The following is a 288358-nucleotide window of genomic DNA, read 5'->3' on the forward strand; positions in this document are numbered from 1 at the left end:
AAGAGACCCATTGTTTTTGTTGTTGTTGAGGTCTTCAGCCAAAAGACTGGTTCAATGTGGCCACCAAACTACTTTACACTGTACAAGGCTCTTTATCTCACATAGCTACTGATAAATGAACCAGTTTACTTTCACTGACCCTTGATACGTACAATTTTTGCCAGCACACACTTGTGCCCATTACTAATTTCATCTTTAGATGTGACAATTATCTGCAAGTAGTTTCATCATAATCTACAAATACTAGTTAATGCATTCTGATTACCATGAAAAATGGTATGAAATATGCCAAAACTGTCATTTGTTGAGACATTTTACATGAATTTTCTTTATGTGTAGTATGCATGTAACTTGTTACAGATTATGATGAAATTATTTATGAATAATTTTCACTTATGAAGATGGCAGTTAACATGCTGAAACCAGTAATATGAATGTTTATAGTAATGTGTGGTGATATTGACAAAACAAATCATTACCTGAACCTTAAATTTATATGCAGTGTTAACAAATTTCTCTTTTATATAAATGCTTTTGAGGCTATTGTCAGTCTCCATTTCATATCACCTTTACTTCTGTCACTATCATTTATTTACCTGCCAAATAGCAAATAGATGTAACCCTATCTCACTCTCCTCTCTCCTACTGCCTCCCATTCATGCCCTTTAACTCCTATAACTGCAGTCTAGCTTCTAAGCAAGCTGTAGACAACAGTGATTTGTTCCACACATTTTCTCTCTGTTATCTTCAGAATTTCAAAAAGTATATCAGCATGGCTATGGCAATATCTTTCTGAACAAGTTACATTTGCATGTTTTGGAGCAAGTGAGCCAAAATAGTACATGAAATATAAACACTTGTGTATCATGAACATTAAACATTTATTAAAAAATCCAGAGCACAGAAGAAGTTTCTCTGTAAGCCCTTAAGAGTAGTTAAGAGCTAGAATAGTGCTAATCAAGGTCTGTCTCCATTTTCAAGGAAGTTCTTACGTTGTTCTTTCACAGAAAGTAAAAAAAAAAAAAAAAAAAAAAAGCAACAAGGAGAAAATAATCAATTACCAATGATGAACAAGAGTGCCTTTGGCAGCTGGAATACAAACTCTTTGACAGTTGTTAGATGTGAACTCAGTAACTGAGCATCATGATTGCTACATGAGCCATCTAATGAGAAGTGGAACATTGGCCAAAAATGCAGAAAAATGTACTCGATGTTTTGGAGCAAGTGTTTCATTCAGGTTGTAAGTCTGCTTCGGATGGTTGGTGTAGGTGGCTTTTCTGGAAACATGTATGCAGGTTTAACTCTGTGGACTGAGACAGTAGCAGCTTTACCATTTAATAGTATATTCAGAGTGCATGCTCCTCTTTTTTACAACTTGATGTAGGCCTGTGTACGAAGATTGTAGTGATGATTGGACACTGCCTTTACATAATATGAAATGCACGCATGTTTGCAAATCATAATGCTTGTAGGTATGTGTCCTTCCATGTCTAAGCTACAAATTTAGCTACACAGTTAGAGAAAAGGAAACACACACATTCATCCACACAACCAGGAACAGCTCACAGACACATGACTGCTATCTCAGGCAGCTCATGTGTGCATGAGGTGTGCTTGCTTGTGTGAACGAATGTGCATGTCTCCTTTTGTGAAGATAGTTTTGGTCAGAAAGTAAATGTGTAACTGTCTTTTCATTGTGCCTGTCTGCAACTCAGTGTGTCCTCTTTACAGTGAGATGCAATCTATTTTTTCCTTAGATTGTTGATATTCCAACATGGAGCTCTTGTTATTATAGTAGGGTAAATTATATAAATTTGATAATGTCAGGAAAAGTAATAACTGCCATACAAAAACAGATACCACACTTCACAGGTGACTCTGGGTAGCTCACTGCATTAGCTATGTGAAGACTTCAGGACTGTTTTTGTGCACATATTAATTTAGCTCACTTAAGAATTTAATCGCTTCATTAATCATCAAAAATAACTATGGTATAGGATGACAGAATTAATTTAGTTATAGGTTTAGAAGTAGACAATCCTTAGGTAAGGCCCAATTAATTAACCTGGCTAGATTAGATGTGTAGTACATTTAATTAAAAGTAAACTATGTAGAACACCATAGTTTTAAGTACATTAGTGGCAAGAGCAGGAAACATCCTATAAGATACATACCGCACATGCCTTCTAACCATTAGAATTAGGAAATTTTCTTTGTGCTTACATGGATCACAAAGTCATTAAGATACTTCTCATAGTATTACACAAATAAGGTCAAAGCATGTTGTTAAGGTTTGCAGCATGATATATGAATGAATACTGTAAGCCAATAAAATTAGTTTGTAGCTATTTTACACAAAGTTTAGGTTGTTAAGAAGCAGTGTCTCAGAAGTGTGTAAGGGGTGGCATTATGTAATTCTGGGCTTGAAGTTCTTGATGTGGTTATGCCTTTTAATTGTAATCTTTTATGGAGCATCTGTAGTAGGAGGACTTTCCAAGGGAGCCTCTCACCTCATGAAGATGCCTGGAAAATTACTTACGGCTATTATTTTTTCTGGATGGGCATGGACTCCATATTCGTGAACTGACTATTATAGAAACAAATTATTTTTTCTTTACTTTCTTGTTTAAATGATTTTTTATTTTTAGAGCATAAATAACAGAACCTGTGATGGTTTGGGATGTGTCCCTGTGTGGTTGTTTTTAGACACTGTTTTTGGACAGCCCTGAGGCCACTTAATTTTTCAATTTTTGAGTGGATGTCAATTCACTGTACAGTGAAACAGGAACTTGGAAATATTCTGCAAATATTTGAAACATTGAACTTTAACTTCATTAAGTTGGGGGATTTGACATAACTTGAGTTAACTTTGTAAATTATTCAGAAGTTGAGAACTTTAAGGCAAGATTGCTGAATTTCAATTAACATAATTCAAATTTAGAATTTTGAATACTTTTGAGTTATGGTGTAATGATTTAAATCATACTTGCTTATGTTTCCTTCAAACTTAGTGCCACATGACCCTTGTCCATAGAGTGAAAGATACTGAGAAATGGTAATCTGAACCTGCATTACAAATAATACAACTACGTAGCCCTACAGCCAGCATTTCAGATAACAGGAAGAAGTGTGTGGCAGAGGATACTTCCATTTATACCAGTTATTACGCCTCTTCCCATTTCAATCACATATAGAGGCCAGGAAAGATAACTGTTTGCGTGCCTCTGCGTGAACTGTAATTAATCATACATAGGAATAAAAAAATGCAGAAAACAAACAAAGACACACTAACACACACAGTTCACACATAAATTCATGGCATACATCTCTCTCTCTCTCTCTCTCTCTCTCTTCTCCAACCCTCTCCCCCTAACATACAGACACAAAAATTTTGATTCATGCAAGGTTTCCACAAAGTTTCCCTTCATTGTGAGGCAATTCAAGAGCTGGTAGCCCTCTTCAATTTATTCCCAATTGGGAACCTCTCAGTCCCACTACCAGGTTGCCACCGATTTGGCTGTAGAGAACCAAGAGAGTATAATGGTCCAGATCTCAAACAGCTTGCTCCGCAGGCAGATAGTACTTTCAGAGACATACCACAGCAGTGTGTGCTCACCACCTCAGATGGATGATAAGCCACATTTGATCACAGATTGTCTCCCCACCTGGAGAACATTAGTACTGTAAAGACTGCGATAGCAAAGCTATCATGGGCTCATGTCTGAGATTCTCTCTAGTATACATGTAGATATGAAGCTGGGAACTCTAAGTCATGTGGGTTGTGCAGTGGACATGAATAGTATGTGCAGCAGTTGGTGCAATTACAACATCTGTGGACAGCAAACTTACAATGGCAGTCGTGCATTCGTCACTGCATTTCAGCCAACAGTGACGGAACAGCATGACTTCAGCTGCAGTGGGCAACTATGGATTTGTGAAGGACGGCAGTCATAACATGAAAGATAAGTACAAGTAGCGCTGCAATTGGTACAGTGTGTTGTATATTTGATGCACAAGATGTGGTGAGTAGGATGGTGATGTGTGTCAGTTAGTTTAACTAAGTGATTTTCTGTGGTGGAAGCTTGGTAAGTTGTTGAATGATTTCTATAGCCTGGTCCTCTTGCAAGACTGGGTGATGGCATCAATAGTCATTCAGGAGCAGTTTTCCTTTCTGTATTTGGTAGTGTTCAGAGCCTTGGCTTGTAGAAAGGATGACAGTACATAGCAGTATTGGCTGTGCTTGTTAAATTGCAGAAGAGTCATATGCAAGGAACAAGGTACAAGAGAAGAGAGTAACAACACAATGGAGTGTGTCTCTCTAGGAGAGAGAGATAGGTTCATAAGATAGAGATTTAGTGCAATAACAAATGAGTACTACAATTTATTTCTTTTCTTTTCTCGTCGAGGATATTTCATTTTCCAAAAGCAAACATATGCTGTGTGGAGGAAACCAGATAATAAGGCCAGAGGAGTTGGGGGATGGGAGGAAGGGTGTCAAATTGAGCAAAATTTTTAAAAAGACTATAGGTTGATAGTGCGCCATTGTGGAGCTATGGCCTTAAACAACGGATGAAAGTTTGTGAATTAAACTATCTTGCCCCAGCCAATACCTGTTACACTGAAGGTTGCAGTTAATGATTACATTAGCTGAAGATAATAACTTCAGCTGAGCACTCACAGCTAGGCAAACTTTAAGTTCCTATCAACAGTTGCTTACACTGGACAAGGATTTGCTGTGATTTTCATTATTAAATCAGCTACATTAATGATGCTATAATGCCATTATTTTGTGAAGATGATATGCTATATTGGAGAAACAGCATTGTAGTAAGACAGCTGATGTGTGGTACTGCAAGGTGCAATACTGTTAATAGTGAAATCTAGAGAGCACATTTCCTAATTTTTGTTTATGAACAAAGAGCATGAATGAACTTTTATTCTAGCAAGTACAATAGACCAGTGAGTGTGAACTAAGGCAATGGTGAACACAGAAATTAAATGTTAAAAGCTCTATTTTTTTCTCAAATCATTTGTTTACAAAAAAAAAAATTTCTCAAAATTCCTGAACCCAACGTCTCCAGGAAGTTGTCATTATTGGAGAAATTATTGGTGCACCTTCCTATAAATTCCAGGCATGTTGCAAATGATTGCTTTGTTGTTGTTGTGGTCTTCAGTCCTGAGACTGGGTTGATGCAGCTCTCCATGCTACTCTATCCTGTGCAAGCTGCTTCATCTCCCAGTATGTACTGCAGCCTACATCCTTCTGAATCTGCTTAGTGTATTCATCTCTTGGTCTCCCTCTATGATTTTTACCCTCCAATACAGAGTTGGTGATCCCTTGATGCCTCACAACATGTTCTACCAACCGATCCCTTCTTCTAGTCAAGTGTTGCTATGGCCTCAAAAATTCTTCCAACTGGATCTTCACTGTTGATTGGTGTCTAATAGATATGGTACTCGATAGACCCCTATATAAAAAGACCAGTGGCGCTAAACTGGGCAATGTTGGAGACTACTCTTGGGAACCATTACATCCAATCCAACTGTGTCTGAACATTTTATTCAAATGTTTCATGACCGTGTGAGTGGAATGCATCAGAGCACCATCCTGCTGGAATGAAATCCTTTGGCATATGCAGAGAGGAACATCTTCCAACAGTATGGGCAATCCTCTTGCAAAAATTGTAAATAATTGTTTCCATTTAAATGGGTAGATAGTGTGAAAGATCCAGTCAAGTTGTCATTAACAATTCCTGCCCACATTTCATTGAAATCTTTCTTGATGTCCATGTTCTCGAATGTAATGTAGGGAAAACATCCACCCAGTGTTGTCACTAGTTTTATTTGACAGAACTGTTGGCTCCACTTCTGAATTGTAATTATTTTGCAATATCCTGCCAATAAGGTGCAACTTCCTGGCTGGCGTAGAAGTGGGAGCCATACTTCCAGTGCAGATGCAGGGGTTTCAAGAGTGCTTATTGTGCAAGCTCGTTCTGGCTTGAGCCTCCACACAGGCAATGGCATTGAATGGACACCAAACTGCATTATAGGAGGTGTCATTTACATTGTTCCAGGATAACTGTGAACAAAGTAAGCAAAGATGTTGACTTGAAATGTGGAGTGATCAGTAGTTTGATCAAGGAGAAGTTAAAAGATGTAAAAAGAACTTCCCAGATGGACATGATGTTGGGTCCCTTTATTTGTGTTGGCATTAAATTGAATTTCAGTACCAACAATGCTGGTTCATTCTTGCATGGCAGTGGTCAGATTACTGTTGCACTGGTGAGAACATCTGACCCGAAAAAGCCAAGCCTTGAGCCATTTGATGGGAGAGATGTTATAAGACAAGGCATATTGCTCAACTGGGCAACAACAGCTTTGGAAGACCTGCTTATTTATCAAATAAGGCAACGTCTTTGCATACAAGAAGCAGAAGGAAGGTGTCTTCTTCAGAAGGCATTTATATTTGAATGAAAGGAGGAGTATGTGAAAGGTTTTGAATCAATTGAAAGAAAGTTGCTACTTACCATATAGTGGAGATGCTGAGTCACAGATAGGCACAACAAAAAGACTTTCACAAGTCTTTTTGTTGTGCCTATCTGCGACTCAGTATCTCCGCTATATGGTGAGTAGCAACTTTCCTTCTCATAATATTGTTACATTCCATGCTGGATTTTCCAATGTTTAATTTTGAATTAATTGGTGATTTTGTTGCCCATGTGTGACAGTTGTGGACCTTAAATACCACTGGCTTAGTAAAAATAGCCTCATTCATAAACAGTACGGGAAATTCACTTTGTTGAGGTGTGTGCAGTCTTAATCCCCAGGCACAAAAGTTTGCTCACCTTGGTAATGTTCTACATTCAAAGCTTGGATCTTTTTTGCATTGTAATGATGTAAACTGTTTTCCTCTGCAACATTCCAAACAAGTTGATGAGCGACATTGATTTTGTGAGCTATTGCTCTGGTGCTGTCTGAAGATATTGCTTCACAACACTGGAGTGTCTCTTCATAATGTTCCAGAATCCTGTGTCAGCCTTTTTGGGTGCAACAATGACCATTTCCATCAAGCCTTGTGTTGAAATGTTCAGCATACCATCTTGTTGCACTCACAATACTGCATACCACTGCTCTGTAAGATATGTGAATGTTAGCTAGGTCATTGTTTGGGTATCTGTTTGTGGTGACTCCAGCACTGTTTGGCACACAGCAACAGGTGCAGCAGAGGAACCACAATCACAGCAGCAGCTTAGTTGGGCAAAATTGTACTGCTAGACACACCTTCGCTCACTGGACAAACTTCCACACAGCTGTCACTTTCGTTTTATGCCTGTAGCTACACAATGCTGGATTTTTAACCTATGGGTATCGGGAAAATTTTGCTTGATGATGTCTGCTACCTTGAACTGACATTATTGCCTGATAGTTTATGTCCAGCCTGTATATTAAGGGTAATGTCTTTGATGAAAGAGCACGTGGACATCACTTAATGACACAGTCACATTTCTGTGGGTGTTTTGGTATTATTCATGTTGATGCCTAATTTCAGGTTGGTCTCCACACATTCTAGATGTAGGAAATGAATAAAAGACAACTGATTATACCAAAATTGTTACTATGTATTTATTTCTGTCTTGTTTGATTGTACACTATTTTGGTTGTTATTCAACTTGATGTTGGTGAACAATAAGTCTTAGTTGAAATAGCCAACTGAGGAAATGGGTAGAGGTAGTGTCAAGTGTTTGCTATTCTAGATGTTATTTCACATAGATTTATGGTTGATGCAATAAGATTATAGTAGTTTGTATATATTATGAATATAGGAGACATGCAGTTGGTTTCTAATGCAGTTATAACACACACACTATAGAAATATTACAGAGTATAAGCCTGTATTTGATGATTCTGATCTAATGCTAGCAGAGATTTAGTGGTGCTAATTTCCTTGCCATTTTACAGTGTTACAAGAGAAGAAAAGTGGGGTATTGTGAGTTTAAAAAATACTGGGTACACTTGGTGGTCCTGCATAAGAGTGCAAGCCCCACAGGAAGCTGGTGACAGAGTGGTCAGAGAGGCCAAGCAGCTAACTGCTGCGAAGAGGTGAGTAAATCCTACAAGAAGCCTTTGGAATTGCCACCTAACTGCCATAGTGTGTGTCCATAATAGCTGATTCGGTTTAGCAGCCAAAGCTGGTGAGCCACATTTGACCATGCATTGTCCCATCAGCTGGAGGACTGTAAAAATCTGCGTAGAGTCACAGCATGTCCAAACAAGATAGCACCTTTCTACTATTCTGTCATATCTCCACATTGACCAATTTTACTGTGCTCTCTCTCTCTCTCTGTTGTGTGGCTAAGGTCTCCTGTCGGGTAGACCGTTCGCCGGGTGCAAGTCTTTCGATTTCATGCTACTTCGGTGACTTGCGCATTGATGGGGATGAAATGATGATGATTAGGACAACACAACACCCAGTCCCTGACCAGAGAAAATCTCTGACCCAGCCAGGAATCGAACCCGGACCCTTAGGATTCATGTTCTGATGCACTGACCACTCAGCTAGCGGGGGCAGACTCTTACTGTGCTGATGTAGTACAACCAACTGACACACACACAAATCAGTTCATTGTCATGACTTACACCAGATGTAGAGTGTCACATCACTGCCTTGGGGCACCATCTTCAAGAATCAAAGCAGCCTGTGCACCCTTTTAAAATAGTGATAAGATTTTGACCATTGAGTTTATATTACAAAGAACAATATTAGTCCTTGTGCTCAAGTTTTTCCTGAAATAAAGACAGAATACTGTATCTGTTCATGATTGTCACCGATAAGCTAAACACCAACTCAAACATCAGTCTTTGAAATGGGAAGCAATTGCAGAATGGTGAAAGTACGTGTGTCTTCTAATTTTGTAATTGCAGAATGGTGAAAGTACGTGTGTCTTCTGATTTTTCCTGAAATGTTGCTATTTATGCAGGTCATTCACAATGCCTCTTTCCGTCACAGTCTATCACTCAGCATTTCCTCCCATTGCAGTCCTCTTCAATTTACATAATCCTTTGCCTGGTCCCTCTATCTTGTAACTGGTCTTCTTCCGGATTCTGCCCATTCTAGAGCTTCTCTTGATAGTCTTTCTCTTCCCATTCTTTTAACATGGCCAAATCATTTCAGCCTATTTCTCTCCATAGTTTCTTATAGTGAACTGATCTGAGCCCCATTTCATTTCTTATTCTGTCCCTTCTTGTCTTACCCAGGATCCCTCATAGGAAGTGCATCTATGTCACTTGTATTTTACTTGGATGTTCCTTTGTCCAGGTCAAAAATTCTGGTCTGTAAATCAAAATTAGTAATAAATTTGTAATAATTCGTATATCACAATCTTTGCTTTGGCAGGAATTTTCCAATTCCTAATTGTGTCTGATACACAATAATAAAATTTTGAGAAATTTTCTATCTTTTCCAAAGTTTATTCCTTGATGTATCCTTTCCTGTGTAAATCATGATATTTACAGACTTGACAAATAATGTGCATAGATTTGAATAATGTGTTATAAGGTAACTGTAAGTCAGATTCCTATTGTAATCATTAAGAGATTAAAAGAACTTAGCATATAAAGTAGGTACATTTGGATGACAAGGAGTAAAACGGCTGTGACTAGCATTTTTGTGCTAATTGCCAATAAGGTAAATAAAACTTGGCACATGAGATGAAAAAAATTTGAATGATGTGTAGTAGTTTGCTGAAATTGGTATCTAAGAGAATTTGGAATAGTTATCTCAAATACCTGCTTTGCTCAGCTAGGGGAGTGATATGCAGTGTTTCAAATACTACTAACATTGCACAAGTAACAACAGGTGTGTGTGTGTTATTTCAATGTGTTTATGGTAATTTTACTTTGTCATGTTCACAGAAACATGTTTCTTTTTTTGTTTCATGTGGAGCCAATGGTAATAATGACAACATGGTATCAACTCCCCCATTATACATGGGCTATCACAGTGCCAGTCATCATGATTTATATACAGTCAGTGACCACAAAAAGATGGCAACCAGATTGTGAAGACAATCTCTGTTATTTAACATTAAAAAATAACAAACAACGGCCATTGAACTCAAACTATGTGAAAATATAAAGAAACAGCTTATATTTGTCTTATTTCAGAGTTCATTGTAGGATATTTTAATGAAGAACAGTCACTCTCTGTATCAGAACTTCATTAACTACGGTCAAGAAGAATTAACTGAAAAGAACATAACTGGAAGTTGATCATTTTTATTTTAAGAGAATGTTGTTTACTAGCAATCCAAATCTGAAAGTAATTGTCAGTCAGCTTCAAGCAAGCTAAAGTGAACAGAAATTTGCATGAAAATTAGTGAAAATCATTGTACTCATAGATTACAATCTGAGTTTATAATATAACTGTGAGCAGGAAACATTTACTTGGGGAGATGTAGAATAATGCTCTAGGAAATTATTTGTCTACTGGGAATATACTCCATCTTTGATATTTTGCTAGTAATATGAAGCTACATAAAAAAGTATTTTATTTTACCAAGTAGTCTTAATGAATTTAGTGTAGAAGAGCTACATTATGGTGTTTCTTCATTCCATATGGACAAAATCTAATGCAGGCAGTCAGGGAACTTTTGATATTGAATTTTGCTTCATGTATGAGTGCAAGAAAAAAGGGTTAATACTGAACTGAAATTAAGAAAACATGATAACCTTATGGAACACAGTATAAGTAATAATGGTAATTTTACCAACAACTGCTGCGCTCATTTAAAGAAACAATACAAGCTTTTTAAATTCTACATGACTGTGATACAATAACTTTGTAGGACTCCACAGTCTGCAATAGTGGTTCATGTTATCAAACAACTGGTGGTAGAGTTGTGTGCTTATTCAGTGTCTGAAATTCTTGGCTTGACAACTTGAAATGAGGAAACATAATATTTGGAAAACATCCTACAGATTACGCCCTCAGGCAGACATGCAAGGAATTTTCAAAAAATTCGTACAGGTTGGTAGGTATTAGTCAACAATCTCTGAGTACACAGTATCTATATGATAAAGAATCTTTGATTTGATTAATGAAAATAGCATAGGCCTATATTTCCAGTAATTGTATGGCCATATAACTGTCTTATATGTGGACTTAAGTAATGTACTGTGAAGGTCATTGAAAGTTTTTGAGACTTCCTGGTTTGCCAGACACTGTTTAATTTTTGAGGAAGGTAAGGGCACTCATTGTCACTAAGTTGTCCAGGTACCAGCTTGCTCAGCTTCTTTCTTATTTATTTGCCTTTCTTTCTTTTACAGGTTTATTTACGGTACTAGTTGCACCTCTGTGCTAAGCAGATTCTGATGACAGTTACAAATGAGCATTAACTGGATGTATCTAGGCACCATGTGAGTGACACTTTTTTTATTATTTTGCTTTTTAAATAATTTTACAAGATTTAAATTTCACTGTAGCTCATGTGATTTGTGTATTCAGTCTAAATGAGTTAATGTTTCTGGTAGATTCTGTACAGTAGGCTAAGTTGAGTTGGCTTCTTACACTAAATTCATATGAATGTTATTAAACCTCCCAATGGGGATTTCCTTAAACAGTATCCAATTTCATTACTCTCAGACTGTGTCACTGGCAGCTTGATACATACATATACTTCTGAACAAGATATACGTTTCCCCTGTCCAATACCCCATGATTACAAAAAAAATTAGGTCTTGATACATTAATATTGTGTGATTGTTGTTAACTGAATGAGACAGGTATTGTATCTGAATCACGTAAATTATGATGCATTTGGTAAAATTGAAACAAGAAAAATATGCACATATGAATTAGGTTTTATTTTGCATGTGACTAGAAAACAAGTACAAAAGACAAAATCAAACGACAATAACAGAATTTTCAAGAGTACTTTACATAAAAAGTAACATTATCAGCTTATTAACAAATATTAATTGTAAATCTTCATAGCAAAGAATGGAACTGAAGATTTTCATTGCTTTCCCCCTTAAAGGAGTTGTTTATTCTTTATATAATTAATTTTTTTAAAAAGAGTAAATTATACACTGTGAATATTTCTTCACACATAAAATAATTTTTTTCCTTATTAAAACCACAAAGTGACCACACATCAGGAATACATAATCACTCTAGTATGCATGCATTTCATGTGACTGCCTACAAATAAGACATAAATAATATGACCATGCAGTCAGTTTTGATACCACACAATTCCAATCTACTGTTTTATTAGCTGTTTCCCATTCCCTCAATTCTGAAATAACAAGAATTTTTACATTTTCTAAAAGAGTTGTCAGGAAAGAATTTGAATCTTGATATTTACAGCATGATTCATCTAATTGAGATGTTTCTTTCACAGCAAGTTTCTGTGCAAGTAATGTAACAACACTGCAAACATTGACATGTACCAATTTTACTACATTATACAGTGTGTAAAAAATTCAGAATAAAATATTTTGAGACAATACAATAACAGTTATGGAAAAAGAGAAGATACAGTTTTGTACAGGAGAGGTGTGGTGATGGTGATGACAGCAGTGGCCATATGTGTGTGTGTGTGTGTGTGTGTGTGTGGGGGGGGGGGGGGGGGGATGGGAATGTTGACAGACTGTACACTGTTCATTACAGACTGTAAGAATAATGTGACATTTTCTACATAATGCAAAATCCATAATGTTCCATCTACGATAGATTAATGAGTAATGGTGCCCTTCTATTGTTACCTCTGAATAATAAGATTACAACTGTTCTGTCTTAGAGACAATGTTGTAACAAAAGTACCTTGACAACACTGTTATATTATTAACAAGTGTTCTGTACTCCAGATGTGTGTTCAACGCATATAACAGTTAGTACAAAGAGTATTGAGCACAGAACATTATCAATAATGGATAGTGTTAAGCTCAATCCACAACTAAGTTTAAATTTATCCCCAACAGTAAACATTTTCTAATAAACACTTTAATGTGCAATACCATAAAGAAAAACTGTTCACAGTTGCTATCACAAAGTGGTGATCCTTAATTGCCATTGAACAAGAATAGTACAAGTGACTGAACCAAATCACAAATGATAGATGGTATGAGACACAAAATACTGTGAACATTATATAAAAACAAATATAAAAATAAAATTCATATACCAGCTTTGCCACATTTTTTTTAGTAAAAGTTTATCACATATAGCTTCTCCACTGTCAATTTCACTACTGTTTCCATCAAAATTAATATTCTGAAGCTCCTTCGATGTTGCTGAACAGAATAAATAGACTTAGTTCCTGTACCTGCATATCATTACTTCAGAAACACTTAAACAAGATTCTGTGATTGTCTCTCCCTCTCACACACCCTATATACATCGAATAAACGTACAGGAATGTACTTATTTGGTGTCAACAACAAACAGAGAAAAATATTTCAATCACATTTTCATATTCAGAGGTTGGAATAATTTCAAAATATATATGACACTGTAACTTTTATACTTATGTACACATTAACAGTATTACATGTGCTGACTGTTTTAATGAGAAACATGCCCATCAATGAAAAAAGAATACAAAAAGAAATTTTAAAAAAAGAGGTCAATAAGAAGCCACCACATTTCTAAAATGATGTAAAAGAAGAGTCCTAATCATTTCACAAATGCATTAATTATACAACAGAACGATAATATTAGCTGCCACTATCTTAGCTTCACACAGAAACCAACTAAATCAACTAGGAAAACAAGAAACTAAGATGACACTGTAATCACTCTTGGATATTACAGCAACATGAAAACTTTCTGTTGTGGACTAGGTATTTTCCATGCTGGGCACAAGTATAAAAAAGTTTCAATAGTATTAGCAAAGCAGCAGACCTGACACTGGAAAGCACAGAAGGTAGACTAGCCACACAAAGCATGGAATAATGAAGAAACTATAATGTTTTAATGTGGGTATTTTTCTCTGTACAAATCAATATTACAATTTCCATTTTACATTTTTTGCAAATCAATATGATCTCTCTCCTTGTAAGGTTTGATTAGTTCTGGCAAGTCATTATGTTAAAAAAGTGACTTCATATTACATAAAAGAAAAAATTACTTACATGGAGAATGAAAACAAGCATGTAGGGTAAAAACAACAAAAAGTAGGAACATTTTAACAAGGAGTAGAGCAAATCTTCAGCTGTATAAACAGTGGTCATAAAAGTTAGGACTGGAATAGCAATCAGTGGTCCAAATCATGTCATAAACTTGAAATTTTATTTTCATTTAATATAATAAGACAAGGAGTAGTAAATGTACAGTTTGAGATTTTAACATACATGGGACATTCAATAAGTACAACAACACATTTTTTCTTGGCCAGTTTTGGTTGAAAAAATGTGCAACTTGTTGTGGTGCACTGTGGAAATTCCTGGTTAAGCCCCTATTGTTTCATGAATTTCCGACAGTTGGCAGAACTATATGCAGCCTTCAGAATGGCATCCGTATGGAGGTGTATTCCCAGCAGAGAGCTGTCATTGAATTTATTTTGGTGGGAAATCAGAGCATCACAGATAATCACAGGCACTTAGAGAATGTCTACTGAGACTCAGGAGTGAATGAAAGCATGGTAAGTTATTAGGTGAAGCATCTGTAATCATTGTAACAAGGTCACACAAATGTGTACGATCTCCTGCGCTCTCCGACAGCACACAGCTGTGACTGCTGCAATGTTGGAACATGCGAACAGTCTCATTCGAGATTGTCAACAGATCACAATCAAATACCTCATCGCTCAAGTGGACATCTTTGCTGGTGATGCCGACTCACTCATCCACCAGCGGGGGTACTTGAAGGTGAGTGCGCCCACTGGGTTCATCATTGCCTAACAGAAAAGAGCAAAGGAGGACCAACTGTGGGGAATTGCTTGCATGTTATGAAGCTGATCATGACATTTTTCACATGTGATGAAACATGGGTTCATCACTTCACACCAGAAATAAAATGGCATTCCACAGAAAAGCCACAGCAACAATCTACTGGGACTGTGCAGGGGTTATTCTGTTTGATGACCTCCATAACGATGTAATAATCAGCTCTGAATTGTACTGTACTACCCTCACAAAACTGAAGAAACAACTTTAGTGCGATCATCAGCACAAAAATGCAAACCACCTCCTCCTTCTCTATAACAACACAAGGTCTCACATAAGTCTGCACATCCAAGAAGAGCTCACAAAACTTCACTGGACTGCTCTTCCTAATCCACCCCACAGCTTGGATCTCGCACTTTCCGACTTCCATCTGTTTGGCCCAATGAAGGATGCACTCCATAGGAAGCAGTATGTGGATGATGGGGAGATGTCCACCAGTAGAGTGATGCCACGCAGGCATAAAAGGCATACAGGCCGTACTGGTAAGGTGGCATAATGATGTCACATTGAACAGAGATTATGTTGAAATATGGGGTTTTGTAGCTAAAGGAGTGGGGAATAATAGGATTTATTGGAATCCTGAATAAAACCAACCTGCTTTCAGAAAAAAAGGTGTTATTGAACTACTTATTGAATGAGCCTTATATTTTGTTTTGGGACAGATGTAATAAGCCATCCGGGAATTATACCAACATGTGATATGCTAACTGAAAAAACACACATATCAATATTATATCTAGGTAGATGGGAACTATGATGTGAATTATAATTTTCAACACCAAGTGTGACTGAGAACAAACATAAATGTGGATGTCATGACATTTCTCTGATAATAAATGTAGTGAGCAATCTGTCTGCTTCCAGTGTGTTGGGAAACATGATAATAATCATAATGCTACTAGTGTGCTTCTTTACTGTTCATGTTTAGACAATTAGGACCACATATTCCTTTCTATCGTCACACATGTAGAGATTAACTGATTTGGTTGACTAAAATCTTTGAAACGAAGACCTAAGGAAACCATTCTAAACTATTTATGCCACTTAATATAACATGTTTCTTCTTTGAATGTCAGTAGCACAGTTGAAAATATATAGTCATTATATGATCTACACATTACACAAATTATGGGAAATATGGACACAACTCTGAGAATATCAGGTAACTTACTTTAAATATGCAGCCGAACAGAATGAGTACTACCATACCGAACAGAACTACAGTACATTCCATTTCTCAATCAGCCGCTTCTTTCTCAAATTTTTTCTCAATATTTCATTTATCTCTTTGAAAATTAATAGTTCTCAGTAAGTAAGACAAAGATTATATTTTTAAGGAAAAGAATAACACTATAATTTTTTAAAAGAATAGAGTAACACACAAAAATATTAAAGCAAGCACAGAAGTAACAGATATAAATATCAAATGAAACGTGTGTAAAATACGATAAATATACCAAAACAGGCATTAAATTTTGAGTTGTGTGTGTGTGTGTGTGTGTGTGTGTGTGTGTGTATGAGAGTGAGAGAGAGAGAGAGAGAGAGAGAGAGAGAGAGAGAGAGAGAGAGAGAGGAGGCGGGGGGGGGGGGGAGGGAGGGAGGGAGGGAGGGAGGGAGGGAGGAGGAGGGTGAGAGGGATTAAGCAGTCAACTGTAAAGAATATTAATCAATAACAGATTTAAAATGCGTCCAATGCCCACTACTAGATACCCAGTTAATACTAACACACAAATTAACTGGACCGAACAGTTCAGGGACGAACAAGAGCACAGTAGCTCTACAGAACTCACTACAGAATACAATTATAATCACAACTGTTATGATCACTATCACATTCATGGCCCCCTGTAGTCAACCTGCTCTTACACTACAAGTTGTATTGTTACAAGAGGAAAGGTACATTGTTTCTGCTAAAAAAATTCTGTGAAGTGGAAACTTGGTTCTAAATTATTTTTAGGTCAAAAATATGATTTAGAAGAGCCACTTGTAGCCATTGGGCTACATCTGAAGTCATGTAAAACCATACTCTAGCAGGCACTAAGTAAATTTCACTTAGGGTAAGATCATATGTGCACCTGTTTCTTCCATCTGGTTACAAGTAAGATTAATTTTAAGAATTTAACAACAAATATTATATTTTAACATTAGCTTTATGGCTTATGAAAATAACTTTCTTTCATATATTCACTATAAGGTACACAGCAGCACACTCCAAATGGCCATGAAATTTGGTTTTTTGTGTTTATTATACTGAAAGTGGAATAATGGAGCACAGACCTTTATCCCACTATCTATTTTATATGGAAAGAGGACATGAGTAATACAGGGACCAAACTCAATCATTTCATGGATAAAATGTTTTTGATGGTGCTGAGCCACAGTCATGCAGTATTTTTGGAAGGAATAAACCACCATTTCACTGTATAGCACTGTATTGTTCTTCTTTACTTTCTAGAGCTTGACTTCTTTTGCATTACTGAGTACAATACTAAAAGTTCTTAGACCATTAACATATCATACCTGGTAAAGCCAATCCAAAGCATATAAACACTACTAGCCTAGTCTTGTTTGCCTGTTGTGGACTGACTTTACTGGATATGACAGGTTACTCATTCAAGAATTTTTAGTATAGTACTCAATAACAGCACAAAAGACAAAATCTAGATAGTACAGAAGAAAAATACAGTGCTATACAGTCTAATGGCAGTTTGTTCTTTCAAAAAAAGCAATTCATGGGACCTTTTACTGCAAATTTTCATTTAATATATGACATGAGAGACAGTGAAACTACTGAAAAATCAGTATTAGTGTAGAACATGACAAAAATAATTAAATGATAATGACAATTTTCAATACAGATTAAAGATATATTAGTAAAGTTTTCTGACAATTCATCAGTTTCAGAGTGGTCGAGGCATACATAATATGGAATTCAACTGTCACTTCATTGAGTAATGATTCTGACTGGACAGAAGTTAATTACCCTCATTACAGTCTATTCTGCAGTTTTCACTGGATGTATCTAAAGCAAAAAGTTGCAGTTAACTTCAGCATAGTAACCATGACATTTCCGACACTCAGTAGCTGTACCCTACATTATAAGAATTCTATAAAACTGTGTGCAGTAGTAATGTTAATAGAAGTTCACAAGGGAAATTCAGAAATGATATGATAGTTTATCAAGTTAATTACTTGGAATGTATAAGAGTATAACAAATATATTTTATTACATTTTCAAAGCAGAGGAATGTTTCCTGTGAAGTAGAATATAGAATATGTAGTAATCTTTGCTCATAGCAAAGAAGCGTAATATTTGGACTTGTTTTGAAGGGGACGGATGTTGTCACAAAACACATGACATTTAAATGTAATTTCACTTCATTTCTATCTCTTGTTCTTAAAAAAAATCAAAGGCACATATTTCCAAATGGTCCTGTATTTCTTAAATGTGCAATTCTTTGTAGCTTTGCTACAAATAAAATGTGTTTTATAAAATTAATAGCATTACCACACTTGGTGCATCTCCCAGAGTGTCATGAATAAATAAATAAATAAATAAATCAATAAATATTAAAAACATAAAAGGTACAACATAGTATTTCCAAATAAATGACTCACATTTCTTAAATATAAATAGTTCAGCACAGCCTCAATTGTAACATAAGACTTTGTACTTCTCAAATTCCCCAAATATAGAAATATATATGTATATATGTGTACTAGCCTTGCATTTTGTCACAACCACATACTTTCTTTTAAACCCTTACTGTACATATGCCATATAAATACAATTGAGGAGTAATATATTAAACTTTATTGTGCAAAGGGTTGTATAGATATAGAATATACATTTATGTAAATAATGCACTATAAATATTTCTACTATATGTGGAATGTTAAGCTCAGATGAATAAAGTGGGAAATGAACTACAATTGAATTATTAAATGAATCTTAACAATAATGCACTGTGTTCCCAAAAAGCAACCAACAGTTTTAATACTAAACTGTGGGTATGAATATGTACCGTAGAGGGTGGCACATTTTTTTTATACAGACAATCAACAACTTCGGTGTAATGAAGTATGCAGAGTATATTTGCATAAGAGCTGAAGAATTAAACATTGCTTAGGGGTTATCTAACTGAATAACATGAATGAAGATTACACAGTACTAAACTGATGTATATGTATAAGCCTAAAACTTTTATTAAAAAATTTACTTCTAGATGAAAAAGCCACAGGAAGTAAGGCTTTGCAATGACTGGTAATCAGAAAAGGAATTTTTGAGAGGAGGGATTATGGGGGAGGGGGTAGAGAAATTCATTTAATAAAGGATGATAAGTTTATGGACGGTAAAAGATGTGGAATATTCAATCATCCTACCACTCAGTCATTACAATACCATATTCGTCATTTATTAAGAGTCAATGTTTGCCCTCTCCCTCTCCTGAAAATGTTAACAGCAGGACTTCAGAGTATGAGGAGCAAATGTATGATTCAAGTAAAATCAATAACAACTATAACTTTCACATTAACAACAAGACAAAATATGCCACTCTCTATGTATCGGATACATATGTGGTTGACCTCATTGATGTGTCTTACTGAGTAAATGAGAATTAAATTCATAAACATTTGAACACTGTTCCCCACAGATATTACATTTCCATGGATTGCTGTCAGAATGACAGCCTTTATGAAGGAAATATAATGTCTGATCAGGAAAAGCAATGCCACAAAATACACACTGAAGGGCCGATGACGGAGTGCCAATTCCCGTGCCGCGCCGAAGAGGTGCTGGGCGCCATACTGTTGATGCTGCAGAGTCTGGTGGTTGATCTGTACCAGTCGATGTAATTGTACCATTCACTGTTCCCAACCCAGACCCCTGTCGAAGCCCAAACGGCAATGAAGCTGTGCTCTCAGGATGTGGAGAAGGTGCAAGAGGCCGACTACAGCGAGGTTGGCTTCCTGGCCGTGCTGTTGTTACTGTTATTTTCCGCTTGAGATCATCTCGCAACAGTGATTTAAGTGGAGATACCTGTTATAAAAGAATACAAAGAGAATAAGTAAATGATGGCCTACAATAAATAAAAGTGAATTACTAATAATGAAACATTTTTAGATGAAACAGAGACCAAAGATGAAAAAAAAAATTCTGAATGATAATAATCTGCTGCATTAGACATCATTAGCAAAATTAAAATATCCTTTTACTTTGCATTCATCACGGCAACACACCCTCTGGCTGTATAGCCATTCTCAAACGATGTGTAACATAATACAGCAAATGGACAAAACTATAGTTAAGGCATTTTTCCCTCCTTTATTACAAGTTTTTTTCCCTCAATACTTAGGCACAAGAGTAACTAATCCTGGAAGTATTCCTGAGTATCCAATCAACCAAACACCTTTTATAGTCATTTCAAGTTGTCTACCTCTGCGCTATTGTGAGAGCCAATTGAGTTAATCCTTTACCATGGAGCTTTCATTACACTTGGTGTATTGGCTGCAATAAGTAGAAGGTTAATTTATAAGACTGGTATTGTACCTGGATAATCCAAAGAAGCATGACATATGGTGCAGAACTGTGAGCAGTGGTGGCATGGTAATAGACTAGAATATTGTATAGGGTGAGTGAGTGACAGAATACCACTTTGAGGATGGGGGTAATATTTTGGGTAAGAATATCCCTCATCTCACAGCATAAAAAATGCAGTCAAAGACCTGGTAGAGTCAAGAAAGGGGTATACAAGATTTGAGAGGTAAGTGAGAGGGACTAAGGAGGCCTGAAGTGGCAGGGGTATAATGAGGATAAATTATGAACTCAACACTGAGGATATGGAGCGTGAGAGAGAGAGAGAGAGAGAGAGAGAGAGAGAGAGAGAGGAGAGTGCAAGACCAGGACAGAGAGGAATGGAACAGAATATGGCAGGAGTGGAAAGTGTGAGGGCAATGGCTTGGAAAGGAGATAGCTAAGATGGGAATTAGTGGTATTGAAGACCAGGGGGATTGCCAGAATGAAGGATGTTCTGGAAGGAGACAGTTTCCACCTGCACATTTAAAAGGAGTTAATGCAGAAGGAGAAGGGATAAGGGTACTGAACCAGTTGTTGAAGTGATTGAATTTCAACATGTACAGCATATTCCAGCCAGTTAATTATTACATTTGCTCAGATGTTTCCTGGTATTGCAGCAAAATTGGTATGTGACATAATTTCTTTCATAAATGTCCCTACTGCTACATATCTGTCATTCACCTAAAGGGATCGGCAACCCCTCAGACACTGACGCATCATGGGTTTGCATATGTACAAGGCATTGCCTCCCTGGACTGTGTTGATCACAAAAAGAACCACAGACAGCAGGACAAGTGACACCAGAGGTCCACTGTGCCACGGACCTAAGTTCTTTGCATACCAACTACATAGGACGACGCAAGACAACATGTTGACAGTTCACTTCACTGGAGCTCTGGGCCAATTCATGTGCTGGCTCTTAGTAGCCCATAAGTCAGAGCCTGATCAGAAACCACCACATTGGGGCCTTGTTTTTCCAGTGATATCTTGAGATGTACCTGTCAGCCAACTATGCCGAATGCTAAACCACCATCACTAGGGGTTAGCCATGGCATAGTGTTCACACCCCACTATGTTTATTCACTGTGTGTTCCAGCCATATGCCTGTTAGTGTACAGGAAAATGTATTATTTTTTAATTGAGAAGGGTTTTCCTTTGTTATTAAATATCTCTACTGTGGTTTTAATAAACCCTTGTTCTTGTTTTCCTGTACCTTATTATTTCTTATTAAGCATCTCTCGATGGGAGACACAGCACCTACATCAACTGGAGAGGAAATATATATTCCTCGAATGTAGTAGGAAGTAATGGAGAAGATAATTGTTGCACCTGCAGTTCCGTTTTTCAGGGCCCGGCTGGTACTGGGAGTAATGGTTGGTGAGTGATCGACAATGATGACAGGTTTGTTGGTAAGCTGGATGGGCATAATATCATTTGTCTATAAAGACTCTGGCAAGGTTATCAGCATATTTGGATAACTGCTGCTTATGACTTTAGAAAATTGCTGAGACACAACCACATAATCACACAGTATTTCATGGTTATAGAGATTGAGACCTTTGTCAGTGGAAAGAGTAACAAAGACAGAATTGGGTTTTAGGTCATATTTAATTTTCTATTTCATGGATGTGATACTGGACTCATTGAGAAGGGATTTTGGAAAAGAAAATGAATGGGAGAGGAATTCCTGGAAGGTTACCGGATTTGTATGTGTGTCTTGTGAGAAGGGTAGGGGGGTGGGTGGGGGTGCACAAGGACGAATGATGGAGGAGGATCATGGCTGGAGGGAGAATTGATAAATACAAGTTTCAATGTGTCCTCTGGCTAGTGTAGTAAACTAGCAAACAAGTAAAGGTACGCAAGTCCGTGACAAGTTCAGCATAGACAGACCTGGGATCACAGCTGAGAGTTGGGCCTTTTGAGAGGAATGAGACTTCTGCAGGGGTCAAGCATTTAAAGGGAAGGTTGACAATGTTGCTGTGAGCCAGAAGCAGGTGTTCCAGAGCAGTGTGTTTATGGAGCAAGAAGGAAGTTCCTGTGGATGTGGGATAGGAGCAGATGGGTAAGGCAGGGTCTAGGAGCTAGGATTGGTGGAAGGCTTTGATGGGAGTGGTGATTCTTCAGGAGCTACTGCTACTCAAAGATGGGGATAAGATTTATATAACATTTGTTGTATTCCATGGATCTGGGGTATGAAAAGAAGTCATGTACATACATTTTATTTAAGTGCAATACAATACGGACAGATTTCTGGGATGCAGAAACAAGTTAAAATGTACATTTTATTTAAGTGTAATAAAATGAGATGATTTAAAATTATGAATTAGTGATAATATCAATAACCTAAACTAATAATTCTGGAAATTTCAGTGGAGATACTCTTCACTGAAGCAGGAGTAACTGCTCAACAGAAAGTATTTTGATTCCACCTTAACCACCATTACACTTAAGAGATTTATTATCCCCCTGTAGGTTGTTGAATGTGTGAGTGTATCCTTATGTCTGACTCCTTTCTGTATTAACTTTAAAGTCTAGAAGTCTTTGTAGGTTGTTGTTATTGGTCCCAATATTATATTCATACTTCACTCTTCACCCTATTTTTTGAGGAAAGAGGAACAGAATTTTACTCCCAAAGTATTTACATTCTACTAGAACTTTCATACAAAATTATATGTATTGTAGATGTTCTGCCAGATGTTCTATAACTAATACCAGACACAGATAAAAAATCTAATCACCACGTGGCGGCAGAACACACACATAAAAGGTTATAATTAGGCAAGCTTTCAGAGACAGTGGCTCCTCCTTCAGGCAGAAAGATTGAAAGGGAAAGAAGAGGGGTGAAGCAAAAGGAATTTCCTGGCAATTACCACTCATTTCTGGAAACTGCATTTTGTTTATCGCCAATCCTCACTCACATTGTACATTCTTCCTGCTGCACAGTCTCCAATATTCTCTGCTTCTTCAATAATTTTAAGTTTAGCTGTGTATGAGCAATAATGAGAGCTTGTAGCCATAATAACAACTTTACATACTGTTAATACTTTACTTCTAATGTGCTACTGACGCATCACAGAACTGGGGCCACGACATCACTATCGTATAATGGGATTTGTTGTTGGAGGTGGAGCAGTAACATCCTTATTATAATTAATCTGCACACCCCAGTTTTCATCCTTGAATTCGGTGGAAAAAAAGTGCAGATTATTCAAATTTATATGCTAGTCTAATCCTGTCTGTGTGTTCTCTAAGGGAGTGATACTTATATATATTCCTAAATTCATCACTTAAAGTTTCTTCTAGAAACTTTCCAAGTAGGTTTTCGTGGGAAAGTTTGCATCTACCTACAACCATCAGCCAGTTCAGTTCTTTCAGCATCTTCTGGCACTCTCCCATGGGTTGAACAGACCTGTGACCATTCAGGCTGCCTTTCTTTGTATCCATTCTGTATCCCCTGTTAGTCCTATTTAATACAGATCCCACAATATTCCAGGTTTGGTTGTACAAGTGTTTGGTATGCAGTTTCCTTTGTAGTCTGACTGAACTTTCCTAGAACTCTACCAATGAAGTGCAGTTTCCATCTGCTTTACCCATGATTGACATTAAGTGATCATTCCATTCATATCCCTACAAATTGTTACACCCACGTACTTGTATAAGTTGACCAATTCCACCTCTGACTAACTGATATTATAGTCATAGGATAGCATGTGTTTTTTTATGAAGTGCAAATTTTTACATGTCCAAACATTTAAAGCAAGTTGAAAATATTTGCACCAATCAGAAACCTTATCAAAATCTTACTGAACATTTGTGCAGCTTGTTTCAGACTGTACTTCTTCACAGATAACTGCATCATTTGTGAAAAGTCTGAGGTTAATACCAATATTGTCCACAAGATAATTAATACACTACAGAATAGCAAGAGTTCCAACACATTTCCCTGGGGCACACCTGAAGTTGCTTCTTCATCTTTTGATGACTCTCCACCCCAGATAACTTACTGCACCCTCCCAACCAAAATATCTTCAATTCAGTCACAAATTTATCTACCCTATATAATCACACTGTTGATAATAAATGCTTTTCAGAAATTGAGAAATACTGCATCTACTTGACTGCCTTGATCCATGGCTTTCAGTATATCATGTGAGAAAAATATGACTTGGGTTTCCCACAATTGAGATTTTTAAAATCCATGTTGGAAGGCATGAAGGAAGTCGCTCTGGTTAATATACTCCTTTACTGTATAGAGGTGGTTGACCACAAAATCCTTCATGGTTGATATGAAATTGCTTCTGTCAGTTATTATTTTTGTGGATTTGGGTAATGCATTATGGAGTTTGATGTCAGGATGGAGTATGCCTTTTTGTAATAGTGCTCTATTTGGCTGTTGTTCATGTACATCATTTACGTGACTTGTGTGTTAGCTATGTACAGATTAATTACATGTGGCATGTGGACTGTTACTGCTAAATTTTTCTTTCATAATAATTACATTTTCCAGTACATAATTACACAGACCCCCCCCATGAACCATGGACCTTGCCGTTGGTGGGGAGGCTTGCGTGCCTCAGCGATACAGATAGCCGTACCATAGGTGCAACCACAATGGAGGGGTATCTGTTGAGAGGCCAGACAAACGTGTGGTTCCTGAAGAGGGGCAGCAGCCTTTTCAGTAGTTGCAAGGGCAACAGTCTGGATGATTGACTCATCTGGCCTTGTAACAATAACCAAAACGGCCTTGCTGTGCTGGTACTGCGAACGGCTGAAAGCAAGGGGAAACTACAGCCGTAATTTTTCCCGAGGGCATGCAGCTTTACTGTATGATTACATGATGATGGCGTCCTCTTGGGTAAAATATTCCGGAGGTAAAATAGTCCCCCATTCGGATCTCCGGGCGGGGACTACTCAAGAGGATGTCGTTATCAGGAGAAAGAAAACTGGCGTTCTACGGATCGGAGCGTGGAATGTCAGATCCCTTAATCGGGCAGGTAGGTTAGAAAATTTAAAAAGGGAAATGGATAGGTTGAAGTTAGATATAGTGGGAATTAGTGAAGTTCGGTGGCAGGAGGAACAAGACTTCTGGTCAGGTGACTACAAGGTTATAAACACAAAATCAAATAGGGGTAATGCAGGAGTAGGTTTAATAATGAATAGGAAAATAGGAATGCGGGTAAGCTACTACAAACAGCATAGTGAACACATTATTGTGGCCAAGATAGATACGAAGCCCACGCCTACTACAGTAGTACAAGTTTATATGCCAACTAGCTCTGCAGATGACGAAGAAATTGAAGAAATGTATGATGAAATAAAAGAAATTATTCAGATTGTGAAGGGAGACGAAAATTTAATAGTCATGGGTGACTGGAATTCGAGTGTAGGAAAAGGGAGAGAAGGAAACATAGTAGGTGAATATGGATTGGGGGACAGAAATGAAAGAGGAAGCCGCCTGGTCGAATTTTGCACAGAGCACAACATAATCATAACTAACACTTGGTTTAAGAATCATGAAAGAAGGTTGTATACATGGAAGAACCCTGGAGATACTAAAAGGTATCAAATAGATTATATAATGGTAAGACAGAGATTTAGGAACCAGGTTTTAAATTGTAAGACATTTCCAGGGGCAGATGTGGACTCTGACCACAATCTATTGGTTATGACTTGTAGATTAAAACTGAAGAAACTGCAAAAAGGTGGGAATTTAAGGAGATGGGACCTGGATAAACTAAAAGAACCAGAGGTTGTACAGAGATTCAGGGAGAGCATAAGGGAGCAATTGACAGGAATGGGGGAAGGAAATACAGTAGAAGAAGAAAGGGCAGCTTTGAGAGATTAAGTAGTGAAGGCAGCAGAGGATCAAGTAGGTTAAAAAGACGAGGGCTAGTAGAAATCCTTGGGTGACAGAAGAAATATTGAATTTAATTGATGAAAGGAGAAAATATAAAAATGCAGTAAGGGAAACAGGCAAAAAGGAATAAAAACGTCTCAAAAATGAGATCGACAGGAAGTGCAAAATGGCTAAGCAGGGATGGCTAGAGGACAAATGTAAGGATGTAGAGGCCTATCTCACTAGAGGTAAGATAGATACCGCCTACAGGAAAATTAAAGAGACCTTTGGAGATAAGAGAACGACTTGTATGAATATCAAGAGCTCAGATGGAAACCCAGTTCTAAGCAAAGAAGGGAAAGCAGAAAGGTGGAAGGAGTATATAGAAGGTCTATACAAGGGCGATGTACTTGAGGACAATATTATGGAAATGGAAGAGGATGTAGATGAAGATGAAATGGGAGATATGATACCGCGTGAAGAGTTTGACAGAGCACTGAAAGACCTGAGTCAAAACAAGGCCCCCGGAGTAGACAATATTCCATTGGAACTACTGACGGCCGTGGGAGAGCCAGTCCTGACAAAACTCTACCATCTGGTGAGCAAGATGTATGAAACAGGCGAAATACCCTCAGACTTCAAGAAGAATATAATAATTCCAATCCCAAAGAAAGCAGGTGTTGACATATGTGAAAATTACCGAACTATCAGCTTAATAAGTCACAGCTGCAAAATACTAACACGAATTCTTTACAGACGAATGGAAAAACTAGTAGAAGCCAACCTCGGGGAAGATCAGTTTGGATTCCGTAGAAACACTGGAACACGTGAGGCAATCCTGACCTTACGACTTATCTTAGAAGAAAGATTAAGGAAAGGCAAACCTACGTTTCTAGCATTTGTAGACTTAGAGAAAGCTTTTGACAATGTTGACTGGAATACTCTCTTTCAAATTCTAAAGGTGGCAGGGGTAAAATACAGGGAGCGAAAGGCTATTTACAATTTGTACAGAAACCAGATGGCAGTTATAAGAGTCGAGGGACATGAAAGGGAAGCAGTGGTTGGGAAGGGAGTAAGACAGGGTTGTAGCCTCTCCCCGATGTTGTTCAATCTGTATATTGAGCAAGCAGTAAAGGAAACAAAAGAAAAATTCGGAGTAGGTATTAAAATTCATGGAGAAGGAATAAAAACTTTGAGGTTCGCCGATGACATTGTAATTCTGTCAGAGACAGCAAAGGACTTGCAAAAGCAGTTGAATGGAATGGACAGTGTCTTGAAAGGAGGATATAAGATGAACATCAACAAAAGCAAAACAAGGATAATGGAATGTAGTCTAATTAAGTCGGGTGATGCTGAGGGAATTAGATTAGGAAATGAGGCACTTAAAGTAGTAAAGGAGTTTTGCTATTTGGGGAGCAAAATAACTGATGATGGTCGAAGTAGAGAGGATATAAAATGTAGGCTGGCAATGGCAAGGAAAGCGTTTCTGAAGAAGAGAAATTTGTTAACATCCAGTATTGATTTAAGTGTCAGGAAGTCATTTCTGAAAGTATTCGTATGGAGTGTAGCCATGTATGGAAGTGAAACATGGACGATAAATAGTTTGGACAAGAAGAGAATAGAAGCTTTCGAAATGTGGTGCTACAGAAAAATGCTGAAGATTAGATGGGTAGATCACATAACTAATGAGGAAGTATTGAATAGGATTGGGGAGAAGAGAAGTTTGTGGCACAACTTGACCAGAAGAAGGGATCGGTTGGTAGGACATGTTCTGAGGCATCAAGGGATCACCAATTTAGTATTGGAGGGCAGCGTGGAGGGTAAAAATCGTAGAGGGAGACCAAGAGATGAATACGCTAAGCAGATTCAGAAGGATGTAGGTTGCAGTAGGTACTGGGAGATGAAAAAGCTTGCACAGGATAGAGTAGCATGGAGAGCTGCATCAAACCAGTCTCAGGACTGAAGACCACAACAACAACAACAATTACACAGAAGTGGTAGTATTTAATTTTTTGAAATAGCTGCCTGCATGATGATCTTTAGTCTACTCATTCCATTAATCTAATAATCATTTTCTATAATCTAAATGATTTGTCTTGGGTACTGACTGTGCCATTTATTTAATGTGTTACCTTTATGAGCTTTTTTATTTCATGGAGGTATGATTTAATACAGTTATGTGCTGCTCCCCTAATACCACAATTCAGAATCTTACTAAGAAATTTATCATTATTGCTAGTACTGAAGGATTTTGATGAAGTTTAGGAATGTGCTCAAGGGACGTTCCTGCCTATCTAGGCCCTGTAGCATTTCATTTAGAAAAGAAAAGATCTCTGTTTTGGTAAACTGTTTTTTTTTGTCATAAAACCATATTGTGATTCTCTTTTATTTTATACTTTTTTAAAAACCAGAAAGTCTTTTATAAATTGTTCAAAATATAGACAGTAGCAGTATTCTAGCAAAAGCCTCCTTCTCTAATACTTTGGAAAAGACCGGAAAAACCTAAGTGGACCGGCAACTAAAGTGATTTGTTTATCTTCAGTTTGACAGGTATTGTCAACACAGTGTATTTAAGTTTGTTTCAAATTATATCCTAAGACATTGGTCTTTTATAAATACAGCCTTCAGGCAGTCCTATAAGTCAGCACAAGATCTTGGACCCTGCTAGAAATACCGCCACAACCAGCAGAGCTGTTTCTTTTCTCTGATCTGATGAATTTTGTGATGTCCTTAGTGGTTGCATGTATGTCTGTAGGTGGTGCATGCAGTGTCAACTGAAGTAAATCTAATGAATATGTATTTGAATATTTCTTAGTGGGGAGAATGTTTGCTGTATTGTATTTGGTAACCAAAGGTTTTACTGTGTCATCGGTTCTGTCACAGCTGTTTTCTGAGGACTCAGTTTCATTTGCATCACTATTTTGGTTTAATAATATCCCAAATTACTTTTTGCTTTATTTTTGGAGTGTCTCATTTTTTGAGTATAGTGCATGTATGTCAATTTTTCAATAACACACTGGAGGATTTGGCAATACCTGTGGTAGTTGTGTATTTCAATTCTTGACTGCAGCTTGTCCTTTGTATTAGGAACAGCTCCCTTTTCTCAACACACGATACTTTAATCCCAGGAGGTGTTCATATCCTGTCCTCATTTCTGGGGTTAGTTTTAGAATTAAATTAAGTTTTAGAGTTAAATTTTCCATCTATAATGTCTGTTTTATAAACCCCTTCCAAATGTTCTTCCCATATTTTCTGTCTAAATATTGTGATTGAGTTATCATTTGTGATTCTATGATCAGAATGTAACAGATCAGTATATTTTACTGTCAACATTTGACCAACATGGTCAGATAAACCAAATTGTGGTGCAGTACATAAAAAGAAAATGACAATGGCTGCTGCACTACATCCTTGTCATTGTAGGGAACTTTGCTGTGGTAAATAATCCATAGCTGGATCTCAATAAGTTCAGTCAGCCTTGCTCAGAACTATCTGACAAGATCAATGTTAAAGTCTCCCCAACAATGATTCTCCAGCTCAGTCTGCCTGAGCTCATTTTAACAGTCTCTAGCTGCTTTACAAACAAAGTATTTCCTGTTGGCAGCTATTAAAATTTGAGTATTACTATTGTGACAGCATTTAGGGAGCTGTTGAAAATAATACTCATTAACATGCTGATTTAGAGTGACCTCCATGGCTTCCATAGTAGGCACCTCAGTTATTTAGAGGATTCTTTAATGCCTTCCCCAGAGCTACATCAGTGTGGTCATTCCATTTTAAATTGATCCTGACAGTTACTGCTAGATGACTGACAGTTGTGGCTGATTCTAGTAACTCATTGCTGACTGTGTATTCAAATGACATTGGGTCTTTCTGCCTACAGATATGAATGAAAGGGGAAATATTTAGCAAAGATACTGCAAACAGCAAAGAACAAAAAAATAGAAAATGTAAACTGGGACAAGACAGTTATTAGAAAGAAAGAAGGTGACAGTTTCAGGCAAAGGGTAAAGGGATCGTACTAGAATATGCTGAATTAAAGATATCTTGTTATCAATGAAAATTAGTCTATCAAAACAACTAAAAACTGTAACAAAGCTGGTAGCTTCCTTCCAGTTGTTACGTCTTTCTCCCCCCCCCCCCCCCCCCCCCCCGCCGAAGTAAATATTTTTTTTTTTTTAATTTCATGATATTTTCAATTCTGTCATTTATATGGCATGTTCCCAGTATCTAAAGATTTTGAAGATTGTCTCAGGGTTTGTCCAACATAACTTTATTGTTTATTACATTCTTTTGATTTTCAGAAGTTAATGAGCTAGTTAGTCTGGCACAACAACTGTGTTATTTACAAAATGTCAGTAATTTCAAATCTCATTGTCACTGTTTTTCTGCAAACATGTACACAATTACTAACTTCTTGAAAAAATATAAGAAAAAGCTATATAAATAACTAAAGCATTCATACAATCAGTCATGAAAATATGTTAGCAACATATTTCACAGTAGGTGAGATCCCTAGTTAACACATCGTTAGTGAAATAGAATCCCATATTTAGGCAAACTAACCAATGTAATTCAACAGATATTATTGTATTATCCAAAAGTCCTTCTGAAAAAGAATCGCCCTCTACTATTCAGTTACTCAGAAATGCAAATCTTTAATTGTAGCATACAAAAATCCTGTAAACAACAACAGCTAACTCCAGTTTTAATTATCGTAAATTTATAAAAAGCATATGTTGGAAGCCATTTTTAGTCAATCTGTGTTGAGTTTAGAAGCAGTAATACCTGTGTTTGCTGACATTTCAAATGATTAATTGATCAGTGAATGTGTAATTAATTTCATGGACTATTTAATCATCCAAAAATAATTAATACAATCTGTGACAATAGGACCCGGCTATGACCAGCATTAATTACTGTCCACATCGTGTTCATACCTATTTGAAGGTTGGATCTAAGGGCAGTGATGTAAGAATTTCGATTAGTGATTTGTTCACCACACTTGAACTTTTGTGAATAGTTACTTCAGTATTACATTATTGCATGCGAACAACCACATTATAGAGCACCAACCAAGTGTAATCAGTGGCTATCTGTTTATCCATGCATAATTTAAATAGAAGAAACTCAGTTAGGCCATAAACAATAGGTTATCCAACATCTAAGTGCAAGTTAAGTGTTTGAACTGTAGACTACATCACTAACAACATCCTACTTTCAACATCCATTTTTCAGTCAGATTCAATGGAGGTGGAACTAACAATGGAATATTTGTACAGAGAATAAAACAGGAACTTATGTTGACTAAATGCCACATTTTTCAAATTCATGGGAAACAACACAATAATTAACAATGAAAAGTATTCAATGATTCAGATCATTGGTGGCTACACCTCACAAAACCCTAGACTTCTTGTGCGGTTCAGTTTTATTGATATCTTCATGAAGTGGCCTCAAGGCCAAGTCACCCTATCCTCATTCCTCCATAGCCTCAGCATCTTCTTCCCCATCCATTTCACCTGGCTTCAGCCCAGCATACCATCTTCGTGGCATTGACCTTCACCTCTTTGACGGCTCCATCTGTACCTCTGTCCATATTAAGTCCATTAACTGTCATCTGCATTTTGACAGCTGTCCCCTTTCTCCACCACAAAATGCTACCCCTGACCACCTGTGGTGTGATGAGAATTGCTTGCCCAACAGGCTGAATGTCTCACAAAAACTTTCACAGACAGGCGCTACCCCACAAGCCTAATCAGCAAACTTTTCTGATGCCATATCCTTATACACCCCTAACGCTCCCACAACCCTCAAGAACCAGCTGCAAGGGAGTACCTCCCTCATCATCCCAGACTGAAGCAACTGAACAAGTCCTTCTCCAGGGTTTTGACTATCTACTATCATGCCCAGAAATCAAGAACATCCTGTCCATGACTCTTACCACTCCTCGTAAACTGGTATTCTACGACCCAAACAACATCCCTATCCCACTGTCACTCCCAATGCATTGCCAAAGGAGTAAAGTACATGTGGAAGAACCAGGTGCAAGAATTCCCCAGTTCATCCCCCCCCCCCCCCCATCCTACTTCAGTTCTGCCCCCCCACATCCTACTTCAGTTCTGCCACAAGTTTATCCTGTCCGATCATAGGCAAGGAAGTCTGTGGGAGCAGCCATGTCATATACCAGCTCTTCTGCAATTTCTGTACAGCATTTTGTGTGAGCATGACCACCGACTAGCTGTCCACCACTACATGTGGCCAAGAGCAGAGTTGACCAACCAGTGGAGGAACCCACTGCTGAGCACAACATGCTAGAACTCAATGGCTGCTTCACAACCTGTGCCATCTGTTTCCTACTCCTCGGCACCAGGTTTCTGAACTCCGCAGATGGGAGTTATCCTTGAAACATATCCCTTGCTCCCGTAATCCTTCTGTCTTCAATCTCCACTAACCCCCTGGACCCGCACCCTCTACCCAACAGTTTCTGACTCCTCTGTTGTGTCATCACCTCCAAATTTACGTCATCATTTTCGTGGAGTGCACAAAAATCACCAGCCTCGGTGCACATGCACCTGCTGCCTCTCCCTGCCACATTGCTATCCTGCACACTTGCTGCCTCCTTCTGAACCACTAGCTTCCCCTGCCTAAACCCTCTTCCCGCTGCCTTCTCTCTCTCTGTCTGCCCTGTTTGACATAACCCCTTACTCCAGTCCACCAGCCAAACTGCAGTCCCAGCACAATCAGCACAATGTAGCTGCACAGGTGTGTGTGTGTGTGTGTGTGTGTGTGTGTGTGTGAGAGCAGGCGCACGCGCGCGCTCGTGTGCTCAAATCACACTATAGGATTCGTCCAAAAGTTAGCAAAGTTTGCATTCTTCTTTGTGTGCCCGTCAACTACTCAATGCTCCCACTATTTGGAGAATTAGTTACAACAGCATGATAAAAGAAACTAACTACAAGCTAATTATTTTAGAAGCATTCAATTAAGGTTGAATATTCAAATGAATGAAATGTATGAATTATCAGCTAATGCTTGGCCTGAGGAAACACCAAATTAACAATTATGCAACAAATTGTTTAACATGAATTTTCAATCTCTTCATGGCACCAGAAAAGTATTCTTTTGGAACTGTCTCGGGTTTGTAAGTCATAGTCATGTGAGTGTACCCGATCAAATCAAGTCTTGAACACTTTGGCTTGCATCATTTTTGGCAACAGGAAATAGTACATATGTGACAAAAAGTAGTGGAGAAGGTGAATGGTGTAATGTTGATTTTCAGCAAGGAATTACCTACTGATTCAACAAAAGAACCAGGCATGAAACCTTTCCCTCAGTGGAATCAAATTAACAAGTATTTTACAGAAAGGATAGATTGCTACTCATCACATAGAGGAGGCACTGAGCCGCAGATTGGTACAATAAGAAATAGTGCTAGAAATGCTCAGCTTTCAGACTATGTCCTTTATCAGATATAGAAATAAAAACACACACTGCCAGTGTTGTACCCAGGCTGTAAAGCGTCTCTGCAACTGTGTCTGTGGTGAGCATCAATCTAGCTGGGGTTGGTAGTAAAGGTATGGATGAGGTGTGGGACAGGGAGTGGGATGGATAGCAGGGAAGAGGCAGAAGGTGTTAGTGCTGCATGTGAGAGTGTGCAGGAATATGGTGAGGACAAGATAGGGCTGCTAGATGCAGTATCAGGAGGCTGTGCCATGGACATTGGGAGGCTGGGAGAGTGGAGCAGTAGAGAGGGGGAAATGACTAAGCACATGTGTTGAGATAGAAGATATGTGTAGTGTATGTATAGTGCTAGAGTAGGAACATGGAAGAGGATAGGCAAGCAGAGGACAGGGACTAGTAAAGTTTGAGGCCAGGGCTATGGGAATGAAGGATATGTTGCAGGGACAGTTGCCACTGCACAATTCACAAAAGCTGGATACAATGCAGTTGGCATGGGAGGTGAAGTAGTTGTTAAAATGAAGCTCGTCGTGTTGGGTGGCATGCTCAGCAATTGGAAGGACGAGATGTCCTTTGGCCATAGTTTGGCAGTGTAAATTTTTGTGGACAGACAGCTTGTTAACAGTCATGCGCTCATAGGCTGTGGCACATTGTACATCACACTGCTGCTTTCACACGTGGCCCTGCCATTTCCGTAGAAGGAGATGCTTGTTACAGTAGTGGAGCACATGGTAGTGGGAGGATGTAAAGGACTGGCCTTGCATCTACGTTTATTGCAGGGATGTAAGCCAAGAGGCACGGGCTTGGAAGAAGGGGTGGAGTAGAGTTGGACAAGGATAATGCACAGGTTGAGGGGGCAGTGGAATACGACTCAGAGAGGGGTGGGTAGGATAGTGGGGAAGATATTTTTCAATGCAGGGAAAATGACAGGGAGTCGAAACCCCGGAGGAGAAAGTGATACAGTTCCTCCATTCCCTGGTGGTACTAGGTTGCAAGAGGAGTGCTGCTTTGTGGCTAGAGAGTGGTATGTGCAGGATGGTAGGTGACTTTGACTTGGAAGACAAGGCACAGGAGATCAGCTTCTGGGCAAGGCTGGGAGGATAATTTCAATCTATGAAGGCCCAGTGAGACCCTTGGCATATTTGGAGAGGGGCTACTCACAACAGCTGGTGGAATGACCTTGGGTGGCAAGACTGTGTGGAAGGGGCTACTTGGTGTGAAATGGGTGGCAGCTGTCAAAGTGGAGATATTGTTGGTGGTTGGAGGTTTTATGTGGATGGGCGTACCGATGTAGCCATCCTTAAGGTGTAGGTTGACATTGAGGAAGCAGCTTGTATGGACTGAGGAGGGCTTGGTGAAGTAAACAGGGAAGACAGTGTTTAGGCTCTGTGGGAATGTGGATAGGGTGTCATCACCCTTAGTACAGATCATGAAGGTGTCATCAATGAATCTGAACTAGGTGAGAGGTTTAGCATTCTGGATGGTTAGGAAGGATTCCTCTAGATGGCTCATGAATAAGTTATTATAGGCTGCTGCTGTACCATGGATTTTTTTGTAGGCGAGACTTCAAAGGAGAAGTAATTGTGTGTGGGGATATAGTTGGTCAAGGTGACCAAGAAAGAGGTTGTATGTTTGTGGTCAATCAGGCAATGAAAAAGGTAGTTTTCAGTAACAACAAGACTATGGGCGCAGGGGACGTTAGTGTAGAGGGAGGTGCTACCAACAAAGGTGAGCAGGGTGCTGGATGGTGAAGGAATACGAACTGTGAAGAGTTGGTGAAGGAAATGGTTGGTGTCCTTTACATAGGAGGGTAGGTTACAGGCAAGAGGATGAAGGTGATGGTTTGCCAGGGCAGAGATTCTCTCTATGCGAGCACTGTAATTAGCCACAATAGGGCGTCCAGGGTGGTTGGGTTTATGTATTTTGAGAAGCATGTAGAAGATGGGAGTGCGGTGAGTGGTGGGGGGTGATGAGGGAGGTTCTGGGATGAGGTCTTGAGATGAGTCTAAGGACTTGAGGAGGGACTGGAGATTGTGCTGGATTCCTGAGATGGGGTCACTATGGTAGGGCTTGTATATGGACAAATCTGACAGGTAGTAGAGTCGCTCTGCTAGGTAATCCTTGTGGTTCATAACCACAGTTGTGGAGCCCTTATCGACAGACAGGATTATAAGTTCAGGATCAGTTTTTAGGTGGTGGGTTACAGTTATTTCTATGGATGTTGGGTTGGATTCCATACTGAGGGATTTGGGGGATGACGAGGAGTTCAGTGTTGAGGTTAGGAAATTGTGGCAAGTTAACAGGGGATGGTATAGGGGCAGTGGGGGCAGGGAGGTGGATCACAGTTAAATTGAAGACTAAATTGAGTCAGGCAGGGCAAAACATTGATTTTGGATTGAGTATAATGGGTAGGGCTCGTGGTGAGAAAGCATTTCCACTGTGGGGACCACAAGAAGGAGAGAAGGTCTTTAACAAGCCCAGCATGAGGACTGATTTTTCTGTGGTAGGCCTACTCAGGGTTTTGGCGCCAGGTTCATGACTGCTGCAAGTCTGCTTAGGTTCTGGATTCTGCAGGGTAGTGGGAGGGAGTTTCTGAGTGTGTGGTAGATGTAATATGTCTGCAAGGCAGGGTTTGTCAGCTATGAAGGGTTGTGGGAGAGGTCTGATGGGTTCTTGTAGTGGCAGTGGATAGTAGTAAAAGGTGTGAGTGTGAGATGAACAGATTGGATAGTTCTATGAGGTAGCATTGTGCATGTTGCTCTAGTTCTGGGAATGCAAGGGTTTCAATCGGGGAGACAGGATGCAGGAATTTGGGATTACAGAGTATGAGAATTTTATGAACAGAAAGGTTGGTTGGTTTGGGGAAGGAGACCAGACAGCATGGTCATCGGTCTCATCGGATTAGGGAAGGATTGGGAAGGAAGTCGGCTGTGCCCTTTCAAAGGAACCATCCCGGCATTTGCCTGGAGTGATTTAGGGAAATCACGGAAAACCTAAATCAGGATGGCCGGATGCGGGATTGAACCGTCGTCCTCCCGAATGCGAGTCCAGTGTCTAACCACTGCACCACCCCGCTCGGTATGAACAGAAAGGAGGTAGTGTAGGACTGATATGGTTTTGCGAGACTAGTTTAATGAGGACTATGGGCTGATGAAATTCAAATAGAGGTCACTTGTAGAGGGAGGGTGGTAAGGCCATTTGAAGGCATTCCATGAGCTACAAAATGCCGGAACAATATATGGGACTGGGTTCTGGTTAGGGGTAGGAAGACATTTCTGTATTGGTGCAGATGGAAGGTGCAAGGACACATAATGGGAAAAAAAGTAAAAAATATATAACATCACCTCAAACACGTGGGAAAGTCACAAAAAGCACAAAATGGATGAACTATAGTGAAAGAAGATGAAACCTGATTAAGTAGGATCTTTAGTGAAAACCAAAAGTGAAACAATAAATAAAAAGTTGGTAATTTAATGGGGTGCAGGTTAGTGGGTGGATATATGTGAAGACAGGGGGCAGCTGGTATAATTGGATAACTGGATTAGGCAGTACAGGAAAAAACATGAAAATACCTGAGGGTGAATGGAGGTAGTGGGATTAATTTGTAGGGCCAAGGATAATTACACTGGCAGGAAGAATGTGGAACACAATGGGTAGTACCTACAATCTATGGGGCATGTAGCCCTGTGTTGTGCATCCTCAAGACAGTTGACACAGGATGACTTGAAAGTCAGAGCTTCACAGGCAGCGTTTTAAGCAGTGGATAGCATGTTCAGTTTGAAAGATGGCAACAAAGCACAGGAAAATAGGGAGAGAAAAGGACAGGTACAGAGTAACGTAATGTGATACAGAACAGTAACAAAGAGAACAGCACTGGGTTCAGGATAGAAGGCAAACTGTTAGGCAAAATCAAACAATGGGAAGTTTAGAATGAACTTTCCATTGTTTAACAAGTATTTTCATACTTCCTGATAGAATTTATTATTACTGTTCTACCTGGACACCCCTTCAGCTCCATTTTTGAAATTGCAGCTTTTCCAGTCATGGAGTTGCTACATTAGCCTATTCATAACTCTAACATTTTACATGAGGACCATAGATAAAATACGAAGTCTAGTCACAAGTAATAATTGTGTCTAAGAATCTCTCATCATAGTCAATCATGAATAACAAGTACTGATTATGAGACTCAACTGTTCATTTGCTCCTGTATTAGGGCATTTGGAACATGGCTTGCACTCAGTTTCTTACTGTCTTCTTATAAGATCCACAAAACCACTGGGTTGGGGATGTTTAGCATTTCTCTTACCTCTGATTTTTCTGATCCAAGTTCTCATTGGCTGACCACTTTGTTCATCATCCCTCACTGTCTTCTGACTGTCACAAAACATTTGTGCCATTTAGTAACAGTTATCCTATGTAGTACCAACACACTGAACACTGTCTGAATCAGTTCAACTCTTTTTGTTGTTGAAAGCTCAACTTTGCAGCAACAGTCTATTGCTAAATCTAATGTTTGTCTTCCTTATCCATCTCAAAGTCACACACATACACAAACCAGGTTATACAAGACATCCACATGTCTATCAATATGGCTGTTCGAAATGGTGCAAGCTACAAAGTTCAAAAGTTGTGTGATAAATAAGGTTAACAGGAAGGCTACAAAGAAATCAGTGGTGGGAAATTATCGAGAGCACTGTGTACAGTCATCAGGAGTAGTGCAAGAAACTACCCAAAGTATGATTTCCACTTCACGACAGTGCACATACAATCGGTTTTCCTGAACATTGTGCAAAAAAAAAATTTTTAACTTTGAATGAGGAATCATTGTGCAAACCAATTAAGTGATTTACGTAACATATAGCATGCATGTGACTGAAATGTTTAAATGCTAGAACTGGAAGCATTGGAGCTTACCTTTACAAGACTTGGAATGCCAGTTGAAGATGCAGACTGGAAGTGCACCTGCCCATCAGGTGTTGTTGTGCTTAGATTGACAGGCAGTGGCCCAGGATCAGCAGCTGACACTGGCTCTTGCTTGATGGGAATAAGTGAAATGGAAGGTGCCACAGCCACACTTTCTGCATCTTTTCCATTATGACTACTGGATGGTGCATTGGAGTTGGAGTCAGCTGAATGTGGTGATCCAGGACATGGGCAGTCTCCATTAAGATGCTGGGATGATGATTGACTTTCAGAGACAGACTGGGACAAAGGCTGCTCACACTGCAAGAATAAATTCAGTTTTTGATATGTCATTATTGTTTGAGGTGGAAATAGGACAGAAAGTCATATACTCTCACAACATATAAAGCACTGAACAAATCAGACAAAGAAATCATAAATCACATTAATATCTTTTGAATTTATTATTGCCACAACAAAAATAACTAAGGCCATCTTTTCCATTATAGCTATATTATCAAAAAGGGGACACACATTCTGAAAATAATTACAATCAACACACTTAAGCAAATAATTCTGCTCTTGATTTATAATTAGAATTGCTTTCCAGGTTAAGCAATAAAAATATTATGTAGACTTGTCACAAAATATCCTGGAATGCTCACATTTACAAATCAGCACATGTTCTATTTCAACGTCAGTTATGGCTAATGATAAATGTTAGTTTCCAGTAAAATGTGATATACATGATTTCCATCTGATCTTTGAATCACAGTCTATGTTACAAAACAAATTCCTTAACTTGGAACATAAATTTTCAATAAGCTGCCCACATGCGTACACCAGGAATTATGAAACTGCAAAAACTCCAAAATAAAATATAACTATACTTATTAGACACCTCTTCTACACATTACGAATATCTGCAAAACCACATTAACATTTCAGGAAACAATATTCATTGGGGACTAACCTCCACTCACACAATAGACAATAAATGATACATTTCAGCAGTATATGATGCAGACCTATTCACAAAGTAATTGTTAAGATTGTAATACATCTACATCTGCATCTACACACATACTCTTCAAGCCACTATATGGTGCCTGGCACAACTATTCATTTTCTTTTCTGTCCCAGCCATAAACAAAGCAATGGAAATATGACCATCTATATGCCTCCATACTAGTCCTAGTCTCTCTAATCTTATCTTCACTGTCTTTATGTGGAATGTACACTGGTGGCAGTAAAACTGTTCTGCAGTTAGCCTCAAATGCCAGCTCTCTAAATTTTCTCAATAGTGCTCCTTGAAAAGAACATCGCCTTCCCTCCAGATATTTCCATCTGTGTTGCCGGCCGAAGTGGCCGTGCGGTTAAAGGCGCTGCAGCCTGGAACCGCAAGACCGCTACGGTCGCAGGTTCGAATCCTGCCTCGGGCATGGATGTTTGTGATGTCCTTAGGTTAGTTAGGTTTAACTAGTTCTAAGTTCTAGGGGACTAATGACCTCAGCAGTTGAGTCCCATAGTGCTCAGAGCCATTTGAACCATCCATCTGTGTTCCCGAAACATCTCTGTGATACTTACTGTTGTTCAGACCTATTGGTAAAAAAATCTAGCAGCCTGCCTCTGAATTACTTCAATGTCTTCCTTTAATCCTACCCGATGCAGCTCCCAAACACTTGAACAGTACTCAATGTGAGATGCTAATTTGCAGCTATTTCAGATATAAATAAATGTGAAGACTGCAAGATAATTACATATTATTAAACAAATACAGAATAATATATTTTTGTCCAATAATCAATATAAGTTGCCAATTTTGCCAAGACACGATAAGAAAAACTTGCAATTTCACCCTTGGCATTTGTTTTCAAATTTCACCTGAAAATGTTAATGATGATGTTGAATGTGCCAGCATCACTGACCAAATGTAGTTGGTTTGTGTTTCCATGTGTGTGAAGAAACAGTAGTGTTGTGATTGTACATACTTTTAAACAGCAATCAGTCTTGTTCCTTTAGTAGAAGTAACTTCTGGAGTGCCACTGGAAAGTGTGATGGACCCTCACTGTTCATGTTGTAAATCAGCATGGCAGACAATATTAACACTATACTTAGACTTGTTGCAGATAATGCAGTTATCCATAAAGAAGTACAAAATATTACACAGATTGGCAACATGCTTTAAATATTCAGAAATGTAAAAGTGGACACTTCACAAAACAGAAAAACATAGTATAACAACAGTATCACTGAGTCACAACTGGAATCAGTCAACTCATGCAAATGTCTGGGAATAACAATTTGTGCTGATATAAAACGGAATGTTCACATAGGCTCAACAGCAAGTGAAGTACGTGGCAAATTTTGGTTCATTGGTAGGATACTGGAAAACTGTAGTTATTCTACAAAGCAGATTGCTTACAAAACACATGTGCAACCCACCTTAGAATATTGCTCAAATGTGAGAGGGACCATAACAAATATGACAAACACAGGATACTGAATGTATACAAAGAAGAGTATAATGGAATTGATAAAAAACTGAACTAGGAAACACTAGAAGACAGATGTTGACTATCCTCCAAAATTCTACTTACAAAGTTTCAAGAACGAATATTCATTAAGGAATCTAGACATATACTACAGTCCCCTACATATCCCTCTGAAAGATACTACAAAGACAAGACTAGACTAAGTACAGAGCACACAGAGGCATTTAAACACTTATTCTTCCTGCACTCCATGTGTAAATGGAACAGGAAGAAACCTTTATATGTGGAGCAATTGTTAGTACCCTCTGCCATGCACTTCACAGTGGGACGTGGATGTAAATTTGCACACAGTTCAAAGGCAGGCCTTTAAATTTTATACCACAAGATGCATTTGACATCAAGGAAAATAGCACACCTGGATACTGATCATTAAATGTGTTTAACTTTTGAATGAAGCCTGGTAAATCAGACCCAAGAATCCGACAATAATCGTGGTCACTACTTCCAACGTTGATGACAATTCTATAGGATCAATTCCACAAAAAATGCAGCCTAATAATCCCATACAGAAACAGGCAGCTACTGACATTTTACAAGCATGTCACATCAAATCTTATGAATGGTGATCTGAAAAAAAGTAGCTACAATGGTCTGAGAAAAGTGATTGTTAATGAGATTGTGACTGCTTTTTCCAAAAGTCAGGTATATGACCCAATTTTCTTCAAAGAAAGAACTATTATGGAACAAATGTACTTGGATACTGGTTAAATCCACAACCAATGCTAGAGTAGGACAGGAGTTCATTTTCCAAAAAAAAAAAAGGTGACCCATTACACTGATATAAGAATTTCCAGGAACATCTAAACATACTGCTGTAAGCACAATCGATTAGTTACACATCTGCCACAGACACCTTCTGCACATGACCTTTCCAGCCACCAATTTATTTCGGGTGTGGTTTATTCCCCTGGAGTTACATCCCTTCACATCTAGTCAGGAAGTCAGGTGCATTACTACAACCACTGTGACAACAACACACTAAAACACTGTAAGAGAAATCCCTATTCTGATGGTTATCAGCATTGTTATTGCATGATATTTCAAAAACTTGACTCGTTATCTTCAACAGGTGCTACCTAAGACTGCTAGTTGAGTGGAATAGATCCAGCGTTTGTAACTACGCTCTTCCTCCTTCCATCATTTGTTCCAGGTATTCCCTCTTTGGTCCAGAGTGCCTGTCTGTGGGCTGGCACTCTCGTTTTCAGTTTGCAGCTAGTTCCAGGTGTTCTCTCTGCAGTCTGCTACCACTAGAAACATTTTTAGGCATTCCCTCTGTAGTTTGATGGGCAAGGCCAAGCGCTGGTATTTCATCTTCAGTCCCGTGTACACATCTGTACAATGGCTTTCCATTTTTGATCTGGTGTAATTCTGTGTGTTCCCTTTGCAATCCACTTCCACTAGAAGCATCCTGCAACATTCCATCTTTGGTCCAATATGCCTGCTGCTTATCTGGAGTTTCCTTCCCATGTCCACATCCTCATTCTCCATTTTGTGGAGTTCTGCTGCTGCTACTGGTGTCCCATTGCATTTTCAGAAACTCCAGTGCAGGATTCCAGGCTCTACTGAGTCGATACCCAGTGCCCTGATTCAGAAATTTTCCATCACCTTTATCTCTATAGTCTCTCATACAACAATGTCTCAGTATCTGGTGGCCTGTGCCAGAACCCTCATTTAATTATCGTTCATGGAATGGTTGAACAGACAATGCTCAGCAATGATTGGTTGGTTGGTTGGTTTAAAAGAGGGGGAAGGGACCAAACTGCTAGGTCATCAGTCCCTTGTTCCAAATAAAACAATGCCACAAGGGTGAGAATAAAACAAGCGAGACTGACAAAACAAAACAGAGAGAATGGAAAAACCACAAGAACGACGGAATGGCAACAAATACTTAAATGGACAAAAGGGGAGAAGAAAACCACAGAAACACAAGAAACAGGTAGAAGAGATTAAAATGAGAAAACAGATTACCATGGCTGGCTGACCACGAGAATAAAAAGGGGAAGCCAGCCCACTCTGTAACACATTAAAACCTCCACACTAAAAGCACTATGATGAAGGACACAGAGGGAGAAAGGACATGTGCTAAAACTTAAATCAAATGATAAACCAACCCTCATGAATAAAACATAAAACTAAATCAGCCGTTGAGGTGTTGTCAGATAAAATTAGCGGCAACGAGTCCAGTAACCGAAGATTCCGTTGCAGGGCAGTCAAAATTGGATAGTGCACCAGAATATGGGACACTGTCAACTGGGCGCAGAATCGACACTGAGGTGGGTCTTCACGGCGCAGGAGGTAGCCATGGGTCACAAAAGTGTGGCCGACAGAGAATCACAGAGTCACTGCGAGAGGTACGCATGGAGGACTGCCACACATTCATAGTCTCCCTAATGGCACACAGTTTGTTGTGCGTACTGAGACTATTCCATTCCGTCTCCCAAAGTCGAAAAGCCTGGCGGCATAAAAACGAATGCAGGTCAGTTATTGGAATGCCGATCTCTATAAGTGGTTTCTGTGTAGCCTGTTTGGCAAGCCTGTCAGCAAGTTAGTTGCCTGGGATTCCGACGTGTTCTGGGGTCCACACAAACACCACTGAATGACTGGACCATCCCAGGGCATAGAAGGACTCCATGAACGGATGTGCTCAAGAGCACGAGATATAGCCACCATCTGTGCAATGAAAACACTGCAGCCATTGGGCAAGGAATGCTGTTCACTATGTTCTCCAAGGACATACGCGAAGCTGATATGACCACCAGCCATCGAGCCATCGGTGAAAACCACTTCATGGCCTCTGTACATGTCAAGAATTGAGAGGAAGTGACAGCGAAGAGCCGCGGGTTAAACTCAGCTCTTTGGGCCATGTGAAAGGTCCAGGCAAAGCTGCGGCCTAGGTGTACATTATGGAGGTGTATGTGAATGGACCTTGAGTATAGGTGGTAAAGGCAAGGACTCCAGTTCAGATAGAAGGGATTGGACGCAAACTGCAATTGGAAGCCCTGACCTGGATTGCCGATGCGGGAGATGAACCGCCATGGGTGGGAAAAGGAGATGGTAATTTGGAAGCACAGGAGAACTATGAAAGAATGAAATGTAACTGGCGAGCAGTTGCACACGCCTGACCTGCAATGGAGGGACTCCAGCCTCTGTCAGGATGCTGGTCACCGGACTCGTGCTAAAAGCTCCCGTCCCTAGTCAAATGCCACAGTGGTGCACTGGGTTTAATAAACGCAATGCTGGGGGCGCTGCTGAACCATAAACCAGACTCCCATAGTCAAGATAGGATTCAACAAGGGCTCTGAAGAGCTGCAGCAGTGTAGAGCGATCTGCACCCCAGTTGGTGTTGCTCAGGCAGAGGAGGGCATTGAGGTGCTGCCAGCACTTCCGCTTAAGCTGACGAAGGTGAGAAAGCCAAGTCAATTGGACATCAAAAACCAGTCCTAAAAATTGATATGTCTCCATTATAGTGAGGGGATCATCAGTAAGGTAAAGTTCTGGTTCCGGATGAATGGTAAGATGCCGACAGAAGTGCATAACACATGACTCTGGGGCCGAAAACTGGAAGCCGTGGGCTAGAGCCCATGACTGCACCTTGTGGATGGTTCCCTGTAGGCACCGCTCAGCAACACCAGTACTGGTGGAGCAGTACAAAATGCAGAAGTCATCTGCATACATAGAAGATGAGACAGAGGGCCCTACAGCTGCTGCTAGACCATTAATGGCCACTAAAAAAAGAGATACACTCAATACAGAGCCCTGCGGGACCCCATTCTCCTGAATATGAGAGGAACTATGGGAGGCACCAACTTGGACACGGAAAGTATGAAGCAACAGGAAATTCTGGATAAAAATCGGGAGTGGGCCTCTGAGACCCCACTCATATAATGTGGCAAGGATATGATGTCGCCAGGTGGTGTCATACGCTTTTCATAAATCAAAAAGATGGCAACAAGGTGTTGGCGTCTGGAAAAGGCTGTTTGGTTGGCAGACTCGAGGGACACAAGATTATCAGTGGTAGAGTGACCCACATGGAAATTGCCCTGGCATGGAGCCAGTAGGCCACATGACTCCAGGACCCAACCCAACCACCGGTACGCTATATGTTCCAGCAGCTTACAAAGAAAGTTGGTGAGGCTGATAGCTATCCACATCAAGCGGGTTTCTGACAGGTTTGTGCACTGGTATGATAGTGCTCTCCCACCTGTGTGATGGAAAGATGCCATCGCACCAGATCCAGTTGAAGATCACGAGGACATTTCGCATATAGTCAGACGAGAGATGTTTAATCATCTGACTGTGGATATGATCTGGCCCAGGAGCTGTGTCGTGGCAATGTGAAAGAGCACTGAGGAACTCCCAATCTGTAAATGGGGCATTGTAGGGTTCACTGTGGCGTCTACAGAACGAGAGAACTTTCCTTTCCACACGCTGCTTGAGAGTGCGAAAGGTGGGGTAATACTCCGACGCAGAGGCGCAAGCATGGTGCTCAGCAAAGTGCTCAGCAAAGTACTCAGCAATCACCTTTGTGTCGGTAGATAACACGTCATTTATGTTAACTCCGGGAACACCTGTTGGGGTCTGGTACCCAAAAACTCATTTGATCTTTGCCCAGATTTGGAAGGTGACGTATGGCACCCAATGGTCGAGACATATCTCTCCCAACACTCCTGTTTCCATCTTTTGATAAGCTGGTGAATGCGGGCACAGAGCTATGAGGCACTCCAGGGAAGAGTGCCGCTTATGCTGCTGTAGAGCTCGCTGACGCTCCTTAACTGCCTCAGCGACTTCTGGCGACCACCAAGGCACTGTCTTTTGCCAGAGCACCCTAAAGAACAATAGATCGCGTTTTCTGCCACCAAAATGATTGTTGTACTTACCTGCACAACCACCACATCGATGTTATCATGTGGGGGAGATTCAACGGTGGCAGCAGAGGTGAAAGCGTCCCAGTCTGCCTTGTTTAAAGCCCATCTGCATACTGAGGTGTCTGTGGGCCTGACGCCGGGGCAGTGACAGGAAGATGGGGAAGTAGTCACTACTACACAGGTCTTCATGTGCTCTCCAGTGGATAGATAGGAGAAGGCCAGGACTGCAAACCAAGAGATCAATGGCCAACAATGTGCCATGTGCGACACTGAAATGTGTGTGGGCACCTGTATTTAAGAGGCAGAGGTCGACTTGCGACAGTAAATTGCTGACATCTCTGCCTCAGCCAGTAAGCACAGTGCCACCCCACAAGGAGTTATGAGTGTTAAAATCTCCCAAAAGTAGGAAAGGTTTAGGGAGTTGATCAATCAGTGCAGCCATTGCGTTCAGGGGTACTGCACCATCTGGAGGAAGATATACTTTGCAGACAATTATTTCCTGCGTCATCCTTATCCTGACAGCCACAGCTCCCAGAGGGGTTTGAATGGGTACCGGTTCACTGCATACTGAGTTCAGGACATAGACACAAACTCCACCTGACACTCCATTATAGTCACTACGGTTCTTGTAGTATCCCCTACAGCCACGAAGGGCAGCGGTCTGCATTTCTGGGAACCGGTTTCCTGAAGAGCAATGCAGAAAGCAGGTATAAAGCTTAAGAGTCGCCATAGCTCAGCCAGGTGGTGGAAAAAACCGCTACAGTTCCACTGGAGGATGACGTTATCGTGAGGATGGGAAGGCATGAAGTGCGCAAGGAGGCAGGTTAGGCCTCAGGGTCACCTGGTGCCTCCGACTGAGTATTTGTAGCCATTTCTATGGTGGATGAGGCATCAGTGAGATCCAGGTCCGCAAGGGACACTAAGATCTCCATCACATCCTCAGATGCAGATCTGATAGGGAGTGGTGGTGTTGGGGCAACCAGAGGGTCCTGTTTCTTAGCAGACTTCTCCTTAGTTTGCTTGCTCTCTCGCTTCTCTTTAGGGGCTTGCTCGGAAGATTTCTCTGAAGCAGCTTCAGGCACAGAGGAAGACCGTGAAGCTCTTCGTCCAGCAGCTTTTGGCTCCTTGAGCCATAGGCGAGTGTCCACCGTGGCATTAGTGGAGACCTTGGGAGAGAGGGCCCCAGGGGACTCCTTCCACACAAGAGGAGCCAGAGGAAGCTGTTGCTCCACCGGCAGGGGGGAGGGGACCAATGTCCCCTGTGTTTGGGGGGGGCCTTGCTCCAAAAGTAGGTGCTTTGGGAACAACGGAGGAAGATTTGCTCCCTACCATCAAGGTGGTGTATGTATTCTGGTGGCTTGGAGGGCCCACTGTTCGTGGCACAGAGTGAGGAACCACTGGCACTTGGGACAGTGATGGTGACGTAGCTGCAGCATACGTCGATGTCAGCCAAATTGGGTGTGATCTTTCAAATTTACGTTCAGCCTCTGTGTAAGTCAACCAGTCCAGGGTCTTGTACTCCATGATTTTCTGCTCCTTTTGGAATACTAGGCAGTCTGGCAAGCAGGGGGAGTGGTGCTCTCCACAGTTGATGCAAGTGGGAGGAGGTGCACATGGAGTATCTGGATGCAGTGAATGTCCGCAGTCTCAAAATGTGGTGCTGGAAGTGCAGCAGGTAGTCATGTGCCCAAACTTCCAGCACTTGAAGCACAGCATAGGGGGAGGGACATATGGTTTAATGCCACAGTGGTAAACCATCACCTTGAACTTTTCAGGCAATGAATCACCCTCAAAGGCCAAGATGAAGGCACTGGTAGCAACCCTGTTGTCTTTCGGTCCCCTGTAAAAGCACCAAATGAAATGAACACCCCGCCATTCTAAAGTGGCACGGGGCTTGTCGTCAGACTGCAAGAGGAGATCGTGATGGAAAATGATTCCTTGGATCATGTTGAGGCTTTTATGGGGATTGATGGAAACAGGAATATCACCTAGCTTGTCACAGATAAGTAATTCTCAGGATTGGGCTGGGGATGCTGTCTGAATCAAGACGGCACTGTTTCGCATTTTGGACAGCGCTGTCACTTCTCCAAACTTATCCTCAAGGTGTTCAGCAAAAAATAGAGGCTTCTTAGGTAGAAAGGAGTCCCCATCAGTTCTGCTACAGACTAAAAACAGAGGCGAATATGGCTCTCTCCATTCTGTAGCCCTACATTTCTCTCATGCTGTAGCGAGGGAGGGAAACGATTTAGGGTCACACCTGTTGGCATTGTATTCGGTCTTGCCCTTCTTAGAGACTTGCTGGTGACCGTATGGCACCAGCAAGAGACGACTTAGTTCACTTCATTGTGGGTCATCTGCCCTGATGCCACCCACTCCGATCAGGGGCTCTCCCCATGGGTGCTACCCAGCCACAGCAAAGGCCAACTGACATGATGGCCATTGATGGGAGTCTTGATGCCCCAGGAAGACAGGTACCTACTCCTTGGCATACACGGGGAGTTTACAGCACAGGCATCAGCAGTGTGATCCCTGTGTTGTCCGGGGGCAACCACCAAATGGGTACATGATGGCCCCACCACAACGGACTGGCTGCCGTGATGGATATTGGGTGCAGAGAAATCCAATACTGTCATGGGGGTGAAAGAGGACAGGAGACAATGGAAGAAGATGACATATCCCGAACAGTGTCCTCGCCCAAATAGTTGAATCACAGGTGGAAATGCAAAGCCATGACAAGAGATTCAGGAGATCAAATCTAACAGCACTATGGATAATTTGTGCACGATGTAAGGCGTCCTCCTCCATATGGCCCACACTTCTCTAGAATTTTGAAAGTGGCAGGTCAAACCATAGAATAGGACCTGAACTCATAGGTCTCAAAAGTGAGAGACTCCTTTTAGTCGTCTCTTACGACAGGCAGGAATACCTCGGGCCTATTCTAACCCCCGGATCTGCAGGCGGTGCTCAGCAATGGCTGATTTAGTTACCTGTCTTAGTCGGATGTGCCTCTGAAGTTCTTTGCATCTGATGTCCACTGTCCTAGTTGTTTGGTCAATGTACAACATGCTACACTGGCAAGGTATATTACAAATTCCTGGTTTTCATTGTCACAGGTCATTTTTCATGGTTCCCATTAGTCCTCTTTTGGTAGGTAAACAGAACATACACTTGATGATGTACTTCCAGAGAATCCTGCTGATTTTGGGGGAAACAGATTCCACACAGGGCAGGTACACCACAGTCTTTGTCACATCTTGCTATTCTTCTAGGTCGTGCGGCAGAGTGGCTGTGTATCCATTCTTACGGAACACTGATCACAGATGCTCTTTTTCTACTGCCAAACTATCTGAGTCTGACAAGGTGTGTGCCCTGTGGACCAATGTCTTCATGAACATGAACTTCCACACTGGGTGATGACAGCTGCTGGCTTGCAGGCATAAATCAGTGTGTGTAGGTTTGCAATACACACTGTGGTCATCTGAGCATTTGCCCCCCTTTTAACAAGTGTATACATAAATGGCAACTGCCCATCCTTTTCCAGTTATGTGCTGAACTTAATAATTGGTTGACATGAATGCACATGTTCCAGGAAGTCACTGATCTTATCTCCACCATGAGGAGCACCCAGCAGATCTCCGGTGAGTTTCTTCTGCCACATTTGGTGGAAGGGCATTGACTACTTGCTCCACCGCACTGAATGAAACGTGAAATGGGCACATTTCTAGGGGTCACTAAGAAGCTGAGACCCCTGCTGTGTACCTTTAGAGTAGTGTCAGCAAACTTATTGCCACTTATGTTAATCACAGAGTGAGTGTTCTTCATCTGCTGTGTTTTTCCACTCATGCAGTCAAACATTGCAGACTGGCATGCTGTGACATTCTTCTTGGTATACACCAATAGAGACCAGGAGGCACTGTCTACCCAGTCTCAATCTTGAGCTGCTAAGGTGGCTGCCATATAAAGGTGAAGGTGTAAAAACTCCCTAGCTACCACGTCTACTCTGTGGTGCATACCTCGCAAGTGCCATGTTTGCCTGACATTTTATTTCGTTCACCATTCTGGAGTAGATGAGATGCTTAATTCTGGTGAAAACTGGTGCTACCTCACCATCTTGACATCTCAGCAGTAAAGTGAGAGAACTCAGCATCCTCCCTTTCCTCTGTTAAAGCTTGTCCAGCTTCTCGGTATTTTGGTACATCTTGTGCCTGTAGAACCTCTTGATGTAATTCATCAGACTTTCCCAGTGATCAATGACATCTCAAGTCTCAGGTATGCTCTCGGATTTCAGCATCATTCCTCTATATTTCAACACCATGACTAGTCACATCTTCATCAGATGCTACCCTAGACTGGTCGTCGATTGGAACAGCTCCAGCATTTAGACCCATGTTCTTCCACATTCTCCATTATCGGTTCCAGGCTTTCCATCTGCGGTCCATTTCTGCTACCATCACATCAACTCAAGAGCAACAAACAAGATAAAATGTCAGGCGAGTACAGCACTTGTGAGAGAGGGGGATCTGGGATTCGTGCCACAACCTAGACCAAAGTGAGCTTTTATACCTTCACCTGTACGTGGAGACCTCCTAAGTTGAAGACTGGGACTGGGTAGAGAGTGTCCTCCTGGTCTCTAGTGGAGTAAGTGAAGTAAGAAAACATAGCATCTACATCTAGATCTGCAAGATACTCTGCAAGCCACCGTAGGGTGTGCGGCAGAAGGTACCCTATACCATACTAGTCATTTTCTTTCCTGTTCCACTCGCAAATAGTGGGAGGGAAATTTAATGCCCATATGCCTCAGAATGAGCTCTAATTTCTCATATCTTACTTTCATGGTCCTTATACACAATGTATGTTGGCAGCAGTAGAATTGTTCGGGAGTCAGCTTCAAATACTGGTTCTCTAAATTTTCCCAATAGTGTTTCTCAAAAAGAACCTCGCCTTCCCTTCACGGATTTCCATTTGAGTTCCTGAAGCATTCCATAACACTTACACGTGTTGTTCGAACCTACCAGTAACAAATATGGCAGCCCGCCTCTCAAGCTGTTCAATGTCTTCCTTCAATCTGACCTGGTACGGATCCCAAACACTTGAGCAGTACTCAAGAGCAGGTCACACCAGTGTCCTATATGCCATCTCCTTTATAGGTGAACCACTCTTTCCTAAAATTCTCCCAATAAACCAAAGTCAACCATTCACCTCCCCTACCACAGTTCTCACATGCTTGTTTCATCTCATATCGCTCTGCAACATTATATTTAAAAGACTTGACTGTGTCAAGCAGGACACTAGTAATACCATATCCGAACATTACAGGTTTGATCTTCCTACTCATGTTTACACATTTAGGGCTAGCTGCCATTCATCACACCAATTAGAAATTTTGTCTAGGCTGTCTTGTATCTTCCTACAGTCACTCTTTCCTGTTCCACTCACAAATAGTGGGAGGGAAAAATTAATGCACATATGCCTCAGAATGAGCCCTAATTTCTCATATCTTACTTTCATGTACATCTTACTGTGCGCCACACATCATCAGCAAACAGCCACAGACAGATTGCTGCCTATCCTGTCCGCCAAATCATTTATGTGTATAGAGAACAGCAGCAATCCTATTACGCTTCCCTGGGGCACACATGATGATACCCTTGCCTCTGATGAACACTTGCCTTCAAGGACAACATACTAGGTTCTATTATTTAAGAAGTCATTGAGCCACTCACATATCTGTGAACTTCTCGGTAAGTCCACCTTTTTAGAGATGGTTGCATGACTTGGCTGTTCAATAGAGGATGTCAAACTGAGCACCTTTCAGCCATCAAATTTCCAACCTTATTGTATTTGGCAACCAGTTTCAGTGTTTTACTATGCCATTTTCAGGCCCCTGACCAATGTGTAGGAAGAATCTACCTCAGTTGTGATCAAAACAGGCACCAGCGATACTGGTATTAGTAGATACTTGCTAAAGTGAGTGCTTTAACTATCATCTGCTGACTTAGGCAATGTGTCAAATGCTTTCCAGAAATCTAGAAATAAAGAGTCTGCCTGTTGCCCTTCATCCATAGTGTGCAATATATCAAGCGAGGAAAGGGCAAGCCGAGTTTTGCATGAGCGATGCTTTCTAAAACCGGGCTGATTCGTGAGCATAAGATTCTCCATCTCAATAAAATTTATTATATTTGAATTGAGAATATGTTCAAGGATTCTGCAGCAAGCAGAAGCTAGGGATATTGGTCTGTAATTATGTGGGTCCGTTCTTTTACTCTTCTCATATACTGGAGTCACCTGTGTCTTTTTCCAGTTGCTTGGGACATTGTAGTGGGTGAGAGATTCACAATAAATGCAAGTTAGGTAAGGGCCAATGCCATAAAGTACTCTTTGTAAAATTGAATTGGGATTTCATTCAGACCTGGTAATTTATTTACTTTCAAATCTTTCAGTTGTTTCTTATTACTATGCCATCCACATGGGAGTTTGTCCTATGGTCAAGTGATGGTATGTTTGTACGATTCTCCAGTGTGAACAATTTCTTGAATGTAAAATTTAAAACTTTGGCTTTCATTTTGCTATCTTCAACTGCCACACCAGACTGGTCAACAAGGGACTGAATGGAAACCTTAGATCTGCTTAGCGATTTTACATAATACCACAATTTCCTTGGATTCTCTGCCAGATCTTTTGCTAAGGTGTGACAGTGGTAGATATTGTATGTTTTGGGCACAGCTCTTTTCATAGATGTCTGAATTTCTGCATTCCCTTTTGAACCAAGAGTGCAACAGCCTCTGCTTACTCAGGATCCTCCAAATTTTGTTATTAAACCATGGTGGGTCTTTTCCAACCTTTATCCACTTACTAGGCTCATAATTCTTCAGACCACAATTTCCTTTATCCACTTACTAGGCTCATAACTCTTCAGACCACGATTTACAATCTGCTTAAACTTTGTCCATCTTACTGTAACTAAGTGATGCCAGTTCCCTGTCTAAGTGAGATACTAATAACTGCTTATCTGCTCTATCTAGCAAAACACTCTGCTAGCCTTCTTGACTGATTTATTAACTTTTGTAATCATAGTTGCTATAATGACATCATGATCACTAATCACCGTTTCTATACTGACACTGTCAATAAGGTCCAGCCCATTTGTAGCTACAAGGTCTGAGATATTTCCACTGTGTGTGGGCTGCCGAGCTAGCTGCGCAAGACAGTTATCAGAAAACACATTCAAAAGTATTTCGCATGACTGTCTGTCTGTATCCCTCGCAATGAATCCATAGACATCCTAGTCTATACTCAGTATGTTAAAGGCACCTCTAACTAGTATTGCATGATCTGGGTATTTATGCGCTACTGATCCTAGACTCTTTGAATGACTCTACAACTGTCACACAGCAGAATTAGGTGACCAGTAAAAACATCCAACACCTACACCTGTTACATGCAACGAGATAACTTCACTGTCTAGCTGTCCAGTAGATGGAGGATACTCACATTGTGATTAATCTAAGTGGCAAGCAGTTTGAGTACACCACTACAAAGATACTCTGCAGGGATCTCAACTTTGCAATGACTCCAAATGTACCCATTTCGGGTTACATCAGTTCATTGCAGCAAGTAGCCAACATATTTCCACCAAATATGGCAGAAAAAAATTTGCTGGGAAACCTGCAGGTACTTACTAGGACAAAGCCCCCAGAAAATACATCTCAAGTGAAGAGTGATGGCACTCAAGAGGCTCTGGGAAGACAGCGGCATCATAACGTTGCCAGCACACAAAGGGAACTCTACAGTCATTTTGCAGCAGGCTCATTATGATGAGAAAATGCATCAACTTCTGGATGACCCTGCTTACAGACTTTTGTCATGTGACCCAATGGACAAAGTGGACAAGAAGACCAGAGCTCTCTTGAAGGAAATCAGTGTGCCTGACAAGGTGACTAAACAATTATGAATGCGATTCTCAGTTCCACCTAGACTATAATGGCAGCAGAAAGTACACAAAGAAAGCATGCCAACACACCCAAATGCCAGCAACATTGGTGCATCAATGTATCCAACAGCCAAGTTTTTGAAGAAACTGTATTCCCACATGTAGAGAAGAGTATTCACCACATCCACAACTTGGCAGACTCCTTGGAATATCTCAAGCAACTACATATCACAAAATCTGATATAGTAGTCAGCACTGATGTGGTATCCCTGTTCACTAGGACGCCACAGAAAGACTCATTTTAAGTGACTGCAGAGAAATTTGGTGATGCTTTGTTGGATCTCTTCAGACGTACAGTGAAATCAATTTATTTTCTTATGGGAGGCAAATATTACGAGAAGGTGTAGCCATGGGCATCTCTCTGTTTCCAGTGGTTGCCAGTATGTTCATGGAGAGATCTAAAAAGGCAGCATTAGAAATAGCTAGATAAAACCCATACGCTCCTTTGGGTATGTGGATGATATCTTTGTGATCTGACCTCATGGTGGGCATAGGATCAATGAGTTTCTGGAACATCAGAACTCGTGGCAACCAAATGTTAAGTTCACCATATGCGAATGGATGGCCTGTTGCCATTCCTGAACATATTTGTCAGAAGGAAGGCAGATGGCTCAGCTGACCACATTGTGCATGACAAACCTACATACACCGATTTATGCCTGCAAACCAGCAGCTGTCATCACCAAGTGCAGAAGTTCAGGTTTCTGAAGACATTGGTCCACAGAGCACACACCTTGTCAGACCCTGACAGTTTGGCAGTGATTAGTGTTCTGTAAGAATGGATACACAGCCAAACAAATTCAGAAGACCTTCCAACCAGCCCCTCTGCCACATGATCGGGAACAATAGCAAGATGTGAAAAAGACCGTGATGTACCTGCCCTATGCAGAATCTATTTCTGCCAAAATCAGCAGGATTCTCAGACATCACAACATCAAGTGTCTGTTCTGTTCACCTACCAAAATAAGAGGACTACTGAGTGATGTGAAAAATGACCTGCAACAATGAAAACCAGGAATTTATAATATACTTTACCAGTAGCATGTGATACATTGGCCAAACAACTAGGACAGTGGACATCAGATGAAAGAAAATCAGACTAACACAGACAAAAAAACCAGCCATTGCCATCGCTGTCTAGAAGTCAATTATTCCATGAATTGTGATGAAATGAGCATTCTGGCAGATACTGGGTCAGTGTTATAACAGAGCCTATAGAGATAAAGTCGACAGAAAACCTACTGAATTGGGACACTGGATCCCAAATCAGTAGAGCATGGGATCCTGCACTGGAGTTGCTGAAAATAAAATGGCACAGCAGTAGCAGAACTCCACCAAAAGAAGAACTGAAGATGTGGCCTTGGGAAATGAGCCCAGATAGAGAACCAGGAAAATCAGACCAAAGATGGAACGTTGCACGGTCCTACTAGTGAGAGCAGACTGCAAAGGAAACACTTAGAACTGCACTGAACCAAAAATAGAATGCCATTGTGCAGACAGAAGCACAGGATCGAAGATGAAACACCAGCGTTCAGTGTGGCACACCAAACCAAAGAGGAAAAACCTTAGAACATTTCTAGCAGGAGTGGACAGCAGTGGGAACAGCTAGAACTGTAGCGGACTGAAAATGGAGCACCAGTCCACAGACAGGCACTTTGGTCTGAAGAGTAAACACCTGAGAATGCTGCTACTGGGAACAGACTGCAGACAGAACACCTGGAACTGACAATGGAAGGGGAAGAGTGAAGTTACAACTACTGTTTCACTTGATGAACAATCTGAAGCAGCACCTGATGAAGGTAAGGAATCATGTTATCGAAATATCACGCAAGAATTACGCTGATGTCCAGCAGAATACCCAACACCTCAAGATGTTAACAGATTGCCCAGAAAGTCTCCAGAATTACAGAGTCAGAGAGAGTGATGAGAATGAGATAATTATATGGACATATGGCGTACTACACAAAAGTAAAAAGAAGTCAATGGAGATGAAAATGTAGTTGTAATCATATTTTCTAACCACTACTAAAAATTCTGAAGTTTTATTGCAGAATATTAACTGAAACTGCCTTGTTGTTGTTGTGGTCTTCAGTCCAGAGACTGGTTTGATGCAGCTCTCCATGCTACTTTATCCTGTGCAAGCTTCTTCATCTCCCAGTACCTACCGCAACCTACATCCTTCTGAATCTGCTTAGTGTATTCATCTCTTGGTCTCCCTCTACAATTTTTACCCTCCATGATGCCCTCCAATACTAAATTGGTGATCCCTTGATGCCTCAGAACATGTCCTACCAATCGATCCCTTCTTCTAATCAAGTTGTGCCACAAATTCTTCTTTTCCCCAATTCTATTCAGTACTTCCTCATTAGTTACAGGATACACCCATCTAATCTTCAGCATTTTTCTGTAGCACCACATTTCAAAAGCTTCTATTCTCTTCTTGTCTAAACTATTCATCGTACATGTTTCACTTCCATACATGGCTACATTCCATACAAATACTTTCAGAAAAGACTTCCTGACACTTAAATCTCTTCTCGATGTTAACTAACTTCTCTTCGTCAGAAAAGCTTTCCTTGCCATTACCAGTCTACATTTTATATCCTCTCTACTTTGACCATCATCAGTTATTTTGCTCCCCAAACAACAAAACTCATTTACTACTTTAAGTGTCTCATTTACTAATCTAATTCCCTCAGTATCACCTAATTTAATTCAACTACATTCCATTATCCTTGTTTTGCTTTTGTTGATTTTCATCTTATATCCTCCTTTCAAGACACTGTCCATTCCATTCAACTACTCTTCCAGATCCTTTGCTGTCTCTGACAGAATTACAATGTCATCGGCAAACCTCCAAGTTTTTATTTCTTCTCCATGGATTTTAATTCCTACTCCAAACTTTTCTTTTATTTCCTTTCCAGCTTGCTCAATATATAGATTGAATAAAATCGGGGATAGGCTACAACCCTGTCTCACTCCCTTCCCAACCACTGCTTCCCTTTCATACACCTCAACTCTTATAACCGCCATCTGGTTTCTGTACAAATTGTAAATAGCCTTTCGCCTATGTTTTACCCCTGCCACCTTCAGAATTTGAAGAAACTGCCTTAAGAAAGAAGAATTAAGGGTGGTTTGAAAAGTTCTCAGAATTGTCGTGAGAGGTCAGCACTAGTGCAACTAGCTGTTCACATGATATTTATTGAACTGCTGCCTGTAAACAAGTGCCATGTCAGTGTTCTTGGAAGAGAGCTGTGGTGGTGACGTTGCTCTGTTGTTGTTCCAGCGTAGTGATTTGTGAAGGTGGAAAAATTCAAGATTAGAGCAGTGATTAAGTACTTCATAAAGAAAGGTATGAGTGCAAAGGACATTCATGCCAATTTCCAGGATACACTGGGGGACTCTTCTCCTTCATATTCAACTGTTTCTAAGTGAACAAATGAATTTAAATTTGGCCTGGAGAGCTTAGATGATGATCTGCACAGTGGTCAGCCAAGATGTATCACTACTCTGGAAATCATTGCAAAAGTGCACAAAATGATAATGGAGGATCGTTGATTGAAAGTGCATGAAATTGCTCATGCTTGCCAGAAGTCATCTGAAAGGGTATATAACATTTTAACTGAAGAGAATATAATAGAGGGAAACATTCAATGATATGAATATAATAGAGGGAAACATTCCCGCTCCCGGGATTGGAATGACTCCTTACCCTCTCCCTTAAAACCCCTCTCCTTCCCTCTTTCCTGATGAAGCAACCGTTGGTTGCGAAAGCTTGAATTTTGTGTGTATGTTTGTGTTTGTTTGTGTGTCTATCAACCTCCCAGCGCTTTCGTTTGGTAAGTCACATCATCTTTGTTTTTAGATATATTTTAACTGAAGAATTAGAAATGAAAAAATTAACTGCAAGATGGGTACCACGACTCTTGATGCTGAATCAAAAATGCATGAGAATGGACATATCAGAACAATGTTTGGCCCATTTTAGGAGAAACGAACAAGATTTTTTGTGCCAGTTTGTGACCACAGACGAAACCTGGGTGCACTACTATACCCAAGAGACAAAATAAGAGTCAAAGCAGTGAAAACATGCTGATTCTCCGACACAAAATAAAGCAAAGACAATTCCTTCAGCGGGAAAGGCAAGGCATCAGCGTTCTTGAATGTGAAGAGGATTCTGTTTGTAGATTATCTCCCCACTGAGCAAACAATTACTGGAGAATACTATGCTAACCTGCTGGACAAATTGCAATAAAAGATATATGAAAAAAGGCCAGGTTTAGCAAGGAAGAAAGTAATCTTCCATAAAGACAATGTGCATCCACACACATGTGCCATCGCCATGGCAAAATTACATGAACTAAGGTATGAACTGTTGTCAAATTCACCTTATTCACCTGATATGGCTCTGTCAGACTTCCATCTCTTTCCAAAACTGAAAATGTTTCTTGGTGGACAAAGATGCACTTAAAACGAAGAACTGATAGCTGGAGTTAGCACCTATTTTGCAGGCCTGGAGGAAATTCATTTTTGAGATGGGATCAAGGCACTGGAACATCGTTGGACCAAGTGCATTAATCTACAAGGAGTCTCATTGAAAAATAAAAAAGGTTTCAGTGATGTAGGTACTTTCTTTCTATTTCATTCCAAGAACTTTTCAAACCACCCTCGTACAACATAATTGTGGAAATATGAATATGTCACAAGATAACTGAAATGTTTTAAATCACAAAATTTAAGTGTTTGATAGTGCATCCATTTTCAAATGTCATGAAATATCAATAGCAATGTTCATACTGTATAAATGTAAGTGAAGATGCATAAAAATTTCTTCATTCTGTCTCACAGCTTCATCATTCACAGTTATTCCTCCTCATGGTTTCAAAAACATTTTTATTTGTTTGAAGATAATACACAGTTGGAAGGAATAAGATTTCAGGTTACTTCCAGACTCTGAGAAGTTCTGTTTTTCCCTCTAGAAATAATAACACGTGTTACAAAGTGGGAATAAAAATTTTAAAGATTTGTGAAACTCAGGCAGTAAATATAAATATCTTACCATTAGATACTGTGGTGTCTATTCCATGAAACACAAATTGAAAAAAAGAAAGAAGTTAAAATTGTTGAAGAAGGACACGCTGCTTGCAGTCAAATGTTACTTTAAAGAATATAAAAAAAAAGAAAAAAAATCAAAGAAAGCTGCAGCTACACTACTTACATCAGCTATATATTTTGCCTAATATGGCAACATTGCAAAAGTTTGATAATAATGATTCTCCCAGTAAAGTGGTGCAGAAAATAGAAGAAAACAACACCAAAACAGCATAAATAAGCAATTTCACATCAAAGTGCTACGAAAAGTTATATTTCATAGTATTTCTGATTGAGCTTAATAATTTGCATTGAAATTTTTCATACGTACTTGGCTAGGTGAAAATGGAGTTGGTGCATCAGCCATTGATATCTCAACATGTGGTGTCAGAAAATGCATTGGTGGAGTAGCATTGTCAATGGATCTGGCACCAACTGAATCTCCACTGTCACTGTAAGTAGCAGCCACACTAACACCACATGTCATCTCCATAGGAGAGCAGTGGCCAGCTTGCATGACAGATGAAGCACCTGCCGTTCCTGGCCCTGGGTTGTCGAGATCTATACCATGCCTGAAACAAAATTATTCCAAGAAATTGAAAAGTAGAAAATCTACTGAAAGAGCAGTACATGTGTTCCATGATGTACACAGAATTAAGGATGCACTGGGCCCAAAAAACACAGTTTCTTACTGCTTATTCATCTTAAACATGAAATATAGGATCCCATGGACAAAAACAGGATAATAATTGAAAGAAAAGTTTAAACTTTGCAAATCTTAGGTTTCTGTTCCTGAAATGTGAGCGACCTGTGTTAATATTATGTTAATATTTTCAGACATAAAGCATGCAACTAAAAACTGTGAAAGATAGTGGTAATATAGAGTTCAGCTAATTTAAAATTAGTTTTCTTCCATTGTAACATCTTAAATTCTTCAGCAACAAAAAAAATTTTTTTTGAAAATATAAGTAATTGGATAGTCAGAAAATCTACTCACCACACAGTGGCACAGAAACCCACAAATAAAATTTATCACAGTTTGCTAGCTTTTGGAGCCAGTGGCTCCTTCTTCTGGCAGAAGGATAGAAGGGGAAAGAATAGAGGTGAAGGACAAGGACTGGTGATGTTTAGGAAATAGGGCAGAGTTAGGAAAAGTCGCCCAGAACCTCTTGTCAGGGGAGACTTGCTGGAAGGGATGAGAAGGAAAGACTTATTGTTTGGTACTGCACCAGAAGAGATTTGAAAACCTGAGACATTAAAGGAGGAAAACAGAGTAATATGCAATACAGACATTGCTGCTAAAACATTGTGCACGAGCTAATAAGAACAAAAAGCTATGTATGTATGTGATAGAAGTGGGAGGGGAACAGTGAAAAATTGAAAATGAATTATGTAGGAAACTAAAATGGAGTGAAGAAAGGAATAATTGCTGTGAAGAAATTCTGAGAGTACAGAAATTAACACAAATGAATGGCAGGTGGGTGGCGAGAACCAAGGACATGTTGTAGTGCCAGTTCTCATCTACAGAGCTCTGAGGAACTGGTGCCTGGGGGAAGAATCCAGATGGCATGTGTAGTGAAACAGGCACCGAGGTCTTGACTGTCATGTTGTAGAGCGTGCTCTGCAATAGGATATTGTGTGTTGCCAGTATTGACCCTCTGCCCATGCCTGTTCATCCTAACTGACAACTTGAGGCAGTCATGCCAACGTAAAAAGCTGAACAGTGTTTACATAAAAGGTGGTATATAACATGTGTCGTTTATATACTATCAAAGGGAGAGCCACCTGTGAAACGACACGTCATATACCATCTGTTATGTAAACAATGTTTGGCCCTTTATATCGGCATGACTACCACCAAGTTATCAGCTGGGATGAACAGGCACAGGCAGAGAGTGTATACTGGCAACATACAATACGCTGTGACAGAAGACCATGCTCTACAACATAACAGACTTGACCACAGTGCCTGTTTCACTACACGTGCCATCTGGATTCCTCCTCCCCCCCCCCCCCCCCCCCCCCCCCCCCGCGACATCAGTTTCACAGAACTCCACAGGTGGGAATGGGAACTGGCACTGGCACTACAACATGTTCTTGGTTCTCACCATCCACCTGGCCTTAATTATGTTAATTTCTTTGGTCTCAGCATTTCTTCACAGCAGTTATTCCTTTCTTCATTCCATTTTAGTTTTTTATGTCTTTCATTTTCTGACCTGTCTATTTTTTGCTGTCCCCCTCCAACCTCTATCACATACAATGCACTTCACTTTTCTTTGTTATTAACTCTTGCACAAGGTTTTGGCAGTAATCTCTGTCTTGCAAATTACCCTACCTTCCACCTTTAAGCTCTCAGGTTCTCAAATCTCGTCTGGTGTGGTCCTCAACAATGAGCCTTTTCTTCTCATCCCAACTGGTAAGTCCTCCCTGGGGGTTCTGGGTGATTTTTCCGAACTTTACCCGTCCTTTTCCTTCATCCCTCTTCCTTCCCCTTCAACCCATCTGCAGACAGCCACTGGCTCTGAAAGCTAGCAAACTGTAATACCTTTTATTTGTGTGTTGTCCTGCGATCTTAAATTGTTTGTGTGATTTGTGGTGTTGTTAATGTATCTGCTGTAGGAAACACAAAGAGATGGTACTTTGTGAATACGTTGATACTATAAACAACAAAGACACAAACCACTTCCTCTATCATCTTTCCACAGTTCTTATCACATTACTACCTATTTCCTTGTTTGTCTTTGTCAACAGAACTTCTAATATACACTATGCATGTGCTCATGTCACAGTCAAACAGTACCTTTTCCACTGTCAATGTCACTCCAAACTTGTTGCCTCATTATTATTACATGTGACTGACAACATTTTCATTTACTACTACTACTACTACTACTACTACTACTTGTGAGTGTAAGATATACAAACAAATAATATGGCAGTCACAGTCCTGCCATTCACTACTACTACTTCTGAGTGTAAGATATACAAACAAATAATATGGCAGTCACAGTCCTGCCATAACATGCCTCACTATGCACCTTCAGCCAGCCTGTTCAAGGAACACTCATTTCCACTCATCCACAATCTCAGGCCCTGATCTGGTTGAGATTCATTGATGACACTTTCATAATATGGATTCAGGGTCAAAATCCATTTCCCCACAGCGCCGAAGCCTATTCTGCTATCCATTTTACTTGATACTCTTTGAATCACTGAACAATCTTTCACTTGATGTTGAGCTGAACATCTCTGATGGCCCCACAAAAACTTCCATTCATATATTTCTCACCAACAATAAAGAGTGCACTGCCAAGGGCACATTTTTGTGTGTGTTCAGGGTAAGCGTCATATGCTCTGAAGAATGTAACTTCAAAAAGTGCTACAAAGTTCAATTTTATGAGCCTATTTGCTGCTCAACACCATTATATATAAAATCAGATATGTAAAAGCTGTGGATTACTCAGAAAATATCCAACCCGACATGGGAAAAAAGAAAATACAGAAATGCACAGAATAATAAATGAAACAGCACAATAAATTATAACAACTTCTGCATTGAGGTCTGTGTAAATTGGAGGATGTCGGTTGGTAGCCACTCAGCATACAATGGTAGAAGGAAGAAGAAAGGAAGATTGTGGCTTGACTTCCTGCTGACAATGATGTCGCTAGACAAGGAGCACAATCTTTGACAGTTTCAGTGTTTGTGAAGGAAAACGGCTGTGCCCTTTCAAAGGAACCATTGTGGGATTTGCCTTGAGCAAGTTAGAAAAATCATAGAAAACCTAAATCAGAATGGTCACATATTGATTAGAACCATCATCCTCCTGAATACGAGTCCAGTGTGCTAATCACCGTGTCACCTTGGTCAGTATGCAAAGCCAAACAAAGTGTATTAATGCTTTATTGTACTATTATATGATATTCAGAATTTTGATTTGTTTTTAAGTGTGTCTGCCAATAAAGAAATCTTGCAAACTTATTGTAAGAATGAATATTAATAAAAGATGGGAAAACCTTGGGCACTGACAGTATTTCCATTAGCTATTTTAATGACTTTGGAATTCTGGTAGCTTCATTTTAGTTCTGTTCCTCAGCAGTCTGAGGAAAGACAGTTCAATCAGCATATTTTTCCAGAAAATAAACCTTGATTCTGAAATGTACCCATCTACTTCTACATTTTTTAAACCTTTATCTCTAGATTTTTTTTGCATATTTTTTAACTTCATATACAAATACAGAAATAGGCACCTTCTTTCGAGTGAACACAAAGATAAGTATAAACCTGCATATAATTTTGAACCAAAATTTGTGAGAAAAGTTACTTCTGTTCACTTGACACAAGGCGAAACTATTTCAGGATTATACTTGTATAAAGTCAGTAATTCTCATTTTTTAAGAAAAAGGAACACTATTTTCCAATGCCTTTTGAAAAATAAAAATATTTTTCTCTAAGATCTTCACCAGCCTTTTAGCATACACTGCTGGACAGGGACATCTCTGAAGCTTTCTCATGGATTGAAATCTTGTTTACATGCATCCGTGTTGTATCTTCGTGTTTTCTAACGTCATTTACACCTTTGATTAGATCACCATCTTGCTCTTCCTATCGCTTGAAATCAAGCAAAGAACTATTTTAGCCCACCTATCATTCATTCTGCTATCTACTTATGCCACCCACATCTGTTTCATTTTCATCAGTGATAATTACATGTTCTACTCCACTGTGCTCCTTGGTTATACTACTGGAGTTCCTGTCTCTTCTGACAACTATCATGTATGTCTTCACTGCTTGGTGAGAAATCCTCAGTTTTTGAGTGGTTTTGCCATTCAAAATCTATGTCTCATGACCTTAAATCAGTTATATAAACTGACAAAATTTTCATTTCAGGCATTCCACAACCTTATTTATGAAAACCATCGAATTTATCAAAAGCACTTCCAGTCTATTTTTATTCATCTGTTGAAATTCTTTTTCTGTCTTTCCAGTCACTCTTTTTAACTGCACTAAAAATTAAAACTCATGGATTATTTCTACAACTTTGCTGTTAATCTGTACTATTTTCTTTTCACTATGTTAATTACACATTATTTCAGTCTTATTATAACTGATTTACAAATCTATTTTCAAACTTTCTCTATTAAGTTATGGCAATACTTGTTGAAGGATATATACACTGGAATAAAACAAAACAAGTCATCAGAATACTGAAGCTGACTCAGGTAAGTATGTCTTCTTTTCCACACTTCATGTTCTGAAAACTTCCTCCATGGCTGTTAAGAATAGTTTTCGTGATATTGAATCTCTCTGTCTGAGTAATATTTTGCAAGCTTTTCTCATGCATTTCATCTAAATACTGGTTGATAGCACTAGTTACAAACATATGGCACAATTTGGCAGTATGTGGAAGAACCATTTTACTAAATCTTTATGTAGATAATAAATAAGTGTCTTTACAGGTACTATCCTCTTACTAAACTATGGAAAATCCAAGATGGAATACTGACAACATTATGGAAAGGATAGATTGTTACTCAGTATATTGTAGAGATGTTGATTTGCAGTTAGGCTCAAACAAGAACACTGTCAAATAAGTAAGCTTTTGGCCATTTGACTGTGTTTTTGATGTGCCTATCTGCAACTCAACATCTCCGCTGTGTGATGAATAGCAATTTGTCCTTTACATAATACTGTTAGCCCCCTTACTAAGTGATTTATGTGAAGAACAGTTAGTATCACATTAAAACTGATATCTCTTTGAAGGGTGAGCATCATTGTAACCTACCACATAAGTAGACACTTTGAAAGGACTATGGTCACTGTTTTACCACTCAAGGGTGGTAGTTCTCTCAACTAACCACTTAATTGATGACTATGTTTCACTAGACAGCAAGAGAACCACAGTGCAGTATTTCTGCGATGTATTTATGACATGAACTGATACTTCATGCATTGTTGGTGTTTGTAATGGAAGTGTTGTGCATTTCTCTCTGTCTCTCTTCTTTATCAGGCTATTTTTGGTAAGTGATTGTTTATATTCATGTGATGACTTTCCATAAATCTACAAGTATATTACTTTTTATTCAAATCAAATTTTCTACACTTCAAAGGTGGATTTCTGTGTGGTTAGTTGCTTAACCACTGCCCTTCACCATCCAGTTTGACTTGCCAAAAAGAATAATGGAGGAAGGATGTTACCGAATATTATTTGATGAAATTCCTGCTGGTGACGACAGTGATGAAAGTGATGACAATGTTCTGACATTCATTACAGATTGTGTAAGTTCTAGTCTTGTTTACAGCCATGTGTTGAGCAGCAGTGATTTTGAGGATAACAGTGAAAGTGATGAGAAAACTGAAAACAATGCGGTGCTGCTCACTATTCCATCAACAGTCATGATAAACTGGAGCCAAGAAACCAGTGTTGACAAAGTGTCTTTATGTATTGGACAAGCTGGTGTGGTTGCAGAAATAAAGAACAAACTGAACATAAAGCCAGTTGACTTATATTGTGAGTTTTTTGATGAAACACTAGTATTTCAAACCAATTTTGCATGCAACGCAGACAAGCATATCTTTCATCCCCACCAATGAACATGAAATAACTTTTATCGGAACAAATCTTTACATGGGACTCACTAAGAAACAGAGCTACAGAGATTACTGGAGCACTGATTCACACTTTCATGAAAGTCATACGTTGAACCTAATGCCAGCAAAAGGATTTAATTGCTTACTGAGTACCTCAATGATAATTCTGTGGCTCCCGACAGAAACAGTTAGAATCACGACAAACTATATCTGTCGCTAGATAATTTGAACAGAAATTTCAACACTGCTATTCACCACTTGATGATGCAATGGCTAAATTCAAAGGCAGATCATCTCTCAAACAGTACATCAGACACAACTCTATAAACAGAGGATACAGAGTGTGAAAGTTATGGGACGAATCATCATACATTTGATAGTTGATATTTATACAGGCAAAGTTTCACAGTGTCCAGTAGAAGGCTTAGGATTGAAAGGGGTTAACCTAACCAGTGATCTTCAAGAAAAGAATCATATTATTTTTACGGACAATTATTTTACATCATATGATCTGTTCAAGAATCTAAAGTACAATGGTCTGTACACTTGTGGAACAATAAATCCCAGAAGGAAATTGAAAGAGGGGAATTCAATTACAGAATAAGCAATGATGGAGTAGTTATCTTCTAGGCTCTGAGCACTATGGGACTCAACATCTTAGGTCATAAGTCCCCTAGAACTTAGAACTACTTAAACCTAACTAACCTAAGGACATCACACACACCCATGCCCGAGGCAGGATTCGAACCTGCGACCGTAGCAGTCCCGCGGTTCCGGACTGCAGCGCCAGAACCGCAGTTATCTTCTATAGGTGGAAAGACAAAAGAGCAGTCAACATGACTTCTACGTCATGCACCATCAGACATGTCCACAGTAACTCATAGGCTGAAAGATGGAACAATAACCAATATCATTTGCCCTCTTATATTGAAAGATTACAATTCCAGTATGAACTAGGTGGATAATTTTGATTGACAGAAGTGAGACCATTGTACAGACAGAAAAGGCAAGAAATGATGGATGAGATTTTTCCTTCACTGTTTAGATGGCTTTGTGACAAAGGCATTTATTATACACAAGGTGACTGAAATGGAGCAGTACTGCAATAAAGGGTTTTGTCGAGAGGTGCAGAAAAGTTTGTTGGCTAAAAATATAGTTTCAGTGTTGCTGCTTCATTCTCTATTTATAAAAGTAATGTATCATCTCAGATCAAGGCACACAACCCATACGTCCACAAAAGTATTCACCAAAAAATCAGTAAACATCAGCCCATTAACTCATTATATAGAAGACATGAAGTTCTCAGTTGAAGAAAAATCATGGTTAGAATCCTGAGGATGTGTTCAGTGCACAAAGTACCTTGCACCTGAGAGCAGGCAAGAATTGTTTCAAGAGACATTACGAAAATTAAAATAAAGCTACGCCAATATTGAACCGCCAAGTATCAAACTTGTATCTGTAGTGGCATCATGATTAGCTGCTGTGACTACATTTGATGTTAATATTTTGTTGTAGTTAAGGTGAATTTTTCGAAACCTACTATAGAAAACATATCACAATAATAAAACTAAAGTGTTACAAGTTGATAAAATTTGAAACGTGTAAATTACTGCATGCTTCTCTAGAGTAAATTTTTATGGCATTTACCTGCCTGTCAAAGAGATATGTGATTCATGTTTGCTACTGTATAATGTTATATGGGAGACCAGGAACAAGCTTTTGAAAAGGGTAATCATAAAATCTATAGCCCAATGAACATTGTACTTCTATATACACTACGGCATTAACGGAGTACTAGCAGTGAAACACTGAGAATGGAACATTTATATTATGTGCAACTCGATCATCTTGTGGTTAAGCGAAAATCTACGGACCCAAATCTCTGGGCTCGAATCATGATCAGTCCTACGATTTTTGTCTGTGACTTCTTTCACATCTGACAGTGTTTGTTAATCTGAAACATGACAAGTTGTAATGTAGTTTGGAGACCACCTGTAGGTTGCCTTATAACTGGGTGGGTCAGTCAGTTTCAGGTCGGAGAAAGGCAATGGCATATTACCTCTAACAGGATCATATCTAAATGAAAACTTCTTGATTTTCAAGCCACATCGTTTTGAATAAAACTTTCAAGCTTCCAATGGCTATCTCTACCATCGTCATCAGGAGTAAAATATCACTGACTGCTGGGGCTGGCACCATTTTCTGCTTATATAGGCACAACTGCAGCAGCTGGCACCAATCAGAGAGGGCCAAAATGATGCATGTACGAAAAGGCAAGTAGTGCAACACACAGCAAAACCTGTCTGCTGTGGTACCAGTGATGTTATGTGGCAGAAGGGGCTGGCTCCACATCTGAAACTGCTGCTCTCGCCTCCGTACAAGCACCAAGCATCTATATCTAGCAAAGCACTAAGATCTTTGAACTGTTTTTGGGTTGGTGACAGCTGTGCCTTTATTGTTATGGTCTGCAGCCCAAAGACTGGTTTGATGCAGCTCTCCTCGCACCGCTATCTCTTCATCTCCAAATAACTACTGCAAACTACCTCCTTCTGATTTGTTTACTGTCTTCATCTCTTGGTCTTCTCCAAAACTTTTTACCCTCCAATACTAAGCAGGTGATCCCTTGATGTCTCAAATGTGTCCTATCAACTGATCCCTTCTTTTAGTCAAGTTGTGACACAAATATCTTTTCTCCCCAATTCTATTAAATAGCTCATCATTAGTTACGTGATTTGCCCATCTAATCTTCAGCATTCTGCAGCATCACGCATTCTCTTCTTGTCTAAACTGTTTATTGTCCATGTTCACTTCCATACATGGCTACACTCCAGACAAATACGTTCAGAAAAACTTTCCTAACACTTAAATCTATATTCAACGTAAATTAAATTTCTCTTCTTCAGAAAAGCTTTTCACACCATTGCCAGTCTACATTTTATATCCTCTCTACTTCAACCACCATTAGTTATTTTACCTTTATACACTTCTTCGCCACAAATACGAAGGGACCTAGGAAAATAAGCTACACATTATTATGGCAGGCCAAATAGCTCTTATTGAATGCTGCCCTATATTTCAAAGAGTCACATATACATGACACTATTTTTAACATAGTTGTCAAGTCTCTGTAAACAACAGTGAGAACATTCTATCAATCATTCAGTTCATTGGCAATAGAAATCCACTCCTTGGTCATGAAGCCATTCAAGAACCACTGTGGATGTTCTTACAGATGCCGAAATATGAAAACTGCAGGGAACACGATCTGGACTGCATGCAGATTAGTGTCACCCACGTCCCTACAGCCTCAGTGAAATTCTTGGCACAATTTCACTACAGCTGGATACAGCACTGCATTTGATCTATATACAGTCAGAATTTCACTGTGACTCTGTGTGCAATTTAGATGTTTTGCCCAAAAGTATCATACTGTCTCACAAATTTTAACTTTGGAGTATGTTTTCAGTTGCCACACCATTTCACTCCAACACTGTGATGCACCTATTATCTGTATTGCTGCAGAACTGTGTCAGCAGGAACTCCACAACAAAGCAGCACTCTTCTTCCACAAAGGGTCTCAGTGTGGGATGGTATGTGTGATTTACTTCCTGAAGTCCCTATGTATTAAAAAAATTACATGTGCAATATGGCATTCGTTGAGATACATGTAGTTATTATTATTATTATTTATTATTATCAATAATTCCTGCTTAAGGAGAGTGCTAAAATATAATGAATTTTCATGACCTTTTTTTCTGTCTCTTTCTTCTTTTTCCCCAAAAACTTCTCATATATTAACTGCTATTCATCTCTTCAGTCCACTTCTTTCCTGTTTCTTTGTAGCTTCTTTTCCTCCCCCTCATTGGTCACCGGGTCAAATTTTTGGTTTCTGATTTTTTTTCCTCTGTATTTTTTCCTGTCCAACATGTCTTACGTGAAGATGTTTAGTTTCCCAAAGTCTATCATGGTTTCATTTACCCAGTTGGTTTTCAGTGTATTAGTCATCACTACGTTAAAATTTTTTTGGTCAGTCTTCTTCAGTCATCCTATGTATGTGTCTGCAGAACTTTGCTGATGTTGCTTGTAATCATCTCTGTCTGTTTGTACTGTTCTGTTGTTGATCCCTTTATTCAGATCCCCCATTTCTGAACTAGCACATGGATCTTTCTCAGTATTTTCCTCTTTTGTTTTTCTATCTTCTTGATTTTCATTCTTCTCTTGATTGCTGTTATTTCTCAGGCATACATAGCCTTTGAAAGACTACTTTATTATAATGTCTTAATTTGGCATTGACAGAGATACTTAATTTGCCTTCTGTAGCTTTGTGATTCTGTCTTCATTGTATGTTGACTTCAGTCCTGTTTTTTGTATAATCTCTGCCAGGCATTTGAAACTTCCAACTTGCATTATCTTTCTGTGCTTAATTTGCAGTGGGTGTCTCAAGAGCTTATTTGGTTTCTTTTCTGTTATTTGTTATGACAACTATATCATCAGTGAAGTTGATGGTTCTTTCCTTGTGTCTCCCAGTTTTTACCTCATTGACTCTTTCACCCCATGTCTTGATTATTTTCTCTAAAACTGAGTTACACAGAATGGGTGACAGGCCATTGCCCTGTCTCACTCCTGTCTTGATTCAGAATGACTCCGAGATCTGTTCTATGAATTTCACTTTGGATGTTGAATACATTAAGGTTTCTTGGATTAGCTTTCTGTCTTGGTTTCCAACTTCATTTGTTCCTGTGTGTTGAAGAGCTATGGAGCTATAGGCCTTTTTGAAGTCAACGACCATTACTGTGGTGTTAATACTGTTCTCGGGCATCACATCTGTTCACTGCATTATCTTCCCTTTCTGAACCCTTCTTGGTATTCTCCTATCTGTGGATCCACCTCATGCGATAGCCAATTTAACGGATCTTAACATAATTTTGTATATAAAATTTAGTTGTGGAATTCCTCTGTAGTTATTGTGGTCCATTTTGTCTTCTTTCTTGTGGAAGGTGTGTACGAGGGCTGTCTTCCATTTTCTAGTACTTTTCCTGTTCCCTACATGTTTTCAATGGTTCTGTGTATTTTGGGTGTAATGTTTTCATGGTCTAATTTTCAGATTTCTGGAATATATCTATCGGCTCCAGGTGCTCTATTATTTTGCAATAATTTTATTATGTGCACAGTTCCTTCATACATTGGAGATTTGGAATATAGGTTAGATTCTTGCTTTTCGAACGTTAGTCTCTGTGTTAGTTCATCACAGTTGAGTAGTGTTTCAAAGTACTGAGCCAATATCACACAGTTCTTTTCAAGTTTATCCCCATTGTTCCATCTTGTCTCTTGATGCATAAACTCAATGATTGATATCCCATCATATTTTCTCTGAATGTTCTGTAAAAAATGTGTGTGTTGCTTCTGTTTCAGTCCTCATCTATTTTCTTATTTTTGTAACCTCTATTTTTCCTCTATGGCTTATTTTTGAAGAGGTCTTTGATATCTTGTTAATTTTTTCCCGTTTTTTGGTTGTTTTTATGGTTGTAAATTTTTCCTAGATTTGTATTCTGTCTTCTATGGCTCTACAGCATGTCATATTCCACGATCTGTGTTCATTTGTCCCAGTTTTATCAATTATTTCTTTTTTCTGGCAGTTCTGTCCAGTCATTACTATTGATATTTTAATGTTTCTGTTATTTCTTTCTTGTTAATTGTCAATATTCTGAGTCTGTTCTGAAAACTCTGTTGGTTCTCTTTATTTGTCTGCTGAGTATAAGTCTTGCTTCAATGTGAAATAGGTTCTTTTGTTTTATTCAATAAATGATGTATATGACTATCCCACGTGCAGTAGCAAACCTGGCATGTCTGGTTGTATGCATGCTTGTCATTGCTGTACCTCAGTCCGTAACATAATATTGTACGATTGTAATGTGTCTCCAGTTATACTGGGTCGTATGTGGAAGTCTGCTTTTATCACAAAACAGTGTAGCCTTTTAGGCTTATTTCTATATTTGAACTGTAATATACTCTTATACATTATTCTGACGTGTTAACACTCTTTCTTTTACTCACATATGACAGTTTCACTTACATACTTTATTCATTTCATCCATTTGTTCCATAGGTAACAACAAGAAGAAGAACCTTCAGAGGTACGGAATGAGTCAAGGTAGACATTAACAAGGGACAGCAATATTATGGAAACTTAATGCTATTCAAATACACATCATCTAAAATTAACCGACTAAATTAGCAAGAACACTGCTACTTTGAAAAAAGCTGCTGCCTCCCCAGTTTTACTATAAAGCTGCTGACATTTGCCATTAGTACCTTCATATTTACTTAACTGGCTTAGCACTTACTGCTTCACTTGTGTAGACTGTATAGTCTGCACACATTTTTCTTTTTAGTTTTCCTTCATTCGAAGGTTTACATTGTTCACAAATTGGAACACCAACTAACCTCTTCACACTAATAAAGGGCATGGAAGCATGGTCTTTTCCAAATGTACTTCTGACCAAAAAGCGATTCTGGTAGCTGGAGTTCAAGGCTTTTGCTAATTACGTCTTTTGCATTCTTTTGGTAATATTTTGATAGAAACTTTCATCCCCTAACATACATTTCTTTATAGCTGACCAAGAGATGAAGTAAAACAATAGAAACTCAAGATTGGAATAACAACAATGTAGGAAAAAACAGATTGTTATTGTTGTAAAGATGACACATTAAGCTGTAGACAGGCACAATTACAAAGACCTTACACAAAAGCTTTTGGCAACAGCCTTCCTCAGGAAAAGAAACACACACCACTCACTCACACAAGGAAGCACACTTCACATACACATGACTGCCACTCTGCCAATTCTGGTCCAAGCCGCCGAGTTGGCGATCCTGTGTGAATGAAAAGTGCTTGCTTGTGTAAATGAATGGTGTGTGTGTGTCTTTTTCTGATGAAGGCTGTGGCCGAAAGCTTATGTGTATGTGTCTTTTAATTGTGACTTTCTGCAATTTAACATGTCATCTTTACAGCAAGCAGAAATCTACCTTTACCTATACTGTCGAGAAGTCGAATGCCAATTTTCATAGCTTTAAAAATTTTTTAATATAATAAAAAATTTTCTTAAAATTTTCATCCCCTATTTCACCCCCTTAGGGGTCAAATTCCCAAAAACAGTGAAACATGTATTATTTTATTTCTAACAGAGAGGTGAAATATAAATTTTCATAGCTTTAGCTTTCAAAATGCTTTTATAATGAAATCCATACCAATTATAAATGTGAATGTAACTGTCTGTTACATTTTCACAATTACACTGCTAAACCGATTTTGATAAAATTTGGTATGGAGGTAGCTTGAATGCTGAGGAATAACAGTGTAACACAAAGTATTTATTGATTTGAAAAGTATAACACAAAATATGGAACAACAATTACTCTTTGGCTTTTGAACTTTATCATATTTGTGAAAACGTTTTTATTGTTTGATATATTCTACATGATAGGACTCAACGTAATGAATACAATGTGCAAAACCTCTATGTGTTTAGTCCATATCTCCCTACTAATATCAGTGACAAACCCATCACATTTTAGCTGCTGAGTGATACGCATTTCTTATAACTTCTTTGTTGCATTCAAATTTGTATGAATAGCTCACGGTCATGTAGTTAGTGTTGCTGTTTCTCAATCAAGTGTTCCCAGGTTCAATTACCACATGGATCCCCCCCCCCCCCCCCCCGCTCACATCTCGATGTGGGCATTGTCGTCATTTTAGCATCATCAATGTGTGAGTCTCTGAAGTAGCGTCAAATAAAAAGACTTGCACCTAGCTCCTGAACATCTCTACTGGGATCTCTTTCCAATAAAGCCATATGCACATTTCATTTCATTTTAATAATGCACAACAGCAGCCATGGGTAACAACTGGAATACAATGCTTGTATAATCCTCAACATTTTTAATCCATGTCAATCTGTACTTCCACACAAATATTATAAATTCAAAACTAACTCTGCTATGTTTCCACAACTAAACCACCAAACCGATATCCATGAAATATTGCGTGAGACAGCATGAACAATAATGAAGAAGATAGGCTAGTTTAAAAAATGTGCAGTACAAGATCTTATAGATTTGAAAAATATTACACGAATTAAGGAAAAATATTTACTCTTTGAAAAAGCTATGTACTCTTGTGCTACGTAGTATGATTCAGTGTAATCAATACAATGTTTATTCAATTCTCAACATGTTTAATCCATACTTGGAAACTAATACCAGTGTTATTAATTGTGAAAGTAACTCATTTCATGACACTACTGCTGAACCGAGTCTGATGGTATTTGGTATGGAGATAGCCTAAACCCTGAGGAAGAGCAAAGGCTACTTTAGAGGTTGTATCTTTTTCAGTATTACTAATATTTTTCAATGTGGTGTAGGAGAATGGCATGCAAATGATGCTGACGCAATGGACGATGACTCTTTGTGTCTATAGCTTATTCCATGACAGTGCAAATCCAATGTTATTGTGCACGTGGTTTATGGTACTGACTTTCTACACCACCTGGCATAGGTTGAGAATTTTGGTGGAGATATGACAATAAAGTCAGATGGTAAGCCCAGGAACCATATTTAAAACTATTACTACAAGCATTGTAAATGTAAGTCGGATTTAGTACATAGTTTTAAGAGAGTGCAAGCTGCGAAAGTTACTCAAATCCAACAAACCTCAAAGCATTCTCATGTCCACCGGAACTTCAATGCAGAGCGTCAGGTGACCTTAAGTGCTACAGAGACATTACAACACTTACAAGCCCACTGCATTTTAGATGCTGAACATCATCGGTCTCTTAAGGTTCCAAGATGCTCGAAGACTCACATGATGGATCATTTAAAGTTTGTACGACAAACAGAGAGTCGTACCTTTACATGTGGTATGTGGGAGGCTTTTGTTGAGGCAGCACATGATTATGATTTATTAACTGACTATATTAATCATACATTAGTCATCGTAGTGGGTGGATAAAAGATGTAGGCACCATAATGCATTAAAATGGAAGGGAGATAAGGTTGGTATGTGTTGCTCTGGTGGCGAACTCTCACATCTACTACAAGGCGAGCCAGAGAAACCCCTAAAAGCTTTACTTCTGCACAGACGTAATAAATTAAGGGATTTTTAAAATATAATTAGAAAATATAATGCATGCTTTCAGATCCACCACGCGGCAAAATAATAGAAACACACTCAGTATGAATCTACACACCAGCACTGCATACATTTTTTAAAAAAATATGTCTCCAAACCACTATATACACAGACATCTTGTAAAATGACTAGCTTACTTTCTCGTCATCACTCATCATAACAAAGCTAGTGATATGGGAACAAAGCAGCAGATGACAGCTAGTAATTTCATAAAATTTTAATCCCCTATTTAACTCCCTTAGGTGTTGAATTCCCAAAAACATTGAAAAAAGTATTTTTCCAATTTCTAACTGAGAAGTCAAATACTAATTTAAGCTTTAAAAATGCTTTGGTAGTTCTTTATTAATGATTTATTTTCAAAAAAATCTTATACCCTTTAGGGATAGAATTTCCAAAAATGCTGAAACACATTTTTTTTTTAAATTTCTGACTGAGAAAGCAAACACCAATTTTCGTAGTTCTAGCTTCAAAACTGCCTTAATAGCGAATCAGTCAGTCAGTCGGTCGGAACACTGCCTTTTATACATACAGATTACAATGGTATTTTTCAAAGAAAATGTTTTTCCACATCTACATACAGTGAGTGCTATTTACAGAACATTACTGCTTGTCATGCAGCTTTATAACAAACATAACTACTTGCCATGCAGCTAACAGAACTTTCCAATCCCTGATCTATATATTCAGATAACTTGTAGAAAGATCAGCTAATAAGGTATGTTTTTAACCTTGTTTTTAATTGGTGAGAACTCCCAATTTCTTGCTTTGTGTTAGATGGGAGCTTGTTGAATATTTCTCCAACAGAGTACATAACTCCACTCTGAATCTTGGACAATGAGGCAATGTCTACATCAAAATTATTTTTGTGTCCTGTATTGTGAATGCGTAAATCACAGTTCAGGTTAGACTGATTTTTATCATCAAGGGGGAAAAAATTTGGAAGTGAGTGTAAAAGGCTTCTGCAAGAGAATACATTTATCTATTGTACACAATATTAATAGTGCTTGCTTCTTCTGAATAAACACTTCACTTGCTTTAGGTGTATTGCCTGAGAAGATAATTCAGTGCTACAACGGAAAGTGAAAAGATGCAAAATAAGCAACACTCTTGTCTTTACATCAACACAATTAGAGATGCTTCTGAGAACACAATACTCTGAAAACAGCTTCTTGATTAGTTTATATACGTGTTGACTCCATTGTAACTTGTTATCTAACTGGATGCTAAGCTTTTGCACATTGTGTTTCACTTTACCCTACAGTAATCACAAGAATTACATGTCTTGTGATAACTTCAAGTTGAACAAATACATTTCAAGGAAGACGCAATACATGAAAGTCACAGATCAAGTAAACAGAGTAAGACGTGTGTACACGTTAACAGTCAAATCATAACTGAGTCCAAGTCTAGCTTCCGCTGGCTGGCTGGCCGCTTAGGTGGTGCAGCTGCTGCATGGCTGGCAGACAGCACCCCACGTAGAGGACGCGCGTAACTGCGCGGCGGCACTTTGAAAGATCGGTGAGTCACAACATATCTAATCCACTTATATAAATTTAAAACAATGAAAATCAGGTGATGCTGATGTTTTGAGCCTTAGTGCAGTTTAAGATGAGTAGCTGGCGAATGCCCTCAGATTAGTACAAGCACCCTTCATGTGATTGTGTCGTGTGAGTTCAGTGAAGTCAATGATCTACCACTATAACCCACATAACCTTTTATGTATTTCTGACACACAGCATTTCTTCTGTGTGCCTTATTACACTATCTTTGGTAGAAATATATGTATATATGATATTGACTTATTATTGTTCTAGAATGCATATAAATGTAAAATAATCATATCATTTCTTAAAATTTTCAAAAAATATGAGGATGTAAGAGAACAAGTTCCAATCCTAGCATGACTGGAGGAAACTGCTCCAAGTTCTAAAGATGAAGAGGATGTTCTTGAAGATCAGAACCATCATTGCGAGTCTGAACAATAAAAAGAAATCCCAGGGTGGCATCTGAAAACAGTGAACAAAAACTACATTGCTGTTGAATGCCGAGGCCAGCTTATCGACCTGTCTCTGGTGGGGTGAAAACACTTGCCCATGGAAGATTGGAATATAAAATGTTGGCAAGATTTATCTTTTATCTTTGGGGACAAAACACTTACTGTTGTCAAAAATAAGATTTTCTTTCCATTTCTCTGGTATGAAGCCAGCCATTGACTTCTAGAATGAGACAGAAGATCTCTGTGGAATGTTGCTATGTCTGTGAAACAGCACGCATAGAAGTACTTGAAAGATGTGCAATTCGTGTCAGAAAACCATTTGCCCCAATATTTTAAATTCCTCCATATGTCTTGTACAGGGAATCATGATTAGATTAATATATTTCACACTATCTTTCTTTTTATCTCAGTCACAGAAAAAGGTGTGAGTTTAGTTAAAATTAGAACTATAATAATTGCTGATTTTTCAAAAATGTGACTCAGAGAAAAACTTTTTCAAAAAGTGATTATGTAATGTTTTAGATGAGAAAGTGGCATACTCACGTAGCCCATGGGATCACTGACGTTTCTTTTTAGAGCATGACCACTGCAGGGTTAATGTATTATCATTAATGGCTACTCTGTCAAAAAATTAGTGCGGGTCTGAAGATGCACAGTACAAGTCTTTGTGAGAATAAGACTTAAACTATTAGCTGTGGACCAATTATATGCATGTTCAGCTATCATTTGAGTTTTTCTGCCAATGTTAAGTTTCTTATTTCGCCATGTGATGCACAATATAAAAGATTGTGTTCTTTTCTATTATGTCTCTCTATATTATTTTAGGTTTGGATGGTCATTATGGACCAAAGAAATTGCCTTTTTTATGAGTAACTGCAAATAAAAAGACAATATGATTTATATTCCTAGATCACTGTGTCTACTCCACGACTATGTTGCAACTTTTGATACCAGGAGATACTGCTGCCCTGCCAAATATTGTCAAAATGGCACTACAACACTGCATTTTGCTGTTATGATGTTCTGTAACTTCGGGGACCAAACTACTATAAAATCTGCTGGTTGCAGCCTGCTGTCAATGAAGACATAGAAAATGGAAAACTAAATAGAAAAAATGAGTGCTTAAATATTATATATAGCATTAAGTAAATCAGGTGGGGTCATACAAATTGATGCTTGCACTTGCTTTTAGATTATGCAGTTTCTTTTTATACTAAGCTCTGGGAACACATAAATTGATTTTTACAGTTTTATTTCCACAAATGGAATGCAGGGGAATTAGCTGATTATCCCTCTGCATTCCACACAAAGTACAATAAACATGCTGCTGAGGAGACTCATCATATTTAAAATTTTATTTTCATGTTCAATACATCTTTCTCCAAAAGAAACTTTCCAAATCATCTGACATATTAGGTTGGTGCATAAGTTCATTGTGTTTTTGTTCAACATGTTGGTATTCCTATTACTATGAATTTATTTATCGATTGTAATTTTTTTATTTCTAGTTTACTGTTGCTGTTTCACTTTACATATTGATTGGCAGCCCTGCAGCCAAGCGACTAGCGCGAGGTTTGGTGTTCTCGTAAAGATAAGTTATTTTAGATTATAAAACACATAGATTAGTACTGATTACGTGGTAAATAAGTGTATTAGTGTGCCGTTTAAGTGTACCATTAAAGGTTTCATTTCTCATTACGTAATATAGCAGAAAACGCGAAAAGACCGTACAGTCGTATTTTCTGTTTACGTTCTGCTGCAGCAAATCTATAGAATTTCGTTTAGTTGTTCCTTGCTCTCTCCAGCAATTTAACTTAGCGTACCTCTTCATTATTTAACTAGCATTTCCGGAAAGTAGCGTAAAGTTTAACTTGTTGTTTCAGAAACTTTGCACTTTTGTTTTTGTTTACACACAGTTGCGTATAGGCCAAATTTGTGTAACCATATTTTCGTGTTTATCTGTAATTTAACTGACTTATTCTTAATAAATTATTACGTTTATCATGAGTGAAAAGTGCTTGACTTGCCGTAGAATTGTTAGGTCGGGGCTTTGGTGTGATGGGTGCTGTAGTTTTTTCCATGTGGGTGACTGTAGTGGCGTGGGAATAGGGGAAGTAAATGAGACTCAACAGTGGTTTTGTAGGATTTGTAGTAGAGATAGGAAGATACTGGAACAGGAGGGGAAAATTGCTGCCCTTCAGGCTGAGTTAGACAAGGCCAGGGGAGATCTTGACAGGTTAAGGAGGGAGAAGGGTAAAGAGAGGTGGGAAGTGGCAACAGGCAACAGGAGGAACAGGCCTAGAACTTTGTCTGACAGCTTTATGGTGAATGTGGAAAATAGATTTGACCTGTTGCTTCAGTTAGAAGCTGGTGAGCCTCAAGCAGTTACAGGTGTAGACAGGGCACAACAAACTTTCAGCAGCAAATTGAAAAGTAAGAATGTAGGGAAATCAGTAAAGAGAAAGAAAGTGTTGTTGTTAGGTAGTTCCCATGGAAGAGGTGTTGGCCAACTCTTGCAGGATGAACTAGGATCAGAATACCAGGTCACCAATTTTTTTAAACCTAGTGCTGGTCTGGAGCAGGTGACAGAGGATTTAGGATCACTTTGCAAAGATTTCACTAAGGAAGACACCGTGGTTATAGTGGGTGGGGCAGGTAACAGTATTGACAGAGATCCTGGGTACAGCATAGAGTGTGACCTGGCGAAGATTGCATCAGCATCGAGGCATACCAGTGTTGAGTTTGTATCTGTTCTTGGGCGCCATGACCGACCTCATTTGAACTCTTCTGTCAAGAGAGTTAATTTGGAGCTGGAACGGCTGCTCATGTCGGGTGCGGGGTCACACATTGGTGTGGTTCATGTTGATTCTGTCAGTAGGTGGGATTATACTAGGCATGGCCTTCACCTCAACAGGAAGGGGAAGGGTAAATTGGCTGGGGAAATAGCAGGAAAGTTAAAGGGGGGAGGCACTGTCATGAGTGGTAAAATACCAGTGGTTATAGGATTCAGAAAAGACCCTTTTTTAGGGTAGGGAGGACAGAAAGAAAACAAATTTTAAGAGAGGTTAGAACTGAGACAAACCTTCAGTTTGAGAAAGAAATCAAAAAACATAATTCCAGCTTATTACATCAACATAAACAGCCATTGGTTAAGAATTTTCAACTGTCAGCAGATATTTTAACTCCATCCAATTTTAAGTCAGTCAATGTGAAATGTCAGCTATCTTTATTGCATCAAAATATTCGAGGACTGAGAAATAAAATTAATGAATTAACTATCTGCATAGATGAATTAGAGTCTTCAAACCCAGCTGACATAATCTGCCTCTCTGAACATCATGTGACCACTGGTATAGAACTTTTAAGTGTTACAGGGTTTAGGTTAGCATCTCACTATTGTAGATCAGAAATGGAGAAAGGAGGAGTTGCCACATTCATCAGGAACTGTCATAAATTTAAGAACATAGACATTCATAAATTTTGCCTAGAACAGCATATGGAAGCATGTGCAACAGAATTAGATTTTCACAAAAAATCTTTCATAATATTAAGTGTATATCGAGCACCTGCAGGTAACTTTAATCTGTTTGTAAACCACCTTGAAGCTGTACTGGCCCATTTAACAACCAAAAACAAAGAAATAGTGGTTGCTGGTGATTTCAATGTAGATTTCCTTAAAGACTCTCCCAATAAGAACCTATTTGAGTTAGTAACACTATCATTCAACTTAATTCCCACAGTAAAGTTCCCCACTAGGATAACCACTTGCTCACAAACAGCCATTGATAATATCTTTATAGAAAAGTCAAATGAACAAAATTATATTACAAAACCAATAGTCAATGGCCTCTCAGACCACGACATGCAGTTCCTTCTGTTAAATGTTAATACTGAACAGGATATAAAATCTGTTAAATCTGAGCTCAAAAGGGTAATCAGTCAGCCAAAAATTGATTATTTTAGGACACTCCTCAGAGACATTCACTGGACTGATGTTTACAGTGCTCATGGCATGAATGAAAAATATAACATTTTTGCTAATAAAGTGCTTACCTTATTTGAACACTGCTTTCCCCCAAAATTTACCAAGGTTAGAGCAAGGTCTACAAAGAAGCCATGGATTACTCGAGGAATAGGGGTATCTTGTAAAACAAAAAGAAAACTGTATCTGTCAATCCGAAACATTTCCAATGTTGATGCTATAGCACATTATAAGAAATACTGCAAAATATTAAAGACTGTAATACGGATGTCAAAGCAAATATATTACAAGGAAAAGATAGTCATATCAGATAACAAAATAAAGACAATATGGGATATAGTGAAGGAGGAGACCGGTAGAACCAGACATGAAGAGGAACAAATAGCATTAAGAGTAAATGATGCATTGGTGACAGATGTGTATAGTGTTGCAGAACTTTTTAACAAACATTTTATAACTGTTACTGAAAAGATGGGATTGTCAGGTTCAGTAGATGCTGCTATGGATTACCTTAGACCAGACATTTCAAGTAACTTCCATAATATGAATTTGACCCTCACTACCCCAACAGAAATAATGTCCATCATAAAATCTTTAAAATCAAAAACATCTAGTGGGTATGATGAAATATCAACAAAGTTAATTAAAGAATGTGATTCTGAGCTAAGTAACATATTAAGCTATCTGTGTAACCAGTCGTTTATCAGTGGAATATTTCCCGAATGGCTGAAATATGCTGAAGTTAAGCCACTGTTTAAGAAGGGAGATAAAGAAATAGCATCAAATTTCCGTCCGATTTCACTGTTGCCAGCATTCTCAAAAATTTTCGAAAAAGTAATGTACAGTCGTCTTTATAACCATCTTATCTCAAATAACATACTGTCAAAGTCACAGTTTGGATTTCTAAAAGGTTCTGATATTGAGAAGGCTATCTACACTTACAGTGAAAATGTACTTAATTCATTAGACAAAAAATTGCAGGCAACTGGTATATTTTGTGATCTGTCAAAGGCATTTGACTGTGTAAATCACAATATCCTTTTAAGTAAACTAGAATATTATAGTGTAACAGGAAATGCTGCAAAATGGTTCAAATCTTATATCTCTGGCAGGAAACAAAGGGTGTTATTAGGAAAGAGACATGTATCAAGCTATCAGGCATCATCCAACTGGGAACTAATTACATGTGGGGTCCCACAAGGTTCCATTTTGGGGCCCTTACTTTTTCTTGTGTATATCAATGACCTTTCATCAGTAACATTACCAGATGCCAAGTTTGTTTTGTTTGCTGATGATACAAACATTGCAATAAATAGCAAATCAAGTGTAGTCTTAGAAAGATCAGCCAATAAAATATTTGCAGACATTAATCACTGGTTCCTAGCCAATTCTTTGTCACTAAACTTTGAAAAAACACACTACATGCAGTTCAGAACTTGTAAGGGGTGTCCCAAGAGTATATGTCTAACATATGATGACAAGAAGATAGAAGAAGTGGACGGTGTTAAATTCTTGGGATTACAGCTTGATAATAAATTCAACTGGGAGGAGCACACCACAGAACTGCTGAAGCGTCTTAACAAATCTCTGTTTGCAATGCGAATTTTGTCAGACATAGGGGATATAAAAATGAAAAAGCTGGCATACTATGCTTACTTTCATTCCATAATGTCATATGGGATTATTTTCTGGGGTAATTCATCAAGCCAAGCTAAAGTTTTCCGGGCACAAAAACGTGCAGTAAGAATTATATGTGGTGTGAACTCAAGAACATCCTGCAGAAGCCTGTTTAGGGAACTAGGGATACTAACTACAGCTTCCCAATATATTTATTCCTTAATGAAATTTGTCATTAAAAATATATCACTTTTTCAAACCAACAGCTCAATTCATGGAATCAATACTAGAAATAAGAATAATCTTCACAAGGATTTAAAGTCACTTAGTCTTGTACAAAAAGGTGTGCATTATTCAGGAACACACATTTTCAATAACTTGCCAGCAGCCATAAAAAGCTTAACAACCAATGAAATTCAGTTTAAGAGAAGCCTAAAGGATTTATTGGTGGCCAACTCCTTCTACTCCATTGATGAATTTCTGAGGAAAACCAACTGATTTGTATATAAGTACAACATAACTTCTGCACAATTTCAGTGCAGTAATGTGTTCACTGAAAATTTGTGTGTGTGTGTGTGTGTGTGTGTGTGTAAGTAAGTATAATCTAACTTCTGCACCATTTCAGTGCAGTAATGTGTTCATTGTAAATAAGTATTACAGTAGTTGTATTACATGTTTCTTACCTTATAAATAAATATAAAACTTTTTTATTTTAAATTCAGTGCAATAGTATTTGTAAAATGACTCTTAGTGTTCATTAAAAAATGACGATCATTCCACTTGGGACCTGTGGAATGGTACATTAGCTTATTTGTTTTAGTTTAAATATTTGTCATGTATTGTTGTTTTTCTGACATGTTCCACATCCTGGAGGACCTCCTCACTACGGATCAATTGGAATGAAAGTAAATCTAATCTAATCTAATCTAATCTATTGTCATTTTGTCATTTGGAGGTAAGTGAATGGAGTTGTGGAAACTAGAAAATGAAGTGCCAAGTGGAGATATCAGAACATTTCCGACATATTCTTCTGTTTCAGTTCAATAGAGGGGTGACAGCAATGGAGGCAGTCAGAAACATTTGTGCCAAGTATGACGATAATGCCAATGGATAGAGCACAGCAAGAAAATGGTTTTCTGTTTTAAGGAGGACCTTTTTGACCTTCGTGACTCTCCACATTCAGAAAGACCTTTGGGGTTTGATAAAGATGGTTTAAACACATTAATTCACAATGCTCCACATCAGTGTACTTGAATTGGCAAATGTGATGAACTAAGATCATTCCACCATAGGGTGCATGGATACAGCACGCTACATGACAAAATCACAAAAATCAGCGGATGACCATATAGGCTATATGCATCTGTGCTTGCTTGTCATTAATTGGCTCATGAACAGCACCAACCATTTCCATCCTGTATTTTTAGTGGTGATGAAAAACAGTGTCTTTATGCTAATGTAAGGCAAAAAAAGGAACAGTTAAGCTCAAACAAAGCAGCAACTCCCCATATAAAGACCACTGCTCATCCACAATAGATAATGGTATGTATCTGGTGGAAGACCTAATGCATCCACAAAAGACAACATTATGTATCTGGTGGGACAGAAATTGTACGGTGTAGTACTACAAATTGCTTCCCAATGTGCAACCATCACTTGCTTCCCAATGTGTAACCATCACTGCTGACATTTACTGTCAACAACTGAGAAGTCTTGCAGCTGCAATCCAAGAACAAAGACCAGGAAGACAGCATGAAGTGATGCTACTCCACAAAAACGCTCGCCTGCATTCAGCTAGACTGACAAAAAACACCAAACAGTTGGGATGGGAAGTCATTCTGCACCCTCCTTATTCACCTGATCTTGCACCCTCAGATTTTCAACTTTTCTGCTCTCTATTGAACAACCTTCAAGGAATTTCCACTCCAGATGAAAATGCACTCCGAACATGAGTTCTTTACCTCAAAACTAAATGATTTCTACAGTTGCGGAATCGAAAAGTTACCCCAGTGTCGGCAGACTGTTGTGAGTAGTGAAAGAGACTACACTATTGATGAATAAATTCTCTGTTATGTGTATCTGTTGTGTTTATTAAACTTATGGAAAAATACTACGAACTTATGCAGCAACCTAATATTTATTAGAGTACAGTTTCTAGAATATGTTTGTACTGGGGGGGGGGGGGGGGGGGGGGAGGGGAGGGGGGGAATTACTACATTATATATATACAACATTATTACAAAACCTAAGGTGAATATAAATTCAGACTGGGCAGACAGATTATAGCTCACATTTAAGATTAAAGACTCCACATTAAAGGCAAATGGTTTTATTTCATTTAAATGACAATATAACATAGTTAACTGTGATAAGAATCTATATTCTATCACTCAAATACTCCAGAGTAGGAATAAAACTTTATTCAAAACAATGTGACCATATAAGTTGAGCCAGAGTGCATTAGATCAACATATCCAAAAATTACATGCCACATGCAAAGCATAACACCTTAACTGTATTTTTTTTTTTTTTCATTGTTCAAACCGGGACAAACCTGAGATAAGACTCAACTTTTCGAAGATAATCACCTTCTTGTACACCAGAAGAAGACTGACTGACTCTTTTATACTGGTGTTCAAGACTGCCATTGGTTGGTTGACATCCGCTTGCTTTTCTAACTTCTGTTGGCAAAGTGATGTCACCTGGATGGCGAGATTCGCATGCGCAAATATGGGAATCGCCAATGAGGCAGTTAAGTGCCACCAAGCAATGATTAATTTCTACCACTTCTTTAATTGTAACATCCTAATATGTCTATGCATGAGAGAGGATCTTCATATTCTCCAAGTTAACCTTACACACTTCCATAAGGCTGTGTTTCATTATTGCTGATTTTTCAGGATTTCTATACTTGATGTACCATCTATGTTCAGTGCAATGCAGAGCAATGATACACACTGTCTGCCCCACATTCACATAGCTTATTGTAGACACCAAATAATCTCAGATCGGGCTGTCTTTCACTGGGTGCAACAAGACTATAAATTTCCCAAGTAGATTGGAATAATGTTCTAATACCATATTTACCTACCATGCACCCAGTCTTGCTAGAGCTCACTCCACAGAATGGAATGAGTATTACAGGTTTGTCTTCTGAATGTGTTTGCACCAACATTTACCAGGGAATGCACCAATAATTTGATGTGCTTTTTATAGGTTTTCCTGAACACATTCTTAAGATCATAAAACTCTTATGATGTTTTAATTCAGATCCCGGGTGATCATGATCTGGAAATAGCTGTGGTCTGTGTAATAAGACGCTCAGAACAGAATTTTTGAGCTGGATGATGAAAAGTCTGCTTATTTAAATAAATATCTGTATATGTCAAATTTCTGTACAGGGACTGACCTAATTGTCCACCCAATTTCCACTGAACAAACATGACCAAGCACTTGCTTTTCATTTACATCTCCATAGTAAACCTAATTTTTGAATGTGTGGAATTCATGTGGTCAGATTAATCTGCACGAATCACAGACAGAACACCAAATACACAAATTTTGAAAAATCAGTGATAATGGAAGACAGCCTTACAGACAATTCTCTTCCATGCTTTGACTTACAGAGACTCTGTAACACAGAAGAGGTAGAAATTCACGTGTGCACCAATAATTTTAAAACAAGCAGAGGTTGCAATCTGAGTGGTGCCTGGAAATGAACACTTGAGACAGAATCTCTTCAAAGAAATAAAGCCAAAAAAATTAATTCTTACGGATATAGGTGATGCTGGGGATGATTTCCATTCCCCTCCCACCCCTCTGTCACAAACCAGTTGGAGAAAGGGTCCATTACTGCCTCACTGCTGAGTTACCTCATTTGTGCATGTGAATCCCGTCCTCCAGGTGACATGCCTCCATCAATAGTAGTCAAAACACCTAATGATGTCAAGTGACCAACATCAAGCTTGAACACCCATAAAAAGGAGGCAGACTTACTGCTGGCAGTCAGTCATCTCCTGATGTACAAGATGGTGATTACCTTCAGAAGGTCATGTTTTAACTTAAATATGATGGGGTCTGAACACTGCGAAAATTTTATACATGGATGCTGCCATGAAAAACTTCAATATCATATCACCTTAACACTACCTGATGTCTAAAATGAATGTCCACTTTGCAGTACAGAGTTCACTATATAGAAAATTTCTGAGAGACTAAAACTGTATGTCTGACTGCAGATCAAATCCAAACCCAGGCATTAAAGAATAACTCTCTTACTAACTTAGCTATCTACACACACATGAAAGCTACAATATGTCAATACCTCCCTCCTGTCTTGTAGGATAAGTACTTTAAGATAATATATATGATGGAGAACTGTTTATCACAACCAGTGGAATGTCCTCACACTAAATGTCTCATTCTACAGCAGAGCATATTCTGTACCGAAGCACGCTGACAGAGTTGAACTGTGCATTGGGCTCAGCTGGAAAATGCATTGCTGATGAAATGTTAGGGTCTAGGTCTAAGTCCTGGTTTGGCACACAAATTTAGTCTTCCAGAAAGTTTTGAGAATGGTGAACAACAAAATTGTAATTAATAGCTGGGGCATTTTCTACACTTATATGCTACATCTAAAGAATTTAAAAAGAGTAAACATAACAACTCACTGGATAGTTGAGATAACGAGTTGTCAATAGGCACATAAACAATACTGAGAACACCGCTAGCTTTAAGATGAACTCTCTTTTGGAGCTAAAGAGTACACATACACGTGCACACGTACACCTGTTCAGCTACATTGCCCTGGCTGACTGCACTGGACTGCCACTGCAGTTTGATTGGGTTGATGGGTTGTGCTCGGTTGGTGTGGATGAGGAGAATTAATAAGTTTGGTTGGGAAAGGGTGGCTGACGGTTATAAAGGAGAGGCAGCAGATGCACAGGATAGGAATGTGACACCTGGAATCACATTCTTATCACAGGCAGGGGAAGCTGTGCCCAGTACACAATGATGTAGAGGGGTGGATTAAGAGGGGGAGATAGAACAGAGACAGAGAGACATGATGGGGAAGAGATATGAGTGCAGGAAGAGAGAAGTTAGTGCTACGGGGAAGGAGCTCAGGAGTGTGGGGGATGTGTCGGTTCAGGGGCTAGTGGAGACTGAGGTCAGGGAAACTATGGGACTGAAGAATGCATTACAAGGACAGCTCTCGTGTAAATAAGATAAGCTGGTTTTGGGAAGAAGGATCCAGATGAAACAGGTTTTGAAGCAGCCATTGAAATCAAGCAAGTTATGCTCAGCAGCATGTTCAGCTGCTAACTCTGCTCTTGGCCAAAGTTCAGTAGTGGCCATACATTTAAGTGGACAGCTGGTTGGTGGTCATGCTCACATACAATTTTGTGCAGAAATACAGCATAGCTGGTATGTAATACAACTGCCTGTCTCCAATAGGATAGGGAAGCCTGTGGAGGTGCTGCAGTATGATGTGCTGGTTGGGTGATCGAACAGGTCTTGCACCTGTGTTTCCGCAGGTCTATAACCCTTGTGGCAATGGGTTGGGAGTATGTGTGACATATGGATGGACTAGGATTTTGTGCAGATGGGTGGAAGGCAGGATACCTGCTGGTAGGGTGAGAATGATTATAGGGAGGACGTTCCACATTCCCAGGCACGATAGTCAGTGGTGGAAGCACAAGGCATGCTTATATTTAACCACGGAATTTCCATTTCATATCCTGTATTGATAGACATACTTTGTAAACCACTGTGAAGGGTGTGCAAGAGAGTACTTCCTCCGGAATCACATATTACGGCCTCTTCCTCTTCGATTTGCATATGGAATCCAGGAAGAATTAATACTTACATGTCTCCTTGCATACTGTAATTAGTCTAACCTCATCTTTGCAGCGTCCAAGAGAGTTATTTGTTTTGAGCTATATTATATTCCTAGGTTCTTCACATAATATGGGTTCTTGAAACTTTTCCAGCATTTCTGTGACACTCTCCTGTGACTATTTGTGATGTCTTTCTTTGTATACATTCATCATCCTCTAGTCCTGTTTGGTACAGGTCTCACACACTTGAGCAATATCCTAAGATGACACATACAAGTGATTAGTAAGCTGTCTCCTTTTTACACCAACAGAATTTTCCCACTATCTTGGCAATGAATCTAAGTCTGTTGCAGTCATCCCCCCCCCCCCTCCCCCCAAGAAAACATCATTAAATCATAATGCAGTACTCCCAAATGCTGTAGTTGCTTATTCTAATCCTGGTGATGGACGATATTTTTGTCGCCAAAATTTTGCCAATAAGGGGAGAAAGTATTGAGTTATCAATCACTTGACTGTATGGCACCATTGTGAGTCAAATAGTAAGCTTCCCGTAAGTGCCTTATGAAAAGCTATACAGTGGTTCCTGTAAAAATGCATAAGATATTTCAGATTTTAAACTACATATTGCATTAATTTAAGCAAACTCCTTGACACTTTTCAAGCACAGTAAGCTAGGAGACAACGCAACATGTTTCATTTCACACACAACCACAAAAACATAAGTACTCATCACGGCCATCCATGTAGCATGTTACAGAGTTAGCACATAATACACAACAATGAAACATGTTTCATTTCACACACAACCATAAAAACGCATGTACGCATCACAGCAGTTCATGCAGCATGTTACAGAGCAGGCACATCATACACACATCAAATGAAAAGTCTGCCTTTACAAAAGCCTAACCAACAAATGAACATAAGAATCCTGCATTACTAAGAGTTAAAAAATGAGTACAGCAGAGTATTTCTTTTCTCTTCACACAGAGTAAGATCATAAAGAAATGATTGTACATTATGAAGCACACCTTTAATTACTATTTCTGTGGTCCTTGTGTGAATAGAACTCCTTAGTACCTCCTATTCTAAAGTTCTCAAGCCAAAAAGTGCAATTTCTGAATGCTTGTGAAATTCTTATCCATTTGTGTCTTCTGCAAGAAGTATGTGTGAAATGTTTCGCACCAGGCATCTGCTTTGATCCATGACATAATGATTTTGTGGTGTGTGCATGTGTGTGTGTGTGTGGGGGGGGGGGGGGGGGGATTATTTGAAGTCTGACATGTGAGAAGGGGGCATTCTGTAGCAGGTGTGTAGGTTGTGGTGGTGCTCTTTAGTGCTGAACTTCAATATCAGGAAAATAGTATATTTGTTTGTTTATGTTGTTCTGTAGGATAAGATACTACAGTTCTGACTTTAGAAGGCCATAGTCAGGTGATTGTTGGTGTTCCAAGTATGGCCATTCTTCTGCAAAAATATGATGTTTTGGCAGGCTACATTAACTGGCAGCATTGCGAGAAGGGAATGAAAATTCTGAAAGCTGCTCCATCATGCAGGCTGATAGAAAGAGCTGAGGTGTTTGCTAAAATTGATTCATCATTTGATTTTTGTTTTATTGGTGTTTAGTGTGGAGAAATGGGGGGAGGCAAAGTCTAGCAGATGGTGAAGATGACTGTATCAGGGAAAACAAATAGGGTGGATTTCCTTATTTGGCTGTGTTCTTTTTGTGTTATTTGGATTGTTTAATGATGTTTTCTTTTTTTAAACCTTTTTATTTGGCATTTTTTTCGTAAGTACGTTGTTAAAACACTTTTTTTTTTTTAATTATGATCATAGTGACATATGTTTAATGGAATTGTAGTTTTATTTTTGTTGTTTAGGTTGACTGAAATTAATGATACAAGACAACATAAATAAAATTATATTATTTGGTTTGTTTGTGAATACTGTCTATTCCTAGTTATTCGGCACTGTGGAGTTGATTTTATCAGTGTAGGTAATGTGTAGCTAATTATATCTGCCCTATTTTGTAAACAAATTGTTACTTCTCGGGCATCAATCATGTGTCTTTGGTCGTTATGGCAGACTTCATTTCAGCTATGTAGGTCAAGCAAACTGACTAATACCACAAGTATTATAGACTTACTTTTTTGTTTTGCTGTCAGAGATCTGTTAGCTGTATAGGTTAAGTGAAATTATTGGTACTAGCATTTGCAGTGTTCTCTCTGCAAATATCACTGTGATTTTCACTGGTAAGTAGCATGGAGTTTGTTTTAGCAATATAGGTCAAGTGAATTTATTAGTACCAACAGTTATGTTGCTGTTTCATCATTAGCTGGTATCGCGAAACTCAGTTTACCTATAGACATTAAGTGAAGACGATCATACCAATTTTTTGATCTTTCTGTATTGAGACGATCATGGAATTTTGTTTGGTTTTTGACTTCAGTTCCTATGTGAGGGGAGTGGCAACATTTGTATGGTATGTCCCTATGCAAAACCCCCAGTTTCCCATAAGTATCCTGTTAGTTGGATATTTGTTTTAAGATTATTTTGAATATATTTTCTATTATGCTTCTCTTATGGTTGTTTGAATGAAATAATGATCGCCGTACTGCATGTAAATAAGATGTTTGTATGTGCCATTTGGTAATGTCACAAGTCAAACACAAAGGCCACTATTGAATGTTTCCATATTTCATTTGTACTGGTATATGTAAAGTAGTTGTTAATGTTTCTGGAGGAATATTACACCTGCAATTTAATTTGCTATAAAGGAAGCAAGTAACAAAGTTCTAGGACATTTTATGACACTTATGTAGAAAAATTTCAAAAATGTAAACTGTGGTGACCAAAGTCTAAAACAGCTGCATCATTTTTCACACATCAGTACAGTATACTAGCTTAAAATACTCTCATTTGACACAAGCAAAACAGAAATTAATTCTAAGTTGAGGACAGGGCTAAAATTATGTTTAACCCCCTCACCCCCCCCCCCCCCCCCCATCCACGACACGACCCGAAAGCTTGGTTGTTGTAACAGTGTGACAGATTGATCTATAGTACAGCCTGAGGTCTAGATTGGGTAGGAAGGTGACAATTTGGTTGCGAGTTGGCGAAGTCAACAAATGTCAAAGCAGAAAATCTGATTGTGATAAAAAAAATTGACTGAGAGCAAAACTAATGTTTACATCCATGCCATAATGAAAAATGCAAGGGGAGTCCAATAGATAACTTTTACCGAGAATTGAACTATGAAGCTACAGTTACAACCATGAAGAATTACATGTATTGTATTGACTAACGAATACCAGCTGTTTAAAATATCATTGCACCTTCAGTAAGCCTTTTTAATAAAAATGAATGAGTATATTTAGCTGTAACGGAGACCACTTAAATTGTAACCATTATTAAGATCTAAGACACACATATATTTCCACTAACATAACATATACCAAAATACTCATTGAAGACATATAGCCTCTATTATGTATTTAAGGTAGGTTTTTGAATTTACCACACTTTTATTATTTATAATGAAAAGCACATTAAATTTTGGAAAGAGTGTTAAATTTGGCACAAAATAGACCTTACGCTATGCTACAGATCAATATGTTACTACATCATTTATTTTGCATTCACTTGCATTGGATTTACCTACTCAAATCCAGGTTGTCACTTTTAAATCCAACTTATGAGACTGTGGGCTAAATTACAGATCAATACAGGTCAACCTGTCAGCACAACCAAGATTTCAGTGGAACATTGTCAACAAAACATAACCAGTCAAAAATGAAAAAAAAAAAAAAAACCATTTAATGATTCCATTGCATAGTGAGTTATGGTTCATCTCCACACTTTTTCTCTATCTCCCATTCATGGCTTCTTATCATCAAACTAATATCTAAGGTCAATATATAATCTTCTTACTCATTAGTAGCACCATGTAAAAAAAAGTGAGCTATTGTTGCATTTATAATAAACCTGACACACTGGAAGCAAAATAATAATTGACAGTAAAATCACTACCTGTTGAAGAAATGAACACGTAAACTCTTCATTGAGCCAGCTCGATAACTGCAGAGTGGACAGGACTTGATCATGTCATGCTGTCCAACATGTTCATTTTGAAAATGTGCTCGCATTGCAATCTGACGCTGGAAACCTCTGTTGCAAATGGGGCAATGATAAGGTAATGTTTTTGTATGGGTTGTAAAATGCTCTGCCAGGTGGTCCTTGCGGAAAAATCTCTTTTGGCAGACACGACATTCATAAGGCTTTACTCCTGTGTGTCGCATTTTATGCCGTCTCATGTTTGCACCATTAGAAAACTTCATATTGCACACATCACACTGAAACAATTTTCGGTCATGACTCCTGTCTGCTGCTGATGACTCACCCTCATTTACAGAGCAGCTGGACAAATGAGTTAAAAATGCAGAGCGACTAAGTGTTTCATAGTTATCACAACGGTCACACCTGTGTATTGGAATGGCTCCATCACTAGAGTCATAGTTGGTGTTAAGGGCTCCTTCATTGCCACCTGATGCTACAGGGCTTCCTTGACCTCCAGACTGATCTGCTTCATTCTCTTGATCACATCCATCTTCATTGCTATGTGCACTTTCAGGCTGTGTACCTGAATCTACTTCATTTTCAGGAGTGCCATCGGTTGAGCTGCGATCTGGCTCTGCCATCCTCCAACTCCTCACCGCACCCTGTGAATTGAATTTCTACAATTAGTTACCTATGACAACAAATTTTCACTAATATAAAAAAACAGGAAACCACATATGACAAAAAATATTCGAAAATGTTACATGTTCTTAATCATAAGAGTAATCTAAACAGGACTGTACCTGAATAATAACCTAATTTCATCACTGTGCACTTTAAAATATATAGCACATCTAGTTCAATTGTCATTTGACTCAAGGGCTATTTTCACAATCTGAATTGTTAGTTACAGCATGTCAAATACGAATTTCGCGAGATTTCAATTCTGAATTCGTTCTTTTCGGAGAAATAAGGTCACATAAGGTACGGATTCCCCTTCCAGATTACAAACAGGTGGGGAATTGGTTGCCTCAACTACAAGTCAATGTACTCACAACAAGGTTATGCAATGCCACTCGAAACGACATTTAGCAATCGGTGTTGAATTGTAATACTTACATATCCGCTCAAGATTGGAAGTCTTCAGCCCAGTCATTTATTTCGACGTATGTCTCCTTAGAATCCAGCAGCTTTGCTGTCCAAATAAATACATTGACCTACCGGAATTAGGAAGAGTTATTGGTCGTGCATTTCCGCTCCACATTTTAAGTCACTGTGTTTCTAATGATGCTGTTCACTTCCAATGTTTGCAAACAACATCATTTTGCACGAAGTGGCGAAGTTACTAATTTCGGTCATAGTCTCATCTTAAAATGACAGTTGAACGTCAGGATAAGAATTTCATGCGTGACAGGTTAGGCGCGCATCGCGTGAGGTGCGGTAAAATGAGAAATAATTTGTCGAATTCCGAACTGCTAACTTATTATGAGGAAGAATCGGAAAAGCTACGAGTGTTTGCAAGAGACCGCGGATTAGATGACGGGAACATAAATAAAATCGTCCATAAATCACTACATTGTTATGTTTACAAGAACGTCGATTGTAGTGAAAAACAGCCCTTGTTAAATACTTTTATTAGAAAGTATTCTGCTCTTCTGTCATTATTAAAACTTTTATTTGTACTAGTGTTTATAGTAACTGGTGTATTTATCGCCCAGCTTTATCAAAAATCTGCTGTCAATTTCATTATCCGAAATGTTCAAGAGCTTATATATCCTGCAATGAAAGTTCTTCGTTTCGTAAGCCTTCCTTTGGTGACAAACTTCCCATCAATATCCGGTAAGAACATTAGAATGAAAACTGTTACTTTATTCGACGCTTAAGCACTGGGTGTTATTACAACCATCCTCTGGTTTTTGACACCTATTTTTGGCAGTCTTCTCTAGACTTCTCCTTGCATTAGCCATTTTGAGGGTTTTTCGTGCAATTATTCATCCAGAAATTGACTATATCTCTATTGTGATACATTACGAATTTGCTTCCCAAATCGTTTTCCGTTTTGTGGAGTCCTCTGACATCTTAATGTAGAATTTTCTGTGATCTACTTTATAATAATTTAAATGGAATGCCAGGTTGCATTGTTCAAAAACTTCATGTCTGATTTCCTGCTTCAGTGGTGTGTATCAGGGGGAGTCAACCTCTTTTTACCTACTGCCCACTTTTGTATCACTGTTACTAGTAAAATTTTCTAATCGCCCACCAGTTCCACAGTAATGATGATTTATAAAATAGGGAAGTAACATAAAATTATAAAATGTATGAAGCAGATTACAGCAGGTTAAGCATATGATAATAATTACTTACCAAATGCTTTAAGTAAAAATTTTATGAAAATCTAATGAAAATGTTTTTAAAACCTGTTCCACCCACCATGCAAGCTGGAATACCCACTAGTGGTTGGTAGGGATGAGGTTGACTACCACTGGTCTAAATGAAACCTAGTTTTGGAGTGATGTATAGCCATTCCGCTTCAGAGGTTGCAATGGAACACTCACTCCCTATCGTCTGAATTCTGCATCACAGCACGAAGTAGACGTCGGTGCCCATTTAAATTCATCTCTCATCTGAGAAAGTTGGGATTTTGCTTAGAAATTAGTGCTTTATTATTTTTATTCATTAAAAACTAAGTATAATTATTTTGACTTTAGCTCAACAATTTTGTGATGAAAGGGTATTATATAATTTTTTTCATAAGTCATAATTTGGCGTAATAACTGTACACTACTTCTGTAATGAATAATTAAGTTATATGTTTTGGTCAAACAACAGATCGTTCCCAGGCATTAAGAATGACATTAATCACAGGCCACATGTCTATGTGTCTAAAATGATAATTTGCTTTGAAATCACGACTATCCACATGCTGTATCTGAATTATAAAATGTAGCAAAACAACAGAGTTATTCATGAGGCAACGTGTTTCCAAGGTGAGGCACCTCACCACCATTCCCCAAATCCATCAATATGGGAGCCAACCTCACACCTATAGGAAGAACCACAATCCACCTCCTGAAAGTTAATGCCAATCTTATAATCCTACCTGCCAACAAAGGCTCCACAACTGTGGTTATGACCCACAGGGACTGCCTGGTGGAAAGACTCTGCCAGATGTTAGAAAAGTTCACATACAAGCCCTGCCTAGTGATCCATTCTACAAACACAGCAGGATCTCCAGTTCCTCTTCAAATCCTTAGGCCCATCCCAGAACCTCTCTCTCTCTCTCTCTCTCTCTCTCTCTCTCTCTCTCTCTCCCCCCCCCCCCCCTCTCCCCCTCCCCCCCACCCCTACCCTCTCCATCTCCCTCTCCCTCATCACTCTCTGCACCCCTACCTTTTACATGCTTCCTAAAGTTTATAAACCCAACCACCCAAGATGCCCATTGTGGATGGTGATTGTGCTCCTCACAGAGAGAACCTCCGCCCTTGTGAACCAACACCTTCAGGGTATTACTCATGACATAATCTCCTATACAGGGTGTCTCAGGTGCAATGGTCAATATTCAGGAATATGCCAGCAACAATCATATGAAGCAAAATACTTCATTTTTCCCTATTCTGACTGGTTTTTGAGGTAGAACACATTTAATGCACATTGTTATTTATTTTCTGTATTATTCAATACAGAGAAATGATTTTAAAGCGTAATTTTACATGCCCATTTCATAGAGAAATCCCAAATGAGTGTAATGCAATATTTTTTATCTATATGTTGGGACAGTAAAACACAGAGAATAACCATCTGCTGCACAGTAGTAGTAGTAGTAGTAGTAGTCAGCACAGGGCAGGGTGTTACTGCTGCTGCTGGAGTACTGGTTATTCTTTATGTTTTACTGTCCCTGCTAATACATACTGATAAAACAAATGTCACACTACACTAATGTGGGACTACTCTTTCAAATGGGCAAGTAAAATTCCACTTCAAAAATGTTTTTTGTGTATTAAATAATACAGGAAATAAATAATAATGTACAGTAAACGTGTTCTTTCTCGGAAACTGTTTGAAATAGGGCGTATGCCCACATTACAGTTTTTTTGCTTCAAAGGATTGTTCCAATCAAAAAAGAAATAAACCATATCTTCCACCAGCTCTCCACTATTTCTGTTCCTGTGCCACTCAGTGGCCTATACATCACTGCTGCTGTCCCTTGTCTATACATTAACATCCCCAATGCCCATTGCCTTGCCACTATTGAACACCCAACAGATTTCACACTTGTGACCTCCTTCCTGGTTACCATGATCAACTATATGCTCACCTATAATTACTTCTTGTTTGAAGGTATCACCTACAAACCAATCCATGGTAGATCAATGGGCATCACAAGTCATCATCCTCTGCTAACCTATTGATGGGCCATTTAGAGGAACCCTTCCAGTCAACCAGAATCCCAAACCCCTCACCTACTTCAGATTCATTGTCGGTATCTTCATTACTTGGTCTGAGGGTGAGGATGCCCTATCCACATTGCTCCAGAACCTCAATATCTTCTCCCCCATTCATTCCACTTGGTCCTTTTCAGCCCAACAAGCCAGCCACCTTCAACAATGTCGAGCATCACCTCAAGGATTGCTATACCAGTACCTCCATTCACATCAAACCTATCAATCACCAACAGTACCTCCACTTCGACAGCTGCCACAGATTCCACACCAAGAAGCTTCTTCCATAGAGCCGTACACCCTTGGTCATTGCATCAGTAGTGATGAGGAGCCCATCTCAAAATATGCCAAGCATCTTACTGAGGCCTTCATAGACCGAAATTAGCATTGTCCAGAATCATACCTTTCACCTTGTTTACCAGTCACTTACCATGCCCTGCCCGACTGCAAAGAAGCACTCTTCTCGTAATTCAGTACCACCTAGGGCTGGAGCAACTGAATCACATGCTCTGCAAAGGCTTCAGCTCCCTCTCATCCTGCCCTGAAATGAGAAATATCCTCCCCACCCCTCCTACAGTGGTATTTCATCGCTCACCCAAAACTTCTCCCAAACAGGCCTCAGAAGGCCTAGCAATATCAACTACCATATTGTCATCCTTTGCCCAAAAGGTGTCATCAGATGCTGGTTTGGCGGGGCACGAGGTTAGCATACTGCTGTCGTGGCCGTTATCAGTTTCCAGGACCTGGAGCCACTACTTCTTAATCAAGTAGTTCCTCAGTTGGCATCACAAGGGCTAGTGCATTCCACTTGCCAACAGAGCATGGCAGACCCAGATGGTCACCCATTGAAGTGCTAATCACATCCGATGGTGCTTAACTTCAGTCAGTTGAAGAGAACAGGTGGATCCACCGTGGCAAGGCCATTTGTTCCTGTCCATCCACACTATGCAACGTCCTTGCCCATCCCTACTCCATCCCTTCTCCCAACCCATTGCCTCGTGGCTCATATGCCTACAATAGACCCAGATGTAAGACCTGCCCTATACATTGTCCCGCTACCATCTACTCCAGACCTGTCAATGGCATTTCGTATGCTGTTAAAGACAGGGCCTCCTGTGAAAGCAGCCATATGATCTACCAACGTAGCTGCAAACTTTGTGCCAAACTCTATGGGGGCATGACAACTAGTAAGTTGTCTGCACGCATAAGTGGACCATCCACTTGCTGAACATGCCATCACTTTAATGATTGCTTCACAGCCTGAGGCATCTGATTTCTTCCCCCTGACACCAGCTGTTCTGAACTGCACAAGTTAGAACTCTCCTTGCAAAGTATCCGTTATTCCTGTGACCCCACCTCCCTCTCCTGCCCTCTCCTCGAACTTTTCACTAGTCCCTGACCTCCACCTGTCTGTCCACTTCCATGATCCCACTCCAATACTACACGTGCCTTCTATCCTTCCAGTCCACCCACATAATCCTTTACCCTTCTCTACTTCTCTCCTATCCCTCCCACCACTACCCCCACCTACACCACTGCCTTCAGATGCTGCACTTTGCAGCCCTTCCATGACCCCATCATGTGCCACTTGGATGCTCCTACAGGCAACACAGCATCTTCCCTCACTTGTACCGGGCTATCCCCTTCCCCCTCCATGCTCTATGCCTCTTCTGTATCCCGGCTACCCAACTCAGCCAGATTGCATCTCACATCAGACACAGTCGCAGTCAGTCCTTAGCACACGGAGACTGTATCCATGGTTGTGCGAGTTGTTGTTGTGTGAATGTATGTAAGTTTTCTGCTTCAGAAAAAGGATTTTGTTTGAAAACTGAAATATTGTAGCATTCTTTTTTATTGTGGCTGTCTGCGACTCGACTCCCTCCTCTGTGCGGGGAGTAGCAATCTGTCGTTTCCATATTGTTGTCTGTTGTTTTCCTGCTTTTTCAAATTTTGATATAGCAGTAACAGTGAATTCGATGCAAATGATCAAATTGGGATCCATAACCTGTAATTGATGGTTCAAGAAGAATATTCTGCACTAACTGTCAGCTTTGACCAGTGATGTAATGTCAATGGTTGCTGTGACATTGCCTTTTGGTGCATATTTTCAGTTTGGTGGTTAGCTGGCGAAGCCAACTAATGTAAAAGTAATAAAAATGTCTGTTGTGAGTGATTGATCTGTGCTTAGTGCAGGGTCTAGGTTAGGTTAGAAGGTGGCAATTTGGTTGTGAGTTGGCAATGCCCATGAATTTGAAGGGGGGGGGGGGGGGGACAACTGGATGTGGTGTTAGACATACCTGCACCTTAGCTCGAGGTCTGTGTTAGTGTGTGGGATGCCTCTTTGGTTGTGAGTTTGCAAAGCCTACAAATGTGAAAGCAAAAACTTGTAGCTTAACCCATTCGAAAAAAGTTGCCACAGATATGACAGTGTAGTCGTCATGTTTTTAACAATGTTTGCCACATGTTTCCTATGTCACAGGTGTAAACTGGTAAATATTATTGAATATTCCTCATTATCCTAATTAATGTCATTCTTAATTCCTGAGAGCTGTCTGTTGTTGATAGTGTTTCCAGGAAGAAGTGGCATAAATCTTTTGTGCCGAAACATGACATTTGAAAATTATTTGAAAGCTGTAGGCTAAACCATTTTTCCTTCAAACTAATGTGAAAATGCATTAATGACTTATTGATTCATTCATATTTACATTGTATTTGTACATTCCATTACTGAAAAAGAACCTTCAGGATTTTGGAATGGGTCACAGTGTAAATTAACACATCAGACACTAGTTTAGTCAGTCATATTATCAACAAGGCATTAATCCCTGTGATTTTCCTACATAGCTTAAGGCAAATGGCCCCTTTTGAAGGGGCACAGTTGATTTCCATCCATATGCATTTTAAATTCTCCGATGAGGGTAATCAGAAAATTTGTAGGAGGAGTAATCCTTATACATGCTTTTAAGCTTCTTTAATTTGTTGGAGCTCTCAGTTTTGTGCCTTTTATTTTAAAGGTAGGTTGCTTACTCCTTAATGATTTCTGTTGCTGATAGAACACATCATGTTTCAATTATTCTGTGATTTGAACAATCACAATAAAGGCCTCCTAAATAATTTTCATGTGTGCTCTTCGTTAGTTTTCTCATAGGAGTTATGTACTTTGCTGCAAACATACACACAAAAGCTCTCCTCTTATGTAAAGCAAGAAACTGGGACTCCCAGCCATTCCAAAAGAAAATTAAAAATAAATACCTCACACCCATATCATCTGCAAATTATCTGATTATCTAGATTCAGGGTTTGAAAATTCCTGTTAGCTATAGGGCAAGTAACAGTGTTCTTTGTAAAGGTACATAATATGATGTAGTGTATCATAAATGGACCTTTGCTGTTAAAGGGATAGGCAACTATTTTCTTGGTATACTTCTAGCGTAATGAAGTAAATACTAAGCTGCCAATAGAAGATAAACAGAAACTATTTAATGTAACAGAGGAAGCAGCAGTGTTTTTCAAAGTAGTGGCAGTTTTCGTAATTTACTAGGTTACATTTTGCTGCCATAAGGACAAATAGTATTAAGAAGTCTAGTGATTGTTTATAGTTGATGCAGTGTACCGATTAAATTCTTACAAGTTTCTTATTTTTTTAAAAATGTATACCGTGAGTCGTTCAGCATCCCTAGTGAGGGTAGTTGTAGTTATTTATTTGCCCAAGGGTCATTTTGCAATGCTACAGGGTTTATCAACTTAATACAAGTAAATGTATGTTGTAACTTGGACACACAACCCAACCAAGAATGTTAGTTCAACTGTATTAGACTGTGGCATGCACACCAATCACCGTAACATACTCTGAACACAATAAGATAACGCAAATATACACAAGCAGTAATAACATGGCAACTGAGTGCGAGTGTACTGCAGCAGGGTTTAAATAGGCACTCGTCCATGGCGGGCAATATCGGATATTAACAGTACTGCTCTTTCGCAGTGCACTCTTGCAGATGACAACACATTGCTAATGCACATAGCTTTCAAGTCTGTGCACATTACTTCATTCCTCTTTCCTTGCGGAACAGCTCAGATTTGTGAGACGTCCATGGCATCTTCCTCCATGAGGCTGTGACTGAGATGACGTGCTGATACTGGGGCATATGGGCGGAAGTGCTTGGGGCATGGGCCGCGTCGTAGTCTATCTTCTCGTGTCAACCCATATGGTAGGATGGGTGACGTCAGTGTGAGCTCCATGTCCACATCAGCTCCAGAGCCTGATGGTGGTGGTGGTGGTGGTGGTGGTGGTGGTGCCCCTGCAATTGGTGGGTGAGGTGGAGGAGACAGCTCTGGTGTGTATGGCAGCTGCATCGGTATTGGTACCATTATTGGAGAAGCTGCACCAAGTTCATCCACTGGTGATGGGGACTCCTCATAAGTCGTGGCAGGAACAAAGCCGCATCAGGTGATCTGTCAAGTGACACAGATGGGCGTGGTAATGTCAGTGTCTCAGCCGGGGTTGTCTGGTCATCCACACACAGGTGTAACTGTTCGTAATGACAAGATCTCCAAATGGAGAGCCAAGGAAACCACTACCTAGGAGCTGAATAGTCCATGTCAAAGAGTAGAATACCATCAATGACAGAGAAACAATGCTGAAACATATTTATGGAGGGGTTGAATGCCTGTGATGGAGGTGCCTCAGGCCAGCCATGCTGTACGCAGTGTATCACTTTCTGTAAAATCATATTGATAGCACAAGCCTGCATGATCCGAGCACTAGTGATTGGAAAACCATCGACAGTTTGTTGAACGCATTCATTAACATGGAAATGGAGTAACTGCTCCTGATAAAAAACTGGGTCCATACTGACTGGAAGATGGGAGAGCGCTTCAGCATTCACATGTTTAGCCATGGGGTGGAAGTGAATCTCATAGTTGTATCAAGAGAGGAATAGTGCCCAACTTTGAAGGTGATGTGTTTCTATGTCTGGAAATGACACCGAGGGGTTAAACAGTGAAACTAACGGCTTGTGATTTGTGAGGAGAAGTAATTTTACATGATAAAGAAAAACATGTAACTTCTTTATGGCATAAACAGTAGCGAGGGCTTCTTTCTGTATTTGTGAATATCTAGGCTGAACCAAATTAAGTGTTTTTGATGCACATGCAGTATGCTGTTCAGAGCCATCAGAATATTTGTGAGCTAACATCGCCCCCAGCCTATGCTGGATGCATCTGTCGCTAACACTAAATGGTGACCCTGTCGGTATGTTATGAGGCAAGGTGTAGTTTGAGCATTGACAGAAACTTTCAGATCTCCACAAAAGCGTAACTGTTGTGATGACTTGTTGACAATAACTAAGGGAGTAAGCCATTCACTGGATACAATTGGTTGGACAAACCCGGAAGCTGTGAGGCGGTCATGCTCCACCTTAACTTGTTCACAAAGTGCCATAGGTACCGGGCAGGCTCAAAAGAAAGGGGGTCTAGCTAGCTGAATTTCAGTTGAGAGAACACCATTTCACATCCCTGTGACCAGTGGAAAGATGTCCCCTTATGCAGCAAGGCATGTAATGGTTGTGCAACTGATGCCACTCCCGGAAAAAACATGATAATAAGCAATCTTACATAAAAAGAACCTGCAGTTCCTTGACTGACTTAGAACATGGAAAAGCCACAATGGCAGAGACAGTCTGATGAAGGGGTTTGATACCAGCACTAGAGATCTTGAAACCAAGATAAACAATAATAGGCTGAAAGAAGAAGCACTTTTCCAAATTGCATTTTAACCCAGTGAACTGTAACAATGAAAAGAGCATATGAAAGTTGTTGAGATGTTCAGCAGTGGAGGAGGTAGAGGCCACAATATCATCAGGATAGGTGGCACAGCCAGTTACAGACTTCGTGAGTTGTTCGAGAAACCATTGAAAAACCGCCAGGGCACTAGCCATGCCAAATGGTATTGATGCAAGCCAAAAGGCATGTTAACGACCAAGAGTCATTGAGAGTCAGAATCAACAGCAAGCTGCAAATATGCACGGGAAAGGTCACTCTTGTAAAAATACTGACCACCAGTGAGTTTAACAAAACGTTCACCCGGGCATGGCAAGGGATATGTGTCAATGATAGACTGAGCTTTGACAGAAACTTTGAAATCACCGCAAAAGTTAGACCGAATGGCTTCTTGACAATGACTTAGGGGGTAGCCCGTTCACTGGATACGATTGGTTGGACAAACCTGGAGGCCATGAGGCGGTTGAGCTCCGCCTTAACTTGTTCACAGAGTGCCATAGGTACTGGACAAGCCCAAAAGAAAGGAGATCTTGCTGAAGGTTTCATGGTGATGTTGGCTTGGAAATTATAAGCACAACCCAAATCTGCAGAAAACAGGGCAGAAAATTCAGAGCATAAAGAGTCGAGTTGTGGATAAGGCACTTGATCAGAGACAAGATTAACTTCATCGGAAATAGTAAACCCGAAAAGGTTAAAGGTATCCAAACCAAACAAATTTTCAGTGGGTGCTTTGTTCACCACCAGAAAAGTCAGCAGATGAACCACAGATTTATATTTGACTGAGGCTGGGAAGTTACCTAATATCAGAATGCTTTGTTTATTGTAGGTGACTAATGTACGTGACACTGGTGCTTAAGAGGGAGAACTCAAGTCCGCGTACGTTTGCAAGTTGAATAATTACACGGCAGCACAAGTGTCAACTTGCATGTGCAAAACCTTCTGATAAACCTTGACACCAACAAAAAGCTTATTGGGTGCAACAGAGATTGCTGATACACAATTGATATCCATGTCAGCATCTGCAATAGGCTGTTGGAAATAGGACGATCCATCCTATCATGAGTGACAAAACACGACAGATTAGTGGGAAACGTGGAGCACTTATGTTGTCTTTCATTACCAGGCTAGCTGTGCTGCTGCTGCAACTGTGACTTCCTCAGTGAGGTGGGCCAGATGTCGTGAAGTTTACCTCATGCATGGACTGCCACCACCGTATCATCCCCCTGTGAACCATCCGCCAAACAGCGGGGGAAAGCGTGTTGAACTTCTGCAACCTCATGCCATGATTCAGTTAAGAGTACCCGCAGCCCTCAAAACCTGAAATGAATGGGCTATAGTCATATAGTCAGAACATTGAAGAGGGGGGGGGGTTTCACATTGAAGAGCCTGCTCACGGACCTTACATTTGGGGCCAACCAAATGATTGCACCACAAACCATTTGACCAGCATACAACTCCTTATGTACATAATTGACAAAGTGACAATGACAGCTTAACCCGTGAAGCTCTGCTGCCTAAGTCTATAGAAATGTTCTGGTTTCTTGCAGCACCAATAGAACTCAACTCGAGTGGCAATGATGTGTGTCCATTTAAAGTGGTATTTCGAAAGAAGGTTGCACATGGTATCAAAAGAGAGTGAAGATGGATGCTTTAGGGAGGGCCAGTTGGCAAAGAAGTTGATGCATGTGAGGTGATAACGAAGACAAAAAGAAAACACAGCATACGGTAATGTCAGTCAATCCAAACACATGAAAATGCTGCTGCAACTGTTTTTTGTAGGTTTCCCATTCTCCAACAGACTCATCGTAAGCTGGAAATGGCTGGGGTAAATGACTGAGGTAGCGACAGATAAAACAGGAGGTACTAGGGGTGACATAACAGGCGATGTAGATTGAGATGGACTTGAAAAGCCAAAACTGAGGCAAGCATTTGCAATACTTGTGTTTGATTGTGTTGCGCTGTGGCAAATGCTTCCTGCTGTTGACTGAGATGCTGCAGCGCCACCATAAGAACCCCTTGTTGATTAACCAGCTGATGATGTAAAAGCTCACTGGTAGCACCATCAGACATTGTAGACACAATGGAGGACAAACCAGAGACTGAGAACCATGTGGAGAACAATTCCACACTCATTGTCACTTGTGTTGTAATATGGACACACAACACAACCAAGAATGTTAGTACAACTTTGTTAGACTGTGGCATATATGCCAACCACCATAACATACACTGACACACAATAAGTTAGGGCAAATGTATGCAAGCAGTAATAACATGATAGCTGAGCACAAGCAAAGTGCAGCAGGGTTTAAATAGGCACTCAAGCATTGCTCTTTCATGGCGCACTCTTGCAGATGTACATAATCACCTGTTTGTCCAGCTTTGGAATGAAATACATGACTCATTCTGCAAATCAGGGAACACAAAGGTAATGTAATTCATGTAAATACAGTAGAACCCCTATTTAACGTTTTTCTAGGGACCAGAATTTTTTAACCTTAAATGGGGGTTTACCTTAAATTGAGGTTTTGATAGAAAGCAAACATTTTCCAGAACTCTTTGCTTGTATTGACACGAATTGTAACAACACACATAATTTACTCAATAACAACAATAAAACAAGGAGATACCTACCCTACACAGTATACTGTAATTACAACTTTTTTGGTAACACTAATACAGTAGTCAAAGATAGTAGTTTCCCAGCACACTACAAAATTAAAACATCCACAAAATACGTACACAATTACAGTAATACAATAAATCAAGTTACTTTTCCTATATACAACACATATTTACACAACACTCACTGCGCCTACTTGTAATCAAAAATGGTAGTCTGACTTTCCCTATATACAACACATATTTACACGACTTTCACTGTGCCTACTTGTAATCAAAAATGGTACTCTGCTTTTTAGCGCTGTTGGATTTTAAGTTCGTAATGTCCATCTACAATTGATTTGTCTATAACAGGGTTGTCCACTTTAAATGCTGTGACAAATCTCTGGACAATGTCTATGTTGGCAATAGCTTCACTGAATGATGGTGTTTGCATTTCTTCATCCCTAACATCATCATCTTCTTTGATATCTTCATCATTCTGCTTTACTTCATTTTTGCAGATTTACTCAACATCTCGGATGCATGTAGTGATGGCATCATCATCACAAGCTACAAATTCATCAAATGTAATGGGTAACTCTTTAGATACCTGCACCCAATCATGCATGTCCACTACTGCTTCGACACCATCTTTGTCGTGAGTGCTCATTTCATTAAATCCAGCCTTATGAACGCAATTTGAGATGGTTTCCTTAGTTACCATTTTCCAAGCACCTGTGAGCATATGCATTGCTTGCAGGATGTTCAATTTAAGCACTTCATTCCTATCAATAAAGGCAAGTGCCTTAAGGACAAGAGCTTTCCGATACTTGCTTTTCAGGCTATGAATAATCCCTAGATCCATGGGCTGGAGTACGCTAGTGCAATTTGCAGGAAAGAAATGCACTTTCACATTCCACAGAAATCCTAAGTCTGTTGGATGATCAGGGCACTTGTCCATAAAGAGAACAACCTTCCTGTTTCTAGCATCCATTCGTGCATCAAAAGCTTGCAAGAACTTTTTGAACAAGTCCGCAGTCATCCTAGCACTTTTGTTGCTATAATACTCACATGGCAGTGTAGCACCGTTCTTAAAGCAACGTGGTTTATGGAACTTTCCAATCACTATGGGATCCAGCATGTCGCTGCCATCTGCGATGCTGCATAAGAGAATAGTAATTCTCTGCTTGCTCATTCTTCCTCCATGACATGATTTTCCCGTAACACTTAAGGCTTTAGAGAGCATGAGTTGGTAAACAGGCCTGTTTCATCCACATTGTACACATCCCGTGATTCGAAACCTTCCAAGAGGGCTGGCAGCACCTCTTCTTTCCAGTGTTCAACACTAACTGCAGCACTCTCTCCACATACTACCCTGCAAGTTACCGCATAGTGTTTTTTGAACCTATCCAGCCAACCATTTGAAGCTTTGAATTCTGTTAGCCCAAGTTTCCCAGATATCATAGATGCTTTCATTTTTGTCAATACCCCATCGATTGGTAAATTTTCAGCATGTGCTCCATTGAACCACTCCATTAGCTCCAATTCCCTTTCTTCTAATGGCCACTTTTTAACATTTTTTCCCTGCTTTGCGTTTGAACTGCACTGTTTCTTGATCCAGAAGCTTCTCCTTATTCTTCTATATTCCTGACAATGAAAACTGGTTAAGTCCCAGGCATCGAGCCATTTCACTTACGGGCACATTTGCGTTTCTCTCCACTTCCCGAATCAAGTTCACTTCCTCCGCAACAAATAGAGTTTTTCTTCTTGCTGCCATAGTCAACTTCACTACAACAATGAATGTGGGTGAGCAAACTGATATACAGCTGGATTCTCCACGCAACACACAACAATACATGAACTGATGCAAACTTGTGTAAACTGACGCTATACTCTAATGCTACTACGAACGTACGGACTCGGACAGAGTTCGGCTGCGTGCAGGCGTGCAAAGCGGTGTGTGTGTTAGCACGCTGTACATTGTTAGTCTTCAGCCGCGGTTGGCTAAGTTCGAGCTTGCTCATGCAGGTGGCGAGGAATCGATATGGAAGATGATTGATTGTATCCAATATAAATGCTGGACTTCATAGGTTCTTAAAGCCCGTATTACACGATGCTTGCATTTGGAGGCAAACCCTATGGAAGTTCTGAAAAATCCCGCTAGAAGCTGCCACAAGTACTGTAGTTATTGTATTTATCCGATTGCAAACTGACCTCGAATGCAAGCCGCACCCCGGAAATGAGACTCGGAAAAAAAATAAATAAATAAATTTTACCTCGCTTGAATAGTCCACAGGTATACTGCCGGTTCATAGTGTCCAACGGGCAAAATATTTTGGCGATCAGACTTGTTGCCATCGTCAGGTGCACTGACGAACTGAGCTCCTGAGGGTGGGCGCCCAAATTAAATCCCGTCCCCCCGCGGGCCGCTGTCTTCGCCGTCTGCGCCCGCGCACCGGCGCCGCCCGCCCTCAGTAGCTCAGTTCATCAGCGCACCTGACGATGGCGACATGTCTGATTGCCGAAATATTGTGCCCGTTGGACACTATGAACCGGCAGTATACACGTGGACTGTTCGAGCAACAAATACGCCGGGAGAAACTGAAGAATCACAAATTTTACCTCGATTTCAAGCCACACTTGAAAGTGAAAGATATGGCTCATCATTGCAAATCACTGACAACAGTGAAAATTCACGATATCTATCGAAATACAGTATTCCGGATCTACATGCACGTGAGCAGTGACGTTGCAGGCGAGCTCACTGCACTACATACCGGACACAGTTGTGATTTTTCATGTTTCATTATTAACACTAGCGACTCCTTGTCGCTACTTTCGTTCAAAGCATCATTCTCTGTGCCATCAAACACATTAGAAATACAGTATTTTTTTAAATGCGTGACAAACAGTTTCACTTGGGAGACATTTCCAAGATTGACTAATGCACACGCTCACTTGAGACAAGCTTGCACACTTAACATGTCCTGTAGGCGTTAATTGCCTATCTTCGTTCGTTGGGCACTGTGCATACATATTTTTTTGCTTGTCCATAAAAGGTTTGTTTAAACAAACATCTAATGGATGCAGAATGGACATCATCCATTCTGGAATTACAACTAAGTCCGTTTTACCCTCTCTAATTTTTTTTCACAGCTGGTATACAGTAACCTGCGTACGAATCTAACACAAGCATACGTGTCAAACCTAGCAAGGTACCAGGACGACATTGCCAGACAGGTCTGATCCACTCTAAAACCATGTCCTCTGTGAACCAGCCAATTTCGTTAGCACGTACAATAAAATCTTTAGGAAACACTTCGGACTTTGGTTAAGTCTTCCATGTGAAATGAATGGTGTCAGTTTATGGCCATTGGCTGTACAAGCCAGCATGAATTTCCGGTGCACAGTTTGATGATGTAGCACTGAATGCGACAAGTTTTTCCCCGTATTTTTCAGGCCCAATTGTGGCTCCCTTTAAAATCTTGGATTTTCTGACGTGCTTTTACTTGAATTATTTCTGCAGTTACAGGTTAGCACTGTCGCTGCTTCCTCACAAAATCATTCACTATGACTTCCAGCTCATAGTGGTGGCCACATTTTGGTCCAGAAAATGCTTTTCTGTTGCTGGAACAAGCTGAAAGTTGTTACTTTTGCTGTCTCCATGTCTTACTGAAGTTCAAAAGCAGACTGAAACAAACGTTTTTGCAAGCACTGCTCTCCTTAGCTGGCGTTGTCAAAATGTAAAGCCATGCTTGTCAAGTTTTTTCAAAACGTCCATTTTGATGGTGTATATGTAAAGAGTTTTTTTAATTGCTATGAATATTTGAAAAATTGCTAAATTCGCCTATGATAAAAAATACCTTAACATTCATTACTCGAAAGTAACACAACGGCTTCTGTGGTGACTTCTAGTGGCAGAAAGTAGCAATAAAGGCTGCAAGCACTTATGGTGGCAACTAGCAGCATTTTTTGGAACTTCTTAGGCTTTGCACCTGAAACTGCAGGCGGTTTTTTGGATTCCAAAAACCAGAAAAAAAGTGTGGCTTGCTTTCGGACTACAAAAGCCACTATTGTATTGTTTTCAATATTTAATATTCCTAATGCTAAATGCAGGTTTTGTTGTAATGTGAGTTACGTTAAATCGAATATACAATTGCACTGCAGTTACGGAATAATTTTTGAGACCTGAAATTTCTTCCATTAAATGCGGGTTTACGCTAAAATGAGGTCATGCAAAATCAGGGTTATACTGTAATGGGCTGCTGATTAGCGCACGTGGTGATGGCACCTGATAGCAACCCAGATGGGTTTCATAGGATGTACATCAGGCAAATTTGGTCTCTGAGACATCACCATGAGTACACTATAATGCTCTTCAAACCACTGTAGCATGGTTGTGGCTCAGAGAATCAGACAATTATTCTGCTGAAAGATGACATTGCCATCGGGGAAGACATCAAGCATGAAGGGATGCAAGTCGTTCGCAGCAGTCAGCGTGTCTTCGACTGCTACCACAAGTCCCATGCAAGTGCAGGAGAATGTCTCCCACAGCATAATACTGCTCCCACCAGCCTGTGTCCATGGCACACTGCCTGTTTTGAGCCAGCATTCATCTCGGTGATGATGTTTGTGGAGACAACCATCAACTTAGTATAGCAAAAATGTGATTCACCTGAATAGCCGACATGTGTGTGTGAATGTACTACACCCATGTTATTAACGATATGAGGATAGATCACGAGCTATGCCCTTGGTGAAAAGCCCATTCTAGAATTGGCCCAAAGTGGATTAGGAAATCCAGAGAAAACCTAAATCAGAATGGGTGGACAAGAGCATAAACCTCCATCCTCCTTAATCAAGTACCTTAACAAGTGCACTACTCCATTTGGTTATTCCCAATGTGCAATGCTCTTATGTTTGTACATACTTGAATCAAGTTAGGTTAATAACATGAACAATAACGATACACTGTTCATTTAGTCTCTGACACTTATCACTGTACACAGTTTACATCTGTGTGATTGCAGTCTTTCTCGGCATATTCCACTGATGAATTCTTCATGGGTTATCAGCCGAGTGGTGGCGTTGCCTTATCGCAACATTTCAATGAGTTTCATACCCATCATCTTCTGGCGAAGTGTCGGGATGCTGTGTTCATCTCGCCAGAAGATGGTGGGTACGAAACTCATTGAAACGTTGTGACAAGACAACGCCACCACTCGGCTTATAACCCAAGAAGAATTCATCAGTATACATCTGTGCAAGTGGTTTTATGCCCACAATGATGTTTACATGGCTATTTCACATCTTTGTCTTTTCTTGTTTGCTTATCTGAAATACCGAATCAGCATCCCCCTATGGTGACTCAAATATTGAGCACAGAAACATAATGAAGCATCAGTACATGTAAAAACATTACACTGTGGATGCATTTCATAATATGACAGAAGCATTTTACTTGTCATCCTACTCTGCGTTTCCCAAGTAATACTCTGTGGAATGCATTAGCCAAGATGTAAGCCTTGACTGCCTTTTGAAGTGAATGTATTTTGGTTATCTCTTTCAACTCCTTGTGCGAGTTATTACATAACTTTATTGCCTGATAGAAAATACTTTTACAAGTTTTTCACATGTTTTTCCTTGGTAAATGTAAGTCCAACTAACACTTGTTTCATGATACTGTATATAATTATTTGTGATATACTTGCTAATGTTCTTCCTGATATGTAAATAGACTGGCAGCTGAACTCTCTTGCCAAATCATTAGTGTCCAGTTTTTTTAAAATATTTCCTTACAGTGAGCCTGACTGCTACTTTTAATTACTGTTATTATTATTATTATGATCATTTCCTGCATTTTGAAAATCATGCATATGCGTTGTGCATTTGATTCTCAGAAAAGACTCCCATATCTAAGAACTGAGCATATATAGGAATAATATGTCACCGCAAGTTACTGGCTGTTGCACACGATGATAGGACAAAAGTACATAACATGCTGATAAGATTCTGTTTCCCAGTGTTTTTGTGTGTTCATTATATGTCAGTTGAAAATCAATGTTAATTTCTAAAACTTTTGTGTTTGGCACACAGTTTCTGTATTTATTTTATGTGTACAGTGAAGCATTATTCTTCCTCTTTAAGCTGAATTTCATGCTATGGTATTTGTTTTCTTTATATTCAATGGTAACTTCTTGCATGCTGCTGAATTGCACTCATATTTCAGGGCTTCATTTACCTTCTCAGCTAAGAGCTCTGGTGTTTTATCAGTGAATATAATGTTGCAGTCATCAGTGAAGAGAATTTTTTCTCCACATCTTGTAGTGTGTGGAAAATCATTTATATATTATGTTAAGAGCAGAATTGTTCCTAATATATTTCCTCAAGCCTCTGTTAATGTCTCTGGTCTAAATAATTTAAGTGGTAAAGGTGAGAAAATACTGTACACACACACACACACACACACACACACACACACACACACAAAATAAACACCTGTCCAGCTATGTTGTTGCAGCTGATTACATTGAGCCTCCAGTGCAGCTTAACTCTCAGGTGGGGCATTGTATTGGGTGGTGGAGTGGGTGACAGGAGAAAGGATGTGGGGAGCAGGTTGAAGGGTTGGAGAAGAGTGACCGATGGCTGGGAAGAGGGGCAGCAGGTGCATGTGATAGGACTGTGACTGTGGCACATGTGAGTTCATTCTAGTGGCAGACAGATGGAGTTGTGTGCAGTGTCCAGTGATACGGATGAAATGATTGAAGAGACTGACAGAAGAGATGAAGAAAAGAGACCATGGAGATGATGGTATGGTTGCTGGTCATCTGGCAGATGCATTGGGTTTGGAGAAGGGGCTCTTGGAGACAAAGGTGAGAGGAGAAACTCCAGTCTATGTTGCAGGGACCACTCCTCTGCCTCTTATGGGATTGGGTGAGCCTGTGAATGGACTTGAGTAGGATGTTCTGGCTAAATGTAATAGACAGATTTTGCACCTGGGCCCTCCACATGGGAATGATTCATACGAGAAAGGGTTGGAAGTAGTTACAGCATAAGGGTGGACTAGGATATTATGTAGATTTAGTGGCCAGCAGAATGCCACTTTGGGAGGAGTGGGAAGGATTGTGGATAGAATGTTACTCATTTCTGGAGACAATGATAAGTAGTCGAACTCCTGATAAAGGAGATGGTTAATTTTTCCAGGATGATACTGGGTGATGAGTGGTAGGCTCCTTTGCAGTTGGTTCCTGGGGATGAATAGACAACAGACAATTAAGGATATATGTAGATATTTATGGCACCAGAAATCTGTTTGCACATTAGGTGTGCAGGGATAATGCTTGTCTGCTGAGGGCTTAGTGAGACTTTCAGCTTGCTGGGAAATGGTTTGCTCATTACTGGAGATTTCTCATCCGCAGGTGGCCAGACTGTATGAGAGTAACTTTGTGTGCGAATGGGTGGCAGCTATCAAAATTCAGGTACATGTGATGGATAATGCGGCCATCAGAGAGATGGAGGACAAAGTTTGGAAAGGTGACATGCTGGGGTAAGGAAGACCAAGTGGAGCGAATGGGCAAAGAAGGCATTGAGGATGCGGTAGTATGTGGATAAGAACATCTTGTCCCTGGGTCCAGGTTATGAAGATATCATGAACCTGGACCAGACAAGGGTTTTGATGTTTTGAATGGCTATAAAAGTGTCCTCTGAGTGGCCTATAAACAAGTAGGCATAGGAAGGTACAGTGCTGGTGCACAGGGTCGTGAAAAGGATTTGTTTGTATTTCTTTTCCTCAAAGGAGAAGTAATTATGTATGAGGATGTAGTTGGTTCAGAATATAGTAACTGAAGTGGTGGGTTTGGGATCAGAAGGACAGTGGGAGGGGTAGTGTTTGATGAGACCATGCACATGGGATATGTTGATGTCCAGGGAGGTGGTGTCAACAATGGTGAGTAGGGAATGAGGTGTTAACGGTGTGCGTTGGGTTAAGAGTAGATAAAGGATGCTTTATATTAGTCAGTCTTTATCACACATCTACAATCAACCCCTTGGCACATGGATGATATGCTTGTAGAAGATCTAGGTGCAAGACCTGTCCAATTCATGCACCAGTACAACATACTCCAGTCCCATCACAGGCTTATCCTATTCCATCAGAGAAAGGGCTACTTGTGAAATGAATCATGTCATATACCAGCTGAGTTCTAATTTATGCATAGCATTTTAGTGGGGATGACCACCAATCAGCTATACACTCAAATGAATGGCCATTGCCACAGTGTGGACAAGAACATAGAAGCCCACCCCATATCAGAACGTGCTGCTGAGCCTAATATACTTAACTTCAATGCCATATGGATGCTTCCCAATAACACCAGCTTCTCTGAATTATATAGGTGGGAGTTGTCCTTGCAACACATCCGTAGCTCGTGAAATCCTCTTGGCCTTAGTTTCAGCCAACCACTGCCCTACCCCTATCTCCATCCCAGCCTCATGACTCTAATTTAACTCATCCTGCACCCATACCCTCTTCTCTCAAATCCTCCTCTTCCTCTTTCTCTGGTCTATTTGCCTCACCCAATCCACTCCACACCATTGTGTGTTTCACTCATCTTCCCATCTGTAGCCCTACACTGGTGGCTGAAGCGTGGCTTGTGTTTACCTCTTGCACCTGTTTTCTAGGTACGACAGGAACCATTCTTTAGCTATGCCACTTATAGGCTCTACTTGTTGGTGGAATTATGATGAATGAATAAATATCTTTGTATCTGAATGCAAAACCCCACTCTGACATTAAAAATGGAGGCAAAATACACATATAATTATTTTGCTGTATCACACCTACATCTACATGTATACTGTGCAAGCCACCTTGCTGTGTATCACAGAGAGTGTGTTATGTGCTACTGTTACTTTCCCCCTTTCCTGTTCTGGTCACAAAGAGTTTGCAGGAAGAACAATTGCCAGGAAGCCTCCATATGGGATCAAATCTCTGTAATTTTATCTTTATGGTCTTTTCAGAAGGTGTGTGTGTAGAAGGAAGCATTATATTTACTGACTTTTCTAGGAACATACACTCTCTGAAATGTTAACAGTAAAGCACACTGTGATCCAGGACACATTTCTTGCAGCACCTATCAGTGAATTTGGTTGATCATCTTGTGACTCTTTTATGCTTACTAAATGAACCTATAACAAAACATGCTGCTCATCTTTTGATCTTCTCTATTTCCTCCATCATTCTTATTTGGTACAGCTCCCATACTGACAAGCAATATTCAAGTATTGCTCAAATGAGTTTTTTTTTTAAGCTACTTCCTTTGTTGATGAACTACATTTTTTGAGGTTTCTTCCAGTGAATCTCAGTCTGGCATCTGCCTTACTCGCAATTAATTTTATGTGGTTGCTACACTTCAAATCGCCCCTTATGCGTAGTCCTAGATATATTGTGGAAGTAACTGCTTCCAGTTATTTTTCTGCAAGTGTGTAATCATGCAATAAAGGGTCCTTCTGTCTAAGTATTCACAATACATTAGATTTGTTTATGTTGTTTGTCAATTGTCACTCCCTGCACCATGTGTGAGTCCGTTGCAAGTCTTTCTGCATTTCTCTAAAATTTTCTAACATTGCAGCTTCTCTGTATATGACAGCACCATCCGCGAAAAGACTCATTGAACTTCTGATGTTATCTGCTAGCTCATTTATATAGATTGTGAAAATTAATAATCCTATAACACTCCCCTGCAGCACACCCAAAGTTATTTTTATGCATGAATACTTCTCTCCATACAGAATGGCATGCTATGTTCTGTTTGCTAGAAACTCTTCAACCCAATCACACAGTTGATCTGATATCCTGAACACTCATATTTTGTTCATTAGGCAGCAGTATGGAACAGTACTAAATGTCTTCTGAAAGTTATGGAATGCAGCATCTACCAGCTTTCTGGGCCTTGTGGACAAACAGAGCGGGTTGGGTTTCACATGACTTGTTTTTGGAACCCATGTTGTTTCCTACAGGGGAGATTTTTGGCCTCCAGAAGCATCATAATATAAGAGCATAAAGCATGTTTCAAAATTCTGCAACTGACCGACATCAGAGATATAAGCCTATAACTTTGTTGGTCTGTTTGATGATCCTTCTTGAAAACGGGAATGACCTTTGTTTTTTTCCAATCATCAGGAACACTTAGCTCCTCCAGAGACCTACGGTACACTGCTGGTAGAAGAGGGGCAAGTTCTTTCACATACTCTATGCAGAATCATACTGTATCTTGTCAGATTCAATGGCCCTCTGTTGAGTGATTTCAGTTGCTTTTCTATCTCATGGTCACTTATTTCCATATTGGCCTTTTTGTTTGTTATGATTTAAAGGAGTCACTACAGTGTGATCTTCCTCTGTGAAACAGTTTTGGAAAATGCATTTAGTATTTTTGGCCTTTTCTGTGTCAATCTCCATTTCAGTGCCATCACAGTTCACAGAGTGTCTGGCAAGACAGCTTCGATCTGTTTGTGGATTTAACATAAAACGAAAATTTCTTAGGATTTTCTGTCAAGTTTGTAGAAAGAACAAAACTTTTAAATACATTGAACACTACACACATGGCTAATTTTGGCTTTGTTTGATTTTTGTTTCTCTGTAAGGCTTCGGCTAATTTAAATTTGCAATGAAGCACTCTTTGCTTTCGCAGCAGTTTTCTAACACAGCTGGTCTTTTCCATCACTCAGACCTTTTCCCCACACATACCTGTCTAAAGTGTATTGTACATTGCTCTTGCACTTTGTTCATTGATACTCAACATTGTTAGTAGTGGAAATGTTATTTTCATGCTGACTGCTCACGTAATCTGAAATTTGTTTCTTGTCACTTTTGCTAAGCAGAAAGATCTTCCTGCATTTCTTTGTATTCTTATTCACAGCCGTATTCAGTGATGCTGTAACACCCTTATGATCAATGATTCTCTGTTCTATGCAGAGTTGAATAGTTTACGTTTGCTTGTCTCCAGCGGGTCTCAGATGTTATCTTCATGAGTTGGGTCTTTGATTAATTACTGAAGATAAAATACTTAGAACAATTTTACATGCTTCCCTATTCCTACTACCCATTTTAATCAGTTGAGTCTCCCAGTCTATAGCTGGTAAGTTAAAATCTCTGCCTAAAACTATAACAGGACCAGTAAATTTATGCAAAATATTCTCCAAGTTCCCCCTCAACTGTTTCACCGCTACTGCTGCTGATGCAGGGGGTATATAAAAGCATTCAGTGAACATGTTTGGTCCACCTTTAACACTTGTCTTCACCCATATTATTTTACATTCAGAATCTGTACTAATCTTACTAGATATTATTGTATTTCTTATGGCTGTAGAAACGCGTCCACCAACAACGTTCAACCTTTCGTTGCAAGGTACATTCCAGTCAGAATTTAGAGTTTCGTTGCTGTTCATTTATGATTTGAGCCAGCTTTCTGCCCCTAGTACTATGTGGGCATTGTTGCCATTTATAAGCAATGCCCCTTGTATAATTGTGTAATTTACAGTTCATCTTAAATTTATTTGTACATTAGCAAAATGTCAGCAATTTTTGAAACTGATGACAAGAGTTCATAACAATATGACCAGTGTCACATCTTTTGTAGTTTTGAATGGTACTGTGGTAAAATTATAACATTTTCTATCTTATGCATCTAATTTAAAGAAGACCCACCAAGTGTGAAAGAGAATCATTAGGAGCTTGTGTAAGACTGATTCAGTAATGTTTAGGAAAGTAAGAAAAAGAGTATAAGCTAATCTATCTGTATCTTCATACTCTATTGAGTACTAAGAACTAAAAGGAACTACAGGTTATCAGATATTTATGAGGGATTATATACAGCAAAATACATAAAACCAAATAGGTACAGGTATTTTCGCAAAAGAAACTGGAATTTCACCTCAAGTAGTCTGCTATCTGACTACTAATGAATGCAAACTGAAAACTAATAGCAGATCTAGACTTAACATCTTAAATTCATTTACTACAGGTTGACAGTAATTGTCATCTGTACTATAATTCTTGGACAAGCCAACTCCACAAGCTGTCCCTTTTAATGAAATTACCATGATAGTGGGTCAGTTACTACTCAGCATCCCCATGTGATCTTTCAGTGTCTTCTTGTAAATGTGATGATCTTGTATAAGATAGAAGCTGGGTTCAGATCCATGTCTGGTCATACAAATATAGGCTTTTGCATGGTTTCATTAAATTATTTGTGTTAATGCTTGGATAGTAACATAAATCCAAAGACTATATTTTCCCCACATTGTCCTTAGTAGCAGTGCCAGACTCCAGTGCCTGCAATATTTGAGCAATACATAAAAAAAAAAAAAAAAAAAAAAAAAAAAAAAAAAAAAAAATACAGTTGTGACTCATTCTTCTGTGACAGCAGTTGTTTATTATGCTTGGTATAAGTACACTGCAACATGATATGTGATGTAACATATAACTTTGGTAAAGTGATGTGTTACCCATCGTCTTATGATCACATCAGTGAAAGGTTTTCTTACTAGTTAATTTGTTTAGAATTGTAAACTGTTTGGAAGTTGTGTCATTTGTGCACGTACATGGCCCCTGATGAACGCCACATCTTTTCCCAAGGTGGGACAATGGCAGTTATGCTACATGTTTCCAGCACCTGTTGGGCAGTTATTCAGTGAAACAATGTCCCAACTCAGAGAAGTGAGACACCACCATGACAGTGATGTGTCACGGAATGGAGATGAAGCTTAGCTAGTAAATGGCTCAGAGCTGTAATTTGTGCATGTCGTACAGGTTTATTGCAGTGGCAAATTGTTGTATACCCACAAATTGTATATGCTGAGTTAATACATAGAATAAGGGAAAGCGACCCACTCACATATAGTGGATCAATGCTCTGAGCACAGAAACACATAACAGATAACAGCATTCACACTAGCTTTTGAGTACCAGCTCTATTTTTAGCAAAAACACAAACACTCAGACACAAATGCAACCACACAGATACCCAAATGCACATTTTGTGGCCTTTACCTCATTCCAGTTAATTTTTCTCTTTAACTGTCAGAGGCTGGGGCTAATAGATACAGGATGTGACGCTGTTAATTCTACATTTGAAGTACTATGGGAAGGCACACAATATATGATTGAAATAAATAATTTGATTAATCATTGTTTCAAATAGGCAGACTGTGTTTCTGTTTTTTACTTCTTCCATTGTATTGCTCGAAAATGATCAAAACAGTATGTTGTGTCAATTACTTCCAGTCATTTGGCTGGCCGACAGGGATTCGGAGGCAGTAACGATGGAAAAATTATCAAGAGCCACATTGAGAAAGTAGTTGGTCAATACGTTATATGAAGAACTATTGTGGTATTCATATGGAGTAAAGCAGAAAGATAACTGAAGACTTAAACTAATTTGAAAATTTTAGCACTCTGTTTTTTATTCAAGAATTAATAGATCTCCACATGTAGGCCTATATGCTGTAATTTTCTTTTGCTGTCTGACATTAACTTGTATTATTGACTATAATACTTTCTCATTTTGTCTATTTGTCTGCATATATTTTTCCATCTTGTCTTCAGCTCTTACTCAGTGAAACACTATTTTCAAAGCTCTGTTAATGTTTCCATTTAAGTCTGGTCTTTTCTATGTGCATAATTTGTGTTTGTATTGTGCCTGTTACCATAACTTATGACAATCTATCTATAATATGTTAACCTCACAAAAAATGGGCCCCTCTTATTGTTATAACCTTTAATCACTAATAAATTGCGTGGATATACAAATGTAGAAACAATAGCTGGTTACATGCTACCAATTCCGTATCGGTCATTCGACTGCCGTGCCGTGACATGCGGCCGGCGCCGTTCGTAGCTAGGTGGCGCTCCCGCGCTCAGCCGAGTTGTGGAGCGCCTCTATCGCTGTTTGCACGTACTGACGTGGCAGCACTCTTAAATGTCGTGGCACTGTCACAACACTTTTCCCCCCTTGAAAAAAAACACTCACTTCCTGGGAGACACGGACAGCGTGGAGACATCCATGGCCTCTTGGGAGGCCCAGAGAAGATCCCGCGGAGAAACACGAGAGTACGGTCGAAAATGTCCAGGACGGAAGCCCGTGCGTGGAACGTGCCTCCTGGACGAGATGATGGGTGAACACTCCGGAGCAGCATCCACAGGTGTCGTGGAGCTGGGGGTGTGCTCCAGCGAGATAGGTCCCGGAGAAGGCGGCGTCGCGACTGGGGCCGGTTCCAGCAGACTCCGAAGCGGTAGCGACGTCGGCTGCAGCAACACGCACAGGAGATCGGCAGCAGCGACAGGACTGGCTTCTCAGGCTGGTGGAGGCGAAGGAAGGGGCGGTGGCACCGGCGTGGCCACCACTCGTGGGCGCATCTGGTCGTAATGGCGAACAACCATGCCGTCGTCCGTACGTATTTCACAAAGCCAGCGGCCGCGAAGAGCCTTGACCACCCCTGGAATCCATTTAGGGCGAGTTCCATACCGTTGTGCCCACACGTCGGCACCCACCGAGTATTTTCCCGCACGAGGGGACACAGTACAAGGCCTGACAGGGTGAAGCAGGTGCAGTAGAGTGCGCGGTTGGCGGCCATGCAAGAGTTCAGCAGGGCTGCGATCACCCAGAGGCGTGAAGCGATAAGAACTCAGAAAATGCAACAGAGCGTCATCTGTGGAAAAATCACTAAGGAATTTTTTCATCTGGCTTTTGAAAGTGCGGACAAGGCACTCGACCTTCCCATTCGATTGCGGTGCTGTAACATGATGAATCCCGTGTCCAGTACAAAAGTCACGGAAGGCCTGCGAAGAGAACTGAGGGCCATTGTCCGTGACGATCATGGATGGAAGACCTTCTAGCGCAAAGATTTTGGACAAAGCCAACGTCGTTGCCGCAGTGGTGGGCGACGGACATCGAACAACAAACGGAAACTTCGAGAAGGCGTCAATCAATAGCAGCCAATAAGTGCCGAGGAAGAGGCCAGCAAAGTCAGCGTGCACCTGTTCCCATGGCTGCGCCAGGTCAGGCCACGGAGAGGGCATTGTACGGGGTGCAACCAGTTGTTGAGCACACTGACCACACGCAGTGACCATGTGGGCGATGTCCGAATCAATACCGGGCCAATAAACGTGCCTGCGGGCCAGGGACTTAGTCCGAGAAATCCCCCAATGGCCTTCATGCAACAGTTTGAGAACATCTTTGCGAAGAGAGGCTGGCACCACGACCCGTGGAGATGCGCCATCCATGGCCAGAAGAACAACACCATCACAAACAGACAGACGAAGGTGCAAGGCATGGTAGTTGCGAAGGGGATCTGATGCCCGGCCCTTGGTCCTGTCCGGCCAACCCCGTTGAATAAAACCGATCACCTGATGCAGGACCGGGTCCCACGCAGTAGCCGACGCGACCTGCGAACCTGTAAGCGGAAAACCCTCGACCGCACGATGTTCCGCCTCATCAATGTGGAAACAGAGTAGTTCATCTCGATCGAAAACCGGGTCGGGGCCCATCAGCAAATGTGACAATGCATCAGCGTTGGCGTGCTGGGCCGTGGGGCGATAGTGAATCTCATAGTGAAAACGAGACAAGTATAAGACCCAACGTTGCAGACGGTGAGCTGCCTTATCCGGAAGCGACGTCGATGGGCTGAACAGAGAGACCAGCGGCTTGTGGTCGGTGATGAGGTGAAACTTAGAACCATAAAAAAAAAACGCTGAACTTTTTTAGAGCATAAATGATAGCGAGCGCCTTTTCGATTTGAGAATAACGCCGTTGCGCATCGTTGAGGGTCTTGGAAGCATAGGCAATGGGTCGTTCCGACCCATCCTCATACCGATGGGCGAGAACAGCCCCTAGGCCATACTGGGACGCGTCAGTCGCCAGAGCCAAGTGCTGACCCGGACGGAATGTGGCAAGACAAGGCGCCGACTGCAGATGAGCCTTCAGGCAGACAAAAGCCTGCCCACACTCGTCGGACCAACAGAAAGGAACGTTTTTGCGTAACAGCTGATGCAGAGGATGAGCTACCACCGCCGCAGATGGAATGAATTTGTGATAATAAGCAATCTTGCCTAGAAACGCCTGAAGTTCTTTTACCGTAGACGGCCGGGGTTGAGCGGTAATGGCCGCAACATGCTGACGTAGAGGACGTATACCCTCACGGGACAAGTGGAAACCAAGATACACGATGGAGGGTTGGAAGAACTGTGACTTGTCCAGATTGCACTTCAACCCAGCCGAATGCAGAACCCGAAACAGTGAACGCAAATTGCGAAGGTGCTCCTCAGTGGAGGGCCCCGTGACAACAATGTCATCGAGATAGTTTATGCAGCCAGGAACAGAAGCCGTGAGCTGTTCCAAAAACCGCTGAAAAATGGCCGGCGCGCTAGCGACGCCAAACGGTAACCGCTGGTACTGATACAACCCACAAGGAGTGTTGATGACGAGAAATTCCTTGGAAGATGCATCCAACGGCAACTGATGGTACGCCTCCAATAAGTCAAGTTTGGAAAAGAACTGGCCCCCAGCGAGCTTGGTAAATAACTCCTCAGGACGGGAAAGAGGACAAGTGTCAATGAGGCTCTGAGCATTGACAGTGGCTTTAAAATCACCACACAATCGCAGACTCCCGTTTGGTTTAGAAACCACCACGATTGGCGATGCCCATTCGCTGGAGGTAACAGGAAGGAGAATCCCTGAAGCTGTTAACCTGTCTATCTCAGCCTTGACAGGTGCACGCAACACCACCGGAATAGGGCGTGCCCGGAAAAACTTAGGGCGAGCTGTAGGTTTAAGAGTAATGTGGGCTTCAAAATCCTTGGCACGACCCAGACCAGTAGAGAACACGGACGAGAATTCAGAACAAAATCCATCCAGCTGTTGGTACGGAATATCCTCAGATATGAGGTGCACATCATCATCAATGGAGAACCCAAACAACTGGAAAGCATCATAACCAAACAGATTTTCAGTGCCCGCATGATCCACCATATAAAACGTGGGGGGCCGAACAACAGACTTGTAGGCAGTGGAAGCATCAAACTGGCCAACAATAGGAATTTTCTGTTTATTATAAGTTCTCAGATTTCGTGTCACTGGAGACAAGGGAGGGGAGCCCAACTCCAAATACGTGCGAGAATTAATGAGAGTTACTGCAGAGCCAGTGTCCACTTGCATGCGAATGTCTTTATCCAGAACACGAACAGTAACAAACAACTTATTTGTTTGAGAAAGCACACAGTTAACATCTATGTCCGATGCCTCGTCCTCATTGACAGGAACTTTAGGGGACTGACACACAGAAGCAATGTGGCCTTTTTTCCTTCAGGAATTACATGTGGCCCAACATTTTGGACACGCAGCCCTGTCATGCTGTACGAAACAACGTGGACAAGAAGGAAGTGCGGAACGAACCTGCTTCTGTGGTTGCTGTTTTCGCTGCGAGCGTTGCGGCCCAACGCGACGTTGTTGACGCGAGTGAACCGCCGCCACATCGTCGGTTCCCTGGGAAACAGGCAAATTGTCTGTGTCGAAAGTGGTCTGTATAGCGCCTACATCACACCACGCGTCTATTTGCACACCAGCAGCGTGAGACACTTCAAAAGATTGAACGATGCTTAGAACTTCCGACAACGATGGGTTTGGCAGTTGTAAGGCACGTTGCCGAACTTCTTCATCAGGAGCAAGCCGTAGAATAGCATCCCTAACCATTGAATCAGCATAAGACTCATGATGAGTGTCCGTGACAAACTGACATTTCCTACTCAGACCGTGTAGTTCCGCCGCCCAAGCCCGGTAAGATTGATGCGGCTGTTTACGACACCAGTAGAATGCCACGTGGGTGGCAACGACGTGGGTATTTTTTCGGTAATAGTTAGACAATAAGTCACACCTTTCTTGGAAGGACAGAGAGGCAGGTTCCCGCAGCGGGGCTAACTGAGATAGCAGCTGATAGATCCGTGAGGAAATCCAAGATAGAAATAACGACTTACACATAGGAGTGTCGACAACGCCGAAAGCCAAGAAGTGTTGCCGCAAATGCTTCTCATAATCCTCCCAGTCTTCAGCGGCCTTGTCGTAAGGAGGGAACGGAGGCAGAGAAAGGAAGACAGACGATGAGTAAGCGACGTCGAGAACGCCTGAATAGCAGCTGTCAGCTGTGTTTGCTGTTCAATGAGCGCTTGCATAAGCTGTTCCATGTCTGCCCCAACACGAACACACAAATCCACAACACAGGAACAAAAATATCCGACCTCGTCGCCAAAAAGTGTTATAACGTTTAATCACTAATAAATTGCATGGATATACAAACGTAGAAACAATAGCTGGTTACATGCTACCAATTCCGTATCGGTCATTCGACTGCCATGCCGTGACATGCGGCCGGCGCCGTTCGTAGCTAGGTGGCGCTCCCGCGCTCAGCCGAGTTGCGGAGCGCCTCTATCGCCGTTTGCGTGTCCTGATGTGGCGGCACTCTTAAATGTCGTGGCACTGTCGCAACACTTATTCTGGAGGCTGAGTGACCTGCGCTTTCTGTTTACCCTTCTGCAACCTATCCCTCTTGCTTCCCCGAGGAAGGGGGTAATACTTCCAGAAGCTAGGATAGTGTTGTGTATTTCTATAGTTTTATCAGCAGTACCATAAAATGTGGCTACTTGAATTACTTTTCAATTTTTAATCAAAAAGTATTTACTTTAGAGAGCAACTGATTGAGTCAAAATTTGGATCTATTACTCTGTATTTACATGTAATAAAAATGTTCTGAAACATGTTCATCAGAAACTGTAAACAGAAAACATGACAGCTATAGTTACCTTGTGATGTGGGGTAACAAAGGCCATTAGTTAGAAATCAATCTTCAATCCAAGTTAGTCGGGATTATGGTGACAAAGTCCATGCACTATGCTAAATTAGACATACCAATTGCTTGAAATGCACATGACGGTAAAAAATTTAAAACAATTACAGTTTTATACTTTTCATATCAGGTTTATTATAAAGAAGTCACAAGACTTTCATTGCAATGTTGGCTTTTCAAAGTTCATTCTTTAAGTGCAGAAGGGAATGTATAACACCCCGTATGAACTTTTCATAGACTGCACAACGTTTATAATATTTGAGATGTGGGCATCCATCTCAGTATCCACAATTGGGAACACACAATTGTTTTCCAATGATTTGGTGCTTTTCCACAAAAAAATTCATGCCTGTACTGTCTTCCTAAGGTTTATTTATGTTATTGCAATAGCCTATTACATTTTTGATACTTCTGTCTTTTCATCAAAGGTAAGTGTGAACCATAACACAGTCACAAGACTTAAGATCATTTGTTTGCACTTTTGTTTCCTTTGGCACAACAGGAATTTCTTCTCACTTAGTTTGTATATTAAAGTCAGCAATAGGAGAATCACTCACAATTAGAATTGAATCAGAATCTTGCTGTGAGAACTCCTCATTGTCGTCACTTGATTTGGAAGTGCTGGCATTTTTCATTCTCATTCTTGAAGTGACTGTTTTAGGCACAATGTTCCAGCCTTGTCCTTTCAAAGTGTCTAGAACTTCAGTGGCTGTTTCAGTTAGAATACCTCATAGCTTCCTTTTGTTCTGTATTCTTACAGACTGGATATCTTTCTTTTAAAAATGTTTTTATTAGGTTGCTTTCTTGTCTGTTCAGAACAAATTTTGCGATTGATTTTAAAACTAATTTTCTGATGAGCTATAAACTTGAAACTTTTAAACTTGAAACTTTTAACATATGTCAGAACTGGATGACAATGCAATATTAACTTGCTTTTGTGTCTGATACGTAGCAGAGCGTACTTCGTTTTTCTGTCTGTCTGTTTGTTCGTTTGGTACAAAATTTGGAACAGAGTTTAAAATCACTTCTTGATGAGCTAGAGACTTGAAACTCAGAAGTGGTTGACAATGCAATGTTAACTCACTTTGTTGACTGATGTGTGGCAGAGGGTACACTATTTTTCTGTCTGTCTGGTACAGATTTTGCAATTGATTTCACACTAACTTCCTCATGAGCTACGGAACTAGATGGCAATGGTATATTAACTTGCTTTATTGCCTGATGTGTTGTGCAGAGTACTTCTTGTACCACTGCTGTTTCCCCCTTTTCCTGTTCCATTTATGAATGTTCCATAGTAAGAAATATTGCTGGTAAGCCTCCATGTAAGATTAAATCTCTCTGACTTTTACTTTCAAGGTCTTTTTGTGAAATATATAAGGGACGTTCAAAAAGAAACGAGCCGGAGTCAAAATTACAGAAACCAGTACCTGTATTGACCCTGGTTGTTAAGACCTTTGTCCCACTGTGACACAAGGTGGCTGTCTCATAAAATTCCTGGGGCTGCGATGTTAACCAGTTCTGCATGTACAGCTGGATGTCGTTGTCTGAGATGAATTGTTTGCCCCTATGCTGGCATTCTTCTTTGACCAAGGTGGCCCCCTTCTGATTTACTTCCTGCAGCACGGGACAACAGTGAATGCCCAGCATTACTCACAAACCTTGACCACCCTTTTCCAAGCGATCAAATCAAAACTACTAGGCAATCTCACCTGTGGGGTCATTCTGCTCCACGACAATGCAAAGCCTCATATGGCCAACATTGTCACGGCACTCCTGCAGAAATTCAAATGGGAGGTTCTCAGCCACGGCTCTGAGGGGCAAACAATTCACCTCAGACGACGTCCAGCTATACGTGCGGAACTGGTTAACATCGCAGCCTGGGAATTTTACGAGACAGCCATTCACTGCCTTGTGTCACAGTGGGACAAGTGTGTCAACGGCCAGGGTCAATACTTCTAACATACTGGTACTGGTTTTTGTAATTATGCCTCTGGCTCGTTTCTTTTTGAATGCCCTTTATACATAGGAGGAAGCAATAAATTGGTTGACTCAGATGAAGAGAAACTGAAATAAACCTGAAATTTATCACATGTCTTTGTTCTAATCTCATTAAAATTTTTGAAATTGATTGAAAAATATCACATACACAAAACGAAAAAGTAGGAAATTATTATTTAAATAAAAACTTTTTACTATAATGTTTTTCAAGCAGACTAAAATGTATAACATAATTTTTCCTAGCCCCCATACAGATTCCTAACTCCATATATGTAGTCCTGAAAATTTGTGCTTGTGAATATTTAATAGCTACAGCAATACTTGTAAAATTTAAAATGGGAAATGTAAAGTGCATGCAGTAGATAACAGTAAAGAGTATAGAGAATAGCTGTCATTGAGAAAAAAAATTAGTACCTTAGGTGAACTCTGAACTTTTCATCTAATCAATATGTATCATATTTATCCCATGTTTTTCATTTTAAATTTTACAAGTATTGTCATAGCTATTAAAAATTCACAAACACAAATTTTAAGGACTATCTGTATGTGTTAGGAATCTGCATGAGGCTAGGAAAAATTATTTTATACTTTTGAGTCAGTTTTCAAAATGTGTTCTAGTAAAAAGCTTTTTATTTAAATTGTTATCTGTCCTCATGAAGAAAATCATTAAATGAGGGACTAGAATAATTGATCATCACTGGATAGATATGCACCCAGTAGAATAGTTCATAATGGGAGGGACCCTCCATGGTATACAGTCACTGTAAATAAACTTCTAAAGAAACAGAGATTACTGCATCATAGGTGTAAAACAAGTCAATCGGCTATTAGATAGAGAAATGCTGAAAATAACACGTTTGGCTGTCAAGAGAACAATGTGTGAAGCCTTCAGTGATATCATAGCAGACTACTGTCAAATGATTTTTCACAAAAACCAAATAAATTCTGGTCACATGTGAAGGCTGTTAATGGTGCCAAAGTAGTGTCCAGTACCTAGTGAATGAGACAGGAACTGAAATTGAGGGTAGAGAAGCAAAAGGTGAAATGCTTAACTCCATTTTCAAATGTTCCTTTATAAAGGAAAACCCAAGAGAAGTGCCAAATTTTAATCCTCGTTCCACTGAAAAGATGAGTGAAATAAGTATTAGCGTCAGAGATATTGAGAAACAGTCAAAATTGTTAAAATTGAACAAAGCTCCAGGGCCTGATGGAGTTCCTATCAGATTCTATATTGAATTTGCGACGGAGTTAGCACTTCCACTAACTATAATCTGTTGTAGATAACTGTGCCCTGTTCTTGGAGAAAAGCCCAAGTCACACCCGTCTACAAGGAGGGTAATAGAAGTGACCCACAAAACTACTGTTCAATACCCATGACATTGATTTGTTGTAGAATATTAGAACATATTCTTAGCTCAAACATAATGAGTTACCTGAAATACAATGAACTCATTCATGCCAATCAGCATATATCCTAAAAACATCAATCATGTGAAACCCAACTCGCACTTTTCTCACATGATGTATTGAAAGTTTTCGATCAAGGCCGTCAGGTAGATGAGTATTTCTTGATTTGCAAAAAGCATTTGACTCAGTACCACACCTATGCTTATTGTCAAAAGTACGATCATATGGGGTACCAAACAAAATTTGTGACTGGACTGAGAACTTTTTGATAGGGAGGACACAGCACATTACCTCAGATGGGGAGTCATCATCAGATGTGGAAGTAACTTTGGGTGTGCCCGAGGGAAGTGTGTTGGGACCCTTGCTGTTCATGTTGTATATTAATGACATTGCAGGCAATATTAACAGCAACCTCAGACTTTTGCAGATGATGCAGTTATCTGTAATGAAGTACTGTCTGAAAGGAGCTGCATAAATATTCAGTCAGATTTTGATAAGACTTCAAAGTGGTGCAAAGATTGGCAGTTTGTTTTAAATGTTCAAAAATGTAAAAGTGTGCATTTCACAAAATGAAAAAATGGAGTACCCTACAACTGTAATATCCGTGAGTCATTGTTGGAATCGGCCAACTCATACAAATACCTGGTACTGTGTAGGGATATGAAATGGAATGATCACATAGGCTCAGTTGTGAGTTAAGCAGGTGGTAGACTTTGGTTTATTGGTGGAATACTGGGGAAATGCAATCAGTCTACAAAGGAGATTGCTTACAAATTACTCGTGTGTTCAGTTCTAGAATATTGCTCAAGTGTGTGGGACCTGTACCAAATATGAGTAACAGGAGATACTGAATGTATACAGAGAAGGGCAGTACAAATGGTGACTGGTTTGTGTGATCCATGGAAGAGTGTCACAGAGATACTGAAGAAATTGAATGGGCAGATTCTCAAAGATAAATGTAAACTATCTTGAGATAGTCTACTAACGAAGTTTCAAGAACTGGCTTTAAATTAGGACTCTAGGAATATACTGCAATCCCCTACGTGTCGCTGACATAGGGATCGTGAGCATAAATTTAGAATAATTACAGTATGCGCAGAGCCATTCAAACAGTCATTCTTCCCTCACACCATATGTGAATGGAACAGGGAAAAACCCTAATAACTGGTACAATGGGACATACTGTCTGCCATGCACTTCATTATAGTTTGCAGAGTATAGATGTACTGTAGATGTAGAAACTGTAAATTATGATGTTACTGCTCTTTCTTCGCTTTCTGTGCAAGCAGAAAAGAATGTGTTCGTACATTCTATTATTCCATAACTACAGCAAATTAGTTTCATGTTCTTTTGATAATAAAATTGAATCTGTAGTCCTCATAAAACTTTTGTTCAGATTACTACCAGTTTGAGATCACTAAGTTTATTTGTCAAAGACTGCGTTTTTCTCAAGGAAAAAAGTGTATATATACATTTTGATAGTAAGCAATGAAAAACTCGTAACTCCATTTTGTTTAATTTTGCAATTGAAGCAAAAATGGTTTCTTAAAAAGTAATATAACATGATACAGGAAGTTGCTACATGTGTAACTGTATAACAGAAGTGTAATTATTGATAGATTAGAGAAATCCGTGCAGTTTCAAATCTTTTATCCATGCACTTTCAAAGATTTCTTTGATCATAGCATTACTGGTTACTGGAATTACAAGTTTTAGTTTTCACAGATAGGTGGAGCTATGAGCTATTAATCGCCTACTACCAACATATTAATAATTTACACCATTCAACACTTCTTTTCAGCTTGGTATGATGAAATTTGCTTGATTGAAAATCCATATTTCCAAGCATCAGACATGTACTGTTGGCCATGTGAAGAAGTTAGAAGTGTTCTGGATCTTTCAGAAACAGCTGAGCCAGTGAAACAACTTCCACATGCAGGATTCCCATTTATTGTTAAGGTATTAAACACATTATGTTAGGTATATGTTTGAAATGAGCAATGATTTGAAATGTGTAATGCAGGTTCACCATATTTCTTCACAGGGAAAGTCACCAAATGTAACCCTTTCAGATGTCCAGATAATGTATTTTTTCAACAAGCATATTTTTGATAGAGACGCTTCAAGGGTTATGAGCAGTGACAAGTCATGGAATACAATAGAAGAACTAGTACATCACAATCTCTCAGAAAATCCAACATATTTAAGAGATGGACATATTACATGGTAACAGCACTAGATTATTTTAGTGAGTGGTTCTCTAATTCATTATCATTCCAATTATCCAAACAGTTTTGTTTTGAGGATTGAAAGTTCCTAACAAAATATATAAAGAGCATAGGGACAGATTATCTACACCAAAAAAAGAAAAAAAATCTAGTATGTATAGTAAACGAGAGCTCTAAAGTGCATACCTTAAAAGATATGAGAACTTGTTTGTCTTTGATACTATAAAACACATCTCTTCTACTGCAAGCTCTTTGCTTTTCATATTTTGGAAGGAGGTAGTATGGACCAAAACAAGAAAAAAGTCTGGTAATTACTGGCTCTTAAATACATATCTTAACCCTTTAACTGCTCTGGATGTGTTAAAGCGTGCGCCTTTGTACCTGTCCCTGCGTGGTCTGAACGTGTTTACGCATGCCACCAGTCCTTCTACCTGGTACTCTGAACATGTCTATGCGTATACACGTTCAGAGTACCAGGTAGAAGACTGGTGGTACGTGTAAACACGTTCAGACCACACAGGGACGGGTACAAAGGCACGCGTGTTAACACGTCCAGAGCAGTTAAAGGGTTAAGAGCTGTGAACACTTGTTCAGTAGAAGAGATGTGTTTCACACTAGTGAAGATGAACAAGTGCTCATAGCCTTTAAAGGACGTATCTAAGAGACCATGTTTACTAGACATTTTGTACTTATTCCTCTCTCTCTCTCTCTCTCTCTCTCTCTCTCTCTCTCTCTCTGTGTGTGTGTGTGTGTGTGTGTGTGTGTGTGTGTGTGTTGAAAGGACCAATTACTAGTCATGTTTAAGATAGATTCAAGTGACAAATAGGCATCTTAATTGTAAAGATGATGGTTTATTAGTTCTCCATTTCTTCATACAAATAGATATAAAAAAATTAGCACATAATTTTTGAATGTTTGTAGACTGACAGTATATGATGCTTGCATTTTAGAGCTACATCAAGTGTAATTTGTTAATTTTTCAAAGTAGCTAAACTTTTAAAAATTAATTTAGTGTTTTTCCAAAATATCTGCTGTTTTTCTTGACCATCACATTCATCTACATGCTGGTGACGTATAAACTTCTGTTTAAATTAACTGCACCAAATAAGCAACAATACCTTCACTTCAAAATCAACATTATCCTTTGACTTCCTTTACCATCAGTCTGTTCTGACACACACCGTTTAAGTAATTATAGTCCTTGGTCTTATAAATGATTGTGCATCTCAGGGCTACACCTATGATCTTGTGTATAAGCATATCTCTTGACTTGTTGTGGTTCACACTGGTGAATCACATAATGCCTACCTGTCATGAAATATCTTCCAAGATCAGACAGTCTATTAACAGCTGCCATGCTGGAGCTTCGAGTGTTATGAGTATGATTAAATTACGTAAATTCATTGAAACTTCCTTAAATCATTCCCCAAAATGAGATCGACACTAAAATCCTCCCTGTAACTTTTCACACCCTTTTCACCCATGCAACCTGTGACACCCATAACTGTGTCACCTTGAATCCTTCCATCCCTTTTTTTCCTTTCCCCAGATTTTATTCATGTAAGTGAGCATTTTTCACAGCTAGCCTATATACACTCTGCTAGAAATTCCTATCCCAACATCAGTACTGGCAAATAATCCATTATCAATGGTAGGGCAAGCTGTAACCACATATATGATCTCCCTGAGCATATATGTTGTGCCATAAGTTTTATTTTTAGGTGTGTCAGTTAGTCAGTCAGAAAGAATGGCCCCAGAATGACTTTATATGCTGGAAGTAACCAGTATTATGTTGCAGATCATGTTGTCGGATGTAATGGCAGGAACACGGGTCAACCAGATACCCCCACATGCCTGGTCTTAATTTATGACAGTTACCCTATTCCCGATTTCCTTTCAGATGTGCTCTTCTCCTTTCCTTAGCATTCTGCACTAACATTTTTGTTGTAACGGCGACCAGAATGGTCGCGGGGTAGTAGTGACGGAAACACGGCGGGACCCGCGGAACGGCGCGTGAACAACAACACAACGGGAGAGGACGGACACGACCAATGTAGGACCTTACAACACAACAAGAACAGACAACAGAATAATGAACCAAACAAGACAACCACGTCCACTGGAATAGAAACACGAAGTCAATATGCTGTCTGAGACGATATGTCCTGAGATGCAACGCGATGTCAGACTGCTGGCTGAGCACAAGGCAGGCGCTTAAGTATGCTATCGGGGGTGCCGCTATTGACCGCTGGGACCACGTGTTCCACTGTTGTGCCCTCACACTAAAAGCGGGTCAGGAGGCGCGCGCTGCCACAGATTATAGCGTGATGGTGCAGGAGACCTCTATGGGTCTTTGACGACCATGACGTCTGGTGCAGATTCAAATTCCGTGGCGTGCGGTACCAGAATTTTCTTTCTACCATTTTCTGTGTGCACATGGCAGTGACACTTTATGGAATAGACTCTATGAGACTTAGAATTGGAAAGCTACCCTGATTAATAATTTCTCAACCAATGCCCCAAAGTGTGCATATCATGATAGTATCCTAGATGTGCTCATTTGGATTGATGTTAGATGACTTGGGAGACAACAGACACACCATCACGTATGTGGAATGTTCCTCAAACCATTCCAACTCTACTAAGGAATGAAAGGCTGATGCATTGTCTTGCTATAGCAACAGGTAGCGTGACTAAGGAATGAAAGGCTGATGCATTGTCTTGCTATAGCAACAGGTAGCATGTGGGCTGCTGGAGGCAAACAGATGGATCTCCAAGACATGTTTGGAAAGTAAGTACCATTTCGTCCTACTGCCACTGGAGCACTAGTGTTGCAGTTCTGCACATTAACATTTGGCTCTGTTTCATTGTCTTTTCACTGATGCCATTAAAGCCAGATTGTAGTGTATTTACATTTGTTAGTGATCATTCAAAATATTGAAGACAATCTCTGAGCCTCCCTACTGTGAATAGCATTCTGTAAAACAGTTTCTGAACACAAAGAAAATCAAGCCAGCTGAAAGTCATCATCAACTTATAGAGATTTATGATGAAAATGGCAAAAAAGTAGGTGAGAAAGTTCAGTGCTGGATGGACCAATGGTCACGATTGAGCATGGAGTGGACAGCCTTCTGTTGCCAATGATCGTTTATTGAGTAAGTGAATGAGAAAATTGGTGAAAACATATGGTTCACAATAATAATGCTTTGTGATGAGTTTTTGCCAATGTCAAAAATTGTTTTGCATGAGATTGTCACAAATCACTTAAATTTTCACAAATTGTGTTCCCGTTGGGTTCCGAAAATGGTTTCAGATGTCCACAAAATGAAACGACTTGGCAGTGCTTTGACATTTATTACCCTATACAATGATGACAGGGATGAATTCTTAAACAGAATTGTGACCAGTGATGAAACTTGGATTTGTCACATCACTCCAGAACCAAAACAACTGTCGATGGAGTGATGGCACTCATGATGCCCCAAGAAACAAAAATTCAAAACAATGTTCACAGCACAAAAAGTGATGTGCATTGATTCTTGCACAGCCAGGAGATTCTGCTTGTTGAGGTCCTTTCCAGAGGTGAAACTGTCAGTGCAGTATGATACTCTGAAATATTGAGAACACTTTGGGGTGCAATTCAAAACAAAAGGTGTGAAATGCTCAGTGAAGGCTTTGTGTTGTTTCATGACAACACACATCCCCATCCTGTGGTGTTATTCAAAACCTTATTCAGCAACTCATTTGGGAGCAGTTTGATTACCCACGATACAGCGCTGATCTTGCACCATGTGACAACCATTTGTTCTTGAACTTGAAGTGTGATTTTGGAGGAAGGTGCGTTGGCAGTGATGATGGCACAAGAAACAGTGTTCAGCAATGGCTGTCTTCACTAGCAGCATCTTTGCATGAAGAGGGCATAGAAAAGCTGGTTTCCTGCTATGACAAATATCTCAACATTGGTGGCAACTATGTAGAAAAATAGTTTAAGAAATGCTCTTTCTTGTAAAAATAAGTATTGGTGTGAAAAAAAATGTTTTTGTGTGTTTTGTTTCTGAAACATTATTTGCTTGTTGGAACTGCCACATACGTGATTGTTCAGTAGGTTTCTCTACTGTTTGCCAGTTAGAGATGACAGGAGAAATATCAGGATGCATGTTTCATCGAACGAAAATATCCTCTAAACAAAATGCTTCCACCATCTGCCTTAAAGGTGTCAGTTTCCAAGCAAGTTGCATTTACTCAATTGATATTTCTGCCTTCTGTTGGTGTGGACCTATGTGTGCCATAACTCATTAGTCCAGATGTCCTTTCTCCATACTTAAAACATCCAATGGCTGTGTCCTGCTCTCATGCTAACTCTGTGCCCCGTTACATGCAATGAACAGAGCTACTCATGTGGGCTAGAAGCTTGTATACCTCATAGCAAGGAGATAGTTCAGATGGTATAGTCAGTACCCAAGTGTTATCATCCAGCATTGAATTGTTAACTGATTTGTTGTACTGTGGCCCCAGTATCTGTTGACTGGCTGCTGTCATCAACATATTGTGAGTCATGGCAGTTGACTCTGGTGCTGGCAGTTTCCCCACTGCAATATATTTACAGTGCACACTTGATACAATGGCATCACGAATTTCCACAACCTTTGATATAGGGTGTCCTTAGTATCATGCCCATGGTGAAACTTTTTAATATCAGTTGAAAAATGCTCCTGTAGGAGCACAAAAAAAGAATCTGCCCCTCTTTAAAAGATTTTGACAGAAAAGTGGGAGACGTGTGATTTAAACTCTTTGGCCTGTGTGTCAGTTCCATGTTTACATAACAGTTTATACAACAGTTGTGTCCAAGAAATGTAACTGTTAAGATTTGATAGCAGTAACATACACTATAACCTACGTACTGTAAGGTAGGACAGATTTCTTAAACTATCATATTGACATACACATAGTTATTAATATGTAAGTAAACTAATGTTTTTTACCATTATGTGTGGAGTTGTTTGGTTTAGACATTGATATGCATACAATTGTTTGTTGTCCTCTGTATCGGATGCCACTGTCGGGGGGTTCTACATTAAATACCGGTTTTGTGCTACTAGACACTTTAAATGCCGCTCAGGTGTTTACAAGATGTCCTTTAACAAACATTTCAGGAATGCTATTGTCCACAAAGTATTGCCTCACATATGCTGCTTTATGACAGGTTGCATTGCCATACTGATACAATCATTATCTCTGAACTGTCCTCTACGGTATGCTGTACACAGTGTTGCAAAATGTGTTCACATCCTTCTGTATTTAGCATTTTCTTAAGTGGGCCTCACCCTAACCACAAAAGCACCCCCATTCCGTAACACCACCTCATCCGTACTTCACTGTCAACCCTACACATGATGACTGATGACCTCAGAAGTTAAGTCCCATAGTGCTCAGAGCCATTTGAACCTACACATGATGGCAGGTAACATTTTTCAGGCATCCACATCACCCAAACCCTTAAATTGGGTCACCACTGGGTATAGTGTGACCCGCTACTCTCACTTCTTTCCAGTCATCCACTGTCCTGTCGTGTCACTCTTTACATCACCTCAAGTATTACTTTGCATTGTCTATGGAAATGCAAGGGCATATGAGGAACTGCTTGACCATTGTAGCTGCATTGCTGACAGCATTTTGGAACATGGTAGTGATTCCCTTTTTCCTGATTTCATGAAATGTTTTTAGAACTACTCACCACAATGTTCTACTGTCCCTGTCTCTCAGTGAATGAGGTCTGCCTAGTCGCGGTTCAGCTCTGATTGTTCCTTCGCATTTCCACTTCACGTTCAGATCGCCAACAGTTGACTTAGCAGCTTTAGAAGGGTTGAAATGTTCTTGATGGACTTATTCAGGTGACATCCAATGACTAGTCCATTTTCAAAATAATTATGTTCTCCTAACCAACCCATTTTGTTGATACTGGTTTTCTATTGTCAACACAATACTCTGCAGCTTCTTTTGCATTGCCAAGTCTGCATCTGGTGACACCTAGTGCTCAATTCCACATTATCTAGGGGTGTCTGGGTACTTTGGATTGGTCAATGTATTGTCATTACTTGTGCTGTGTGACAGTGACATATCCATTTGGTAGGTGTCTTTTACTTTATTCTTAATTAGTTGCTGAAATATACACATACCACTCTCTGCTCGGAGCACTGTCAAATGAATAATGTTTGTGCATTCTCAGTTTCTGTAGATTGTTGGAATGCTAATCCACTGCTTCATTTTAACCACTTCAAAACTTATACTTTACTTAAAAGTTTGGTTTAATGTTCCAGGCTGGTATATCAAAACTGATGGTTGTAATTTATTTTACATAACTTTTAAAAAAATCATTTCAGGAGAATCAACCGTCTTGAACCTGCCAGAATAGTTAGAAGCCTGTTCCAGAGACCACATTTCTTTCCAAATACTGTTAATGTTGAAAGGTTCATTCTGATTGATGAAGCTAATTCTCCACCATATTATCAGGTACAATAAAAATATTTTAAGCCAAAACATGTTTTTGGTTCATTAACACGTAGGTTTGAAATACTATCATTCAAGTTATTCTCTGCACATTTAGCCACTGCCCGAAGGTTACAGAGTGTTTCTCATGCAAACCTGTGGAGAAAGATTAATCATTCTGGAGCCAGTTCCAGGCTGCAACAACAACTGTTCTCGTGTCTCAGTCTTACTGCAATCATCTGACATTTGTAAGTACTTTCATGAATTTATTTGTAGGGCATTCTTACTGATTCATGTTTACATTGCAATTTTTTTTGGAAAACCATTATTTTATTTTGTGTCACAGCATTTTTAAAATACTGTTGTTAGTATACTGGCCAGCTCTTGGACTTTCAGAACTTATCCCAAAAAAAAAAAAAAAAAAAAAAAAAAAAAAAAAAAAAAAAAAAAAAAAAGTTGTAGAAAGTTACTATTGGTATTTCTTGTTTGGTTATATAAAATCCAAGTACAAGAGTGATGCCAAAAATTTCGATCCCAATTAATTATTATGAATCTACTCAACAGTTAGGTACATCATATTTTTTGCAACATACTAGCTACTAAACTGTTAATTTGTAACATTTTTACATGAGCATGGAACACATCACTGCATTAATTAGTAAAGTTCATTATAATATAACCAGAATGAAAAATGCACAAAAAAAGGGCAAATCTGTTCTGAGCGGAGTTAGGGATATAGAGAATGGAACTAGCTTTTTGACTTATGTGGCAGCTTCAAAGACATTTAAGTCAAAACATCTTGACATGTTCACAATTTTTTACTTGTTACTATTAGTACCCATGTCATATAATAAAATACGTCGTGTCAGGTAAAGTAATATGATACATGATGTCATGTCATATAACATGACATGTGGCATCATGTCACCTAACATGGCATTTGTCATGTCATGCAATGTGGTACAGTGTGTCATTTAAGTTCAGGATGCTTGCATCCCCACTCTAGGATACATTCTATTGTAGACACATCCAACTCTCTAGAAGCACATAAATTTGTGTCTATATGTTCTTATACGTCTCACCATACATGTAAAAGTGGGTGGATCCAAGAGAGCTCTTGGTGCTGGGAAAGTGGGGTTAACTCATAAAAAAGAGCGAAATTGTCAAGATGTTTTAGCTTAAATGTCTCGGAAGTTGCCACATAAGTCGAAAAGCAAGTTCCGTTAATGTATGTTCCTAACTCTATTCAGGACACATTTGTTTTTTTTCTGCTACAATAGGAGCATTTTTCACTCTGGTTTCCACTTTTATTGTATCATAATTTTGACATTAGATGACTGTTGTCTTTTGAACTACATTGTTTCTATTGTGGCAACAGATGAAGTTTTCGCAAAACAATATGACCATTAATTACTTGCATTTGTTCACCTTCTCAAAAAATTTGAACCGATTCACACAATTTTGAAAAAAGAAGTGGCTTGCATTGAAAAAAGCCACAAAAGCTATGTTTTTTGCTTGTAAATTCCGAATGAGTCTAAATTTTTGAAAGTGTGTTTTCAATTTTACATGAGAATTCATTTTTTATTTATTTGATTGGACTCTTTCCATCCATTCATTTGACCTAAGAATGACTTTTACATATAACATTTAGCTTGAGTTTAAACCATTGTATCTCAGCAATAGATAAAGATTATCGTATAAAAATAAAATTCATGTTAACTCTCTCCATTTATCTACCTTTGTGCAAAGTTTGAACTGAGTTGTAAAGTTTAAAGTATAGAAATACAGGCTTCAAAAACTACCCAGAAGAGCATGGTGTTTTTTTACACGTAAACTCCAAATGAAGCAAGGTTTTTTTCTAATGGTTGAAAATTATCTTTGACCAAGGTCCGATACACTCATGGACCAAAGTTGAACCATCAGTCTCATTCCAGTCCAGAGCTATGTGAGGGTGACTTTTTGCACATAACATCCAAATTGTGCACATATAGATGGTGCCATTAGCTGAGCTTTAATTTCAGTCCAATTAAAATCTTTTGCAAAGGAAATTAATCAATTTGCACATTTTTTTTGAGCGTAGCTCTGGTTTGTCATTCAAATCTTGGTTAATGTACTGTAAAATGGCTACTGTAAGATAGATGTTCGAAGTAGTGGCAGCAGCCGAGTCGAGAGGAAGCGCACCAGCAGCAGCACTTGTCTGATAAGCAGTAAATTAAATTAGTTTTTTTTTTCATGTGCTTCTGCAAAGAAGTAAGCTATATGTGTGTAAGACAAGTGGTTAGAAAATTGATCGTAGTTTTTGTTTTTGTAGAAGTCTTGTGAATATCCTGGTGTAGGGTGGCTTCCTAGTGTAAATTTTCCCATCGCCAGAAACTCCGTCACGCCACAAAGTCATAATTTTATGCTAGTAGATAGCATATAGTTTAGATCAGTGCATTTCAATTTGAATATTTATCTTGTGAAGTAACTTTTAAGTAAACAGGATTTCCAAAAATAGGTATCTGTAAATACATCAGCTCCAGTAGAGAAATTCGTTTCTGTTTAATAGCTTGCGGTCTCAGAGTACAATGAGAAATCTGCACAGAAACTCCAAGTGTTACTTTATTCTCCTTTTAATGTTACTTTATTCTCCTTGGGTATATTCTGTATATATTTCAAATTCAGTAGCACCATTTGAGACCCTATATCTATTTTATACACAGTACAATATTGCTAGGGACTGTGCTTGCTGTGAGCAGACACAAGGAGAGTTGGCTGCTGTACGTGAACAGCTGGAAGCTGCATTGGCTACCGTCGACAAGCTTCTAGCTAGTGCTCAAAGTTGCGGTGACATCGGGGCACCAGTGATAAGACCTAGGACACCTTTGGTGCCACTGGAGTCCCCTCAAACAGTCACGAGTTTGTAGACAGGCATGCAGTGGCGGTGTTGACGATACATACGTCTGTTGCAGATAGAACTCACAGTGGAATGATTCCGCTGGCGTGCAATGCCCGCTTATATAGAGAGAGAACGACCTTGGTTACGTAACACCGCTGATAAGGGACTTAGACTCTGCAAGCTGTTTTACACCTACTCTGGAGTGAGGGTGGACTTGTCAGAAGATATGCAACATCTGGCCAGTCCACCCTCACTCCAGAGTAGGTGTCAAACAGTAGTGGGTTCACGTGTCACTGGGAGGAAGGCGAAAGAGGGAGCAGGCTGTGCAGCTGGCTCCCTATGTCTTAGCAACAGGTAAAAGAGGCTACGCAGTGTTGATGATAACTCATAGTCAGCATGGGATGCCTCTCCTGTTAGGCCAGTGGTCAATTTTCCTGCACAGTCCAGACAAGTTCAGAGGGTGGGCATGCATGTCATTGGGAGCTCCATTGTTAGGCGGGTGATGGAGCCCCTCAGGGAGATAACAGGCAAGGTGGGAGAGAATTCTAGTGTGCAGTCAGTATGTTTGCTGGGAGGTTTCATCCATGAAGTGGAGGAGGCCCTGCCAGTGACTATCAAGCACACTAAATGCAACTAGCTGCTTGTAGTGGCACATGTCGACACAAATGGTGCCTACTGCTTGGGTTCTGAGACCATCCTCAGCTCCTTTTGGGGGCTGGCTGATTTGGTGAAGGCAACTAGAATGCATGTGGGGCGCAGGCTAAGCTGTCTAGTGGTAGCATCATAACCCAGGGTTGATAGCAGTCCACTGGTTTGGAGCAGAGTGGAAGATCTAAACCAGAAGCTCAGACAACTCTGCGACGATATCGGATGCAAATTTCTTGACCTCTGCTATCAGGTGCAGAATTGCAGTGTTCCACTTAATAGGTCAGGTGTGCACTACATGGAGGAAGCAGCAGCTACTAGGGTAGCGGAGTACGTGTGGCATGCACATGGGGCTTTTGTAGGTTAGAGAACCCGTCCCTTGGGATCAAAGAAAATTTGCCTGTCAAATCAGTCACAGTGATCTCAGGGAAACTTGGTCTTCACCAATCAGAGATAGCAAAGATTAATATGGTTTTAGATGGTCCCAGAATTAGTATTGCTTGCTGAAGGTTATAATGCACAGATAGTATTGGGAACAGAAAGCTGGTTGAAACCAGATGTCAATGACAGTGAAATCCTAAGTTCAGATTGGAATGTTTATCGTAAGAATAGGTTAGTCGCCAATGGTGGCAGCATGTTTATTGCAGTAAAAAAGTCAATAAAATCTAGCGAGGTTATCATGGATTCTGAATGTGAATTAATCTGGGTGAAATTGAGTATCAAAGAACGGTCAAAAATGGTGATCGGATGCTTTTATAGGCCACCTGGGTCAGTATCAGTAGTTGTAGAGCGCTTCACACTGAACTTGCAGAATATCATCAACAATTCTCCTGATCATGGCGTTGTAATAGGGGCGACTTCTACTTACCAGGTATACATTGGGAGTGTTACACCATCAAAACTGGTGCCAGATATAGGGATTCGTGTGATGTTGTTCTGGATGTCTTGTCCGAAAATTACCTTGTGCAGATAGGTAGACAACCAACTCATGAGGGTAAATTCTTAGACATCCTGACAACAAACAGACCTGAACTTATCAAATCAGTTAATGTAGAGGAAGGTATCAGTGATCATAAGACTGTGACAGCTTCTGTGATGACGGGTTCTATAAGGGTGACAGGATACAAATTTCAGAATGTCTCAGCAATCAGCATAAGATATTCAGTGATGAGGACGAAGATGTGGAAAACAAATGGAAAAAATTCAAAGGCATCAGTCAATGTGCCCTAGACAAGTATGTTCCAAGTAATATCTTAAGGGTTGGGAACAATCCACCATGGTTTAATAGCTGTGTTAAAAAGCTCTATGTAAACAAAGAGCACTTCATCTCAGATTCTATAGAAATAAAAACCTAATTGACAAACAAAAGCTGAACGAAGCAAAAATGAGCATAAGGAGGGCAATGAGAGCAGCATTCAATGATTTTGAAAGTAAGATGTTGTCAACTGACCTGAGTACAAACCCTAAGAGATTTTAGTCATATGTAAAATCAGCAAGTGGGTCAAAATCATCTATTCATTCTCTCAGTGACCACACCGGCACTGAAATGGAAGGTAACTGAGAGAAGGCCGAAATACTGAATTTGGTCTTCCAATGTTGTTTCACTGTGCAAGATCGTAACACTGTCCCTCCTTTCAATCATTGTATGAATGTTCAAATGGCAGATATTGAGATAACTGATCACAGAAGTTAAAAGCAGCTACAGTTGCTTAGTAGTGGAAAGGCGTCAGGACCAGATGAAATACCTATATGATTCTATAAAGGTTATGCGAAAGAACTTGCTCCTCTTCTAGAAGTAATTTATTGTATATTGTTTGAGCAGTGAAAGGTACCTAATGACTGGAATGGATATACAAATGGCCACTGGTTGAGACTAAACCAGATACTTTTTACCCCATGTTCCTAGCTCAAATACAAAAATGCACTACGCCCCCCCCCCCCCCCCTCCCGCTTGCGTGTGACCTTTCAGACGTATTTGTTAGAATACATTAGTTTCAAAATGGTAATAATTGGCAGGAAATGGAATTAGCCAAATGTTCTTGAAGAATGCTGCTCAACACACTGAAGTGGGATGTAGCAACCCTTTCATTTGACAAAAGAAGCCACAGAAAAGTATTTTCTTTGTTCTTAGGGAACAAGAAATAATTTTCAGAATGGGAGGTCAGTTTAATGGGGTGGCATGGATACTTAGCAGTTATGCAAAGGAAAAGCCAGCACATGCACATCCAAATAGCAGAGGCCTCTCTCTCTCTCTCTCTCTCTCTCTCTCTCTCTCTCTCTCTCTCTCTCTCTCAATCTTTTTCTGTAGTTTGGTTCAAATACCCATCTTCTGGTCATCTAGGTTTAGTTTTCTCTCACTTAATGAAGATAAATGCTGGAATAGATCCTTCAGAAAGGACACATCTTATTTTCTTCCCCATCCTTTCCTATTCTAGCTTCAGTGCCATCCAGTGATTTCATTGTCAGTGAGATTTTATACACTAATATTCATTTATTTCTGAAGCTGTACACACAGTATTTGAAACTGTGGTCTAGTGCGAAAACCCAAGAAGTGGAGGGTGACAACAATATAGCTAAGTAGATGTTTCATAAATTACATGCACAAGAAACATTATAATACAGAATGTGTTATTGTAATTATAGTTGTCTGTTATAAACATTCTATTATGATTGTAACACAGGTACATGCTAGCTGTGAATAGGCAAGTACATGACCACTCAGTTATATTCAAAACTTGATTGTGGTAACAGAAGCAACTACACTCACCTTTGTAACCAGGGGCAACATGCAGGCACTCAGACCAGAGGTAGCCAGTTAGAATCCTAGTAATGAAATAAATTTTCATCACTAGTCTTTGGCCAAGAAGGGGCAAGGGAGGTGGTGATGTAAAGTTTTTAATTACTCAGCAAATTTTGAATGTCTAGGTTTAATTTGCGAACCTCTCTGAAGTGGCTGGATTGAAGGCATTTGACATCGTTGATGCTGTTCTGACAAGTAGACTGAAATGTTAAGCTAAGTGCCCCCACCTCACCCCACCATAACTCTTCTTTGGTGCTCTTGGTGGAGAAGAGTGTTATGTACCATTTCTGAGATTCGCCCCCTTCCCCTTTTAATTCCATGCCCAATTTGAACACACAAGGCAATGCTGCACTGCACCTAGCACAGTAATCTGCACTACACAGTTGCTTTTTATATTGTAGTTGGGAAGGCTATGGAATCAATAAAATATTAACCATAGGCTTGGGATTTGCAGTTAAGACACTTGTTGCAGGTTTGGGAATTAGAACAAAGTGACCCACACATACCTCCACTTATTTGACCATCAGGTATGGCTCCTTGGTGATGGGGATGTCAAGCTTCAAAACCTAGCAGTGGCACATCCCCTGTGGAGCAACACAAGTTTATTTTCCATCCATACAATGACTTAAATCTCGAACTCTTGAAAGCACTTTGGTAGGCATTATTCTTTGTCATTTAAAGACTACCCCCAGCATCCTCATGAAACAAATTACCAATCCTTGTAGAAAAAATGAGCTCTTTGAAATGGTTCTACATCTATATGTATACCTATATACATACCCTGCAAACCACTGTGAAGTGTATGGTAGAGTGTACTAAGCATGGTACCACATGTTAGGGTTTCTTACTATTCCAAATATGTATGAAGTGCAGGCAGGTCGACTGCTTAAATGCCTCTGTGCATGTTGTAATTAGACTAATTTTGTATTCACGGTCCATGCAGGAGAGATACATAGGGGAATGAAGACTTTCTGTAGGTACTACACTTAATACTGGCCTCAAAAATTTTTAAGTTGGCTTTCATGGCATAATTGGCATCTATCTTCAAGCATCTGCCAATTCAGGTGTATCAAGATTGCCATTACACTCTCTTGTGAGTCAAATAAATCTCTCACCATTTGTGTTGCCCTTCTTTGTATAAGTTCAATGTCAACTGTTAGTCAGATTTGGCATGGGTCCCACACATTTGAATGATGTTCTAACATGGAATGCACAAGTTTTTTTTAAGCAGTCTCTTTTGTAGACTGATTGCACTTTTCCAGTATCCTGCAAGTGAACCAAACAGCCATCTGCTTTTACCAACAACTGAGCATGCAAATCATTACATACAGGCATTTGTATGAATCAACTGATTCCGGTTGTGGTTCACTGATGTTATAGTCAAGGATATTTCTATTCTGCATTTTGTGAAATACACAATTTTACATTTCTAAACATTTAAAATGAGTTGCCACTTTGAAATCTTAATAAGATCTGATTGGATATTTATCTGCAAAAAGTATGAGATTACCATTAATATTGTCTTCATAGGTCATTAATATAACTGGCATGACAAAAGTCATGGGACACCTCCTAATATCATGTCAGACCTCCTTTTGCCAGGCATAGTGCAACAACTCAATGTGGTGTGGACTCAACAAGTCGTTGGAAGTGCCTGCAGAAATATTGAGCACTGCAGCCTCTATAGCTGTCCATAATTTTGAAAGCGTTACCAAGACAGGATTTTGTGCAGTGAACTGACCTCTTGATTATGTCACATATATGTTATATGGGATTCATGTCGGGCAACCTGGGTGGCCAAATCTTTTGCTTGAACTGTTCAGAACGTTCTTCAAACCAATTGCAAACAATTGTAGCCCAGTGATATGGTGCAATGTCAGCCACAAAAATTCCATTGTTGTTTGGGAACATGAAGTCCATGAATGGCGGCAAATGATCTCTAAGTAGCTGAACATTCAGAGAACCCAGCCCATTCCATGTAAACACAGCGCACACCATTATGGAGCCACCACCAGCTTGCACAATGCCTCACTGACAACTTGGATACATCGCTTCATGAGGTCTGTGCCACACTCGAACCCTACCATCAGCTCTTACCAACAGAAATCGAGAGTCATCTGGCCAGGCCAGCATTTTCCAGTCATCTAGGGTCTAATCGATCTGGTCACGAGCACAGGAGAAGTGCTGCAGACAATGACATGGTGTTAACAAAGGCACTCACGTCAATCATCTGCTGCCATAGTCCATTAATGTCAAACTGTCCTAATGGACATGTTCCTCACACGTTCCACATTGATTTCTATGGTTATTTCATGCAGTGTTCATTGTCTTTTACCACTGACAACCCTATGCAAATGCCGTTGTTCTCAGTCATTAAGTGAAGTCCATTGACCACTGCATTGTCTATGGTGAGAGGTAAAGCCTTAAATGTGGTAGTCTCGGCATACTCTTGCCACTGTGATTGCAGAATATTGAATCCCATAATGACTTCTGAAGAGGAATCCCCTTTGTGTCTATCTCCAACTACCATTCCACATTCAGAGTCTGTTAATTCCCCTCGTGCGGTCATAATCACACCGGAAACCTTTTCACATAAATCACCTGATTACAAATGACAGCTTCACCAATTTGTGATGAAGCAAGCTGGGATAACTTTTACTCACCCCCTTGTTTTGCCATCTGCTTCCTTAAAATTCATTTTTTCATTTTTAACTAATTACCATTAACTTACATTTATAGAATCTGTATTTTCATAAAAGAGAAAGGTTGGCCCTTAGTTTTAAAGAATATAACACCAGATATAATTTTGTGCTTAGTTTATGTATGTAATTGATTCTGTAATTTATTTTGACTATTACTATTTAGTATCTTTCATTATAGGGTGAAATTAGTAATTGTTTCATAACTTAAATTCTATTGTTGATGTATAAACAAATATAAATTCTGTACTAATTAGAGACATTTGGAGGAACAACTACTAGTAGTCTTAAAATATTTATTTGCCTCTATTCGAAAACATGTTAGCAAAGCCAGCATTTAATTAATTCCAAAGTAATTAACAGTTTTATCAAAAGTATTGTTTACATAACAGTATTTGTTAATTTCACAATTTAAACAAATAATTCGCCTTAGCCCTCATGCCTATTATTGTGAGGGTATGTAAGGGCCTGATTTTTGGTCCTGAGATAGTCAGTCCACGACCGAGTTTCAGACGAGAAACCTGTGTCAGTTAGAACAATAACAATGCTTCAACTTAACTGTGAAATAAGTGTTACACAAATAGGCCGTGTGTTGCAACAATGGCGGTGTCTGCTCCATACATACCTTTCTATTCTTGAAGAACTGTGAACTTTGTGGTTAGGTTTTTACTGCTCATAGATGTTCAACAGGAAACTATTGTAGCAGTATGTGGATTTTCACTTGCAAACTATTAATGAGGCTTATCGAAAGTTAAACAATAGTGCGCTGGCCATATTAAATGTGTATATGGGGTGGTGTAAACAGTGAAATTAAAGTACTGTGAAATGCAACTGTTCACCTGCTGGCTACATTATTTACAGTATTCAGTGTCGGAATTACAAACCACATTTTTCAGCCAGCATAGTAACGCAGTACGTCAACACCAAGGACAACAAGTGAAGTTAAACAAAGCAGGCAAGCACCATTACAAATTCACTGCCCTTTTCATATCTTGTGCACACGACATTACTGTCATCTGTACAGTGATCAGCCAGAATATTTAACCACTGCTTACTGTCGATATAAACCCATTCAGGTGATTGCAGTGTCACCTGGCAAGGAATGACTGCTAGTCAGACACACACATGGTGCATGTAGTATCAGCAAGCATGCTGCCCGTGTGTAGAATGGCGAAGGTGCCCGATCTATCTGAGTTTGACCGAGGGCAGATTGTGATGACCCAGAGGTTTGGCATCAGCATTCCCGAAACTGCACGAGTTTTTGGGTGTTTGAGGAGTTCTGTGGTGTCTTCAATATGTGGCAAAACCAAGGTAAAATCACTTCCAGACGCCATGGGGTTGGGCAGCTACCCCTCATTACAGGTGTCAGACACTGTAGGCTGGGCAGAATGGTAAAACAGAACAGATGGTGAACTGTTGTGGAACTAACATCAGACGTTAATGCTGGACAGAGTACAAGTGTATTTGAATACACAGTGCACACGAAACACTCCTAATGTTGGGCCTCCGCAGCCAACGACTCACGCATGTGCCAATGTTAATGCCATGACATTGGCAACAATGACTGAATCGAGCACATGATCAATGGCACCAGATGGTGGCATAGTGGCAGAGCGTTGCATGGTCTAATGAATCCTGATACCTTCTTCATCATGCCAGTGGGAGGGCATGAATCATTGTCTTACAGGGGAACAGCTCCTTGACACCTGTACTGTCGGATGAAGACAAGCTGGCTGCAGCTCCATTATGTTCTGTGGAACATTTACGTGGGTGTCCTTTGGTCCACTGGTGCTCATGCAAGGCACCACGATGGCCGAGGAGTATTGTACACTGGTTTCAGACCGTTTACACCCTTTCATAATGATCATGTTTCCTGACTGCAGTGGCATTTTTCAACAAGGTAATGCACCATGTCACAAGGCCAGGAGTGTGATGGAGTGGTTTGAGAAACACCGTGGCAAGTTCCTATTGATGTGCTGCCTCCCCCCCCCCCCCCTCCCTTCTCCTACTCCCTCCAACTCTCCATATCTGAACCCGATTGAACAGATATGGGATGTGATTGACTGTGGCATCAGAGCTCGTCAACCCGTCCCCGGAATTTATGGGAATTAGGTGATTTGTCTGTGCAGATGTGGTGCCAACTCTGACCAGCATCCTACAAAGGCCCATTGCTTTCATGTCATGATGCGTTGCCACTGTTATCTGTGCCAAAGGCAAACACAGTGGCTATTAGATAGGTGGTCATAATGTTCTGACTGATCAGTGCATATGTGCACGTCACCCTCCTATGACTTTTGTCACCTTAGTGTACAATAAGAACAATAAGGCTCCCAACATACTTCCCTGGAGCACACCTGAATTTACTTCTAATTCTATTGGTTACTCTTCAGCCAAGATAAAATCCTCATTCCAGTCACAAATTTTGTTTTGTACGCCATACCATCATACTTTTATTAATAATTGTTGGTACAGTACTGAGTCAAATGCTTCTTGAAAGTCAAGAAATACTACATCCATCAGATTTTTTTTGATCAACAGCTTTCAGGATGTCATGTAAGGAAAATGAAGGCTGGGTTTCACATACTCAATGCATTTGGGATCCGTGCTGATTAGCATAGAGGAGGTCATTCTGTTTGCTGACTACATCATTACGTGTTACGACGAGTACATATAATGCATATATTTTCAGGTTTTTTTCAGCTGTACTACTGTGATTTACAAGCACAACTGTTTTTAAAGCCAGCTACATTAACATCTTAAAATCAACATACCCACATTTATGTGAGAGTTTATACTGTAACCAATAATGTAAGAGCAAACAACCACCATATGCCCTCTTGAGGCAGTTTGTTAACATTTTCAAGAAAAATTCAATTGTTAGTCCTAGATAAAACAAATAGTCCATAAATCCCTGATACTTTTGTAATTGTTTTTAAGTACATGAAGTAATTCTTGTCCATGGGTTTCCAAAGTGGACCAAGCATAATCAAATGTCAGACAAATCATAATGTGCAATCAGTAACAGCATTAAATACATAGCATTAAATACAAATAATAATAATAAGAAACATAATTCATCATTGATGCAACTTACCATGGTAGAAACGTAAACCTTAGTATCAGACTTAAAATGAATTAAACTTGTATCTAACCACATCTAATGATACACAAACCTAGGTAATATCAGATACAAGCTGACAAAAAATGTAAAAATAGGACCTTGTATTCATCACGTAAATATCTCATTAATAGTTATTTGTAAAATACACATCAGTCAAATTCTTTTAATTAAATAATTTGTCTATTTATAATTGTTGTGGCTTAGTATAAAAACAGTTGGTACATTGTGGTAACAAAATAGTTTGCCAAGAATGACAGTCCATTTCACCTGAATGAAAAAGAAAGTGCAGTACTTCATAAGAATATGAACAAGTGGAAACGCAGAACTGGTACACTGGCCGAAGAGAGAAATAAAGGAGAACCAAGGAAACTGGATGACAGAGTAAAATGAAAGACCCCCAAACAAAAATAAACTAGTGTATTGTTTCATAGTCGACCAATGGAATAAGCACCAGAATTTTGAGAGACTGTCCCACACAGCTATCAAAAAGCATGAAGAACCAAGCTCACTATAATAGACTGCAAAGACCACTAATGTCCATTTTCTGAACACATACGAGTGATATCCAGAAAGTAGGTTTACAAGATTTTTTACATGAGCACAAATACATAGCTTTCAGTGAAGCATGCAGGAACAGTAGCATAGGTATTACATCATTTTTCCACATAATGAGTATTTACTGCAATGTGTTTTGTCAACTGTGGGATGAGTTTTCTAATAACTGTGTCGTATATGTCTCCCGTCAACTCTGTAACCACATCTCCACTTTGATTTTCACCTCCTTGTGACCAGAAAAGGGTGTTCCACCCACATATTCCTTCCATGTAGGAAATAAGTGATGCTTGATAGGCACGAGATTGAGACTGTGAGAAGAGTGATAAAAGATTCCAACGACTAAGGTTAACAACACTTTTGTTGCTCAAGTTAAGTGTGGCCCAGAATGCAGACTCCCTTCTTCAGCATTCCAGGGTGTTCTTTCTGTATGGCTCTGTGCAGCTTCTTGCAGTTCTAACAATATTGTGCAGAGAAGAGTGTTTCCTTTCTTGGCATGAATTTGACAAGCAGAACCCCTTTTGTGTCCCATAAAATGTTTGCATCGACTTTTTGAGCTGATTTCTGAGTTTTGTTGTTGAAGGGGAGTGAGTGTGGTGTCACTGCATTTATTGTCACTTGTTCTTTGAGGTATGGTGGTAAACCCACATCATCCCCTGTCACAGAGGAGTCAAGGAAAGTCTCTCTGTCACTCACAAAATGATCAAGAAACTATTGTGCAACCTTGACCCTGTTGAGTTTGTGTTCTGCAGTAAGCATCTTTGGAACCTGTCATGTACACAACTTGCTACTTCATCCTAGTCGATCACTCACAGTTTCATGAACAATGTTTTGAGAAATTTTAGGACTCAGTTTGTGCAGCTCATCAATGATCATACAGCAATCAGAACAAATACACTCTTTTAGTTTTTGCACTGGTTCATCAGTAACCATAGAAGGGCAGCCACTTATCTCTTCATCACAAATTTCTTACACAAGTGAAATTCTGTACTAATTCTGTCACACATTGTTATGACATAATTTCCTTCCCATACACTGACACGATTTTGCAATGAATTGCGATGCCACTCATGCTCTTGCCATTTAGGTAGCATATCACAGTGCACACTTCGCACTTGGCAGGAGATGGAATGAGAACACTCATCTTCAGCCGTTTCCACATCAAGAGTCAGGATGCTACTGATGACCATTACAACTCATTCATTTGTTTTGCTAAAATACACAACAGTGGTACCAACTGTGAAAAACTCAATTCCCTGGCATAGCTACAGGCTTCATAACCTTAGTTTCCAGATATTCCCCATAGAAAACAAGTTGATTGTATTTGTACATATATTCTCATACAAACATATTGGTATATATTTGTAAGAAAAGTATTCATACGTAAAGATCCTGATGAAAACTCAAACCAAGCAGTAGATGTAAAAATCGAGATACGGTGATTCATAGGGAACAAAACACAATATTCATGTTTAAAGTACAGTACAATTCAATGATATGCTTGACATTAATAAAGATTTTAACTAATATTAACAGTGAAGAATCAAAAATGGTAACAACTGCATTGTATAGTAAGTGAGATGCAGAGATCCACATCTTTACAAACAACTACTATTAAATATTTTGCACAGCGTGACATATAAGTGTAAATTTGTATAATGAGAATTTTCTCCTCTGTAGTGACATAAAAACATGTGTATATTGTAACATAAACTTTGAGTTGCAGAATATAGTAATATGCAAATGAAATAGTAATTAACTTTGACTGGCTATAGTGACAGTTTTGTTCTGTGGATGATAATGTAACACCATTTCACTCAAATAATAAGATGAAAGAAGGATGACATTAGTAGAATAAGATAATTGTAACAGATGGATAGGGTAGATAATAGAAAATTGGCTGCTCAGAAAAGGAAAATAGAACTACCCAACTTGGGTAACATTTACTATATTTGTTAACATTTACTATATTCCAGACAAAACACTGTTACATTTCAGTGATAAAGCCAACTCATCTTAATGCATATGTGATTTCCTGTTGGAAAGACTACAGTTCGTAGTAATTGATGGAAACTCATCGAGTAAAACAGTAATAATATCTAGCATTTGCCAAGGAAGTATTATAGACTCTCTGCTGTTTCTAATATATGTAAATGATTTAGGAGTCAATCTGAATAGGCTTCTTAGATTGGTTTACAGATGGTGCTGTTATGTACTGTCTAGTAAAGTCATCAGAAGAGCAAACCCAATTCAAATGATTTAGGCAAGATATCTGTATGGTGCAAAAAGTCGCAATTGACTCTAAATAGCGAAAAGTGTGAGGTCATCCGTATGAATACTAAAAGGAATTATTTAGATTTCGGTTATGTAATAAGTCACATATATTTAAAGGCTGTAAATTCAACTAAATACCTCGGAATCACAATTATGAACAACTTAAACTGTAACAGTCATGTAGATAATGTTGTGGGGAAGGCAAACCAAAGACTGCATTTTAATGGCAGAACACTTAAAAGATGCAACAGGTCTACTTTTAAGGAGACTACTTGAACTATGCTTGTCCATCCTCTGCTAGAGTATTATTGTCCAATATGGATTCTTACCAGATTGGATTGATGGAGGACAGCAGAAAAGTACAAAGAACAGCAGCTCATTATGTATTATCACAAAATAGGGAAGAGAGTATCATGGATACAATATATGAGTTGGGGTGGCAATCATTAAAACAAAGGCTTTTTTTTGTTGCAGCAAGAACTTTTCAAAAAATTTCAATCTTCGATATTCTTCTCCAAATGCAAAAATATTTTTTTGACACCCACGTACATATGGAGAAATGATCATTGTAAAAAAAAAAAAAAAAAAAAAAGATAGAGAGAAATAAGATCTTACACAAAAAGATTTAAGTGTTCACTTTTCCTGTGCACTGCTAGAGTGTGGAATGGTAGAGAAATAGTGTGAAAGTGGTTAAATGAACACACTGCCAGGCACTTAGATGTGAATTGCAGAGTAGTCACGTAGTTGTAGATACAATAGGATTTAAATTTTTCTGTTTTTTATTATTTTGTGAATAGCTAAAATTTTCCAGTAAAGAACTTTTTCCTTGACTCAGGGCTTTATGAATTATTTTTATTTTTCTGCTTGTATGAAGTGATATTTACAAGCCCAAAAAGTTTTCTGAATTTTGGATAAATTAACCAGTATGCATTGGGATGTGGATTTTATAGAATTTCAAAACAACCAACACATATGTCCATAACCTTCAGTTCAACAATTAAAAGTTTAAAACTGGTATATAAATCGCCAGTTTTCAATTGTATCATTTGATTTTACTATGATATCTTCTTTTTTGTTTTTCCATTGTTTTCTCATGGTTTCTTTTACAGTTGCCTCACGTTCTTGTGGAGACATAGTTTTGCATGGCAGAAACTCTGTTAGTTCAGAAATAATAGTTGCTGGTTTTTTTTATGGAAAACAATTTCAGCAGGTGAAAGTCTGATAGAAGTATGCTGTAGACTATTCGTAATGTTTTTGGAATCTTTCACACGTTCATACGGGGTGTGTCCAGAAAGTAAGTATCATTTCGTTTTACTGCCACCACAGCACTAGTGTCGCAGTTCCACTTTCGCCTCTCTGGTTCATTGTCTTTCCACTGATGCCATTACATCTGGATTGTGTTGTGTTTAGATTTGTTAGTGATTGTTCAAGATGATTAAGACAATCTCTGAGCCCACCCACTGTGAAGTGCGTTCTGTAATACAGTTTTCGAATGCAATGACTGTTAAGCCAGCTGAAAATCAACAACAACTTGTACAGATTTATGGTGAAAATGTAATGCCTAATGGACTCTCTTTCAAATTCTAAAGGTGGCAGGGGTAAAATACAGGGAGCGAAAGACTATTTACAATTTGTACAGAAACCAGATAGCAGTTATAAGAGTCGAGGGACATGAAAGGGAAGCAGTGGTTGGGAAGGGAGTAAGACAGGGTTGTAGTCTCTCCCCGATGTTGTTCAATCTGTATATTGAGCAAGCAGTAAAGGAAACAAAAGAAAAATTCGGAGTAGGTATTCAAATTCATGGAGAAGAAATAAAAACTTTGAGGTTCGCTGATGACATTGTAATTCTGTCAGAGACAGCAAAGGACTTGGAAGAGCAGTTGAATGGAATGGACAGTGTCTTGAAAGGAGGATATAAGATGAACATCAACAAAAGCAAAACAAGGCTAATGGAATGTAGTCTAATTAAGTCGGGTGATGCTGAGGGAATTAGATTAGGAAATGAGGCACTTAAAGTAGTAAAGGAGTTTTGCTATTTGGGGAGCAAAATAACTGATGATGGTCGAAGTAGAGAGGATATAAAATGTAGGCTGGCAATGGCAAAGAAAGCGTTTCTGCAGAAGAGAAATTTGTTAACATCCAGTATTGATTTAAGTGTCAGGAAGTCATTTCTGAAAGTATTCGTATGGAGTGTAGCCATGTATGGAAGTGAAACATGGACGATAAATAGTTTGGACAAGAAGAGAATAGAAGCTTTCGAAATGTGGTGCTACAGAAGAATGCTGAAGATTAGATGGGTAGGTCACATATCTAATGAGGAAGTATTGAATAGGATTGGGGAGAAGAGAAGTTTGTGGCACAACTTGACCAGAAGAAGGGATCGGTTGGTAGGACATGTTCTGAGGCATCAAGGGATCACCAATTTAGTATTGGAGGGCAGCGTGGAGGGTAAAAATCGTAGAGGGAGACCAAGAGATGAGTACACTAAGCAGATTCAGAAGGATGTAGGTTGCAGTAGGTACTGGGAGATGAAAAAGCTTGCACAGGATAGAGTAGCATGGAGAGCTGCATCAAACCAGTCTCAGGACTGAAGACCACAACAACAAAACAACAACAATGGGATGGTGGGAAAGTGGGTGAGATGGACGAACCATTGTTCATGATGAAGCATGGATTGGGTGGCCTTCTATTGTCAATAATGGTTTGGTTGAGAAAGTGATGATAAAATTCATGAAAACATATGGCTCACAATAAGAAAGATTTGTGATGAGTTTCCACAAATTTAAAAAAAACTGTTTTGCTTGAGATTTCTATGAAGAGAGCATAGAAAAGTTGGTTTCCCTCTATGACAAATGTCGGAACACTTGTAGAAAAATTGTTTAAGAAATGCTCTTTCTTGTATAATAAAATTTTGGTTTGAAAAAATGTTTATATGGGCTTTTTCCAAAATGATCCTTACTTTGTGGATATGCCTCATACCATATGGGATGCTCATTGTTATAGTAAGTATGACACTAGTGACCAATCTCACACATATTCTAATACCAGACTTTTCTAATACCTGACTTTTCTACAAGAGAATTCCAATTCTTAGACAAAAAGTGTGACTGATTGTCTGTTAAGATAACTTTTAGCTTGTAGGCATGTTTAAAGGAATACTCTTCAGTTTCTGAGTGTACATTTTTGCTCATAGCTTTTCTAATGATATAAATTAATAAATTTAGAGAATACATCTACTGTAGCAAAAATATAACACTGGCCTCCTTTGCTTTTCAGAAATGTTCCATAGAAAACAGTGGCAACTGAATCTAATGGTTTATAAGGAATAATGTTTTATATTTGTCATTCGCATGTCATATTATTTACTTTAACCCACTGATACTTGTTGCGGGTTGATAACTCTTTCTTTATTTTGTTAGCGACATTATAAAAATTGATGTTTTCTTATAACTTTAATATGTCATTGTAAACATCACACTGAGTGAACTCTCATGTACATATTTAATCAATATTTCTCCTCCATCCTCTGGCAATAAACTTTCCAGTTGTTTGAATATGTGTCAGTTCTTTCAGTGTGAATAATGATTTGAGCTACTCCTAATTTTGTTGCACATACATCAAAAATTTATTTCATTTTGTACATTTTAATATACCCCATTTTAAGTCCCTTTTCTTGATCTTTGTTGAAAGTTTCAAGAATTCCTCCTCATAGTAGCCCAGATAAGCATTTGCAACAATGTTGTCAGATCCCTTAATATATTTGATTTCATATTCAAACCATTGCAAGTACTTCATCCATCTAGTTAATCTTTTATGATAACTGAACTTGAAGATAACTTAAAGCCTTATGGTCTGAGTAGACTATTACCTTGTATCTAACGATTTAGTTTTTGAATTGGATGAATGCTTCACCAACAATTCTTCTTCAGTAACTGTGTAAGATTTTTCATGTTTTAAAAGCATCTTGCCTGCAAATGTAGTTGTACGAAGTATAATTTTTCGATCTACTTGCTTTTCCTGATCCCACCCCAAAATTACTGTGGTCACTGTGTAAACAAAATGGTAAAGTAAAATAAAGTCCATAAATTCTGGTCATTTAATTTGTTCTTGCTTTTCTTTTCTTTCTTTTTTTTTTTCAAAAGCTTCTTGACACACCTAATTCTGCAGCAAAACAGTGTTCTTTTTTAATAGATTACTGAGGCATGGTGCATCTAAACTTTGTCCATTTATAAAATTTCTTTGAGGAACGCATAATCCAAAGAAAGATTTTAACTGCTTTCCATTTCTGGGGGCTGTAAACTCTTTAGTAGATTTTATTCTTTCTGAATCCACCAAAATTCCTTCCTTTTTAGTAATTAAATGCCATAAAATTTTTGCACGGTTGCTGCATTTTCCACTTCTCCAGCTTCAGTGTAATTCTACCTTGTCTACGTTTTCCACACTTCTGTGTCAAAAGTTCAATATGTTCTTCCCAAATTTGTCTGTTAATCAGAATATCATTTACGTACACTGTCATTCAGATATGAGTTCCTGTCGAAGAACATGATCTAATGCTCTAATAAATTCTACTATTGATGAGTTCAAACCAGATGGTACCACACAATATTAATAATGCCTACTTCCTTAAAGACTAGCAGTGTATTTACTGGACTCAGGTGCAGCTGGAAACTGATCGAAACCTGACGCTGAATCTAATTTTGACCGTCGAATCTAAATTTGACCGAGTATTAATGCTTTAATATTTGTCTAATAATTCAGTCTTTTATATTTGTCAGTTCAGTCAGGTGGCATGATTCAAATAAATCACTTAGCAAAATGTATGTTAAAGACATTTGTGCAGAATTGTTGGGAGCAAAATAGGTTTGGACATGGTGAGCAAGGTAGCTGCTATCATCTTTTGTGAAAGGCAGAAACTTTTACAATTTTTTTAGAGGCAAGATATTCAGAGTGTAAATGTGTTCAGCAGAATTGAAGTTTTCAATGACTTCTAAATTTGTTATGATACCAGAGAAGGAAAGTTGCTACTCACCATATAGCGGAGATGCTGAGTCGCTATAGGCACAATAAAAAGATTCACACAGCATCTCCACTATATGGTTAGCAGTAACTTTCCTTCTCTGATATTGTTACATTACATCCCGAATTTTCTAAATTTGTTATCCATTTCTAACATCTTCCAACTGATGCATATTGTTTGTACAGCCATTTTGATAAGATCAGTCTATATATAAAAAGAGAACAGTAACTGGAGGTAACAGAGAGGAAGTTTCAAGGAAACAGAAATAACAGTAGTGTGCTTTCATCATAGTAGACCTTTGTGAGGTGTACTGTGTTCTGACTGTATTCTGTTCTCTCATTATAGTATTTCATATCAGAGCAGCATGCTTCTTGTACCAATTCCCACTTACAAAAATTGTAAAAAGTGATTGAGTGCTAATAATGTGTTAATAGTAATGGATGCAAGTTTTCTTTATATTAGTGTGTGTCTGAAACACAAAACTTTCATCTGATTTTTATATGTGCTTCTTTTTACAGTGTATTACAACAGTTGGTTTTACAGAGCCAAGAGCATGCCGGTCACCAACACCTCTAGCATTAGTATAACGTATGTTGGTTCCTACTAATATTATGTGATGAACTTTACTTAGCATAAAGGAAAATGTCATGTTTTGTATGATGGATCTGCACCAACGAATACCAAAGAAACTATTTTTATAGCAGCTAATAGTTTGTTCAAGTAAGGAATATTTATATGATTTTTGTCATTTTTTAATTTTTTATAATAAATATGACTGATTTCATTGTGTTACAAACAAAAAAAACAGGATTTAAAAAATAAATTGTAATTATTTATGTACAATATATTTGATTATTATTTGCATCAGTCAGTTTGATTTGCAATAAATTCAGCTGCACAAAACAAGAACTCAGTAAACAATTAAAAACTGAGTGCTGTATGGGGAATACTCAAGTTTCAGTTTTTACCCACTTACCATCTGATATGCAATAAAGATGCTATTGTGATAAATACTGTTTGATGCTGAATGTAATATGACAAACAAAAGACAATGTATTTGAAATGGAACATAAGGTAAATGCTATTGAGATAGAGAGGGGAAACTGAACACAGCATCACCAAATAGTTTGTTGAGAGCTACAGCACCGTACAAGTTCTGCACATGACATGGTATAGTTGTGTGATGGTTCAGAGTGAGAAACTCTGTGAAGCGAAGTTGTGATGCATGCCATCACAGTGCCCTAATAGATCAGGGTAAGCTATAAAATTGTTGTTTTAGTTTACTGATATTGTACGATGTTGGATCATTTTTGTTTGGAGGTCACAGCTAACACTAACTGCAAGTTCAGTTTTGCTGCTGTTCTGCTCTGTTTACATGCATGATTTTTTTTATTTTTATATCACTGCTTGCCAAAAATCTTCTCTAATTAAAATTCTTGAAAGCTTTACTGGAAGTTTTGGTTCCACTTCCAGTGCCTAACTAACTAAATGACGAGACAACATACTGACACAAAATAAGCAAAGTATTGACTTGAGAATTTTTCTTTATGTGATTAGCTCACCATATGGGTAGTGAAGAGTCAGACAAAAAATCATTTTTACTGCACAGACCGTGACAAGGTGCCCTAGACTGCACGGCTACCCCGTGGCGCACAGATTTGTTAATTCATATACTGGCCACCAGAGGCTCTGTCTTGGCTCGTTTATCATAGGAAAAAAAACTCTCATTTACTTCTTAAGCTATCACCTGTACACAGGATACAGGTTCCTGGTAGGTATTTTTTCCAAATTTCATACCCTTGAAAACTTTATCCATAGCGAATTTAATGTTCCTTTATAAATTAAACCATATAAGCAGGCTGATTTAAAAATTTGTCAACATAATCTGTAAAAGTGGGCCACTTGAGCCCATTGTTTTTCTCGTATAAGTTGGGCTCAATGCAAAACTACATTGCTATCTGCAAAATATAGTTTATTAAAGGCTTCTATATTAATTACAACAAAGTATATGTGTGTTTTCTTTGGATATGAAAAGAAGGTGCCTACCAATTACAAAAGACTACCTGGCAGCAGGAAGTATGCTAACTGCTCTGCTGAAAAATTGCAAATTTGTCAGTGTAAAAACTAAACAGATGAGCCAATGATCCAAGAACAAGCTAAGATTCATTACAAGATTAGATGAGGTACAATCAAAAGATAGCATAAGAAGTAAAAGATGAAGTGTAAAAAGTGCTTTTCATTGGAAGAAGAACCATGTTTTGAAAGTCATCTTATAAAAATATATGATCGTGGGTTTCCATGTAGTGAACTGGACTTGGGGTTCATAATAAAATCTTATTTAGGAAGGCAAGGAAGAACTGTGAGGTGTTTCAAAAACAATCTGCCAGGAAGAAATTTGATGAAATCTTTTTTGAAAAGATATCCACAGTTGTCTGTTAGCCTATCAAGCAATATGAAAACAGCTACTTGTTGTAATTCACAATATAAGAAAAACATAAGATAGCACTTCCAGAATAAGTACAGATACAATGTATGGCATAGCCTCATGGCAAGACTGATACAGTACAGTTCAATCTAGCATAGTAGATAGCACAATGAGTGAGAGCAGACTAAGGACGATGGCCGTGCAGTGATCGCACATGTTGACAATGTGTCAAGGTGATGTTGGGAGATGTCTGCACAGACATCATGAGCACCCACTCGGCCATGGTGTCTCCCACTGGTGGCATGCTTTGCAGTTACGGACATGGAGTGACTGTCATATCATGTGTGCTAGTCATGCAACAGCTGATGATGGAAACATTGGCTGGTGCTTGATATCTAGGTGGTAACTCAGTGGGCTATCACACCCCTTCTTCCAAGGGGAGTGGCAAACTGCATCTTGGTGAGATGACCCCAACTTGGCTGGGCACCTGGACACTGCTTTGAACCAGGCTGATGTCATCAGAGGCATCAGGTGGCACTCCAGTTTTACCAGCTCCCAGTTGGCATGGACAGGAGCACATGACCAGAATGTCCCCACCAAGTGGCACTGTCAGAGTATTGGTACCCCCACCACTGGTAGCGGAGGTCTCCCCCACTCCCTCCCCCCCCCCCCCCCTCCCCCAATGTCAATGTCCGCATTGGGTTCTGACATGGAAGTTGGGGGTGGGGATGGGTACTGCAGCCTCATCTTCTTCTATCTCAGGCAGCCTATAATAAAAGGGAGATGAGGGCATGACCAGGATTGTCGAACAGTGCTGAGAACCAAAGGGCAAAAACAGCTCAGGAGGGGAGATATTGGGAGGTCTGGCAGAAGAGAAACAAAAGGTGGTGTCGCTGCAATGTGAGTCCGTTAGAGCCCAGAGGCAATGGTGGCTGAGCCTCCCGCCACAGATGAACCTGATTTAATTGGCAAGAAATCATCTGGTCCCCTACGGTCAGAGTGAACTCACAGCACCCCACTGCTATCGGCTGACCACTGCAAACCCCTTGTCCTGGCATATGGAACTCGGCATCTACATGGGTGCATGGCCAGATGCCTGGAAATAGCCCTGCGGATGACTTCACAGGTGGTGGATGCATGAAGTGGAACAGAAAACAAGGCTGGCTGCCATGGAAGAGAGCCGCTGGATTCTTCTCCCCTACTGACATCGAAGGAATTAAAAAAAAAAAAAACAAAGGTTGTTGGCATCGCATCTGTAGGAGCATCAGACACATATTTCTTCATTTGTGTTTTGAAACTACAGATGAGTCTTTCAGCCTCACCGTTTGATTGAGGGTAGAAAGGCAGAGACAGCATGTGTTGAATGCCGTTTCTGTGGGAGAACTCGCTGGAAACCTGGAACAAAATTATGGTCCATTGTCCAACACCAGCGTGAGAGGAACTCCTTCACAAATATAATTCTGTTGAGCGCTGCAGCCATATCCTTCACACTCATGGGCCAACAGTTGATCATGTACGGAAAATTGGCATATGCATCGAGGATAATCAGCCAAGTAGTTCCCACAAAGAGGCCCGGGAGTGAGGGCATTGGCCAGGGTGGGATTCTTGCTGTTGTTGACATTTATTAAAGCTGTGGACAATATGTCTGACCTGCTGGTCTATGCCCAGCCAGTATACATGGCACTGGGTGAGCAGTTTAGTTTGTGAGACACTTCATTGACCTCGGGGCAAGAGTCATAAGATAGTTGGGTGCAGAAGTTCTGGTGGTACTACTAACTGGAGAGACCATTGATCTGTAGCTAGGATAACCGTGTCCACCAGGATTAGCCAGTGGCAGAGGTTGAAGTAATGCCACAATGGGTTGGAGTCCTGATCGCAAATGCAATCCTGCCAGCCCTGTTGTATGTACCACCGTACCTGTTGTAAGATGGTGTCCTTGTCCATGGCCACAACTACATGGACCCACATGATGGCAAAATGTCCATGTCTGTTTAGATTCTTTGTCCACCTGGAAACACAAGATCTCGTCTTGTCAAACTCGGGGTCATGGCCCATCAGGCAACAGAACAGGATGACCCATGTTGGTATGTGGAATGGTATTGTGAAAGTGATTTCATACTTGTACCTGCTGAGAAAGAGTACGCTTTGCTGGAGTCAGTGACCAGTCCTATCACGTAGCTTTACTGCAGAACCGAAGAGGGAGATCAATAGCTTTTGATCCATAATATGGTGAAACTTTGTCCTATATAAGAATACATACATAGAATTTCTTCAGCATGTGGCCTCTCCTTTTTATTCGCGGATACCTGTTCTGTGTGGCATTGAACAAATGCAATTGGATATTCAGAGCCCTCTGTATCTCTGTGTGCCAAGATGACACCAGGGCCCAGTTTAGAGACATTTGATTCCACCACTAGGTTTTGCGCAGTTGATATGTGGTGAGACTTGGTGGCAATAGGACGGCCTGCTTCAGGGTGTTGAATGCCAGTTTGTGTGCTTTCAACAGTACAAAAGGAACACCTTTGTTCTGCAGGTTGTTGAACAGGTGCGCAATCAATACCAGGTTATGAATAAATATTCCATAATACTTTATGTTTCCCAAGAAGGACTGGAGCTCCTTTAAATCTGTGGGGCGAGGAAGCATGATGACACCTTCAACCAGCTTCTGCGTGGGCTTAATACCTTTGCGAGAGATGATATGTCTTAGATACTCCACCAACAGTTGAAAAATAGAGATGTTTTTTGACATTGTATTTGATGCCTGGAGACTGGAGGGTATGGAACAGCTGCCACAAGTTTCCTTGGTGTTCTTTAACTTTGGCACTGTCACCAGCCCATAACACCATGCAGTAGCTGCTTGAGAAACATTTGAAAGATCACTGGGACACTGGCCATCCCAAAAACTAAGCATTTGAAATGATATAATCCATGCAGTGAGTCTACTACCAGGACATTCCTTATCCAGGGGTTGTTGTAAGCAAGCTTCAGAGAAATTGGCCTTCGAAAAATACTGGCCTCCCATGAGTGCAGAGAAAAGCTCGTCTGGTTTTGAATGGCATATGTATTGATTTCTTACTGGTAATTGACCATGATCTTAAAGTCTCCATAAAGGGCAGTTTCCCTGATGGTTTTTTCACAGTAATCAAAGGTGTTGCCCACTCACTTGCAGGCATAGGTTCAATGATGTCCCAGGCTGTCTATCTAGCTCATTCTTGATGGCATCCCACAGTGCGAGCGACACAGCTCTTGCATAGAAGAAGTGAGGGTGCACTGATTTCTTTAATGTAATGTGCACCATAAAGTTCTTTGCTTGTCCTGAAGCCCAGAGAAAATGTCAAGGTACTCATAAGGATTTCCAAATCCTTAAACAGTATTTCTTCTGAGACCAGGTGGACTGAGTCATGGATGACAAATCCAAAAGTGGAAAAAGCATCAAGGCTAAATAGAGTCTTTGTATCCATGCTGTGAACCACAAGGAAGGTGAGGTGATTGACAAATTTTTGTGTGTTGTCCTCTGAGGGGAATGTGTCGTTTGTTTGTACATAACCAAGCGGCAAGTGATTGAAGGGCTGGTACTCCCAGCTGGAGATGCATTTGAGAGTTTAACAGAGCTGCAGAGGCACTGGTGTCAACTTGTAACTCAATTTGTTTATTGCACAAAGTGAGCATGATGAACAGTTTCTTAGGTGACACCACTGTGGAGTGAGACTCCAATGAAGTTACATTAATATCCATTAGTTCCTGTCAAGGCAAGTCTTTTTCTTTTGTTCAGAGCATAACATACAGACACGAGGTATCCTTCTTTCTGGTGTGAATCGCACTGTGGCCACCTGTTGGGATAGCCTTCTCTGACATGTTCAAAAACAGTCAAGATATGATGGAAACAAGCTCCTGTTGGGGAGGGGGAAGGGGGGTGGGGCTTCAAGACGTCTCACATTGTTTGCAAGACGGAGCCAGAGTGTGGTGGTGTTTGTGCTTTACTGTTGCCACATTTGCTATGTCTCCCAGGTCTCACACAAAGGCTACAACCTTGCCCTCAAATTCTAATTGATGGCCGACAGCCTGGGAAACTTCAGAGGATTTGATCCATTTTAAAATGCCCTCCAAAGCAGGGTCCTTGAATTGTAGAGCTTTCTAATGCACCTTATCCAGAGCCATCCAAATGATTGCATCCTAATCATCACCCCTGTATACAATACCATCTTTACTAGAGTCACAAAATGAGATTGTCTGCTGTGTCCCTGCAGTTCAGCCACTTGTGTGCAGTGTGACTGATTTGGCTGTATGCAACACATAAAATTCCACATGGGATGAAATGACATGGCAGTGTTGATAGAACTAGGTAGTTAATTTTGTCAAAGGACAGGTGTACCAGTTCCATGAAGGGGCTGAGTTAGCATAAAAGTTGGTGCCTACTGGGTGAGCTCTGCAACAGGAACAGTGATTTTACCGCTACTGCACCCGCTACATGGAATGCGGCAAAGTGCAGTTAGAGGTGCTTCTCGTATGCTTTCCACTATTCCACCATCTAGTTATAATGTGGGAATGATGACACATTTGCAGCTGATGGCCAGGAGAATGATGCGTACAATGAGGCTTCTTGATGTTTATGTCCCTCTAACTGCTGCTGCAGAAATTGCTGTAGCACAACTTCCATCAACACACCTGATAAAGCAGTCTGTTGCACAAGGTCCATGGATAAATAACAAACATGAAAAATTCCCACCATTGTCGCCGATTATGTTGCAGCTAACAACATAAGAGTGAGAGCAGACTAAGAACAGTCGGCGGGTGGTAATCACGCATGTAGATGGTGTGTCACAGTTGGCACTGGGAAGCCCCTGTGCAGCCATTGTGCACAGTTGCTTGGCTGCAGTTTCTTATCCCTGGTGACCATGCTTTGCAATAGTGGATGTGGAGTGACTGTCTCATCATGTGTGCCAGTTGTGCACCAACAGCTGACCTCAGAAAAGTCGGCTGGTTCTCTATGTCGTGGTGGTAGCCCAGTGGGTTATCGTACTGCTGTAGATTAAAAACTCATAATTGTCTCTACCAAAAACTTTGAAATGTACTTAAAGACATTCTGCACAAAACATCTTTAATTACTATGAAATGAATCTGTGTAATGACCCTGGGAAGGAAACAATCACATGGAGAGAGGCTGTAAATATCCAGAAAGGGTCATAAATTTCACAAAATGTAGCATAAGTATCATGTTTTGCTGAAACACAGCCAGAACTGCACTTCCTCATATACTATTTATAAGACTGGAAACATCTGTAACACCTGGATAGAAAGTGGAGCAAAATACAATTATGAGTGGGTTAGCCTAGTTCTTTTTGAGAAGTGGTTTACGTGTCAACTGCTACTTTTCACAATAAGAAGAGATGAGAAGAATTTTTTGATACATAATCTGGGTGCTCATTTATACCTCAGTGTAACAAAATTTTGGCTGCTTAGTTCCAAGCCTGATCCACTTGACCCAGCCCAACGCCACTTGCTTCAGATACATAAAAATGAAATGATGAGATGTTATTACTGGACGAAAAGAGTGTGATGAAGACAAACGTCAAATTTTGCTACCCAAAAACAGTCCCTGATCATGTTAAACGTTGTTTTAGAAGGAATGGATCCAAAAATTGCTAGACTTTGAAATCTGGTTTCAATAAAGCATGCATATGCCCTGTTGACACAACTGAAATTTTCAAGAGGTTTACTAAATAAAATAGACATTTGAACTTAGACACAATAGCAGAAGCTTTCTTGGAAAAATTACAGTGAGTTTGTCGAGTCTCACTCCAGAAGCAAAAACTTGCAAGTTCCTGCTGCGAAGAGTATTTGTGTGGCAAATCTGGTCTGAGAGTTATACTGAAGATTTATTCTGACTCTTGCCCTGGGCCTAAGCCATCAAGATCTGAAAATAAGAACCAAAATAAATGTTCTGAAGTTCAAAAGCTAGATGGAAATAATGCTATCTCTGTACATAAAAGGCAGTACTCCAACTGATTGACTTAGTTGCTGACTTGTCATAGCCCAAGCCACCAAAGGTAGAAACTTAAAATTTGCAGAGAATGTTGATGTTATACTATAAGCATTGTTTAAGAAGGGATTTACTGAAATTCCATCCCTAAAGGGTGTGACATAGGGGATGAAATATTTTTTAAAAAAATATGTCACTATTAAGGTAATTTTGAGGCTAGATATATGAAAATTGATATTTGGTTTCTTGCTGGGAACATCTGTAACACCTGGACAGAAAATGGAGCAAAATACAATTATGAGTGGGTTAGCCTAGTTGTTTTTGAGGAGTGGTTTATGTGTCAACTGCTACTTTTCACAATAAAAAGAGATGAGAAGAAGTTTTTGATTCATAATCTGGGTGCTCATTTATATCTCAGTGTAACAAAATTTTGTCTGCATGGTTCCAAGCTCGGTCCACTTGACCCATTCCGATGTCACTTACTTCAGTTATATAAAAATGAAATGGCGAGATGTTATTAGTGGATGGAAAGAGTGTAATGAAGACAAACGACCAATTTTGCTATCCAAAAATCAGTTCCTGATCGTGTTAAACATTGTTTTAGAAGGAATGGATCCAAATATTGCTAGACTTCGAAATCAGGTTTCAAAAAAGCATGCATATGCCCTTTTGACACAATTGAAATTCTCAAGAGGTTAACTAAATAAGATATACATTTGAACTTAGACACAACAGCAGAAGCTTTCTTGGAAAAATTACATTGAGTTTGTCAAGTCTCACTCCACCAGAAGCAAAAAATTGCAAGTTCCTGCTGGGAATAGTAATTGTGTGGCAAATCTACAAGGTCTGAGAGTAATACTGAAGATTCTCCTGACTATTGCCCTGGGCCTAAGCCATCAAGATCTGAAAATGAGAACCAGAATAAATGTTCTGAAGTTCAAAAGCCAGATGGAAAGGCTGAACTAGGATGCAAATAATGCTATCTCTGTACATAAAAGGCAGTACTTCAACTGATTGACTTAGTCGCTGACTCGTCATCGCCCAGCCCAAGCCACTAAAGGTAGAAACCTGAAATTTGCAGATGATGTTGATGTTATACTATAAGCATTGTTTAAGAAGGGATTTACTGAAATTACATCCCTAAGGGGGCGACATAGGGGATGAAAGATTTTTTAAAAAATATGTCACTATTAAGGTAATTTTGAGGCTAGATCTATGAAAATTGATATTTGGTTTCTTGGCCAAAAATAAAGAAATAAGTGTTTCAACATTTTTGGAATTTAACTCCTATGTGGTGAAATAGTGTGTGAAATTTCTTTTTGAAAATAAAGAACTACTAAAGTATTTTTAAAGCTACATGTATGAAATTGGTATTTGACTTCTCAGTTCTATTAAAAAAAAAGTACTTCTATATTTTTGGAAAATTCAACCTGTAAGTGAGTGAAATAAGGTATGAAATGTTTTATGAAATATTTCATTATGAAAGCACTGTTAAAGCTAATTCTATTAAAATTTGAATTTGATTTCTTAGTTAGAAATAACAAAAAAATATGCATTTCACTGTTTTTTGGAAATTCAAGCCTTAAGGGTATAAAAAAGTGGGTGAAATGTTTTATGAAAATACTTATTATGAAAGCATTTTTAAACCTAAATCTGTCAAAATCTGTCTTTGGATTCTCAGTTAAAATTAAAAAAAGGTATTTCACTGGTTTTGGAAATTCAGCCCCAAAGGGGATGAAAGATTTTATGGAAATATTTCATTACACAAGCATTTTTAAGCTAAATCTATGAAAATTAGTATTGGTTTCCAGGTTAGAAGTAAAAAAAATATGCATTTCACTGTTTTTAGAAATTCAACCCTGAAGGGGATAAAATAGGGCCATCATCACCCATCCAAAATACTAAGGATAGAAACTTAAAAAATTTGGAGACGATGTTGATCTCGTAGTGGATGCATCGCTTAAGAAGGCATTGTTTGAAATTCCACTCCTAAAGGGGGGAAATAGGGGATGAAACGTTTTATGAAATATTTTCATTATGAAAGCATTGTCAAAGGTAAATTTGTAAAAATTTGTATTTGGCTTCTCTGTTAGAAATTTTAAAAAAAAGAAAAAGAAAATTTTCACTGTTTCTGGAAATTTAACACTCAAGAGGGTGAAATAGGGGATGGAAATTTTTAAGAAGATATTTCACTATATTAAAAGAAGCTAAATATATGAAAATTGGTATTTCACTCCTCTAGGGGATGAAAGTTTCTATCAAAATATGATTAACAGAAGCCTTGGACTCCAGCTAAAAGAATTGCTTTTTGGTGAGAAGTAAATTTGGAAAGGAGAATGCTCCTATGGCCTTAATTAGCATGAAAAGTTTAGAAGGTGCTGCACTTTGTGAAAAACATAAAAATTCATTTAAATAAAAAAAAAAATCTATGCTGGCCTTGCAGTCTACGCAAGTGAAGCAGTGGGTGCTTAGCTACTCACCCAATACAATCCTGATAAAGAATGTAACAGCCATGGAGAGTATCACTATTTCTTGAAAATGTACCAGAAATAAAAATCCATAGCAAAAAGACTTCATCAGCCACATAAAAGCCACATCAACTAAAAAGACAATCATCTAGACTATGCGAGACTAGCTGTAGGAACCTGTGTGTAAAAAGAAATGACAACATTTACCCATAACATGTCTTCCAAAGCTTCCAAATAGTAGATGATGGTGCTCTAATCAAATACATGGAGCGTACCAATAAAACCTGGAAATGGCCAACATCAAAAGGTATTTTGTTCTATAAATGGGACGACATTGTTGCCAAAATAAAATCTCTGAAACTTGCGAAGAGAGGTATTTTCACAATCAGTTTGAAGCACAAGATATAAGTGCTTAAAATTTGTTTCATTCTTGAAAATTTGTTCCATGTTTCTACGACAATATTTGTTGGATGTGGTATGATAACCTAATATCTTGACATAAAAACTTGTGTTAACAATGCTTTGTAAAATATTTTCTCAATCGTTTTCCATCAGTATTGTTTTACTTATGTTTTAATTAGATGTATTGCACATTTGACCCTTTCACCATTGTCTTACAGCATGTGAGTGTGATTGTGTGGGACAATATGAGTTTGGTGGTTGAGACTGGAGTGAGTGTCGTTTTGTAGCTTTACTCCTCACTGTGTGATAACATCTTCAGCCATTTTATCCACATTCGTATTTTTAAATATTTGTAAGGATGCTTGTAACCTTGCCATTGAACTCCCATGAATTCTGAAAACATGCACATATGTGCGCATGCGTGCGCGCACACACACACCGACACCCAACCACCCACCCACACACACACACACACACACACACTAGAGATGGGCAAAACTGTTCTTTTCAGAGATTGGATAAAAACTGGTCACTCACTGGAATGAAATGATTCTGTTTCATGACTCTCCACTCACTCAGAAAATAAGTAAAGGGAAGGAACATTGCCTTTTTAATTCAGGTCACTAAACCTGTATTTTTAACTGATTTGGTCCTATATTGAAAGAACATATAAAGAGGGGTAATAAATTTGTGTCATGTCCCTACTAATTTTGAGATATAAAAGTTTTAAATACAAAATTACAAATAGCACAACAAAACCATAAATATTTTTTATCTAGTGGAAAAATTTTAAGACAGAAACTGATTCCTTTTATATTTTGATATTTTCATCGGAAAAAGTACAATATGAGAATTGTAACATAACAGTCACTAAAGTGTTTCTGCAGTCGTCATTTACAGTCAGTATTACCATATATGAACCCAGAAAGGAAAAATTAATCAGCATTGTCATTTATAAATAAAATATGGTCCATTTTAGTCACTGTGAGTCTGTTTCTCTTCTCATTGCTTATTTGTCCTGTTTTTGAAAATATTCATTCATAAGGCACTGATGTTACTGTGATATGTAACACTTTTAGAACCAATTGATTGAGCATTGGCCACAGCAATTTTCTCGTTTCCCACCAGTTTAAGTGATCACTGCTTCTTAGCAAATATCCCTCCACTAAATGTTTGTCCAAGTCGACAACTGATGCACTTACTGGGTCGTGACTTGCTTGAAGCTAACCAATAGATCCATCAAACTCCTCTCAGGTTGAAGAAGTCTTGTGCATTACAGTGGTAACTGGTTGAGAAATGAGCTGTGTGTTTTCTTGTATAACAACAAATGCTTTAATTTCAGCAGCAGCCTTCATATAGCAATCCTGAAATGTTTTGTCTGCTGAGAATCCTTGCCTTTTAAATTGGGGATCCAGTAACACTGCCTGACCAATCAATTCATTCCTGGAGGTAACCTGAAAGCGCTCTGATAACTATTTATGGAAGTTACAAAGCAATGACTATTTCTTGAGCATAGTTTTTATTTTTGTCTTTAACAGATTTCAGTTGGTGTTCCTTTAATTTAGGCAAGATTTTCATTACTGAATGTGAGACTGTTTTCTCTGAGGACTCCTGTTTCATTACCTCATCGAAAACTTACAAAATCTGTAATGCCTGTTGTATTACATCCCAATCTGTGTCTTTTACATTTAAGGTGATTGATTTTCCACCTAAAATAACAAAACAAGAAGTTATGGGATCCTTATTTAAAGTAAATCTTTGCAACATTTCATAAGTAGTGTTTCATGTGGTTAGGATATCTTGTTTCAGTTTCAGTAGGTCATTTTTTAAATTTTCTGTATATCAGTAAGTTTGCTTAAAACAAAGGGCCTCCCCTAAAAAATATAACTCTTTTCACCTCGTCATTTGTTTTATGTATGGATTTCTGAAATTCGTGTTGCAGAGTGAGGTTTATAGAATGCACAAAGCATGAGTTATGTGGAAGTTTGAGAAGCATGGCAGTTAATTTAATATTTGAGACATTGTCTGTTATTACGGAAATGATTTTAAAATTGATATTGTATTTGGCAATAACAGACTTTACCCAGTTTGAGATGTTTTCTGCAGTGTGCATGTCTTCAAATTGTGAGCATTGTACGCGACTGCTACGGTCGCAGGTTCGAATCCTGCCTCGGGCATGGATGTGTGTGATGTCCTTAGGTTAGTTAGGTTTAAGTAGTTCTAAGTTCTAGGGGGCTGATGACCTCAGAAGTTAAGTCCCGTAGTGCTCAGAGCCATTTGTGAACATTGTAAAAGTTATAACTTCAGTTCAGTCTTCTCATCTACGAAATGTGCAGGGAGAGCATAGGAATTAATGTTATTAATACACTCATCAAAGCATCAACCATAATGTGAAATGCCTTTGAGTTGGCCTAATCATTTTTAATTTTATCGAATAACTCATGATACAAACTTGGAATTAGTTAACTGGATAGATAAAAAATCTACTCACCAAGCGGCGGCAGAACACACACCTAAAATACTTTTATAATTGGCAAGCTATCGGAGCCAATGGCTCCTTCGTCAGGCAGAAGGGTTGAAGGGGAAGGAAGAAGGGTGAAGGAAAAGGACTGGAGAGGTCTAGGAAAGGGGTAGGTTTTGGGAAAGTCACCCAGAACTGCGCGTCAGGAGACACTTACTTTATGGGATGAGAAGGAAATAGGAATTAGAGTGTTCAACAACATTTTTCGACTTGGTAAATCAAGACTTGGACATATAGAAGGATTGTATTCTCTGCAAGTCATTTTTAAAAGCTGTACATCCAATGCCATACTTTTATTAAATGTGAGTGGCAATATAGTATTAAAATATTTACGTATTGGTTGTTGCAAATTAAAAGCAGCTGAGATAAGGGCATCACAAAAGGAAATAAATCAGGACTTGGTCCAGAACCTGATAACACTTATGGCCTGAATACAGCCTTTAATTTGCCTGTCTGAGAGGATACCTTCACCCAAGGTAGAAGCACACATCAGTGAGAACAGTTCAGGAGAATTGATTTCTCAAATTTCTGCATTGATTGATGGCAATCTTGATCAGCTTCCTGACCCACATTGTTCCAGAGGTATTGTAGGATGCTTCAGTTTTAGGTGTCCCTTCAGGTTTGATATTGAGCCAGAAGCCATGGAAATTATCTCCTGACAGTAGCAGCATTTTCATTTTTCTCCCATTTTGGTAAAATTGTACTGTACATTGCTTGTAATTCTTCTAATCGTAGGCAGTGTGGTTGACATATTGCCGTGCGGCAGTGAAAAGTACGCTGGAAAAATTAAAATATTTAGTATTAACATAGACATTTTAAATTGTATTAGCTTAAAGTGAAACCAAATATACGTGCAGCACATTCTATAATCAAAAGTTATAGAGTCGGATGTAGGACATAATGGTGTACAAAACCTAGACCTACAATTGTGAAGTTTGTATCATATACGAAAAGGTCTGAAACAGTAATAATGATTAAGGAACTCACGAAGACAGTCTGACAATATGTGAGGATAAATTTTGAATAATGTTATATCCAAACTTGGGCTACATAGCATGTGAATAAGAGATGGCAGCTTAATTGTATGGATAAAGGCTGGAAGAAAGCTGTGCAAATGAGCTATAAAGCATGTTGTGCCTTATGAGCTACGACCTTATCTACTATGCAGCCACAGGTTCTACCAGTGTGTCTGTATCGTTATTTTAGAACATAGTTGGCCATCACTTTCAACTCATGTCAGTGACTTCCACCATATATTGCAGAATGTTGAAATCTATGTCTTTCTTCTAATGAACGTGGACACTTTGGTCAGCTAAGCATGCTGTCCAGTTCTGTAAATATAGACTCCATTGTCCTAAGACACCACAGAAGTAACAGATGAGTAGCGGCATACAAACATTTTAACTTATTACTGCCCATGCTACTCACATACAATAGTAATGAAGAAAAAGAAGTCGAATATATGTTAATAAATATCAAATCCTGTAACAAAATTTGCCTGATCTGTGTCCTCTGCAGACCTGCGAAGGTAGACAGGATAGCCTGTTTCAAAACTGACATTTCAAAATTCGATTCGGTGTAGGAGCATACGAATAATGCTAGTAACACACAAATATTCTACCCCTTTGCTTTTATATTCTCATGTGTAGTTTCTTCTTCAAATGTAACAGTATTTCAGCTTGGACCCACCCATAATGCAGCCTGTAGTCACACTCTCAAACATACATTAGCCACAAAAACCTCAAGTAAAGAAATTCATGCCTGGAATCAGCTCACAACATCATACACATGATTTACTCTTTAAAATATTCAAGGAATAAACTGTAGCTGATAACATACAGAGACTTTTAGTGTATCAGTGTACCTGAACTTGCAATGGAGGTGCAAGAGATAATTTGTGAGACAACTTCCATTCCATTTCTGGACTTAAAAGACAAACTCCATGGATTTGTTACCAAACTAATTTAATTACACAATAAATATGCTCCCCCAAGACCAGAAACCTGAAGAGAGAAATTTGGCCAGCGGAAGAGCAAAAGTAGTTCACGAATCTCGAAGACACTGCACATTGGACCTTACAAAAGACCTCCTACCATTGAAAGCAAAGTTAATTACAAGCAAAAAGCAAACAGAGTGGATCAATCTGATAGAAACAATAACTAAGGCATGCCAATACATTAAATCATAAAGACCAGATGCTCTATGGAAAAGCTTGTGTGATCTAGATAAGTAGAGGCAAAGTAGAAGCTGCAGCTGATCCCTTTGTCCCAGCCACAGAAATAAACCAGTACTTAACTGTGGTGTGGCTACAGTTGCCTGAGACTATAGTCATGTGTATGAGATGCATTTGCACGTGTGTGTGTGTGTGTGTGTGTGTGTGTCACCTCCACTATGTGGTGAGTGGAAACTTTCCTTTTCATAATATTGTTACTTTCCATCCTGGATTTTCCATTGTTTGATTTAAATGTGTTCCATGTCAGAAACACTTTGGAATTGGGCATATGTCCATATTTAGTTTTTTGCTTCAAATGATAATTCTTGTCATATCTCTGAATGTTGACCATTCCTTCTGAAACAACCTGTATACATGGACTATCATATATGTTAAAATAATTATATGTTACACATACAATTATTTTTAGAAAAAGCTGAACATGGATGAAGAGGTGTTCATTCAGGAAAGTGAGTTGCAACCTGCATCATCGTGCCAAGAGTGCAGAGAACAAAGTAATGCCTCAAGTCGCCGTGTGATCTGCACTGTGCAATCTCATCTGTGAGAGTGGTGGTGAGCAGCGAGCTATCTTGCAATCCAATCTGTAGAAGTAGAGGGTAGATGTGAGCTAGTGACCTACGTTGTGATCCAATCCCTGAGAATGGTGGGGAGCAGTGAGCTAGTGAGCTATCTTGTGACCCAATCCCAGAGAGTGGTGGGGAGCAGTGAGCTAGTGGACAGACTACAGTCCGACTGCTGAGAGTGGTAGGAGTACCGAGCTATTGGGAAGGGAGTGAAGCCTGGTTTGCCTTGCAATATGCTCCTACTGCACGGTGGCTGAAGACTGAAGCTTATATGATTGCTGACAACACATTCTGAGTGTTATGCTAGGGCAAAAGAGAAGAAATAACAACTCACTCAACGATATGTAAACACTCACTGAGCTTCTGAAATTTGAGGTTTTCTTTTCAAATGAAGCTTGGAAACATGATGCTGGAAGTGTTTTCACCGTTAATGTAATATAAAAGTGGCAGTTAAACATAAGCTTCGCTAGCTGCGTGGTCAATGTGGCAGCTTGCCAAGTGAAGGGAGCTGGGTTTCTTAGCCAGGTCAAAGTTTTTTTTTCCCACTCAGTTACTGGGTTTCCGCTTATTTTCATACCATCATGATTAGGATTACTATTGAGGAAGCTGAATGAGTACAGCCTGACAGCTAATAAATTGGAGAAAAAAGGATGGAGCTTTCTTTATTTTCTGTTGTTTTCATGGATGAGAAAAGCTTTACATATTAACAAGGTAGCAAAACCACATGTGCACAGTATAACACATTTTTTGTAGCTTGGGAAAAGTTTTCTTAAGGAAGTGGCACTGGGAGCCATTGCAGCAGTCGACCCCAGAATTTTCATTCTGCTTATTACAGCCACCAGAAACACATTTTCAAATCATATGAGCTACCATTCATTTTTTCTGAATCACCCATTACCCACTCCTTAGAAGGATCTGGATGTTTGAATCAATTCAGGGGTAAACTGCCCATCTCTAAAACACACACACACAAATTATTTAAAACAATCATGGTTGTCTTATTTTGTAACCTTAAGATGTGTCTTGATACAAAACTTCAGTTCCACTTTTGCATAACTGTAGTAATGACATCACGTAACACCTTAAGCTGTTCCTGAATGCAGCACAGATTTTTGTTAAGAGTAAGAGTTACATGCACGTATAGAACACCCAGTGTTAAAAATATTAATTACAAATTATGTTTAATCATGCAGAGATACACTGAAGAGCCAAACAAACTGGTACACCTACCTAATAATATGTAGGCCCCCCTCTAGCATGCCGAACTGCCACAACACGACATGGCATGGACTTAACTAATGTCTGAAGTAGTGCTGGAGGGAACTGACACCATGAATCCTGCAAGGCTGTCCATAAATCCGTAAGAGTAGGATGGGATGGAGATCTCTTCTGAACTGCATGTTGCAAGGCATCCCAGATATCCTCAATAATGTTAATGTATGGGGAGTTTGGTGGCCAGTGGAAGTTTTTAAACTCAGAAGAGTGTTCCTGGAGCCACTCTGTATCAATTCTAGACATGTGGAGTGTCGCATTGTCCTGCTGGAATTGCCCAAGTCCGTCAGAATGTACAATGGATATGAATGGATGCAGGTGTTCATACAGGATCCTTATGTATATGTCACCTGCCACAGTCATATTTAGACATGTCAGGGGTCCCGTATCACTACAGCTACACATGCTCGACACCACTACAGAGTCTCCACCACCTTGAACAGTCCACTGCTGATATGCAGAGTCCATGGATTCATGAGGTTGTCTCCATACCCATACACTCCACATCCATTTGCTCGATACAATTTGAAATGAGACTCGTCTGACCAGGCAACGTGTTCCCTGTCATCAACAGTCCAATGACGGTGTTGATGGACCCAGGCAAGGCGTAAAGCTTTGTGTTGTGCAGTCATCGAGGGTACACAAGTGGGCCTTTGGCACCGAAAACCCATATTGATGATGTTTCATTGAATGGTTTGCATGCTGACTCTTGTTGATGGCCCAGCACTGAAATTTGCAGCAATCTGCAGAAGGCTTGCACTTCTGTCATGTTGAACAATTCTCTTCAGTCATAATTGGTCCCGTTCTTGAAGGATTTTTTTCTGGCCACAGCAATGTCGGCGTTTTGGTGTTTTACTGAATTCCTGATATTCACAGTACACTCATGAAATGGCTGTACAGGAAAATCCCCACTTCATTGCTACATCAGAGATGCTGTGTCCCATCGCTCGTGCGCCGACCATAACACCACATTCAAGCTTGCTTAAATCTTGATAACCGGTCATTTTAGGAACAGTAACTGGTCTACCAACTGCACCAGACACTTGTTATCTTATGTAGACATTGCGGAATGCAGTGCCATCTTCTGCCTGTTTACATATTTCTGTATTTGAATAAGCATGCCTATACCAGTTTCTTTGGCGCTTCGGTGTAGATACTTGGGAGTGTCAATTTTTTTATGTATATATGTAACTCTTGGTGTTAACTAAGGTCTATATTTGACTGAAACCAGTTGCACAATAAAGAATAAATTGAACAGCAGCTTAAGGTGTCATTTTTACAATTCATAAAAATTGTGGAACACAATCAACAAAAATTATTTTGTTCAAAACTGTAATAATGGTTATGAAATCATCAAGATGAAACAGTGGGCTGAAGTGACCCAAAATAAGAAATAAGTGTAACATGGCCCCAAAGTAAATTAATTTCATACATGAAAATAATAAGTAATAAGAGTTGTTTCCTGGGAAATATTGTGTAACTTTGGAAAAAAGAAAAAAAAAAAACAGTGAAAATATAGTTTTGGGCTTGAGTTGCTTTATTTTAGGGTTGCACATTTTTTTGTTACATTGCAATACATAATTTGTATTGTTAGTCATTTGTAACATGCTCCTTATGTCAGTATAATGGAAAGAAACTCAAATATGTGAAAGGAGCACTGGTTTACATTTGCTCTAGAACTGCAGCACTAATGAACTGCAAGGGCCCCTACTCAACAGTATGCAAAACTTAAAAAATCTTATTTCAGTAATTTAGACACTAGCTTGGAAGTAGAACTGACTGTTGCCCACTGGTGCAAGTGTTGACTTGTACAGAAAGTCTCGAAATTGTTTAAAAATTATTGGTGGCCCACATTAAAAAGTAAAATGGATTATATTCTATACTTTTAAAGAGAGAATGCCACACACTCATTATGACTATGCCACATAGTAAAAGAAAGCTTCATCTATGTTGTGCTAACCAGTCGAAGTTGGAAACTTGACACTATGACATTTGGTGGCAGAGAATGAGCACATTGCTGTATTTGAATGGTTTAAACATTAGAATATGCAAAAATACTTTACAGAAATGCACTGGAACAGCTCAGACAAATCTATTCTAAAATCAGAAAGGCTGAACTTAAAAAATTAATGTGAAGAATGTAAAACAACATCTCAAAAACAGAATTGATATAGATTATCTCTAACTTTAGAACAAACAATTATGATTGTTTGACTGTTTCACTTAGCAGCTCGTTTCACTTAGCAGCTCAAACCATCTGGAGTGTGGTTATATCACCAAACAATTACTATGAGAGCTTGTTAACAAAATAAGCAAGCAATATCGATTGGTCACTGTTTTGTGACACAAGTTCATAATAATGCACAGCAGACCAGAGGGTAAGAGAACATGTGAATAAAATACTTGTGCCAATTAGAAATATGTAAAATGAGGCTGAATGTAGACTTTTCATTGCATATATTACTTATGTAAGGCTCTTGGGTTACCAGGCAGGAGGTGGCATACCGTGGTATCTCAACATTGTCACTTGGCTGGAAATCTGAAAATTTACATCATGTAATCTGTGAGTTAATAAGAAAGAACTAAGGAAAAACTACAATCAGAAACACTAGAAATGAACTTTTTCAAGAATGAAATACCTAATTTATAAGGCTTTCAAGGCTGGGAAAGTAACAAATCAGGAACAACATGGACAAAAGAAAGAAAAAGACAATATGGGGAGAAGATGAATACGTACTGGAAATAAAGGAAACAACAAAGTAAGAAGAATAACTGAAGTTGTTACCTGATCCTAGTCGATCAGTACATAGATAAAAAGAAGAAGCTGAATTACGACAACCGCATTCTTCAAATATTAAAAAATACACTGTTTCATGCCAATGATCTATTATTTCGAGTTTTGAATAATCATGTGTATAATCCTAACCAAAAACTCCTAATATTTAATGTTCCCCATAAAAACTGGTCAGTGCAGCTGCAAGGCCTCTCTCAGCAGTGTGTGTGTGCTACACGCATGAACTACCGATTGATGGGAAGTACCCGCTTCCATGCTCTTCACAATGATTTTCAAATTATAGTTGTAGACAGACATTAATATTTGCAAAATGTGTCACACATTGGCAAATGTAAATACACTACTGATCATTAAAATTGCTACACCACGAAGGTACCGTGCCACAGATGCGAAATTTAACCGACAGGAAGAAGATGCTGTGATATGCAAATGATTAGCTTTTCAGAGCATTCACACAAGGTTGGCGCCGGTGGCGACACCTACAACGTGCTGACATGTGGAAAGTTTCCAACCGATTTCTCATACAAAAACAGCAGTTGACTGGTGTTGCCTGGTGAAACATTGTTGTGATGCCTCGTGTAAGGAGGAGAAATGTGTACCATCGCGTTTCCGACTTTGATAAAGGTCAGATTGTACCTATCGCGATTGCGGTTTATCGTATCATGACATTGCTGCTCGTGTTGGTCGAGATCCAATGACTGTTAGCAGAATATGGAATCGGTGGGTTCAGGAGGGTAATACAGAACGGTGTGCTGGATCCCAACGGCCTCGTATCACTAGCAGTCGAGATGACAGACAACTTATCTGCATGGCTGTAACGGATCATGCAGCCACGTCTCAATCCCTGAGTCAAAGATGGGGACTTTTGCAAGACAACAACCATCTGCACGAAGAGTTCGACGACGTTTGCAGCAGCATTGACTATCAGCTCGGAGGCCATGGCTGCAGTTACCCTTGACGCTGCATCACAGACGGGAGCACCTGTGATGGTGTACTCAACGATGAACCGGGGTGCACGAATGGCAAAACGTCATTATTTTGGATGAATCCAGGTTTTGTTTACAGCATCATCATGGTCGCATCCGTATTTGGCGACATCGCGGTGAACGCACATTGGAAGCGTGTATTCGTCATCACCATACTGGTGTATCACCTGGCGTGATGGTATGGGGTGCCATTGGTTATACATCTCAGTCACCTCTTGTTCGCATTGACAGCTCTTTGAACAGTGGACGTTACATTTCAGATGTGTTACCACCCGTGGCTCTACCCTTCATTCGATCCCTGCGAAACCCTACATTTCATCAGGATAATGCACAACTGCATGTTGCACGTCCTGTATGGGCCTTTCTGGATACAGAAAATGTTTGACTGCTGCCCTGGCCAGCACATTCTCCAGATCTCTCACCAATTGAAAACGTCTGGTCAATGGTGGCCGAGCAACTGGCTCGTCACAATACGTCAGTCACTACACTTGATCAACTGTGGTATCGTGTTGAAGCTGCATGGGCAGCTGTACATGTACACGCCATCCAAGCTCTGTTTGACCCAATGTCCAGGCGTATCAAGGCCATTATTATGGCCAGAGGTGGTTGTTCTGGGTACTGATTTCTCAGGATCTATGCACCCAAATTGCGTGAAAACGTAATCACATGTCAGTTATAGTATAATATATTTGTCCAATGAATACCCGTTTATCATCTGCATTTTGTCTTGGTGTAGCAATTTTAATGGCCATGTTACAACAGATGGCCACTTGTTACGACTTCTGCACCTCTGCACCTATTTGTTAGCAGCAGACACAGTGGCTGCGCCAAAGACTGAGACGGCGTGGAGTTTTACAATTATTTATTGAAATTTATTTACAATTTCTCCCTCATTGTCGCTGCCCAGCCCTGCGGATCCCTCCGCCTGGCTGCTGCTGTGTAGATTCTCCGACAATGCGTGCAACGTGTGTCACTGATCACTCTCGGTAGCCTCAGGCTACCACTGCTCTGCTGAAGTCAGGATGCCCTGTGGTTGAGATGAACTCATTGCCGCTCGGCAGCCACATCGCCGTGAGGTCAGCTGCCGACGCCTGCTGCACCGGCGGCTGGGACACGTCAGTCGCGATGTCCCGTCATGGACAGACCACGCGCTATGGCGCCAGGTTGCCATGAAGTCCGGGCATCAGTTCCCGGCGGCACCTGTGACCAAGACCACGCTGCAGCCGGTCCTGCTGGAAGTTCTCACTGTAGTTAGTCAGCCATGGTGCCGACCGAACACAGGCCGGCCTCCAGAGCTGAAGTTGACATCTGGTGGTGAATGGATGACTCCTGCAGGCTGGAACAGACTTCCGGAATCGTCACCTACGAAGATTGAACGTTCAGACACGGACCACATCCATCCTCAGATCTGAACTGCTTCCTAATGGCTTCTGTCCGTTGCTGCCTGCGCTCCACTATTTATATCCGGCAGGAGGATGTTTTTTACCCTCGGTGGCAGCGTCTTGTTATTATTCCCGCAGTATATTGCAGCGTAACTTAACGTGGTGGCCTCACTTCTCCTTACTCAGCACTCTCCAGGCTTTGCACGAATTGTGTGTGTCCTTGCGTCAGCTTGTTGGTAGACTGCAACTGTGAGCAAGGCTATCGGTGCTGCGCTTACATCGCAATGCCTCAATCGCCGGCTGCCTCTGTATTGCCATTCTCCACTGCGTGAAGCAACACGTAGCTGTTGCTTCAAATGTGGGTTGTTATGTGTAACAGTAGTTTGACTACGTGCTTCCCACACTGAACTTCTGGACTTCTGTAACCAATAGCTGTATTTAGTACTTTAAATTTAAAAAAAAATGCTATTTCTTCTATAGCACATTTCTGGAATTAACATTACACATAAGTTGTAAATTAACGTTTGATATATTTTCCTATCCTTCAATACATTGACAACTCTTAATTTTTGTGTGTTAATGCTTCAGATTACGAGATCATTCTGTTTCTTGAAAGTTCATTTAGCTTCCTTTACAACAAATTTATTGTTGTAACAGTTCTTGGGAAGTCAACACATCTTGTGGGCAGGATGATGAGCCACAGAACACTTATTGTCATATCCGAGCAGGTATTTCCTGTTGCATAGTCGCTGCAACAATCTTCGCCTACTGAAGGTCGCGATGGAGCAGTAAATAATGAGAAGTGCGGTTGCAGTGTTCACATGAATGTACGTGTATATACAAATGTTGGTTAAAAATGTTATTGCAAATTTTTGCTCTTGCGTAAGTCTCAGGGGATGATTTCCACACTTGGTGCATTTTTACACTGTTCCACACCTGCGCATTTGTTATAGTTTTTAAATTAATTATTCACTCAGACATGAGTACAGTTTATGCTAGGGAACAAAAATTAGGCGATTATTATAGCAAAATCAGTTTTTCATGACACAGTTCAATTACTATTTATTGGTGTTGTCCTTTTCTTTCACACAATGAAATTAGCACTGGTGAGATGGTTTACACTTTTACTTTAATAATAATTTGACCTTGAGCCCCCAATAGCAGTAATGTAGGCTGTTATAAACGAAAATTACTCAGTCAATTGGAACAGAACCATAAGTCCCACTGTCCTCTTTGTTCTAACAGTTTTGGCGCGAAATCACAGTTCACCACATGTTCACTTACGACGATGTATACCTCATAAATTGTACTCACACAAATAATCGTAGCACTTCCAGTTCACCAAATATATACTTGCACACTTGCACTACTAAACAGTACTCTTTGTCGAAATAAATCGGCGTGAAAAAGAATTCTCAAACGACCACATGGGCCACCCACCCTCCAAAACGACCAACGAACTACTGACCCCTGGTCAAGATGGCCGCTCGCTTATTTTTTCACAGTTCCACACAACTTCTTCCTGTTTTCTCAATTGATCTGTGTTCAGTTTTTCAAGGCCTATCCACAGTGCCAACTTATAACTAAATCTGAGGGGGGTGCGATGGGGAGGTTCCCTTGTGAGCAGTGTCTGTGGCTGATGGTCATGCAGGATCTCACCTCTCATACTCTTATGGATTTATGGGCAGCCCTGCAAGATTCATGGTGTCAATTCTCTGCAGCACTTCTTCAGACATTAGTTGAGTCAATGCCACATCATGTTGCAGCATTTCTGCGTGCTCTTAGAGGCCCAACACGATATTAGGCAAGTGTGGTGGTGGTGGTTAGTGTTTAACGTCCCGTCGACAACGAGGTCATTAGAGACGGAGCGCAAGCTCGGGTTAGGGAAGGATTGGGAAGGAAATCGGCCGTGCCCTTTCAAAGGAACCATCTCGGCATTCGCCTGAAACGATTTAGGGAAATCACGGAAAACCTAAATCAGGATGGCCGGAGACGGGATTGAACCGTCGTCCTCCCGAATGCGAGTCCAGTGTGCTAACCACTGCGCCACCTCGCTCGGTTTAGGCAAGTGTACCAGTTTCTTTGGCTCTTCAGCGCATAATCAAAGAACTGTATTTCATGTATAAATTTCCCAGCCAGGCAATGCAAGATTGCTTTTTAGATCAAAAGTGCACTTATTTTTTGATGTAGTCTCTTTTTCATATCAATGGATGTTGTTCACTGTTTTTCCAGTTATTAAAGTACGATCCTGAAAGGTCTGCGGAATATCCACCTACAGCATCTATAATCTCTTCAATGGGCTCAATATATTTTCCAGCCAAAAGTTTCTTTAGCTCTCCCAAATGAGATAGATACTATTTGTATGTCAGATGCTCATTGCACTTTGCTTAAGGTCGGCCATGGCATGCAAGACTGCAAGTGAGCACGATATGCCGCAAGTGTACGAGCCAAGGCTTGGCCTGCCTCACCACTACTCGGCTTCCTTAGGTCTGTCTCAACTTTGCTTGGAACAACTTGACAGTTCATGTAGCAGTTTCCTTTTTCCCAAGCAAATGTTGCAGTATTTTTCAAAGTTCCAGCTCTATTTATTACTCAATATTTCCTTGTATTTTAAAGGACATTTAAAAGTACAGTGTTTGTTGTAATGGAATGTTTACTCAAAAAGAGCCATGTTAGCGACCTGTCATCATAAGTCTTCAAAAATGAGTGGAAATTACAATTCTTTTTGAAAGAGAAGAACATTGTTTGTTATGAAGCTGCATAACCACTGGATGCTGCAAATTTGCTGAAGAATTTGCAAGGAATTTAAAGATATTACTGGCAATGAAAGAAAAGACAAGTTGGGAGACCAAAAAAGATGAAGTGTTGCTTAATGGGCTGATCCCAACATAAGTAACCTATGAAAATTACTGCATTTATGCTGTTTGTATACATGTATAAATATATCAATATAATGGAAGGAAACATTCCACGTGGGAAAAATTATATATAAAAACAAAGATGAGGTGACTTACCGAACAAAAGCGCTGGCAGGTCGATAGACACACAAACAAACACAAACATACACACAAAATTCAAGCTTTCGCAACAAACTGTTGCCTCATCAGGAAAGAGGGAAGGAGAGGGGAAGACGAAAGGAAGTGGGTTTTAAGGGAAAGGGTAAGGAGTCATTCCAATCCCGGGAGCGGAAAGACTTACCTTAGGGGGAAAAAAGGACAGGTATACACTCGTACACACGCACATATCCATCCACACATACAGACACAAGCAGACATATTTAAATATGTCTGCTTGTGTCTGTATGTGTGGATGGATATGTGCGTGTGTACGAGTGTATACCTGTCCTTTTTTCCCCCTAAGGTAAGTCTTTCCGCTCCCGGGATTGGAATGACTCCTTACCCTTTCCCTTAAAACCCACTTCCTTTCGTCTTCCCCTCTCCTTCCCTCTTTCCTGATGAGGCAACAGTTTGTTGCGAAAGCTTGAATTTTGTGTGTATGTTTGTGTTTGTTTGTGTGTCTATCGACCTGCCAGCGCTTTTGTTCGGTAAGTCACCTCATCTTTGTTTTCATGTATAAATATACATGTAGAAAACCAATATGTTGTTTCTTATTTTTACCTGGCAACCAACAGTAGTCGGCCGTCATAAAAAGCAAGCTACAAAACAGCGCTCAGAATTGACAGCTCAAATAAGCCTTCCAGCAATGGTGAGTTCATTAAAGAGTGCATTGTTGAGGCAGCTGAACTTCTGGTACCCTGGCCCGACAAGCTCGAAAGCCCGGCAGAATGCATGGACTTACATGATAGCCACTAGGTGACACTTGCTAAAATTTGCGAGTGCTGCTGTCACTGCCTCAGTATAGGTGGGGCACATCCACGCCCCAGCCTGTTGGTGCTTGCAAAGGGGCCCAGACCTCAGTCATGTTCAAACTGCGTTCTTGTATTGTTCTTTGTACTCATCATTGTTTCGTTCTTAATATTACTACATCTAGGCTCTCGATTTGGTTCACTTTCTGGACTTATCATTCTACCCTGTTGACTTCATTATTCATCCCTCATTGTTGTTGTCTTTCCATGTTTATCTGTGACTCATCACCGATGCACTCAGCTGGTTGGTCGGTGTCTCCTGGTTGTGTCTGATTGCAGTTACTGTAATTGGCGATGAAGGTTAACAGTGTCATGGACGTGAAACTTGTGCAATTGGAAACAGCAACTCCTGCAGCAGCAGACCAACTTGTTATGTCAGGAAATTCAACTTTTGTCAGAATGCTTGCAGGTTCAGATTTCACACCTTGTCCAGGTGGGGTCCCACCCCTGCTTTCCTGCATTCAGCACCATAGAAGATTGGTCATGCATCTGTAGCAGCTGACCGGCACACTGCTGTTTTTCAGATTTCTCACGTCACTCTCCAGTGGTTGCTCCTCCTTCCTCGGACCCCCTTAAGAGACATTTTTCTTACTAAAGAAGTTTGCTCCCCTCTCAGATCCGGATGGATTAACATTCAAGGAGATGTGTTCATTGTTGTCGAACTATTATTCACAATGATTCCATGTGGTCATGTCATGTCTTGAATTCAATCAATACTACAAGCAACTGGGTCAGTTATATGATCTGCAAGAACTGTGTAGACATTGTGATATCAGTTGGACAAATCTGTCTAGCAAAACGTTAAATGTGGTTTCCTGGATTTGAAACTTGGTGGTCCAGTTGGCCCCCAGTTCAGAAGTATGCATTGCAGCCTTGAGACTGGACAATCCTTTTTTGGATCATATTTTGAAAATTGTGCACTCTTGAGATTTCGCAGGCAGCAAATGGAAGCCTCCAGGTAGCAGCGGTTCAACCACCACCAAGGTGTTGGAGTTCTCCTAAGTTTTTTTTGCGGCTGGTGGTGTCGTGATTCATCACTTTTTGACGTCAGTGGCTTTTGAGCAGCCAGTCACACTGTGTCAGTATAAGCAGTGAGGTCTTCCAGCTTGTCCCAAATGTTTCATGATGCATCAATGTGTAAACTATCCAGATTGCTGGACGCACTGCAAGTGTTGTGGGAAGGATGGGCATCTTCGAACTGTCTGCCATCGAGCATCAGGACAGTCAAACCCCACTCCACACTCGCATCAAGGGATGGTGCTTGAACTCCAGCCCATTCTTCCCCGGGACAATCCTCCACCAGCAAGTTGTTTATTGATCTCACAATTGCATGCTGGTGTGTTCATTTCCATGTTGACAGAGGGGCAATGGTTCCCCTGTTGAACTTCCAACATATGCTTTTCTGGGTTATCCAGCATTAGCCTGTCGTCCCAGTGGAGGTTGCACATGGTTTTCCCCTCTGAGATCATTTCACAGCTAGCAGCATACAAGAAGATTACAGAGCCAATAACACTGTTTGTAGTTGATAGTCACTCGGCTGGCAACATTATTGGCCTGGATGCCTTCTTGCCATTTGATTTCTCTATCATGGATGAAGTCCAGGTTGTCTCGGACACAGTTCCCTTCCAGGAACTTGACAACTTTAGTGCCTTTTCACGTCTCTGTTCGAACCAGGCCTGGGGTGCCTCACCAGCTTCAAGGCATCCAGATGCAGTACCCTGTTTTTATTGGGCACGTGCACTTTGGGTCTCTCCGCAGATGGCCTTTAAGCAGGAACTGGGGTAATAGAACCTGTCAAAACAAGTGCTTGGCCCCCTGGTAATGGTCAGGAAACCAAATGGCTTCTTCCGATTCTGTGGAGATTTTAGGTTAATAGTCTTTGCCCAGGCACACGTGAAAACCTACCCCATACCACATCCAGAGGACCTCCTCATAAATTTATTCAGCAGTGACTATTTTTGTAAGACAGAGATTACTGATGCTTATTTGCAGATCCACTACATGAGAAATTGCAGTGCATTATGGTCATCAGTACACCCTTTGGCTTGTATAAATACAAATGTTTGCCCTTCAGGATCTCTGCCGCTCTAGCAATTTTCCAGAGATACCTGGAACACTTAACTATGTCCATCCCAGCTTGTACCAATTAGCTGGATGACTTTATAGTTACAAGTGCTATATGCCACGACCACCTGCACAACCTCTGCACACTCTTCGCTATGTTGTGTGATGCAGGGCTCAAGTGCTGGCTACACAAATGTCAGTTTTCTCAGAAGCAAACGGAATACATTGGATATTTGCTCCACAATGATGGGATTAATCTCACTGAGCACAATGTTTTAGCTGTTGATGCTCTCCCATATCCCCAAAACCTACAGGAGCTGCAGGCTTTTTTGGGCAATGGAAGAAAGGCATTCAGTTGTGGCAGTGGTCGGCTGCCTGTGTGCATGCTTTCACACAGCTGAAGCGCAAGTTACGCTTGGCACCCTGCATTACGCCCTTTTCTCCATATCATCCCCTTGTTTTCTCTGCTGATGCTTCCCTCCATGGCACTGGTGCAGTACTGGTGCACCATAATGATGCTGGTACTGCAACCATCATCTGCATATCCAAGACACTGATGTCCGCTCAAAGAAACTACACACATATCGAGAAAGAGGCTTTGGTGATCATCTTATCCAGTAAGAAAGTCCATGTTTACCTATTTGGGACCAAGTTTACTGTCATTACTGGCCACAAACTGTTGGCAGCACTCTTTGGGCCACACACTCAGCTTCCAGAATGGATGGCTCAAAGGATCGAGCGTTAGGCTCTTTCCCTTAGTTCCTACAATTACACAATTAAATACAAGCCTATTGTGCAACACACAAATGCAGGTGTGCGAGACATCTACCCTTAAGTTCAGACCCAGCATTTAACCAACAGGAGATCTCCTGTTTCCACATTGACCTTGAATGGGTTTTCCATTACTGCTGCTCACATCGGTGCAGACAAGCACCGCGACACTATGTTAAGGGTGTCACACATAATGTGCTACATGGGTGGCCCACTTACTTTTCAAAATCTGCTGAGCCAGAACTCTGAGTCTGGGCTCTGGGGGTTGCCTCTCTCATCATCTGTCTGTTGTCTCTGATGTTTTCTTGCTGGATGCAGGGGTTGCCTCTCTCATCATCTGTCTGTTGTCTCTGATGTTTTCTTGCTGGATGCAGAGGCATATCCCCACTATGTTGCAATCCCGACTACCTCACACCATCATGCCATGGAACTCCTCCACCATGGGCATTAATGCACGTCACAGATGAAAGCCAGGTGATATGCCTACTGACCAAGACTGAACAAAGATGTGGAGGCCATGATGCACACCTGTTCTGCTTGTGCCTAACATCAGGCTGCTCCACCTCAGTCTTTCACTCCATGGCCCACTCCTCGTCACCCCTGGGAATGCATTCATTTCAACTTTGCTGGTTCCTTTCTGTGCTCTATGTGGCTCATTACTGTGGATGCTTATTCCAGCTAGACATATGTGGTTTGCATGGCATCCACCATTACAGCAATGACACTTACCCAGATTCTTGTCATTGAGCTTCCATGTACCCTCATGTCAGACAACGGGCCCAAGTTCTTGATTATGGTCTTTGAACAGCTCCGTAATGCCAGTGGCCTCATGACATGGTGCCATACTGCCAACTGTCAATGAGGGTACAAGCATACGGAATTGGTGCCAAGGTATGTGAGTGGCTTGAAGACTTCTTAAGTAAGTATGTTATTCCCAGTGGCGAGTGTTCTTCAGAGACAAGGGTATCATCAGGAAAGCCCCAGGCAAGTGTGATAGGACTGCTGTTGTTTTCTATATACATAAACGATCTGGCAGACAGGGTAAGCAGAAGTCTGCAGCTGTTTGCTAGTGATGCTGTGGTGTATGGGACAATGTCATTTTTGAGTTACTGTAGGAGGATACAAGATGACATAGACAAAATTTCTTGTTGTATGGTGAATCAGAGCTAGCTCTAAATGTAGAAAAATGTATGTTAATGCAGATGAGTAGGAAAAATAAACCCATACTACTGAAATACAATGTTAGTAGTGTGCTGCTTGACAGTCATGTTGATTAAATATCGAAGCAGAATGTTGCAAAGTAATATTAAATGGAATGAGCATGTATGGACTGTGGTATGGAAGGCAAATGATCGACTTAAGTTTATTTGGAGAATTTTAGGAAAATGTGGTCCATCTGTAATGGAGATCGCATATAGGACAAATGCAACCCATTCTTAAGTACCGCTCAGGTGTTTCGATCGCCACCATGTTGGATTAAACAATGACATTTAAGCAATCCAGAAGCAGGCTCCTAGATTTGTACCTGGTAGGGTCAATCAGTGTGGAAATATTACGGAGATGCTCCATGAACCCAAATGTGAATACCTAGAGGGAAAGTGAAGTTCTTTTCCCAGAGCACTATTGAGAAAATTTAGAGAACCAACATCTGAGGCTGACTGCAAAATGATTCTACCGCCGCCAATGTACATTTCGCATAAGGATTGTGGAGATAAGATTAGAGAGATTCAGGCTTGTACAGAGACATACACATAGTTGTTTTTCTCTTGCTCTGTTTGTGTGTGGAACAGAAAAGGAAATGACTAGTAGTGGTGCAGGGTACCCTTCACTGTGCACCCTAGAATGGCTTGTGGAGTATGTAGGTAGATGTTGGATCCAGCATACTGGATAATACTCCCCAGGTTCAGCAGTCTAGGCAAGTCCATCTTCATGGATGCAAGCTACGATGGTGGCTCCTTATCACAGTTGACACTCCGAGGGGTTCGGTGTGTCAGCACCCTATCCAGCTCTGTTCCTACCAAGTGACTGCACCACCAATGGTGGGTCATTTGGAGTTGTCATTTGACCATTGGTGGTCTTGTTACTATTATGAAGAAATGAAATTCAGTTGAATTTTGGCCCCGTTGCAATTGACTTTGTTGGTTGCACATGCTGGCATATACGCTTAACACATGCACTTTTTCCATTTGTCTTTGTCATTGCAGTTGGTACGTTGATCGCAGATTATACTTTGGGTCTAAAGATGATAATTTTTGGTGTCAAACTGGTAGCATATTCTGAATAAACAACTGATTAAAATACAGCCGTTGGTTTTCATTATCATTATTCAAGTACTCCCAATATATCATCCATGGCACTTCAGAGCCTAAGCATCCATTTAGGGGTGGAGGTGTCTGGTATCCCAGCCTGAAGAGCTTGAAAGCCAACCAGAGCACATGGACTTAGATGATGGCCCCTAGGTTGCACTCCTAAAATTTGTGAGCACTGCTGTAGCCCCTTAACGCTATGCACGGGGGACGCCCCATGCGGCAGCCTATCGGCACTCGCAGCCGCGCTTTAAAGCTAGCAGCACATGGACCCAGACCTCAGTATTGTTCCTATTGCTCTCGTATTCTTCGTTGCACTCATTGTTGTTTGTTTCCTCACACTGCTACATCTAGGCTCTTGATTTGGTTCTCTCTCTTGACTTTTCATTTGATCATGTTATCTTCACTATCGGTCCCTCGCTGTTATTGTCTTTCTGTGTTTACTGGCAACTCATCATTGATGCCCTCGGCCAGTGTCTCCTATTAGTGTCTTAGAATTTTTGCAAAATTAGTTTTTCACAACAAATAATAGCTCCTGAAATTTTCCCGGCGTATTTCTTCTTCTAATAATTTCCGGGTATGCAGCCGGATCCCGTCGACATTCTGCCACGATATTTCGGCCCAGAGACGTCCGGCCATCATCAGGTGAGTACACAACTACTGAAGAGCCCAGGTGCAGTCGCGGTATTTATGCCGAATCTCGCGCCTGTGAAATGTACTGGCATCCTACAGCGCATGCGTCAGGTGTTGACATGCGCAGCATAGCCGAGTTGTACGTGCTGCCCTCGGTGGTGGAAATAAAGGTCCATCTAGTCATTGAGTATCGAATGACACTGTCGATTCCGCTGTGATTGTATAATTTTAATAACAGGATTCCAATTTTTATCCAGCTGAAAGCCGTTGTCTCGATTTATAAGATTATTGGCAAGACGTATTTCCACTGATTCCTTGATTACGGAATCCCAAAAACCGGAAACCGGGGATAAAATTTTTGTTACATTGTATTCCATTGAATGTCCCAAAGAAATACAGTGCTCTGCTACTGCCGATTTTGACGGTTGCCGCAGACGGGTGTATCTTTCATGTTCTATACATCGTTCATGGACAGTTCTTGTCGTCTGGCCAATATATGCAGCGCCACATTCACAGGGAATTTTGTAGACGCCTGCCTTCTTCAGTTGTAAATCGTCTTTAACGGACCCAACCAGGGCCCGGTTCTTTGCTGGTGGACGGAAGATAACCTTGATTTTATTTTTCTTCAGTAATCGGCCTATTTTCGACGACACATTCCCGGCGTATGGAAGGAACGCAGTTGATTTAAAGTCATCATCTGCGTCCTCAGTGCGTTGCTTCTTGTTATGATAGTTGCGCATGGCCTTCCTTATTTGGCGAGAAGTGTAGCCATTCTCTTTGAAAACCTTCTCCAAGTGTTCTAATTCTGCGTGGAGGTTGTCATCATCCGATATTATATGCGCTCGATGTATTAAGGTACTGAGAACACCGGCTGTTTGTGCTGGGTGATGGCAGCTTGACGCCTGGAGATACAGATCTGTGTGAGTCGCTTTCCTGTACACAGAATGTCCTAATGACCCATCATTTTTACGGCGTACTAGCACGTCTAGAAATGGTAAAGTGCCCTCTTTTTCAATCTCCATCGTAAATTTGATGTTCTCATGTAATGAGTTTAAGTGATGAAGGAATTTCTCCAGTTCCTGTCTGCCATGAGGCCATACAGCAAAAGTATCATCTACGTACCGCCAGAAGACCGTAGGCTTTAAAACAGCAGACTCAAGTGCTTTCTCCTCAAAGTCCTCCATAAAGAGATTAGCTACCACAGGCGACAAAGGGCTCCCCATGGCGACGCCGTCTGTTTGTTCAAAGAATTCGTCGTTGAATAAAAAGTACGTTGAGGAGAGTATATGTTCAAACAAGGCCGTCATTTCTGCACTGAATAAGTTACCAATAAGATGTAATGATTCCATTAAAGGCACTTTGGTAAAAAGTGAGACCACATCAAAGCTGACTAATAAATCCGAGCTGCTAAGCTTAACTTCCTTCAAGCGACTGACAAAATCCTCGGAATTACGTATATGGTGGCAACACTTACCCACATACGGCTTTAGTAATGAGGCCAGATATTTTGCTGTAGATCTGAAGATTTCAGCAAGATGTTCTTCCCTTAGTTGGGACTGGATTGACGGCGTATCCTGGGCCAAGGCAGACTGGGCTCAAAGGGACAGTACGAACAGACAAAGTGCGAAGTTTAGCCAACTCGTAACACGAAAACCGCAAGAAGCTATCTCTGGACGATCCGTCGTGAACCTCACGGAGAAATCTTTTGACGATGCGACGATGTCAGTGCTTGCGAAAGGTTTAAACTTCGCTCCTACACCTGCCTCACTGCCTTTAACGGATTTCATCAGTTCCATTGAGGAAGCCATTAGACGTCTCCCTGTGGATTCTGCAGACGAAATTCGACGTGAATCTTGCCGAACGTTGTTGAAATGTGCGCCACAACGGAGTAACATCTCGCCAGCTGAAAGAGCTGCTCTCCGCAGCCTGAGGGAAGATACTAGCACAGTCGTACTGCCTGCGGATAAGGGTAACGCCACAGTTCTTCTGACAAGAGAAGCCTACAACGAGAAGATATATTGTCAGCTAAATGATTCTACGTACCGTAGAATTGAAAAGGACCCAACAAGCCGAATATCAAGGAAAACTACTACCCTTTTGAACGACTGTTCTCTACCTGAAGAAGTTATCAAGAGATTGAGACCACACAATGCAGTACCACCAAGACTCTACGGTCTTCCGAAGATACACAAGGATGGTGCCCCACTACGATTAATAGTGAGTAATATTGGTGCTGCGACCTATTCTACAGCAAAATATCTGGCCTCATTACTAAAGCCGTATGTGGGTAAGTGTTGCCACCATATACGTAATTCCGAGGATTTTGTCAGTCGCTTGAAGGAAGTTAAGCTTAGCAGCTCGGATTTATTAGTCAGCTTTGATGTGGTCTCACTTTTTACCAAAGTGCCTTTAATGGAATCATTACATCTTATTGGTAACTTATTCAGTGCAGAAATGACGGCCTTGTTTGAACATATACTCTCCTCAACGTACTTTTTATTCAACGACGAATTCTTTGAACAAACAGACGGCGTCGCCATGGGGAGCCCTTTGTCGCCTGTGGTAGCTAATCTCTTTATGGAGGACTTTGAGGAGAAAGCACTTGAGTCTGCTGTTTTAAAGCCTACGGTCTTCTGGCGGTACGTAGATGATACTTTTGCTGTATGGCCTCATGGCAGACAGGAACTGGAGAAATTCCTTCATCACTTAAACTCATTACATGAGAACATCAAATTTACGATGGAGATTGAAAAAGAGGGCACTTTACCATTTCTAGACGTGCTAGTACGCCGTAAAAATGATGGGTCATTAGGACATTCTGTGTACAGGAAAGCGACTCACACAGATCTGTATCTCCAGGCGTCAAGCTGCCATCACCCAGCACAAACAGCCGGTGTTCTCAGTACCTTAATACATCGAGCGCATATAATATCGGATGATGACAACCTCCACGCAGAATTAGAACACTTGGAGAAGGTTTTCAAAGAGAATGGCTACACTTCTCGCCAAATAAGGAAGGCCATGCGCAACTATCATAACAAGAAGCAACGCACTGAGGACGCAGATGATGACTTTAAATCAACTGCGTTCCTTCCATACGCCGGGAATGTGTCGTCGAAAATAGGCCGATTACTGAAGAAAAATAAAATCAAGGTTATCTTCCGTCCACCAGCAAAGAACCGGGCCCTGGTTGGGTCCGTTAAAGACGATTTACAACTGAAGAAGGCAGGCGTCTACAAAATTCCCTGTGAATGTGGCGCTGCATATATTGGCCAGACGACAAGAACTGTCCATGAACGATGTATAGAACATGAAAGATACACCCGTCTGCGGCAACCGTCAAAATCGGCAGTAGCAGAGCACTGTATTTCTTTGGGACATTCAATGGAATACAATGTAACAAAAATTTTATCCCCGGTTTCCGGTTTTTGGGATTCCGTAATCAAGGAATCAGTGGAAATACGTCTTGCCAATAATCTTATAAATCGAGACAACGGCTTTCAGCTGGATAAAAATTGGAATCCTGTTATTAAAATTATACAATCACAGCGGAATCGACAGTGTCATTCGATACTCAATGACTAGATGAACCTTTATTTCCACCACCGAGGGCAGCACGTACAACTCGGCTATGCTGCGCATGTCAACACCTGACGCATGCGCTGTAGGATGCCAGTACATTTCACAGGCGCGAGATTCGGCATAAATACCGCGACTGCACCTGGGCTCTTCAGTAGTTGTGTACTCACCTGATGATGGCCGGACGTCTCTGGGCCGAAATATCGTGGCAGAATGTCGACGGGATCCGGCTGCATACCCGGAAATTATTAGAAGAAATAATAGCTCACCGCATAACTGTCATGGCAGAGGATGTCTACAGGCAGTTAGCTGACAATGCAGTTCCAACTGCTTTGGATGAGTTGACTGACATTTTGGGCATGGCATTACTTGCAATTTATGTTTGTGAAGTCAACACCAATTTGTACATGAAACAAGAACTGCTAGATCTGATGCTGATGAAACACAGAATGAGAGAGATCAACTTTCTGAAAACTGTTGAAGAGGCGACTGAAGCTGTTTGCCTGAATTAAAAACATGTTGGTTATCAATGGAGCACTACCAGCTATGAGAGGCACAAAATGGGCTTACAGCATTGTTACACAAAATACGACAATTACCAACAGGCAATTTGTACAGGATTCATTGTTTTGTACATGAAGAAGCACCTTGTGCCATTTTTGCAGGTGTGGAGGAGGTCACAATACTTGTTATCCGAACAGTAGATTTTCTGAAGTCACATTGGTTATGGAACTGAACAAATAGTATGGAGACATTATTTACTACTTCGAAGTATGTTGGTTAAGTTGAGGAGCATGCCTGGAATGGTTTGTCAATTTATGAGTCACTATTGTTCAGTTTTTTAAAGAACAAGAAAAGCAGGAACCAACACTAGAAGGCCAGGAATGGAAGGCAGACCTCACATTTGAACAACGTCAAGAAGATATTGCAAGGTTAGAAGCAACTTGTATCTGATACAGTGAGAAACATGGATGCATTTAAAAAGAAAATCACATTGTGGAAGGGCAACTTCTGACAAAGAACACTGTCAATTTCCCTAAGCACTCTGGTGTTAAAGAAAATGCAAATTTTGAGGAATTCGTTTTGGTGTTGCAAGATGATACAGGAATGGTTTTTAAATAATTTCTAGGGCATTGCCAGCCTCACATCTGTTTTTGAGACCATTTGCTATATCAACTGAAAGCAACCCTGTCCATTTGTAGATGGAACTGATCGATCCGCAGTGTAATTCCTGTTATGTTAAAACTGTCCAGGAATTCTAGAAAGGTTTTCCTGTGTGTGGTTTTTAGGAAAAGCACTGCCATAGCTTACAAACTACCACGATTTTCTGATGTGTCCTGTGTATCTATGGGACACATACCAATTGTCTACGGGCAAGTGTTTGGTTTGACTAATGTTCCGTATTTGTGTTTATTTTACTGCTAACAATTACAATATGCACAAATGTTGTGTTTTATTTTGAAATAGTGACCTTTTAAAGCTAGTTTTGCTCACTTCAGGTTAGATGTAAAAAAATGTCAATCATTTAAAAGTAATAATTTCTGTGCAAGTGACCACTGATAACCAAAGCAGGCTTGAAGAGGGTTCCAGTTATCATATAACTACATAACGTATTACAAAACAATAAGAGCTTTTATACTTACCCAATATAGCTATGATTAACTATTAGAATGGTTAGACACTAACAGTACAGTTTGATCATGCTATACTAGAATGGAAGTAATAACAACCTTCCAACTTTTTCGCAAGCTAATATCACTTTGTGGTGTTTTTCTTCAACCAACAAAATTTTAATTTTTCCTTGTTCCATGAGCAAGGAGTATCATGCATAATCAAAAGAAATAATGTGTTGTGTTTCAGAGGACCTGCCATGATAGTAAAATAGAACAAGAAACAGTGAGCACTCAAGAATCTACACAATGTACATATATGTGTACAGATGTACTTCTTTACAAGTATAACATTAAATTTCAGTATGTAACAGAAAAAATTGTGATGAGATAAATGGGTAGCATTATCTTTTTTGTAAAAAGGTGAAGGCATCAACAGTTTTTATTTTGTATATTTAGCTAGTCTGTCAATATAATATTCTCCATAACCAAAGTGAGAGAGATAAACAGCAGAAAACAATGTTTTATTGTTTCATTAGGTCATTTAAAAGAAGTGTCTGATGATTATAGCTGATAAAATATAATTGTATCAAACAGATAATAAGCTTCACAAAATTACAAGGTAAAGGAATGGTTGGACAGTGCATCTTCTGGAGGTGAAATTCCAGAACTGCTGGTACCCCACATTTAAAAGTACAGGAATCTATTTTCAATTTGTGGATTGAATAGGTGGGCACTTTTAATTTGGGTCCCAGCGATGGGCCTGCCAACCCTCCCCCTCCTACTGCTGCTACGGCGAAAAAAAATGCTGCAGTCAGGCCAAGGCCCTTGTCATGGGCTTTTGCACCACAGACTTTACCTTTATGTTAGCTACTTAGAAGCAATAATTAACATTTTGGACATAAAATTTATTTTAAGAGTAGAAAAATTATCTTTTGGGTAACTGAAGCAGCAAAATAGAAGCACTCCTAATGACACTATCTGGCAGAAGCTGAATGCTAATGGAGGATTCCAGGGATTATTCATAGAAACAAATAATGCATTTTACAAGCCCAAAAAAATTGGGCATGGACATGACAGATCAACTGCTTTCTGAACAGTACACAGAAGTAGATGTGAGAAGAAGCTATGTTTCAAACAAATAGAAACTTCATGTGATTAAGTGACCATTCCAAACACTATTGCACTTAGGCGATGAAAAATTAAATGCTTAAGGAATTTGCTTAAAAGGAAAATCACGGTGATTAATTTCTTTGATGCAAGAGACAAGGATCTGAAAGCCCACAAGAATACGAGAGACAACTGTCCACAACAGTAGCTGAACATGCTGCTACAAGACTTTTGCAAAACCTACCCAATTACTTTATAGTGTAGTTAGTTGCTCCAGGCATTCTGTTCATGTTGGGATGTCCCCCTTCCCTTCCCTTCCCCCCCCCCCCCCCCCCCCCCCCCGCCATCTCCCTGACACACACACACATTCTATTCACTTGTTCTATTAAATTGCACTAAGCTTAAACTACGTAAAATGAGGATATGAACAGGTGTAGGTGTCCCAGACTTTTTTTAGAAAATGAATTAGTCACACTCGTTAATATTTTTTATTGTGTCATAAAAGTAAGGCCTTTTCATGGAGATCACTGATAACAGTATTTCAAGTTGTCAATACAAAATTCTGATGTAATAGAAGAAAAGCAAATGAAAGGTGCTCTTTTTTTGTACTCAAATACGAATTTCATCATAATACTGTCTTCAATATAATACAGGTACTGAGTCAGTGAAAACTGACAAAGTGTTCTCAAATGATTACACAAAAGTGTGCAACTAACAGACTACTGCAAACTGAATTATGTCAACAGAAATGTAACCTGCATCTTACTAAAACACTGCTGTGTATGTAATTGTAAATGTCTGTAAGCAAGAACTAAAAGTTGAGAAATGGCTAGTAGAATAAGCAAATTAAGATGACATATAACTGCCATCATCTGTAAAAATAGAGTGCTGGTATCACCCAGAATACAGTATAGAAGTGTGTCATCATATGTAAAAAATGTTGACTTATCTTACTGCATATGTAATATTAAGGCACTTAAAATTCTTCAAATAAAAACATAACAATAATATCACATTTTAAACACAACAACAACAACAACAATACACAAGAAAAATAAATAATGTTGAAACTAATTTATATTTGGAAACAAACATATGCATAGATCGAATTCTGAAGTTCCTGCACCAGTGCACTTTAAATGTTTCAGCAAGTACAGGTTGTCCACAAGACAACCTAGCACAAATCATAAAGTGTCCATTTGGAATGTATTTTAATTATTCAAGCTTCTCTCTTAATCGCTGCTTCAGGATGACAGGCACCAGTGAGAGAACAGCAAAAGCTGCTAGTAGGATAACCGAAGTCCATGACCAGGCATCACTTGAGGCAGATAACTTGTATAAAGTCTGGCCAGCCTGAATAGCCACAAAAGAAGGTGGTGCCACACCTGAAAACACATTTTAAGCTGCTAGAAAATTCAAAACAAGAAATTTTCAAAAATTTTTATCATAGACAAGGTTAATTCATCACCAAAACATCTGAGGTTGTGTTCATACCAATTGGTGCTGCTCACATCATGGAAGAAGGGGGGTGGGGGGAGGGAGGGAGGGAGGGAGAGAGAGTTGCCTGCAGCTCAGCACATTGGCTTAAATATCGTGTGTCCTCACAATCACTATTTTATACTCAGGACTCCTCATTATTTCATGACAACTGAAATACTTTATTTACCAGAGTATAAGACAATCCTGAACATAAGATGACATTTTATTTTAAGAAGCTCCTTGAGAAAACTATTTTAAATTTATTCTGACTAATCAAAATTACCAACTATTTTACTGATATAAAGTATCTGCCTAAAACAGTTAACATATACTTATTCTAAACGTATGCCATTTATTGATTGTATACATTCTGATAATACAAGGGTATATTGTAGAGCATCTCAAAGATAAATACACCTCTACACGTCAACCATTTGTAGCACCAAGAATATCGAGTCTATATTCAATTTCTTGCCAAGTTCTTTGTAACATTTCCTCTGTTATTGTTGCAATCGCATTAGTGATATGATGTTGCAACATAGGAATATCGTCCACTTTGGTCGCATACACACGGTGCTTCATGAATCTCTACATGAAGAAATCAAGCCGTGTAATGTCGGGTGAATGTGGTGGTCAGGCAATGGGTTCTCCATGTCCGTTCCAATGATTGGGAAATTTCTTATCCAGGAACTTGCGGACAGCCGTTGACCAATGCGGTGGAGCTCCATCTTGTTGAAAAATGATGTCGGGTTACAAGTCTTGTATCTGAGGGTACACAAACTGCTTCAATAAGTCCAGATACACTGGCCCACTCACTCACTGTTTGTTCTGCAAAGAACAGTCCAACAATCCCCGCAAAGAAGAACAGTCCAAAAATCCTGTCATGCCTTAGCCCGCACCAGACATTAAGTTTAGGGCTATCACGAACATGTTCAATGACAACGTGCAGATTTTGCAAATCCCAAATCTGAACATCTTCCTGACAGATGAAAGGTTGCCTCATCTGAGAATAAACATCTTTCCAGGAAGCTAGCATCCATATCAACACGCTGCAGCATATCCGCAGAAAACTGTCGTTGGCATGGTTTGTCATTCGGCGTCAGATGTTGCAGAATTTGCACTTTGTAAACACACATACGAAGACACTGGTGAAGCTGCCTAGATGCTTGACGAATTGACTTACGTGGGCTTTTGAGAAACATTTGTCTGATGTACTCCAATGTCTCTTCTGACACTCCGTCAACTACACCGCCAGAATGTTTCAGAACATTCCCTGTTGCCAGAAACTTCCTATACCATTGGTTGGTTGGTTTTAGGGTTTGATGGGGGCTAAACGTCGAGGTCATCAGTCCACAGTTCCAAACAGACATACTTGTAAAAGGCCTATACAGTAAAAGCGTAACCTCTGCACCCAGAGGGGGGGAACACCAAGGGGTACAGAGCTAAAATGAACACCGCAGTAACACAAAATAGAGGACACTTAAAAGGAGCAGAGCAAATAGTTGACTAGAGTAAAACAGACTACAGTGGTTGATGGATCAGATAAAAGGTCAACCACTCAACTACAAATGAAGAACCTCCAGCTGGAAAGCACTGATAGAGGTACCAACACAACTTGTTACCATAAGAGACACTATTTTGGTATGTTGTTGTTGTTGTTGTTGTTGTCTTCAGTCCTGAGACTGGTTTGATGCAGCTCTCCACGCTAATCTATCCTGTGCAAGCTCCTTCATCTCCCAGTACCTACTGCAACCTACATCCTTCTGAATCTGCTTATTGTATTCATCTCTTAGTCTCCCTCTACGATTTTTACCCTCCACACTGCTCTCCAATGCTAAATTTGTGATCCCTTGACGCCTCAGGACATGTCCTACCAACTGATCCCTTCTTCTAGTCAAGTTGTGCCACAAACTTCGCTTCTCCCAATCCTATTCAATACCTCCCCATTAGTTACGTGATCTACCCACCTAATCTTCAACATTCTTCTGTAGCACCACATTTCAAAAGCTTCTATTCTCTTCTTGTCCAAACCATTTATCATCCACGTTTCACTTCCATACATGGCTACACTCCATACAAATACTTTCAGAAATGACTTCCTGACACTTAAATTTATATTTGATGTTAACAAATTTCTCATCTTCAGAAACGCTTTCCTTGCCGTTGCCAGTCTACATTTTATATCTTCTCTACTTCGACCATCATCAGTTATTTTGCTCCCCGAATAGCAAAACTCCTTTACTACTTTAAGTGTCTCATTTCCTAATCTAATACCCTCAGCATCACCCGACTTAGTTCGACTACATTCCATTATCCTCGTTTTGCTTTTGTTGATGTTCATCTTATACCCTCCTTCCAAGACACTGTCCAGTCCGTTCAACTGCTCTTCCAAGTCCTTTGCTGTGTGACAGAATTACAATGTCATCGGTGAACCTTAAGGTTTTTATTTCTTCTCCCTGGATTTTAATACCTACTCCGAATTTTTCTTTTGTTTCCTTTACTGCTTGCTCAATATACAGATTGAATAACATCGGGGAGAGGCTACAACCCTGCCTCACTCCCTTCCCAACCACTGCTTCCTTTTCGTGTCCCTCGACTCTTATAACTGCCATCTGGTTTCTGTACAAATTGTAAATAGCCTTTCGCTCCCTGTATTTTACCCCTGCCACCTTTAGAATTTGAAAGAGAGTATCCCAATCAACATTGTCAAAAGCTTTCTCTAAGTCTACAAATGCTAGAAACGTAGGTTTGCCTTTCCATAATCTTCCTTCTAAGATAAGTCGTAAGGTCAGTATTGCCTCACATGTTCCAACATTTCTACGGAATCCAAACTGATCTTCCCCGAGGTCGGCTTCTACCAGTTTTTCCATTCGTCTGTAAATAATTCGCGTTAGTATTTTGCAGCTGTGACTTATTAAACTGATAGTTCGGTAATTTTCACAGCTGTCAACACCTGCTTTCTTTGGGATTGGAATTATTATATTCTTCTTGAAGTCTGAGGGTATTTCGCCTGTCTCATACATCTTGCTCACCAGATGGTAGAGTTTTATCAGGACTGGCCTTGTTTCGACTCAGGTCTTTCAGTGCTCTGTCAAACTCTTCACGCAGTATCGTATCTCCCTTTTCATCTTCATCTACATCCTCTTCCATTTCCATAATATTGTCCTCAAGTACATCGCCCTTGTACAGACCCTCTATGTACTCCTTCTACCTTTCTGCTTTCCCTTCTTTGCTTAGAACTGGGTTTCCATCTGGGCTCTTAATATTCATGCCAGTGGTTCTCTTATCTCCAAAGGTATCTTTTATTTTTCTGTAGGCTGTATCTATCTTACTCATAGTGAGATAAGCCTCTACACCTTACATTTGTCCTCTAGCCATCCCTGCTTAGCCATTTTGCACTTCCTGTCGATCTCATTTTTGAGACGTTTGTATTCCTTTTTGCCTGCTTCATTTACTGCATTTTTATATTTTCTCCTTTCATCAATTAAATTCAATATTTCTTCTGTTACCCAAGGATTTCTAATAGCCCTCGTCTTTTTACCTACTTGATCCTCTGCTGCCTTCACTACTTCATCCCTCAGAGCTACCCATTCGCCTTCTACTGTATTTCTTTCCCCTATTCCTGTCAATTGTTCCCTTATGCTCTCCCTGAAACTCTGTACAACCTCTGTTTTAGTCAGTTTACCCAGGTCCCATCTCCTTAAATTCCCACCTTTTTGCAATTTCTTCAGTTTTAATCTACAGTTCATAACCAATAGATTGTGGTCGGAGTCCACATCTGCCCCTGGAAATGTCCTACAATTTAAAACCTGGTTCCTAAATCTCTGTCTTACGATTATATAATCTATCTGATACCTTTTAGTATCTCCAGGATTCTTCCATGTATACAACCTTCTTTTATGAATCTTGAACCAAGTGTTAGCTATGATTAAGTTATGCTCTGTGCAAAATTCTACCAGACGGCTTCCTCTTTCATTTCTTAGCCCCAATCCATATTCACCTACTATGTTTCCTTATCTCCGTTTTCCTACTGTCGAATTCCAGTCACCCATGACTATTAAATTTTCGTCTCCCTTCACTACCTGAATAATTTCTTTTATCTCATCATACATTTGTTCAATTTCTTCGTCATCTGCAGAGCTAGTTGGCATATAAACTTGTACTACTGTAGTAGGCATGGGCTTCGTGTCTATCTTGGCCACTATAATACGTTCACTATGCTGTTTGTAGTAGCTTACCCGCACTCCTATTTTTTTATTCATTATTAAACCTACTCCTGCATTACCCCTATTTGATTTTGTATTTATAACCCTATATTCACTTGACCAGAAGTCTTGTTCCTCCTGCCACTGAACTTCACTAATTCCCACTATATCTAACTTTAACCTATCCATTTCCCTTTTTAAATTTTCTAACCTACCTGCCCGATTAAGGGATCTGACATTCCATGCTCCGATCCGTAGGATGCCAGTTTTCTTTCTCCTGATAACGACGTCCTCCTGAGTAGTCCCCGCCCGGAGATCCGAATGGGGGACTATTTTACCCAAGAGGACGCCATCATCATTTAACCATACAGTAAAGCTGCATGCTCTCGGGAAAAATTACGGCTGTAGTTCCCCCTTGCTTTCAGCCGTTCGCAGTACCACAACAGCAAGGCCGTTTTGGTTAGTGTTACAAGGCCAGATCAGTCGATCATCCAGGCTGTTGCCCCTGCAACTACCAAAAAGGCTGCTGCCCCTCTTCAGGAACCACACAACAGATACCCCTCCGTTGTGGTTGCACCTACGGTGCGGCTATCTGTATCGTCGAGGCACGCAAGCCTCCCCACCAACGGTAAGGTCCATGGTATCCATGTCACAATTAAAGTCGCTGAAGTGGGTGTAGCCTGAGAAATCATGTGAGAGTGCCAGCCTGAGAAATCATGTGAGAGTGCCCACACTAGAGCGAGTGATAAAACCCAGCTGGATAGGTAAAATGTAAAACTGAGTCAGCTATAGAGGCATCGTCACCAAGAATTAAAGGAAGTACAGCTGGCAAATTAAAGGACTGTCGCAACGGGGCTAAAAGGGGGCAGTCCATCAGAAGATGGACCACTGTCAGCCCTGCATCACAGCGACACTTGGGCGGGTTCTCACGACGAAGGAGATAGCTGTGGGTCAACCGCATATGTCCAATTGAGGGACGGCTGAGTCCCTACACATGCCCCTCAAGGATGAGTTCCATATGGTTGTGGACGACTTGACCATGCGGAGCTTATTTGGCGTGTTCAAGATAGACCATTCAGAGCTCCAGACATTGCGGACCTTGCGATGTAGGGCTGACCGGAGGTCTCTTTCCACGAGCCAAAGCTCCAGGGAATGCGAAGTGGTGGCCTGCTTGGTCAACCGATCGACACGTTCGTTTCCTGGAATGCCAATGTGGCCCGGGGTCCACACAAACGTCGCTGAACCTATACCATTCCTTAATTGTTTTCACATCACATGGATCACATTCATACACACGACTATAATTTCTTTGCACAGTAATCAGTGATTTTGTTTCTGCAAACCACACTACTGCTTGCGTATGCTGCTGTGGAGTCGCAATTCCACTTCATGCGACCATGCTGCACTCTGGCGATGATATTTGGCACTTCTGACATGGGAGTATAAATTCCTTGAAATGCTCTAAAATGTGGTGCACTTTTCATTGTCGTATCTACTGTGATTTTTCTCTCCTGGGTCTTTGAAATCAGGGAGGTTTGAGTGGGACACCCTGTATTTTTACCACCACCACCACCATCTGGAATGACCAATTTACCTAAACCATGAGAGGTGAGGAAAGAGGCAATGTATTTCTATATGCAAGCAGCAACAATGAAATTTATAATCTTGGTTGTCACGAATATCTAAGTTGTTTCTTCCAAATATATTGTGACTTCTGAGATGGAGGTTACGGCAGGATATAACAGCACAGCTTAAATTGCTTTGAGTGAAATGGGTGTCAATAAAATTTATAATCCTAGCTGTGACAAATATTTGGTTGTTTCTTTCAAATATGTTGCAATTTCTGTGGTTGTAGCTACAGTGGAACCTGAAAACATAACCTTTTTTTCCTCAAATACATAGCAAATTTCACATCCAACAATGGAAACTCCATGTTGGAATATCAACAATATTAGGAATAGAGCACTACTCATCATAAAGATGACACACTGAGTTGGAGGCAGGCACAGCAAAAGGACTGTTACACATTTACCTTTCTTCAGAAAAGCGCATGCGCTCTCTCTCTCTCTCTCTCTCTCACACACACACACACACACACACACACACACACACACACACACACACACACACACACACTCACTTTCAAACAAGCAAGCACACCTCACGCACACATGACCGCCATCTCCAGCAGCTTGAACCAGGCATTCCGCATGTGCGTTTGAGGCGTGCTTGCTTGTGTGAATGTGTTTTCTTTTCTGAAGAAGGCTTTGACCAAAAGCTAAATGTGTAAGTCTTTTCGTTGTGCCTGTCTGCAACCCGAAGCGCCATCTTTACAGTTAGTAGCAATCTAGTCTTTTCCTAATATTGTTGAAGTTTCACATCTATAATGACATGAGAATATGATAATATTCCTTCATCTCTTGCTTCCAAACATGTTGTCTGTCTGCTGCTCCCTCACTGGTTGCATAGAACCAGCGCCGGCCGCGGTGGTCTAGCGGTTCTGGCGCTGCAGCCCGGAACCGCGGGACTGCTACGGTCGCAGGTTCGAATCCTGCCTCGGGCATGGGTGTGTGTGATGTCCTTAGGTTAGTTAGGTTTAAGTAGTTCTAAGTTCTAGGGGACTTATGACCTAAGATGTTGAGTCCCATAGTGCTCCAAGCCATTTGAACCATAGAACCAGCAGCTGACACATCCCCTTTCATTCCTGGCTAGCATTAACACCGCTGCTACATGAAACATGTACATACGCCACAAAATTCGATTCCAACTACAAATGTATTCAGGTAAACTACAGTTTAAACATGGTAGATGTTCATAAAAAGCCAGGTATGTGGTACACATTCCCATGATAGGCAGCACAACGAAATTTGCTACAGCCTGTTTTACAATGTCAAAGCTCTTAGACAGATTTTTTAAAATAGAAGCTGGGATCATGCTCTAACTTTTATTAAAGATCCGAGAAAAGAATTACAGTACACCATCAAAGATTTTATAAAACATCTTTTATAAAAATGACATTTAACAAAGATATTTTACAATCTAATATGGGTCTACCCAATCGTTATTCTCTTCTCCACATTTGGCCTAGTTCTCAGTCAAGCTTGTGTCACCCAACACCTGTCCAGTCTTTCCAAATTCTTCAAAATAAATCTGCATGTGACCTCAATTGCAAAAGCTAAATCAGTAAAAGTGAGACAATCCTTACATTAATCTACTACACAATGTAAAAATGTTGACCTCAATGGCAATAGTCGAGAATGTAAGACAACCCCGTATTTTTCTGATGAAGGGTTTGAGGGATACACTTCATCTTACAATCAGGTAAATATGCTAGTATTTATTGAGTTTGCTAACAGTCCTTGGGCCTGAGCAATCACAATGGGAAACTGTAGGGAACTCTACACTCTTTAGTAAACTTAAATACAATGTCAAAGATAGAATACAAAGCTGAAACAATGCTATATTAACAGAAACTGACTTTAGAGATATAACAATTGTATAAGTGCAGATAAAAATCCTTAAATTATGTACATATTTAGTATTATTAATTAAATCTATATTAAATGAATAGTCTACAGAAAGAAGAAAGGAGTTAAAGAAGATTAAGGTTCAACATCCTGTTGACATTGACATAATCAGAGATGAAGCATAAGCTCAGATTGAGAAAAGGATGGTGAAGGAAATCAACCTTACCATTTTGAAGGTCCCATTCTGGAATTTACCTGGAGCTATTTAGGGAAATCACAGAAAACCTAAATCAGGATTGTTGGACGCAGATTTGAACCATTGTCCTCCAGAATATGAGTCCAGTGTGCTAACCACTGCACCACATGAGATGGTTACCGAATGGAAGCAGTTGTATTGCAAGATTGGTTAGCAGTGTAGCGACTAGGTGCAGCCACACCTCTATGCCCCATCTTGGAAATGTGTGATGTCATTTTCCAATAAAATTCTTCTGGATGTATGACTGCTTCATATGAAATAAAAATATTGTAATTTTTACTACTACTGCATGCAGCCTTTGTTAGTGTATCCTGATAAGGACTGCCTGCAATTGTGGCCAAACATCAATAGTTTTATCACGTAGACATTATCAACATGGACTCCGATCACAGAAGCTTACACTCATATGTGCCATATATTGTTGTGAATAGGGCCATCAAAACTGTTCATATAACAATATGCAGTTGCAGTTTTAGCATCTGATTGTTGTCTTTAGTACCCTCCAGCAAACTACTCATATTGGTGCTCCCCATCACATCTACACTGTCAGTATTCTTTAAACATAAAATGCATAACTTAGATCAATTAATTTTGCACATTCTATCTACACACATTATTTCAATTTTAAGAAAATGATTATTATACATAAACACTGTGTGGCTACATTTGCATTTCAGTAGTATTTCTGCTATCTATACAAACACTAAATTGAATTAGACACTTTTTTAATCTGTCACTTAGAATTATGGTTAGTCACCTCGATTACAACTTTCTAAGGTATTTCATAAAGATGGCAATACTTACCCAAAAATGTCCCCAGCCAGAAAGGAACTATGGGGACCCCTATCACAGGTGAAACTATGTTGATAAACCAGTTTGGTAAAAAAGGCGTTATTCGCAGAAATAATATGTAATTCAGCAAATTTTCACGATGCTTATTTACCTAAAAAGAAAAATTATACCATCAATACACAAGTTATTTACAAATGATCAAGTGGAATATACATTAAAATATATTTGGAATAAGCAGTGTAGTGCTACCACCATTTTTTGGGTGTTACTTTGGAAACAGCAGTGTAGGCAGTGCAGCGTTTGAAGAACTCATAGGCACCCAGTGCACTGTGTCAGCATTCCAATTACAGCAACAGGGCAGTTTATGCATTGTGTGACAGAGCAAGCCCGGCACCACAATCCTGCCAGTATGACTGAGTTCTTACGGAATGAGGCAAGCAGTTAAACTGTTGTCAGGAATGCGATCAGAAGCAATATATTAGCACTACAAGTGAATCACTATTCTGTATAAATAACCATCCCTTTTTAATAGCCTGGTAGATCTAAGTCGAGTGGGCTATGCCATGCGCCACCTCACCATGGGCAAGCAAACAGTCAACCCAAGTCCACTCTGCCACCATTCCTCATTCCAGCACCATTTTGTAGCACCTAGGCTGCCTCCTTGGTCTTAGTGCCCCTCCACTGGTGGGCTACTTCCCAATTCACTCCTGCAGCAGGTCAACTCCTGCCCATGGGGTAGTGAGTCATGACCAGGAAGGTAGAACTGCTCTCCTTTCTACACTGGTGCGGGTGCTGTGGCACCTCGTACCACCACTTCTAGTGCTGCTAGTTGACCAGTGGGCATCAGCATTCTGGGGCACATACATTATGTTTGAAGAAAAGTAATGAGTCTGACAGCACTATGAGTGATCTAGCAACACTGTGTTGCTCTACTTGTATAAACCAGTGTGTTCACTCCTTCCAGGTGCTCTGTCCGAGTTTTAGTTCTGTACAGCAGTCATGTGGTTTTTGAGAGCACCATCAGTGAAGTTGTGTTTTCATTATGCATTACGTTAGATAAACAGCGGTATTCAGAGCAACTTTCTGACATCAAGTTGTGTGTTAAACTTGAGGAATCTACGAATGTGACCTTCAAAAAGTTTAAAAAGTCCTATGGAGGACATTCCTTATCAAAAGCACAAGTTTTTTGCTATCACAAATCATTTTTGGAAGGCTGAGAACACACTGAAAGTGAACCTCACTCACAGGATTGACACGAGTTTCCTCAAGTGAAATTCCCTGATTTTCAGACAAGTTTTAGCATTTTTCCCTGACAAATTTTGAGATCTCAAGGGTAAGTTAAGACATAAGTTGACAATCTGTCTTTGCAGCTATGGTACAAGAAACAATAGCACAAATGAGGAGATATCTAAAAAACAAACTTGCAAGCAGATGGCATTTCCTGATGTGAACCAAAACCTTAAAAACAAACATCAACATCTTTTGTAATGAACTGTTTTTAGATGGAGAAAGCAAGTCAAATGGTGTAAGTGTTTCATTAAGACCACTGATGTTATTTTATTTCAAAACAACAAAAAATATTTGGTGACAAAAATATGCATTTCCTTGGAGTCGCAACACAAATTTAAAATACCTTCACTGATTTCAGAACTAACCTTGGGAAAAAATAGGCCTCTTGAAAGAAGTGTATAAGTTAGGGAAGAATTGTGTAAACCAACACTGTAGGTGACCGCCAATAAAATTGTTGGTTCTACTATGTTCATTACTGTCAGTTATAACCCACTGTGTTATATCTATTATTTTACAGGTATTGTGTGATTTTTCTTTCGAGAAATATATAAGTACGTAGCATGCAAACCACCAGCGACTGAATTTTCTTATTATCCATACTTTCTAAAGTATACACTACTTTTGAAGTGCCATAATGCACTAAAACAAATAAAATGTCTATAAAATTCCTGATATCAATCGCCTGTGGCCGCTGGCCTGCTGAGGAGCACCGCAGTCCTGGGTCCATGGATAAACCATGAAAATCCACTGCATTATGCCACACACAAACAGATGCAGACGCAGATTGGTGAAACTAGATCCAATGGGCAGGGCCAGCACATTGGTGGGAACCGAATGGCTTCAGATCAGCAGGCCCAATCCATTACAAATACCCACAGAAATGGTCTGTGGTTCTCGCCCGTCGCAGAAATCCACTCGTGGTCAGCTATTCATGAGCCACAGACAGCATGTTGATGAAATGAGGCCACAGTGATCAATCCATGCAACAGATAACTTGTTCAAATACTCTGAGAACCAATAATAATGAGGATAGGTAGCAACTCATTGTAAAGATGATTAGAAAAGACAATTACACTCTCACAATTAAATTTTCAGCCACAGCTTTTGTCAGAAAACAAGAGCGCACACACACACATTCACACAATCAGTCAGACACAACTCATGCACACATGACCTCTGTCTCCGGCTGCTGCATCTACAGTCTCTGAGAATCAGATCTGATCAAACCACTCCTCATGCCTCTCTGCCTCTCGTGGCAAGAAGTGGTGGCAGTACTGACTGCAATCAGAGAAGAAGAGAACTAGTAGTAATGAGGAAGCAGGGAAGCAGCGAACGTACTCAGCTGCACCCACCCAGCAACAATGCATGACACCTCAGTAAACAAACCATTTCATCTACTGAGACAGAGGGGAGATTTTCCAGTGCTTTTTTTTTTTTTCAAATTTCCCTATCATGTTTGAAATTCCCTGATATTCCCCCAATTTCCAGAACCTGTGGTAACCCTGCACTCAGAAAGATCTTCAGCTTCAGAAACCGATGAAATATTGAATGTATCCCGCTCTTGAGAGAGTTGTTCCTCCACAACAAACTGTCAAAGTATTTTATGGATATGTCCCTGTAAGGGTCAGGAAAAGAGCGAATTGAGTGAGACTGGATATTGTCGGCAAGTGGATGACAATGCCACATGTCACATGGTCACTTTCATCGCAGAATTTTTGATCTCAAAAGGCATTCTTGTTGTTCCACAGCCCCCTCTATTCACCTGATCCAAGTCTCCATAATTTCTTTCTTTTCCTGAAATTGAGAAATGTCTTCAAAGGATGCCATTTTTGGACTCGAGAGAAGATTCAAAAGAATGTAACGGACACGGTAAAGGCTCTACCAGATGAAGCCTTTCAGCCCTGCTACCAAGAACGGGAACAACTACTCTGCTGGTGTATAGCTGCCAAAGGGGACAATATTATTCTTTGAAAAAAATAAAAACTTTGTTAGATAAAAAACAGTCTCATTACTTTTCTCACACACCTCTTATGTCATGGCACACTGGCTATACCCCAGCTGATACCACGTGGCACGCCCCTAACTTGTCACATGCTGAGGAGAGAGTGGTCGGCCCACTGTGGTGTATGAGTGTAGTTGCACGAGTTATAATAAAGTGATTGACTTTAAATGTTGTTTTATTAAGCTACCATTGGCCACATCCTTGCCACGATTCTCCACTATCACTCAGTCTTGTGCAATAGTGGCCCGTCAGCCCCAGGTCCACTTCAGTCAAAAGCTACTTCCATTCTGCACAACATCACAACCACAGCCACCCGTGCCATTACACAGTGGAGTGAGTGGACAAACTGTCTGATTCTACTTTTCTATGCTGAAGAAATGGTATCTAGACAAGAAACACATCGGAACTTAAAAAGTTACATGAGTCAAACCATTGGAACCTGCGAACATGTCTCTGCTAGTGCACCATCTGCAGAGGGAGTGTCAGCAGAACGGTTTAAATGTCACTGTTATGGTATACTCCTATGCAGTCTACTGAACCTAAGTGGTTGATGATGAGGTGTAGAGTATAAATTGATTGTAATTCTGAGTGTTAAAAATTGTTGTCAACAGATACTGTGTGGCATTTGTGTCTGGGAGATAAAGGTTTCACAATGGTAGAGTCTTGGGCACAGGGTGTTTCCAAGTGAGAGGCATTGCAGGTATTACTAGATGAGGTAGCACAGGTGACAGCGTGTAAAACACAGTTAATAGGGCAAACTGCAATTAAAGATAAACAGTCAGCATCAGTCCAGCAGCCCTAGATCCAGCCTCCATCAGTTTAATCACACCCTTTTCTGTTAGGTCAACTGAGGAGGTAGCCTCTCCCCTGGAGAACCTAAAATTGTTGGCAGATAGGGGAGGTTGGTCAGATATTCAGCTGTTCAGCTGTTACAAGTGATGATGTTACAGTTGGTAGAGATCGCAAAAACTTTTGTTAGGTGTACAGAGGAGTTGACAAATGCACAGACATTTAAGCAATTGAGTCAAGGCCTCCTACAGGGGTATAAAAACAACAGCATGAGGTTTTTCTGTAAGTTATTAAGTAAAGTCACAAAAAGACACAAAACAGTGGTTTTTGCATATACTATACATAAAATTAATGTGCAAAAGTGGGAGTTATGGGAGAGTAAGGAGGCGAATAAGATTATACTTCAAGAAGCCCAGCATAAGGCACTTGCCTTCCTGAGAGGCCTGTCACTTGATATATGGAGAAGGGTTTGGACAGGTACCTCAAAAGACCTCTATCCTGCTGTCTGGTGGGCAACAAAATTCACAGAAATTGATATGTTATAAGTGCAAAGTGTTCACCATTAATGTGAATCACTATAGATGTGGATGAACCGGGCATGTCCGAAGGCAGTACCGGCAACCTCAATGACATAAAAAGGGTGGATACCAGCAAGAGGATAGCCAAAGCAGTAAGAGAGGTAGAAATAGGAAATGGAAAAGCGTTGAACACAAGAAGGAACCCTGAGTCTGCCACGCTGCATTTCTGTTAAATTTTGATGTAGCAAATACAAATGCAGAGGTGGAATGTCCTACGGTAGGGATTGTAAGGGGCAGGGGCACGTGTCAGTGGCAAAACAGACCTCATCAATCGGAAGCAACTGAACTCACCACACTATAAGTTGATTGGGATGGGAGATAGTGATGCAAGAACATTGGGTTCAGTTGTATTAAATTTTCAGGTTGGGAAACTTGGGTTTGAACAATGTATGAAAGTAGTGTCTCATGTAAGCAAAGGTTACTCTATGATCCTGGACTTTTTGTATCAACATCGTATCAAAATTGACATTCAGAGACCTGAGGCGGAACTGTGACAGCATTTCAGCTAGTGGACGCTGTCACCAGTGAGGAACTCTTGCAAGGTTCATCTAACATTAAGGATCAAATCGATTAAACTGCGTACGAAAACTGTAACAAGGAGATGTCCCCAGCAGTGGGACTGACTTTTTGAAATGATCTATATGGTGATTGGGTTAAGAACCCGTTTGAGAGTAATCGACAAAAAAGAATTTGGAATTTCATGTAAGGCTCTATAAGATTAAAATAGTAACAATTTACAGGCTGGTTGCATAGTGTAATGGTTAAGATGCTGACCTTACATGCAAGAGGTTGTTGGTTTGAACCTTGTCAGGTACATCGAACATTTTATTATTTTAAAACCTTTATCAAAATGACTTTGATTACAATTTTTATTCAATTAATTGGTAGACACAATTTCTTTTATTTGTATTCCCTTGTCACATCATTTTAATCAAAGTTTTAACTTCTTCAATTGCTCTTGTGTTTTCTTCCTATCTTTCTTTTTACACTTTCAATCTTCTAGCACGTGGATATAATTATTTTTATTTATCTGTCATAATATTTAAACTTAATTTAAATTCTGGATTTTTTTGTTGATTACTCCCAAACGAGGGGCCAGCAGAGTGAATGGGTGCAATGTGTGATACCTTGAACCTTAACATACGTCGCTGTATAGACTGTTCCAAAAAGTCGATCCCACCCCTGGGAACCTCTCCTTTTAAGGCTTGATTTGCAGGATACAATGTCAGAGTGTCCTGGAAAATTGCTTTGGGTGTTGATATGTTGTATGTAGCAGAATTACAAGAGGAGAAAGACGTACTGGATGTACCACGCTGATTTGTTAAGAGAAGGATTGTACATGTACAATAGAGAGATGACGGAAAAGTGGTACCCATGAATTTGGATAATTTTGGTGCCGACGAAGTAGGGCTAACTCAGGGGCTGTAAGTACCAAATTTGGTCATCCTGGTGGAGAATGACGACTGGGACACACTGACCGTGGTCAGCCACAGGCTGTCGCTACAACTGCATTATGTAACAACATGGAGCATCTAGAGGGACAGAAAGGATAGAGATGGGAGAAGTTATTACTGGAGCTTGAGGATTGTTTTATCCTCAGGGTCCATTGCCAGTGTCATCCATAATGCAACACTGAATTCCAATGGGAAATGAAGCGTTGGTGTACCAGAAACCATGTCGTATATCTTGGCATTTACAGCTAATTATGGAGGATTTTGTTAAGCAACAATTAGCCAATGGAATAATAATAGAGGAGAGCACTACTTCCTTAAAAAGTCAAGAGACACTACCAAGAAATATTAGGTTCTGCTGTGACTATCGTCGTCTTCACAATAAGATGGTAACTGAAGTGTACGCCATACCCAATACCATGGAGACAGTGCTGGTACTTCTCTACCATGGATTTAAGGAACAGGTACCATCAGTTAGAGATGGTTCTGAAGTACCAACTGAAGAGTGTTCTCAGTTCCTTGGTGTCATTGTCAATACCAAAGGATGCGATTCGGATTAAAGAATGCCCCTGCAACATTTCAGCGATTGTTGGACAGGGCACTAAGGGGGTTAAAACATTGGTAATATTTCATGTACCTCGATGATATAATTGTGTGTTTGAGAGATACTGATGAACATATGCAACACTTGAGACAGGTTTTTAAAAAAGAAGTGTCCTTTTGCCTTTGGGAAAGTGGGTTACTTGGGCCATACAAATAGCAAGGAAGGAGTAAAAACATAATCACAGAATTTTCTAGTTCCTAAGATGAGTAAGGAGCTACAGAGACACTCAAATTATTATAGAAAATTTGTGAAGGAGTTTGCAGATGTGGCACGACCACTCATGCAATTATGAGGGCTGATCAATACAGACTAAAACTTTCTTTTTTTTTCATACAGTTTCTTACTCCACTGTAACATTTACATTATCTTTTTCAAAATACTTCTGGTTACTTGAATGCATTTTTATAGCATCTCTGCCAGTCTCTGAATGCTTTGTGCACGCCATCATTTGTCAGGTCCTTGAGAACCATCTCCCTTTTCTTCAGCACTGTTTCAGAGTTCTCACATCAAATGCATCAAAGATTTGTTGTTAGTAATGGGGGGAAAAAAATCACAGGGTGCAAGATCAGGGCTATAAGGTAGAGGTGGTACACATGTAATGTTGAACTGAGCCAAAACTTGTGTGACTTGATTTGTGATGTGAAGGCATGCACTGTCATGATGAAGTCATCACCATCTTGAGAAAGTTCTGGTCGTTTACTTGCAGCATGATTCCTCATTTTATCCAATACTGACACGTAGTATGATGCTGTAACAGTATCATGCATAATCATAAAGACACTGGCACATGAAACTCTCAACACTTCACTGAGGTTACTTAATGTTATCTGTCGATCCTTGTGGACAATCACAGCAGCTGTGTTGATGTTGACTTCGGTGACAGCGGAATCCGAAAACAGCAGGCTCACCCTGCTTACAAGTAACAGAGACGGGTCGGACTTCTGTGAAGTCCTTGCATCACCTAAATACTTTGCATGAGGTAGTGCATCTTCACCATATGTTTGCGGCAGCATTTCGTAAGTTTCAGTGGCTGTATGGTTTAAACAAACACAGAATTTTATTGAGCTGTACTGCTCCTCTCATGTCACATCCACTGTTTGGTATGTGAAATGCAAAGAGCATCTAGAAAATGGAGCATTACTACCAACCTTCTCATAAGTGTGCTACTACCTATGGACATTACATGGAAAAACATGAATTTTTCAAATATTCAGGATACTATCACGGTAGCTATAGGAAAAAAACTGGTCTCAGTCTTTGTTGCTCAGCCCTATATTACAAAAGAGTGTGAAATTTGAGTGGACAGAAGAATTCCTAGCCACATTTGAGGGACTGAGGAAAGCATAAAGGCAAGCCCAGTTTTGATTTTCCCCGACTATCAGAAGGAATTTGTACTGTATTGTGACACATCCAGTCAGGTATTAGAGCATGTTTTGAGTCAGGTGGTGAATGGCAAAGAATATCGTGTGGCTTACACTTCAAGGCAACTCAATACGGAAGGAAAGGACTATTTGACAACAGAGAAGGAAATGTTCAGCTTGATATGCAGAATTACACACTTTCGGTTCAACTTGTATGGGAAAAAATTCAAGCCAGCGACCGATCATGCAGCTCTGAAATGATTGTTAGGGTCGAAGGACCCTTCTAGCGAGCTGACAATGTGGGCAATGAGGCTGAACGAGTTTGATTATGAAGTGATACATAAGCCAAGAACAAAGTGCTGAAACACAGGTAGTTTAAGCAGGAAGGTGGAGCAGTATAGCCACTGGGCACACCCTTGCTGAGTGACTGGCAGTGCAAGCTGCTGACACCAATTGTAAGCTATACATGACACAGACACAGTTCAGCATGTGTGACTTATGGATGCTAACTAGGTTAGAGGCACGTGAGGGGAGTGCCAGCTAAGATCACGGGTGAAGTACTGACGGATGCACATGATCACATGCCTTCAGCAGAAAGGTACTAGTGGAATGGGAGGAAGGAATCGTGTACAGTACGCGTAATGAGCGGACACGAATTATAGGCAAGTACCACTGCAAAGGTTACCAGAAGCAATGAAACCATTTGAAATTATAAGATGTTCGAGTAGTAATGACAAGTGTGCAGGAAGCCATTCACCAACACGGACAACTGAGTCCAGCAATACTTCACCAGAATAATACATGACTGGGTCATGGAAAATACAAGACCAGCTGCTGCCTTTACTGGGATTCGTCTTGGAGCCTGGTAAACAGAATTTATCACTATACTGTCATGTAGCATCAATGGAGGTTAGGACAGACCAGGCAAACAAGATTCAGCTGTTTGTAATCAAAACGGATGGCTAGAGTTCCCCATGGGACACCCTAGAACCTAAACCCTACACAGGCTATACTGGATCTACTTCATGTTTGACACCACAGTGGTGGTAGCAAACTGCTATGAGCAGCGCAGATTTGCAGGGGTGAAGTGACTGGAACTGTGCAGTAGTGGGCTATTAGATAATGAAATAGAATGTGAGGTAATGGGACTGACATTCTACCATCAGCCACTGTTATGAGGATTACCAGCTTAAATAACACAGCCACTGTTGTACAGGCCAGACAAACCGCTAGTGGCACTTTCATTGAACCAGCTCACAGCAATGCAAGAAGGGCATATTTTGGCAGAACAGATGCTACAGCATATGCATCAGTGTTGGGAGGAAAGGCATCGTATGGCAGTGATTCTAAGTGTCATGATACCTGACACCATAGTAGTCCTGACTCTGTTCAGCGCACCCTTCATTCTACCTCAGGTGGAAAGCTGCCCACCCATCTGACCTCCTGGTATTGCAGACCCCAGTAGACTGGATCATGAATCGTGCATATGGAACCCACAATGGAGAGTGAAAGTGACTGTGTGTATGGTATTGTAATGTGGATAGAGGTAAGAAATGTGGCATTGTAATGTGCATAGTAGTAACACCGGTAAATGTATTTAATAGTGTGTAAGAGGTTATAGGACTACTGACCAGGCCATCAGTACCCTGAAAGGTGTGATGTGTTAAGCGGTATATGGGGAGTTGCCAGGATAGTGTGGTTAGTGAGAGGTTGGTAGTTGTACTTTTGTATGGGGTGGGGATGGTGGACAATCAATGAAGGAAGTGGTTGGTCTCTCTGAGGTGGGAGGCTAAATTACAGGCAATTGATTGGAGGTGTTGGTCAATGAGGGCTGAAATTCTTTCAGTAGGGGCACAATAACCAGTCACAGGCATCCAAGATTGTTGGGGTTGTGGATTTTGGGGAGCATGTAGAAGGTGGGTGTGCGGGGTGTCATAGGGACGAGGAGGGAACTGCATTCAGGGGAGATGTTCTAGGAATGGCCTAAGGCACTCTGGCAGAATTTATATGTGAAGGAGTCAGATAACTGGTGGAGGCCTTCTGTCAGGTAGTCACTGTGACTCACAACAATAGTGGTGGAACCTCATTAGGTCAGGATTTGTTTTGAGGTTGTGTATGGCTGTCCTTTCTTCTACTGAAAGATTGGTTTTTCTAAGGAAGGGACCTGGGAAAGGATGTGAAGCTAAGTTGGAGGTAAGGAATTCCTGGATGGTGACCAGTGGGTGGTGGTATGAACTGGAAAAGGCAAGGTTCAATGTTGGAATTAGGGCAGTTTTTGTTGGAGGGACTGGTGAAAAAGAAGTGCTTCCCTTGCAGGGATTGCTACCTTTCAGTGGGAGAAGTAGGAGAAAGAACAGCCATACACAACTTCAAAACTAATCCTGACCTAATCATACTACCTGCAGACAAAGGTTCCACCGCTGTTATGAGTTGCACTGACTACCTGGCAGAAGGCCTCCACCAATTATCTGATTACTCCACCTATAATTTATACAAGTCATCTCATCCCGGAAGTCCAACACAAACTCCAACCCTGCTTAAAGCCTTAGGCTCTTCCCAAAACATCACCCCTGAATACATTTCCCTCTTCACCCTATGACGCCCCACACCCACTTTCTACATACTTCCCAAAATCCATAACCCCAACAATCCTGGATGCCCCATTGTGGTTGATTATTGTGTCCCCACTGAAATAATTTCAGCTCACATCAGCCAAAGCCTCAAGCCATTTGCCTGTAATCTATCCTCACATGTCAAAGACATTAACCACTTCCTTCACTGACTCTTCACCACCCCCACCCCTTTACCTCCCGGATCCTTACTCGTCACACTTGATGTGACCGCTACAAAACACTACCTTCCCCAATGTCCTTCATAGTCCAAACCCACAACCTCATTCCTCATATGCCTTACTAACTTTATTCTAACCCACAACTACTTGTCATCTGAAGGTAAGGTACGTGACTCCACAACACAGTGATGGGCACCAGCATACCACCCTCCTATGACAATCTTTTTAATGGCCATCAAGAGGAGACCTTCCTAGCCTTCAAAAACATCAAACATCTAGTCTGGTTCAGATTCACTGATGACATCTTCATGATATGGACTCTGTAACAAGACACCATATCTTCGTTCCTTCACAACCTCAACATCTACTCTCCCATTCACTTCATGTGGTCTTCCTCAACCCAGCGTGCCACCTTCCGAGATGTTGACCACCACCTCTCTGACGGCTCCATCTGAACCTCTGTCCACATTAAACCCACCAACCACTAACAGTACCTGCATTTTGATAGTTGTCATCCCTTTCACACCAAAAAATCCCTCCTATATAGCCTGGCTACCTACAGTCAGCGTACCTGCAGCGACAAGCACTCCCTTGCTCAGTATGCTGAGGGTCTCACCAAAGTCTTCACAGACAGGCACTATCCACTGACCTAATATGCCAACAGACCTCCCAAGCCATTTTCCCTCAAAACCCCAATCCTCCCACCATCCCCAAAAACCAGCCACACAGGAGTGTTCCCTTTGTCACCCAGTATCATCATGGAACAACTGAGCCTCATCCTTCGCCAGAGCTTTGATTACTTATCATAGTACCCTGAAATGAGGGACATACTATGGGAAATACTTCCCACCCCTGCTAAAGCGGCCCACCCAACCTCCTAGTCTATCCCTATGTCATTCCCAATCCCAACCCCTTGCCACAAGGATCGTATCCCTGTGGAAGACCCAGGTGCAATACCTGCCCAATCCACGCACCCAGCACCTTCTATTCCAGTCCTGTCACAGGTTTATCCTGCCCCATCAGGGGCCAGGCCACCTGTGAAAGCAGCCATATCATTTACCAGCTATGCTGGAATCGTTGCACAGCTTTTCATATTGGTAGGGACAGTAACTGACAAACTGTGGCTAAGAGCAAAGTAGACCACCCTGTGGCACAATATGCAGCTGATTTGATTTCAATGGCTGCTTCACTGTGCAGATGGGAGTTATCCTTACAACACATTCACCGCTCCCATAATTATACCAGCCTCAAGCTGCAGCAACATACTACCTCCACACCCTCCACCCAACAGTTTCCACCCCCTCTGTCCTATAACCTTCTCCCGATTCTCATCTCCCACCCTGTTTATTTGTAGCCCTGTGCCAACGCAACACCTCCAACCACCTGCCTGTAATCTAGCCTCCCATGTTAAAGACACCAATCACTTCATTCATCGACTCCACCATCCACATCCCTTTACCTCCTGGATCCCTACTCATCACTGTTGACGCCACCTCCCTATACGCCAACATCCCTCATGCCCGTGGTCTTACCGCTATTGAACAGTACCTTTCCCAATGTCCTTCAGACGCCAAACCCACAACCTCATTCCTCATACACCTTACTAACTTTATCCTAACCCACAACTACTTCTCATGTGAAGGGGAGGTACAAAAACAAATCCACAACACAGCCATAGGCACCTGCATACCACCCTCCTGTGCCAACCTTTTTATGGGCCATCTAGAGGAGACCTATTTACATTTGGCAAGGTGCTGTAACTCAAGAAATGCACACATGCTGCAGCCTTTTGTGCTCCACTTTCTATGGAGAATAGTGTTCAATTGTTAACATTGCTTTAAGCTGTTTAACTTTGATTTTAAGAACGAGGATAATAACATGATTATTTTTCTCTATTTTACTATATACATTAAAGAAACTAAAATAAAATTCAGCTCACCTCTGCTTCTTAAAAATATACCAGTCAGTTTAAATTAGTTGTACTGACTCCTGTTAATGTAAATTTACTTCACAGCTGTGAAGCTCGTTGCTAATCTCAATGTATCTTAACAGTTTTAAAGGAGACACTGAGAGACAGACAGCACATTGAAAAGATGGCTATACATTCAAGTTTTTGGCCAAAAGGTCTTCTTCTGGAATATAAAACACACACAAACACAACTTGCACACAAACGACTGCTGTTTCTGAACACTGTGGCTGGATTGCAGAGAGCAAATGCCTCTGTACGGCAGGTAGCAACTTATCCTTTTCATAATATTGGAGTTATTCTATCCTCGTCTTTCCATTGTTTGATAACAGTTTTAAAGAATTTCAATGCTGATCAGCAATGTTGAATTTTTAGAAATATTTAAATCAATAACAGTTGCCACCCTCTTTTACAGTAAATATTGTATCACAGCCAAGAAAGTACTCCAGTAGGCAATACAATCCTAAAGCACAAGAGATGAAATGTGATGCTTTAATAAATCATGAGAGGTGAAAAGCAGAACGTAAGATGACAAATGAACTGAAAGAAGTGACAGGACAGAAGAAAAAGAAGCAAAAACTGTACCATAAATATGCAGGATCCATAATTTAGAGAAAGAAGGGAGCTATGAAGAGTTGTGAAAGCACTGGTGATGGAACGATAGTGTCAGAAATCTGAGGGGCACCAAAGATCCAGGAAAGTAAAGATATATGAAATATAAAGGTTGGGAACACACCATTTCATGAATGAGAAACAAGTCTGCTGTTTTCTAAGAAATAATTTTCTCATGAAGATATTGAACTGGATGCATTTACAGACCTGTTACTTTTAATATATCATGTTTAAAGAATTACAATTTAAAGTGAGAGTAATGCATGATGTACTATGGAAACATTTTACAAGAAAATTAATAGCCCAAATTCTAAACTAGGAAATCGGTTTCACTATTCAAGTAAGAAATAACTATGAACAACATCACACAATTTCCTCAACAGTAAAAGTGAGAGACTAAAATTAAAGAACACCGCAGTACCTCAACAATATTTAGACTGATAATTTTGAATAACTTTTCCCTCTGACATTTTCTCCCAATGAAGAAACTATTAGACAGTATCACAAGCTATGTATAGGTTGTGGGCACACACTAGTAGAGGACGGCGTGTTGAGGTGAGATGGAAACTATTCTAAGGCCGTATAGTCCCTTTATTACTCCAGCGGTTCATATGACAAGCTCAAGCACACACCTGATGGTGTTGAAGGTGGGACTTAACCCATGGATCCAGCAGTGAAACATTGTAGTAGGCAACCAGCAGCTGCTAGGATCAACATGGTCCAGCCATGACACGATCTTGCATAGTCAATACCCCCAGCCATTGGTCATGCTACATCAGGGCTGATGCGGCAGGCTAACTTAGCCCACCACTTACAAGATGGGTGGCTAGTGGCAACTGGTGCTGGCAGGTATCCTAGTGGCCCAACCGCCAGGAAGACCTCAGTTTGACCTTTGGCCTATCAGGCTGCAGGTGAATCCTCTAACATGCAGTCCTGTGAAGCTTATGGTGGAGCAGAGTGGCCTTACAGAGAAAGCTAACACTATTACAGATGCCAACTCTGTAACTCACCAACTCAATGACCTGCCAGGCCGGATGGCCAGTATTTATACAGGCCACTGCTGGTTTGCTGTGGTGTTGCTATAACAAATATCACGTGTCGCATACCAAAGTGTTCCCGGTTTCGTAACTAGCTAGGCACTGACTGGTAGGTGGACACACAGCGGGTAAAGCACCGAGCCCTCTTACCTAAGCAGGTGCCGTTACAGCTAAAATTCAATTTTCTTCTTCAGTTTTTATGACCATCATTCCTGCTACATTGGTTTCTGTTTAGGCAGTTGATTTGGAGAAACTCCATTTCTACGTCGTATTAGTTCTACAGTATGCCTAAACTGACAGTAGCAATAGGAAAATAATTAAAATAGGAGAAAGATGCAACTTTATAAAATATGTCCCAAATCTCCAATATGCATATTTAAACAATTTTGATTAACATGTAAACACCCAGAAAAAATGTATGTAGTGATGAGGCAACAAACCTAAAAAGCTTTCCATGTCATATCTTAGAAGTTCCAATAGTATGGAAGACTTAACGCACACCAATTTTGCATCCCATGTAGCAACTCAGTTGATATATTTGTACCAAATGGTAAACCAAACTAAACTCAAGTTGGCTTTAGAATCAACTTACGAGTACAGGAATTCCTCCCTGGAACTGTATAATTACTACTGTAATGAGGTATTATTGCGGTAAGCAGGAAGTGCAACATGTTTGAATTTTGCTTCAGTTTTAAAGCTAATAACAAAGTAGCCCTTGATATTTAAGAGTTCAAGTGAAATTTTTCTTTTCTATTTTGCAAGCCTTATCACAGTGTTCAGTTGTATCCATCTATTGTGGTTATTGCAGGTCAACTTGCAGTTCTCTTTCTGGTCTTAGTACAATGTTGCCTTTCTGTTCTGATGTAACTACAGCTTCAACTGATCGACACACTTGAGTATATTTCTTAACTTCTACTTCCCTACATCTCTAAATACATAATCTTTTTTTGATAAATCACATTTCGGTTTTTGTATTCACATTAGCTTCCATCAAATACCTTTTTTCCCTTCAAGTCACTGTGCACTACCTTAGCTTCATATTCTTTTTCGTATTTCACTGCTCCAGTGATTCGCTTTACTTCATTTGCTGTAAGACAATTTTTGGATTCTTGCCCTTTGAAAGGGAAAGGGTGACATTAAAAGCTGAAGTGCCTAGCTTCAGGTAGCATGCTGTGTTCAACTGTTACACACTTGTCTCTTAAGGTGAACTGTGTCTTGCCACTAAAATAACAGGTATCCCACTGGGTATTTTCTAAATCATAATATAGTTAGCAACTATGAATAGGAACATGTATTTTTCATTCAACTTACCGTAGCAGACCATTTTGCAGCTCGTTCTGGCATGTATTTATGAATTAAAGGACGCCCCAAAAAATGGGATAAAATGTAGCACAAAGTAGCACCAGTAGCAGAGCAGAAGCACACCAGTAGGAGTGCTGCAGGAAATGGAAACAGAAATCCAGACAGTATTGAGAGAGATATTGACCCTGGAATTGCAAATGTTTGGAGGCTGTTGGAAAGTAAAGGAATTTATGGTGAAGTTTGCACCGTATCCAGCTTGCATAAATATAACACATACAGGCAACTGCATTAGATTTTATTTACTTTTCTTCCTATATATTGCATTAATCTGAGTGTTACTCCCCACATTTCGAGAACTGTGATAATTCCCACATTTTTCAAAACAATAAATTCACATTTCACACACTACTCACCTTAAAATTGTATTTTTACAGGGTGTATATGTGGCCGAGGAAAAAAAATTCCCGGACTTCCCGGTTAAAAACACATTTTCTCCCGGATGAAAATACACTTTTCCCTGTTAAGTAACAGTATACTTTTCCTCGGAACTGTAAAACTTATCAATCCTTTCACTGGTTGTGGTTTTATACACCGGTGTGGAATTTCCCGGCACTTTAGAAAACGAAACTCAGGGGGGAAAAAAGCGTTTTGGAAAGATGTCCGATGTGCAGCAACATGTACACTGCACATTTCGTATTACGAAAGTACAAATTCTAATTCCACCACACACCGTGTGTTACTTTCCGAAGGATTGAGATCAAGATTGCGATGCGCTTTTGTAAGCCAGTCGTAGCTCATGTCAAGCGATCTCGCAAACCAATGACAGCGGATATTCAGAGCATAGGACACGTGATGTAGTCAGCCAATAGCAACATCACTGTTAAGTAGCGTGAGCACACAAATAAGGAAAGGTAATGGTTTAAATTAATATACATAGTGTTGCGAAAAGAATAACGTAGCCTATAATATTGGCCTCCCAGATTAATAAGCTGCAAGAAAAGCTAAGCTTTCACACATAATGTTGATCGTTTTTGCGCGTGTTACACTTTAAGGTACATCATACAAATGTGCCAGTAAAATTTTTAACAACTACATAAATGTCTGATCTTCTAGGCTCGAAAATATTCTAAATGGTCGTTCTCAAAAATTTGAATTTTGAATGAGAGTCAAACACACTGTGATTTAAGAATTTCATCGGACATTGCCGGACAGCGTTCATCTTGTGTAAAAGGAAATTTACTTTACTTGAAAGTAACGCTTTTCAAACAACCATTTGGAATATTTTCCCGCGACCTGTTAGAAATAGATTCGTTTCAGCAGTTGCGCCAGATGACACATGTCGCCGCGCTTGCGCAGCTACGATGACGTATGTTCGTACGTGTAAAACATTAAAAGATCTTACATTATGTCATAAAAGAAACAAGACGTTATAGGATACTCCAAGAGCATGGGAATTTTGTGAACCCTATTAAAATGCATAATTCGGCTTAAAGTGCACATTCGTATGTCCAGATTCAGATGTAAATTTTCTTAGAGTATCAGTACCGCATTATCTCATGTTTGGTTCTTTATTATGGCATAATGCCATACGTGCTAGATGATGAAAACATGAACTTGAAATGTAGCGAACAGTTGAAGCTAGGCAATAGTGTGGAATTAAACACTTTGTTTCAAATAAATTGACTGCCTCAGCAGAAAAGATTAATAAAAGTCAAATTTCTTTGACGAACAGACAAAGATAACTTCATTGTTCTGCGAGGCGATTAACGCTTGACCCTCAGAAAGGTACAAACAAAATAAAATCTGAAACTAATAATTTATTTTTGCCTTCCTTAATTATGTGACTGTATTTTAATTCACTTGATAGCTCCCGACCACAGAAATCCGTTTTGTTTTCATTTGACGTGAGAGCAATAAACGAAGAGCAAACAGCAAAATCACTTAACGTAAACACGGGTCACGTGGAGACTACCATCTCCCCACTACAACTCAGACTGCTCTGTGCATCAGGTCCGGATCTACGATATTTCCGAACCGGGCCAATATTAGATAGTGGCGCTCCCCCTCCCTCGAGCGTTTGAGGTAGGACGCCAAAAATTTAAAAAAAATCAACTTTTCAAACATATCTTCACATTGTAGCGCACATCTTTCTGAAGGGTCTGATACATAAAACATATATGATCGAGGGATCGTAAGACATGTTATTTGGTCTTAAAGTGTGCCAAGTGCAGTGCCATGCCTCTTCACAGAATTCTTCCATCGCAAGTCTCTGTATTTCGCTCTGTGGAATTCAAAAGTATAATATTTTGTAATGGGTGCCACAAACTATATTCAGGCTAGTGGAAATTCAAATGTCCTGTGGTGCCTCTCCTGCTCCCAGCCGGCTGGTTTGACATCCTGCTCCTCTTTAAAGAATCTCGCAATTAGTAGTGTATGGGATTATTTGTAACCAGGAGGACATGAACAGAAAATTTTCATGTCTTTACTGCCTATTAGCTAATAACTTGCTGTTTGTTATGTGTGACATAAAATTAAATATAAGATACATAAAATGAGTAAAGACAAGAAACAAGCAAGACAGTACACATTTCTTCAATCCTTAAGTCCTGGCTTTTTTCTATCTCTAATCTTGTCACAGCTTTATATGACGTACTTTCCTTTCTGGGAAAGAATCTATTACGCCATCAAAGTTCGTCAACGTTTTGCTACACGAAAAAACGCAGAAAAGCGTTAATACAAATAGTACCCAAGACTGGTGTGGTTTCTCGATCTGATTACGTGTATTTTGTCACTGTCTGCTAGATAAAACGAAATAGGCCTGCCTAATATTGTAGCAATTGTTAGACACACCAAATAAACGCGACTGTTTTGGCATAAATGGTCATTTTTATAACACGACAGAATATAATTCGCAGAGTACCAATATCAAATGCCTATTAGGCCTACTACAAGCAAAAGGTTTTACATTAGGAAATAGTTTCACATTTCATTCATGCTCTCTAGCTTCTGAAGCACGAGATCGAAAAGTAGTAGTACAAAATTTTTATATAAATTTGGAATCGTCATATTCTTCCATAATTTGTGAGAGTCTCCGCTTCTTCTCCTTCCTCGTTCTAACAATCTTGTCATCACTAATTCTGTAACTATTCCTGCCAGTGTCAAAATTTATTCTCTGGTTAACTTCATTAACCCTGCCACAATCACCGGTTTAGTTATCCTGCATTTGTTCTCCGGTTAGGCGTTATTAAGTGTTCGTACAACACATTTTCCGCACTACTCCCAGAATAGAACAACTTGAGCGGCTGCTAGCCAGGGACTGTATAATTGGCCCTTGTTAGTGTACCGGTCTGGCCAAAAATTTTCTGTCAAAATTTCATTTTCTTGGATACACGGAGAAAACAATACGCAATCTTAGTTTCCTGTTATTCCTGTTAGTCGTTTATTTCCACTCTGGTAGTCTGAATCTACGGAATTCGCTAGTAATTGTAACAACGCTGATCATTTGCGAACCCAGTCAACCACATAAACAGCGATTGTCATTCACCCTTTCGGCTTTATTCGCTCAGCTCGTATAGACCCGTCCCCTTTTCTCTGCTGGAAAGTTTACTTCTAGATATGACGGGGATTCCCCTGGCAGAGACATCACGTACACTATGCACGCATTCAAAAGTCAACTTACGATTCATTCAGAAATCAACTTAGAATTTGATCAAAAATGTTCAAAAACCAACAGAGATGCGTTCAAAATAATATGAGTAATCGATAGAACAATGTGCATTGGATGCTAGGCGCTTTTTGAAACACGGTCTTTTTCCTCAATAATATGAATTTGGTGTTGGTGCCCGCCCCCCCTCCCCCTGAAACTGCCGCACGGAACAGATAGATACCCCGGGTTTGCCCCTGCCCCCTAGTTCCGGGCCTGTTGCGCATACGTGGATCTGCCAGCTTAGGTGCACCAGTAAAATTTTTCTGGATAGCATCTAGCTGCTTGCTGCTATTGCTTATACAGCTAACTGCCACACTTCTGTAGCCAGAAGCGGGAGAAGGTACTACTAATACGTAACTCAACGGCACATGCGCATAAGCTCGCTCGCAACCGCTCAAACAAATCTAATGTAAACAGTTGTGACGTCACGCTCATCAGAGGCAATTTGTTGTTTTGAAACATTGCATAGTCTTCCTAAAGCCTTTAACACCTTTTGCTGTTGGCAGACACTTGTATGAGCACTGTTTTGTTGTTGCATATGGCGCATTTCCTTTGCAACTTAGGTTTTTTTTTCGCTTTTTTCTCTCGTTTGTGTTTTATTGCTGCAGTATTATTCTGCAGTAGCGAGATACAGTAATATTCTTTGTTAGAGTATTGGTTCTTACTAGTCAAAGTTACAAAAATGTAACCAAAACTAAAACAATGAAAAATTCCCGGAATTCTAAAAAATTCCCGGGTTTTTCCCGGTTTTCTCCCGGATGAAAAAATTCCCAGGTTTTTCCCGGATCTCCCGGGTTGTATGCACCCTGTTTTATGCATATTCTCCAAACTCATTTTGTGAAAACTCACAATAAATCTCCTTGAGAATATCATTTAGAAACACTATAAACATGCACATCTACTTCTAGGCATTAAAAATCATTCAAGTTGTCTTTTCCTTTTTTTTTTGAGGGGGGGGGGGGGGGGGGAGGGTTGGAGATATAACACTTGGTGACAGGTCTGTTGAGTAAGGAGGATTTGGAAGTCTCTCACACTGTGATTTTAAATATAAATTTTAACATGGCACAGTTAAATCTATCAAACATGGTACAGCAACAAATCAGGTAATTTTAAAAGTGTTATCAAGAGTGAATGATTAGCTTTACTTAACTGAATTACAAAAGAGCCACAGTAAACATAAAAGCATTTAGTTTCCAAACTGATGAACTAAAAATATCCTTTTTCCAAAAATAACATCTTAGATGCCAACCATCTCTCTGTATGCACTGGTCAAATCTTCTGCAGATGTCGCCCATTACCTATTGCAGCACCTCCACAGTAATTTGTCGTATTTTTATCCGAATTTGACATTTGAACTTTGAAATTGCACTTGGGCTGGGGAACTAAACATTTACGATTTCAAATCGCCCCACAGAAAGAAAGCTCAGAGGCTGGCAAATGAGGCCATCTGGCTGGCTACCTGATACCCCCAACTGTGGAGATAACCTGATTGGTAAAGAGGTTCCTTACAGTAGCCATGGAATTTCGCGCAGTGTGACTGGTAGCTCCATGTGTTCACAGGAACATGAGCAATTGCATGAGCTAATGAATTCTTCAAGATGTGGACACAGCATTCTCCTGTCACATTTACAGCCGTTTCCCTCTCATCTTCATCTTCATAGTAGTATGGACCAATAATTGCAAAAGAAGATTTAGCACAGCAAACAGTAACTTTCAAGCTGTGGAGTGGTCTCTCATAGATTTTTTGTGGGTTTGTGTTAGACCAGTAACAGAAATTTTGCTTGTTAACATATCCTGACAAATGACAATTGGCTTCGTCACTCATCAGTAAGATGTTAACATGATTCTGGTTTCCATTAATCTACTGCAGAAGTGTTCGGCAAAACTGAAGTTAGTTTCCATAGTACTCCTCCTGTGGTGCACGAACATTTGAATCTTGTAGTCATGGAAAAGATCTTTCTGTACTATTTGTCTAACACTGCAGTCTGAAAGCCTGAGTGCCAGAGAATCATGATGCACAGAGCGGCGTGGACTTCTTTCAAGGGCCTCTCTCTCTGCCGCTATGTTCTAAGTTGAAGGCACTATTTTTCCACTGCCATCTCTCTTGTTTACAGTCAAATCAATGGACTCAAAGTTTCGTACCCAGGTCTTGATGGCATGGGTTGATGGAACAGCATTATTACAATGAATCTCTAACTCTATTCAAACTTCATGCTGAGCGATCACATTACTGTTGCCGTTTTTATATAATATCTTCACAGCATAAACAGGCTGCTATCCTGTCCAGTGCTTCATTGTGACTAACATACTTAAAAGTTCTCTACAAGTTGGCGATAGCATCATTCTTCTCACTCCTGCCGAGATGTGGGCCTGCCCGTCATATCAAAAATAAAGCAGCAATCAAAGCAAAAAATGGAAGTCAGCATCAATCAAGGCAAAGTACAGTTTCATTTTATAGTGGTTATGGACTGTATTCCATGGGATGGAAAGGGTGTTGTTCTCAAAGATTACCTAACCAAAGATAAAAAAAACAACTTGTGAATGGCATACAAGACTTCTAGATCAACTGGAGGAAAAAGTGTGTGTGTGTGAATTATCCAGAGTTAAAATTGATAGAAAAATGCTTTTGTTTATGAAATATTTATTGACTGTGTCTCTTTGATTAAGGAACAGAGATTATGTTGAGTTTATATACATTAGGTTTGTGCCCAAGTTCATAGTGTTTTTCCATAAGTTTAATAAACACAGCAGATACACTTAATAGAGACTTTAGTCGTCAATAATATATTCTCCTTCACTATTTACAACAATCTGCCAATCCTGAGGTAACTTTTCGATTCCACGACTGTAGAAATCATGTCATTTTGAGACGGACTCGTCAAGCCATGTTCGGAGAGAATTTTCATCTGGGAAGGAATTTCCTCATAGGCTGTTCGACAAAGAGCAGATAATGTAAACGTCTGAAGGCATAAGATCAGATGAATAACGTGTGTGCGGAATGACTTCCCAACCCAACACCCATATAGCGTTTTTGCCAGTCTAGCAGAATTTGGGCAGGCATTATCGTGTAGTAGCATCACTTCACAAAATATTCCTGGTTGCTGTTCTTGAATTGTCTCTGCATTATGTCTCAGTTGTTGACAATAAGTCAGCCATGATGGTTACACCTCAGAGAAGCAATTCATAGTACACCACACCGTTGCTGTTCCACCAGATGGGTAACAGTATCTTTTTTGGATGCACAAAGATCTTTGTACAGGGAGTTGCTGCTTTGTTTGGGCTCAACCATCCTTTTCCTTATGTTAACACAAAAGGACCATTTCTTGTCACCAATAATGATTCAAGATAGTAACTGATAACATGTATGCAGAAATGCACATATGGCTGATTTTCGCTTAGAGTATTTGGTACCCACATACATCTGATTTTTGAACTTTCCCCATTGCTTGCAAATGTCACATGATGATAGAATGATCACAGTTAATCACATCTGTGAGTTCTCGAGTACACTGATGTGGAACACTGTGGATTAATGCAGTTAAATGAAGGTCTTCCTGAATGTGGAAAGTCACCAAAACAATCCTCTTTAAAACAAGAAAATGATTTTTTCACTGTGCTCTGTCCAGTGGCATTATCACCACAAATAGCACAAATGTTTCTGACTGCCTACACTGCTGTCACACCTCTACTAAACTCAAACAGAACAATATGTCTGAGATATTCTGATTCTTCCACTTGGCACTTCATTTTCTAATGTTCATAGTTCCATTCACTATCTCCGAATGACAAAATGACTATATATAAACTGAAATAACAACAGTAAACTATAAACAAAAAATGACAATTGATAAATAAATCAATTGCAACCGGAGTACCAACATAAAAAAAAACTACGAACTTATATCTTTGTAGGTATGTAAACTTTGTGTATCTCTGTAACTGTCAATAAGTATTCAGAGTCAGATCGTGCAATGATTGAGTAAATCTGTCTGTTGTGGTTCTATGGAGCGAGAACATTTAGTCTGTGAACTGAAAATTTTGTAAAGCTACATGCGTGTTTCCTGGTGTAAAGACAAGTTTGATGTTCACTGAGAAGTTAATGTGAAGAAAGAAATCTGCATCATATTATTATTTCAATGTACATATTTCTAAGTCACAGGAAGGAGAAGCTACTATCTAGAAAAACAGCAAAATAACAATTACGATGACCGTGATGTTAAGTACAAATAATAAACTTTGATTATTCTATCTGCTTCTTGGTCATACTAACATGTATTTATTATGCGAAAGCATGCAAGGTCTGTAGTTTGAAAAAATGTTTGCTCATTTCTTTATTACTACGATTATTGTAGTTAACAGAGCAAGGCTTGGTTTAGAAAGCTGGACCATAACAAATAATAAGTGTATTTTCAAAATAAAAATTCAATCTTTCAGTGAGAGACCAAGAGTTTCTGACCTTGTCCTCAAACATCTGTCAATACTAAGACACTACTACTTGAAACTAATTTCCATAATACAAAAGCAATATTGAAAAGGATACAAAAGGTAAGTCACAAAAACAGCACCTAGCACTTCAATAAAGTATCGGTCCTTGTATTTATCTAGCACCCGACCTAATTGTTTTGCATCTTCTATATCCCTTGGTAATTTAATATGAGGTTTCTCGTGCCTGAAAAAGAAGAAAATAAAAAATCCAAAATATTACATAAGTAACTTAGACACTCAATTCAAACATTATTGTTTGTGTAAATACTGAATACTGAAAATATGACAAGGAATATCAACTGTTTACAGACATAAGACCAGTCAAAATAAACTATATTTTTACTAGAGTTTCACTGAGAATATTGTGATGCAGTATTTATGAGACCAAACTGAATGGATAAGACACAATTGAAAAGTAGATGTAAAAGGCCAGTTTAGCTCAGTATAATTACCTGAACACATCAGGGAGTTTATCTGATGATAGTGAAAGAAGGGGAGGGAGACAGGGACAGAGAGAGGGGGGCGACAGAGAGAGGGGGGCGACAGAGAGAGGGGGGCGACAGAGAGAGGGGGGCGACAGAGAGAGGGGGGGCGACAGAGAGAGGGGGAGAGTGGAGAGAGTGTGGGGAGGGGAGTGGGGGGATAGAGGGGGGATAGAGGGGGGGGAGAGGGGATAGAGGGGGGAGAGGGGGAGAGAGGGGGGGAGAGGCGGGAGAGAGGAATCTCAGTTGCCAATAGTGCAGGTATTCTCGGATGCAGGACTTCACACATGATGAAATGGGGTCCTTGATACATCTATCATTATTCATTGGTGAATAATACAGGAACCTACTGTCCAAACATGCGGATCTGTTTGCTCATCTTTTTTTTTTTTTGGTCATCAGTTTACTGACTGGTTTGATGCGGCCTGCCACGAATTCCTTTCCTGTGCTAACCTCTTCATCTCAGAGTAGCACTTGCAACCTACGTCCTCAATTATTTGCTTGACGTATTCCAATCTCTGTCTTCCTTTACAGTTTTTGCCCTCTACAGCGCCTTCTAGTACCATGGAAGTCATTCCCTCATGTCTTAGCAGATGTCCTATCATCCTGTCCCTTCTCCTTATCAGTGTTTTCCACATATTCCTTTCCTCTCCGATTCTGCGTAGAACCTCCTCATTCCTTACCTTATCAGTCCACCTAATTTTCAACATTCGTCTATAGCACCACATCTCAAATGCTTCGATTCTCTTCTGTTCCGGTTTTCCCACAGTCCATGTTTCACTACCATACAATGCTGTACTCCAGACGTACATCCTCAGAAATTTCTTCCTCAAATTAAGGCCGGTATTTGATAGTAGTAGACTACTCTTGGTCAGAAATGCCTTTTTTGCCATAGCGAGTCTGCTTTTGATGTCCTCCTTGCTCCGCCCCTCATTGGTTATTTTACTGCATAGGTAGCAGAATTCCTTAACTTCACTGAGTTCGTGACCATCAATCCTGATGTTAAGTTTCTCGCTGTTCTCATTTCTACTACTTCTCATTACCTTTGTCTTTCTCCGATTTACTCTCAAACCATACTGTGTACTCATTAGACTTTTCATTCCGTTCAGCAGATCATTTAATTCTTCTTCACTTTCAATCAGGATCGCAATGTCATCAGTGAATGGTATCATTGATATCCTTTCACCTTGTATTTTAATTCCACTCCCGAACCTTTCTTTTATTTCCATCATTGCTTCCTCGATGTACAGATTGAAGAGTAGGGGCGAAAGGCTACAGCCTTGTCTTACACCCTTCTTAATACGAGCACTTCGTTCTTGATCGTCCACTCTTATTATTCCGTATCGGTTGTTGTACATATTGAATATGACCCGTCTCTCCCTATAGCTTACCCCTACTTTTTTCAGAATCTTGAACAGCTTGCACCATTTTATATTGTCGAACACCTTTTCCAGGTCGACAAATCCTATGAAAGTGTCTTGATTTTTCTTTAGCCTTGCTTCCATTATTAGCCGTAACGTCAGAATTGCCTCTCTCGTCCCTTTACTTTTCCTAAAGCCAAACTGATTGTCACCTAGCGCATTCTCAATTTTCTTTTCCATTCTTCTGTATATTACTCTTGTAAGCAGCTTCGATGCATGAGCTGTTAAGCTGATTGTGTGATAATTCTCGCACTTGTCAGCTCTTGCCGTCTTCGGAATTGTGTGGATGATGCTTTTCTGAAAGTCAGATGGTATGTCGCCAGACTCATATTCTACACACCAACGTGAATAGTCATTTTGTTGTCACTTCCCCCAATGATTTTAGAAATTCTGATGGAATGTTATCTATCCCTTCTGCCTTATTTGACCGTAAGTCCTCCAAAGCTCTTTTAAATTCCGATTCTAATACTGGATCCCCTATCTCTTCTAAATCGACTCCTGTTTCTTCTTCTATCACATCAGACAAATCTTCACCCTCATAGAGGCTTTCAATGTATTCTTTCCACCTATCTGCTCTCTCCTCTGCATTTAACAGTGGAATTCCCGTTGCACTCTTAATGTTACCACCATTGCTTTTAATGTCACCAAAGGTTGTTTTGACTTTCCTGTATGCTGAGTCTGTCCTTCCGATAATCATATCTTTTTCGATGTCTTCACATTTTTCCTGCAGCCATTTCGTCTTAGCTTCCCTGCACTTCCTATTTATTTCATTCCTCAGCGACTTGTATTTCTGATTTTCCCGGAACATGTTTGTGCTTCCTCCTTTCATCAATCAACTGAAGTATTTCTTCTGTTACCCATGGTTTCTTCGCAGCTACCTTCTTTGTACCTATGTTTTCCTTCCCAACTTCTGTGATGGCCCTTTTTACAGATGTCCATTCCTCTTCAACTGTACTGCCTACTGCGTTATTCCTTATTGCTGTATCTATAGCGTTAGAGAACTTCAAACGTATCTCGTCATTCCTTAGTACTTCCGTATCCCACTTCTTTGCGTATTGATTCTTCCTGACTGATGTCTTGAACTTCAGCCTACTCTTCATCACTACTATATTGTGATCTGAGTCTATATCTGCTCCTGGGCACGCCTTACAATCCAGTATCTGATTTCGGAATCTCTGTCTGACCATGATGTAATCTAATTGAAATCTTCCCATATCTCCCGGCCTTTTCCAAGTATACCTCCTCCTCTTGTGATTCTTGAACAGGGTATTCGCTATTACTAGCTGAAACTTGTTACAGAACTCAATTAGTCTCTCTCCTCTTTCATTCCTCGTCCCAAGCCCATATTCTCCTGTAACCTTTTCTTCTACTCCTTCCCCTACAACTGCATTCCAGTCGCCCATGACTATTAGATTTTCGTCCCCTTTACATACTGCATTACCCTTTTAATATCGTCATACACTTTCTCTACCTGTTCATCTTCAGCTTGCCCACCTACAGAAGCCTAAAGGCAATCAGTACAAATTCAGCAAGATAACTGCTCTTGAATTGCATCAAAATTGTTTAATGAACATTTAATGGACACGAGTGTGCATGTGTGCCACACTCCCCTCTCTCCCACACCTCTTTTCTAGTTTACCTGAGCTCATTCCCACTGAGAACATCACGGATGTCACAGTGAAATGAGTGCACCTCGAACAAAGCTCCATCCAGTCTCTGCAAGTCATAGATCAACTTGACTTCCCAAAACTTTCAGTGTTCCATGAACTCTGTGATGCCATCCAAATGAAATATGTGGGGGGAGGGTGGAGAATTGCCATGTTATGATAGCTAGGTGAATATACTAATTGTCCATGACTGTATAAGGTACCCCAGGCAATTCATAATACTAATATCCAGTGGGGAAAGGAAGAGCATCACTGAACTTCACACTGTGTTCTAATCTGTTTCTTTGAATACACCCGCCTCCATAGCTGAGTGGTCAACGTGCCAGACCCTCATGTGGGGGGACCTGGATCCAGTTCCCAGAACGGCCAGGGATTTTTCTTGGTGGGAAGACTGGGGTGCTCATGAGATCAACTGAGGAGCTACCTGACAGAGATAGCAGCTCTAAGGTTGGAATGTCAACAATGGCTAGGAGTGGTCTTCCACACTGTATCTGATGATGAGTGACTGAGCATGTCATAACAGTTTATCAACTACTGTGTTGTCTTCAGGGTGTGATCACAGGATTTCCTTTTCTTTTGTCTTCAAATACAGATACCCAGAATTCTAATAAAGTTGTCCCATGTGTGGTAAACAATATTTTTTTTGTTCTTGTGCTGTGCAAACACATCCACCACAAAACTCTCAACTCCTCTTCTCAATGTCTGCAGTAATTTAGAATTAATATAAATATCAAAGTAGAATACCCGGCCGACATGCAACAGAATGATACAGTGTTTACTGCACTGCAAAATCTTTAGAACTTTTGAGATTATGGCCAATATTTTATCAAATACATTGTGCATTGACTGAGTACTTTCCCCATCAGGATTTGAAACAACTGCTTCAACCCACAATTACACAACACATTCTCTGACTGGTGCTCCCTAAGTGGCTAACCCATGAGCTCTAAAAGATTTAAGAATGAAGAAACAGAGTAAAGTTAAGAAGGTGATTTTAAGGCTTCAGTCATTCTACAAAATCTGCCCCCACTTGATTACAACACACACACACCATTCATAAAACCATGTAAAGCTGTCAGAAAAGCCCTCCTTTGGGATGTTCTTCAACTGGTGCATCACAATTGCATCATCTTCTGTTTTGGTGAACCATCAGAGACCCTTTTTGCAGTGTTGTTTAGTGGTAGGTTTGGATTTATAACATCAAGTATCACCACTAGTAATGATTTTTTTCCCAGAAAAGAACCGTCCATGGTTTTCATTTAAGTCCTGTCGCAGCAGGCATACAAATGTAATTATTTTTGTTTGGGACTCAGAGTGCGTGGGACAAACTTTGCACACACTTTTCTCTTCTCCAAAACATTCTGGAAAATGTCTCGACCACTCCATTTACAGATCTGCAGTTGGAGATGACAGTTCTGTTCAAGATAAGATGGTGACTGCAGTAACTTTGTGAGAGGAAGTAGCTGTGTGGAAACAATTTTGGAAGCTCCTAGCATCGACAGTCTACCTTGGAGAAGCACGAAGTCCTCAGACAATATATAACTCTGACAATAGTTTTGACTCGGTTGACACAAATGAAATGCCAATCTGATTCATTTGTTCTTTGGATAGACCTGTATGTAGAGGTTTCATGTTGGACATTCTAAAGTTCGGTGTTACCTACTGAGCACTGTGTATGTCTGTGGACAATATACAGATCACACAAATACGAAAGGTGTATATGTATTATTCAATAGAAACAGAAGTGGCAGTATTATATTTCCTTACATCGACAATCAAGCTAGGCAACAGTTTAGCAAATAAGAGGTAAAGAAGAACAAAATTAAATCTTCACTAAATAACTCAACTCCAACCCAACCAGCAACTCACACCTTTGGCTTTCCGTTACTAAGGCAGGACTCCATCAATATTGCCAAAACATTTTAGCTACTATAATTGTAAAGTACAATTTTGTCGTACACAGAATCAAGGTCTTTGGCAAGATGACAGAGGATAATTTTTCTTGCCAGTCTTGACCAGTACTTCATTTGTTAGGTATTGTCTGGCCTTTTCTGTGGAGACTCCTTTGCAAAAGGCAAACTGAGAGGCAGTTAACAAGTACTGCCCATAAAAATAGGTCAGTATTCTGCCATAGATAACTTTCTAAGAAAAACTTTATAAAAGCCTAAGAGGAGTGAATGGATCTGATATTAAGAGGTGCTTGGCTCAATCCCAATTTTATACGGTTCATTACAGCGTACTTCCATCTGGTAGAAAATACGTGAGTCAATGACTGATTGGTACAGTTTCAATCAAATACCTTTGTGACTGACAGATTGAAGTTGTATGAGTGTGGAAGAGGGATGAGGATTTGGGGTGAGTGGGGGGTGGAGGGGCAGTGTTACTAGAATGCAGTCAGCTATACTTGACAAGCCCCTGCAAGGGCCTAAAACAGGCAACACAGTGAGCATGTGGCACTGTAAAAATTATAATTGTCAGCCAACTCTCCCTTACCACTCGGCCTGCTGGAACGTCGGTCACAATATTTTTTTACTGAAATGATGTGATTACATTGAGTAGTCTTATCAAATAAGTCCAATATTTTAATATTCCATGAAAACAATGTAGGCACCAGAATTTTCTCTTTTCAGTCAACATGATACATTTTCTAATCAGAGAGGTTGTGTATTTTTGAAACTCATGCCTGCTGGATTTGCATGTAATGACTCCTGAGGTAAACCTACTATGTCTGTATTTAATTGTCTGTTAGTGGGTAAAATGACTGCTGCAATAGTTGAAGTAATCACAGAATTTGATGGCCAATGAATTGAATATTTCACTAACACAATTATTTTCTGAGAACTAAATTTCATTCACATCACTATTTTTGCTTGTTTCTTGTTTAATAATATTCCATATTGGTTTTGTCTTTGTTCCTGCAATTTTTCCTGCACAGTACACATGTTTTGATTTTTTATCTTTCATTGTTAACATTTGACCATCATTATCAGACAAAGCACTGACTATTTCTTTTACATCCACATCAATCAAAGCAGTTGGGTCCAAAAATAAATTGTCATTGTTGTACTATGTACTTCAATCCTCACAGGCAACTTTACAGAGGTAAATAATCCAGTGATTTAGTTGTTCCCAAACAGTACTATCTGGCAGAAAATCAAACTCCACAAATCCCAAATAAGTCTGTGTAACCTTATTAAAACTTTTCTAGCTGTTTTATGAAGTTTATGATAGCTGTTTTATGAAGTTTATGATATTTCCTGCCAGCAACCTGTAAACTGCTAGTACTAAAAGTTTGTGTGTGTCTCCTGATCCACTGCTGTGGTAGAGCATCAAAATGCTTTCCAACACAATATGTATTAACCAGAAGGGCCTGGGACGTAACTCAACTGTTTGTATATTTGCCCACTTCTTGTCTGCTACTGGTTATACAGTAGCACATGACCTTTTATCCATCAAGACGTACATTTGATTTCCACAATTTATATTCTGATAAAAACAATACATCCGCTGACATTCCAACTGCCCTTTCATTTTCCTGTACGGATATGAGGATTCTGACATTTTTATGGAAGATACTAAATAAGTGGTCTTTAATAGTCATAGTTCTGTTCGAGCTGCAGCACTGTTTTGCTAGTGGCTCTAAAGTGTTACTTTACTTATTCTGCAGCTCTATCTTTGGATGCAACACATTTGATTACTGGGATAGGATAAATACTGCTTTGATCAGACTATCTGCTTCCAGTAATTAGTCATAGAAGCAGTCTCTTATCAAATTTAGATTCAAGTCACATCATTTATGATCCAACTGAGTGAGAGACCATCTATCAATGAACCGTATGTGTGAAGGGCACTCTTCCCTGTGTAATTCTACAAGTTCTGCATTAACATATCCCAAAGAACACTTTAGCTAGGGCTTACCATAACAGTGAAAGAGTATCTTTAGACCAGTGTGAGCACCATTTTCAGTGAAGTTCTTGTCGTTACCCTCAATTATATTCCTGAGATTGCGATCCAAATGCTGCTTGCACCCCTGCTATTATTAATGATCTTCTTCACCAAGCTCCTTCCACAAAATGACTAACTCACAGCTGACATTACAGGGTCCCGCACTACGCTTCGAAATACTAGTTACCTAGTTATTCTCTTCTAAAGAGATATGTAACAATTCTACATTTGTTTCAATGACTACTACTTAACATTTAAACTTTCCTTTACACATGAAGCTTACGCCTCATGCCCTGAAATATCAGGCTGCGTCTGAACTATTTTGAGATGTCTGTCTGCTGTTTTCCAAAGCCCCTAAAGCACTGAAACTGCTGGAGATGTCTAGACTAGTGATCACACTTGAGTGTCTCCAGGATCTTTTCACTGATTTTAAGGGCTTCATTGCAATCCAATCTACTGAACCAGCTGAAATTATGATCACTCCTTTATTATTTCCTTAATTTCACTTTCTTAGCTGGATTTGGTGCCTTTTCATTGCTTTGTAGCACAGATGTGTGCTCAAATTGTTTCTTTGATACACGCATTTATGTAATTGTACAACATTGATGATACAAGTTAAGTTTTATATTTGGATTTTATCTTCCTTACTGTACGTAACATGCAGTTGTTGGCATTCCTGCTACTAGGCGCATATAGTTATCACTTTTTAACCATTGTCATGTATAATGTGCTTCGAAAATGAAGCATATGATTATCCTCTTTTCTTAACTCGTGAACAAAGAACTATGTTCAATGCATTCCAGCCGTGAGGTATACATTATCAGCATAAACTTGTAATGTAATACAGCCCTTAATAATGTCTTTGCTATACATTCGAACAGCTGTTTTGTACTTGAGTCTGGATGTAAACATACCCAAAGAATATGTTTGACGCCAGTGCATTAAATAATGTGGATTCTTGGTGATTTGTTGTTCAATGCGTACTTAAGTTATATTGTAAATGGTTCTCCCACACCCATTATAAGCATTCTATCCCTAGTTGGTACAGATTATGTTTGTGGTTGTAAGTGGCGCCACAGGTGGACTGATCTGCATGTTCATCTGTTGTGACATGTTACACAGAGGTTATCCAAGTTTAAGTACTAGTCTCTTTAATATTCATTACATTTTTATTCTGCCTCTGTTTTGGTACGTTTACAGGTTGCATGATGATGACTAGAAAGTCTAAACTAGCAAATAGCAAATAAATTTGAAAATTGTACAACCCATAATTGACAATGTTTTAATTCAAAATAATTTCTATTTCTACATCCTTCAGGACCAGCTGCATCATTTTACTGGCCTGAAAGAGAAGATTCTTGCATAGTGCCTTTGGAGCACAGTCTGTGTAGTAGACGCACCTCAATCAAGCGGCACTGGAAGAATGTATTACTTAAAAAAAGACTGAATCAAAAGAACTGAAAGCTCTTGGATGAAGTGGAAAAACAGTTTGTATCAGCATTAATGTTTATTGAAAAGACAAAATTACTCAAAAAATTCAATGTTTCAAGCAATCAGTTGGGTTATACATAAGTGTCGTAAGTACACTATCTTTGTACATAATTCTAATGTCATCTACTATAATTAATAAACATGTTAAAAATCCATCATTATTTTTGATTTATCAAGTAGCCTATATGTTTAAGAGTAAATTAAAACAAATTTAAGCATTATATCAATATTTTTTTCATAGAAAATATTAATATATTTTAATAGTATCATTTTTATCTTCAAATATGTATAATAAACAAACTTGCTGCAAAAATTCATTATGTTATCTAAAAGAGTTTTAAAGATAAGCAATTTTAAAGTTTTGAATACAAATTAAATTTACCATTTCCGAAGGTTCGGAAAACGCAAAACATAAAAACTTTAAAAATTTATAAAAAATACTATAAGAGATACAGCAAAAAAAATTTGCAGGTGTTGTCAGGATGGTATTAGAACCATTTGAGCCAAATTTCATGAAAATCTAAGGAGGTGGTTGTAAAATTTATTTCTTATTGGGTGATTTGATATGGAGTGACCCGTCCCAGTTTAGGTTGCTTTGCATCTTTTCGGTCTCTTTAAAGGTGGTGTTCACAAAAGTGGCTCTAGCACCTAAACCAAGTTACAGGAGTGCCTGAAAATTTGCATAAGTTCATGTAGGGCCCTCAGATACGTACTGTACAAAATTCAACAAAATTGAAGATGGTTCATGTAGAATGACCCTTTGCTAACTACCCTCTGGGATGCAATTCACAGTGGTTCGTCGAGTATGTATGTTGATTTAGATATACCATGAATTGTTGCACATGCTTTATGGTTTCAAATTCTGTTTTGCTGTGGTTGAAACACAATTATTTTATAAAACTAGGGGCCAAATATGAAGGGGGGAGGGGGTTAAGGGAACCACTAGCATATAAAATGTTAGTGTTTTATTCATTCAGGTCTGAAGTGCACTGCCTTTACAGATACAGAAATAAATTCTTCCATTAATTTTCCATCATTAGAAGTATTACAGTAGGCTAATCATTCTCCTTTTTTCAAAAGGAAATAGTCAATTAACAGAACTAGTGATGAGAGTTACAAATTGGTTTGTACTTACACTTCAAGTTCTGGGAAGTTTGCATACAAATAAATTAATGCAAAACATGAAATAATGAATATTCCACCAACAGCAAACGCTGCTTGTTTCGGATTGCCAGGATTTGTTAATTTGGGAGCCACGGAATTCTGGTTTGAATAAGTAACTGTGAATGGAAAAATAATCTTCTAGTTTCATATCATACATAAACATACATTAGCCTACTGATGTAAATACAATAAGGAAAGTTCTGGCAGCATGTAAATATTTAATAGTAAAAGAGATTACTCACCAAATAGCAGAGGTATTGAGTCATCAGAAGGCACAGATTCTTTCTCTTTTGTGTGTGCCTCTTAACAACTCAATACCTCTGCTACTTGATGAATTACATGTAATATACCTCTATGCAACAGTCAGTTACGTGTCTTAAAATACTTTAAAAACTGAATACGGTACACAGAACAGGTCTTAAAACGGAACTAGGCTATTTAAATGATGTGGAAGGTGAAAACAATATGCCCAAAAACTGAAGGCACTGACTTGAATTGGATGGAAGAAGTAAACATGAACATCATGAGAAATTATGTCACAAACATAAAAATTGCCCTGTCAGCTCTATGTTATGGCAAAACACCGGTACACACGAAAGTGCTACAAACGGCTGACAGAAAGGAAACATAATACTGCAGCTAACAGTTACTGATGAATAAAACTGTTTCAAAACCTGCTTTTGGCGCCGCCTATGATCTGTTGATGGCTTAGCTGACGATAAAAGTATATAATACATGCCCCGTTCTCTGCACAAGAACTGTTGAACGAATAAAGTCAACATTTCAATGCAAACTACAGCTCTGTATCCAAGAAGATCAAGCAGACTTCTACACTGGGGTAAACTAAAAAGGGGAGTCTTCCTATGCTCCCCAGTTTTGTCGAGGTAACATACTCTACATGCATCGTTAGCACAAAGATGAACCAACACAGCAAAAAGAAATAACTTGCACCCCAGATACAAGGAAATTGATCATTCTCATGTATTTAAGATACAATTTCGGTATTTTCGAACAACTAACTTAACAACGATTCAAACATACATTTTCTGGGCCGTTTACCAGTCCCAAACGCTGTATTTCTTTCATGACAAATGTTTTATATTTCTTCGATATCCTTATTAACCTACAATATTACCAGTTTATTTCGCAAGTTCGATACGAGATGCTAGGTGCCGCTTTACTCTGCATATTTTCGTGCCCTTTGCCTACGTAACTATCGCACGGAGGAGCTATGGTCGATGTAATAATTTAAAAAAAGACTGGATAAAAGACATTACCATTTACATTACGACGTAAAGGAAATCTCACACCCCAATGTGTTTCACTAGGAAAATGAGGATGTTGTCTCTGGATATGACAGGAAATGCGAATAGGATATGTGCGTCTCCGCAATGATTCAACAGTGTAATCATTTACAAATCTTCTAGGATTTGGTTCAAAATAAGTTGATGTAATCTCTGCGCACTGTACTTGTAATTCACCTTCATCAGAACTACTTGATGTCATGGTTCTTCTTCCTTACAAAGCGCCAATCTTATGTTTAACCGTCACCCGTTACACTCCCATCACTACCCAAACACAAACTTCAGTTCCTAGCACGTGACACAACACTACATTCCACGCATTCTGCCAAAGATGCTCACCGCAAAAATATCCACCCAGTTCTAGCATGGCCCTAGTAGGAACTGCCCCCAGAAATATTAGTGAATCACGAAGGTTAGAAAACTATATAAAATTAGAAAAACACTAAAAGAAAAGTTTGAGGATAATAATTAGGCCCTGGAATATAGGTTAAAGATTTAAACAAGAAGCTACACTTTTGTTAACAGCAATAAATTTAACATTGAATGAGTCATGGATCTATACGTGAAAGATGGGATAATTTGAATTTTAACATAGTACTGCTCTAGTTAATAACAACCTGAAAATTGTTGCGATCTTCAGCGATGCGTTTTTGCATGTGTGATAAATCGCATTAACTGTAAGTATCGTACTATATTAGCCTAGCCAGCTGCATTTACACTGAACTTGTCCAAAGTAGTCATTTGTGGTAAGTTATATATATACCGTAGACTGGGGATACTTCGGCATAGCCCGCTGCCGGCCTGCCTTTTTTGTAAAGGTATTAAAACAGCAATAGAGAAAAAAAAGCTACTTCAGGACTGGTTGCCAGTTGGGGAACATTAGGACTGCGACACTTCAATGCAGTTTTAATCAATTTATGCAAAGGCACAGCACTGTTTTGACACACAGGGCAGTGAAAAACATCACGTACGCAAGAGCAGCAAACAACAAAGAAATCGTGAATGCATTCTTTGACAATTTGGAGATAGAGATAGAAGGTGTTCCACCTGAGAATGTGTGGAATTACGTCAAAACCAAATTAGTTGATGATCTGGAGCATTTGAAAATAATTAACAAAGGGGGAACAATCACCCCGTTATGTAGATTGCAAAGCCGAAAACTTGTGAGACACATGGACAGAAAATGGGCCACAGGGAGCTAGGCAAAACAGAACCAAGAGTGGGTGGTCTGACAGTGAGTGCTTTGAGAATTGATTTATCCAATTACTCCTGCCTATCTTGAGATGACAAGATGGTGTTGAAGCTTATTATAGGCCACAACCTGAGCTCACATATAAATCTTGAAATGGTCCAGTTGTGTGAAGAGTACAACATAACATTCATTGCACTGCCATCAAATGCAACCCACCTTCAAGGACCACTTGATATTGCATGCTTTTGACCTTTGAAAATACAGTGCTGGAACATCCTTGGGGATTGGAAATTGACAGCAGTGGGCAGCAGATGTAGCACTGTGCTCAAAAACCAATTCCTCACCTTGACCTCAAGAGGAGATAACTTGAAAACAGGCTTTCAGGAAACTGGCATCTACCCCTTGAATCATCAAAGTGTGCTGAAAAAGCTTCCATCACTCATGATGGCCCAGAAAACACATGTCACTGCAATTATTGGTGACACATTCATGGGTCAATTCATGCAGAAGAGAAATGATGCTTCTCTTCTGCACTTCTGCAGAAGTGTCAAACAGTGAGGCATAAAAAGGTAAACGTTCCCAGAAAAAAAAATAGCATTTCTGCAGAAGATGTTCTTCCTCCCAAGATGAATGAGCCATCCACTTCAAGAGTAAGAACTAAAATAGCACAGAGAGCTCGTCATCTAGCAAACACGATGCTAAATAAAGAGGACACAGACAGCAACACTGACAAGAGCTCGTCATCTAGCAAAGACGATGCTAAATAAAGAGGACGCAGACAGCAACACTGACAAGAGCTCAAATTCTGTACATTATGCAGAATCAGATGACAGAGTAACCATGGATGTTGAGGATTAAGAACATGGATCCAAAGACACTGATGAGTCTTCACCAGCCCAGTTGGTTACATCCCATAGGTTGGTTGATTTGGGGGAGGGAACCTAACAGTGAGGTCATTGGTCCCATTGGATTATAGAAGGATGGGAAAAGTAGTCAACCACGCCCTTTAAAAGGAACCATCCCAGTATTTGCCTGATGCAATTTAGGGAAACCATGGAAAATCTAAATCAGGATGGCCAGTTGCAGGTTCCAACCGTCATCCTCCCAAATGCTAGGAACCAAAAATAGAAAGTGTTTGAGGGGATAATCGTACTTGTCACATATGAAGGTAAACTATATCCAGGACAAGTCAGAAAAAGAGAAACGAAGGGTTACATGGTCTCCACCATGGAAAAATGTAGAAACAAGTGGAAGTGGCCTGAGAAAGAGGATCTTCTAGAATATGGTGCAAATCATCAGCCCGCTGGAGTGAGTTGGTTGTCAAGATATTTTTTATGTTAAGCAGATGGGACGGTATGCACTGGGCGTAATTTTACCAGATGCCTTTTTTATTTTTTGGTGATCTGCATTTTTTCATGATTTTGTGGCTGTTCACAGTTACTCATTAATTTCTCTAATTCTTCGATGTGTTTAATTTATTAACTTTTTCAGAATTTCTGTGTTACTATTACTTTTATGTCATTGTTGTGGAGCCAATACTGGTCCGAATAAAGAGATATCATTGTCGTGGAGCCAACCCAAGTAAAGAGTTGGTAGTCTAACATTTGGACAGTTTTCTTTCTTTGTTGGTTTTAGCCTGAAAAGTTACTTGATCCAATTGGCAAGGAATGGTTACAGAACAAAATGAGTTTCATATCCAAAAAGAGGAAGGTTAAATCTGTTGTTGTTGTTGTTGTGGTCTTCAGTCGTGAGACTGGTTTGATGCAGCTCTCCATGCTACTCTATCCTGTGCAAGCTTTTTCATCTCCCAGTACCTACTGCAACCTACATCCTTCTGAATCTGCTTAGTGTATTCATCTCTTGGTCTCCCTCTACGATTTTTACCCTCCACGCTGCCCTCCAATACTAAATTGGTGATCCCTTGATGCCTCAGAACATGTCCTACCAACCGATCCCTTCTTCTGGTCAAGTTGTGCCACAAACTTCTCTTCTCCCCAATCCTATTCAATACTTCCTCATTAGTTATGTGATCTACCCATCTAATCTTCAGCATTCTTCTGTAGCACCACATTTCGAAAGCTTCTATTCTCTTCTTGTCCAAACTATTTATCGTCCATGTTTCACTTCCATACATGGCTACACTCCATACGAATACTTTCAGAAATGACTTCCTGACACTTAAATCAATACTGGATGTTAACAAATTTCTCTTCTTCAGAAACGCTTTCCTTGCCATTGCCAGCCTACATTTTATATCCTCTCTACTTCGACCATCATCAGTTATTTTGCTCCCCAAATAGCAAAACTCCTTTACTACTTTAAGTGCCTCATTTCCTAATCTAATTCCCTCAGCATCACCCGGCTTAATTAGACTACATTCCATTATCCTTGTTTTGCTTTTGTTGATGTTCATCTTATATCCTCCTTTCAAGACACTGTCCATTCCATTCAACTGCTCTTCCAAGTCCTTTGCTGTCTCTGACAGAATTACAATGTCATCGGCGAACCTCAAAGTTTTTATTTCTTCTCCATGAATTTTAATACCTACTCCGAATTTTTCTTTTGTTTCCTTTACTGCTTGCTCAATATACAGATTGAACAACATCGGGGAGAGGCTACAACCCTGTCTTACTCCCTTCCCAACCACTGCTTCCCTTTCATGTCCCTCGACTCTTATAACTGCCATCAGGTTTCTGTACAAATTGTAAATAGCCTTTCGCTCCCTGTATTTTACCCCTGCCATCTTTAGAATTTGAAAGAGAGTATTCCAGTCAACATTGTCAAAAGCTTTCTCTAAGTCTACAAATTCTAGAAACGTAGGTTTGCCTTTCCTTAATCTTTCTTCTAAGATAAGTCGTAAGGTCAGTATTGCCTCACGTGTTCCAGTGTTTCTACGGAATCCAAACTGATCTTCCCCGAGGTTGGCTTCTACTAGTTTTTCCATTCGTCTGTAAAGAATTCGTGTTAGTATTTTGCAGCTGTGACTTATCAAGCTGATAGGTCGGTAATTTTCACATCTGTCAACACCTGCTTTCTTTGGGATTGGAATTATTACATTCTTCTTGAAGTCTGAGGGTATTTCGCCTGTTTCATACATCTTGCTCACCAGATGGTAGAGTTTTGTCAGGACTGGCTCTCCCACGGCCGTCAGTAGTTCCAATGGAATATTGTCTACTCCGGGGGCCTTGTTTCGACTCAGGTCTTTCAGTGCTCTGTCAAACTCTTCACGCAGTATCATATCTCCCATTTCATCTTCATCTACATCCTCTTCCATTTCCATAATATTGTCCTCAAGTACATCGCCCTTGTATAGACCCTCTATATACTCCTTCCACCTTTCTGCTTTCCCTTCTTTGCTTAGAACTGGGTTTCCATCTGAGCTCTTGATATTCATACAAGTCGTTCTCTTATCTCCAAAGGTCTCTTTAATTTTCCTGTAGGCGGTATCTATCTTACCCCTAGTGAGATAGGCCTCTACATCCTTACATTTGTCCTCTAGCCATCCCTGCTTAGCCATTTTGCACTTCCTGTCGATCTCATTTTTGAGACGTTTGTATTCCTTTTTGCCTGTTTCACTTACTGCATTTTTATATTTTCTCCTTTCATCAATTAAATTCAATATTTCTTCTGTTACCCAAGGATTTCTACTAGCCCTAGTCTTTTTACCTACTTGATCCTCTGCTGCCTTCACTACTTCATCCCTCAAAGCTACCCATTCTTCTTCTACTGTATTTATTTCCCCCATTCCTGTCAATTGCTCCCTTATGCTCTCCCTGAATCTCTGTACAACCTCTGGTTCTTTTAGTTTATCCAGGTCCCATCTCCTTAAATTCCCACCTTTTTGCAGTTTCTTCAGTTTTAATCTACAGGTCATAAACAATAGATTGTGGTCAGAGTCCACATCTGCCCCTGGAAATGTCTTACAATTTAAAACCTGGTTCCTAAATCTCTGTCTTACCATTATATAATCTATCTGATACCTTTTAGTATCTCCAGGGTTCTTCCATGTATACAACCTTCTTTCATGATTCTTAAACCAAGTGTTAGTTATGATTATGTTGTGCTCCGTGCAAAATTCGACCAGGCGGCTTCCTCTTTCATTTCTGTCCCCCAATCCATATTCACCTACTACGTTTCCTTCTCTCCCTTTTCCTACACTCGAATTCCAGTCACCCATGACTATTAAATTTTCGTCTCCCTTCACAATCTGAATAATTTCTTTTATTTCATCATACATTTCTTCAATTTCTTCGTCATCTGCAGAGCTAGTTGGCATATAAACTTGTACTACTGTAGTAGGCGTGGGCTTCGTATCTATCTTGGCCACAATAATGCGTTCACTATGCTGTTTGTAGTAGCTTACCCGCATTCCTATTTTCCTATTCATTATTAAACCTACTCCTGCATTACCCCTATTTGATTTTGTGTTTATAACCCTGTAGTCACCTGACCAGAAGTCTTGTTCCTCCTGCCACCGAACTTCACTAATTCCCACTATATCTAACTTTAACCTATCCATTTCCCTTTTTAAATTTTCTAACCTACCTGCCCGATTAAGGGATCTGACATTCCACGCTCCGATCCGTAGAACGCCAGTTTTCTTTCTCCTGATAACGACATCCTCTTGAGTAGTCCCCGCCCGGAGATCCGAATGGGGGACTATTTACCTCCGGAATATTTTACCCAAGAGGACGCCATCATCATGTAATCATACAGTAAAGCTGCATGCCCTCGGGAAAAATTACGGCTGTAGTTTCCCCTTGCTTTCAGCCGTTCGCAGTACCAGCACAGCAAGGCTGTTTTGGTTATTGTTACAAGGCCAGATCAGTCAATCATCCAGACTGTTGCCCTTGCAACTACTGAAAAGGCTGCTGCCCCTCTTCAGGAACCACACGTTTGTCTGGCCTCTCAACAGATACCCCTCCGTTGTGGTTGCACCTACGGTACGGCTATCTGTATCGCTGAGGCACGCAAGCCTCCCCACCAACGGCAAGGTCCATGGTTCATGGGGGGGGGAGGAGGTTAAATCTATCAAACTCATTTACATTTAGTTATTTAATATCCTAAAACGTTTCAGAAATCCACGAAAATACTAAAACCCATCCCAAAGTAGTCCCAGTTTACGATATATGTAGAACCGAAACTGAGTAAATAAATATAAAATGGAAAGAATTGTGACACTAAATGGAACACACTTATGTGAATAAGTCTCTTGTATACAGCGAGAAAAACATAACGAGAAGTTCGAATATAGCATATGTGAAAACAAATGCAAGGAGACACACTTTTCTGCCACATAAGGCTGATTTATTGCTAATGCAAACAATGATTGTAGATGATTATGTGGGTTACATACTAGTAGTCATTCATAGGTGATGATGTGAAATGAAATTGAAATCAAATGATGAATGAGGTAGTACTGACAAAAAATGTATAATTGATCTATGAAAATGAAATGAACAAAACTTTTTGAACAAAGCATAATAGATATATTAATTTCCCTTCTATTGTTTATCAATAGCATACTAAAAACACTGTACACATAATTAGTTTTATATTCATAAAATGGCACTGAAACTGATTTCTTTACCTGTGTACAATTCAGCATTTTACTAAATAACTTTCTTTCAGATCAGGTGCTATGGTGCAATGGCTAAGACACTACAATTGCACACAGCTGTACAAATATTTAAATCTCGATCCAGATTTTGGTTAACTGAGATGGCTCTAAGTTGCCTGAAATAAATGAAGAGCGGCTCCTTTGAAAAACACTGATCTGATTTCTTTCCATTACCTTATCCCATCTGAGCATTGCATTATAAAATATTGAAAAATGGAATAAAATCATTTTATTTGAGATTTTATTCTGACCTTAATACCTCATCGTTGATGGGATGTTAAACAAAAAACATCCCATCTTTTTTGTAAGTCTTGACAAACATGTGGTGCTTCTGGCTTTTCAGGCTGCTGTATTGAGTGTATGGTTCTCACCAAAACTCCTTGACGAAACTATTCAAATATCTTTGAGAGTAAGTCATTTGAGCTTGAGCCCATCAACAACAGAGGTGTAGACAATTTTTTCTGGATGGAATGGGGGCTCAGTTCTAGTCAAGTACAAGACGTTCACTCAGGTCAGTATCCCAAAACAACAGCAACTGACCTTTCATCAACTGTTTCAATGTTTAGAATTGGAACATGAGTTGCATATACTGAAATTTTTGACACAAATGAATGGAAATGAAAGCATTGGAGTAGAAAAACTGCGATGATTATAGATGATCATGTAGATCATAATTTAATGATCAGTCTTTTGGCGCACTTATTTGTTGGATGTATTCAAATCTCTGCCCTCCCCTACAATTTTTGCTCTCTGCAGCTCCACCTAGCATCCTACAGGTAATCCCCTGATGTCTTACGTGTGTCCTATCATCCTGTCCCTTCTTCTTGTCAGTGATTTCTATATGCTCCTTTCTTCATCGAATCTGTGGGGAATCTCCTCATTCCTTATCTTATCAGTCTACCTTAGTTTGCATCTCAAAACCTTCAATTCTCCTCTGTTATGGTTTTCCACAATCCACGTTTCACTACCATACAACACTGCTCTCCAAATCTACATTGTCAGATATTTATTCCTCATATTTTCTCTTTCTAGATCATTGTCTCCAATGAAATTGTCTTGATTTATCTTCAGTTTAGCTTCCATTATCAAGCACAACTTCAGAGCTGCCTTTACCTTTCCTAAAACCAAATTGGTCATCATCCTACCATACTCCATTTTCTTTCCCGTTCTTCTGTACATTGTTCTTGTCAGCAGCTTGTGTTAAGCATAATGTGTTAAGCTGATCATTTGATAGTTGTCACACTTATTTGTCCTTTCTGTCTTCATACCTGTGTGGATGGTATTTTTTTCTAAAATCTAATGGTAGGTCGCCATTCTTATACAATGCCAGAAAAAAATCGCAACACAAAAAAGTAATCAATAAAGTGTAAACAAATTTCGAGAATACATATGTCTAGGTAATATATTTAAATTGTTAACTTTGCAAGATCACAGGCTAATGGAAGTGCAAGTTAAAACCATTGCAAATGTGAAATGCTGGTATATTGATAACTGGAGTAACTGCCAGAAAGTTACATGTAAGCATGCAAATGCGCATGTACAGATGCTGGATGTCTGTTTTTGGGATGGAATCCCATGCCTGTTACACTTGCTCTGTCAATATGGGGATGGCTAATGCTGGTTGTGGATGGTGCTGGAGTTGTCGTCTAATGATGTTCCATATGTGCTATACTGGAGACAGGTCTGGTGATTGAGGAGGCACAGGCAACATATTCGGCACTCGGTAGAGCATGTTGAGTTACAACAGTGGCAGGTGGGCGAGTGTTATCCTGTTGGAAAACATCCCATGGAATGCTGTTCATGAACGACAGCACAACAGGACGAATCGCAAGACTGAAGTACAAATTTATAGTCAGGATGCATGGGACAACCACGAGAGTGCTCCTGCTGTCATATGAAACTGCACCGCAATCCATAACGCCAGGTATAGGTCCATGTGTCTAGGCTGCAGACTGGCTGGTTGCAAGCCCTCAATTGGCCTTCTCCCAACCATCACACAGCCATCACAGGCACCGAGGCATGTAAGCATACTGTCATATCGCTGGCTTGGTTGTGGAGTATCTATGCAGGCAGCGCAATTGCAGAGTTGAGCATGGGTTATGGAGCTGTTATGTTGTGCTGTGAGTAGATCTAAATGTGAAAGGCATTGTTATGGATATTCGAGTGTTGCTATTACAGTAAAGTGATGAAATATAGAAGTGATTCGGAGGAAGGTGCGTAATGATGCAATTAAAAATGAGCAGTGCCACCAATAACGTATTTGGCTATCCTCTCGTTGTCCTTCACAGCGTACATCAATCATCCACGCCATGTTCGGTCTCTCAGAATGAACTAATGTGAATCAGTAAAAAATAGTTACCATAAAAGAGGAAAATCAAGTGCAAGTGTCTTGTAGCAAGTGTGTGAACGTGCGTTCGATCATCGCGTTTCCGTATTATCAACACTCAGCCGCGCCATGACGGTAACGCGCGCGCTCGTAAAAGTGAGAACTGAGAACCGAAAAATTAACGTTATGAACAGTGTTATATCATTATCAGTGTCAAGGAGGACTGGTACCAAAAGAAATCTGCCTAGAACCTCTCGGCCACCCCGGTCAGCTCTCACGTGACAGAAGGCAAGTTCAGCGATATGTAATTGCATTCTCAGTTGTCCACTCAATATGCTTTTCGTACTGATAAAGAAATGTCGCTCTCTCTACTTCATTGCAATTGCTTTAGCTTCTGAAGCTTTAGGTTCCGGATGTTATTCCCTGTGTAGCGCCATGTACAGTCGTGCTCAGAAGTATCCGAACGACCTGAATTGCATTTCGCCTGATTCGCATGCAGCCCACATAACGCAGCTGGCTAGCACGTCCTCTAATCGCTCCTTAGTACAGTCGTTTGACTATTGAAAATGGTTCCAATAAGTCACCATTAGAAAACACTGCTCTGTATCGCAATAACTCAAGATGTAAAGTAATATCAAGGTACAACAAATATCAGGGAACACCTTATCACAGATAAGACTGTCCTTAAGGCCTGTAAGCTCACTTTTATTACAATAAATGACATACCTGAAATGTTACCTCTCATTATTACCTCAGATAGGTGATGCACGTAATAAGTTTGTCGTGTTTTCCTCTTCAAAGTAATATACGATACTTATTATTTAACACAAAATGACATTAAAAATTTAAGTTGTTCGCGAGCAGCTAGTTGACAATATGTATGAACTTCAAATGACGCTATGAACTGTCTCGTTCTGCATGTGGACTCAAACCCAGGTCATGCAGACTAAGAAAAGACTTCGTGACTCATGGAAACTAACAGTCATTCCTGACTAGGCATACAGAGAGTGATATACCTCGATTTAAACAGTATCAGTTAGCAAATATCAACTTTAAATTACATAACGTAAACATTTTTAATGGACGCGAATTCCTACCCAGTATCTATTGTCCTTGTTAACGAACTACAAGAGATGTTAAATATTGCTTCTTCACAAGTAACTTACTTGAAATGCCGTGAGGTAAAGCTTCATGTTGGACAGGGATTCGAACCCTAGAACGTAATTGGATTGTTATCGAAGCACAATCAACTGTGACATATCGGATTTTCTCGCCAGTAGCTAGATGTTTTAACTTAAATGACAAGAAGAAACATTAATTTTTTCCTTCCCAGCACTCCAACCTGGCACCTATCGCTGTTACATTCTACAGAAAACGAACGTTAAATATGGATTTGTTACACCAGCAGCGACATATGAGCATGTTTGAACTAGAAATAATATGAAGAAGAGTTCAGTGCTGACTGGGAATCGAACCCCACACATATCGTTGACGACTGCACACAAAGAGATGTCAGCTACCGAATTTTCCTCGACCATCAGCTCAGAATAACATCCATGAACTTACAGTGATCTCGCAAATAATTCTGTGTCTCACTGGGCCTCAAAAACGTCATATATCGTTAGTGTTGACAACGAATGAAAATACATCAAAAATCAAAATTATTATCCACCAGCAGATAGGTGTTCTCATGCTAGAGCTTGATAATCCACAATGAAAACTTAAGTACCGGTCCAGGACTCGAACCCATTCACGCGCAAGATGTGGAGATGTTGAGGAATCTGCAGTTTTGAACAAACAACAAATTGTATTCAGGCTGTATTGTCACGAAGGGATCAAATTCCGCGTTAAGGGCGGTCTGAGTTGCATTCCCAGTTTAGAACTAATTTTATCGACATACAGAAGCTCAAATAAAAGATGTAATAAGTTACCTGTGACCCTACATAGCGTTTGTTTCGTCACTAGAAATAAATCACTAGTATAATCATAGAGTTTCTACATGTCGCGACTCCTGACTTTATTGTGGTTCAACCTAACGTCTACTTGGTAGAGAAGGAATATCATGTTTAATGTGAATTTCAGACCACAATGCCATTATACCTTCTTCACTTTGTGTAGCCAGAAGAGAATATAATCCGTTTCTCCCTACCAGAAATCATGAGCAGAAGTTCGAATCGAACCCAGACCATAAGTATATGAACCTATCATCAAATCAACAGACCACCAGTCCTCGTCCAGTTTAAATAAGAAATGTTCCTTTCTACTTGAGTCACTCTATTGCGCTATCTGTTTGTTGAATAAGTCATGCAGTGCAAAAGAAAAGCTGTAATGTCTGTCTCTCAGATGTCTAGATCCGGCCACATGCGTTACCTCACAACATTGTGGGATGCGGAAGTTCTGGAGGAATTGTTGTTGACTTCTGGAGCTGCTGTAGCTATGTGTCTGCAATTTAGTGGTGCTTTCTCTTCCACTTCTGTATACAATACGCCTGACCTAAATGGGCCTTCCTGTCAGGAAGGTCGCAGTTTGTAGTAATAGATGGCAAATCATCGAGCAAAACTGAAGTGATATCAGGTGTTCCCCAGGGAAGCGTCCTGGGACCTCTGCTGTTCCTGATCTATATAAATGACCTGGGTGACAATCTGAGCAGTTCTCTTAGGTTGTTCGCAGATGATGTTGTAATCTACCATCTATTAAGGTGATCTGAAGACCAGTATCAGTTGCAAAGCGATTTAGAAAAGATTGCTGTATGGTGTGGCAGGTGGCAGTTGACGCTAAATAACGAAAAGTGTGAGGTGATCCACATGATTCCAAAAGAAATCCGTTGGAATTCGATTACTCGATAAATAGTGCAGTTCTCAAGGCTGTCAATTCCACTAAGTACCTGGGTGTTAAAACTATGAACAACTTCATTTGGAAAGACCACATTGATAATATTGTGGGGAAGGCGAGCCAAAGGTTGCGTTTCATTGGCAGGACACTTAGAAGATGCAACAAGTCCACTAAAGAGACAGCTTACACTACACTCGTTCGTCCTCTGTTAGAATATTGCTGCGCGGTGTGGGATCCTTACCAGGTGGGATTGACGGAGGACATCGAAAGGGTGCAAAAAATGGCAGCTCGTTTTGTATTATCACGTAATAGGGGAGAGAGTGTGGCAGATATGATACGCGAGTTGGGATGGAAGTCATTAAAGCAAATACGTTTTTCGTCGCTGCGAGATTTATTTACGAAATTTCAGTTACCAACTTTCTCTTCCGAATGCGAAAATATTTTGTTGAGCCCAACCTACGTAGGTAGGAATGATCACCAAAATAAAATAAGAGAACTCAGAGCTCGAACAGAAAAGTTTAGGTGTTCGTTTTTTCTGCGCGCTTTTCGGGAGTGGAATGGTAGAGAGATAGTATGATTGTGGTTGCATATTGCACGCTGGCTTCTGCCAAGCACTTAAATGTGAATTGCAGAGTAGTGATGTAGATGTAGATGTAGATTACAGGCCCTGGGCAGGGCAACATCATACTGACAACAGTAATGTGATTATACTGACAACCTCACTGTTCCTTTTAGCTGATTTTGTAATCATTTAAATAAAACAACACGACCTTCCAGTGGGAGACATTTCGTCCCCCTTTCCGTGTGTGAAATTTGTCACTAAGCTTTTTGCCTTCCAACCAGCGAAGTGCAGCAAAGTACTGCCAGTAAACGATTCACAAACTACGATTTAGTACCTTTAAAACGATTTCATTAAACATTGTCGTAGCTGAAGGAATTTAGTTTCTTCTTAAAATGTCTTATGCAGCAACGTTCATAGAAATCTCAAATAGGAAAATCTCTTTATCCAGGTACGAAGGTTGTAAAACAAACTTTCCACAGTTTGTGTCAGGTTGATCTTTTCGTCTGATAGCACTGCGTAAGTAGTTTGTATAAGAGGTATCACAAGTAGTGTTCCTGTAGCTGTGGGAATCATTGGTTGAAAACGAGTTTAACACCAATGGGTACAGTACTGCTAAATATTCAAAATGATTATCAAGCTAAGTCTGAGTTCATCCACAAACTGAGGCGTATTTATAATATTGAAGCTAGACTGTATATTCTTGTCTTCCTTGAGTGGGCATTGGGAGGCATTTACACACACGTATACAATACTATAAATACTTCGAATGCTATAGTTAACATTGCTCTTATAAACTAATTTGTTAATTCTTCTGAGTCTCCAGCGTGCAATATGTTTAGTAGATGTAGTTTTAGACAAAAAAAATTGACCGCCAAGTCGTTCACATAAGGTGGACAATACAGTCGTGCTCCCCTCAGAATTCTATGTCCAGCAACATGCTCGATCTGGCAACATTGTAGACTGCGGCACTTCCCGGAGGACGGCTTGACTGTAGTCTGAGTACATCAGTCTTGACTATGACAGTAGTCTTGAGGTAAAACGGGAGACTAGCTAACACGACGTCTGGCAACCGCAAGCACACGTCGACAAAATTTTTACCGCCCCTTTCCTCTCGGTGCTGAAGCTATGATTGTATTTCAAGCGAATCTACAAAATATTTCGCTTTCTATCACATTGGTAATAACAGTTTGGTTCAACAATATTTTAGTGAGAGATTTCTTGGCCAACCATATGCCTCTGAACACCGCATGCGTCTGAGTTCTCTGGGACCCTTTTGCTGCCTACGGACGGGGGCTGAGGCACTGTGCTGCCTTGCCTTCCGCTGCCAACGTCTGCTCCACTCCTCACTCTCGACGGTGTAAAATGCTTTAATGTTGTTGAGTGGTGACCCATAAAATCTGTCTACGTTTTGTGTTCCACTCTTGATAGACACGGAGGCACAGAACCGTTTTTATTTGATGAGTATTTTATTACACTAGTATGCAATACATCAATGTGGCACAGAATTAATTTCATTGTTTCTGATCCAGTGCACAATAATTAATGCGTCGCATCCTGTTCTTTTTCTTTTCAATGGAGATTCTTCAAATAATTTATTTTTGTCATGAATTCATGTCTTAGTCAAGGCACAGAGAGTAAATTCAATGTAATGTGTTTGGTTTCTTTCTTTGATTCCCTGTGGTAAATGGATGTGAATCATTGTGTCAATACCTTTCATAACCTGCTGTGCAGCTACTCAGGCAAATTGCTTGTTTTGAGGTCCATACATAAATTTATGGAAAAGTGAATGCTGTTCAAAAGTGGCATTTAAAATATTCAACTGGATTTAAGACGACAAAGTTGCTCTTATTTGAAGCTACCCAGAGAAAAAGTAAGTTGCTAGAGCCACTGTTAGTAAATGTCCGCAGAGATTTCCTAATTGCTATTGAGGAGATTTAGCATAGATGCCCTATAGTAATCAAGAGGTTCATTTCCTTCATACTTATCACCGTGCCATGTGAGTCTTAAGTGAAGAACAATATGAAATTCGTACCGTTGATGGTCGATTCGAATTTCTTCAGAGACGCTTGTATTGTGAAGCAGCTTGGCAATCAGAAAGCTGAGATCTATCACCATTAATACAACTTACTGAGTCGAGCTATTAGGAGGATGTCTAAAGGTGTTCTTCCGAGTTAGTTACGGAATTTCTTCTGGAAATTCGTAGCTCCATAAAATAAATCCATGTTGCCAAATGTTTGTGACAATGTTGCCAATTCTCAGCCGTGCTAGGAACAGCGAGGAGAAGCCCATGTTCATGTCATAGGAGGATACAGAGAGGAGGCGTTCGGTTTGGTTAATATGCAGCGTTTTCTCCTATCAGTTATGTCAAACATTCAGGTGTATAATCTTCCATCACAATGACAGTTTCCCACAAAATATATATGAATAAAACACTTACCTTGTTACTTTGTGACAAAAGATTATTTCAGTACAATAAAAAGTCTTTGGAAATCAACTTTGCCCCCTGTCACGAAAAGCAAGATAACAAACACCTTGCACCTCGAAATCGATTGCATCTATATGATCATACAAGTAGAATTTCATGAACTGCCCGAGAATCTAGAAAAATGTTGGTGCGAATGGAAGCTATAAGAAACTCGGTTAACTAATCATTCTGTGCCATGTAATAATCAATTCATCTGTAAATTCAGAGGAGAAGAAACTAAAAATCATGCCCATTAAGACAGAAACTAAAGTGCAGATCTGCGCCTTTTCATCTTCAGATATATACAAATAATGTATACTAACCATATTCATTGCTTTCGTAATGTTTCCCTCTTGTTTAGTCTTCTATGATGAACTGGATCCACACCTATGAGTCTGATTGTTTCTTTGTGTCCTTCCATCTACTATTGTTATGTGTTATTGCTCGATGTTCAAAAAGCAAAATATTATGCATGCTCCCACGAGGTATTAGAACGAGGTCGCAAGAAGGCTAACGAATTATAATCAAAATACACTGAGACGCCAGTTTGTCTGTCGTAATGGTGTTGAGTCGACATAAATAGTTGGGTATTATTGCCTGCATCACCGGCATCCTGTTGTCGTCTTCTCCTACTGGGATTTTCATTTTAGCCTGAACACAAGACGCCGAGCTAAATGTGTATTTTGATGAACCGACAGCCATTTAAAGGAACAGGGCTCTTATTTTACTTGCACTTGATTGAACTAGAGACGCTGAAAAATTTGGTGCTGGACTGTGATTCGAATTCGTATCTCCTCTTTCGAGGATCTGAATCTCTCGGAACGGTATAGTTCAATCATTTCGTTCATTTTCCCAAGTCTGCAATCTTCCCTAGGTCTTCTCCAAAGGTAAGTATGTGGGTCCGAAACCTGTTCCAGTACAAAAATATTCATAATTTCATTTCAAGCCCTATCACGTGCACACCAGCCTGCTAGTGAAAATTAACTTGCATTTTTAATGTCTGTTCATGTGTTGCCAACAATCGCAATAGGTGACGTTATTTCTGGTCAAACATGCACACATCTTACTGTTCGTGAGTAAGCAATTGATATTTAAGCTTTATTCGAGGATGATAAAGAAGGACGGTAGGTGTGCAGTTCGATTGTCTCTCAGGCACAAATATTTGTATCCTGATTTTAGATTCAAACACCTAGCAGCTGGTAAGAAAACCCGATACGTAACGTTTGATTTTAACTAGTTAACAATCCGATTACGTGTTGGGTTCGTATCTCCCTCACAGAACGTCACATCATGTGCTTCATCTTTAAATGCATACACACTTTGTTACTTCTGAATGGAGGTATATCAGACATCTTTCGTGGTTAGTTAACGGGGACGAAAGGGTCTTGATAGGAGTCCCGGTTAATTACAAATACTGTCGTCTTTTATTTTCAAGTTTAGATTTGGTTAGCGATGTTGGTAAAAATTTCGGTAATTCATGCCTCTTCATGAATAATAAGCAATATGATATGATTAGATTAGATTAATACTTGTTCCATAGATCATGAATATGATATTTCGTAATGATGTGGAACGTGTCATTTTAATGAAAGATTTCTTTACATACCATGATTCAATTTTTTTACAACAATTTTTTACTCTCTCTCTAATTCTTTCTTATTATTATCTCTCTCTCTCTCTCTCTCTCTCTCTCTCTCTCCCTCTCTCTCTCTCTCTCACACACACACACACACAAACACATTCTTCTTTTATTTTTATTTGTTTGTTGTGCTCGACTATCAGCCATGCATGAAAACGTCTGTCAATGAGTTTCTTAGTTTTGAGTACACTTACAAAAGAAATATAAAAACAACTATTAGAGTTACTGTTTTATGATGCTTAGTTTGCAGTCAGTTCTGAGTATTATTAGTAACTACGCTCCAGTCCCTAAACCTAGTAACAGAAATGTGAATCAGACGGATTATGTATCCCGGGCCATAGCAGCTGTGTCTTCGAGACAGACTTCCCAGCCCGCTGTAGGATAATATTGGTTCGTCTTCTTCCTGCTGGTAATGTAATTGAGATTTGGCACCAAGGCAAGATATGTTTGGCAACTCTGTGATCGACGAGTTACTTCCTGGTGTGCACAGAATTAAGCCTCAAAGTTCACTTGATTTTTCCTGTCATTTCCATTGAATAATCTGAGTTATTATCGCTTGTGATGTAACAAAAGATTGTAAATTTACGGTTTTCAGCCCAGGAAAGTCGTTGCACTTGGAAATCGCATCTAATCTCGTCCTTTAAATAACGGTTTTCGAGTTCTAGCCACTATTGTCCTTGAAACAGAAGGCATGGAAACATACCTCTGCCCTAGCTCTATGGTAACATGCTGACCTGTGGAAAAGTGTCTGTTATGGTTTGCGGTTCCAGTCTTACTGACTGTAACGTTTTTATCCCTTCTGTGAAAGAGCTACAAGCAGTCACATGAAACATCGATGAGGAAATCGGATGAAAATACTTTCGGCTCATAGTGCAATGGTGAAAAACTTACAATGTTGCAAAACAGATAACGCCTCTTTCCGCTGCTGACAAGCAAATTTTGGGTTTCTAGGAATACATAACTTTATTTAAGAAATGCCACATTTGCATACCACTTGAGTACGACACAGCATACCAATGAAACACAGACCCAATCGATATCTAAGCGAGTAATAATTTACTAATTCGTGCCGATAGAGGCACGCTTGTGTGCAGATACTGTGTTTTATTGAAACAGACTTTCGTCGCTAGGTTTATCGTGGATAGTATTATTTCATTTCTTATAATACAGTGCACAATTTTCGTAAGGTTTCTTTTAGTGTTGTTAAAACAATAGTAAACATGAGTGAGAAATTTATCATCAGCGAAATGTGCGAATTCTCTGATAGTATCTATAACAGTCTGACATTGCACATGCAGTTTATTGATTACATGCATGTAGAACACTTGTTCTGAGTTAAAGCTGTCAAACAAGGTTTGATGAAGAATAAAATACCACTACCACACGACAGATAACGTAGAAAACACTTTTCTGACTTATTTTGGCACGATGCGCTCTCCCCATTCATAATACAAAAGTTTGGAGTAGCATCTGCTGCCTGGCTGTCTATTAAAACTGAAAAGAACAAAATGTTGCAAAAGTTAGCCCTTTTTCCACATGCGACTATTTTGGGTTGAGAAGTGAAGGGAATTATGTTCAAAGTTCCATTAGATTGACAACTTAAGCAGAGAGCAAAATTGCATTTAAAAAAAATGTAGTAGTGAATGTACTCGAACTCTGGACATTTACTGTTACGCTACTAGCAGACACATAGCCACAGCAGCTCCAGAAGTCAACAACAATTCCTCCAGAACTTCCGCAGTCCACAGTGCTGTGAGATAATGCATATGGCCGGATCTAGACTTCTGAGAGACAGACATTACAGCTTTTCTTTTGCACTGTATGACGTATTCAACATACAGAGAGCGCAATAGAATAGACAAAGTGGAAAGGAACACTTCCTGTTTAAATTGGAAGAGGACTGGTGGTCTGTTGATTTGATGATAGGTTCATATACTTATGGTCTGGGTTCGATTCGAACTTCTGCTCATGATTTCTGGTAGGGAGAAACGGATTATATTCTCTTCTGGCTACACAAAGTGAAGAAGGTATAATGGCATTGTGGTCTGAAATTCACATTAAACATGGTATTCCTTCTCTACCAAGTAGACGTTAGGTTGAACCACAATATAGTCAGGAGTCGCGACATGTAGAAACTCCATGAGCAGTAACCTTTCTTATACTAGTGATTTATTTCTAGTGACGAAACAAAAGCTATGTGGGGTCACAGGTAACTTATTACATCTTTTATTTGAGCTTCTGTATGTCGATAAAATTAGTTCTGAACTGGAAATGCAACTCAGACCGCCCTTAATGCGGAATTTGATCCCTTCGTGACAATACAACCTGACTACAATTTGTTGTTTGTTCAAAACTGCAGATTCCTCAACGTCTCCACATATTACGTGTGAATGGGTTCGAACCCTGACCCGGCACTAAAGTTTTCATTATGGATTATCAAGCTCTAGCATGAGAACACCTATCTGCTGGTGGATAATAATTTTGATTTTTAATGTATTTTTATTCGTTGTTAACACTAACGATATCTGACGTTTTTGACGCCCAGTGAGACACGGAATTATTTGCGAGATCACTGTAAGTTTAAGGATGTTATTCCGAGCTGCTGGTGGAGAAAAATTCGGTAGCTGACATCTCTTTGTATGCAGTCGTCAACGATATGTGCGGGGTTCGATTCCCAGTCAGCACTGAACTCTTCTTCATATTATTTCTAGTTCAAACATGCTCACATGTCGCTGCTGGTGTAACAAACCCATATTTAACGTTCGTTTTCTGTAGAATGTAACAGCGATAGGTGCTAGGTTGGAGTCCTGGGAAGGAAGAAATTAATGTTTCTTCTCGTCATTTAAGTTAAAACATCTAGCTACTGGCGAGAAAATCCGATATGTCACAGTTGATTGTGCTTCGATAACAATCCGATTAGGTTCTGGGTTCGAATCCCTGTCCAACACAAAGCTTTACCTTATGGCATTTCAAGTAAGTTACTTGTGAAGAAGCAATATTTAACATATCTCGTAGTTCGTTAACAAGGACAATAGATGCTGGGCAGGAATTCGCGTCCATTAAAAATGTTTATGTTATGTAATTTAAAGTTGATATTTGCTAACTGATACTGTCTAAAATCGAGGTATATCACTCTCTGTATGCCTAGTCAGGAATGACTGTTAGTTTCCGTGAGTCATGAAGTCTTTGCTTAGTCTGCATGATGTGGGTTGAATCCATATGCAGAACGAGACGGTTCGTCACGTCATTTGAAGTTCATACATATGAATTCATTTCAGGTATGTCATTTATTGTAATAAATGTGAGCTTACAAGCCTAAAGGACAGTCTTATCTGTGATAAGGTGTTATCTGATATTTGTAATACCTTGGTATTACTTTAGATCTTGAGTTTTTGCGATACAGAACAGTGTTTTCTAGTGGTGACTTATTGGAACCATTTTCAATAGTCAAACGACTGTACCGAGGAGCGATTAGAGGACCTGCTAGACAGCTGCGTTATGTGAGTTGCATGCGAATCAGGCGAAATGCAATTCAGGTCATTTGGATACTTTTGAGCACGACTGTACGTAGGTTCAGATGAGTCAAAAACACACAAAAGTTGTGTGGAGGGCAATGTGGGGGTTGTTTTGCACTTTTTTGAAATATTATTAAAGGAAACATTTTAGGAAAACCCGAATAATTTTATTTTGCCTTTTTATTATTATTAGAACAAATGCACACAAGTTGTTGCATAAGTTACATAAATTCCACACCAGCAAACTGCGGGAATAGAGCGCCAGGAAATGTTCCAGGACACCGTGGTCACCATGAGACACGTCGGATGCCCGGCGCCTCGACGAAAAAAACAACGCCCAAGTTTGGTACCTCACGCTGAACCACCGACTGCAGTAGTCCAACGCCAGGTTTCAAGATAGCAGTAGTAACACATGCTGGACGACACGTGGAACTTCATTCTGCCTCCACAAGTGCGAGTGTGCAGTGATATAAACGAGGGTTGAATGAAAAGTAATGCCTCCACTTTCGTAACTCTTCAACAGTTGACAGAATTGGTATGCGGCATGTACTGGCTTGTTCCATAGCCTCTTCTCTACAGCTTCCGTTGGCGGGAAGCCTTAGCAGTGAACGGTTGTGTTGTTACAGTGTAAAGTATGGAACTCTGTTCAGACTTTAAGCAAAGTGCAGTCACTGAATTCTTGACATCAAAGAATGAAAGCAGTTTATGGTGATTGTGTTGGTGTGAGTACTGTGCGTTGTTGAGCGAATTAGTTTAAAGATGTTGAGGTGGGAACATCTGACCTGAGTGACAGACAAAGAATTGGACTCCTGTGACAGCAACCACCGAGTTTCAGAAAAAAAATGTTGACTGATTGATTCAGACGATCGTCATATCACTCAGATAGAAATTGCAAGCACAATCGGCATTTCACAAGAACGTGTGGGTCACATTATTGCTTTGCTTGGCCATCGAAAGATCTGTGTACGATGGGTACCCTGGACGCAGGCTTCTGAAATGAAAGCGCACAGACTTGAGATTTGCCAGGAATCCCTCTCGCATTACGAGAATGAAGGTGACGCCTTTCTCCATTCGGTTAGGACAGGAGACGAAACGTGGGTACACCATTACGACCCGGAGGTGAAACGTCAGTCTATGGAATATCGACTCAAAGACTAACCCCAGGAAAAGAAATTCAAAACGCATCCCTCAGCTGGAAAAATATGGCCACAGTGTTCTGGGACACAGATAGTATTATACATGTTGATTTCCTTGAACGTGGAACAACAATAAATCCAGAGCATTACATCACAACACAGTGAACTCTGAAACGACAGCAGACAAGGGTCCAAAAGGAAAAAGGAAATGTTTTCATGCAGCATGACAATGCCAAACCACACACTATATGTGACACCACAGCAGAACTTCAGAGACTGAATCTCACCACCGTACGGCATCCTCCATACAGTCCTGATTTAGCACCGTCTGACTTTCGGCTGTTGCTGATAATGAAAGACGATCTGCGGGAACACCATTATGCCTCTGATGAAGACGTTGAGAGAACTGTGAGACTGTGGTTGCTGAAACAGAGAGGCTTCAGAAAACTTGTACATCATTGGCAGAAATGTATCCAATTGGCTGGGGATTATGCGGAAAAGTGAATATTGGTAAATAAAGATCACATTCTATGGATTATTTCTGCGTTTGATTTATTAACATATTCGCATCCAAACCCAATTAACGAAGATGAAGGCGTTACTTTTTATTCAACCCTCGTAAATACTCCATGTAACTGCAATTCTGGGTTATTACCCTAGTTACTCTTTGACCTGAGATTTCTAGATTATTTCATGCTACCATTATTGTGACACTTAGGTTCTCATACTCGTAAGCTGTTCTTTACATGTTGTATGTGGAAAGAAACGTTGGTTCTATCTGATGTCCTCAAGAAACTTTACAAAAGTCAGACCATTGTTAATAGGTTATTGTTAGAAAAAGGGTTCAATATTTGGATTATTTAGTTATTTACCATAGACAACTACAGGTGTATTGTATATTGCAGACTTATATTACAATTCATGACATAATCTTCTGTGAACAGTTGTAAAAAAAGTTATGGAGGGTTGTCCAGAAAGATATGCACCTCATTTTTTCCTCAGCTGAAAAGAATGCTACGAATGCGAAATGTCACATATGTATTATTTGAAGTCTCCTGGTTGAGCCTGCCAGGTTTCCAACACTTCCGACAGATAGCGTAGCTGGAGGACAGTTTCAAAATGGAGTCTGTGGGTGATTTACGTTATAAGCGACGTGCCGTTATTGAATTTTTCACTGCAGAGAAAGAAACTGTGGGGAATATTCACAAACGCTCGTGCGACGTCTATGGAGTATCTGCTGTCGACAGGAGTACAGTCAGTCGCTGGGCACAGAAGGTGAGGTCATCAGGAGGTGGTTTGGCAGAGCTCCACGATTTGCAGCAGCCAGGGAGACCATCCACGGTTGCCACACCGGACACACCTGACCTAGGTGCTCGGTCTTCCACTTGTTTGGACCAATAAAGGATGTCATTCGTTGAAGACATATTAAGGACGATGAGGAGGTGTTTCACACAGCGAAGCACTGGCTGCAGCCCCAGGACAAGGTTTGGCAGTGACAGGTCTTACACGCCCTTGTTTCGTGCTGGAGGAAGGAGATAGAAGCAGATAGAACGGGATGGAAAGATAGGGTGTGTAGATAAATCACCACTCTTTCATGTGTGTAATTCCCATTATGTTCAATAAAGAATAGTTGAAAAAAAATGCGGTGCATTACTTTCTGGGCAACCTTTGTATATCTCCTTTACTTGTAAAAATATGCCACAAATGATGATAATCCACTCCTCTGAGCGACATTCTTTGATCCTATAAAAAGACTTATGGGTAAGATGATACTTTAAAGCCACTTCAAATGACCTTTCCTTTAAACTTTCTAGATACTTTGGGAGTTTGTGAAACAGTTTTATGCCTTTATAAAAGGATCTGTTGTCTGCACCTTTCGTTTTATGCCTTGCCATGTAATAAACATAATCTCTCCTACTGTTATAAATATGTTGTTTCAACTATTGTATTGCATGTATTTTGAAATTAGCTGTATAGTTTTAGAAATATGTATTGATGCCAGTGTTTCTTGTTTGTGAACAACCCTCTATATAAATGACTATATCTGAGTTTGTGCAGAATCCTAACTACCGTTTTTTGATGTTGGGTACTCTATAGTTGGCTGCAGGACACCTCTACAATCAGTTTTGTGTCGTTGTTACGAGAGCAAAACCACATATCTCAAAAATTCGCCTCTTACAGGTAACTAAAAAAAATACTATTGTGAGTAATGATTTAAGAGTGATACAGATCTCACTGACAATTGGGTATTGAGTTAAATTCAGTGGCAAAAAGCGAAAATTTGTGCCAGACTGGGACACGAGCCGTAATTGCTTCGGCTATCTGTACACACTTTACATCAAACCCAAATTCTGAACTTTTCGCATACTACACGTGTAATGTTCACCATCCATTATCTTTATTGCTCGCAGCTGTACCTAATTCCAGCAGGAGTTCGGACATAGTGTGCATTCGCACTGAAGTTATCATTAATGTCAAGGTACATATATATTATTATGTGTGTGGTGTTTGTTCTGTCAGACATGTACTTGATGGCACTCTCGTCCTCTGCTCAGCAACAACCAACCATGATCAAACATTTTAAAGAAGTGTGCACTATCAAAATTGGTTCAAATGGCTCTGAGCATTATGGGACTTAACATTGGAGGTCATCAGTCCCCTAGAACTTAGAACTACTTAAACCTAACCAACCTAAGGACGTCACACACATCCATGCCTGAGGCAAGATTCGAACCTGCGACCGTAGCGGCCGTGCGGTCACAGACTGAAGCGCCTAGAACCGCTCGGGTACAACGGCCGGCGTGCACTATCAAATCAAAAGTATCTAGACACCTATTAGTGGACATTAATATGGGACATGAGAAGGTGGTGATGCTGGACACAGGAGCCAGGACCGAAGTTAACTTTCTGACTCATTCTGAAGGTGTTCCATTGGATTCAGACCAGGGCTCTGAGCAGGCCAGTCCACTTGACGAATGTAATTGTTCACATATCAATGCATCACAGCTTTATAATCAGTTGCATTGTCATGCTGATACAATCAATCATCCTCTCCAGTTCTTCTACTGTGCCCAGTACACAGTATTGTCAAATGTGTTTATATCCTTTCACATTTAGTTTTTCTTAAGTGTGATAAGAGGACAACACGCTAATCACGAAAAACACTCCCTATCCTAACACCATGTTCTCTATACTTCACTGTGGCACTGCACATGATGGCATTAACATTCTCCGGCATTCGCAAACCCAAACAGGCGACCGCTGAAGTTGCTGCGTGTGTGGATGGCTACCTGGCTATGGTCACAGTTGGGCAACTGCAAGCCTTGCTGTGAGGCAATGAGGATCACAAATAGCACTTTGCATTCTCTTGCTACGGAAAAAGAGCTCGTGTTTTATATAAATGACTAATTATACATTCAATGGCAAAAAAGACACACCATGCAAGAATCATCCAAATGGGATGGAAATTGGTAGACACGATGTACATGTACAGACAAAAAATGATTGCAGTTTCAGAAAAACTGGATGATTTATGCAAGAGAAAAACTTCACAAATTGTGTAAGTCAATAATGCGCTGGCCCACATCTGGCCCTTGTGCAAGCAGGCACTAGGCTTGGGACTGATTGGTGGAGTTGTTGGATGTCCTCCTGAAAGATATCGTGCCAGATTTTGTCCAATTGGCGCGTTGGATTGCCAAAATCTTGAGCAGGTTGCAGGGCCCTGCCCATATGGCTCCAAACGTTCTCAATAGGTGAGAGATCCGACGATCTTGATGGCCAAGGTAGAGTTTGGCAAGCACGAAGAAAAGCAGTAGAAACTTTCGACATGTGCAGACAGGCATTATCTTGCTGAAATATAAGCCCAGGATGGCCTGCCATGAAGGGCAACAAAACGGCGCGTAGAATATCGTCGACATATTGCAGTGCTGTAAGAGTGCCATGGGAACAACCAACGGTGTGAAATGAAATAGCACCCTATATCATCACTCCAGGTTGTTGGGCAGTTTGGTGGGCGACAGTCTAGTTGGTATTCCCCCTTTGTGTATGTTGTCTCCAGACATGTCTTTGCATATCATCAGGAGTCATTTCGGAGTGGGGCACATCACTGAAGACAATTCTACTTCAGTCAATGAGATTCCAGGCCAAATATGTGTCTGGACTGGAGACACCCTGGGCAGCAGTGTGATACAAGCCTGACTGCCTCCTCCCATACATTCTGACGACCAGGGGTGATGGTCTGGGGTGCCATTGCTTTTCATAGTAGGTCTGACCGACGTATTGTCGGCCTGTGATGTGGTTGGCAGCCCAGGTCCCAGATAAGCCGACTGCAGTATGATCGAGCATACTGCCGAAATTATCCCACAGTTGCAGGATGCTGATTCCTTCATGCAGAAGACCTCCACAGGAATCATGGACCTTATCATTGGTGGAGTAGCTCAGCAATACATACAGATGTACCACAGGTGCAACCATAGCAAAGGAAGGAGTATCTGTTGAGAGGCCAGACAAATGTGTGGTTCCTGAAAAGCGGCAGCAGCTATCTCAGTAGTTGCAGGGGCAACAGTCTGGATGATTGACTGATATGGCCTTGTAACATCAACCAAAACAGCCTTGCTGTGCAGGTACTGCAGGGAAACTATAGCCATTTTTCCCAGGGACATGCAGCTCTACTGTATCGTTTAACGATGATGGCGTCCTCTAGGGTAAAGTATTCCAGAAGCAAAATAGTCTCCCATTCAGATCTCCAGATGGGGAGTACTCAGTAGGATGTAGTTATCATGAGAAACAAAACTGGCATTCTATGGATTGGAGGGTGGAATGTTAGATCTCTTAATTGGGCAGGTAGGTTAGAATATTTAAAAGGGAAAAGGATTCGCAGATAATCTGAAACTCATGTGTCAGCACCCCAACCAGTTGATGGTTGGAGTGCTGACACGTGAGTTTCAGATTATCTGCGAACCCAGTAAGGCTGGCAACTGATGGGTTTTGCATGTGGATCGCATCCACCTGTACCGCATCAAAACAGCCTGAAGATGACGCAATGAAGCGTCGAAACTGGTAGCGAGAAAATAAAATAAAATCATAAGGACGACTGTAGGTGTTTTTATTTTTTGTCAAGATAATAAACGGCCGTCGTCGCAGAAACGTCCTGCTGAAAGGATGGACATACAAAAGCAGGAACGGTTTGGTGGTGCACCAAGCTGAGCCATCGTCAGGTTTGAGAGTTGCCATCAGGAATGTCCAATCCCATCTCTGGAATTCGTCGACTGTCGCTTTAATTTCGAGTCTCTTGCGACTAAGGTATCATCGTTTTTTATTTGGCTGGTGGATGACCTGCCACTGCCTAAACAGCCAGTTCTTCTGTGTTATTGCCTCCATGATAAGAGGAGTGAGTTGTTGAGAAAATTCTCGTGGCTGTTGCGGACGTATCAGTGTGGCTGTGTCTGCTACTCGAAGTAGCTCGCGAGTGAAGAAGGCCAGTGCCCCTTTGGCCAGCACTTCACCTGGTTTTGGAACGTCTTCAAGAATATCGAGCACTTCTGCTCGGAAGCTGTCACCATCCATGCCTCTACAGTTGGGATGGCCAGTGGGCAGTGATGATAGGGCTTTACGCGTCGTGGGTGACGTGAATTGCCGGACGCCTTTCAGAATGGTGGTGTCGAATACGTTTAGTTGACCACTGCTGGAAAGATGGTAGAAGCACACAGCCCCAGGGCGATTGCACCATTCATTTAAGCTGCGTGAAGAAGATGACGACTGCTGCTGTTCGTGGGGTATGAGTTCCACTGCGTGCTTTTTGGCTAGAAATCACCCGCAAGACAAGCCACTCCTCGTGGAGCAACCCTCTGTTTCACGAAAATAATCTCCCCAACTGAGGTTTGACAGTAACTCTTGCGGCTTTAAGGATGGATAAGTCGGCAGTTCTACTTAGTAGCGCTGCAGCGACGTTCTGGTGTAGAAGGCGAGTCCTCCGCTGTTGTCTGCCAGTGGGTGTTGTAGCAATTGTAGTTTGTTCCTGTACTTGGGTTTTGCATACGAGACATATAATCAACTGTGGTGTGTCGGAGAGCTGACGAAACTCATCCTGCTGGGAGCACAGACTGTTTCCATTAGATGTTCAAACAACGAGACTGCAGATGTGGATATTATCCACGGTGCTTCTTGGAGTTCACGGAACCAACGTGGGGGGCGACGAGAAGTGGAAGTTATTACATGATCTCGTTCAGAGACCTCACTAGAGATGTGATCTCATCAGTTTCCTCTCTTCTGGTGTGAGTGGCCATGAGGTGCGATACTCGGGGCTGGAACTGCGATTGTACACCGACTGGCAGCTGATGAGCGACATGCTGAGAGTGCTGCAGCAGTGTGGCGGGGGCGGTACTTTCCGTCCGACGTCCACGACGTTGTGCAGCGGCTTGAGATGGAGTTGGTGGGGCCTGCGTGACCATCCTTGTATTCTTCGTCTGTCCCCAAGGTGATTTTATAGCGGTCACGCCCAATGATGTGGACTGAATGTAGAAGTGGCAGCCCCCTTAATCCTCCGCTGGAATAATTTTTGGTAACATATTTGGAAAACACAGTGATCTAAATCTAATTTTAATAAAATAATCAGTCAGTAAAATTGGAGCTGGGAGCTGCTGAAGGCGTCCTTCAACTCAACGACAGTTGGTGGCTGGGGAGGATGCTTACTCGCATGTAACTGCACAGCATCACGCTCTGCACGGTTTTTGGCAGCTCGGTGAAACGGTTTGCCACCTGAAGCGGTTGCACTTGTTGGAGATCTGTGTTCCTAGTTGTGTGCTTCCACTTATTGGCGACAAAATCGTCGTCCTGGTTCTGTTGGGATATTGGTGCCGTGTCTTCCCTCTACACCTTCCAGTTTACAGGATGGAGGGAGCGGACTGGAGTGAGGAATCGTCGGTGCCAGTGGATGGAGGCTGCTTTCTAGATGTCGTTGCGAACTTCATCTGTTTCTATTGTGGTGCATTGTTAGGAAAGATTCCTATGAGGTATGGCAGTTCCTCATTTCCAGCAGTATGGAAATGTCTTGAGGGGCCACACCAAGCATGGCGGCATCAGGCTGTGTGATGGTAGAGTTGCTTGTGGGGATGCAAACCACATATTGGGTGATAAAAACTGCAGTCTCATCCCCCTCATGGTGGTGGAGCTGGGGGCCGGTTGGAAAATGGTGAGTAGCTTACTGCATGGTCACGCAGGCGTCGAGTGGTGAGCAGCCAAGAGCAGGTCCATTGTAAGTGGCATCTGGGGTGGGGTGGGGTGCGAGCTGTGCCGAGACGCCACATCCTTTGCATCGTCGCAGTGTTCCATTCTATACTCCATCTCAATGTCGAATAAGCACTGACAACACAGTATTCCCCAACTCTTTTTATAGTGGGCGGGTTGGACTACCTCTCATGGCATCTAGTGGTCAATTCAGCATTACGTAGGAGTGTCGGAAAACTTTTGGTCAGGTGGTGTATATTTATGAAATAGTGTTGTTGTTACTGATCGCTGTATCAGAAGACAATAAAAAATAGCATCATGGAAGTCCAGTTCAAACAATTATCTTCAAAATACGAGATCATACGACTGAATAGCCCACAGAGAAACGAATTTGAAGCTCATTAAGCTGAAAAAATTGATAAAATGAATTTTTAAACGAAATTTTTGTCGTAGAAATGCATGACAGAGACAAAGAAATTAGTTTTCCGATTGAGTGGAACCAGCTGTCTAAAAAGAATTCTAATTTTTACAATTTCAGTTCGAACAACCCTACCACAACAAAGGTAAAAAATTAATTATGATTGTAGTGTTGCTCACGCTGCTAAATATTGCATTTTTGGGCAACAACAAAGTTATATTATGTGGCAGGTGTCATTAGAGCACAGTTAATAAAGTCATTTCTTGAAATAATGGATAAACTAGGCACTCATCTTTTCGTGTTTCCCACACTGGTCTCGTTGTGAACTCATGGCTCAATCGTCGAAAATCTAGGTAGTGATGATTCCCAGCTTGGATGCAAAAAGGCCTAGGTGTTATTCTGCGACATTCAAAAGTTTTATAGATGTGTTTCATGAACCATTCTTGAAGATTAAACTTTTCCAAGTTAGGACAATGGTGATGTAAAAAAGTAATCAGCACTCCGAATTTAAGTTACACTTCTTTTTTTATTACTTTTGTTGCAGTATCATGTAACTCGTTCCAAAACATCACTTCACAATATAAAACATACTTGAAAATATCTTCCTCACTGTTAAAGTTCACATTTCATAAACTGACTACAATTTGCGTCTTTTTAACATGACGACCAAAGCTTGACTCTCTAATAACCGCTTACGCGCCCAAAAATCAGAGTTACAAGTATGTCAATGACCATAGTGACAAAAGAAAGAATACACATAAGAATAATATCATTGCAATATATACATATCGATGTATCGAAGCGCCTCTACATTAATGAAATCAAATCTGAATGTTGTCACAGAAATATGTTAACTATTTTACAGAAGCACAGTAGAATATTGCTGGTATCGAGAGGTTGAGGTGAGGTGCCATAATGGTTAAGTAATTCAAGTACCATTACACAGTAGAATATAAGCTAAAACGTTATGTTATTCCATTACTTTTGTATATCTGAAAATACAGTAGTAAAATAGTTTCATTACACGAAAAATTTAGCAAAAATAAAATAAATTACGTTGCCATGGAGGACTTACATTACGTATTTTACAATTTCAGAACCAATAAGAAATGTTTTCCGTTCGGTATGGAATTAGTAGCTCAACACTGGTCAGAAATAATCCGTCCGTAGTTAAAGGAAGAGTTACTTCCAGCATATAAATTGCATTATGCATAACATTAGCTTGCTGAGGTATGCACACTAGTTTCCCAAGAAGAGTAACAAAATTGTACGGTAATATCTGACATACACTGCTGGAATAAGTTAGTACACCCTTATAGAGGTCTCCAGATGACTAAAGATTTATTGTTGCAACAATGCATCAGGAGTATATGAAATTTTTGCATTTACAGATCAATAGCAACAGCATTTCTGAGGTACCAGGTATTGACCCATGCTGAAACACCCATGTTAGTAAGTGGTGTAACCTACAAGGGCGGCAGTGCAGGCGCTGTCTCAGGTATCCAGTCGATCGTACAGATGGCGAATACTGACCTGAGATGCGTTATGCCACCCCTTCTCAATCTGTTCACGTAGTTTTGTAAGAGTTGTAGGTTGACGAGTCACGCCAGTCACTTCTTGTCCCATCATATCCCACACATGCTCGATTGCAGACAAGTACGGAGATTATGCTGGCCATAGAAGTTGCTGCACACCTTGCAGAGCACGTTGAGTTTCACAGGCAGTGTGTGGGCGAGCATTATCCTATTGGAACAACACATTACATTCCTGTTGTAATAACTTCAAAAGAACGGATTTAACAACATTCTGCACGAACAGAGCGATGTTTAGCGTCCCCTTCAGAAACACAACGAGAGCTGTAGCTTATCGCACCCCAGATGATAAGATCAGTTGAGGGGCCAATGTGTCTTGGATGTATACACTCAAAGATACAGCACTCACAAGGTATACGAGGTGCGACAATAAAGTAATGAGACTGATTTTCTTTGCAAGATGTTGCAACCCTGCAGGCTTGCGTAGGCACAATACCTTTGACCTTGTTCTATAAGCTGCTTCAAGTCCAAGCGGCACATCGATGCAACTGCTCAGTCGTGAGTTGTGCTGTAATGAGCTAACATGTGTTTGTGTCTCTCGTCACGGAAATGGAACCGCATAATATTGCGCAATGATATGCCATTTCTTTTTGTGTTAAACTGGGTGAAAAAGCGACGACAACTTACGGTAAGTATCAGATGGCTTTTGGAGAGGAGGCTATGTCAAGAGCTCAAGTTTTTCGTTGGCATAAAATGTTTAGTGAAGGGCAGAACGAATGTTAAAGATGAAGACTGCAGTGGGCGACCATCTGCTATCATCACGGACGGATGTCAACTTGGCAAGGGTGCGTGAACTCTTACGATCTGATCGAAGATTATCTGTGAAAATGATTGCAGAAGAACTGAACATCAATCGAGAAACGGTTCTTCTAATAATAACTGAAGATCTTGGTATGAGAAAGATTTGTGCAAAAATGGTCCCCAAAAATCTCATACTACAACAGTGAGAAACACGGAAAAATGTGGCAGCCGATCTGTCAGAGCAAACGGAAATCAATCCAGAATTGTTGAGCTGTGTTATCACTGGTGATGAAAGTTGGTTTTTTTCAGTACGATCCAGAGACAAAAACCAAAATTTCGCAATGGTGCTCAAAGGGATCACCCAGCCCAAAAAAAGCTCGCATGTCAGAGTCAAAAGTGAAATGCATGCTTGTATGATTCTTCGATTCCAAGGGAATTGTTCATAAAGAGTGGGTGCATCCTGGACAAACAGTTAACCAATACTGCTACAAAGAAATTTTAGAAAGACTTCGTAAAAGAGTTCTTCGTGTCTGTGCCAACTTTGCTGATAATTGGATTCTGCATCACGATAATGCGCCATCCCAGACTGCTCTGTCAGTACAGCGACTTTTAACCTCAAAACAAATTTCAGTACTACCACAGCCACCGTATTCACCGGATATCGCTCTATGCGACTTTTTTCTGTTTCCAAGAGTCAAAACGGCGGTCAAGGGACATCATTTTCAAGCAACACAAGATGTTCAAAAAGCTGTGACGAGGGTCTTGGAGGATATTACGGAAGATGAGTTCTAGAAATGTTACCATCAATGGCAGAAGCGCTGGAAAAAGTGTGTGCAATCAGAAGGGAACTACTCTGAAGGCGACAACACTAAGCTTGACTAAAACGGCAAGCAACATTTTTTTCATATGAGTCTCATTATTGTCGCATCTCGTACTCTTTTTTTTTTAACACACAAACGACAGTCACTAGCAAGAACGCAGAATGCGCTTCCATTGCTGAATGGTCCTATGATGGCACCAGCCAAGCAGTGCACGTTGATGCTCTGACGTGAATGGAAGACATGCTAGAGGTGTGCAATCGTGTAGTTCTACTGCTGATAACCAGTTCGCAACAGTTCATGTTGACACGTCTAGTCTCACAAGCCCTCTTGTCTATGCTGTGATAGTCGTATGATCTACCACTCCTGCTCTTACAATATGACGATACTGACGGGTGTCTATGCTGTCTGGACGTCCAGAACCTCGTCTACCGTTGTGGGAATGTTCACGTGACCGCCGATACCAGCTCTGTTGCACAACTGAGGCAGCACGTCTAATTTGTGTGAAAATTCTCTGAGAGGAACATCTCACTACTCAGAAGGCCACAGTGGGACCTTTTGAAACTCGCTGAGTTGGCTGTAGGAAGCACGAGTGCATCTCCGTGGCATAGTTGCCTTCTTGCTTCATATGTTTGCCTGACACTGGGCCTCTTGGCTGTGAGCATTCCCTGTACAAGGGTAGACCCACATGGCGCTCCGGTAGCTATTCCACTACGCTATCTGTTGGCGGACGACGTTGAAACCATTATCAGTACATCTACTACCCTCCAGATGGCATATACCGTCACGAGATCAAAATTGACGTCGCCTTTCCACGGGTACCATTTTTTCCGGCAGTGTAGATTTGCAAGGGAATTGAGGACGTTGTAACGTATCAGCGTCTATTGCATTTTTTCAGCCATTTTCCCATGTATGGAATTTTTTTCCATTCATTTGCAGTAGCACACGAGAAAAGAAATGTATATGGACGTACCTTAGGGTCTTCAGCTCCTATTACCCCTCAGAGGACGGTAGCTAAAGCAACATGGACTGGATCTGATATGACTATTTATGAAAATCGACTTAAGTAACAGAACAACATAGAAATATGCACGCCAGACAAAAGATCAGCCACAACCAGGTGACATCACGTTAATATCGCGTGTCACCACCTCTAGCTTTGATAAGCCCATTTGACCATAGCAGATTCGGCGAGATCGGATTCCTGACAGTTACTGTGGGCTTTGCATGGCAGTTTTGCGCGTGTACCTCGACCAATCACGTAAACGTAATTTTGTATTCATTCCTACAGGAACACCTCAGCGTTGTTGGTACTTCATAGGCAACTATTCTTTTCGCTAGCAACCGTGTGCGCTTCGCAGTTGAAATCTGGCAACAGCGCCGTCTGCCTGCCATGGACAATCACTCGCTGACTGTACCATAAGAAGCAACTCCACAAGTTCCTTCAGGTACGCCATCTCCGGCAGCAGCTATTTGATGAGTAGATCCCATAGTATTATGCTGTGGGGATCACTGTGTTTTCCCTGCTTCTTCAAATACTCCCAATTTGCTGTGTGATTATCTTCTGACATAGCAGGCCAGCCTGAGTATTTGTCAGACCAGGAACATGTGGGTGCAGCCCTGTGAACATGGCCGTTACCTTGGAAGATTGGAATGTCTATAGCATTCTTCTTCTGAGGAAGCAGAAAGAAAGGTCACATGAGATAACAACATCTTCGTTCATTTTAGCGTTACCCAAATGAGAAGTTATGGCATGAAAACAATACGTGACAGAACCCCCTCTGTCCTCAACTACACTCTCCCTCCCCCCCCCCCCCCAAACACTGTGGGCTGGCCGCTGTTGCCGTGCAGTTCTAGGCGCTTCAGTCCAGAACCGAGCTGCTGCTGCGGTCGCAGGTTCGAATCCTGCCTCAGGCATGGATGTGTGTGATGTCCTTAGGTTAGTTAGGTTTAAGTAATTCTAAGTCTAGGGGACTGATGACCTCAGATCTAAAGTCCCATAGTGCTTAGAGCCATTTGAACCAAACACTGTGGGCTAAATGTGTCATTTGAGCTGCCACGTGCTCTACACCAAGTAAAAGGAGCAAACTCACAACTTCTTGGGCCAAACTACACACCTCCAGTCAAACCCCATCCAGTTTGTGTATATGATCCACTGAAGACGACCAGCTTTGTGCCTTTTGGAAGGTAATCCAACGCCAAATATCCATTAAATAAAGTTCGCTTGACGATGTTCACTCAGAAAATGATTGATATGGGACTGACTTCGATGACAGCAGCAGTTCATGTCAGGTGTGAAACTTATTTGTCACTGACAAAGCGTGATATTTCCCTTTGGCCCTGTTGGTTATGATCTTTCAATTATCAGTTTTCTTATGCCTTGGTACATAGCTGTGAGTGGTACACCATTTCTTGTACACACGTTGTGCAGTCAGGGTTGATACATCAACAAATTGGTTGGGCAACTTAATTCACAATGTTGTCATGGACACATCCCAATGTGACAGCTCCTTTCTGTCACATCTCCATGTTGAGCCACCTCACTGCACTGATCCCATTACCAACTGGCACATATACACCAGTAGGCACATAAGGAGAGTCCTGGTGTGGTCTGCATTGTTGCCAGATTCCCCCCTCCCCTCTCTCTCTATGAAATTATGCACCACTGCCAGATTTCCCCCTCCCCTCCCCTCACCCTCTCCGACATAGGCCATTGCCTTATGTGTGTGGGTGGGAAATTCAAAATAGTCCAGTTCTGCTACATGATTTTCCTTCCACTCTCATGATGTCACTGTGGATGTAAGGCTGGTGTCCTAAGTATAAACTGGTGGAAACATCAAAATTCCAAGATGGTGCATTGTCATGCTGGAATGCAAGATGGCTGACAAGGGATACTGGCCCAGTCTGTATTGTTGTCAGATTATCTGGGTTTTCACCTGATGTAACTCGCCTGCGACAAAGGATGTTTGTTTTTGCTGTGGGTTCAAGCTTGACTGTTAGACAGAAGATGCCATTCTGAACTTGGGTTTCTGGGACAAAGGCCATTGTCTCCCAGGGTTACCCCATCCCTCCTATACCAGTTTTAGGGCAAATGATGTTTGTTACCAGTGCAGATCCAAACTTGTAGGCAAAGGAGCCAGTCAGAGCCTGAAGACGTTTTTCACTTGCAAGCAGGATGGCCTTCCTCCCTCCATCCCACAGACATCTTACGTGGTTCACCTGCACACACTTTTTCAGCAACTGCTTTACACACACATTTGGCCTCTTCTAATAATGAACTGCTAAGCTGAACGACTACATTTCTCGCTACAATAGTGGCAACAATTGAAAATGTATGAACAGTTAAAGTCACTCTCTGACACTGCAGCAATTGAACTGTTAAGGCTCATCTCTTGTAAAATGTGCTATGTCTCATCAACATAGCAACAACATGGACTGTAAGGTCCCTCTTTAGGTGTAGTCTTATGTTTTACGCCTATTATGCAGTGGATGTCTGAGGCTGGCAGTTTTGAGAGTTCTCTGCGTAAAGCTGTATAATACACTGGTTCCAAAATTAAAACAACAAACCGAAATTTTGCAAGATTGCTTTTAATTTGCCACAAAACAGTATAAACAGGTGATAGTAAAGTAGAAATGATGCAAGGAATTCAGAACATAAAGAACTGCAACATGCATAACGCTAGACAAAAATATTCTTCGTTTTTTCCAACGGATTTGCACACACATTTTGACAACTGGTTATTGTGCTCAGTATGGGGTGTGACCATCTCTGACACCAGTACAGCCTGACCGCGACGGGACATGCTGTAAATGATGTCATCAATCTCATGTTGAGGCAATAACGCCCATTCTTCCTGCAAAGGTACTCGCAATCTTGGAGAGAGGTTGGTGGATGCTAACGTGATGCACCCTCTCTCCCTAATGCATCTCAGACATGCTCTATGGGATTCAAATCGGGAGAGCGAGCAGGCCACGCCATGTGTGCAATATCTTCTGTTTCCAAGAAAACTTCAACCACCTGTGCTCTATAAGGCCGAGCATTATCGTCCATCAATACGAATTCTGGGCTCACAGCACCTAGCAACAATAGCAATTGAGGTTTCAAGATCTCGTCACTATACAGTAGTTAAACCTTGCCGATTCACCAGTACAATTTCATGAACAAATGTTCAAGTGGTAAACGTAATCCCTGGCCACACTATAAAGAATCCTCCTCGATATCGGTGTCTTTCCACAATGTTTGGGTCCTGAAATAGTGTTACATGTTCCCTTCAGATGCGAATCCACCGAGAATCACTCACCAGACTAAATCGGAACATTGGCCCACTGTTCGACCACCAGGTGGCATGTTGATGACTCCACTCTAGGACCTTCCCTTCTGCGAAGACGCGTCAGAGGGAAGCATACAGAAGGTCTCCGATAATAAAGGCACTCTGCCGAAGCGTTCTGCACACCGCTTTTCTCAATACAACACGTCAAGTGGATGCTGCGAGCTCACATGCCTGTTACCGTGCAGTACTAAGACGGCACTATCGTGCCCTTACAACCAAATGACAGTCCTCTCATCTGATATGTGGTCGGCGCAGCCCTGGTCTTTGGTATACAGTTTCGGTCTCTATAAACTGTCGCCACATCCAAGAAACAACAGAACACACTAAGCCATCGGGCCACATCAGTTTGCGATTGTCCTGCTTCCGTTCTTTCTGTTGCCCTCCACTGCAGAGAGTCTTGTAGGCATTTTCTCTGTACCATACTGCACCGTCTGTGACTGTGTACATAGCGATTGTGGATGTGGGACTACCTCGTTTCATAGGTGCCATGACTTCATCGTTGGCATGGTTGTACGTTGACCGGAATGCCATCTTCCATGCATAACAAGATCTTACGGACATCTGATTGATAGTTTGTATGATTAGATCGTTAATAACACACAGGACGGGGAAATAAAGGTATGGACACCAGTGTATGGGTATTTGTGTGCGGTGAAAGGTGTTATGATAAAATCAGTCGTGTGAAGTTAATCACTTTGCTACAGCTTTACAGTAGCAGAGTAATTTTTTTTGCAACTATTTAGTCTCTCCATCTCGACCCCACTCTCTAACATTGCAATAGCTGAACTACACACATCAAAAAAAGTTTTGCATTACCCTAGTTCCCAGAACTCCTGAAGATAGACGTTGACTGTGGATTTTGTATCACATACACAGTCCCTGTGACTGTTCAGAGATGTCGCTAAACCCACCCAAAGATGTAAACAACCAAGCATGGGCTCTGAACACTATGGGACTTAACTTCTGAGGTCATCAGTCCCCTAGAACTTAGAACTACTTAAACCTAACTAACCTAAGGACCACACACATCCATGCCCGAGGCAGGGCCGGCCTGTGTGGCCGAGCGGTTCTAGGCGCTCCAGTCTGGAACTGCGCGACCGCTACGGTCGCAGGTTCGAATCCTGCCTCGGGCATGGATGTGTGTGATGTCCTTAGGTTAGTTAGGTTTAAGTAGTTTTAAGTTCTAGGGGACTGATGACCTCAGATGTGAAGTCCCATAGTGCTCAGAGCCATTTGAACCATTTGAACCCGAGGCAGGATTCGAACCTGCGACTGTAGCGCCTAGAACCGCTCGGCCACATCGACCAACCAAGCATGAGCAGCGCCTATTAGACATAGGGGGTCCGACAGCCGATCAGTTCCATTCATTTCACCAGGAAAGAGGTACACGGCTCGTGTTGTCTGTAGTTCAACCATGCTTAGATGGTCAATACCGCGGTTCGATCGCGTTCGCATTGTTAGTTTGTGCTAGGAAGGGCTCTCACAAGAGAAGTGTCCAGGCTTCTCAGAGTGAACCAAAGCGATGTTGTTTGGGCATGGAGGAGATATAGAGAGACAGGAACTGTCGATGACATGCCTCACTCAGACCACCCAAGGGCTACTACTGGATTGTATGACCGCTACCTACGCTTTATGGCTCGGAGGAATCCTGACAGTAACGCCACCATGTTGAATAATGCTTTTCGTGCAGCCACAGGATGTCGTGTTACGACTCAAACTGTTCGCAATAGACTGCGAGATGCGTAACTTCTCCCGAGGTCCATCTTTGCAACCACGACACCACGCAGCGCGGTACAGATGGGCCCAACAACATGCCCAATGGAACGCTCAGGATTGGCATCATACTCTCTGCACCGATGAGTGTCGCATATGCCTTCAACCAGAAAATCGTCGGTGTTGGGAGGCAACCCGGTCAGGCTGGACGCCTTAGACACTGTCCAGTGAGTGCAGCAAGGTGGAGGTTCCCTCCTGTTTTTTGGTGGCATTATGTGAGGCTGACGTACGCCGCTCGTGGTCATGGAAGGCGTCGTAAAGACTATACGATACGTAAATACTATCCTCAGACCGGTAGTGCAACCATATCGGCAGCACATTGGCGAGGCATTCGTCTTCATGGACGACAATTCACGCCCTCATAGTGCACATCTTGTGAATGACTTCCTTCAAGATAATGGCAGCGCTCGACTAGAGTGGACAACATGTTTTCCAGACATAAACCCTATCCAACATGCCTGTGTTAGATTGAAAAGGACTGACACACCAACTACTCTGAGGGATCTACGCCGAATCTCCGTTGAGGAGTGGGACAATCTGGACCAATAGTGCCTTGATGAACTTGTGGATAGCATGCCTCGACGAATACAGGCATGCATCAATGCAAGAGGACGTGCTACTGGGTAATAGAGCTACTGGTGTGTACAGCAATCTGGACCACCACTTCTGAAGGTCTCGCTGTATAGTGGTACAACATGCAATGTGTGGTTTTCATGAGCAATAAAAAGGGTGGAAATGATGTTTATGTTGATCTCTATTCCAATTTTCTGTACAGGTTCTGGAACTATCGGAACCGGAGTGATGCAAAACTTTTTTTGATGTGTGTATTATGTTTCATCTCATGTTAGAATGTGCCAAGTCTCTTTGATATAACAATAACTGGGCTGACAAGTTGTGACGCTCGTATCAAGAACTGTTCTACTAGGTATGTATATACACTGAGCAAGGACAACTATTCGCTTAAGCTTGTGCTACAATTATTCTACGAGCTCCTGCCCACAGATAAATGTTTCCAAATCCTCCTCATGAGATATGTTTCGACTGCCTTATTATCTAAACTGAAGCGCCAAAGAAACTAGTATAGCCATGCGTATTCAAATACAGAGCTAAGTAAACAGGCAGAATAATGCGCTGCGCTCGGCAACACCTATAGAAGACAACAAGTGTCTGGCGCTATTGTTAAATGGGTTACTGCTGCTACAGTGGCGGGTTATCAAGATTTAAGTGAGATTGAACATGATGTTATAGTCGGCGCACGAGCGATAGGACACAGCATCTCCGAGGTAGCGATGAAGTGGGGATTTTGCCGTACGACTATTTCACAGGTGTGCCGTGAATATCAGGTATCCGGTAAAACATCAAATCTCCGACATCGCTGCGGCCGGAGAAAGATCCTGCAAAAATGGGACCAACGATGACTGAAGACAATCGTTTAACCTGAGAGAATTGCAAACCTTCCTCAAATTGCTGCAGATTTCAATGCTGGGCCATCAAAAAGTGTGCGAACCATTCAACGAAACATCATCGATATGGACTTTCGGAGCCGAAGGCCCACTCGTCTACTCTTGATGACTGCACGACGCAAAGTTTTACACCTCGCCCGGGCCCATAAATACCGACATTATTGATGACTCGAAACATATTGCCTGGTCGGACGAGTCTCGTTTCAAATTGTATCGAAAGGATGCACGTGTATGGGTATGGAGACAACCTCATGAATCCATGGACCCTGCATGTCAGCAGGGGACTGTTCAAGCTGATGGAGGCTCTGTAATGGTGTGGGGCGTGTGCGGTTGAATGATATGGGACTCCAGGTACGTCTAGATACGAATCTGACAAGTGGCACGTACGGAAGTCTGTCTGATCTCCTGCATCCATTCATGTCTATTGTGCATTCCAACAGATTTGGGCAATTCCAGCAGGACAATGCGACACTCCATACATACAGAATTGCTGCAGAGTGACTCCAGAAATACTCTTCCGAGTTTAAACACCTCTGCTGGCCACCAAACTCCACAGACGTGAACATTATTGAGCATAGCTGGAATGCCTTGCAACGTGCTGTTCAGAAGAGATCTACGCCCCTCGAGCTCTTAAGGATTTATGGACAACTCTGCAGGATTCATGGTGTCAGTTTCCTCCAGCACTACTTCAGACATTAGTCGAGTCCATGCCACGTCGTGTTGCTGCACTTCCGCGTGCTCGCCGGGGTCCTACGGGATATTAGGTAGGTGTACTAGTTTCTTTGGCTCTTCAGTGTAGATTACTGAACATGTAAAGAATTTTAGTTGTCTTTATAGTTTCGTAATATTAAATATATATTTTGTTCAGTGTGTTTGTAGTTTATGATGAAATGAAACACAGATAGAGAGATAAATGCTCATTTATTTTCACTTTTTAAAATTTAGTTTAATATGGTAGGAGACACAAATTAATTATAGATACACACGTAACTCCTTAGCAATGTCAATTAGCGATGATGCAGATGGATCACACATGCTGGGTGTTGAAGCACAGCCCTCATCGAAATTCGTATTCGACTGCAAGTGAAGTGTTCTGGCGTGTAAGCTTCGTAAGCACATGCCAGACATTTCCAAAAAAGCCATATACATATGGACACAATTCGCCACGCTCATACACCACACTCTCGATGGCTGATGTAGCACACAGTAGTGTTCTCGTTAGTCCCCAACACATATTGCATGATAATCTAACAACACTGCGACTTTGAGTGTTGAATTCTGACATAACTGTTACCATTCATGTCACTAAATCGAGGATTTTCAAAAATTCCTGTTACATTTAAATCGTGATCTGAGGAGATACCTACAAATATATGTTTACTGTCACTCGCATTCAGTTAGTACGTTACAGCAAATAACACCACTTCCATAGCTGCATTGAACCAGACGTTGGTGAAAGTGAAAACTCGAGGTATGGAAACATTCTGTACGCTGAATTGTTTTCTGCTCTAATGTATCAGATGCCCTATGCAATGCTGGTGGCTCGACGATAGGTATATATATATGTTGGATATAATGGCGCTTTGAAGTGAGGAAACAATTCTATGTCCCGCTCCGATATATCAGGTGCTACATCATGGAGTCAAGCTGTGTGCAGATTTGATTTCCACTGCTACTTAGATGTATCAAGCACTACATCAGATATGTCAGGGAGCTGTTATGCTGAGGCAGAAATAAAAGAAAACCATGAAAAATACACACAGATACAGGTAAAAAATTATAAACATCCAGAGAGAGGAGTGGTTTAATACTTACAATCGACTATATGAGTCATTTTTCTCTATCTGGAGGCGATACATGTCTGATGACGCTTCATGACGACGATCAGCCTTTCACTACAGAGTACAGGGCACAAGTGGCAGGTGTACTTGATAGGTATAAAACCTGGATGCTGAAGATGAGTAATGGGGATAAACAACTGTAGTGCAACGGAAAATGGATGAACTATTTTATACTGGTAATGTTGCAGGTTATGCTCTTATAGCCAGGATAAAATCTTGGATCGCCATTTTGGAATCTAACATTACTGATGACGTTATGGGTCACCATCTTGAATTCAGGGAAATTAGAACCGTGCAGACTGCACCAGTGTACTTAAGATAATTGTCTTAAATTGCTCATCATCATCTTGTTTTGGAGGGCATTTTGTTACAATTCTCGCTGAAACATATAGATGTTTGGGATGAAGTGTTATACAGTCTCCACTATGCAGCACACAAATTATTCAGTTTCACACCATATTACCATTTTGTAAGGAGTAATCATAGTCTAAACTTCGTCCACAATATTTCAGTGTAGCCATCATAAAATCAAAATTCTCATCACCTAGAATAAGTCTAAAAGCGACGAACGTCGGAACTATATAGTCGAACATGTTTCAGTGTCTTACAACCGAGAACACTTGTACAATTTCCTCAAGATTAGAGGCATGGTCGGATCACATCACATCTCTTGAACCCACTGTCATGACTAGAGAAAAAGCCTTCTACAAAAATGCCTTGTTGGAGGAATCATACAGGAATTCATCAAAAAATGATTTAGAAATCCTAAGGGAAAGCATATGCTTACTATTAGAAGTTCCACTATCCCATCAATCAATTATGAACTTCTTTCACATATCACTCACATCTTCAGATCACCCAGTCTGTCACCTTTTAGATTTCCAATGGAAGAGTCACTTAAACATGCAGTGCTAGTCTTGACAATAGGTCTAATTCTGTTTACAGGTATGATGGTTGGAGTTTAACGTTTCGTCTAGAGACCAATATCAAATTTATATCACACCAAGATGTACCTACAACAAAAAGCGGTGTTAGTTAAAAAATAATCCTGTTATCCATCAAAATATTGTGGGGGCGCTGTGCTACAGCTGACTGAGAATCCATGGTTAAGAATCTTCTACTACAATTGGTTGGTAACCTATTTTAATCCATTGTTTGAATCTATTGGAAATTCTTCTTCTTTCTACTACCACCACCACTACTACTACTACTACTCTACCAATTGAACCACATCGGCCTGTGCATCCGTGTGAACTTGTATTACAGCAAATTTTCCTGTAACAGGACCTTTACAAATCGTCAGAAATAATTTGTAAAACCGTTGGAAACGTTTGATGGCTTTGTTAATCGTTTATGTACAGGGTGGTCAGGAAGTTTCCATATCCCTTAATATCGAAAGCTAATTGATTTTATTTGTTTGTGTATTAAGTCTCAAATATATTATTATATTCCCCATCACGCTGTAAATACAGTTCCATACGCCTCCACAGTCTTCTTGGCGTATTTTTTAGCATGTCTGGTGTTATAGTGTGAAATGCATCCTCAACAGCATTGCGCAGTTCTCCGTTTGTTAGCTTAACGATGTTATTATACATGCACCTCAATGAGTCCCCAATCGAGTTGTAAGGTGTGGTGAGGTCAGTCCAGGACTTCTTGGTGGTCATTTCAACGGAGCTGGTGTTGCTGATGAACTACGGCCCATCCACCATCCTGGAAAGTGTTGATTGAGGAACTCGTGCACTGCACGAGCATAATGAGGCGGCGCTCAGTCTTGATGCAACCATGTGCGTTCTGTGAGGCCGCTTTCCTCAAGCTGAGGTATAAGCATATTTTTAAACATGTGTAAATACTTGGGCACCATTATGCAACCATATGCGTTCTGTGAGGCCGCTTTCATTAAGCTGATGTATTAAGCATATTTTTAAACATGTGTAAATGTGGGCACCATTCACGGTCCCAAAAAAAAAGTACAAGTGCAAGCAGGTGTTGTGATGTCATCACTGACCATGTCATTACAAGAGGGGGATTCCTTTCTAACTTGACTGTGTAATAATTATTCTCTTTGGTCCAGCCTATAATATTTCTAGCACTTGAGCTACGATAAATGGCACATTCATCTGAAAACATAACCTTGACATGGTTCATTGCGTTTGGGAATTGAATTAACAAAGTATGCCATGCTAAAACGCGCTCATTCCAGTCTGTATCCGATAACTCTTTTACGAACGTAAGTGGAAAAGGTATTTTTTTGTGTGATCTCACATTGTTGTCCTCAGTATACCGAATTCCGAAGTACGTTTATGTGTCGACTTCATAGTAGATTCTTCAATCAAAGCAGAGACTCCAGTACATGTTCCTTCTCGTGTCTTCTTCCTTCCACTCCTCGGCCTCTCTTTAACATTGCCAAAGGCAAAAGCACATCTTCCCCATTCCAGAAGTGCTGCCTTATTAAATCTTTCAGGAAATGCTCCCATAATCAGTCTCATTGTCTACCCTGTGTGTTTCAGTTCGTACACTTACACAGTTGGCACTAAGTGCTCCTCAGTAGCATAACTACGACTGCTCACATCTGTCATGGCTGCAAATTAAAACTCGAGTGCGACTGTGACTGTGAAAACATGTAAATATGGCTTCTAACAGTTGATTCCCACAAGTGATTCCAACAATTAAGAAGAAATAACATAGCCACGAACTCGCATAATTGAGAGGTGGCATGCCTTTACGATGCACACAGTGACTTGCCCCCTCTCATATTTATATCTTACTCTGAGTAATTCGATTTGAGGAAGTATAGCCGAGTATGGTCATTACAAGGCTAGTATTGAGAACTCAGACTATATGAATATTTTCCTCTCTAATTGCGTGTGGTGAAAAGTTGCTGTTCCTTCACACGTGGACTTCCCATGCAGCGTCTCTCGTCACCCGGGTGGTCCGTTGACAGGTGGGATCTCCTGATCTAGAAAGGGTTATGCTGACGGGTGTGAGGGAGCTGAGTGGATGCTGTCCAGACGCCAACATTGTCTTAAGATGGGGTGGGGGGGGGGAGGGGAGGGGGGCGACACGCCCACAGGGGACTAAAGGAATGGCTGTGGTTAGAGATTCCGTTACTTCGCAGAAACTTAGTGAAAACGCTTTCTGATGAGCGAGGCGTTAGAATGACTTGTATTCCCAGGCAGTCTTGGCGAGCAAATTCCAGCGTTTTCTGCAAAACCATAACTGTGGTTGGGTTGATCAGGGATAGCTCCGTGACGTAGCAAAATCAGCGCAGAAATTGGCGCCAAGTATCTCCATTGCTGGAATAGTAGTGCTTCGGCAATAGAGTGGAATTTTCCACCGGTTTTCGAGTTTCTGATTGGCACCTTTAACCACGGCCACTATGGTGGGGGCGGTAATGTTCTGTGTTTGGCTTGTACGGGTGCTCTTGGTAGAGGGGAGTCCCACTTTTCAGTCAGAGTAGGTTACAAGGCTGAGCTCTCGCTGCTCTGGACAACCTGCCTTTCATTGGCTGTCTAATATACTTTCATTTAATTGAAACTGTTTGATGAAGTTGCTGAAGTTTTGACTTCAACGTAACTTTCCGAGTACAGTTGGCATTTGAGCGTTATGCGTAGAAGCGGCCTATGTTGTCCGTCTTGAGCAGTTTTGGCTAAAGTCGACTGTATTGGTGTTATTGTGTGACTTCGCTTGTTAAAATCAATCACTGTACTGTCAGTGATTGTGTGCCAAGCCTTCGTCTCTCTCAGAGGCGCATTTGTATTGCTAGGAAGTCTTTAGTCCGAACAATCAGACCAGGATAATTTGTTTCGGGCTATACTCGCGACATTCTCATCACCACGACAGGACGTCGAAGCAACGAGCCATCGCTTCCGGTACGCTAGTTCGTATCCTTGCAGTTAAGAAGAGATCTTGATAATGTATGTCCGCAGCATCGGCAGATTGGGGAATTTTGCTCTGTGATAATCAAAGCTCAGCAGAGCGCGACTGTTCCCGTCTTTTCTAACGTGGTTCTGTCTTGGGTGTTCATTGTCTGAGTTCTCACTACTGTAGCAGCAATTAATGTTGGGTTGGTTGGGTGTTTCTCTTAAGATTTGAGTTGCAAGGAATTGGCTAGTTTATGGACGACTTCACCTTCACAGCATATATTTGAATGTCCAATTCGACATATTGTAAATGTTTAATGTGTTTTGTTTATTATTTTGAGTTTAGTCATAATAAATGAAATTGTTATTTTGGACAGAACTTTCATTCTGTAGATCGGTAGAGCAACCCTTTCCTTTCTCATCACGTTAATGAAACGTTCCTTTATCAAATTAATTTCTATCAAATTAAATTATTGCAGGTGCCAAACTCTCTTCTACTCCACTTTCAGGGTCCATTACAGTCAGTTCGTGTTTCTTCTTGATTCATGTGCAACAGCAGCAGTCGGAGTTAGAAAAGGGTGGATTAGAGCATCATTTCCATATGAAGATTCTAGAAGAATTTAGTGTTAAATACACTGCTTGCCCTGGCCCCTCGCATAATAGGATTTGATACTAAACTTGCAGGGGTAGAGTGCCTTCTCACCTACTCTGTACACGGTGACAAAAGTCATCGATATGCGTAGATACAGATGGCGGTAGTATCAAGTAAACAAGTTATAAAAGGGCAATGCATTGATCATTGCTACACGACAGGAATTAACAGTCTTTGAATGCGGAAAGGTAGCTGGAGCTAAACGCATGTGACATTCTATTTCGGAAGTCGTTAGGGAATACCGAAATTCAGGCATTACCTCTCACCACTGACAACACTTAACGATCGAGAGCAACCGTGTTTGCGTAGAGTTGCCAGTGCTAACAGGCAAGCAACACTGCTTGGAATAACCACAGAAATCGGTGTGGAAAGTACGAGGAATGTATTCGTTAGGACTGTGCGGCGAAATCTGGCGTTAATGGGCTATGACAGTAGAAGACTGACGAAAGTGCCTTTGTCAACAGCATTGCATCGCCTGGTGTGCCTCTTCTCGGCTCGTAACCATATCGGTTGGACTCAAAACGACTGGAAAACCATTTCCTGGTCAGAAGAACCCCTATTTCAATTGATAAGAGTTGATGGTAGGTTCGAGTGTGGCGCAGACCCCACGAAGCTATGGATCCAAGTTGTTAGCAAGGTATTGGTGTGGGGAGTGTTTATATGGAATGAACGGATCAGTGACTGAAAATGGTTGTGTTCGGCTACTTTGAGACCATTTGCAGCCATTCATGGACTTTAAATTCCAAAACAACGACAGAGTTTTTGTGGATGACAATGCAGCATATCACTGAGCCACAATTGTTCCCAGTTGGCTTGAAGAACATTCTGAACAATTCGAGCGAATGATTTGGCCACACAGATAGCCCGACATGAATTCCATTCAAAATTTATGCGACGTAAGCGAGATGTCAGTTCATGCACAAAATCCTACACCGGCAACACTTCACTTTCGCAATTACGGACGGCCATAGAGGCAGCATGGCTCGATATTTCTGCAGGGGACGTCCAACGACTTCTTGAATCCATGCCACGTCGGGTTGCTGTGCTATGCTGGCAAAAGGAGGTCTGGCAAGATATTAGTCCTATGACTTGTCTTGTTTGTGTCTACTGAGATGCAGGACGCAGTTCAAATAAAAAGGGCTACTCTGCCATGTGCAGAACTACTTGAACGATTGTAAGCATAAAGGCGCGTTTATATTGAGCTCAGAACATGTTTTTGTTCGGAACATTGTGTGCAACTTGTTCCCTCAACATGTTGGCAACATTGTTGGTTGTTCGCATTCCCGTTTACACCAGCGACCAACATTTCTACGTTTTCGCATAGTCTGCTGCGGTGAACTGATAGGTTACTTTGTATATTCACATCAGCAGACACGCTATGTCAAGTGAAGAGGAAGAGTTAATGACATTTGGTGCTGCATTAACAATACTTA

The 288358-nt window shown here is 40.2% G+C and overlaps 3 protein-coding genes across 4 annotated transcripts; 1 reads left to right on the forward strand and 2 right to left on the reverse strand.

The window, feature by feature from the left end:
- Nucleotides 1-19105: 19105 nt before the first annotated feature.
- LOC126473287 (zinc finger protein sdz-12) lies at nt 19106-93433 on the reverse strand. Its single transcript, XM_050100244.1, has 5 exons — nt 93295-93433; nt 92465-93153; nt 59559-59799; nt 38739-39047; nt 19106-19987 (listed from the first exon to the last, which is right to left on the reverse strand). The coding sequence occupies exons 2-5, from the start codon at nt 93130-93132 to the stop codon at nt 19535-19537; spliced, it is 1671 nt and encodes a 556-aa protein (XP_049956201.1). The 5' UTR covers nt 93133-93153; nt 93295-93433; the 3' UTR covers nt 19106-19534.
- Nucleotides 93434-93737: 304 nt separating this feature from the next.
- On the forward strand, nt 93738-238482 carry LOC126473288 (uncharacterized). 2 transcript variants are annotated; one of them, XM_050100246.1, is made up of 6 exons: nt 93738-94330; nt 129416-129573; nt 129659-129840; nt 136223-136352; nt 136447-136576; nt 238286-238482. In XM_050100246.1, coding segments are annotated over exons 1-6 (1068 nt in total). In that variant the 5' UTR covers nt 93738-93864; the 3' UTR covers nt 238288-238482. The 2 variants fall into 2 exon arrangements, with proteins under 2 accessions (XP_049956203.1, XP_049956202.1); XM_050100245.1 differs by lacking the exon at nt 238286-238482 and adding an exon at nt 156833-157114.
- LOC126473289 (transmembrane protein 41B-like) lies at nt 196338-241241 on the reverse strand. Its single transcript, XM_050100248.1, has 6 exons — nt 241104-241241; nt 239594-239738; nt 229508-229636; nt 221271-221469; nt 205490-205628; nt 196338-196663 (listed from the first exon to the last, which is right to left on the reverse strand). The coding sequence occupies exons 1-6, from the start codon at nt 241126-241128 to the stop codon at nt 196494-196496; spliced, it is 807 nt and encodes a 268-aa protein (XP_049956205.1). The 5' UTR covers nt 241129-241241; the 3' UTR covers nt 196338-196493.
- Nucleotides 241242-288358: the final 47117 nt, after the last annotated feature.

This window comes from Schistocerca serialis, chromosome 4 (assembly GCF_023864345.2).
Source record: "Schistocerca serialis cubense isolate TAMUIC-IGC-003099 chromosome 4, iqSchSeri2.2, whole genome shotgun sequence".
In the NCBI taxonomy this organism is placed as follows: domain Eukaryota; kingdom Metazoa; phylum Arthropoda; class Insecta; order Orthoptera; family Acrididae; genus Schistocerca; species Schistocerca serialis.

Coding starts and splice junctions, on each gene's coding strand:
- LOC126473287 (XM_050100244.1), bottom strand. CDS start 93,132: ATGGCAGAGCCAGATCGCAGCTCAACCGATGGCACTCCTGAAAATGAA. Junction 59,800..92,464: donor CGTGTTCATTTCTTCAACAG/GTAGTGATTTTA, acceptor ATTTTGTTTCAG/GCATGGTATAGATCTCGACA. Junction 39,048..59,558: donor CTCCATTTTCACCTAGCCAA/GTACGTATGAAA, acceptor TTATTCTTGCAG/TGTGAGCAGCCTTTGTCCCA.
- LOC126473288 (XM_050100245.1), top strand. CDS start 93,865: ATGACAGTTGAACGTCAGGATAAGAATTTCATGCGTGACAGGTTAGGC. Junction 129,841..136,222: donor AGAGATGGACATATTACATG/GTAACAGCACTA, acceptor AAATCATTTCAG/GAGAATCAACCGTCTTGAAC. Junction 136,577..156,832: donor ACTGCAATCATCTGACATTT/GTAAGTACTTTC, acceptor TTCTTTTTACAG/TGTATTACAACAGTTGGTTT.
- LOC126473289 (XM_050100248.1), bottom strand. CDS start 241,128: ATGACATCAAGTAGTTCTGATGAAG. Junction 239,739..241,103: donor ATCAAGTAGTTCTGATGAAG/GTGAATTACAAG, acceptor TTCCATTCACAG/TTACTTATTCAAACCAGAAT. Junction 221,470..229,507: donor GTTTTTGTGACTTACCTTTT/GTATCCTTTTCA, acceptor ACTTTCCAACAG/CCTCCAAACATTTGCAATTC.